At 40.4% G+C, this 253,303-nt stretch overlaps 1 protein-coding gene across 1 annotated transcript; it reads left to right on the forward strand.

Annotated features, from left to right (window-relative positions):
- Window positions 1–40,354: 40,354 nt before the first annotated feature.
- Window positions 40,355–237,710, forward strand: trpc5a (transient receptor potential cation channel, subfamily C, member 5a). The gene is made up of 18 exons (XM_085263211.1): window positions 40,355–40,957; window positions 131,560–131,601; window positions 134,158–134,260; window positions 139,469–139,719; window positions 148,316–148,432; window positions 148,569–148,631; window positions 150,724–150,861; window positions 151,427–151,633; window positions 188,456–188,593; window positions 191,745–191,943; window positions 198,414–198,553; window positions 203,578–203,778; window positions 209,612–209,733; window positions 221,151–221,346; window positions 221,792–222,001; window positions 230,760–230,801; window positions 232,863–232,952; window positions 235,818–237,710. Exons 2-18 carry the CDS (start codon window positions 131,569–131,571, stop codon window positions 236,844–236,846), a joined length of 3,279 nt encoding a protein of 1,092 aa, XP_085119337.1. The 5' UTR covers window positions 40,355–40,957; window positions 131,560–131,568; the 3' UTR covers window positions 236,847–237,710.
- The last annotated feature ends 15,593 nt before the right edge of the window (window positions 237,711–253,303 follow it).

Below are 253,303 nucleotides of genomic sequence, written 5' to 3' on the forward strand. Positions count from 1 at the left end.
AGCGACAGGGTCCTGAGCGGCTGGGTCCCGACCTGCTGAGTCCATGATGGCTGGATCGTTCTGTCAGGTTTCAGTTAACGGACTCAGGCGCAGACCGGGACTCCTTACAGGATTTACAGATTTTATTTACACAACGACACCAGGTGATGCTATTTACAAAGTGCTGGAGGGAGGGGAGGGGGGTCCAGGGTTCCGGGGTATGTGAGGGAAAAGACGGGAATCTGACGTCCTCCAAAGGCTCTCTCTCTTCACTCCCCACACTGGGGAAACACCATCCACTCACTCGTCCACGGGATGACAGGCAGGCAGGGAAAGGTCCGGGATAGATCTGTACACAGAGATTATAGTTAGAGGCGAACAGACGGAACGAACTCACAGATCCTTATTTACAATCTACTGAGCGACTGACGCTGATAACTCAACGATCCAGCGACGAGTGACACAGTGCTGCTGTCTTAAATCGGCCTTGTGATTATCCCGATCGGCAGCAGGTGCGTGGGCCAGGGGCGGGAGCCCATAATGAGCATCGCCCCGGCAGGAGAGAGAGAGAGAGAGAGAAAACATGTTGCCTAATACAGAATCAGCTGGTGAGGCACAGGGACCATGACAAAAACACATTTCTAGCATGAACTGAACTTCCAAAGCAGAGCTACTAGATCACTTAAATTACACAATTGAAAGCATATGTGTGTTGTTTGTGTATTTATACACAGGCACTCATATATATTCAAATAATTAAAAAAAAAAGTTCATTTACCTGTTATTACCACACACCAAATCCGGTCGTTGGTACTTGCTGGCTTGTGTAGCCACTAGGTAACAAAAGCTCAACACTGCGCCTAGCATCCTGGAGCACTTCTGTTGTCTTTTGTACGTGTTTTGAGTTTTTATGTGCTTCTGAGTTTGTACGTGTTTTTACGTGTTTTGGAGTTTGTATGTGCTTTGTCTCTAGGGGCCACTGTAAATATACTTTTATTCATTCACTCCACATAAAATGTAATAAATAAATCATATAATACAAAAAACAACTATTTACATTTCAACTTCTAACTATTTAAATTTTCAGCTTTTTTCCTTTTAAAGAAATGTAAAGTGAAACACAAAACACTGCAAACCACAACACAATTAAATATAAATTATAATATGAAAACAAAAAGAAGATGCATATTCTCTGTCATATGGGCCTGCATGAATAAACTTTCTGAATCCTTTATCATCTGCAACTGAAAATAGTTGTGGATGATTACTAAACCTTTCTAATGTGACATTGTTGTCCCTGGCTCTCTTTCTCTCTCTCTCCCTCCCGCTCTGTTCCTGTGCTACTGAGTGTAACTACCGCCCCTCCCCCCTCTGCCCAGCGTAAAGCACAAGGCTCCCGTGCAGAGTGAAGCGGAAAAAAAGTGCGAGAGAGGGTGAGAGAAAGAAAAAACAAACAAACCACGTGACGGCTCGCAATAACGAGCCGGCTCGCGTCGTTCACGTCAAAGAGCCGGCTCTAAGAGCCATTTCGTTCGCGAACGACCCATCACTATTATTTTCTGCATATTCCAGCATACAAAATAAAATATTTTTTTGTGTTTATACTCACTCTTTCAAATAGATGCAAGTAAAACACAGCAGAAAATAAAATAATAAAAGAAAATAATTAAAATCAAAGATTAAGCAGCACTAAGTCCTGTCGCTTTTAAATCTACGTATTTTCACCTGTTTAGCAGTAGTGGGGCAGGTTACCACGAACGTCGCACACCCCCAAAAAGTAATCCCGTTACTTTACTGATTACTTATTTTCAAAAGTAATTAATTACTTAGCTACTTTTTAAAAACATGATTTACAACCTAAATAGGTGATAAAGCGATAGATCTTTCAACCCAATTCTACTTTTTCTGCATAATCCATCATAGAAAATGTAATCAAATGGAAACGTCTGTTTTTAAAACTTGTTTTATTAGTTTTAATCTTTTAACTTCATGCATCAAGCAAAAATTTAATTATATGCAACATTCTCTGACTGGAAGAAATTTGTTTAACATTTAAACCTATTTTCTGCACATTTCACTACATAAAATAAGATATTTTTTGTGTTTACACTCACTCTTTCAAATAGATGCAAGTAAAACACAGCAGAAAATAAATAAAATCAAAGACTAGCGATCTTGTTGCTCTATTTTCACTTGTAAAGCAGGAGTGGGGAAGGCGGAGGTTTGCCCTTGTGCAGGTGTGCCGCAGCGGTCAGTTGAAGAATCTGCGAGTTTCTCTGTGAATTTCCCATTAGGTGGAAGCACACTCAGTGCTTGCTCGGAAGTTTAGAGTTTTTTTCGCTGTAGAAAGAAGTTTTCTTCTTCAAGTAACACCTTACTGCCCATCTCTGCTTGTAACTCGTTACTGCCTATCAATGCTTGTTAGTTTTGGTAATGGTGACTGTAGGTATCGTCCGTAGTGCTGCAGTCACATCATCTAGGAGATCTTATGAGGGTACTTTACGTAGTCTTTGTAAACAGCTATGGAGCATCCAGGTTTCAAGCTTTGCCATGATCCCGTCTATCAGGTTAGTTCCTCTCACACTTAACAATCCTTCTCCAATCGCACTTGGGGCTTGGTACCCAATCTCGGGTGGGGGTGATGATATCTCCCCCCTGACCTGTCATCCTGGTTCCCCCTTGCCGTCCTGAGTGCTATATATGTTTATTTACAGTCACAAATCATGATAACCTTGAGTCCTCTCACACACACATGAGAAAAGGTATGTTGAAATGCTGCTAGTTGTCTTCATCTCCGTTAATGGAACTTAAGCATCACCTACACAACATATCCTGCCCACAGTTTATACCATGTTTTCCAATCCTCCAACTTCTTTTCATAAATTGTCTTCACTTGCTGTTACATAACTAGTAAACTGATCTCTATATGTACGTAAAATAATCATGATGCCCTCTAAAAAAATTTTTCATAAAAGCTCACTTCGAAAACTTTTACAATATAAACACTACTGAATTATTTCAGAAAATGTTCAGATATTCAAATTCATTCATTCAAAAAATTCATTCACATTGGCATGTACGTCAGATGATGCTGATACTAAAGCATTAACAATATCAACCTTGCCAGTGTTTTTTTCCTCTGGGCTTCTTCCATTTGTGTCTCTCCTTTGTCGTATCCAAGTAGTGAGTCTAATGTACATCAGTGACAAGAAACAAATCTATTATGTAAAATACAAATGAAGTAAAGCAGATTTATCTTAAAAGATATTTACAGAACCTTATACAAAGAGAGAAAAAGTACAAAGTGTGCGCATTATACTCATATAACATTTATTAGTGTCAGTAAAGTGTTTCATTATTTCATTCGAATGCATACTTCACTCCACATGTTGGTCTTTTTATTTGTTTTTATTCTAACAGGACAGAAAGAAGCAGAATGATGTGTAATCAAGTATGAACTAAAGTATTCACGGTGTGCTATGTGGGTGTTTCTGTGGATGTGGACTTTATTTTAAACATACCTGCGGTGATACATCAATGTGGTGATACATCACAATAAGAATCACATTTTATTGATGGTATTTTGTATTTAATTTTTTAAGTTAACATGTTCAAAAACGTTACAAAGCATGTACATTTATGGAAACCATGTTTCTTTGTTGTGTAATCATGAGTATATACTGTAAGAGAAGTAAGATAATGATCTATAACTTGCTTTTACAGGAACCTGGTATCAAAGGTAAATATTAATCAAAAAATAACATTATTCAACAAAACAAAAAAACAGGAACCATTTCAAAGCCTGGCATTAAGGTTAAAGGTAACAAATCTGGATATTATCATTCTAATGAATCTTAATTTTCATTGTCAAAGGAGCTTCAGTTCAGAACTGAAGAAGCTTTCCATATGGGAAGAAGCATCCCAAATGGAAAAGAAATAGTAAAAACTTACATGTTTTACTCATGAAAGTGGCCACTTTCTCATTACTTTCATATATTGTTTTAGTAAGTATCCAAAACATAAAAGTTTCATTTATATAATTTTTCAAGGGATCTTATATCTATTTTCACTCTTTTCATACAAGTTTCACACAAGACAGATACAAGATTTATAAGATTTATATATTTTATAAGATTTTTTCCATATGGGCTGAATCTTAATTAGCATTCTTTATCCTTTACTTCATGAATAACTTTATTAATAAGATTAGTGTTTAGACAAATCTAAAAATATTTTTAAAATGTACATTTGGTAAGACAGCTCTCACAAATACATTAACAATGCCATGTAATTCCAATCCAATGAATATATGCTGGTGGCACCTGTTTAATTTACTGGGTAGAGCAAGTGACTCATGTAAATGCTGTAAGTCTCATACAGAGGGTATTTACTGCCTTCCCCTCAAAAATTATCACTCACTTAAATCAGTGATGAACACAGATCAACTCAAATACTGTAGACATGTGTTCATTGTGTGAAGTGGATCAGAAATATGTACTCTCCAGTCTGGCTACACCTAAGCCCCCTTTCCATTAGTACCTTCTCAGATTACCACACGACTTGGATCAACTGGTTTTCCATTACAATCCAGTACTACCTAACATATACTCATGGCAACTAATCAATAACCATTGATTAATGGTCATAAATGATCATGAAGTTGTGCTTATGGCCAAACAACGAGTTTAATTCATTATACAACTTAACTATTTCTAAATTTAGCGAAACCTGCAATCAGCTGAGAATTCTCTTTCACTTGGATTATTGATGATGAAACATTTCACCCACAGAATTAGAAACTCTTTAGTATATCAGTGCTATCTTGAGCTGGCAAATACCCTCTTAAAACATGTGCTTCGCTTAATAAAATTATGTGTTAAAAATATTATTATTTCTTAGCACTAACCAATTCTGCTACGCTCTTAAAATTAATAAAATCTCATAACATTACAAAGGCAGGATCATTCCAAATGTTTCTATTGCTATGCTAACGTGAAAAAAAAACTAACTTCTAATCTTGAGCACCACTGAATGAGGTGGCCTACTACTAGATGGAAGAGGCCACCTTGGAAATATGCAGACTGACAGATACTCATAAAATCTAACCATTGTCCTGACAACATTCAGGAACAAGTGGCAGGAATGACAATATTGGGGGCTGTAACAGCACAACAATGTATTCCATATCTATATTAATTCAGTCATGATTTGCACAAATGATGGACAAAAGTTGAGATGAAACTCAATATAAAACTTAATATCAACATATTTGTTACACATCTGTTTCTCTACATCAGGATCAAGTTGTTAGCATTTAATGAATAGTGCTGTGAGTGTGAATGTATGCTTATAAAGTCCAGTCTTAAGTGTTTTTATTTTCTGGATTTAAACAAACAATACGCTGGAAATGCATAGTTTGATTTAATCATCAGTTTCAGTTAAAGCTTCAATAAAAAGCACAAATACACAGATGTTAAAAGTCAAAAATCTCCTGTTCAATACGTACAATTTTCTGAGTCACTGACTGTTGTTCTTAAAGCACAGAGACTTGGATTCTCTGTAAAGAAACAGCAAAGGTAACACCAGAGTGCTGGGAACATTAAACCACATATTAGAGACATTTATGATACACGCATTTGCTCCTCCTGACATGTTGGCCACAGCCCATGCTAGACCGCCCACAAACCTCACCACCTGTGCTCCCAGTATGGCCAGAATAGTGTAGAATGCCCTGAGTTTGACTGACCTCTCCCTGTTTGAACTCTGTTCTCCTGGACCTGGACGTTTCAAAACGTAGAGAACAGAGAGGCTGCAGAATGAGTTGATGATAAAACATAACACCACAAGGAAAAACATCAGGTTTAGGACAAAGTCCATATTAAGTACCAGACCTGTCCCCACACAGCAAAGCAGCCAAATGCAGACAATGCAGATATTTCTGATTCTGACCCCTTTTTCATATTTCAGACTAACGTAGGTGATGGGATAAATCACAGCCAGATAGCGCTCCACAGATGTCAGGATATGGAAGAATGTCTCTCCTAACCAGGCAAAAATAATAAGAGGTATCCCCAAAGACATTATGCTTGAATCATATGAATTGATACCATAAATGGTGAAGATACTCCCCAAGTTACAAATCAGCTCCATGACAACCACATGATAGGCGAAGCTGTCAGAGTGACTTATTGCAACTGCTGAGGAGGTGCAGCGCTTTCTCCACCACTGCTGAAGACCATGATAGAGGATGAGGATGCAAAGAGGAAAGAGGAGGATGTGGAAGCAAAGATATGCTGTATAGATGAAAGAACCGGGTCTGGTGGTCAGACAGTTGATGATATTGTTTGATATCACCAGGGAAGGCGGTGGCTGAGGGAAAGAGTTGTTGGAGGATGAGGAGTTGGCTGGCATGTCTGGAAAAGAAAGAGAAGCAACTTTCTTTTGTTTTTTTTCTTTTTTTGTTGAAAAGTGACATCCCCACTGATACAAAAACTGGGGTAAAAGTGTGATTTATGGTGATTTTTTTTTGGGGGGGGGAGTTTTATTTTATTTTTTTGTATTCTCCAAGATGAATTTTTAATAACTTAAGAGTTTCCTTTTTTCCTTTCCTTTTCATTTTTCTCAAGTGAAGGTATGTTCGGTGTTTTATATTTAAATGCATTGTAATGCTTTCTGGCACAAATAGATTTTTGGTAATGACACAGAGCCCTTTCCCAAAATAAGACTCTGTATACAAGATTAATATTGCTACTGACACACAGTACTTAATATAGGGGCCTAACATAACAGACCGAACAAAGTACTGAGATAGAAAGACTATTACGGAAATGAGATTTTAGTAATTAAATAATCGCAAAATTTAGGAAGTATGTCGCCCTAGCAACAAAGAAATCTTTGTATATTAATCTAAAAAAAATCTAAATCAATCAGCTATTTGTTTTTGTTTGTTATAACAAAAAAAGTATTTTTTGTAACAGGCAATGATGCAATTGACATATAAAAAAAAAATCTGTTCCTGAAACTGTTGTCTCCAGACTTGTTGTCCAGCAAAATCATATTTGCATTGCATTCAGGGAAATGTAAATCAGGAGGAGAAATTAATTTACACAAATGTGTAAGAGGATGACATTTTTTTTTTTTTTATCAAGAAACACAAATAATAGGTGAAATATTTATGGTACACAAACTAAAGTGAGACTATGTTGAAGATTTTAGATCTTTTTGGTTGTCTACATAAATAATAATAATATGATTAATATGATTACATGCAGCTTTAAGTTTAAAACCTCCCACCAGTCAAGTAAAGATTTTTTTTTAACTGTATCAGCCAGAATTCACCTGATTAGATCATGCCCATATAACAAAGAAAATGTGCAAACCCCACTGTGTCAAGTGTTTAATGATCAGTGTTTCCACTCTATCTACACATTATGTAGCAAGTTTCATGTTCTGTGATATTAAAAGACAATTTAAAAAATGCAAAAAATACAATGTAAAATAAATAACACACAAACCTTATCTGTGTTTTTGTCTGAACTTTAGTGTCCTGTATCTTGCTTCTGTGCTGTCTGTATTGTGTTGGCCAAATACTGCAGTCCCCCCATCTCTTTCTGTCTCTGCATGTATTATTTGCATATAAAAAAAACAAAAAACAAAACAAAACTGGATGACAGTGTGATAAATGAGGGCAGCAGGGTGGCACTGTGCTATGTTGCTTAGCACTGTTATATCACAGCAAGAAGGTTCAAGTCCATCATCTGACCGTGTCATGGTCCTGGGTCATTTTACCCAGTGTTTTGTGTTTTCTTGTGTATACTGTCCTTTTGTATTATGATTTATGTTTAAGTCCACTGTGTTTGTCTGGAGTTATTCTGTAATACCTAGGTGGTTCTATTTAGATTTGTTTATTAGACTTCCCCTTGTATCTTTGCCCTCTGTGTGACTGTGTTTATACAGTTGTATGACTCCTTGTGCCTTGTTTCCCATCCTTGTGTTTTATTCCATCATGTATGTCTTGTTTTGAGTTTGCATTCTGCCTCTGTGATTCTGCTTTTGGGTCATTTCCTGCCAGCCTGCATAGCAGTACATGTGAGGGGTGGAAAGTGTCCTTCACTATGCTGTTCGCATGTCGGATGATGTGTTTGTCGTAGAGTTGGGAGATGGATGGGAGAGGGCCTCCAATGATCCTCTCTGCTGTCCTCACTATCTGCTGCAGATACGTCTTTTCGGCAAAGTGCTGTTCCCATACCAGATGTAGATGTTGTAACAGAGGACGCTCTCAGTGGTTCTGTGGAAAAATAATGTAAGGATGGGAGGAGGGAGACTGGATTTCTTCAGCTTCAGAAGAAAGTGAAGACGTTGTTGGGTTTTCTTCATGATGGTGGTGGTGTTCAGGGTCCAGGGGAGGTGATCTGATATGTGCACACCCAGGAACATCTATTTGCCATCTCAACATCAGATCCATTGAGGTGTAGTGGGGTGTGGGCCATTGAGCTCTTCCTGAAGTTAACAACCATGAAACTGACCTCACAGTCCATTGTTATTCAGTTGTGATAGTTTTGGTCATTAAGCAAATGTGTCGTTTATAAAGTAGGGGAAACCTGCAGGTAACTGAGACTAAAGAAGTCCTTTGGATGAGTGATGAAATGTTTTGTCCCACTAAAACTGCTATATATTTCCCTGGAACATTTAAAAGCTGTCCATAGTATTTCACCATGCTCTAGAGCAGGTATTTTACTTCACTTTCAAAGTTTAAAGCTAAGGCATGCTGTGGTTTGTGGCCCCTTCTGAGATGTTTGTCATATTTGTAGGCTGTGGACCATGATGGCTAGATTTTGTTCTGTATTTACTGTGTCTTTAAGTCTCTGCAGGTCCTTCCTGATTGGAGAGCTGGTGGCTTCTGATTTGTTTCCTGATCAACTGGCTGATTTGAAAAACCCTCTCCAGCAGTTGTCCTAGGGCAGCAGACCTGTGTTTGGCCTCCAAAACCCTTGATGACTTTTGTGTTTGTGCTCCCTGAGGAATGCTGAGTTTTGTAAATAGATTGTAGATACTTTTCATGTGTAAATAGTTACTGAAGCGAAAGAGGTGACCTACCTTATTTTCTGTACTGTTTTCTCATGTGTGTCAGTCCAGTCATTGAGTGTTCAGGAGTCTGGCGGCTTGGGGGAAACTTCATTTCAAAAACCTTTTTCAAATTCCACTTTAATAAAGTGATTTTCAAAATGCTTTTTAAAATGCTTTTTAAAGAATGAAGTTGCTAATCTAATTGCTAATCCAAATGTTAATCCCTGAGCGAACAGAAAAGGGAAATGGATTTTGAAATGAGGAGTGGAATCACCATTTTGAAAATCCCTTCATTAAAGTGGAATTCGAAAAAAGGTTTTTAAAATGAAGTTTATTAAATTGGAATTCAAAAATGAATTTACAAATGCAGAATTTATTCTACAATTCATTATTTAAGCACAGAATTCTTTATTTCGATGTGCGTGGCTCTTGTGGTCCTCCATACCCTGTTGGACGTGACCCACCACGTCACAGTGCCAAAAGAGCAGATTTGACCTGTAGAACAGATGTGGCTGGGGTCCACTTCCTCCCCATTGCTAGGATGGGAGCAGTGCCTCTCACTATGGGGTCCTGGGAGTCCATTAGGGACATCTCAAGCCTCACTTTTGCACTTTTAAACTCCTCTACCAGGCCAGGGATAGGCAATGACAGTATCCCATCGCTACAGATTCCAACATTGCTGAGGCATTTGGGAAGTCCAAGCCACTTCTTAACATAGCCTTTCTATAGCCTCTCTAGTCGATTGGCATGATTGAGTAAGACCTCATACACTGTCAATGGCCACAGTGGTCTGGGTACCATCCCAAACTGGAGGCACCAGAGCTTCAGTGCAGTGTTGTTAATCCGCTTGAGATCATAAATTCTGCCTTAGTTGTTCTAGTTGCCACGTATCATTGAGGTCTGCATTATACCACCATCCCAGGCTGCTTATGGGCTTCAGTAATACTGTTGGAATTGGTTCTCTGCTCAGCTGTCCAAAAAACGATTTTGCTTTTTTGGGAGCATTTCATTGGGAGCATTGGGAGCATTTCAAGTTGCTATACATCAATACGACCATTACAGCCCAAATTTTAATAATATGTATGCATTAAGTGCATAGTAATTACATAAATTGCAAGAAAAGCACAATAAACTACAGAAAAAATGAAAATCGTTTTTGTTTTTTTAACATATATTTCTAGTTAGAGAATTTTAAGAGGCTTATCCCTCAAAACTGTAAATACAAAAAAAGTTGCACAAAATAGTTTCCCACCACGGGAAATTTATTTTGAGTGTCTTCATAGTTTTATTTTTTAAATACACCAATTTTTATATACTGCAGGAAAAACGAAAATAAATATTATAATGCAAATTTGCAAAAAAAGCAGCATGTGCATCAAAATAAACTATTTCCAGCAGTGCAATATGAGTCCTAAGCATCCCAGAAAAGACACAGAAAGTCATAAAGTCAAAGATAACTTTGAACACCAGTATAGGCCCTGAGGCCCTGATGGTAAAAAACTACATTTCAGCGAAAATGACATCACTTCCGGTTTCGGGCAGGTAATGGCGGAGGTTCACGCTGATGTCTGCAAAGCGTGTTTCTGGAATATTATGTTTTTGTTGCTGCAAGTGCTTTTTATGCAGTTTTTGCAAAGCTATATGTGGAAACGCAAAAAATAAAATAAAATGTAAAACTAATAACACACAAACCTTATCTGTGCTTTTGTCAGACCTTTCTTGTCCTGTATCTTGCCTCTGTGGTGTCTGTGATGTATTGGCCGAATATTGCAGTCCCCCTCTATCTCTTTCTGTCTCTGCTTGTATTATTTGCACATATATATAAAAAACACTAGATGACAGACACATCCAATGTGATAATTGAGGGCAGCAGGGTGGCACTGTGCTATGGTGCTTAGCACTAGAGCTGGGCGATATGAGATTTTTTCATATCACGATATGTTTTTTTCATTTCAGGCGATAACGATATCTATCACGATATAAGCCAAATAACTATATTTGTAAGATTTAAATGTGCCGTTGCTCACAAGTAAAATGTGAAATAATCAGCAGCTTGTTTTTATTTAAATATTTATTTCCCATAATAAGTTCAACAGGGTAGATGTACTTAAGGAACATGAGACTTTTTCAGATAAATAAAGGCAAATATTGCAAACTACACAAAAGGCAGCCGCTAAAGCGTTTAAGTTTCAAAATAGAACAAACGAAACAGACTACTAAATTGTCAATTCCACTTAGAAACAAAATATTAATTCTAAAAATAAATCTTAGTTTGTTTTACAGAAGAACAGACAAAATTGACTAACTTTTGTCAATATCAAATAAACTGAGAACTAAAAGGAAATTCTCAATCTCTCCTTGTTGTATAGCTGAGCTTTTCAAACAGTTTTAACAGTTACTTTAGTCTGACAAAAGCCGAATGACGAATTAGCGCTTCCAGTCAGAGACTGAGGCTACGTCCACACGTACACGGGTATTTTTGAAAACGGAGATTTTCCGTTTTCGTTTTAAAAAATAATCCCGTCCACACATAAAGGCAGAAATGAAGGAAAACGCTGCTATGAACATGCCAAAGCAGCAGGTGGCGCTAGATTCCTAACCGTGCAGAAATGTTGGCCAATCAGAAGTCTAGAAGCCTCAGTGGGAAAAAGTAAACAAAGCTGGGGCATAGAAGCAGAACCGAGTCGTATGTGTGGACGGACAGTAACTGTGTATATGTAAGCATTTAAACACTGCAGAGAGTAGAATTAACAGTATTGTAGAAATTCATTTCACCGAAACAATAACGTGGCGCACAGTGTGACGCATGCACCAGTTTATTGTATTTCCAGACTTGCTTTCGGCACAATTTACAGTGCAAGCTACTCTGTTTTTTTGTCAGACTTGAAATAGCCGAAATACCTTCACACTACGGAACTTCTATGGCTCTTCCGTTCGACAATCTCTCCGGCATTGGAACCATCATCTGTTTTCTCTTTGGTCACGCTCGGTTGATTTTTCTAGTCGGCACACTCATTTCCTCCATTACCCGCTGGCTGCTTCCCAAACAAACACACGTGCGGCTTGGCACTTGTGCTGTACGTAACAAGTCACGCGACGTGACGCTGCGGCTGTGATTGGTTCGGCTCTGCGCTACTGAATTTGGATTGGCTGACCTTTTTTTTTTATTTTTTAAGAGGACAAGAGCGGCGAAGTCTATCGCGATAGTTTAATTTCTCTATCGAGTAAAAGTTATATCGCGATACATATCGTTATCGTTCTATCGCCCAGCTCTACTTAGCACCGTTGTATCACAGCAAGAAGGTTCAAATCCATCATCTGACTCGGGCTTTCCTGTGTGGAGTGCATGTTCTCCCCATGTCTGCCTGGGTTCCCTCCAGGCACCTGGCTTTCTCCCACAGTCCAAAGACATGCAGTTAGTGGGTTAGTGATTCTAATTGCCCATAGGCATGGTTGTCTAGCTCTCTTTGTTAGCCCCAGGGCTCTAGACTAACTTTTTGCCATGGGCAAAGAATTGTGAGCATCAGAATTGTGAGCATCACAGCAGATGCCTTTGTGTGAAAGTAACTGAGAATAAAACACAGAAAAACATGAAGGAGATTTTCCTGGTCTGGCTATAACCTTAAAAATATTCTACAATGTTCTGCATATAAAGTTTAAATTTCTTCAGTATTGAACAACAGAAATTAGGCTTTCTTGTCTGAGGTCATTTAAGTGAAAAAAGAAAAAGATAGCGCCGTAAACAACGGTAGACTGGTGGGTAATAAGCGAATGAATAATACAGAAAACAGAGATTGGAGAAGGGAAACTGTTCTTGAAGTACAGAGAGAGAGAGCTAGCTGTGCATGAAGTGTGATTTTAATAGTCGTGGAAGGAAAACAGCAAAATTCATGACGACATTGATCAAATGTGAAGCGCAGTTTGCTGCTTCTTTTGCTGCTGGCTCGGCGAATTTTGGTTGGAGAGACAAAACCTGCAGCTCAGAATCAGCGCAAAAAGACGTAAACACAGCGCGGACCCGACGCAGAATCGCCGCGCTCCGACAGCGTGTCCGTCTGCGGGCCGTCGGGTGAGAAAGCCGAGAAAGACAAAGCTGATTCTGATGCGTCGGTCTGGATACGTGGAATCTTTCCACACAAAGATTCCACGTCTTTGTGTGGAATCCGTGTACCTGCTCTCATTTGCTGTTTGGTTGTTGTTGAAATGGTTTTGTGAGCTTTAATCTGAGAATCTGGCATTTCTGGCAAAACACAGTTATATTTAAAAGTCGATTCAGGATTTAATGAATCGATATCGCTTTATTCAAGCTACTCACTTCCCACTTCCACCTGCACTTTCAACTGGACCACGGCCAATCAGAGAGGTCCCGCCCCTTACTATCTCTGATTGGTTTAGTCCACGATAGGGGCATAATGTGTGTCTGTTGTTGACCACAGGGAAGGTTGCAGATTTTTTTTTTTTTTTTGTTACCCGAACAGTTGGTCGCACAGGTGCAACCAAATACTTTTTTTTAGTCGCACCACTGAAAAATCTGGTCGCATTTGCGACCAAATTGGCCGGACTCTAGAGCCCTGAGCCCTGTGACAGATTGGCAGCCTGTCCAGGGTGTACCTGTGCTTAGGCCTCCTCCTTAGTTCAGAGATGGTCATTCACTTTTCACGTAAATCCTCATCAACAAAAGATGGCCAATGAGATGGCTCCCAGGGTGACAGCAGCCATGAAACAGTTCACTCCAGCAACCATACCTCCTCCTTTGGTGGGAGTCACTGGTGTCCAGTCTGATCCAGCACCCATGCCAGTCCCCAGGGTGAGCCCAGCACGGACACAGCACACCTCCGTACCTACTACTCGCGCTGGAGCAGCTAGTGTCTGGCAGGTGCCTGCACCCATCCCCGTCTCTGGTGGAGGCTCAGGTGAGCCCATCCAGCAGGTTCCCTCGTGTACTGGAGGCTCGGGAGAACTAGGTCAGCCACCTGCTAATCCACCACTACAACCATCATTACAGCAACCACTACAACCTCTACTTTTCTTTTCTCCTCTCCTCCTCACCCTTATCTTCCCTGCTTAGCCTCTATGTCCTTGTCTTGTCTTGTGTGCATTTACTTTCCCTGGAACAGTCTCTCACTGTCGTTCTCTAAAACCTAGAAGAGAATTATGGATTTGATCAACTGGTCTCTGACTGCTATTGACACCCTTTTCTCAACGAGAAGTCGGGGCTCGGGAGAGCCTGAGTGCCCTGGAGGGACTTTCCCTGCCGGTTACACGATGGACGGGTGGCAGAACTGGAGGACCGTGTGCCTGGCGGGACTGTCGATCGAGGACGCTGAAGATATCTAGCTATTCGGAACCATGATAACAGGGTTCATGCTGATCAGCGTTGGCTTAGCCCTGGTTTATCAGAGAAATAAGAGAGCGGAACCGGCTGTTCAAACCCCCACAAGGCTGCCCGCTGGATTCGAAGCGACGGGACGAGGCGCGACCTCTCACAACGAACGTAATATGGTCAACACCTTGGAGACGCTTACAGCTGCTGTGAAGGCTCAAAACAACACCATTGAGCGTATGAGGGGAAACATCAGAGAAAGGCCTGCTCAAAATGACACCCTTGAGCGACAGTTGGAAAACATCGCGGAACAGATCACTGCAGTTGTGAGGTCTCAGAATCAAAAGACTGACAACACCATGGAACAGAAGTTTGATACCATCATGGGGAGGCTCGCGGCTCTCCAACGGGAGATCGAGGGACCAGTGTCAGAGTGCTAAATCCGAGCTGCTCACAAAGGAGAAATCAACAATATTCAACATTTGGACACCACGGCGCCAGCTGCTAGGCCCAAGGCTGGAGCCCACCAAAACAACTCCCTGATAACGACTGTGTGATGACTATTCTTCCCGTCCCATGAAGGCCACCTGGGTTGGCTGGCAGACTGTTTACTTAGCCTGATAGAGCGAAGGACACTGTCTCCGCTGAACTCTGGACACGCATACACACACACTTACACTGATAAGCACGCACTCATCCCCCTCCCTTCCAAACGCCTTTGATGCTTGTTTCCTGTGGGGGAAGACAGCGGGTCTGCGCACCGCGCTGAAATGATAGCATGGTGTAGGACAACTGCTGTGTTCCTTCGGATTACCCCCCACCCCCCTTTCCATCCCCTGTGGCTTGTCATGTGCTCTAATGTTGTGCTGTGGACATTAATGTGCTCTCTGTGCAGAGGAGTTTTTTTGTTTCCTGTTCTCATGCTGTCCTCCCATAGGTTGCCCAGCGTGTGAAGAGGTCTCTTTTTTTCCTCTTTTACTTTTCCCATTGTTGTGTAATTTTTTCAGTGTTATTCTCTGCAACGCTGCCGATCTCCGACTGTATTCCCATGTGATGTCTTTGTTGTGTGTGTAAGTCGGGGGGGGGTCCTATTCCTCTGTGGGGCAACCTGCATATGGCCAATAAAGCATTCATTCATTCATTCATTCATCAGCGCCAGCTCAACCATCTATGGCTACCGTGCTACCATCTGCAGGCACCATGCTGCCGTCTGGTCCAGCTGTATCCCAGCCAGAAGTGAGTGGCTTGTCTGGTCCTGCCTTGTACAGTCTTTCTCAGCCTGCACGTGAACGTCCAGCACCTCACCGTCGCTGGCCACTTTCCAGGCCATCAGCTGGGCATCTTTACCAGTACAGACGGCCTCCTGAACTGTGTTGCCGCCATCTTACATGCGGCTGGCCTCCGAACTTGCTGGGTTGCCCCTCTGAATGACACTAATATGAACTGTTGTGCCATCAACCTCCAGGCCAGCCGCCTGAACTGTGTGTGATGTGGAGCTTCAGTGCCTTTTTGTGAACATTCTGTTTTGGACTATTTCATGTGCTCCAGTGCTTTTTGTGGACTTTTCTGGACCTGTTTTGAACTGGTACTTTTAGCTTGGTTTTAGTTAGTTAGAGTTTTTTTATTCTCATTTCATTCTAAGTGATATTTGCTCCTTGAGTTTTGTACTCATTGGCTAATACGACCCCTTTCTATTTTTGTTTGGGGGGTTCTTGGCTGCGAGGGAAAGTCTCATTTTCAACCTGATGGAAAAACATCAAAGTGTGCAACTTTTTTGACATCACACTGTGCACCACATTATTGTTTACAAGAGATGGATTTCTACAATGTCGGATACAGTCAAAATACTGTCACTGTTAACCTTGCTACCTGCATTTTTTACACGCTTGCATATAAACATGCAGTTACTGTCCCTCCATTTCCAAAGAGGCGTCAGAGTGAACTTTAGACGTGGCTTCTACATTCGACACAGACACTCTCACAACCCAAATCCAGACACCACCTGTTGCTTTGAAAATGTTCTTGACAGCGTTTGACTTGGATGACGATATTTTTTTGAAAACTGCACATGTAGACGGGATTTTATTTATTTTTTTAAATGAAAACAGAAAATCTCAGTGTGGCGAGAATAAGGCACGGCGGGACCACGGAGTATCATTCAGAGCCATCTTTATTGACATCTCACCACAACACAAACCCCCAACCCCTGATTCCTCGTGTTTTTAACTTGGTGGGCGAGATTAAGGATGCCGTGCAGGTGCGTCCGCCCTCCCTGCACGGCACCGCAGGCCACGCCCACCACATACCCCCATCGCCCGACTGAGGCCGGGGACCCATCCGGCCGAACCTACTCCCCCCACCGCAAGCGGGAGAGGGGATCAGCCCGGACCGTCGGCACCCCGGGCCCTGGCCTAGCGAGAGGGAGATGTCTGTTCTGGTGGCCGCCCACTCATCCAGCGGCGCTGGTGATGAGGTGGGTCCGGGGGTCACCTATGTATCCAATGGCAGCCCCGGAGCTGGACCGGAGGCTACCCATGTGGCAAGCAGCAGCGCAGCCGGCGTGACATTGGGCCGGGGCTCATGGGCGGCTGGGCAGGAGTCCAGCACGCCGGACCACACCACACGCCAGCCTCTGGTGGAGGCGAGGCCGCTCTGCTATGGGGCCGACCTCGGGATTCGGTGGCGCGGACTCCCCTAGCACGGGCACCTCCTACTTATCCCGCGGCTCCTCGGGCGCCACTTCCGCCGCTGCCTCTCCCGGCTGGAGCGGCTCCTCGGGCGCCGCCTCGAGCAACCCCACCCGCGGCTCCTCTCCCACCAGCCGGCGCAGACCCTCGCCCACTTCGTCCTCCCCCTCCGATTGGAGCGGCTCCTCCACCGCTCCCAGCAGGAGCTGCCCTTCACCCGGCTGTTCCTCCTCCTAAGGCAGGCTCAGACCCCCGCGTGACTCGTCCACCACCTCCGGCTGCCGAGGTGCCCCACACCGCTCCTCCACCGCTTTCCCACCGTCAGTATACCCCGGTGGGGGTGGCGGCATCGAGGTCGCCCAGGCCTGGAGCAGCGCTGCCAGCTCCGCCATCCTCCCCAGGTGGCGTTCGCTCTCCTTCCGCAGCTCTTCCTGTTAGCGACGCACCTCCGCCACCTGCTCCCGCTGGGTGGCCATTATGTCGGCCACCCAGCTGGGCCAGCTCCTCCCTACCCTGGCTCCGATAAGGACCCGCCGTGGCGCCTCCTGGGTTTCGGCACCAATGTGGCGAGAATAAGACACGGCGGGACCACGGAGTATCATTCAGAGCCATCTTTATTGACATCTCACCACAACACAAACCCCCAACCCCTGAGTCCTCGTGATTTTAACTTGGTGGGCGTGATTAAGGATGCCGTGCAGGTGCATCCGCCCTCCCTGCATGGCACCGCAGGCCACGCCCACCACACTCAGTTTACAAAAATATCCAGTTTTGGATGTAGCCTGAGTGACTGTTCAGACCAGATGTCTGTTCCCTATCCCTCTGGATCCCTGAGAGTCATTCCCCACTTGCATCTCAGCACTCAGTGCTATATATGTTTATTTACAGTGAAGTCACAAACCATGATAACCTTCAGTCCTGCACTTCAGTCCTCTCACACACACATGAGAAAAGGCATGTTGAAATGCTGCTAGTTGTCTTCATCTCCGTTAATGGAACTTAAGCATCACCTACACAACATATCCTGCCCACAGTTTATACCATGTTTTCCAATCCTCCAACTTCTCTTCATCAATTGTCTTCACTTGCTGTTACATAACTAGTAAACTGATCTCTATGTGTAAAATAATTATGATGCCCTTTTAATTTTTTTTTTCATAAGAGCTCACTTTGAAAACTTTTACAATATAAACACTACTGAATTATTTCAGAAAATGTTCAGATATTCAAATTCATTCATTCAAAAAATTCATTGACATTGGCATGTACTTCAAATGATGCTGATACTAAAGCATTAACAATATCAACCTTGCCAGTGTTTTTTTTTCTCTGGGCTTCTTCCATTTGTGTCTCTCCTTTGTCGTATCCAAGTAGTGAGTCTAATGTACATCAGTGACAAGAAACAAATCTATTATGTAAAATACAAATAAAGTAAAGCAGATTTATCTTAATAGATATTTACAGAACCTTATACAAAGAGAGAAAAAGTACAAAGTGTGCGCATTATACTCATATAACATTTATTAGTGTCAGTAAAGTGTTTCATTATTTCATTCGAATGCATACTTCACTCCACATGTTGGTCTTTTTATTTGTTTTTATTCTAACAGGACAGAAAGAAGCAGAGTGATGTGTAATCAAGTATGAACTAAAGTATTCATGGTGTGCTATGTGGGTGTTTCTGTGGATGTGGACTTTATTTTAAACATACCTGCGGTGATACATCAATGTGGTGATACATCACAATAAGAATCACATTTTATTGATGGTATTTTGTATTTAATTTTTTAGGTTAACATGTTCAAAAACGTTACAAAGCATGTACATTTATGGAAACTGTCATGACCCTGTGCCTTCTCGGCTGACTCTGTACGGCTACAAGTGTTTTTGTTGTGCTGCATCTCTCTCTCTCCCCTGCACTGCGCTCTACCGGGGCGGAGTCATGACGGCTCCAGCCCCTGGCTCGGACACCTGCAAGCAATCATCTCACTCACCTCTTAAGGCGGCTGCTGAGAGTGCTTCCTCGCTGGATTATTGTGTAACACTAGTCAGTGTCATCATCTATCTGAGCCGCTTTTCGAGTTTCTGTCGTGCCACTACTCACCTGCCTTTCCTCTCTGTGCCAGGATTCTCGCCAGCCTGAGGACCGCCGTTGGTGAGCTAAAGCCGGAGTCCGAGCTACCTGAGCTTCAGGGGATTTTGTACATAGCCCTCTTCTTCCCGTGCCTGTGCTTCCCGGAGACCCTCTTCCTGTGCCCCCTCACCTGTATATATTCGCACCTGGTGTCTGTGTGTGTGTAAATAAATCACGAACTTAAGTGACGGTCTGCCTCCGAGTCCCTCCTGAGCCTGACAGAAACCGTGTTTCTTTGTTGTGTAATCATGAGTATATACTGTAAGAGAAGTAAAATAATGATCTGTAACTTGCTTTTACAGGAACCTGGTATCAAAGGTAAATATTAATCAAAAAATAACATTATTCAACAAAGCAAAAAAACAGGAACCATTTCAAAACCTGGCATTAAGGTTAAAGGCAAGAAATCTGGATATTATCATTCTAATGAATCTTAATTTTCATTGTCAGTTCAGAACTGAAGAAGCTTCTCAGATGAGAGGTGAAACGTCTTCACGCAATTTAAAGAAGTCCAGACGCTTTTCTTTGCAAGCTCCTTTGACTACGATGACCTGGATGACTGAGAACCTTCACAGACTTAATTTTCATTCTTTATTTTTTATTTTATGAATAACTTTATTAATAAAATAGTGTTCAGATAAATCTATAAACGATTTTAAAATTTCAATTTATTAAGACAGATCTCACAAATACATTAACAATGCCATGTAGTACCATTCAATAAATATATGCTGGTGGCACATGCTTAATTTACTGGGTAGAGCAGGCGACTCATGTAAATGCTGTAAGTCTCATGCAGAGGCCATTTACTGCCTTCCCTGGTCTTTCTCCCAGTTCATGTCTAATCTCGACAATTATCATTCATGGTAACCATTGATAAACACAGATCAACTCAGATACCGTAGACATGTGAAATGGATCAGAAATCTGTACTCTCCTTTCTAGTTACACCTAAGGCCCTTTTCCATTAGTACCTTCTCAGATTACCATGACTCGACTTGGATCAACTGGTTTTTCCATTACAATCCAGTACCACCTAACATGCATGGTTGTCGTCAGAGCAACGCATCTAAGCATCCCACGACATAATAAATATGTGATACAAATGCTACAAAAAAGGCAGATGTCGAGGCAAGAATATGCCTGTTTCTAGGTCTGGAACATTTCGTCAAACACGGGGATCACAGCAGGCGGTTTTAATTTCCGTGAATGAGATGCTCTCATAACTCACTGAGTTACGCTACTGACCAGCCCAGCAGTGGCATGCAGTCTGACGATGTCACATTTTAGTACCTGCTTGGATCACTTGGAACCCTGTGCAAGCAGGTACTTAAAAACTACTTGATAGTTTGACCTAATGGAAAACCCTGAAAACCATTCAGAACTATGCTGAGTCAATCTGACTATTTACTAATGGAAAAGGTGCTCCACAGGCCAGTGGCCACCCTTTCAGTGTTGAGGATGAATGCATCCTTAACAGGGTGGAATGTCCGTTTGATCCTTGGACGTGTAAAAAGCAAATGATCACCACTGAATAAAGGCTTAAGAATACGTCTTTCACCATTTTATATTGCTATGATGGCAATTATTCCCCAACTTTCTGTATTCATGGCAACTAATGAATAACCATTGATTAATGTCCCTAAATGTTAATGAAGCTGTGCTTATGGCCAAACAGCGAGTTTAATTTATTATATAACTCAACTATTTCTAAATTTGGGGAAACCTGCAATCAGCTGAGAATTCTCTTTCACTTGGATTATTGGTGATGAAACATTTCAGGGACACAGAATCAGAAACTCTTTAGTATATCAGTGCTATCTTGAGCTGGCAAACACCAAACGTGCTTGGCTCAATAAAAGGATGTTTTCTAATTGAAAGTATTATTATTTCTTAGCACTAACCAATTCTTCTATGTTCTTAAAATTAAAAGCAATCTCATAACATTACAAAAGTAAGCAGGATCATTCCAAATGTTTCTATTGCTATGCTAACGTGAAAAAACTTCTAATCTTGAGCACCGCTGAATGAGGTGGCCTACTACTAGGTGGAGGACGCCGTCTTGGAGACTGACATATACTCATAAAATCTAACCATTGTTCTGACAAGATTCAGAAACAAGTGGCAGGAATGACAGTATTGAGGGCCCTGACAGCACAACAATGGATCCCATTTCTATATTACATCAGGATCAAGTTGTTAGCATTTAATGAATAGTGCTATGAGTCTGAGTGTATGCTTATAAAGTCCAGTCTTAAGGGTTGTTATTTTCTGGATTTAAACAATCACTATGCTGGAAATGCATAGTTTGATTTAATCATCAGTTTCAGTTAAAGCATCATTAAAAAGCACAAATACACAGATGTTAAAAGTCAAAAATCTCCTGTTCAATTTTCTGAGTCACTGACTGTTGTTCTTAAAGCACAGAGACTTGGATTCTCTGTAAAGAAACAGCAAAGGTAACACCAGAGTGCTGGGAACATTAAACCACATATTGGATACATCTATGATACACGCATTTGCTCCTCCTGACATGTTGGCCACACCCCAAGATAGACCCCCCACAAACCTCACCACCTGTGCTCCCAGTATGGCCAGAATAGTGTAGAATGCCCTGAGTTTGACTGACCTCTCCCTGTTTGAACTCTGTTCTCCTGGACCTGGACGTATTAAAACGTAGAGAACAGAGAGGCTGCAGAAGGAGTTGATGATAAAACATAACACCACAAGGCTAAACATTAGGTTTACGAGCAAGTCTGTTACCTCTACCAGAGCTGTCCCCACACAGCAAAGCAGCCAAATGCAGACAATGCAGATATTTCTGATTCTGACCCCTCTTTCATATTTCAGACTAACGTAGGTGATGGGATAAAGCACAGCCAGATAGCGCTCCACAGATGTCAGGATATGGAAGAATGTCTCTCCTAACCAGGTGAACGTAATAAGAGCCAACCCCCAAAACATTATGCTGGAATCATATGAATTGATACCATAAATGGTGAAGATACATCCAAAGTTACAAATCAGCTCCATTACAACCACATGATAGGTGAAGCTGTCAGAGTGACTTATTACAACTGCTGAGGAGGTGCAGCGCTTTCTCCACCACTGCTGAAGACCATGATAGAGGATGAGGATGCAAAGAGGAAAGAGGAGGATGTGGAAGCAAAGATATGCCATTAAGATGAAAGAACCGGGTCTGGTGGTGAAGCAGTTGATGTATAATAGATGGTTAGACATCATCAGGGAAGGGGGTGGCTGAGAGAGAGAGTTGTTGGAGGATGAGGAGCTGGCTGGCATGTCTGGAAGAGAAAGTGCAACTTGACACACAAGCAGATCAGATGTATAGATTAAAACTTTCTTTTTTTCTTGAAAAGTGACCTCATGTACAAAAACTGGGGTAAAAGTGTGTTTAATGGTATTAATCTTTTTTTGTTTTCTCCAAGGGAAATTTTTAATAAGTTAATAGTTAATAGCTTTTTTTAATTTGTTTTTCTCAAGTGAAGGGAAGTTCAGTTTTTTTTTATATTTGAATGCATTGTAATGTTTTCTGGCACAAATAGATTTTTGGCAATGACACAGAGCCCCTTCCCAAAATAAGACTCTGTATACAAGATTAATATTGCTACTGACACACAGTACTTAATATGTATGGGCCTAACATAATAGACTGAACAAAGAACAGAAATAGAAAGACCATTACAGTAATGAAGTTCTAGTAATTAAGTGGTCAAAAAAAGAAAACCGTGTGGTTAAAAAAAAAAAAAAAGTAGCAACCTTTTATTTTATTTTATTTTATTTTAATCCTAAATATTTTTTTAATTCTAAATCAATGAGCAGTTTATTTTGGTTTGTTAGAAATAACAAAATACTATAAAAAAAATAATAACCAAAAGAAAACGAAAGAAAGAAAATTCCAAACAGCACAAATTCTATTCAAAGCAAAAAATAAAGAACTGCCAGGTAATATTCAGAGTATGTTTTTTTTGAAAGAAGGAAGTTATAATTTAAGGGGTTTTTGTAACTTCAAAACAATGAAGGTACATACTACAAGAAAAGGCTTTTTTGTTTCTGTTCATGGAGTGAAACTATGGAACAAACTGAATATGGAATTAAAGCAATGTCCAAACATAAAACTGTTCAAAAAGAGTTATAAAAATATGATCTTCTCGATCTATAAAGAAAAGGAAAATATTTAAATTAAGTGAATGTCTCTATTTAAAAACAAACAAACAAACAAAAAATTCATGATGTGATATTATAGTATATAGTATATCAGAAATCTGTTCACTATTTTTATTACAAATTATATCAGTAAGGAAGCTGACTAAATATTCACTGATAATTTATGGCAAAGGGGTGGGATTAAATAAGTGTATACTTCTTCCCACTCCCTTTCAACATGTAAATTAATCAGAATGTTTTTTTGTATGTAATTTGTATAGTATTTTTTTCTCTCTCTTATTTCTTTTCTAAATGTACTTGTATATTGTTCACATGTTGAAATAAAAAAATTACCAATACCAATCAAAACCAAAGTAGTTTTCTCATCTCCAGTGTAAGTGACTTGTTGTCCAGCAATTGCATTTACTGTACTTGACGATTTCATATTTTGCATGAGATCAGACTGGGAAACGAGTATTTGCATTGCATTCAGGGAAATGTAAATCAGGATGAGAAATTTATTTACACAAACATGTAAGAGCACGACTTTTGTTTTCAAGGTAATAGAAAATAAATAATAGATAATAGATTAAATATTTATGGTACACACACTGCAGTGAGACTGTGTCAAAGATTTTAAATCTTTTCTGTTGTCTACATGGGTAAATAATATGATTACATGCAGCTTTAAGTTTAAAAACTCCCACCAGTCAAGTAAAGAACAATTTTTTAACTGTATCAGCCAGAATTCACCTGATTAGATCATGCCCATATAACAAAGAAAATATGCAAACCCCACTGTGTCAAGTGTTTAATGATCAGTGTTCCCACTCTATCGACACACCATGTAGCAAGTTTCATGTTCTGTGATATTAAAATACAGTTTTAAAAATGCACAAAATACTATGTAAAATAAACTAATAACACACAAACCTTATCTGTGTTTTTGTCTGAACTTTCTTGTCCTGTATCTTGCCTCTGTGGTGTCTGTATTGTGTTGAACAAATATTGCAGCCCCCTTCTATTTCTGCATGCATTATTTTCATATATTTAAAAAAACTGGATGACAGACACATCCAATATGATAAATGAGGGCAGCAGGGTGGCACTGATATGGTGCTTAGCACTGTTGTATCACAGCAAGAAGGTTCAAATCCATCATCTGACTCGGGCTTTCCTGCGTGGAGTGCATGTTCTCCCCATGTCTGCCTGGGTTCCCTCCAGGCACCTGGCTTTCTCCCACAGTTCAAAGACATGCAGTTAGTGGGTTAGTGATTCTAATTGCGCATAGGTGTAAATCGTTGTCAGTCTCTCTTTGTTAGCCCTGTGACAGATTGGCAGCCTGTCCAGTGTGTACCTGTGCTTAGGCCCACTCATCAATTCAGAGATGGTCACTCACTGTTCATGTAAATGGCCTCCCTAACTCCCCGCTCAAACCAGCGTGGCTCTCTGTCAAGAACATGGACATCCTGATCACTGAAAGCGTGGCCACTGAGAAGAGGGTGCCTCATCATCTCTCACTGTCTCACAGTACAATGCTGTGATTACAGTCATTCCTTAACTCACGGTGTATGGTACTAATGTCAATGATATCATGATATCATGATATCATGATATCATGTCATCACAATGTTTATGTTAACGATCATGAAACTGACCTCACAGCCCATTGTTATTCAGTGGTGCTAGTTTATAAAGATGGAGAGAAACAGGAAGAAACAGAAGAGAGAGAAACAGGAAGGAGAAGCCAGAAAGATGCCAAGGAGACTGGCCCTGTCTGCGGAACTGGTGCCAGATACAGTGGAGGAGTTGTATGCAGTAAGAAGGCCTTTCACAGCAAGACACAACCAGTGGAAGCAAGTGATTTCTGTGATGTTGGTTCTAGAGCATCCATTTCAAGACTGTTGTACCAGTGTGTGAATGGGTGGATGACTGGATGTGTAAAGCGCTTTGGGGTCCTTAGGGACTAGTAAAGCGCTATACAAATACAGGCCATTTACCATTTACCATTTGTGCATATGTATTATATGTGTGTGTATGACTCTTAGCTGGGTTTTTGTTCGTTTTTTTCTCATTGTCATTTCTCAAATCTGGGACTCTCCACCATTTGACCTTAGAACTGAAGAAGCCTCTCGGACGAGAGGTGAAACGTCTCCAAGCAACTTAAAGAAGTCCTTAGACTTTTTTCTCATTCTTTCTCATTTTTATCCTAAATAAATTGTATTTGGTCCTTGAGTTTTGTACTGTTTGGCTACTATGACCCCTTTATTTAAAAAAAAAAGTTTTTCAATGGTCTCCACCTGATGGAAAGGGGACTTCCCTCTCCCTTTTCCCTTATTACACAGTGGTTACCAATGTTGCCCACAGTAAGAAGGTTGTTGGTATCTGTGTGGAGTTTGAACGTTCTCCCTTGCCTCCATTTGTTGTCTCCAGATACTTTTTTCTATCTGAACCCCAATGGGGTATCCTCATAACCATCTGAACTGCTTATCCAATTCAGGGCTAAGAAAATAGATGGATTGCTGTCAGCACACTATTAAAAAATGCAAGATCACACTTTGGGATTTATGAAATTAATGTCTAATGATCTTCTACCTATATATAGAGCAGGAAGGTCAAAACTAATTTTAAATCAAGGATAAAAAGATGCTTAACTACACATTTAATCCCAAAGATATCTTGATATAAGATAAAGAAGTTAGACTGCATTCCAAACTGTCCCATTGTTCAAATCAAAGTTTTAGTTAATTGATTTTATTTAATTTTTTTTACCAAAATGTCTATGGTAGTGAAAAACAGGAACTTTTCTGTTATTCTATTGTTAATCTATTTCTTAAACACTTCTGGCACAATCAGGTTGTAAAGCCTCCGATTTCAGTTTAATAACACTGCAATATTTCCCCTGAACATTTAAAAGCTGTCCAGAGTATTTCACCAAGCTCTAGAGCAGCTACTTAATGTCTGGGTTAAAGTTTAAAACTAAGGAGTGCTGTGCTTTGTGGTGCCTTTTAAGATGCATTAATGCTCATATCTAAACAGCAATGACTTTAGATGTTATTATTATTGTAGAACAATACTGTATTTACAGTAACATTATTAAATGTTACTGTAAATACATCAAGACTGACAAGAAGACTTTTTTGAGTACCTTTTTATAACAGTTACTGATAGATCTGATGTTGTCGATGTACATAAGACCAAATGATCTTGTGAATAGGGATGGGTACCGGTGTCCGGTGCCATGATGGCACCGGTTCTGACATAAACGGTAGTAACCAGACCGAAAAGCAGCGCACATTTCGGTGCTTTATTTCAGTGCTTTTTTTTCCTGAGCTGTGATACACTTTAGATTCTAGCCAATCATTTTACGTTTCCGAGGATAGTAGGCGGGGCCAGGTACATGCGTTCTGTTAGAGCAGAGCTAAAGATTGAAAATGTTCAAGGCGAAGCGGTCAAAAGTCTGGCTGTACTTCACAGCAAAATATGCAAACTCAGCAGCAACAAGTGCTTTAAGCTGATACTGTGATACTGTCAAAGGAGGTAACACCAAGAATCCGATGAAACACCTGGCGACGCATAGCGTTTTTTTTAAAAGCCCAGAAATGTGCCGTATTTGATAGCTTGCTGCGAGACCTCACACCGAGCACATCTACTGCGGGTGGGTTGCCTGTTATGCAACATCCCCCAAAAACAGGAAGAGGAGAGTCCTGGCCCCTAGTCCTGCCAGTGTAGCAGAAATGATGACGGATGATGGTGGCAGCAGCCGTTCTTCTCTGCGTGAGTAGCTAATTTACGTTGAGTAGGCTAACCACGTTATTACATTAATGCATGTAAGGTGAACTAGCAAACATCATCATAGCTACATGCTGCTGTCTTCTTGTTTGATGGCAGATACTCCCTTCACCCTGGCTAAAAAGGCTAAAATGACCAAAGAAAAAGTGGGAAACAGCTGAACATGAGAGGTTTAGGACAAAGTTTGTGTTTTTTTCCATTGTTTAAGCACTGCTTCCAGCCAAGAGTGATACCATATATGCCCCATAGCTGCAGAAAAGGCTAACGTTGTTATATTTTTACAAAAAACAGCTGAACATGAGAGGTTTTTGGACCAATTTTGTGTTCTCCATTCTTTAAGCACCGGTTTGAGCACCGTTTAAGCACCGGCACCGTTTCAAAAGTACCGATTTGGCACCGGTATCGGATAAAACCTAAACGATACCCATCCCTACTTGTGAACATTAAAATTACATACATAACACCATCTACACATTATACTGATGTGTTACTCAACTGAACACATACAATGATACAATGGTTTCTCAGATTGTAGTCTTTTGTTGCCATCTGCTGTCCGCTGTATGACTCAGCACCAGCCATCACGGACAGTCAGGAGGTTCCCACATGTAGCAGATCAACTACAGCTTACGTCTTTATAGGCTTTAACAGAGATTGAGAGTAAATGTTTATGGGATTCATTTTTATTGGATTATTTTTATTGCATCCATACATAAATATAATATAGCAAGAAATGTCAAACTACTCTTGGCATTCTTCTGTCAGATGGTTGTCTGCAGTAATTGTGCCAATAGATGCAATAGTGGAGCATTAATTTCCCGTTTTTAAAACTACTGTGATGTGTCATTCCTTTTACTTTTTTTGGCAAGGCACCCGATTTATTTATTGTGCCACCTTTCACAGATGTCACTAGTGTAAGATGTTCCTGTCATTACAGGTCTTTGTGTATGCCAGAGTTTTATTGTCTGTCTTTGTGTACTTTGCTTAATGATCTTTTGCACTACCCTCACTACTATGCCCTGTGTTTAGTCTGCCCCATGTTTTTAATTATCATCAGTCTTCTCATTGTATACCTGCAATTGATCACCTTTGTTGGCGCTATATAAAAAAGAATTGGATTGAACTGAACAGATTAGCACTGTTGCCTCACAGCACCCTGTGATCATGATAAAAATAAGGGGAAGAGAATGGTTGGATGAACTGAATTGTTCTCTTACCCATACTGAAAGATAGGAGTCCATACCCGGCTAGTGCGCATCTTAAATAGAAGCTGTCGAGCTTTGACAGTATGTTGATGTCAGCTCATATTAGCTCTCAAATAACAGGTTAATATACAAAAACTTGTAATCATGGCTCGTTAACAAAATCTGTGAGCATTATTTATCTATAACGAAATATATTCCACATAAAGATGTTATTTGATGCTGTAGTACAACACTGACATAGAGTGTTGGTTGTTTTTTTTAAACCCCAAAAAAGTCTTCCATCTGAGTCTCTTGCTGAACAGCAATGTGCTGTAGCCCAACACCAGGGATGATCTTTCTCTCCCTGCCTGGATGTTACTATAAGTGTGTTTATATAATTCTTCAAAAATCTCTTTAATGTCACTTCCCACATTAATCACTACAGCTGCCAGCCTAAAATTGCTCTTCAGCTCCCAGCGGCTACAGCAGCCACTTGGGTTACTCAGCAAATGTGATTATTTCTGCCAAAAAAAATGTAGTGGAACTGAAACTGCCTCTTTTTTTCCACGTTGGTTAGTTATCCTGGACTCTTCCTCACTTTGTTCTCTCTTAAGCAAGCATGCATTTACATCTTGCCACCATATCTGTCCGCTCTCATTTTGCAAATGTAAAATTGAGCTGCCATTCATCAGATGAAAAAAAATCCTCTTCCGCTCCTCCCTCTCCTGTTATCAAGCATAATGGGCACAGGAAGTCGGGGGTTGATGGGATTGGCGCTGCTGTGTTCTCACGATGGGACGTTAATCTGTTTCCCAGCTCAGGTGAAAGGAGGACGGCTGATAACCTTGTGTGGAAGCCAGAATATAATACAACATAACAGAATTTGGTTTGTCTGCCTTTATCTTTTTTTCACCCTCTCACCGCCTGATATCGATGCTCAGCAGTTTCCCTTGCTCCTGATAAGTGATGCCTATCTTGGTATTTGCCCAACACTTAACTCGGTTAAATTGAAATATTATTAGAAGCAACACTCCCCTCAATACCTGAATCACAGCCAAACATCATCTTGGAAAACCTTGCTCATCTTTCACCACTAACGGGTCAGCATGCTTCAGAGGTAAGTGTCTGAGGGAACAGCCTGAAAACTATGAAAATTACCATAACTGACACTTGGTAACATATTTTACTGTTTGCAAATGTTGATCACATTTTTGCTAATCTCACATCCTGGCTTTTGGTCGCTTGATGTTTATGATAACCCTCTATTTGACAAACTTTTCAAATGTATTTTATTTTTATGGGTGATAACGTCTGGTAGTGGGGCCTAGTAATTCACATATGTGACCACTATCTGCAGATTACACATCTTCACCAAATCTTCATCTCAGCTTTAGTTTTATGGCTTTAGCCCTCATAGTTTCTTAGACTCTAAAATGAACATATGTAGAAGAGAGTTATTAGCTAACTCTGCAGAGGAAGCATGCTCATAACCCAGAGGTCAATGGACCAAAACCAATGAGTGGTTCTGATTGTCAAATTGATCACTAATGGAAAGGAAGTGGCAATAAAGTGAAGAAGAGTGAGGAAAGTAAACTCCCTAAATGCAGAAAAGATCAAGGAAGAGGATTTTACAACACACTCCAAAATACACTTCCTTCCTACATCAGTGAAGATTCCATCTGGTCTCAATTGATATCATCAACAACTTCTAGAGAAGTGCAGTTGTAAGGATCATCATTTCATTTACAGTGTGACAAGGAAGCATGGCCTGCACAGTTTATCTCAGGAGCATCCTTCCAACCTCAGCAGGATATTTACACCACCAGGAACATCAGGAGGACCCACAACATCATTAAGGACAGTACACTCCCCTGACAAGAGAGGAAGTAACATGTGAAAGCTGATACTATCTGCCCCTCAGTTTCAAAGTAAAGAGATCTCTAGTGATCATTTGAAGAAGTGCGCACAGAAAGCGAGCTTGCAGTACTTTAATGGTCTGTTTACGCTGCTGTTCTCTTAGCAAACAGCGCTGTATGACACAAATGACGTCACATCTGCTGGCACTTTGGCGTTGTTTCAGCCACTTGGGCACCTCTCACATTTTGTAACCTTGCAATCAGATCAAGGACACAAGAATACAATCATGCTGATTATTACTGCCATTTGAATGACGTGTCAGTACAGAAGTTCACAGATAAATGATAAATGAATAAATGATAAATTATATAGAGGGAAATAATGAAACAGTTGGAGAAATTTGGGGAAAAACTTTCTTGATTTGGGTTTTAACTTCTTCTCCTCATTTATCAGTGCTTGTCTGAGTGATGACACATATCATTCAGGAGAATGCTGCAACCAGCACAACCAGTAACTGGCCCATTGGATCGAGCTGAACTGTGCTCTTCTTAATGTGTTTAAATTGTGTCCAACCAAAATCAAGTATTTTTTTAATGTTTACCACACCAAACATGAAAACAAAAATGAACAATGAAACAAAGTATCAAACAGCAGCCTTTGGTTGTCATTTTATGCTTTTATAGGTTGGATCAGAAAACCACAATAATGACCTAAAAAATAGATAAAATGACTCTATGGAGATTTGAGTAACTGCACAATACATTAAAATGAGAATTATCGTAACAGTGACTGTTCCTGGAAAACCACACATCTTTACCTTATCTTTAAAATGCTTTTCTTACACATCCATGGAAAGAATTAGGCACACCCAGGAGATATATGCATAGGCTTAAATCTTCATTTGAACTTTTCTTCTTTTTTTTTGTTTCTTTTCCATACATCGGCGTACCTCTGAGCTCACACAGTCTACAAGTATTTTCTTTATGATGCTGAAATGTAGTTGTGAGACAAAGTGCATAGATAGACATAAGCCTGTGTGTGTCTCTCTGAAATATCATAGCAAGGTGACTTTGTTGTAATCCACTAATTAGATTTTTTTTTTTCTTTTTCATTGAGAACAACTCCGCCGGGAGACAGAGACCGAACAAAGGATGGAAGAGCGGGAGGATAAACGACAGAACAGGAAGTGCAGTTTTGAAAAAGGGGAAGAAGTGACACAGAAAAGATGGAAGAGAAGAGCGAGAGACAGAGAAAGAAAAGTGTTTCTAATCCTCCAGCCGGCTGAATTTTCCCTGCAAAGTCGTCTATTCACATGAGACCAGCTTTATGGTGTTATGTAAAGACCTCATGGAGTTAAGAGCCATTTCTTCTAACCTCTGCCCTCTACCGAAGATATCAAGCTTGCAACTATTTGAACACACCCCAGAGGCCACTCAGTAAGGAGATTATGTGTATACACTGATACAGAGAGCATCAGACAGGCTTGAACTGGAACGACAGCTAAAATGTGCAACTTATTCTACAATAAGCAGAATAAATCTGGTAACTGTGGGTAATGTAACATCAGCACTAGTTAAAGAACCTATTAAACTTCATGTAAATTTAAACTTTCATACATAGAGCGTAATTGGAGCATATTAAATGATATTTTCTTTTCTTTTTTTTACTTCTGTGATTTTCTTTTTAAGCACATTTCACTTTAAGGGTTTAGATTGAGGCCATATTAGGGTATACATTTTTCAAAAAAGTGTGTATATGAAATATGATGGAAAAAACACAAACTTGAACAAACATTTATTTATGCGCATTTTCACTGACTGACACTGGCACTTTTTGAAGTGATGCTAAACTGTACGAAAATAAATAAATAAATAAAATCCCCTTCTCAATATCTCCGACTTCTGGTTTCTGATTAAATAAACTTGGAATCTGACTTTGCCAGTGCAGAAATGTTCTGTGCTTCTGTTGTTGAACTTCAGCTAAAGTTTGGTGACAGTTTCAGAGTTTTTCTGAAAAATTACTTCAACGTTTCATCAAAAAGGAGCTGCAGTGATTTGTAATCAATTGCAGATTATACATAAAACAATTGAAACGGGCTCAGAAAATCAGGGCAGATGCAGAAATGGAAAGATCATTTATATTTTAGAGAAACTGACAGAAGCATGAAGTGGGTAGCGTGTCCTCTCTGAGTCGTGTTACAGTATAAAAGCGCACCCAGATTAAGATTGCTCTTGTTGCTTTTAGACTGATCTGTGATGATGATGATGGCATAATCGCTGCAGTGGAGATTTAATCAGGTCCATGTTCCCGTCTGTCCATGCCAAAATCATTTTCATTGTCGGTGAAATGATGTGTGCGCTTAACGTAGCTCTCTGTGTCATTCATTTATTATTACTATCATGATTATTATTATTATTCCTTAGCACTACATTTAATTTCCTATCCATCTGTCTCTTCACCTTTAAAGCTTTTGGCTTTGTTTCTCCAGTACTAAATCTTCACTCTTTTAATTGGGTGTTTTCATGACAAGAGCAATAAAAGCTACCCTTTTGACACACACACACAAATGAATAAACAAAACACTTGTGCACGTACATGCCACGTGCACTTGCAGGCCTAATTAGCTGCTTGTTAGAGCAAAGCAAAACAGTGAGGTAAATCTCCCAGTTTAACCAGAATGTCACGGTTGACGCCCCCCACCCACCCTCACCCTCCCACCAATGGAGAAAAATAAGAAAGAAATGGCAGGAGGAGGAGATGTTATTGAGGAGAGAGGAAATGAAATATGAAACAAAGAGCGAAACGAGGACAAGGAAGAGACAAGGAGATGTAGGAAAGACAGAAGAGGAGAAGCCATAAATTAATGGGATTAAGAAAGGCGTGAAGGAGGATGTCCTTCTAGATTTATCTTCCTGCATGACATTTTTTGAAGTGAGATAAATTATTTTATTTAATCAAATTTCAGAAGTTTCACTAAACAGATCCCTTTAAATTCATTTCCCTCTGTGATGACACATTTGTTTTCTGGGTGTCGAGTAAAATCTAAATGTATCTAAGGTGAATAGTGAAATTAATGCAAAAAAGGAGAAAACAAAAACAAGGTTCTGTTTAACTGGTACTTTTGTTTCTGTAGTGCAATAAAGAGATTCACCAGCAGGTGAAGCAAAAGGTAACTCAACTAGAAAGAGAGCAAAGGTTTCAGTTTAGGCAATCTTCCTCCTTTCACCCTGTAAAGTAATTTTGACAGGAACTAATTAACTTAATTAATTAAATTAATTATCTTATATTAAGGATGTTTTGGGCTCTGGGTTCCCAGGACCAAGTTCTTGAAAGATTAAAGAACACCTTGAACGTTATATCTACCAAGCATCGAGTGCTTGACTCTTTGCATGTGAATCTTTTAAATTCAGTGAGAACTGAAGGAGATTTAACAGTAATTCAATGCTCCAGATCGGCTGTTAATCATAATTTTAATTACTTTTACGTGTAACTGGACACTTTGCAAAGTAGAAGCTTCAAAGAAAGATAAAACTGATTTTATGATGAAAAAAGATTGATATACTTTTTTAATGATCCCCATCAAATGTGCAGGCTCAACTTGGGCAAAAGAAAGAGTTTCTTCTCTTTATCTAGTCTTTGAATTGTATTGGGTCAGAAAAAGTGATGGTTAAAGGGAAAACAGAGGGACTAATATTGCAGTTATTGTGCAGTGTGCTTGCAAATATATATTGTACAGCATCCACCCTCATGGCTCTGCTTTACAAATGAGATAAGGAAAGAATCTTCTCCAAGTAAAGTTTGGGGGGAAAAAAGCAAAGATAGTTGAGTGTAACAATGTGATTTGACACTAAAAGGTTGTTTTCTCCTTTATCTGCTGAAGGCAGAAGTTTCTCTGAGCTGACGTTACATTCAGTTTGACACCTACCTGCGTGTATGAACAAGGGGAAGTTGGGACATCAAAACAATGTGGGGAACCAATTATCCAAGATGCACTAATAGCAATAGCAAAATACTTCATTCTTGCCTCGAGATCAACTCAACTGCCTCAACACTGACAGCCCTTTGAAGTGTCTGTTATTTATTTATTTATCGAGTATAATAAACTGAGATTATATAAGAGCCAAAACAGCAGCATTTCTTTGTGTGCTTTTTTTATGGATACAATGATTCACATTCCACAAAATGAAGTTGTTTTTTATGGCTTTGTGTGATTTCATTTACTGTGCTGTTAGTAAATGGATTGGAATTGTTTTTATGCTTTTATTGTGAAAATTCCTCTCTTTTTTTTGTTATTTTAGTTAATTCACTTTAAATTTAATGAGCTGCCCCAAGTCAGTGCAGCCCTTTAAGAGAGATGAGCCAGAGAACGAATGGAAGTGAAGAGAGATGGATCACAGTGAAAGCTGGAACACTGGAGCCACGGTTGGGAGGCAGTTAGAGGAGAGCTGTTTACTCTTAGAGTGAGAGTCAGACAGAAGGAACGGGGGGAGCTAAGAGCGGAAGCTGCAGGCAGGCAGCGGTGGCCCAGTCTGATGACAGTGAGCTGGCAGTGTTGTCCTTGACAAACCGGGGGGGGGGGGGGGGGGGTGAGTAGGGAAGGAACTACAATAGTTGGCAAAGTTCAGAAGTTGGAGCCACCGAGACTGGAGAGGAGGCCAGTATGTCAGCAACCCACGGTAATTGTTGAACCACCCCGCACAGTTTGCCCAAGAGATCACATGACATACAGAGAGACAGGAAATGACTGAGTGTATTCTCCAGCTGCCCCATTTTAGGGATATTCTAGGGATTTTATATAGTGTTCAATAGAAACCTATAAAGCCACAATTCAGTAATGATGTGCAAAACTCTTTATTTGGTGTCTGAACACAGCAGCATTTTTCCCGAGTACAAAAACAAAATGAGAAGCAACAAATTGCCCCTTTGAGCAATAGGGCTCATTTGAAAGGGCAAAATTTAGTATCGTGGTCTAGACAACCCAAAATCTGATGTCCAGGTCCTAGGAGGTTAATTCTCCATGGTGCAGTCCATTTCAACATGACAGCATCACACAGTTGTAGATTTGTCAGCTGCAAATCCATGATGTGAATGTCCTGATCCACCACATATTGAATTAGACTTTAGAGTCCATTCAAGACATCCGTTTGATCTGAACTTAGTAGTGTGTCATCATGCTACAAGCAGCCATCAGAAGATGGCAAACTGTGGTTTGTAAGGGATGGACACAATAATGTACACAGTACCCAGAGAGCTGTGGTATTTAAAAGGTGATAAGGGTGACCAAAGTATCCATCTGTTCGTCCATTTTCATCAGATGATCTTAGCTTAGGCTACTGTAAGGGGTGTCCTCAGGCCAGCTGAGAGATATAATCTCTCTAGCATGTCCTGGGTCTGCCCTGTGGCCTTCTTCTGGTGGGACATACCTGAAACATGTTAACCAGGAGGTGCCAAGCGTCCCTGTCAGATGCCCAAACAACCTCAACTGGTTCCTTTCAGTGCAGAGAGTAGTGGCTCTACTTTAAGACCCTCCCAGATGGCCAAACTCATCACCCTATCTCTGAGGGGAAGGCCAGCCACCGTCTGGAGAAAGATTGCGTTCTTCAGTCACCACCTAAAGCTTGTGACCACATGGTCACAGAAGCAAAGTGTGCCAACAAAATATCCCCCAGATAATTTTATCACGCAGCCTGGATTGTCTTGAACCACTAGTAAAGGGGGGATGGATCAGAGTTTTCACGTTTATGTCAAATTCTGACTCTCGCATCCAAATTTTGCAGCAAAAATCACCCTTATCAGATCAGGCAAGGTTTTCCAGATGTTCTGTGGTGTGCCACATAGCCTCAGCTACTCAATTTGATCACAAATTGTTACCCAGATTTTACGTTGTGTAACACACTTCAGGAGCAATGACGTGCGTTCCTTGAACAACCCCAGGAAATATGTTTGGATATCATGATGATAACATGATATCATAGTGTCCAGGAAAACATGTGATTGTAATGGGCTCTAACCACTCTGAGTGGAAAGATGTGGTGACTGAATCACTATCAGATGAATCAGCTGTTAATTTCTGTGTATACTGTAAGTTTGTTCACCAATGATTATCCATTACAGTGAGGTTAACCGGGTCTCTTGGGAACAAATTGTTTTTGTGATAAGATTGTTTGCCCCATATGGCCTCTGAACAGCAAGCTGGTCTTTTCATGTTTGAGAAAAAGTAAGAGTCTAATACAGCCGAGATGGATTAGTGAAAAATTATAAACACACATATTTCTTACTCCATTTATTATAAAGATGCAGGTTGCCTTCTGCCCTTCTGCTTTTATGGTAGCATACCTAAAAGAGAGAGTGTGTGTGTGTGTGTGTGTGTGTGTGTGTGTGTGTGTGTGTGTGCTGGTTAAGCTCAGAGTAATCTATCGGAGCCAGATTCTACTAACACACATGCTTGTTCGTCGCAACGCTTTGGTTTAAACAAGCCGCTATTCTGGAAAATGTCACACACTTGTAGAGATGAACAACCGTCTCTCGCCTCCCTCCGCTCTTATATCTTTCCACTGTTTTATCCATCTCTCACTTTTAACCCCCCCCCCCCCCCAACCCCCAACCTGGCTCTGTTATACATCCAGCTTTTCTGCTACTAGTCTAGGCCCCCTTCCAGTCCTTTCCCTTCAATTTGTTCTTTCGTCATCTTTTAATGTATTTTCAATTCCTTCATCTAACACGCTTGCACGCTGTGACGCCCCCCCCCCCACCCAAACACACACACACACACACACACACACACACACACACACACACAGACTCAATTCCACTGATCTCCTTTTTGTCCCCTTTCTCTGACTTATTTCTAACTCTTCTTCTTCTTTTCATCTTATCCTCCTACAATTGTTCCCTCCCTGTCTCTCTTTCCTTCCCTCTCTATCTTTCCATTCATCTCTTCATGATGATCCAGTAATTGAATCAGGCGTCCCATGGATACCGACTCCCACACACTGGGCAGAACAAACACACACACACTGTCCAGGAAAAGCAGGGGCAATAGCAGAGGCACCAGGTGTCTGCGTTATGATGGATTATACTTGCTACCATGCACACACACACACACACACACACACACACACACAAATGTATTCATTCTTTCCTTTTGGAACATTTAGCATCAGATGAGATGAGCACAGGGAGTGAATTTGGTACGACATCAGTGTATTTGGAGTAGCTGAACTGTTACATTTTGGTCTTCAAAGGCAATGACGTCAATTCTAAAGAAGCAGTTTTCTTTTTAGAGTTCGAGTCCACATTTTGTGTGTGCACAGGACTAATGTTTCCCCAGAATAAAAAGACACTGAAATCATGTTGCATTTCTAACTTTATGGTTCTCGTCTCTCTGTCCCCCCTCATGGTAGAGACAAAAGAGAATGTGGAGGCTAAGACCTGCTAGTAAGGTCAGCTTTACTCTGGGTAAACCCCAAGGCCAAACAAGGTGCTTCTGCAAGACCACTACAGAATGTAGTCTCCCATCAGTCTGGTCTGTGCTGCTGTATTTAAAGATTTTAAAAGAGAAAAGAGAGAGAACGTCTTCTTGCATCTTTTTAATGTATATTTCATACAATATCCAAACTTTTTTGGTTAATTGGGGTTGTTTTTAATCAATATATTAAGTCTTGATGGGACACCAAGTCTTGATGAAAACAATAAGAACTCATGGCCAGGTGGCAAACAATATCACCTCGCAGCAAGTGTATACCAAGTCTGCATGTTCTTCCTGTTCTTGTTTTGGTTTCCTGTCTGAGATTTGACCTTTACAGTCTTCCAAACATCCCAAGGTAACTGCACAATGCTTGCTCAATGCTCCTAATAATTAAAATTAAATATTATTAAATACAATGGATCCATTTAAGGGAATCAATAAAGGCTAGCTTCAATTTTACATCAAGGTGGGAGAACATATGATTGTCTCAGTCTTGTGTAACTGCAATCTGTATGTACACCTGTCTGAGGCCTGTCTAGCTCCAGTGGTTCAGCCTGAAGTCTTTAACTAGTGCTTTACATGTTTTTTTAAAAGATATTCCTGGATTTTCTTTACAGTTTCAATGGTTTGTAATTAGAAAATAGATATTCTCTTTAAGTATTAACAACTTCTTGCACTACAAGCCGCTTTATGGCATTAGTGTACCTCTGACAGGACAGCAGTCACCATGAAAATTACAACCAGCTGCAGTATAACACTTTACACACACCTGTGACCTCTTGTTGTGAATCTTTACCATCCATCAGCTGGTGCCATAGGGTAAGAGGTGGGGTACATCCTGGACAAGTCGCCAGTCTGTCACAGTAAATCTTTACCTGTTGATCATTAGGCATCAGAAAATCAATAAGGCACCAGTTTTGTTTCAAATAAAATAAAATGAAAATAGTTATCTCCTCAAACTTATCAGTCTCTATTTTCTGTAGTTCATAAAGGGGACTGCTGCTGTGCCCTTAATTAACTACAAGAGGTCACCATTTAATTTCAGTGCACGTCTAACTGGACCTTTGCTTCAAAGCCTCCTTAGCATTCAAGCTGCACCCTCAAATTTCCAGCTGGCCTCTGCACTTGAGACCCGCCCCCTGGCAATGACTGACAGCTCTAATTAGCAAGAAGAGCATGGACGAAAGTCTCTAAACACTGTCCAGCATCAGATAGAAAACTTCAGCTAGTCCTAAGGATGTAATACTAATGGAAGAGAAATTTAAAAAAACAACCTTCAAAAGGGTCAGTAATGATCAGATTCCAGGCACCTATTAGTTGCCTACTAATGTTTAAACTATAGGGGGAGGAAGAGCAAAAGTAATGCAGCTGATTGAACTGTGCAACTGCTAAACAAATCCACAACATTAAATCCATCCTGTTGACGGAGATGGTGCAGGGTAGCAGATTACATGTCATGGATTAAGACTGTAATACTCATATTTCAATTTCACCTCTGTGTAACATTTTAGACCATCACAGATTTTTATCAGTCCGGCAAAGACTACAGCCCACTGGGGGGCTTTGGAAAATGCTAACGAGGCCATAAATTTTGGACTTTAAAAATGTGTTTTAATACTAGTCCTTCATACTACACAGACAAAAAAAACCCCCAAATAACTGAAGTCTACTCATTTGTTTTTTGTCACCATTGACTCTCCAAATGTGTGTTGTTTTATAGAGATTCCACACAATCACGTCATCGAGCTACCAGAACTTTTTCTGTAGTTTTACACATTTATTGCTTATAATTTAACCCCAAACAGCCACGCTGAGAGATTTCTTTCATTTACTTCAGCAATGTTTCTTTATCATGTGAAAAAACTGAGACATACTGTTGAAAATGCACTTTTCCCAGAAGCAGAAAGAGGGATTTCATTGGTTCGGCACACCTAAGATCAAAGTGAGCTGTATGTGGCCCACAATGTAAAATGAATTTCACATACGCAGTCTACAGGCTGTTCTAGGGGTGAAAAGTGGTTTAAGAATCAATTTAAACAGAAGGTTTCATTGAAAATAAGACAAAAAAAACTAAACAGTTGGATTATTTTGGTGTAGTGAACAAGTTATGAAAAAAATAGATGAAATCGGGTGTTTTTGCTTTCATTGCTTTTCTGAATAGTTATTTGTATGAAACATGCTTTATGTGTGCTATTTTCTGAAATGTTCTTTTTGGTTTTTGACAGATTTACTTAAATGTCATGCTTTCCCCTTGTGTTGTGCTTTTATGAAGTTATCATGCTTAAAAATTATTGCAACCATCTATTGATCTATCTGTCCATCCTTTAGTTTGCATTTATTTGTCAGAAACGTCACAAATAAATGCAGGGTAAAGATAATTCAGTATTCCTTGCAACAAAAGAAGCATAAAGATCCTTAACTGTGTAATGAAATGCTGAAGCACCACTGTTTTAACAACTCCATAATATAACGATTAAAGTGCTGGATGCCTTATCAAATATTTGTTGAGCTGAGTAGAAAACATCAACGTGCAAAGTCTTTATTAAACACGCCTGTCGCAAAAAAGAAAAATACGACCATATAAATCAAAAAGAAACAGAGAGGAGCGTTCCTATTCCAAATGCAGTGGAGTGGAAATGGAGTGGATCTATACCATTTCGTTTGATGGGGGTCAACAGCGAGAGAGATCGAGAGGACGTGAAGTGGTATCTCGTCCGTGTCAAACGCTGCGGTTACCGACGCCTCTCTGTGGAAACAAGACACTCTGCAAGCAACCGCGTGGGCTGCACTAAGACTCTATCTCGGATTTAAAAAAAATCATCACCTGTAGCTACAGGATTTAGATTTCAGACACACAGAGAGAGAGAGAGAGAGAGAGAGAGAGAGCATCTCTGCTATCTCCCGCTGAAGGAGCCGCCGGCGTCAGGATGGAGGCGCAGCATCAGCAGCACGAGCACAAGCGTCGCGAGCCGCTCCGTCTTCGTCCGGATGGCGCGAGGAGAACGAGCTGAAGAAGAAGAAGAAGAAAGTGGTGGAAGAAGAAGAAGCAGAGAAGAAGAAGAGGAGGAGGAGAAGTACAAGAAGACGGTTGGAAGGTGGAGGAGGAAATCCCGCGAGAAAAGAAAAGACAGAAAGACGGACAGACAAGCGCAGAGAGTGAGAAAGCTCCGCACGTGAAGTGCGCGAGACCTCCAGGGAGAAGGGAGTTAACGTTCATTTTGGAGGAGCGCAGCGGCCGTTTTTTATTATTATTTATTATTTTTTCCCCACACCAACGGAGAAACAAGGTCTCCGGACAAAAAGGTAAGAGCCACCAAACATTGACTTCTTCTAAATCCGGCTTAAACCGGCAAACAGCGCGAATTAACACCTGTATGCGTCCGTAATTGATTAATTGACTGAAGCTGTGGCCGGTTTTAAAAAATAAACAAGATAACTGAAAGGCTGCCTGGAAACTGCGCCAGCGCTCGGCTGTACCTGTTATCATGTTTCCCCAAAATTAAACGTCGGCCATGGTGTTGGAGCGTCAGTTTTAACATAAGCAAGAGCAGCAATGAAGGGCCAATAAAGCTGGTACTTTTACAGCTTTTATATACGGCTTGTCCTCAACTAAGAGCTTCCTCCACACGCCTGGTCTTAACAACAACAACAAGTAAAAAAAAAAGACTGGAGTGTGTCAGATGTGCTTTAAACCCAAAGAAAGACTGAATTTGTGCCACAGTTCTCGTCCATCCCTCCCACATGTTCTGACTGTATTACACCTTCACACTTGAGCTGGAGCTGCTTTCATACGTGCTGATAAGCCAACCTGGGTGCGCTGCTTACCTGAATTCGTGCTGTTGCGTGTTTATGAATTCTGGGCACTTGGCCTGATTTAATTTAAGAATTTGAATGTTCTTGCTGTTCTTGTCCTGTTCTTGCTCAGGCTGTTGCGGGTTGTATGTGTGTTGTTTCAGGGAGAGAGAGAGAGGTAGGGTTTGGCTGGGAGATGCTTTGGGTGACTGGTGGGTGGTTTATGTATCCTGACTCTATTGACTAATGCTGGGAAGAGAGGGGGTGTAGAGAGAGTGCGCGCGCGCGCGTGTGTGTGTGAGAGAGAAGGAGAGAGAGGAGGGCTGCAGAGTTTGTGTTGGTCTCCGAAGGCTCGGTTCTTGCGCGTTCGTGCGTTTTGCCTGTGCGAGAAGGATGTTGTGCAGTGTTTTTTGGGGGCGGGGGTTTAGGGGGCGGGCGTGCACGTGTGGCTAGACTGTGCTTTTCTCTGTTCATGCAGACACGTGCGCGCGTGTATATGAGAGCACATAAGAGAAGAAATAAAAAAACAAATTAAAAAAGTGAGAAGAGACGGATGGAGCTGCAGAACGTGCGCATGTGTTGTTTTTATGAGTGCGCACGCCACCGCGGACCCAACGGCTTTTCCTGCATATTAAGCTGCGTCCCCCCCAACACACACTTTTATTTAAGCGTTTCCCTTTTCCTTCTGACGGGAAGCTTTGTTTGAAATGTCAGACTAAACATTAAGTTTACACACACACAGCAGTGGCTCCACAACACGAACATCCAGCAGCAAAGGAACAATTATTGCGCCCAGTTGTAGCTTGAGATTTTAATTAATTGCGAAACATCTGCTTGTCAGCAATTGTGAAACGTTCATTTCAGCCCGAGCTCCACGCCTCTGTGAGGGAAAGCCGACATGTTTGTGTGAGTCGGGACAAAAGGACAACAAAATAATTTAGATCCTCCTAATTATCACGAGTAATTACAGCAGCAGTAGCAGCAGCTGAATATTTGTTGCCGGAGCAGATTCGAGGAGACCCTTTTTTCCTTTTTAACAATTAAAGTGATTAGTCATTTGACACAAATCAGTTTTGATTATTAATCCGTTGTCTTAGTCATTTGTTGGTCTGTTTTGTGTCTCTGTTAATTACCTCTGACAAAGAGCTTTGTGGTTGGTTCAATTTATGCGTTCAGTTTTTGTTTGTTTGACTGTATAGTTATGGACAACCTTACTCTGAAGTAGTTTTCCAACACTTTCAGTGTCACAGTTATATTTTTAATGTACATAAATGCTCATACTGTCTTGGATTAGGGTCTTGATGCTCGAGTTAAATCAACACTTTTGTATTGTTTTTTTGTTTGTTTGTTTTTCAGTAGAAACACAAAAACCTGCTTCTGTATGTGATCCATTGATCAACTTTTTTGTGGTAAATTTTCATCTGGAGCATGATGGGAAAAGTCTTAGTGTTAATCTAACTATAGTTTCTGAAATTGTGCCTCTGCAAGATCGCCAGTCTTTGCAACATCTTACAGTCTATGGTGACTAAAAACTTTCTGCAGAAGTGATTAACCCCTGGAGTTGATCTAGATCCCGATTTTATTTTATTTTTTTTGAAAATTCTCTACCATTTGGGGTAATATGTTTCACAAACATATGAAACTGAAATATAGAATATTAGTAGACTTCTTGTTGGTATTCACATCAAAATATCAGAAGCAGATCTGTGTGCAGGTATTAACACGTTCTTACTCCCAAAGCATATGCTAGGTGACAAATCATCGATATATTACACTTCCAGGCACCCAAGACGTCCCTAGATTACAAGATCAAAAAAAACAAAACAAAACAAAGGAAATATGAGAACCATTTGGAATGAATCTACATATGTACTTTCATTTTAATTAAATCGTTTTGGAAAACACTATCTAAAATGATTAAAGTGCTGGTTAAGGTTTGGGATAAGGTTCTGGTTAGCGTTAGGACTGGAATACATGGCTGGAATGAGTACTACCTCGGGAGCGTTATTGTACTGGATTTTATCTATAACCCGGCACGTAGCATAAGAATGCGGAAGGTCACCTTTCGCATTCCTCAGGAACGCCGCGGGACTTGACAAATCGTCAGTATATTGTGCCTCGGGAATGAGAATCGACTGCAGGTATCCTTCAGGAGCGAGGTGCTTGGTGGATGTATCCAATCACTGTATATTTTTTCATGTAAGTTAAATGTCAAATTAAACAAACTACTGTTTAGCTAGATTCAAACAATGAGATCTTCTGATATATCGGCCAATAGTTATGTAGTGTCAATGTGAGAATGAGTGATGGATTACCCCTTTAAGCTCTCTACGGCTTTGCTTGGATCAGACACTGATTGTGTTTGTGGTGTTTCCAACAGAGACGTTGCAAAGTTCCCTGTCTCTTTATTACCTTTTACATTTTCATTCATCATTTTAAATATGAATATATAAGATAATATAGCAAATACTGTAGCTAATACTGGGTGATCTATCACCCTGGCAAATCTAATAATTAACAGTGAGTAAGTATTTAGGGGGGGGGGGGAATCTATCAAATGAAATCAACATAACACATTAAATGTCTAAGGAAGATTCAGCTAAAGCACTGACTAATATCACAACATCCAGTTTGGCTCTGATCAAAGCAGATGGGTAGTCAGTCTCATCCACCTTTATATATAGAGATTGAAAATGTGACGTCATTCAGGGGTAAAACCGCGAAGGATTCTGGGAACGAGTGGCAAGTGGTACTAGCGTACGCAGGCATTCACATGAAAACAGTCACATGGAGATAAAAAGAAACACAAAAAATAGCAAGAAGCTGTTGTATTATTAACTGCAATAGCCGGTCGCATGTCAGCCACGGGAAGCCGACGGGTAAAGAGATCGGTTGTTATCGGATTACGTCGTGGAAGAGAAATTGTTTAAGCCATGTTTCCGAAGTAACAAAGACGCGACTGGATTGCAGCCATTCGAAGACCAAATATAAAGTCCCAGAACACTCCAGCTCACAGGTTAGTCTGCTCCAAGCATTTCCACAAAGGTACATCTTCTGTTGTAGTTATTACTTAATTTATCATAACATAATTGTTGATGTAGGTTACAAATAAGTCTTATATTGATTTGAATTGAAATCGTTGTGCTATGCTGCTTTGTTCACTGTGGCTTTGTGGGCTAATGTTTGTTGTGTTTTGTAGGAAAACCAGCCTACAAAATGCTGGAATGCGATCCAGACTGGGCACCCTCTATCAACCTGTATCAGCCTGTGTCAGACCGAGTTTAAAGCTGCTACCACAGCAAGATTTGATCGGTTAAGAGAGAGAGAGCTCAAAACAGCCACGAAAAGTCCCGCATATATGTGCCCAAGGGTTGTATTGAAGCAATCAAGTGATGAATACATGTTTTCCAATATGTTGTTTTGCAATGTTTGGGGTTTTTTTGCATTGTTGATTTGTTTTTCACCGAAGCAGCTAATAAAGCATAATGGATTTTTACAATTTTGCCTCTTTCCTGTAAGATTCTATAATAGAATGAAACAATGTCAGTTATAAATAAAGACAATAAATTGAATGAATTACGAAAAACTCATTTTATTTCTATTAGATCTGAAAATGTTGTGTAATACTACAACCTGAAACGATTGTGTTTGCCTGTACAGGAAATAAAGGGGGGAAACAAAAGAACAGCTGGGAAATGGAATAGTCCAAATCACCAAAGTAAACTGGACCTGGGCTTGTTGCAGGGATCTGAAGTTACTAAACATTTTGTGAGTGTATGCACTCACACTTATTACCATATAATAATAAATATGTGCGTGATGAAAGTTGGGCAGCACACTAACGTCCTTACTCCACTCTGTATGCTCGTATGGGTCTGACCCTTTCACTCCTTTGATTTTTTTTTTCCCCGTCCTTTTTTTTGCCTTTTCGTCCAGTCAGTCTTTGTACGGACCTGCCGTGTTCTCCGTCATTTTGTACAGAACTGTTTTTGGGGCCAAATAAAATGCAAGTAGGGATTAAAACCGCAGAATTAATGATTACCGGTGCTGGAAATACTAGCGCTCGATGCAGTGTTTTGATTTTGTTGCCACGGGTACCCACAAAGCAATGCGCAAAAGTCACGTGGTCTGTCAATCTGTATTCTGACACAGAACGTCTCCCAAGACACAAAATGTCAGGGTTTTTCATGTTTTTCTGCTGTTTGTTCCGATGGTGTTGATTATGCAACACACTTCAGTGAGCCCCCCTCCCCATCTTTTTTTGTGCTTCGTCCAAATGTTACCTCAGCAGCTGCAGAGAGGGATGCATTTAAGGTGTGCAGATAGAGCTCTAAAGACTTATACTGGAGTCAGATTTGTGTGCTTTCTTTCTCTTAAATTGCACTATAAACGATGGAAAGTTGACGTGTGACTTTTAACCAGCATCTAGCATTTCTTAAGCACAAGCATCAACGAGGGTGCTGGGATACAGAGGCGAGAGATGAAAAAACGAGATAAAAGTGGAGAACTCAAAGCATGGGAGTAAAAGTGCTTTGAGAGGGCTTTAACATGCATAAGAGAACCAGTGGAGTTGGTGTTTGCATTGTTGAACATTATCATCAGGTGGCTGCAGCTTCTCTGTTAATCTAAAATCTGAACATGTGAAAAAGGAGCAGCTGAAGGTTTATGATCATCCACCAGGTTTGTTAACATGATGCGTGCTCCGCCGTTATTGACTGAATTGCGTTGTTTTTTTGTTTTTTTTGTTTTTGTTTTTTAGTTTGAAGAGGCTTGGCTATATTTAGATTTGTGAATGCATGCAGATTCACCCCACTTTGCCTTATTTTGTGGAGAAGAAAGGTTTTACAGTGAATTAGGTTGTATTCATGGCTGTATCCAGATAGCAATGAGCATTCCTTTATTAGCCCTTTTATGGGTCACATTTGGTCTTAACTGTTTGATTGGCCTTGTCTGTAGGCCCACAAAACATGGGCTTAGTTGGGAGTAGCGTGGCTGCTTTAAACATGTTTATGTTCCAGCTGAGCTGTAATTGACAAAAGTCACACAGATTTGGCTTGTGTGTGTCTGCAACTCGTGAGGAAGACAGGAGGGGGGGTAACAAGTCACTGGATAACATCATGTGCGAATTCAGTGTGTTGTATTTGCTTCTCACCTTGTGTAAGCTGTTGTCAGCACTTTACACCTATTTTCTCCTTTCCTACTTTCGCTGCTCACATATCATGTGTTTTACAGGGAAATTCCCAGGACAGGTTTTTGTCCTTAAAATGTTTTTTTTTTTTACTCTGTTACTGTTGTTGTGCCTGAAACATGCAGTTTCAGGCACAACAACTGCAGTTAACCAGCAGTAACCACATTAACCTCAGGAGACAGAAGGCTGTGCTTCACGTCCTAATTAGACCTTTGTGTTTTGGGTTCTTTCTTCCTCCTTCTTTTTTTTTTTTTTTTTGGTTTGTTTGTTTGTTTTCCAATTCCAGATGTGTTTGATTTTCAGGTGCTTGTTAGGTTCAGACACCTGTAGTGAAACTAGGGAGCAGGTGGAAGAGATCCTGGAGAGGTGGAGGTAAGCGCCGGAGAGAAGAGGGATGGAAGTTCAAATACCTGGGATTGACCATTCAAAGCAGACAGTGCCCAAGAGAGGTGACAAAGAGAGTGCAGACAGGTTGGAGTGGGAGGAGATGAGTGTTGGGGTAGTTTGTGCCAGAAGGATGAAGAAGAAGGTTTAGAAGCTGGTGGTATAACCTGCTGTGACTTATTGTTTGGAGTCGGTGGCTCTGACAAAAAGGAGGCTGAGCTGAAGATGTTCTCATTGGCTTGACCAGAAGGGAGAAGATTGGAAATGAGTGCATCACAGGGACAGGTGTGGTTTAGCAGTTTGGAGATGAGGTTAGAGAGGCAAGGCTGAGATGGTTTGGAAATGTCAAACTGAGGGATAGTGGATATACTGGATGGAGAATGTTGAAGATGGAGCTGCCAAGTAAGTGGAAAACGGGAAGACCACAGAGAAGATTAATGGATGTGGTGAAAGAGGACGTGCATAAGGCTGGTGTGACAGAGGAGGATGGTAGGGTAGAGTGAGATGGAGGTGATCATGAAAATGATCGACTACAACTTCTGAAGGGAGCAGCTGAAAGAAGAAAAGGTTGGTCCCGGTTTGGACTAAAGTATGCATCATCTCGACAGTCACTGCATTTTGAAAAATGATGAGCTGGGAGTAGGAGTATCATGCACAGTGCAGAATCGTTTTTGCTAAGTCCTACTCTGTGGGACTTCTTTGTAAAGGAGGAAAAAGTGGCTAAAAGAATTAAAAACATTTTTTTAACAAAAGGGGAACTTGATCACATACAGGTTTCAATGTGATGTTACCCTAAGCTTCTCACTAGTATATCACTGCCCCTGACTTTTAAAGGGATAATGTAGGACGACTAACAGAAAATATATTGAAAAAGTATTAAATAGTGGATAAAATCAGTTTTACAGAATTTGCTATTGCAGAAAGAGGTTTGGGCATTTATTAAGAAAAGATTCATCCTCTGTGAATGAGGATTTGCTCCTTTCTGCCTGCTGACATTACTGCAGATTTGGCTTTTCACTGTGAGTTCGTAGAGACTGTTGGCCTAAAGCTTGAGAATGAATATTTTTATTTTCTTTCATTTCGTTTCCATTTTGTAGGCTTGTGATGTCATTAAACGAGCAATAATTAAATGTGCAGCTGGTATTGCGATGGTGTTTGGAGCTCTTTGAGTTTTCACATGTGTGATATGAAGCTGGGTTTCAGCTGACAGGAAGCGTTTTGGGTTTTTTTGCTCAGCTTTGACCTGTGTGGGTGAGGACTTTTTGTTTTTTTTAAACTACCACAGTCCTCTCTCTCTTTCTTTCCATCACTTTTTTGTTCCTCCTCCACTCTTTTATTTTTGAGAGAGAGAGGTGCTTGGCTTGTGATTGTTTTGTGCAGCAGAGTGAAACACAGGCAGTGCACTCCATCCTTCCTGGACTCTTCACTCCCCCCTTCTCCTTCTCATCACTCACTGATGATCCCTTGTCCATGCTGCTCCCTCCTTGATCTTCCTCCATCACTTCTCCTTCCTTCTCTAACTCCGCCTCTTTCACTTAGCTCATTTGCCTTCATTTTGTTATTCTCTTTCGCTCCACTTGTCGCCCTCCTGTCTTATTTTTCTCCCCCTTCATCTTCCTTTCTTTTCCCTCCGCTCCCCGTTCTCCTCTCATCACTTCACTCAAAGGCAAAGCTGTGACGTCGAGTGTGTTGTCTATCTCACGCAACCTCTTTTCTTTCCTTGCCCCTCTCTCTCTCTCTCTCTCTCTGCTTGGTTTTCTATTTTGGGTCTTCTTTTCGTTTCTCTCCCCTCGCCTTGCTGCTTTTCTCTCTGTCATCTTGCAGTACTAGTACTTCTTCTTCTTCTTCTTTAAAATGATAGCTCAGTCTTTGTTTAGTCCCCTTCCTTTTTTCCTCTTCTTACCTCACCCCTTTCACCATCCTCCCCGTTCTTGTCTTCCTCTATCCCTTCCACTTTATTCTACCAACAAAGTGTGTAACGGTACATTGGTCCACAGTGTAGATTGTTGTTTTTACAGTAATGGCTGGGTGAACATGGTTGTGGAGTATGTACTTCACAGCGACTGAAAATGAAATGAAGTGTGAAAAGTCCAGGGGGAAAAAGAAATCAAGGTACTTCATGTGATTGATGTTCATGTGATCTTGTTTCCTGGTCTCCCACAGCACTGTGACTCCTGCCTCCTAATGCACACTCTTTTGAGGCCTTTCTCTCTGCAAAAACAGAGTCATGTGACGGTAATTACAAAACAGTGGGTCAAAATGTCACAATTTTAGCGCCAGTATTGTGAAACCAATACGTCTTCCTCCTCATGTCCACTCTTCTTCTTTTCTCTGTAATAACAGTCACAATGATCTTTCAGGAGACACTCAGAAGGCAAATGATTGCCATGATACCTCATCACACACACACACACACACACACACACACGCACACTGTGATGCATGTGAGCACACTTGAGATGCCTATACACTCGACTGAGCATGCATTGATACATGACAGGAGCTGCACGTGTTGCAGTGCATACTCACACATACAGCAACACAGCCTCCTAGAAATTTCATCATCATCATGTATTATTAAATTGCCTTCAGAGTTGGGGTGGAAAATGTAATTGCTGAATGAATTGTCTTTAGAGGCACTGCTTTCTTTTAATTGCATTATTTGATATTTATGATCTGCATCGGGGCCGTGCAGTAAATATATTTTCAGTTGCGATTTTGGCTCCCAGCGATTTTAAGACAAAGATAATTAATAGCGCCAACCTCAAACGCGCAGCGCCGAACTTTTATCAACACATCACCTGCCCCACCAGAGGTGAAAGGACACTGGACCACTGCTACACTATGGTCAAGGACGGCTACAAGGCACAATCCCGCCCTCCGTTTGGCAAATCTGATCACGCCGCCATCTCCCTCATGCCAAAATACAAACAAAGGCTGAAACAGGAAGTTCCGGTTCAGAGGAAGGTCGCGCGCTGGACGGATCAATCAGTGGCCGCGTTAAAGGACGCACTCAATGACGCAGACTGGGACATGTTCAGAAACAACTCCGATGATGATGTCAACATGTTTACGGAAGCGGTTGTAGGATTCATCGGGAAACTAGCGGATGATACCGTGGAGACAAAGACTATCACAACGTTTCCCAACCAGAAGCCAATGGTGGATAAAACCATCCGCGACGCTCTGAGATCCCACGCCGCTACCTACAACACGGGACTCACGACGGGGGACATGGACCCGTACAAAGCCGCGTCATATAACGTGCGGAGGGCGGTGAAAGAGGCGAAGCAGCGCTACGGGAGGAAACTAGAGTCACAACTCCAACAGAGTGACTCTAGGAGCCTGTGGCGGGGACTAAGGACAATAACGGACTATAAAGCACCAACAACCGTGACTCTGGCAGACGAGCTGAACACTTTCTATGCTCGCTTCGAGGCTGCAGCTAAGGACTCCAACAATGCTAGTGCTAGCGGCGCTAACGGCTGCAGACAGGAAGATACTGCCAGCACCGGAAACGTGCTCGTCATCTCCGAGCATGAAGTAAGGAGAGCCTTCAAGAGAGTGAACACCAGGAAAGCAGCAGGACCAGACGGCATCCCAGGTCGTATCCTCAGAGACTGCACATACCAGCTAGCTCCTGTGTTCACTGAAATATTCAAAATCTCTTTATCTCAGTCGGTGATCCCCACATGCTTCAAAGAGTCCATCATTGTTCCTGTCCCGAAGAAACCCCACCCTGCTTCTCTCAATGACTATCGCCCTGTAGCCCTCACCTCAGTAGTGATGAAGTGTTTTGAACGCCTGGTCAGAGACTTCATCATTTCTTCACTACCAGACACACTGGACCCACTACAGTTCGCTTACCGTCCAAATCGTTCCACAGACGATGCCATCTCTCATCTCCTCCACACATCACTCACTCACTTGGACACTAGAAGGGGGAATTATGTTAAAATGCTCTTCATAGACTACAGCTCTGCATTTAATACCATAATTCCCTCCACACTCACCACCAAGCTGGAGCATCTGGGACTCAGCTCATCTATGTGTCAGTGAATCTCCAACTTCCTAACTGGCAGACCACAGGCAGTAAGGATGGGCGGACATGTCTCAGCCTCCACCACTCTCAGCACTGGAGCCCCCCAGGGGTGTGTTCTGAGCCCCCTGCTGTACTCTTTGTACACATATGACTGTGTGGCCACTACCAGCTCCACCACCATCATCAAGTTTGCTGACGACACCGTCGTGGTGGGCCTGATCTCTGATAACAACGAGACGGCCTACCTGAAGGAGATTAGGAATCTGGAGAACTGGTGCCAGAGGAACAACCTCCTTCTAAACGTCAGTAAGACAAAGGAGCTGATAGTGGACTTCAGCACTAAGCAGGAGAGGAACTACCAGACCCCTGTCATCAACGAGTGCCCAGTGGAGAGAGTGGACAGCTTCAAATACCTCAGAGTTCACATCACGCAGGACCTGTCATGGTCCTGTCACATCAACACCGTGGTGAAAAAGGCCCGACAGCGTCTCTACCACCTCAGACGCTTGAGAGACTTCCAACTGCCCTCCAAGGTGCTCAGGAACTTTTACTCGTGCACCATAGAGAGCATCCTGGCGGGAAACATCTTAACCTGGTTCGGGAACAGCACACAACAACAACACAGAGAGACTGAGGAGGAGCTTCTTCCTGCAGGCGATACGGTCTGTCATTCACACCACCACACAGTACTGACCCACACATATGGTTCTTACACACACACACTGGACTTTCTGGACTTTGTTTTCACTTCATCACTTAAATCACTTTAAGCATATTTGCACTGCACAAGACATAATGTGGATTGCACAACAGTGGTCACTATATTCTTCATTTCCAGTTAATACTTGTACAGCTGCTGTTATTGTGTATATATTTATTTATTTATTTATATTTCTTCATACATTCTTATATAGTTCTATACTGTGTATTGTGTATTTTGTTGTACAGTTATTTTATTTTCAACTTTAAATTATATATTTTATCTTATTCTTTCTCAGTTAAATTTACCCTTCATTCTAATTTGTGTTGTACAGTTATTTCATTTTTAACCTTAATTTATATTTTATTCCTTCTTAGTTAAATTTACCCTTTTTAATTTTTCATATTTATTTCCTATCTTATTCATAGCCTTTTTTTTTTTTTTTTTTAGGTCACGAGCAGTTGTCTAAGCATTTCACTGCATATCGTACTGTGTATGACTGTGTACGTGACAAATAAAATTTGAATTTGATTTGAATTTGATTATCTCAGTTGTTCTCCTGACTGAAGCTTGGTCTGTTTACTGCATCCTGCCATTCGATTGCATTTGTCCCGAACCTTCGGGAACCCTCACATTAACTTTTATCGAGTGGGAAAAAAAGTTGCTGTTCATCCTCCAGCTTCACTGTTTACATTATGCTAACATAGCTGTGTCGCTAGCGATCACATAGCACATCATTATATACCAGCTAGCCAAACTTCAGTAACCCTATAAAAGTCACTGCTGTTTACTTTCTTGTCTTCATTTATGTCAGAAATGATACCATAGCTGTACGTCTTAATTTGTTTCATAAATCCCTCAGTCAGAACATGGTATATGATATTTAGATGGAAACTAGCAAGCTAACTTCCTGCTAACTTCTAACTCCATTAAATTTCATAAATTCGGTTTTCATGGATGCCTGGACGTTAAACTTAATTGTTACACCTTTTAGATCAGCAACACTGATCACTTTATTAAAGATGAAAGGATCTGGACAGTTTTTAACTCTCAGTGATGCTGCAGTGGTCGTGTGACTTGGGGATCTGCAGAAGAATTTGGACCCAGGCACGGCTAATTATGTCAGGCTTAAAGACTGGATAACCGTGTTTACAGGCTGTTCCAGCATTTATCTGTCTCATACACTCAACCAAACAACAAATACTTTTTGTTTAATTTTGTAAGTCAAAAATCTAAATCTCTCTTCCAGCAAACATTAAAAAAATATTTTATGTAAAGTTAAGTCTTTTGTGCGATTTGTTGCATCTCAAATAAATAAATAAATGAATAATCCAAAACGTAGCTTCATTAATACTGAAACAAACAAGTAAAGGTCAAATATTCCCTCATAACAAAACTTAGAAATTGTAAACATGCAAATCAGTCTGTGCATGATTACATACTTGAGTATATCCCTATGGTCGGTTATTGGACTAACGATTGTCAGTTGGAAAGATTTTATTGCCCAACCTTAGTGTAAATAAGTCATTGAACCTTTTGTTTTGTTTTGTTTTGTTTGCCTTAAGAGCAAGCATATATAAAAGGGACTGATGATGTTGCAGACCATTGGGCCTTAATGTAACACAGGTACTCTACGTCTCTACCTTAATCTAATCATTCTTTCAGATCTTAATTCGTATGGAAAAAAATTTACAACTGCAGTCATTGAAACACGCTGGCTGTTTTCAGTTTTTCAGTCACTTCTTAAATAAAATGGCCTTTTTGTGATCAAACACTTGCCTGGTGCAGGCGTAATGGTAAGTGTTGCAAATAAATATATTTTTGCATCTTAAACAACTGGAGGTGAGTGTGCGAGGCTGGTTAGGTTTATGCACCCAAAAAAAAGCTCTCATGTTGTTATCAACCAGTGAAAAAGCTCACGTTTTAAACAGAGATTTTTACATGTATTTTATGCAACTGCTAGACAGTTATTACATAATGTGGGTAGCTTTCTGTTTATCACAGATTACAATGGATGATAATGATGGTGGATGTCATTGCACCTACAGGTTATATCTCTTATATAACATGTTATCAGCGATAACCACTGATCACAGCTATTCATTCAGTGTGATAGCACCAGAAGTGGCTGATCCAGTCACATTATACACACACACAGACACACACACACACACATTTAATGCAGTTGTTTTGATGGGGCAGGAAGTGGTGGTGCTGTTAATCAGCAGAGTGATCACTTATCACTCTGTACACAAACGCATGGAAACACACACTTACATTTACACAACTGTAGCTTCACACTAATCAGTGTCATATATGCTTTATTAGCTGAGAACACAAACGTCACACATACAGCTGGTAGTAGAGTCATATTGTCAGTGAGTGGAACATCATCACCAGTCCTTCAAAACAGCAGCCTCAAAACAATCCCTCGGGACCTTGAGCTAATGAGCCAAAGGACTGATGGACACACACACACACACACACACACACACACACACACACACACAGGCCGTCAAACACAGTCACCCAATCATTACAGGCTTTCTGACGGAAATTTTTATTGGACGATTTATCAACTGAATGGCTTAATTCTCGTCTAAGTATCTTGATTTTAAACTGAACTTTGTTATCAGGTTTGAGAGATCAGGCGGATTAAAGCTGACACTACACAAAGCAGTGGTGCTTACTACATGACTTTGTACTTCACTTGGAGGAGACGTGCATTTGTATTTGAGCCCGGTTACAACAAATTAGAGATATGGGGACATCCTTGCATTCACCCTCAGTTGAATTTATGTGGACCCTCACATATTTGTGGATGTGTAAATTACAACATTGTAGTAACCTACATCAGATAAAACACTTAAGGCAGAGGCAGAATGTATGATACTTGGGTGATTGAAGGCTAAGAGAAACCGTAGTTTCTACAGACAAATTATTGTGTCATCCTGTAAAATTAAATAATATAAATGTAATGGTAGAGATGAGCAGGACCGATATCATTTACTGCTTAACTCCCACATTAATGCTACCATTTTGTTATTAACCAAAGTGGCTAGCTGTCACCTTAATGGTAACTTGGTATAAAGGTAACAGAGTTATAAATATGTTTTTAAAGTTAAAGATGGATAATGTTGCCATTGGATAAAGGTATGTTTGGGTGCAGATGAATCTGCTTTTTTTTTTTTCTTTTTCTTTTTTTTTCTTTTACAGATTTTATTCCAGTTCTGCTTTCCGATGCACCCATTCTAATTATCCTAGTGCCAGTTATTGGGAGTGCATTAGCTTGTGACCCCCTGAGGCTGGATTTGTGACTAAAGGGTAATTGCTAATAGTTAAGCAGCTAACGTTAACATGTGCTCTGTCAGGTTAACATTTATGACAATTGTTTAGTACTTGAATATTCTTGGGGGTTAGGCTGACCTCTCAAAATTCCTCCTGAAGCATTGTTTAGTGTTGTCAATGTGAAACACTTCAGCTGTTAGTGAAGGAGGAGCTGTGTGCCCGACTGCCTGCGGTTATTTGTCAACTGGAATAGACAAAGACGGCACTATTGGTATTGAAACTCATGCAAATGAGTGCCCAATCCGAGATCCAGTTTCTCTTTATACTTTATTCCACTATATTATTCTAGTTGCTTCCGTACGTTTTTTGGCGCTTAACTTAACGTTTAAATTTTACAATATTCTGCTATTTCTGCTCTTTCCGGTGCTTATAACTTCAATACTTTTTGACATATTAAAATTATTATTATCTGTTTGTCCCATTAAAATAAATGGACCACATTATCAGTGTGGTCACTGATTTTGCTTGCCAGGGTGAGCTGTGTTTTAGTTCAGTGAGATGAGCAGCTGTTCTCAGAGCAGGAGGCCCAGCTTCGAATCCCACTTATGGCAACATTTTTTTCAGTTAACAGTTAAACTTTTTTAACTATTTTTCAACAGAAATTTCAGATTCTTCTCTACTTTTCAGCAGAATTTTCAGTTTTTTCACCCCTTTTCAGCAAAAATTTCTGCTTCTTCCTCTGTTTCCAGCATAATTTTCATTTTCTTCACCTTCTTTCAGCACATAGTTTTCCTTATTCAGCTGTTTTCAGCAGATTCCACTACACAGCATTCACAGAGCATTTTTGCAGGAAATGCAACTTTTTCTAGTTTATTTTCATTTTTTGACAACCCTAGTTTAAAATGTGTCATTTTTAACTACAATACCACAAAATTGTTTGTCTGTGTCCTGGAAAGTAAGGACTTAGTTCTAACAAAATACAATAAAGAGAAACAAATTATCTTTGTTTTTTCCAAATATCTTTATGCGTTAGACTGTTTATAGGAATACACTGGACATTTCCATAGAGTTTGGAAAACATGGTCACCTCTTTTTTTTTTTCTTCTTTTTTTTTTTTGCATTATACACACTATTATCAGATTAGCTGTTCAAACACAGCTAATGTACAGTATAATTATCGCCTACACCTGCCTCAGGGTGCCACTTAACTACTACAGATTCTTTAGTAGTTTGCGAGGGGGAGTTATCTTTTTTTAATACATGAGAGTCCTTCTGACTGTGAATTAACTGTACATCATTTATCCATAACCCTAAAGGTCTGGACAGTGAACCTCTCCATAACTGGTTAAGAGACCAGTTGGTAACCACTGGTCACTTCAGATTCCCTGATCAATTCACAAGTGTTTGCCGGCGATTGCAGAGTCTCAACTATGCAGGTATTGCGATCGTGGCTCAAGAGTTGGGAGTTCGCCTTGTAATTGGAAGGTTGCCGGTTCGAGCCCCAGCTTGGACAGTCTCGGTCGTTGTGTCCTTGGGCAAGACACTTCACCCGTTGCCTACTGGTGGTGGTCAGAGGGCCCGGTGGCGCCAGTGTCCGGCAGCCTCGCCTCTGTCAGTGCGCCCCAGGGTGGCTGTGGCTACAATGTAGCTTGCCATCACCAGTATGTGAATGGGTGGATGACTGAATGTGTAAAGCGCTTTGGGGTCCTTAGGGACTAGTAAAGCGATATAGAATTATAGAAACAAGACATTTATACATTCTCAAATTACTTACTTTTGTCTTAATTTTATTATCCACTTTTTCTATATAAAAATCTATTTTGAAAGACTCCTTTCCTTCACATTAAACACAGCGTCTGCTTACATCAGTAATAGTTCATATACCGACTTTAATTGTTGTGTTACAGGTTTTCAATGCTAACATAAAAGTAATTAAAATCTAACCTGGAAAACTGAACTGAAAGTGTGATTTTTGTTTAGGTTCTATTCATAATTTTCCCGAGCAAAAATCCTCAACTTGTTCACTGTAGCTGCTCCAGTGTTCATGTGGTTTCATACTTTTAGGTAGGGACTACATAAAATTCACAGTAATTCACTATAGTGAAAAATAATTAGTTTGATCAGCTCAAAAAATGGGAAAATTCCAGAAATACTTAAAATAGTAAAATAATTAGTATTATAGGAGGAGAAATAATATCTATATAAAATATATAAGATATAAAATAGGCAAACCTTCACTAAATGTCAAGTCAGATCACTTTTGTTTTCCAGCTTTTAAAAAACAAAGTGACACAGACTATTTTGTACATATGTAAAACACCGGCATTTTGCCATATAGTGTAGTAACCAAACCATTCTGGATTTTGGTGTACAGTGGTCCCTCGTTTATCGCGGGAGCTACGTTCCAAAAATAACCCGCAAGAAAAATAAGTCGCTATTATAGAATGATGATATGATGATATTATAGAATGAACCGCGGTTGCCTTTGACGGTGCAAAACGTTTTGTCGACATTGTTGTTTGTCGGGGAGAAAACTTGCAAACATACAGTACAGCACTTCAGAGTCACACTGCTAGCCATCAAAGATTTATGTAAATTTTAAAAGCTGAATGTATTCTGTACAATGGTCTACAGCCAATCAGGACGGAGAACACCATGCGCTAAAACAGCAAGGCCGCGAAAGGTGAACCGCGTTATAGCGAGGGACCACTTTATGCTGTTCCAAGGATCTATATCCAGTTAGCAAGGCAAGAAATAAGAAGTCACCATAAAAGCAAAGGTTTACAGAAAACTAAAACCTGATGTTAAATATAATTTCACTGGATGTGATATTGTTTTTCTGAGCTAGACGTTGTACCTCTTATATTGCAGACAGATTTCTCCATTATTGCAATACGCCTGTCATGATTCTTCTGGCTTCTTTCTGTTTTCTTTTGTTCTGTTCCTGAAATGAAATGTTAATTTGACATGCACAAAGTGCTCCCTCAACTCCTGCAGTTCTTTGTCTCAAACGGCTGTCAATAAAGACGAAAATCAAACTATAGCGTCCAGCAGCCAACTGCGTTCATTATTCAGGAAAGCACTACAGCATGACAATGATCCAAGTACTTCCTGTGCAGATAATTAATGGGTAATATTTCAGCATAATCTAACGCAATAAGTTGAATTTTGGCTAATACTGATTAGGAACAATTATGTTTTTATGGATGGTTTTGTAGAAGTTCTTTATGGTTTTGTGGATACCAGAGACAATTTCATTTCTGTAAATGGAGTTAATGGACTGCATTGATTAGTCAGTGCTTCCGTCTATTTATTGGTGATGTAACCATCAGAGAGAAAAAAAGGCTTTTCAGTGTCTCAACCTGGGGCAGGAGGAGCTTGGCAAACCTCTCATTCTAGTTTAAGCGGCCAGACGTTGTTTGTGTTACCGCATACTAGTTTTACTCTTCTGTAAATATTTAGAGATTAAACAAAGCTAAAGCAAGATGGATTATTGGATGTGGAGCACAAACAGACGAATCCAATGAATCTTATTCATTAGGTAAGTACACACTCATTCCCAGACGAGGAAGAAAAAAGGTTGTAAAGTAAATTGCTTAGTGTTAAGACACTGATCTAGATTTAACACTTAACAACACTTAAAAATGGGAACAAATAATTCAGGCTTTAAAACACAGCTGTCAGTGTCATAGTCATATGTATTAAACTGAACATGCAAGAATTGTTTCTGGCATGTAGTTACCATTTCTTCTGCTAATGCTAAAATAAATGGCAATGCTGTCGTTGATCAGTGACCTACAACATTCATAAGTCTTGGTAAATTTCTTTTTTTAACCAGAAAAATATAGCATGGCATCTTCTGTTAAAGGAGGATCTCACCCTTCCCCTGTAGTTTTCGTACTTATACAAGGTCAAAAACAATAATTGCATCTCATGTGGATAAAATGGTATTGATGCATTCATTGTATTCTCAGATTGCAATGAACCATAATCCTCTACTGATTTGACTCTGTTCTGTGACTTGCCATAAATGAGGGTGAAATGAAAGAAGAAACTCCATGGACGTATCATTTCTGACAATTGCGGGTGACATATTGTGAGTAATTTTGGAAATACGCCGGGTGGGGCTGCATTGTTTGTGCTCCAACTGCAGTTCCATCAGTTGTGGAAGCATCCCAGAAGTAGCTCCACACTTTCTGTTGCTCAAAATAGTGAGGTCTATTTTTGATGGGGCAGAGCAGATCGGGAAGTGACATCGAGTAACAAAAGAGGGGGGAAGATGAAATAAGTCTGTGTGCTTGTTAAACACTTCCAGAAGGATTTTTAGAGAATTTTTAATATTTTTTTCAGGGGGTGGGGTGGCTTGTTTGAGACACGGTGTCACAGACACTCTGTAAGTCGGACCCTCAGTCATAACACACATTGTCCTCACCTCTCACCACAATGACGCACACACATGCGCGCAAACAAACAGAAACGCACCCCTGTAGTGACGTCATGAATGTCAAATTGTCTGGAGAACGCTGTCTAGACATCTTGATGTGCAGCCTTTGACCTCCACAGCTTAGTCATGTAGGCTTCAGAGGAAGGTGTTTCTGTGTGAGTGAGACTGAGGAGAGAGTCAAAGTCAAAAAGACAGATTTATGAGTAACAGGCTTCAGATACACAGGGCTTTACAGACACTGTAATATTACTGTTCATTTGCCAAATCGAGGCAAATCACAGTGTGAAATATTCAAGTAGATGTTGGCTATTAATTAAAATTGCCAGAATTTTATTTTTCCATCACCACAGCCCACCCCCTGTGACATACGCTATCATTATTTGGGGGAAAAAGAGGAAGCAGAATCTAAAAATGACAAATACAAGTCATTAAAATTCAATCAAACAGAAAATGGCTGCAAAGAAAGAGAGGAAAACAGACAAAGCTGTTTGTGACATTCTGAGTAAATTTAAGTTCTTCTCCCCACTTTGGTTATATAACCAAGTTCAAAAGAGGTCTGTGGTATTAAAAGCATTGATCCAGACTAGACTTAATGTAATGGAAGAAGTGTAAGCTGGAAGAGTCTAGCTGTTCAGAGAGACTCTGAGGTCAATGAGAGAGTTATTGTGTGCAGTGTTGCCAACTCCTCAGTAAGGAAAATCGCTATTGGTTGTCCTAAAAGTCGCTAGAAGTCGCTAAATGACGTCATTGCCTAATTTGCATAATTGATCATGCGAATCTAATTGTAACCTATGTTGTTGGAGAGAGAAATAACATCGTGGAAGAGACATAAAGTGAGTAAAAAAGGTCCTAAATGCATTTAGAGTTTATTTAGAACTACAAATTACATTTCTTTTAGCAATTATTGTTTTTTTTTTAATGTCACAATTCCAACCCTGCTCCTTTACCCGGGCTTGGACTGGCAAAAGTGACCCGGAATAGGCACTGGTGGAGTTACTTTGTGTGTTTATAAGTAGTTTTAAACCTTGTGATCCACAAAACAGCACAAGAGTAAAAGAAGAACTGACTGCGTTACAGCACCTGCTGCTTGTTGAGAGTAAAAGCCATACGCACTTTCACGTCTTTTTTTAGCGACTTTTTTTCTAAAAAAAAGTCGCTAAGGGGTCTGAAAACTCGCTAAATATAGCGACAAAGTCGCTAAGTTGGCAACACTGATTGTGTGTCCCCTTCAGCAGGTCACTGCATCTCTCCTGTGACAGTCTGCAGATCTCCACGATTTAACATTAAATTATTCACAAAGGGAAAACTAAGCATGAGGTGTTTTTCTTTAAAATGATGAGAAACTGAAGCCAGGGGAGTAATGGCGCATGCTATAGGTAAAATTTTAGATTTTAGTCTCCTCAGCATGCAGGCTTCAAACTGCTAAAATAAGTGGGAAAATAATAAAGGGAATATACCATTAAATGCATCAAAAACAAAATAATTCTGGATTGCTTGATATTTTCCAGGTACATAAAAGTTTAATGGAGATTTCAGGGGACTAAATCTCAAGATTAAAGATTTTTTGACTTATTTGCAACAATGTTGTATGTTACTATTTTTTTTTTTTTTAATGTTCTTTATACATTTTAATCGCCATAGTAATTGGTACTCCAGGAATTGGAATGTGTGGCACTCATAGGGATCATCTAGTGAAGAAGTTGCATACAGGATGAAACGGCCATGAAACGAGCATCATGATACCTATTATCTGCAACTGAGGTTTTGGAGTGGGATTGGGGGGTTCAAGCCAGCCCACGCAAATAAGGGTTACTGTGTTTAACTTTGTTTGTAGCCTCTGTGCTTAAGGGCACATGGGGAAACGGTGAGGGGAGTTTAGTCAAGGTATTTCTAGTCTGTTTTTTTATTTTTTTTTCTTGACATGTGTATATTTGTAAATATTTATTCTTTGCATCATGTTTGGCATTAGTTAGATTTTAAGCTTTTCATTTTGTCCCATTATCCCTGGAGTTAAGCAATTTCAGTTACTCAGTAAAAAAAAAAGAAGCCACGTGTTTTCAGAGGTATTTGTTGGTGTCTTCATGAAGTCCTGTTCTAACAATAAAAACCACAGTTTGGTGGATGAATTTCATTTCAGCCTCATACTTCTTTATTCAGACTTGATTACAAAATGACAAAGGATTATATAACTTATATAAATAATGCAGGAAAGGTTTGGGCGTCGTTTGTCTTCCATGTATAAATGTTGTGTTAACAATCCAAAATGCAAAACTATCATATCAAACAAAGACAAGACTACGTATTAGTTGAGCCTCAAGTTTAATATTTCCTTTTTAAGCCTAAATGTTTGTTTCTGTGTTAAGTTTCTCACAGAATACCTTCAGCCAAATTCACACAGCTTTTATTTGACAAGTAAAATTACATTGATCACTTCAGTTTTGGAATAAATGCAAGAGAAGCAGAAATCCCAAGTACTGGACCATACAAGGAAAAGGGGTAAAAAGAACTAGACCTGAGCTCTTTCTTTGATAAAGTTGCACAGTAAACCACACAAACATAAACATACACAGCCTGCTTCCATATCTAAAGGCATTGATTTCACAGTCATGCAGTTCAAAGGGCAGGTTACACTGTCGAAACCTTAACACCAGCTGACATGCAGACTTCTTTGTAACCTCGTCCTCTGCTGACCTTTGCCCCTGCCAATAGTCATTCTCCTCATGTCTTCTTAGCATGGTGGCTTTCTGCTGTAAGTATGTGAGCACCTGTGTCTGTTCTCTGCATCAGTTTGTATGTTTAGTGCAGCCTGTGTGTTTGTTCACAGGACTGTAAACATTCATGCATCTGTGTGTATGTTGAGCTAGTTATACACCAAGCAGCCACACAGTAAAACCACATCGAATATATTAGTTTAAACGGTTCTGACCTTTTAGCATATTGACAAGTGACCTCTGGAGTCTGGACCCTTTGGCTTATATGGTTTGTGGGTAGAGCCTCGATGCACCAGGTGTATTTGAGTGCGTCTCTCAGATGCTTCCCCCGACTTTTTGAAGGCCTTGGTATTTCTTCTTGTATTTCACTAGGCCAATGTTGCTGAGAAGTGTTGTTGCTATTGGATACTGTGTGTGAGATAAAGCAGCCTGTTCGAGGTTGCCTAATTGATCTTGTCCCCAAAAGACTGAAACAGCACTTATCCTAACCAAAAAACATACAAGTCTTAGCATAATGCTAAAACCGCAACGGTGGATCTGAGACTGGTGGCTCACAGCTTTGATTCATAAAGGTTAAGTGATGCAGACCTTATTCTGAAAGGTCCTTAAATTTTTACCATGCAGCACTTTTGTGCCATCCTCAAATATTTATGTAGTTTTATGGCATGTTATTGATTTTTGGTTTTGTAATGAGAATTGTATCCTCTCAGGGTCTCTGCAAGGAGCTGTAGGTAACCAGAAGATAGGTGGTGTCATTTTCTGTCCCCACATGAACAGATAAGACCTTTTTTCTCAACTGAGGAGGAAAAAAGGTGAGCTTTTTGTATTTTCAGCCCCAGAAACGGCGTGCACTCAGTGAAGTAATATAATAGTCACCATATTGCCCCATATGATCCTCTAAATTGCAGAGTGACCTCATATGAATCCAGCTTGACATGTTTAAATACACAACTCCAATCCATTAGCTGACAAAGAAAAACCAGCAGCAGCACAATGAGAGTCTCATTGTTGAAATGAAGCAATTTATTTTGGCCTTTAATGTGCGGGAAAAGCAGTCATCCATAATTTGACGAATAATGAGCAGAGAGCCATTACCAAAACACAGCAATTACGTCTAGATAATGGGTTGAATTTTGTGTTTTCCGTGTGTCGGAGAGCAGCTCTGGCTTTTTTTTTTTTTCTTTCTCTACATGTGTGCACGTGTAGGTCAGTATCTGTTGGACTTTCTGCTTTGGGACGATCAGGGTTCCCGCCACAAGAGTCCTCAGGCCTCATGGTAGTGGGAGGAGGGGAGGGAAAATGGTGCCTGAACACACACAGCACGCTTGTAATTATACAAGATTCTTTTCAGGGAAGACAACGATGTGTATTGGACGTGACAGCAATGCATTTAGGTCTTGATGTACTCGTCAGCCATGTTTTTAGGTACACTGGGGACACAGCACAGATCTTTTAAAGTAACAGTATCAGTAGAACGACAGGAGAGAGAGCCACCAGGGATATCGTTTCCAACTTTCAGCATGAGGAGCAGGATCGTACCAACTCATGGTTAACGTTGTTTACATACGTCAATAAATTATTTAGTCTCCTGTAACTGCTGAACATAAATGGATGCATATCAGCAGAACAATTGAAAGTAAAAACATCTATCTATTGCGTAACTGTGTGGCGATTGCTCGACGGTTACCTTTGAACTTACGTCCACACCCTCCTGGCTGTCAACTCGTTAGATCAGTCTGATTTGGCGTGCTGGAGATCTTCAGGCTATTTTCCCTTTTTTCTGCAGTCTAGCGGTCAGTGTGGGAAAAGCCTCTCGGGCAAAATTTCTTTCTCAATCAGTAATAATCAGACCCTTCAGCCAGGGAAGCAAATCTTCCAGCCAGATGTACGTCTGGGAACAAGCTGGGCCATGAACTACCGACCTTACTTTGTTGCCCTAAGGCCTTTCAGTCAGCCGATCTAGTAGACCGCTGGCCTTGGTTTGGTTTTGTGATTTTTCTTTATTTTACTTCGTGATTGACGCACCTAAAGCAGAGTCTTTTGTGTTCAATGAATGTGGAGTGCATGGAGGATTAACAAAGCATGGAGTGGATTTCTTTTTTGTTTTTACAAATAAACAGCATTAACTGGAACTGCACTGAGCTAGCCACAGTTGACTGTTATGTCCATTTAGACTTGCTTCATGAATATATATATTTTTTTACTTTTAATTTTTTAATTCAAAATTCAAACCACTTGAATGTAGTTTTTTTTTTTTTTTTTTGTCATATTGCATGGTGATTAATAATCCACAACTGAAAAGCTTTTAGCCATCATGTTTCTACGTGATGTGTAAAACCTTTTTATTTGATATGAGTTACTGATTTGATTCTAAATTAGATCAAACCCATGTTAGTTGTGGAAAAAGGACTAATGGTAGAAAAAGTAATTTGGAATACTTAAAGTTTGAAAAGGTTCCTAAAGTTCCTAAATCAGGGATAACAGAAACCTCTGCCTGTGTGTGAAGGGCTGGTTTGATCTTAAGTCAAATAGCATAAAAACTGTGATCCTCTCATTTTAATGTACAGAGAATTATAGTAAAGAGAGAAATTTAAGATGATGGAAAGGATGAAGGGAGACCTTCATTAAAGATAGTTGAGATTATGTTGACACTTATATTTGGAACATTGTACTGAGGAAGCATCAAAATACTTCAACTAAAATGCTTGCAGTGAAAACAGCCAGAGCCAGCATCTGTTACATTTGTTCTGTCATGACTGTTCATCCAACTTAATTGTCAGTAATCATGTTTCCTACATGTATGCTTTGATTGGACGCAGCACCCAGATGTAAATGCATTTAGTCATTTAAGGATATTTTTTATGCTAAATTACGTCATCCACAGTTGCTTTACTAGCTTTAACTCGCTCTTAGTTTAAAAGTCTGGTGGACTGGTAATTGTAAAGTGCCTTTCTACTCGAGTTGGGCAGTCACAGTGGTTCCTCCTGCTTTTATTATGGATACTTTGACACACAGAATGGAGGAGCTGGGGATCAAGCCTCTGACCTTCCAATTGCTGGATGCTATCCAGATGTTTTCACCCATCACCCTGTGTTAGACTGCAGGCTCTAACAATAATGATTTTTCTTGATCAGATATCTTTCCAATCTGCTGCAGCCAGAACCTGCAGCATGTTGAGAACTGCTTCATGTGCTGCTCCGCAGAGCTCACATGAAGCAGATGCAGTCCAGGATGGTGGAGTTGGATGATAGACTGACTGGAGAGCAGCAAATTTAGTGTTTGGCAAATAAAATAACTTCTGTTTGGTCACGCATGTGTGTACTTGCATGCGTGTGTTTATAGCTTCCCTGCCACCAACAAGATCTAAGTGTGTTAGATTTAATCTGTTACATTTCTTTAAAACTCAATGAATTCCACTCAGTGAGGTATGTGGATTTTAACACGTAGTACAGAGAGCACTGACATTAGGTCTAGAATAATCACAGACCCTGAAATACTTGACACTGTAACAGGCCAGAAACCCTTTGCTCTTCATGCCTTTTTTGTTGCTGTTTCTGTTAGTGAAATATTCACCTTTTGTATGTGAGTGGCCAAGCCAAATGGATAGAGATGTGTTTGATCTGATCAAACTTTAAACAAAGCGAGTCACTTTGCCTACGGCGTTAAGAGGGGGAGAGAGAGCACTGCTCTGAGCAGGGCCATATCAAAATGTAGGCAGTTTGAAAATTAAAAAGAAAGGATACAGCTAGAGGGGATTTAGGCCGTGAGAGGCAGTGAGAACAGGTCAGAAATATAAATCAGGCCAAATGTGATGTGCGAGAGCAGCACTACCCTCTTTGACCCAGGCCCCTTTAAGTGAAGTGTTTAACCTCCAGCTACAGCATCCAGAATACCTCATTCATCCTGTTGGTGGATAATATTTTTATAGAAGCAGAAGGATACTGTTCTCATTGCTGTCAAACTGCCTTTGAGTGAACCTCTTGAATGCTCCTAGATACTATTGTTCAAAGTCTTAAAGGGAGAGCTCTCTGCTGAAATAAATGGATAAATGGTTGCTACCGATGTCTCACTGATGAGGCTCAAATGTTTGATGTGTGGTAGTGTCACCTGCTTAACGTCACTTTTACATGGAAAAATTGAGCCTTTTAACACTGTACTTTCTTTAAATGTAGTATTTTATTTATAAAATAACCTTAACGACTGTTTTGATTATAAAATTGACAATTATCGTTTATAATCATGAATCAAGTAGTCGAGTCTAAATACATTAATTTACATGATACTGTGTTGCTACAATAGGAGCAGAGAACTTGAACGATTAGTTTTCCATTGATTTCTTCAGGACTACATATAAAGATAACAATGAAAGCATTTTATCTGTAATATACTTGAACCTAAGAAAAACAGAGGGATTCATAAAGTCGGCTAAAGGAAGAGAATCAAAATGAGTCCAATGGTATTTCTGTTTCATTTTTTCTTTTTAACCACGAGCTAATATGAGTTTTTATCCCCCTCTAAACTTCTTGCTGTATTTTTCAATGTTTCTCTTCACACTTTAACCGTGTGTTTAATGTAATACATATTTGTTAGCAATATATACAGTACAAATATGTTTAACTGAAAGGTAGTACATCACAATTAACTATAGGATGGATCATGGTTGGTTACATTTGTTTTCTCTCAGTTAAGAAAACCTTTGTTTCCTTGAAGACTGTTTTATGATTTTCTGACTGCTCCGACTATCTATGCTTAGAGTATTTCCACAGGAGATGCAGTTGGCACACTACCTGTTTAGAGAAACAAACAAAGGTACCAGTACCCATGCTAAACAATGCACTGCTGTTGAAGGGGTCGGTAGCAAAAATGTCTTTTATCCAGCTATAAAGGACACCGTCCATCTATTTTCTTCTGTTCATGTTCAAGTTCATGCACACATCTCAATTTATTTTTGGTTGGTATGGTGCTGTTTATTGAATTGTGGCAGAAATGCAAAAGGACAGTGGGTTTGAGGGAATGTAAATTTGAAAGTTTCAAAGCAAATGCACATACCGGCAAGAGTTCATGGAAAAAGCTGCTAAAGTAATGCCCTTCTCATCCCATATCTTCTGAATGACGATTCAGAAATTGAAATGACTGATGACACTCATTATGGTATGGCAGTAGTATCTAATTGCAATATTCCAGATGTAGTAGCTTTGTCAAAAGGCTTTGCTGCAAATCAGTAACCCAGAGTGAGTGGAAAACTGTGTCAAATTAACCTTGGTCTTCAGCTCTGTGGAGGGATTTATCGCAGAAACGATCTAAATCTCTGTGCTTGTGGACCAACGTCTTCCGCTGAGGCTTATGATGAAAATCAGTCAACAGAGTCGGGTTCTCAACGGGGCCGGAGATTTAAAGAAAGCAGTGCTACCACACAACAGCCCTCGAGGAGTATGCACTTATCTTAAATCTTTATTTGTCCAATTCAGAGCTTCTCCCGTGAGCTCGGCCTCTGCTCTGCTTCATATTCAGAACCAGGGAGCGACTTGACAGGTGTTCCCTCAATATTCTCCTCTGGTGTCCTCGTCTTACTTGGGATTCAAACTGACAAACAGGCTTTTACAACCTACAATGAATGTTCCTTTAACACCAAATTCCCCATGCCCTGATACACTGATATCCAGTGCTTTTACAGGAAATTGTTCCCAGAACAGTGACAGATTGGTGCCACATCGACCAATCTGTCACCGGCAGCACTGATGTGCAGCTCTGCCATTTCACTGATGACTGTACTGAATTTTTAATGGCGGTAACTGCAGGCCTCTGGACATGATTTGGTAATGTCATCCAGTTATTTGTCACTGTGCCATTAAAGTATATAAAATTGTTATTTGATTACTTGTACTCTTTATTATATTGGTTCATCAGTTCTCTTCCGTTGTTAATTATCCAACAGTGTCTCCTGGAAATTGGATTTTTATACAGCAAATTTGTTTTCTTGGTGCAGCATAAACCCTGACTAGACTACATTCAGACTGTTACAAATGAATGAAGAGAGATATTTGTGAGCTGTTAGAAAATATACAATTTTCCACCAAAAACCAAGGTCTACAGTCACATGCAAGATTATAGGTTTGGGCTACAAGTAACATGTAAATAAACTTCATCTCAAAGATTTTTTTCCTGCTATCTCTAAGGTCCAAAGACTCTTCCTTTTTAAACCAGACCACAATCTTTAAGGTCATAAAGAAAGCAGGAGTGGGGGAAGTCCAGGCCTCAAGGGTCGGGGTCCTGCAGGTTTTAGGTCTCACCAATGTTCCCTCTAATTTTTCACGTGTCTGAGCGAACACACAAACTCCCTGAGCGGTCCCGTGGACCACTGTGAGCAACAGCAGACGTGTGCACTGTGGTCACGCCGGCATCTTATCCATCCAAGTTACATGGTTTATTAGAAGAATCAAATTACAGTGTTTACATTTATGTTAGACTACTTTTAATTAAGTGCTTTAGCCCACTTACAATGAAAATTAATAAATAAATCTTGTTCATGACCTGTGTAGTATGTTAACACTATTGGAAGTAAAAATAACTTTCGAAAACACAACTTTCTTTCTTTATTTTTTTTTTTATAAAGCTCTGACTTGTATAATGCGTATGTGTCTGTGGTGTGGGAGAGAGTCCTATAATTTTGACTGCAAAATACAGTTTATAATGACCAATGTTGGGAAATTAATTATATAGTTCTTCAAAAAAGTTACTGAGTTTTGGAAACATCAAAGTGTTTTTCAGCTTTTTTTTTTTTTAACGCAGCCAAGGCGTTTTTAAATAAACATTTCAAACTATTTACAGAACAATCAGCTGTTCTGCATCAAATCTGATGCCACACAAATTATTTGTGCCACTCCAAAAAATTATTTCCGTCCAATATGAGATAAAGGAAAACAACATCCTGATACCTGCAGGCCTGACAACAGGAGATGTATCACTCCTGTAACACTCAGCCGTCGCCTCATTGTTCTGACACACACAACAAAACTACTGACTACACTACACACTAACTACACAAGATTTGCACTAAACGTCTCAAATCTCTCACATCTCAAAACACCGCCGTCACTCCTAAAACTTCCCCCCGTTTCTTAACAACAAGATGCCACGTTGCCATATCATTTTTTGATTGGTCGACATGGTACTTTTTTGGACCAATAGGAAAGGTGGGGGGTGGGGTTTGTTTTTGCTCACAGGCTTTCGATCCTTTTTCATTATAAAACACAGTTTTTACCGTTTCTTCCCGCAGTAAATATAAACAACGATAGTATTCAGGAAGAAAACCAAACATTGCATATTTTTATCATAACTCTGGTTTTACGTGGCCAATCAACGCAATTTAAAAACTGGTATAAAGTCCACACTTTTTCCGTCAATTGTTCCGTCTGTCCTGCTCACATCTCCAATGGTTGTACACGTTGTCATTAATGTGGCTTCACTCCACATCAGCCACGCCGCTTTGCTAAAACACCGGTGTCGGCACATAAGGACGCTGTCATAGCCTGTCAACGACGTTGATTGGCTGCGTATATACGCATCGGCTGAGCTATGGGATAAGGTGGCATCGTTCTAATCCCATACGGGAGCAGGGACGTGCAGAGAGGTTTAAAGGGGCGGGTGCTCAAAGTCAAAAAGGGGCACATTGAACCAGGCTGAATAACAACAACACACATTCATCAAGAATCTAATATGGGAAGGGCAGGGCTGTGTTGATCTGAGACTGTAGACATTAAAAAGTCCACAGGAGAGATGGTAGCTGATTAAACAAGTGTCATGAGATAATAACAAAATGCAAAGATTGGTGACAGCGCTTGGAACCATAAGGACACAAAAAACTGTGAGAAATAAACTCGGCTCTGCCTGTGAACTGTGCCTGTGCCTCACTCACTGACTAACACTGCAAAACACGATTGCTGAAGTATTAATTTTAATTTCAATTCAGGTTAGTATTTTTTTTTGTGCGCGCAGAGACCGTGCCAACGGTGCGCAATTGCGCACGTGCGCAGCTTAGAGGGAACATTGGGTCTCACCCTGGGTCAACACACATTAGTTCATTAGCACGCCTCTGGAGAATTGCAAGACATGCTGAGGAAGTAATTTAGCCATTTAAATCAGCCGTGTTGGATCAAGGACACATAAAACCTGCAGAACACCGCCTCTCGAGGCTTGGAGTTCCCCATCCCTGATCTAACATGCACACCCCTTAAAAATGTAGATCATGCTGTAGTTGCTGCAAATACTTGCAATTAGATTTCCCTCAAAATTTATTTTGCTTTTATAAATTATGTAAATCTAATAATGCCATTATCAAATCAATGTCTAGAAATTACACTGATTAGATTACATCGTCACCATGATGATGCACTTTTGTTTTCTACTCTACAGACATTTGTTTTGTTTATAGACAATTTACAGCTTCAGGGGTTCTCAGGGGAAACTGGTCACCTGAGGGTTTTACAACTATTACAGGAGGTGGATCAGCTAATTACTGTATTGCATGAATGATCATGAATGAACCACCTAACTCATCAAATAGTGTTTTGGGTTTTTTGTTTGTTTTTTTAATTTACTAAAATGTTAAAACCTGAAGAAAAATTAAGAAAGTTTATTTTCATTTGTTAGTCTTCCCATCATTTTCTGCACTTTGTTAGTCATGCTTGTCTGTAAAATATGAAACTTAACAGTTTTTTATAACATCTCCAGACTCGCTGCCTTCCAGTTGCTTGTTTTTGTCTTAAGAACAGCTGCAACAGTAATATCATGATTTTAAAAAGGTGTCAAATCCTTGTGTTTGATTTGTAGAAATGTGAGGATATTTGATATTTTTACATCTAAATGAATGAAGTAATGAATGAATTTTAAAACCAAAACAAAAAGCCTATTTTGGGGGGATCCTTAATATTTTATTGTAAGAGGAAATAATATATATTTTCATATAGAAATTTTTGTCAAAGTCTTAATTGCCTGATCTTCCCCAACACCCGAGAACTTCCTGTTGGGTCCAGAAAACTTTTACGTTTCAGTTTTTCTTTTTAATTAGTTGAATTTATGCAAATTAGGCATGTTTTAATTTGAGTGTAAACTCAACGCACACAGATTCAGTCTATGATGAAGTATGAAGAAGAAGCTGCATTATTTCCACATCATGATGATCAAATCATCTATCAATTCGTTTTCAAGATTGAAATCGATCGGTTGAAAGAATCTGCTTTTTTTTTTTGCTTTTTTTTTTTGTCCCCCTCATGCAGTTAAAAGTATTGTGTATATACTCGGCTGAAAAACAGCAAGTCATCCCGTTTAAAGGAGGATGGAGCTGTTGTGTTTCAGCATTACAGCTTGATAAATGGCTGCAGCTATCAATCAATTATTATAATTGTGATAATTTGTTTTCTGTAGATTGACTAATGATTTCAGCTCACAGGTGCACCTGTGGCTCAGGAAGCGGAGTGGGTCGTCTGCTGATCACAAGGCTGGTGGTTCAATTTCTGGCTCCTCCGCATGCTGAAGTGTCCTTAAGCTAGAAGGTGTAAAACAAATTTCCTCATGCATACATATCCTGTGTGTATATTGCAGTCAATATGCTATTGACTGCAATATACACATTTCCAAGAAATGACTTGCATAGCCTAGATCTAAAGAAGACAGAGGAGAGAAAAATAATGGTTTTTGTTTGTTTGTTATGTTATTTTTTTTAATTTTTTTTTTTTACTTGGTTTGTGTTACACTGTTTCTCTCATAGTTTCCCATTTCTGAAAACCCCAAACCACCCATTCAACCACCTTCCAAAAGTGCAGTCAGCCTAGGGGAGAAGTGCGTCTTAAAGATCACCTTAAGGAGAATAAATGTGTATATGTTACTGGGGAAGACGCACAGCTATGAAGCTACAGAGAAACATGTAAGAGTGTGCACTAGCTTGTGGGTGTAGGGTTACTGAAACATTGGGAGTCTACAGCTGCAGCAGCGAAAGCCGTCTTTAGTGCAGAGGGTCTCCATGCCACTCTGTCTCACCACTTTTATCCGCTTGGCTGTCACATTGTCTCTTCTACTTCTCGCCCATCTTCTCACCTCTGCTGTGTGTGTGCGCGTGTGTGTGTGTGTGTGTGTCAACATGGCCTGTCTCATCATCTCTCTGGCTGTATATATCTGTCATCCCCCTCCTTTCCTGCTCCTGCTGCCTTCTCTGCTCGCTCACTCACTCACTCTTATCCCGGCCATCCGCAGGCTGCAGATAGGATTAAAAATTAACACCCTCTGTGTGTGTACATATGTGTGTTTGAGACCGAGAATGAAAATGGGAGAGCAGCTAAGGGATGGGTTGTTGAAATCACTGTCATACACCACATTTATGGTTTGCAGTATTTGCCACCTCATTTTGGTGGCACTGCATGTTCATCTTTTCCTTTTTGCTGTTTATTTCACCTCCCATTATGAACACGCCTCCTCATGGGTTCACGAACTCACATCCAGCAATTTTGGCATCTCTGGAGATTTTGTGACTTTCCACTGTGGAAATGTCCCTTCTAATAAATGTGTAAACACTGATAGGTCACTCATGTTTAAAGAGCAGAATTTCAATTCTTAATATTTCTGTCTTCTTCTCAGTGACCTATTTAAATATATTTTTACACATTTTCTTTGCACTCTGAAGCTGACATGAGACATTTAATGCATTATTGAGCAGCAGAAATGGATAATTTATCAGCTCTCTTGATAACTGATTTGTTTTCTAGCCATTTGAAACTAACTAGTCAATTCGTTCCTTATTTTTCTATTGGGACGATTTGTGATGTTACATAACAGTAAACCATTAAACCAGAGCAAATAGCATCTGTCTGTGTAATCTGACATCTCATCAATTCTTTTGATTGCATTGTCAGATGAAGGCATTGTTGATGACACGTTTATGCCATTTGGACCTAGTGTTCCGTCACTTTGCTAGCATACAGCTCCAAACAGCTCCGTTGCCTTGATCAGACGCCTTTTCACAATAAAATAGTCTTGGTTCAAATCCAATGCTTTTCTAAGTAGTAGTTTCTCTTTCTAAAGGGATGTTTGGTTTCAAGGTGCCTCTTTAGCTTGCTTGACACCATGTTAGCATTAGCCAGCTTCTCCTGACATACAGCTCGCTCGGGCTGAGGGCTGTTGACATCCCTGGTCCAGCTGAAGCTGTAAAAGCCATTGGCTTTTGCAATAATGTCAAGAGTCAGTTTTTCTCTTTACTTTAACCGGTGTATCTTTGCACTTGGGGGTGGTTGTGATTTGTTTTGCATGTAAAAGTGATCCGTTTTCTCCCTTACAACTATCCTCCTTGCTTTCAATTAAGGCGATTGATGCGTCAAGCTCTCTTAATTCTTTACTTTTTTAGAAATTTTAGAAATCTTTTTTTTTTCTGGAAACTAGGAAAACAAGGCAAGCCTGAGAAATAGCTTGAAAGCTCAACTATAAGCAGTAATAAGATTATCTGTAAAGTGATCAGGGGAAATAGATGTAATTATACTGGTTAGAGGATTCAACTGATTGGATGCGGTATTGTCAGAAACCAGGTGGAAACCATTTCCCTGTATCGGCTTTCGCAGGATATGTGAGGCACTTTTAAAATGACGTTTTTGCTGCAGTGGTTGTAAACAGAATTCATTAGTGAAGTTCCTGAAAACTATCTGAAGAAACATCTGCTAAAACTCGTTTAGTGCAGTACTGTCAGTAGTACTGTAGCTATATCATAATGAGGAGTAATCATTTATTGGAGTTGAGCCAGTAATAAAAAAAAAAAAGAAAAGAAAGAAAAGTGCCTTAAGTCTGCATTCTTTATAATAGCCAGCAGGGAGTTTAAGAGACATTTGCTTGTATAGAACTCTATTTTAAAGTGTCAAATTCTGCATCATGATTATTTTTCTTTAACTCTGATCTTGTTAAAATCAAAAAATGTGAAAAATATTTGTGACTGTCAAGTTTCTTGTCTGGGGTTGTCACCGCATGTATTAATTCCAGTTTTGAGACATGCAACAACAAGCCTCAGCTCAATGCACCAAAAAAGTAACTAGCTTAAGCAATGGTTGACATGAAGGAGAAAACATCCATATTTCATATGTACCTTCTCGATAGACTTATATTTAGGACCTTGCCTTTTACTCCTTTGCATTTAATTGTTGTTGACACTTTGTTTAGTTTCTTGATTTGTTGTTCCTGTTAGTTGTAGAGCATTATAAATTCACTTGACTTACATGTTCATTTGACTCACATGTGTGTGCATATATACGTGGCACGATTTTCTGTATTTTTTGGTAATGCAAAAACTTTATGAAATCAAGAAACAAAAGACAGGAAAAATGAAATGGCAAAAAGTCCTAAAAGGGTAATATATTTTTTTGATATAATTTGTGATCATAATAGGACACCTAAATAATATATTTGTTCAATAATTAATAAATGTTATTATTAAACAGATTTTAGAGGTTTGACTATTTCTGTCAAGTTCATCATATAACATGCACAGCGGCTGCAGAATTTTTTGAAGCTATAACTTTGTGTGTGTTATCAGTTGAATACAGAGCTACATAAAACTAGCCTGTGTTCTAAAATTGTATACATTCATAACGGAATGAAACGATGTGTTACATATTTAATCACATCCACCAATGAAAGAAAGAAATCCTGTCCGCACAGCTACACACTGGCTGTTTAGCCATGGTTGCCATGAACCGGAGGTGACTTTAGTTGTGTAGCTGTCAGTCAACTTTATTCTTTCTCTGCTCCACCTACATCCTATATCTTTATGGTCTCTGACAGGCAACAACCTCACTTTCACCTTGCTGCTTTCACCAGCCATCCCCTTAGATGTCTCACTCAGACAAAAGAATTTGTGATTGAAGTGCTTAGCATCAGGCCCTGTTGGCTAGATCGAGTGTGAAAGAGGACCAGATTCTTGCTGTCTGAGGGTTTTTCCACAGCTTCAGAGGGAACATCAGCACAGCAGGGATCCTGGCAGGCAAACAGGGCGATAACACAGCCGCTGTACCAGAGAGCCTCCACTTTACATTTGAGTCATTTAGCTAACAGACTAATTTCCACAGACATACAGTGAGCGAGACCTGATTAAGGACATTCACCAGCAATTTTGGTTTTTATTAAAATGAACTTCATGGCCTGAAGACCACCTTTCATAACCAGCTTTTTATTATAAGGAATGAGTACTTACAGGACATGGATCAGTAGATTAAATTTGACAAAACGTTGGACCATAGAAGCTGTTTTACATGCAAGGTTTCTGCTGTTGGAGGTTTGCGTTACGGTGATCATTACATGCTCCGTTTTTAGGACTTTACCACACAGCCTTTCCTGGTGTGTGATGCAGTGATATGCTGTTAACTCACCGGTACATTTCTCCTCCTGCATCTTTACTCGCATCCTGCTGACTAGTCCGCTTTTTTCACCGCACAACACCGGCGCTCCATCTGTTGTAAGTCCAACAAGTTTGTCCCAGGGCAGTTTCATGTCGGTTACACTTTGACATACGTTTTAAAAAATGTCTTTGCCTGTCGTTGTCCCGTGCATCGATTTAATGTTCATTATTTCCTCTCCACGGATGAAGATGGCCAGCTGTGCAATGTCCATCATGTCTATACTTTCATCCACAGCAAGAGAGTATGCAATAAAGTTTTTGCTTCTTTCACACAACTGTGTTCTTAAATCAGTGGCCATCTCACAAACCCGATCAGCAATCGTATTTCTGCTCAGGCTCACAAAATCTGCGTTTTGTCTGGACACAAGACGTCGCACAGCTTCATCATGCAGCTCTTCAGAGTGGTACCGGGCTGATTTGGCTCCTCTGCTACAATAAAACTTGCTTTCACAACAGCTTCACTTTGTGATTTTGTTCTGGTGAAAACAGTCTGCTGACATGTCAGATTCTTCTTCATTCTTCTACTTTCTTTAGTTTCTTCTCTGCATTTAGGTTTTTTAGCTTATCCTGACGTTTTGTCTCGTAGTGCCGTCTTAAATTAAATTCCTTAATTACAGCCACATTAGCTCCACTAATAAGACACACGGGTTTACCAGTAATGTCTGTAAACATATATTCAGTCACCCACCGGCGCTGAAAGGCTCTGCTTTCAGAATCAACTTTTCTCTCCACCATTGTGAGCGGCTAGCTTCGTAATAACAGAAGTTTGACTTGATTGACGCGGGAATGTTCCCAGTTAGCCCAGCGTTCAGCAAGGAGGCTGCAGTGCTGCATTATGGGATCTGTAGTTTGTATATTATTAGCGCCTCATATCGCCGGGTCATGCATAACAATAATAGTACATCTATATAAAATGATCTCGCGGGCCGGATATAAATGTACGCCGGGCCAGATGTGGCCTTGACTTTGACACATGTGGCATACACTCTACCGATCATCTTGTGGTGAAATCTTATTTTGTCTTTCTAAAGAACATTGCCACTTTCAGCCACTCATGTAGACTTAAAACATTTTAAATCTTAATTCAGTAATTGCCAAACTTCTAGTTGTTGGCCCTAGATTGTGCTGAAATGACTCCTCTTTATTGATTGTTTTGTATTTTATTTGAGTTTGTTTTTTTGTGTTTTTTCTGAGTACAGTTAGATTTTTCAAGATCAGAGCACTTCAGCAAAAACATGTGGTGCAATAAGATGATGAAATGTGAAGTGCTCGCAGCCTTTTGGAATCATTTAGAAAAAGATCAAATCCACCAGTTTCAGCTCTTTAAAACTGCCCAGATAAGACAATATGTCATTCTGTAGGCTTTGTCTTCAGCTATTTTCTTCCTACTTGAGGACCCTTTAACCGATGAGCTTTTGACAGGACTGTTGCATAACTGGAAGCTCACAGTTTGCGCTACTTAGCAACTGATGCAAATACATCGACAGCCAGAAAAACTGAAAACAAAACGTAATATATTCTTTATTCAGGTTTTTTAATCCTTCATTTTGTGTGTTTTTATTACTTTGGTTAATTAAGTAGTTTTCAGTCATAAACAAAATTGGCATAAAGAATTTCTGTACTTTTGTTTAATTTTGTCATCCATTGGTCATTTTCCCTGTGCTAATAAGGACCTAATACTGATTTATGTTGTGTGTGCATCCTTTTTATAGATGGCTCAAGGTTAATGTTTTTGTTTTGTTTTTTTATAATATCCATATCATCGTACATTCTTTCAAGGTTTCAGCACAAAAACTAGAAATAGTTTACCAGCTCAAAGGGATATTTACAGCTTAACCTGAGAATTGGTGTCAAATTCCTGATGCGTGTGCTTTTGAGATACACTGATGTGTCTCATTGTGTTGAGCTGATGCTCTTATCCAGTGTGATTCACAGTGAATAAGCAGACGGAGGCACAGGTTGTTATTCAAGGACGCTTGGCAGTTACTTGACAGTCTGGTTTTTGAAAAGAAAAGAGATTCTTCAGCTACAGAAATGTCTCATTTAACCACTTCACCAGGAGAGAAGATGGTGGGAGCTTTTGTTTCAAGTTATTTATTTATTTATTTTTATTAAGATGTCGTACTGCCTTAAATCAAGGAAGAAACCCCCAAAATGATGAAATAGGCTGCCAGAGAAAGTTAACTTTAGTTTGAGTGTATATGTATAGAAGCTGTAATAACACCTTGTTTTTACCTTTGTTACCAGCAAGATTACACATGTCATATCTGACTCCCAAGTGAACTGCAGTAAATTTTAAAGTATGACTGTGGAAAGGTGGCAGTGAAAAACGGTAAAGTTTTTGACTGCAATGTTTTTCATATCTAAGATATGGCTTCATTGGTGGATTCTCACTGCAAAGCTTTTTGAATGAAGTTAACATGTGTGCAAGTAATCTCTCTGAGCAAAAACCTTTATGATGTCAGTGTGAGGTCATCTAAATAGGGTCATTTGAGCCACACTGCTCTGCTGTGAGCACAGGTACCCTAACCACCTGCTGTTCAAACCACGAAGCAACCTCAGGATCTGAAAAATGAAGCCAGTGTGGAAGTAACAAAAACAGTGAAGCAGTTCCTCTAAGTGCCATTGGGGGTGTCTCAAAATCGAGTCAGTTCCCATAGACCAGTGTTTCCCAACCTTTTGGAGCACATATTTCACATTAGAAAAACCACACAGCACACCACCAAACAAAATGTCACAAAAAGCATATTGATGTTTCCCAACGCACTAGGTATAGCGGAAATGGCTCTGTTTGTTCCCTGTATACATTTTCTGCTTTCTTCTGACCACTACTCATGCTAAGCCCTTCATCTGGGTTGGGATTTTCTGTGCAGTTTTCTGTGCAGCTTTAAATATTTTGAAGCATTTTAATATATTATCTAAATAAAAATATGGCTTGTTATGCGGTACAGTTTATTCAAGATGTTTTAGCTTTTTTGTTTGTTGTTTACATTCTTGTTTTTTATGAATCTGTTGCTTGGCAATAATTATTTCATATATGTGCCTGAGGGTCAGAGCCATAAAACATATGGGTACAGTTTGATAACCAAGCATGCTAGTACTATCTGAGGGCTTAGTCCTCTACTCTTTCAACCATATGAGCTTCATATGATTCAAGGTAATGAAAAAATAAAAACATGGTGGCAGACAAATAGTCACAAGTCACACAAGGCAGAAATGAATGGGTGATATGGCTATGTATGTGCATTTTTGTTGTCTGGGGTTCAAACCTTCTGTTTAGGAGGGGAAGCCAACCAAAGTAAAGCTGGCTTGGAGGATGGGTAGCTAAATGTGGAAATGAGCTTAATAAATCCTTTAAATGCTCTGTCTCATCGTAAAATAAACGAGTGCTCTATGGAAAAACAATAGCTTGCAGAAATGTTGGGCATGAATTTTGTTATAATTTGTATTTGGCACTGCTCTACTCTCGGCCCCTTTCAAAGCACTTTGTGTTTATTTCTTTTTTAGGATCTAATGCAGTTTGGTTTTATTGGTTTCAAGGGCCATGGGACTTTGAACTTAAGTTGATTAGTTTTGCTTGTTCTCATTCTGAATTGTAGTGAGGCTAAAACTTGTGTGCACTTGAAACAGTTTTCATCACTTAATGGACGACATCAAGGGGGAAACGGTGTGCTAATGTGGAAACCAAACACACCCGGTGTCTTTGAAGCTGCAAACAGTTTTGATCACACACTCAGTTTAAATTTTATGACATCTCAGTGTTTAAGGGCTGCTTATTGCAGTCTATCATTGCAAGCTACAGAGTGCTTTGACATTTGATTTAACAGTCAGAAAAATCAATAGCACATTAAAAACCTCTTCAACTCCTTGACAATTGAATGTTTTCAACCCCATGATCAAAACTCCTTGTCTCCCAATACCACAGCAAGCCAAAATAATTTGAATTTACTATGAGACAATACAAATTGTCGTTATGTGAAGAGATATTCTAAAACAAGACAGACTTCTCCTTTGGGGCTGTGCAATTTAACCATGTGGGAAAGACGTGTTAATCATACAGTACCTGTGACACATGAAGCTACAGTGACTTAGCCTAGCATGAAGGCAGGAAACAAATGGAAATGGATAACCAGACCCTGCCTAAAGGAAACACACACCAATGCAAATGTGTCAAGTACAGCCTGACGAATATTATTGGCTGATTGTAACCGATCGCAAAGATCAGTATTTCCTGTATTTTCCAGTTAAAACATTTTCCTTTCAAAATAAAATGCAGAAAAAGTTGGTTGGCATGACTGAGCTGATTGTTAATACACTCAGCGCATGTTGCAGAGTAGCATCACCCCTAAGCAGATACTTAGCTGTGATAAGAAGTCAAGCTGTCTTGGTAAGTAGCTTTTAATGCATATCACAGAAACTTTAATAAACATTGACCTCAATATTTTTATAATTCTGTATGTATACAAAATATCAGTCTATATTGCTATTGTAGCACTCCTTCAGGAGAAACTGGTGCCAAAAAAAAATATTTAATCTGATTAAATCAGAGTTAATGAGTGACCTTTTTGAGAAGATGATAGAATATTTTGCTGCCTTTTGAACAGATCCAGGAAATCTTTTTCTTTTCTTTCCTTTTTTAAAAATCATCTTTTTCATGTAATCCCGTCAGAAAATGGGTTATTTTCAAAAGTAAGAAATTTTTTCTCATGTAGATGATTAACAAGAATACCCAAGTTTGAAACAATAGTTTCAATTGTATAGCCAGGCTGTGTAAATAAGGGAGTCATGTACACTGTCACTGCAAAATCTAGCCTGACAATAAATGCTGTCAGTGACAAACTGTCCTTAGACCAGTGTCTTAACTCCTTCAGTGATTGTCATCAATAATATGAAGTCTTGTTCCATCATTTGTCAAGAATAAAAAAGCTGTAATATGAAACCTTTCGATGATAAAATGTTTGCATCAATGCTGTGATTAAAAAGCCACGGATGAGATACTCTGCTTAATGAGCCCTCTGAGTGTTGAGCATGCTTTCAATCACAAGGTTTTCAATTTCCAAGGACGCCATTTGTTAGGATACAAAAAGGCGACCTTTAATTAAAATCCAAATTAAGTAACTGCATCATCTTTCAAAAAAACCAAAACAAAATCCAGACAACATACTTTGTTGTAGAGATGCTCTCAGAATGTGATCAGTTACAGTCTAGCAGTTAACGCTCAGTGTTATTATGACATCAAACGTATCTTTTCTTTAGCTGTCTGAATTGATAGATTGAACAAACATTCACTCAGCTTAGCACGGTAATTAAAAGAATAATAAAGTTTTTCCTCTTTAAGTTCAGCCAGCTTTAAAGAAGTGGACATTATGTTTGGACGTTGGAACTGCATATAAAATGCAAGGTATAAATTTCACTTGGGAATCCATAATTGTAGCATAGCAAAAATAATTAGCCATAGCAATAGTGTTGCTACCTTGATTAACAAGGTGCATCTAAAATTGACATTTACGGTCAGTCTAATTGGGCTGCTAATTCTGGAATAAACTGTGCCTGTTGGTTATATACCATAACAACAACAAAAAACATTGTCTATTTTTACTTAAAATTACAACAAAAGTTATAACATGAACACATCGTGCTATGATGAGGAACACTCCAAGTATGAAGTAATGAAATGTTTGCAAATGGGCTTCTCATGGACTTCTTACAGTGTGCACTTTGAATGTTAGTCTGTTTAGAAAAGTTCTAATTCTGTAATTGAATTATTTATTTCAATAAGAAAGCTTTGTTTTTGCAATGCAACTCAATCCGGTATTTAAAACAAAACCATTAAATGCACCCACTATTTAGTGGTTTGCCTCTTGAAATCATCTTTTTGCACCATTTTCATATTTCAGAACAAAACAAAAACATTTTCTAAGCTTCATTTCCTCCTGCTACAGAGCTGGTCAGGCAGAGATTCTCACCACCTGCAGTGAAATGTAATAATATTGCAGCTCCTATCTGGAGTCTGCTGCTCATTTCCCTCTGTGATGGCACTGTATTGATATTTCACCTCTTACATCACTACTCTTCTTAGCCCGTAAACATGTCCCCGTGTTGGTTTATTGCTGGTCAGCTGGTGCCGTTAGTGGAAACAGCTCCAAACTGATGTAGAGGTTCAGCTAAATGCTGAGAAACAATCGATACATTGATCTGGGTTCAAGACCACACACATACGGGGAAAAAAAGCAGAAGGAGACAGTCTTCCTAATGCAGCAAACCAGAACAACTCCCTTCTAGATTTCGCTGATTCTGGTTCTGATCTTTTTTTTTTTCTGCCATTGTCACGTCTTCATGTGTCCTCTGTCCCTGATCTGCTTTGCACCGTTACCCTGGATGTTCTTGTGAGCTTTAAGCTTCAACAAATCCAACCAAGACAAATCTGATCTGATCTTCACCAACATCTAATGTATAATTCAAACCAGGAGTGTGTAAAAGTTTGGGTTTCGTGTCTGTGTAGAAGCAATGGGTCTTACTGTGAACATTATTATAAATACATCTCTTTCAGTATACTAAAAGTTGAATTGTGAATTGACAGGGAGTTTTTAGCTCCCCTCCACCTCCTTTTAAAGCAACTTTTTCTGATTCTCTGCTACCTGTAGTTAGAAGATCTAAACTGTTGGTTTGAGTATTCTTCAGGAATAGTTCTTCAGACTTCTTGAAGGACATACAAAGCTCTTCTTTGTATGTTGGCTTCCTTTTGTTCTGTTCTCTGTCAACATGATCCTACACTGCTTCAGTATTGTTCATATCTGGGCTGTGGGGAGGCCAAACCATGACTGATAGTCTCCAAAAAGTTGATCCTGTTCATCTGGACGTAGTGTTTTGTGGGAGAAAAACGTTTGTGACGAAACGTTTCTCCCACAAAACGCCACGTCCAGATGAACAGAATCAACTTTTTGGAGACTTACTTTCCTGGATGATTGAGAATGCATCAAGACCATGACTGATAGTGTTGCACTGTGTGCTTTTCAATCTAGATTTGCTTTTACTGAACTTACAGTGTGTTTGGTGTCATTGTCATGCTGCTATGAAGCTGTTGCCTTTCCAGATGGGCCTGATTAGCATGTTGGATCGCAATCTCATCATGTTTCTCTGATCTCCAACAATACTGGCAGCACCAAACCATGAGTTTCATTCATTTGGCTGTAGCCACTCTCTCTTGTACCTCTTCTCTGAACACTTCCATTCATATTGACGAAAGGCCTGGATGCATCTCTTGAGTCTTGTCAGGTCTTTCCTGGATTTAATTAAATTAATTAATTAATTTATTTTTAAGAACTTTGTTTTCCAATGCTTTTGTAGGTGGTCTCGAGGCCTGCCAAGTTTTTGGGTAAGAGCACTTTGGGAAGCATCTCATTGGTGCAAGTACTGTTTATGCCTGTCAAACTGTGTTCTGAACACTTGCTCATCTCCGGAGTTCGGTGCCTTGAATGATTCATAGGGCAGGCTTATGTGGCTAAATAAACTAATTTATCTGAAAATGGCCAGATTCAAGGATTGGACTGAAAATGAGTGGAAAAGCAGCCAGTGTTCAATTAAGAACTTTGAAAAGTTCAGAAAGCATGGATAACTATTGGTCAAGACCAGTGTTGGGACTAACGCGTTATTAAGTAACGCGTTACAGTAACTACGTTATTATTGTGGTAACGAGCACGGTAACTAGTTATTATGCCAAAATCAGGAACGCGTTAGTCGTTACTGGGATTTAGATAGGGTCGTTACTCATTACTTCGTGTGGTGGCTATCGCGGAGATTCCACAGATTCAGTAACATTAGCAAGTGGTGGAGGCCAGCAGGTGGATGAAGGAAAAGGGACGCAGAAGGAAAAGAGACCCGAGGCGGCCGCCGGTCCAAGTGTGAACTGAACTTCAGGTAAGAAGTTATGACCTGCAGTCTCTCTGGGTCAGATATGAACCAAGTTTAGGTGGAGTTTATTTTCGTTATGCTGACTTTTTCCGTACTGCGTGCTAGCTAGCATGATGGAGTTTCTATACAGCTGGGTGGGTGCTATGAAGTTAATGATGTTGCACTTTATTTTGTTCATAAGTTATTAGAGTTTCCAACCGTCCCGTCTGGTATTCAGAGAAAATATTGCGCGTTTCTTATTGAGGTGAAAAGGAACAGTTTGTCCCGTAATTCAGCTACAATGAAAAAGACACAAAGCTGGAGTTATTCTGTGTCTTTGCTGCACAGCTGCCTCTTCTTCTCTCATCCTCCCCCCTCCCTCTCCCGTTTCCACTTCAATCATGAAACTGATCAATGATCAGCTGATTGGCTCTCTTGTTTGTTTATCGCTCACTTTGCGCCGAAAGAGGAAACCAGCCGATGTCGCGCTAAACAACAGCAGCATGTTTAAGCTTGATCAGCTGTTGTTAGAATTTATTTAATATTAATTTCTAGTATCAGCTGATGTTTGCTGGAGCCACAGCTGTAAACCTGCTGGTCATGATATGGTTTGGTTAACTGGTGAGAGGGAAACATGAAGATGAAACCAGGAGATGTCCTTACTGGATCATCAGAGCTGAACAGGTGATGGAGAAACAGGTTTACCTTTTAGGTGACATGAATGAGTTGAAGGGAAGTTATGAACTGTTTCTGAGAGACAAATAACACCAGGATCCTTTTCTAAGTAGCTGACAGCTGGTAACTGTGCAGGGGCGGGTCTAGCAAAGTGTTGCCAGGGGGGCATGTAGGGCATTAACAGGGAAAGGGGGGCACAAAGAAATACTTTTCTTTCTTATTCCTATTTAAAATGTCTAGCTTTTAAAAAATAATTATCTGAATCTTACAACAAACAATTGATAGATTGATGCATATATACCATCAGAACAGTGTACATCACTGTCACAACAGTGTTTATTTTCATTCAAAGGCTTTATGATTTTTCCTATAATGGTGGGCGGTCTCTAGTCAAAATGCCCGGGACGATTTTTTTGTCCCAGTCCAGCCCTGTATGCAGCTCATCTGCAGTCTGGTGTTACCTACATCTTCCTATTCAGAAGGCAGAATTTCAGAGTTCTGAGTACAATCGAAAGCACCACGACTGCAGTTTTTGTGTTGATGTAAAAGGCGCACGTGACGCTGTGACGTAGGCTAGAATCATGGCAGCAGTCAATGACGGTCCAGGCGTGGGATTTCTCTCGTGGAAATATGCACATTATCTTTTCCTTTCTATTGGTAGGTGGCACAGTGCACTTGTGGCAAGTAAGCAAGCTAGAAGACTGGCAAAGTTATGGAAGCAACACATTAACAAGAGAATTCTGAGTAAAACCAAAGTTACTTTCCCTAGTAACTAGTTACTTTGAAAGTAACGAGTAACTTGAAGTAACTGAGTTACTTTTGAGAGAAGTAACTAGTAATGTAACTAAGTTACTATTTTAAAGTAACTTTTAAAGTAACTTACCCAACACTGGTCAAGACTACTTTAGAACTACTACTTTAAGAATTGCAAGGAGGAAAACATGATGAAATGAGGCTTGACTGGAGAATGGTTAAGATTAGTGAGGCCCAACTAAACCTAGATGCTTTGGCTCCAACAATCATTGGCGGATCTGACCTTAAGATTCTGTCCAATCTAAATTAGCTCAGCTTCTAATGACACTAATTAATAATCTCTCCTCAAAGCTACCCAAACGTGAGCTAGTTCTCCAAAGCTACTCGAAGAGAACTGATTCTGTCACTGCTCTAACTCGGCATTAAGCAATATCTGTTCCATGTTATGGTGAGCTTTCCTTTTTCTTAACCTCAGCTGATATCACAGTCGTAAAATTAAATTTCAGCTCCCATGTCTCTTTGTAAACGACAGCACATGGCCTTTTGGCTAGAGGCTGTGTGCGAGTCAAAAGGGGGAGATAAAGTATCTGTCTGCGCTGGATCATATTTACTACAGGGCAATGTTCAGGTGGAGAAAGGGATCAAGCATTCAGTTATTTTTATATATTATTCTTTTCAAGTAGACAATGTTCAGTGGGTTTTTTTTCTGTTATCAGCTGATTGAAAGAAAAGTAGCCACAAGTTAGAAGATGTGGACATTACTATGAAACATAGAAGACATACGTAGGTATATACAAGTGTTTACTCAACTCATTTTTAGTATTTTCAGTTGTATTTATAAAGCAATGATATTCAATGGTCTTTCGTATTTTGGCACATTTAAGAAAGTGCAGTGTCTATTTTGAAGATGTTTGAATGAGCTGTACCCATAATTTTGGCCAGTTTGCTATGCTGTATAGCAAACTACTGCACATCAGGCATTTAGTTAACATCATTAAATCATATTACACACGTGTATTTTCAGTAGACGCTGTCAGTAGCAGGTGTTTGACATTTACATGTGTAAACTGTAGCTTTAGATGAATAAGTAGGGTTACACTCTCACCCTCTATGCAAACTACTCCCACAGCTTTCAGGTTTCCTTAACCCCTGGGAAACGATGCAGTGGAAATTAGGAACAACCAAACATCATTAAAATAATGAAAGAACCAAATTTGTTTCCCAGGCCAGTATTAAAACAATAATAAAGAGAAAGTTTACTGATAACCTAAAATGTTCATATAATAAAAACACGAAGACTGTGTACAGAGGATTTGAGTCTCTCAGTCTCACAGAAGGAGTTGACTGTACCACTGACTGTAAACTTTTTGCTACAACTATTTGCATCTGTGAAGATTTAAATGTCGCATGGTTGATCCTTTAAGCGGCTGTATATCCAACAGTGAGGGCGAGACCCTAAACACAACATGTGAAATGTAAATTCTGCAGCTTTGCAGGAGAAACAAAAATAAAGGTGTTAAGAGCAGACACTAGATCAATAATCCTTGCACAGGTTCCTTCACTTCTCCCCCTGCAGCGTAGCAAAATAGGAGTGCAAGTACATGTACGACTGTGCAATATTTAGTTTTTTAGATGTGCCTTTTCTTTTCTTTTCTTTTTTTGTTGCAAAATGTTGAAACATTTCTTTCTGCAGTCTTGAGTGTGCTTACTAATCCCACCGAACCCACCCTGGGAGGAATCTGTGCTCTCTGTAGGGGGTCTGTCTGATTGATGGATGGCCCTCTGAAGACACTTAGAGCAACACATTAGCTTTGATAAGGAGATCACATGACCTGAGAAAAGGGGAGATGGTGCAAGAGTGCCCTTCACAAGAGAGCCAGAATTTGTCATTCCTACTGTGCGTTTTAATATTCATGCTTTTGTGTATTTATATCTGAATGCAGACACGCTCAAGTACTGCAGAGTAGCCATGCACCACTGCAGCTGTGTGTGAGAGAGAGAGAGAGAGAGAGAGAGAGAGAGAGAGAGAGAGAGAGAGAGAGAGATCAAAGAGAAACACACAGAGGAAGTGACATTTGTCAGTGCTGGACCTGCACAGCAGTGTGTGTGTGTGTGTGTGTGTTTGTGTTTCTGTGCACATATTTGGCATGCAGCTCAATGGATAAACAAAAGTGTGTATGCATACATAGTGTATGAGTGAGAGCGTGCAGATCTTTTTCCCTGATGCCCCGCTGGCTGCAAATCATGAGGTTAAGCTATGTGTTTTCATGAAATGGTGTGTTGGTATTTGTATACTTAAGGGTCTCTATTTAACGGTTCCACTTCTGATAGAGGGCAGATTTAAAGCCCGATCCACAGAGTGAATAAATCCTGTTATATTTAAGCATTTTAATCGTCAAGTATGTGTTTAGTGTTCATTTCTGTGTGTACATTTTGTCTCTTGGTATATTTCAGTGTGCAGCGAGTACAAATGTGGGCTCGTGTGTCTGTCCTGGCATATATGTCAGTGTGTGTGTGTGTGTGAGAGAGATGTGTCACATCCAGACAGATTGTTCCCAGACGGCGCTGTGCTGTATGACATGCCACGCTTGTTGTTAGGACAGCCATGCTGGTAACCATGACAGCCGTGGTCGTTAGGGAGCCTCTGCAACAACTGATGACCGTCGGGACAGGAAACGCTGCTACATTTCACGTCTTCCTCTTGCTGAATCTAGAATTCTTATTACTTCACATTATTTCCTCTGGTCTTGTCGTCGGTTTAGAACAGGTCAGCTGTTCACATTTTACACCAGCGCTGAGGTCCGGTTTAAAGCACCATAGTGGTTTCATCTGTATGACTCCACTGGCACCAAACGGGTCAGAGGGAGCTGGCAGCGACTCCTGTTTCTTGGAACATTATTTGTTTCTTTTCTTGTACAATCTGTTGCCGCCATGGTGGTAGTCAACTTTTATTCCTAAAACCATGCATGATGGTGAAATTACAAAGAAAGCAACTGCAGCTCAGCATGGATCATGTGCCAACGTGTGCAGCAGTATATATGTTCAAGGTTCAAGGTTCAAGGTACTTTATTTGTCACATGCATAGTTATACAAGTATAACACACAGTGAAATGTAGTCTGACACGCTCCTCGACATGTGCAAAAATTGGGGGGGAGGGGTGTAGAGGAAGAACATTATATATATATATATATACATACATATAGTATATACACTGGGTATGTATGTATGTAGCAGACTTTTAACAAGAAGCACTCGGACAGAGGTTTCAAACCTCAACATTTTCCAAAATGTTTTTCATGCACCAGCTATAGACAACTGGTACAGGGCGCTTACTAGATCTCCTATTTTTCATTAGTATGTTTATCAAAGAAGCTAGGTTGTTCTCATTCCCTTGGCCTAAAAGACTGATGCCCTGTGTCTCATAAATACAAAAAATGTGTCCTTTGATGTTAAACCCTATGTAGGTTGTCCTCAGTACCAGCTAACTGCCTGCTAATGCTTGTAAAGGACTGATTGGTGTGTGTGTGTGTGTGTGTGTGTGTGTGTATGTGTGTGTGTATATATATATATATATATATATATATATATATAATATTCTGTAACTCTGAAACTTCTGTCGGTGCTGTGCTTTTTGGAAATCGAATTTCCCAGAGGAACCCACCCGAGGGATTAATAAAGTTCTATCTAATCTAATCTAATCTAACATTGAGATCTGAATGTAGCTGAGTCCTTGGGACACAACACCAGCAATATTTTGATACTTTGTCATTTGGTGTTAGTGCCTTGATTCACTGGCTTTAGAAATAAAATACACAGAGAAAGCAGCCCTCTCAGCATGGTGCATGGTCTACATTTAGAGTTTGGATGGAGGCAATCACAGTTTTTTAAGCCAGGAGACCACAGTTTGTCCTGTTTTGTTACCTTTGTGTTTTGCACCTTCGTTTTCATTCACAGATTTCTTTTCTTTCCACTCACTTGTTACTCACACTCCCTGGTATAGAAAAGATCTTATTTACAGGTTCTGAGTTTACGCGTTTTCAATACAGTCAGAATAAATAAGCTTAGGAACAGCCGAGGTAATGACTTTGTATAAATCTCTACTCATGATGCAATGATGAATGTACCCATTTCACAGCTGATGGTGTCCACATAATGAGAACAATCTCTGCCATCGGCGGGCTCATGATCTTGGGTTTCTCTGAAACCTTTGGAGGCTGCAGTGACTGCACAGTGCTATACTGTGAGCTTTTTCTCTTATTTATGCATTGATGGGGGTACTCTAAATATTAAAAGCACCTCTGCAGTTAGCTGAGCTTTGCCTCACTGCACTCAAGTTGGCAAAACTCATTTCCACAGTCCCTTAAATCAGGGAGCTGTCTGATTTTCTTCATCCTTTTTTTTTCTTTTTCTGAACATCTATGTTTGATTTTTTTTTTTTAGTTAATTTCCCTCACAAATGTAGATCCTTTGCTCTAAAGTTTCTGAGATTCTGTTTCTATTTACCTGGAATAGTTGTAATTTTCTCTTTTATATTGGAATATATAGAGCTGTGCAACAGCCTGGTGGCTGTACCCCACCTTTTGCTTCAGGCAGCTGGGACAGGCCCCAAAGCCCCACAACTGGACCAGCTGAAGAAAATGGATGGATGAAATGCATAGAACCGCTCCAACAGCTTTATCGACACATATTTATGTGGGTTAAAGAAGGGGTAGGAAGCATGCTATCAAACTTCAGAGTTACTTAATCAGTCTGACAAGGACCTACAGTCCTGGACCATCTCAGGCCTCTGTTTTCAGCACAGCCTATAAAACATTTGCATACAAAGGAAGATGCAGTGGATGTCGGGCCACCATTTGAAAGGCTATGGTTTGGATCTCAGGGACTTTGTACCTCATACAGAAGTAAGGGGAAACATAAACTGCTGACTTGAACGTTCCCTGTGAGGATATAAAGTGGATGGCTACTTCAAGTGTTTTCATCATAAATATATCAATGTTTTATATTGTAACTCTGCATCTCCATGGAGCAAAAGAAGGGGAAAAAAAATTCTACATGAGGAAATTATGGTCCCACAAGGTTTCTATACAGTTTAAAATCTCGCCCAGTTTTTGTGCATCTTTTCCTTTTCACAGCTTTGTTTTTTAATGAAACTATCAGCATGAGAATATCTATGGATTAGCACTGTTAGAAAGCACTGTATGAAAGCATAAAGGATTACTAGTGAGAACTGCACTGATTTCTGGTTTGGAGACTGGATTGGAATGTTAAGATTTTCATTGGGAGTGACTAGGATGGATTGGATTAGATGTGAGTATATCAGAGAGACACAGTTGAGAAGGTTTGGACATGTGCAGAGGAGGGATAGTGGATATATTGGACAAAGGATACTGAAGATGGAGGACAAGCAGAAGGTTTGTGTGATAGTGGAGGCTGTTGGAGAACAGGTGACAGGGGGCAGATTATCTGCTTTGACAACTCGCACCTTAACTGGGTGGGTGTAGTTCAGGAGCAGGTCATCTACTAATCAGAAGGTTGGTGGTTAGATCCCAGTCTGCTCACTAGAGTGTCATTGGGTAAGATACTAAAGATACAGTATAAGACACCTATAACACACCTCATCGGCATATTAAAGTGTGTGAATGTTGGACGAAAGCTCCTATGGGACAAAGTGCTTGTATGATTGGGTAAATGACATGTTGTATAAAGCACTCCGAGTAGAAAAATGCTATGTAAGAATGAGCTCAAATGGAGCAGCTGAAAGAAATGATGTGTGGATTCGCTCAAGTAAAAATTGCTTTGAGTGATCAGTTAGAATAGAAAAGTAACAGTCTATTTCACTCTCTTCCAACTCTACTCACTCATAGTATAACATGATCGTTATTCATCTTATGTGGGGTCTTTGTGCAGACCAGTGCTTCACTCGCTGTCTGAAACGAGCTGCTTTAACTGCATTCTGTTTAAGGGCACACTCTCTTCGTCCTCACAGTCAGCTCATATGACCATCTATGGCATCTCAGCTCTTACTGACATCATTCAGACACAAGAGTAGGAAAACAGGCCAGTCTGAGTGTTTGTCCCACGGGGATCATTTGCACAGACGTTGACCTCTGTTGTGTGTCTTTGACTGTGTTCAGTATGATCTTACACCATTGTAAAGTATGTATATGCATAATACAACAGCTTTAATCAAGACTGCTCTCGCCCCTTTTTCTCCTCAATTTCACTTATTTTCTTTTGCCTTTGCCTCTGTGTTTGTCCCTCACTTCACTCTGCTGCTTCAAAGCTTTGATTGCACTCGCACACAAGCCGTGGCTGCTCTCCCATTGTGTCTGTCTGAGTAAATGTCCATTACTAAGAAGAAAATTTATTCAGCGAGTGAACAGTTAGATGACTTACTGACTCAGTGTCTCTTCTTCTGGTAGCAGTCAGACAGTTATCTGGCAGTTTCTTCCTCACCGATGAATATTTAGACCCCTCCCCTTCATGTCACTGAAGCAAAGACATGTTGATATATTCACAGTTTTATCCTGGAATAGCTCTTATTAAGTACTGTTTTCACATTGAAGGAGGAAGTGATTCTCCTCCATCTGTCTACTTTTCTGTCTGGGTCTTTTATTTTCCTTCTGGATTTTCATCTCTCTTCCACTTTTTCCTCTGTCTGATTGTTTTTCTTTGCAGCAGAAAAGCTCATTGGCAAACCACCCCCCCATTTAGGAGCCATGCATCATTTATCGTTTATTTATTTTTTGGTATAATTTGCAGCATAGAAGCTTCAAAAGTCTTAATTTAACTCACTTTTTGAGGAAATAAACCTCGTCTTTCAACTGTTTTTTTTTTTTCCCTGTCCTGGTATTTCCAGCTGCCAATCATTATTCTCCCACTTTGATATTCTTCATTTCCCGATCAGCTTTTTTTCTGCCTTGACATTGCAATTTTATTTTGACATTATGACAACTTCTAGCTGACACGATCTCACAGACTGTACAAGAGCAGCTGACTCAGTGCTTCTGTCTTGTGTCCCTCTTTTTCCTTGATAACTCTTTCTGCCCCGCTCTCACTCACTTTTTTTTTGGTTTGTTTTTAATGATCAGAATTTTATGTTTTTCTCATTTCTCTGCCAGCCCAGTCTGTAATGGCTAATAGCTATTTAATGGGAGGAAAGACCACATCACTTTAATATTTTATAGGACAGACAGAGAGAGAGGGGGAAGAAAAGAGGAGGAGATGGGATTTAATTTCAAACTTGCTCAATTCATTAAAAGTTACTTAAGCTGATATGGATCATAGTGCGGAGAGAGGAAAAAACACAACTACCGACACAGTCTAGAAAATCCATCATGTATCCTGTCTGCTGTAACAGGAACAGACTGTTCACACTGGCATGACACATTCAAGCTGACGATGTATGGAGATAAATATTCATATGAGCTCAATGATTTCAGCTCTCTACCTGCCATCAGCTGCCTCTACACTACAGAAAATGTCCTCAGTACTAGCTGCTACACCTGCCAGCATTAACCTGCTGTTTTACAGCTGTAATCTCCAACAACAGCTTCTCTGAAGGTATAGTCAGTCAAGGTTTTGAGGTTAGTTAATATCTAAAAGAAAAGAATGTGCTCATAAATATTACATTGCTCATAAAAATGTCTTCCAACAAATTGATGTGTTCTCATAAACTTGGAATTAATTCTTTAAAATTACATAGGCACAGTTTCATGGGAGCCGCCATGTTGCCTTCTTGAATACAGTGACTGAGATGAACATCGCCTCTCTGCCTAATCATATTTTATGCATGAGGCTCGAGACCGAGCCCCATACGCAGTATGCCAAAGGTGGAGGAGAGGAAAACTTGTAGGCGTTTGTGTGCCGTGGAGGTGATTTTTAATTTGTGTCTGTACCTTCAGACTGAAAGATATGAAGGATCATACCTGTGTTTAAACAACTGAGAACGGGTCCTGTTCACCAGATAAACAAAAACCGCAAAAGATAAAATGCCATCCTCTCCCCCCTCACCTCAAGCGTCATCTCCTGAACCAAAGTCAGACTTGTTTATACATATTTCTGTGTCTTAGAGCTACAATGCTAGATCCACTTCAAAGAAAGTTCCGGTAACACAGGCTAACAGCAGCTAATAGCAGCAAAAACACAGCAGGTCTTACTGACGGAAAAATTCAGGATATCCTGAACAACTCACCTCAGTATTGCTGTCATTGGACAGAAGTGAGGATCACCGACTCTTCGACCCGTATCAGACTCCTTTTACAAAGTTTTACAGCCTCCAGAGTAAATGGATGTAGACACCTGGCACATTAACAGCCGACATCAACAGTCAATTACAAGCCTAGGCTCACTACAGATGAACAGCGAACAGAGTTTTGAGGTAACTTGAGGGTAAAAACAAAAAACTATAGCAAAATATTTATGCCACAGAATTGACACAAATCCATTTTATAAAAATTTTTTTATTCTCATTCCTATTAAAAAGTACTTGTATTATACAAATACTTTCAAATATAATCCATATAAGAATGTTTTGATACACAAACAGTAAAAGAAAAATGATAGCTGGCATATTATGGGGAAAAGCAGAGCAACCGGCTGCAGCCTATTATGGTGTTGAGTGTTTTTGTTTTTATTTAAACCTCTTGTTTGACTAACATGTTTGTCCTACAGTGCCCACCGTACCTAGGAGTTTGCAATTCAAGCTACGTCCACACGTACACGGGTATTTTTGAAAACAGAGATTTTCCGTTTTCATTTTAAAAAATAATCCCGTCCACATGTAAAGGCAGAAATGAAGGAAAACGTTGCTAGGAACATGCCAAAGCAACAGGTGGCGATATATTCCTAACCATGTAGAAATGTTGGCCAATCAGAAGTCTAGAAGCCTCGGTGGGAAATAGTAAACAAAAATGGGGCATAGAAGCAAAACAGAGTCCTATATATATATATGTGGAGGGACAGTAACTGTGTGTGTATATGTAAGCATTTAAACACTGCAGAGAGTACAATTAACAGTATTGTAGAAATTCATTAAACCTAAACAATAACGTGGTGCACAGTGTGATGTCAAAAAAGGCGCACACCTTTGACGCTGCATTTTCTCCGTTTTCCTCATCCACACGTAAATGCAAAAACTGAGTTTTGGAAAATATCCACCCTGGCAGGCGTTTTTAGAAATCTCTGTTTTCAGTGACCGAAAACGCCGTTTACGTGTGGACCAAAGGTGCCTAGAAAAATCTGCGTTTTCAAAAATACCCGGACACTTGTGGACGTAGCCTCAATTAAGACGGCTAAGAGTTGACATATCATACCTTTAATTGGCAAATGGGTGAAATTGGTGGCAAAGTAGTTGCTACAACAAAGACGACCTTGTGGTTTTTTTGGTCACTACGAAATTGCTGCAGTTCACTTTAGTTTTCATAAAAAACACTCGCACAAGCAGTCGTAGGGGAAATTGTGAAAAGTGCAACAGAAAAGGTGCTTCCTACTTTTGAAACGAACATGTTTTTAAAGGCAGCAGTTTGTTGTAAAGTTCGGTAGTCTTCATTTCCAGTTTGCATTACACTATTGAGCTTCCAAGTTGCTTGGCAAGTTGGTGGAGAGTGTTTGCAGAGAAATCCATGTCTTCCATGCAAACTATAGGCGACGACGGCAGTCTGCAATCAAATGCACTCTGTATTAAAATAATTAAGTACAATTAAAATGTTTACTTTACCGCTGTGTGTCCTCAATCCCAAGCTGTTTACATGTCATAGTAAATCAGGGAAGTGTGACAAAGGTGATGAAAGTCTTGTATTCATCTTCCTCATTGACTGTCTCCTCTGGCACGTGTTTCAGCTCCCTGATGATGGATGTCCTTCCTCTGTTGGGGGATTTGTAGTTACTGTGTTGCTCTTATTTCTTTAAGAGTTTGAGCAAACTCTTCACAGAATGCCAATTTGGCTCTGATGATGCTATTTTGGGATGAGGAGCATAATTAAAATGGAGCGAGGGAAGTAAACTGCCTGAAAGTAATCATGTTAAATTGTTTTCTACGGTACCGTTTTTAGACTGGGCTTGTTGTATTCTCACTGCAGTGTTGATAAAGAGTATTTTTATTCTGTCTGGGTTTTTAGACCAATTAGAACAGAAATATTGAGCGCTGTGTAAACGTAGCCGTCGTCTCTCCTGACGTTGTTCTGCTGTTTTCAAAAATCTCTTATTCCCTTATCCTCTTATCCTCCTCCTCCCTTACTGCTCCCTCTCTGAGCACAATTTCTCAGCCCTTCTCTTCTCATTAATCTTGCTTTAACTCTTAAGTGCAAAGTGCTTTAGTGCCCTTCACTTTGACCTGCTGTTCTCTAACTTTCTATCAACACACACCCTCGCACACAGGTTAGGTAACTCTGGACACGGTGTTAGTGTAACCCTCAGGAGTGTAGCTCAATGATCTATAATTAGAAAAAGTGCAGATGTCACAGCAAAGCCTGCTATTGTCATCTCTGTTTCGAAGGTGTGTGTGTGTGTGTGTGTGTGTGTGTGTGTGTGTGTGTGTGTGTGTGTGTGTGTTTGTGTGTGTGTCTCCAGGAAGTACTTAGCAGCGTCAGATCAAAGGAAGCCATCTAACGTCTGCCTGTCGTCTTCCTGGCTAATTAACCCAACACACATGCACAGACGCATGCGTGCACAGACACACACACACACACACACATACACAGACTAACATGGAGATTACATACAGAGGAAGCTAATTAGCTTGTGGCCTGTTTTATTTATTAATTTTTTTTAATACGGACTGGCATGCTCGCTTACGTGTGTGACTTTTTTAGAAGTGATCATAACTTGAAGCATGTGAACAAGGTGACGGACGTGTCCATATTAAAGCACTTTAACCTCCTAGGACCTGCCGTCCGCATATGTGGACATCACATTTTGGGTTATTTAGACCAAAATACTCAATTCTGCTCTACATGGGCCTGATATCCACTTACGAGGACATTATACTGCTACTGTTCTATCAAAATTTGAAACGAATATCCTCATATGTGGCTCTTATTTTTCTTAAAAACAAAAATAAGGTAAAAAAAAAATCTGGAATGTTTTTACATTCATCGGGCCCCAATATGCCCAAATATAAAGAGAAATTTAAAAATGCCTGTCGTGGAAGGATTCGGGTCTTAGGAAGTTAAAGGAACATGTTAATTGTTAAAGGTTAGCAGGATCCACTGGAAGTGTTCTAAGGCTGTTCTTAGAGCCCAAAGTGTTCTCGGTGTATAGATGAAGAAGCCAGAGTGACCTTTGCCATTTGTCAGTGATGAAGCAAAAATGTTAATGATTAAAACCAAGATCTCAGGCAACTTTTCACCATTATGTCCATTATGTAAGGAACACTGAGTGAACAAAGGAGAGATCTCAGACGTGACCAAAAACACTGTCCATCCATTCGCTTCTGCTTATCCTTTCTGGAGTCCAAGATGTCTTAGGGCGAGAGTAGTGGTGCAACGGATCAAAAATCTCACGGTTCGGATCGGATCACGGTTTTAAGTCATGGATCGGATAAATTTTCGGATCAGCAAAAAAGAAAAAAAGAAAAAATTTTAACATTCACTTATTAACTTTTTAAGTATATTTTGCTATTAAAAACATTCAACTCCAGACTCATTCCACGCAATTATATAAAAACAAATTAAGGTTCAATATAGGGCAGTAGTAGTACAGAGCTTTGTATCTACCACTCCGCTGTGATATAATGAGCAGTCACATAGCTTTCCGTTGCCCTGGAGGTCCACCCATTTGTAGTTGGGCAAGAGAAGATGCCTGGGACAGTTCAGCCATAACTTTAAACTTTTCCTGCTCATACATGCCTGGGTACGATCTTGTCACTGAAGTGGACGTGCAACGGGATGTCATAGCGTGGTTCAAGCACGTTCATCATAGTTTAAACCCCTTGTTTTGCACAAGGGAATACAGCCTCCCGTCTGCAGCTAAACACCCCAGTAGCTTATGTAATAGCTTTACCCCGGTCGGATTGGCCTGCAAAGGGCTGCTTAAATGCCGTAAACTCCTCTGCTCCTCCACTTGCACCGCTAGCGCTGGTCATAACTATCGCTTGACAGACTGACCACGCGCACCATACACATACTTTTTTTCCTTCTTTTTCAAATCTTCGGATTACGTGCGTGCCGAACCGTGGAGTGGGATCGGTTCGAGTTACGGATCAACCGTGATCCGTTGCACCTCTAGGCGAGAGGCAGGGTACATCCTGGACAGGTCACCAGTCACCAAAAATGCTGTTTCAAAATCAAATCCCCTGTTTGTTTGTTTGGTAGTCCAGTAAATAATATACTAGAGGACAGCACAACACATGATCACTCAAGCAACAAGTGGTGATCGCTTAAATATTTAGCGTTTTCACTCCTTGGAGGTGAAAGGCTGATGGGGTATTGTCATCAGGTGGGCAGCATGGACACCTGAGTGTGTGAATGTGAGAACTCGAGAATGAGGATATGTAGGATTTTCAAATTAAAACCATAGATGCATCTACTAAAAATCTCAGACGAGTCTGAATCCCAGCAACTTTGACGATCAGAGGTCAACTTTCATTAAAAAAAAAAAAAAAACTCTAGTATTTTCACATTTATACCATAGATACATCTGCTAGCTGTGGGTCATGGTATTTCTATAAAATGGCATAATATATAATGGAAAATAATAATGGAAGAGATACAACAGTTTGATTCATCTAAAAGTTTCTGTGGAACTGCTTTAGATGGACATCCTTTAATTTCTGCTATATTTTCAAAATGGCAGCAAGATGGTTTTGCAGTTGTCTTTATGGAGCTGCTGAAAGTCCGGGGCAATGTTAAAAGCATTGCTCCTGGAATCACTAGCAATGGACTCCAGTCACCAACAGCTGCCATATTTGTCCAATCACCCAACTCTTGTATGTTGTTTTGGATCACTGCTTCAGCTGAAAGTACAGCATTGGGCAAATATTCAGGCTTTGTTTAGCACAAAGTGAACTTGTGCCTCCAGTCTAGCTCACTAATTTCATTATCTGTATTAGCGGATGTATGTGTCTTAGTGCGGTGCCACCAACTGCACCTGTAAGTCCTTATTAGGTACAAAAACACAGGCATCAAGGAGATGAAAATATAGCAGTGCCAAAATCAGGCTCTGAGCCAACCTGCCCTATAGGTAACAAAGTATATGTGTGTACACAGAAAATGTTTAGTTGGCAACTAGACGGGATTTTAAAAGTTTCTGTGACTGAGTGCCAATTTCTAGAGCCAGTATAAGATTGAGAGCAAATGCAAGTACAAATGCAGACATCAAACACCTTTACTGTTTGTTTTCCTGCTCAGGGCTCCACTTTACAGCAGGAACGGTCATTTGTGTGTGGGCAATATCTGTGTGTCTGTCTGTCACTTGGCTGCAAACATTAAAATCATATTTTCCAACAGGCCACCGTACTTCAATGAACTCTGTCGAACATTTAGTGGAGAAATGCTGGTGTTGCTCTGCTCTATTATGTCATACTATGAGTAGAATGTGCAGTTAAAAGTGGGAAATTCTTTCTTTGTTGCCTTTCTGGGACAAACAAGTTCTTACCAAGCATTGCTGTTACACCACACTTAAGATCCCTGCTTTTAGTGCCTTTAGAAGGGTCTGTCTGACAAAGCTGGACTGCTACAGTGTACCACGTGGCTCTTATAGTTATTGGTACGGCATCAAGTTTAATAGATTTAAACTATGATGATACCTGCTGAACCTTTGTTGGAATCCCAACCATAAGCACCTCTGTCAGTATGATCAAGGCATCATTTTGTTCTGGATTCCTACTGGCTGGTTAGATTTGTAGGTTAGTAGATTTGGGTTACCTTTGGTTACTGTGGTTACTACAATCAACTTTGAACCACCCTCACTGTGTGATGCGGAAGCACAGTTTCAATGTTGTGATCAAAGCTGACACTATAATTCACACTGGTCATCTTTCCTCTGGGATGGCCCAAGATTGCACAGTGTATGCCCATCAGTCACTGAGCTGTCCGTGGTGCTGAACTGAAGTCCTTTAGCTGAAACTTCATACTTTTCTACTTTGCACTAAAGATATTGCAGAAAGTAAGTGTTTACTAAAATAATGTGAATAGTTTTCACTTGTCAATGCTTTATACTTTATAAAGTGAATCTGGTTAACAGATCTAGTTCTTTTTCATCCTTTTCTGGAATCTTGCAGAACTGCCACAGCTCTGATGTCTCGTCCCATTATTCCCAACTGACCCTAGGATTGGGCTGGTTGCCTTTATTGCTGAGTAAATTTGGAACCATCAGCGTTCTCCCTGATAGTATTACATGCTGAATAAAGATCTAGACTTCTTAAATTGCCCGTGGAATTTCCTTTTAAGCTGCTTTAAAAATGACAGATGGTGTCGGTTTTTTGGAAAGGGACAGGAGTCTGCCGGAAGTCTTTAATATTAATCTCAGATGAGATAGTGAGGATGGCACTCAGACACACGAACAAACCTGCTGCTTTAACCTCTAACCTGATGTTGTGAGAAATAAGAGCTGCTTTCTGACTGGTCGACTCCAAGTATTGTTTCCATGGCGATCCTTTTCCCTTCTGCTGTCATGACTAAGCACCACAAGAGACGTGTGTGCATGTGTGTGTTTGAGAGAGAGAGAGAGCAAGCTTGTGAATGCCAGGAAAAACAGAATTTGTATATGCACTGTGGCATCATTTTTGTTTTTGTTTTTGCATCGTACTCACGCACACAAACACACACTTGAATGTGGTGAGATTCTTAATGTGTTATTTCGCTCTTAAACAGTTCTAACACAAACTTAAACAAATATAAAAAGAGCACACTGTGGCTGCACATGGACATGATAATACCTCAGTTTATCACTGTTTTAGAAAATTCTGTGTGTGTGTGTGTGTGTGTGTGTGTTTGGATACCTCACTCCTTTAATATGGGGTCCAACGATGCATATCAGGACAATGATTTTACTGATTAACAGTGAAAGTCTAACACATATACACAGATTTGAAAATACTTGCACAGTACTCCATCACCATAATATTTGCATGCAGAGCCCCCCCCCCCCCCAACACACACACACACACACACACATATACATACACACACATGCAGATTAGCCCAATTAAGAAGACTGATGTAGCGCAACAAATTCAATTATAGCTCATTGTGTAATTACGTATGACTAAATTAAAGGCAGAAAGGAGGCAGAGAAGGTAACAAGCAAGTTTTTTTTCTTTAAATCTAGAAAATTTGTACACATGCCGTATTTTGCTTTTTTTTTTTTTTTTTTTTTTTTTTTTTTGTATACTGTATTGTCCCCCTTTTACCTAGCTTGGTATTACAGTTGGATCAGGAGTTTGTACAACTGCAGAATATAAAAAGCAGAAACCAGAAGAGATTTAAGTTTGGCCACTATCTCCTTCGAGCTTGCCTCCTTGTGAAATGCTGCACTGCTTTCAGAGCTCCTGCTATTTTTGGATTTCTTCTTTGACATCTTATTCTGGTCACTTGCAGGAGGGCATTGGCGATCTGAGATTGGAAGGCAGTCTTGCATAGTGAAAAATACAACTTCAGTGTCAAACCGAGCCATCAGTTTTCAGTAGAAGTGCACAGTGTCCAAGTGTCAATCAGGGGCTTGGGGCAGGAGCATGGTCATCACTTGACTGTCAGCATGAGGGCGTGCTGTAGCTATACGGCCTACACTGTAGTCGAAATTTGAAGATGGGTATGTGCTGACCCATAATGCAATAAGGAGTCCTGAGTACTGGTGGGTTGAAACACCAACATGTTGACATCTAGACTGATCCAGTCAAAAGTTTTTACTAAAACATGTATTCAACTTCAATCTCATATCTGTCTAAAAGCCATCTTTTTATGTTTGTTATGGAATTGAAAGGAGTACCCCAGGAGACTTTTTGGTGCTGAAGATTCCTGAGAAGTGAAAATAACTGCTGTGAAGTGTCAGTCATAAGTTTGTTTGAATTTAAAGATCACAAAAAACTTGTTTGAACTATGTATGATCATTTAATATGTTTAATACTTAATGGGTTTTTTCATTATCTCTTTCTCTTCCTTTTGTGCGTCTGCTTCCCCCTCCACTGCTCTCTTCTGCCTCATTTCCACCTCATTCACTCACTCTTCAGCTGAAGCCTCATCTGCTGAGCTGAAGTCAGGACTCTAACATGAGAATACATGCATAAACATGGTTATTTATTCATGATATAAATATGCTATATGTGCTGCGTTTCACTACTGTCTGTCGGCAGTTCTGATACATGAATTGAGAGGCACAGTACAATTGTGTAAACATACCTGGTCAATAAAGCTGATATTGTCACAGTTCGTTTTTGTCACCTGATTAGACATGGGAACATCCCGTCTCCAGATGGCTGGTTGTAAGCTAATGGTGTGCCAGCTAATGTTAGTGTGTGTCGTAAAAATCTCACTTTCCTTCTGATAAACACTTTGATATGATATGAGAATGTAATTAGTTCATTCACTGCAGGCCAGAGTGTGAAAACATCAGAGCCATTTTAAAGAAGCAGCTAACAACACCTAAAAGGGGCTAACAGCAGCTAACACTGGCAAAAAAGCAACGCTTGTGACAGAAAAATTCAGGATATCCTGGACAAATGAACTGTTTCTTATATAGCACTCAAAGCGCTTTATGTAACATGCCTCATTCACCAATTCGCACCCATTCGTACAAGTACTTTTATCTACATCCAAGATCTTTCTCACTAGCAGTGACACTCAGATGAACACACTGGAGACCAACATGGAGTTCAGGATCTTGCCCAAGGACACTTTGGCATGCAGACTGGAGCAGCCAGGGAACACAAACAAAAAGCATCAACGTTTCAATTCAATTTCAATGATTCCCTCTGCCTCCTGAGCTACAGCCATGTCCCAATTCACCTCAGTATCTCCATCATTGATCAGAACTTTAGATGAATGCTAACCGGAGTGTTTGAGATGACTTGTTTATTTGTTTTGTTTAGTTTTTTTCCCCAAGAACAACTTTGACCTTACAGTATAAAACTGAAGGTCAAGGTAAAATGCTTAGTCAGTCTAGGAACTTGTGCCCTGACGGCACCCTTTTCAGTTGACACATATCCTCGTTTTTGTTCCTGAAGTCTTATCAGGTGTTGATTTTATTCAAAAATAGTAGAAAATTGATGATCATCCAACATGGTCATAGGGTGTGGGGGTTTAATTCTGCTCTTGGTTAAGTTTTATCAGGAAGGTAGCGATGACTGATAAGTTATTTGTGTGCCAAAGCTCCTCAAAGTTTAACTTGTTACTGAAAGAGTTGCTCTGACTTGCATCAGGCTCGCAAGTGAATCCAATTAATGGCAGAAATTGCACCAAAACACACGGATTTCACTGCACAGTTTCACAGCTTTAAAGTAAAGCAGTCGTAACACAGATGATGCGGTACAGCAGGTTGAAAATCTGCTTTGTTGCTTAGATTGTAACGTCTAAAAAAAATGGGGAAAAAAGAAGTTCTTTAGAGAAACTGTCCCATACACTACCTGCTAGGTCAAATGGTGCTGCAGGTGTCTCGTGATGAACTGACTTGACGTCGCTCCACTTTTTGACTTAAGTTAAACTGATCTGTTCATGTAAAATGCAGCTTGTAAGAACATCCAGGGATGAAGAAGTTGATCTAAAAGTCAATTAGAGGCTGGACACTCTTGGCAGCATTTTTTTTCTCACTAAAGTTTCTGCTGCTTCCTGTCAGCTTAAAATGCACAAGTGCCACTAAAAGCTATGCCCCCTCCCTCCCCCAATTTTAGCAGCACTCTAGTTTTCATACAGTATTACTCATCCTTTATATGATCACACTCAAACACACCACAACACACCCACCCAACATTAGTTGACCCATTCCCTCAGTGGGTATAGTCCATGGTGGCTCAGACCCCCTTTAGCTTTTGGTGGGGGCTGGGTGTTCCTTGAGCGCTGGGAGCTCTGAGACCCTGATCTCAGCTCTCACCGGGGTCTCCTTGGCCCATCACCTCTGGTCCACTGGGACTCCCACATCCTGGTCGTGGGCGCCCCATATAGGTGCTCCCTGCTACTCCTCCTGTGACGGGTGCACAGATATAACCGAGATGTGTGGCCTTAAGTCTTCTGTACTCTTGGGGGGCTGCGAATGGCCCGGTTCTCCCAGATCCATCTCTGTCTGCCTCTGGCAGTATATTTCATGACAACGACACACATTACACACTCCCTTGCATGTGTACGTACACACACACACACACACACACACACACACACACACACACACACACTTTTTTTTTTTTTTTGCTCTCATGCCAACTCAAATAAAACCAACTGCCAAGTTATTTATTTATTTATTATTTTGCTCTTTCTGCCATATCAACCAAATAAGCCACATCAGGAACGAGGGGTAAAGTGCTGAATGAATGCATGAGTGGAGTTTTAATTGAATCTCGCTCAAAGTTTCTGCAAATGCAACCTAATTTAATTGAGAGCAGAGAGATTTCATGATCAGCACAGCTGTTGCTCTAATCTGTGTTTTGTCAGAGGAAAGCTTTTTGTTGTTCATGGCTGTTTGTTGTTTAGGTGTTTTATAAAAACACACTGACAACGTCGCAAGCTGTGTCTCATTTAGGTGCCATGACCTCTGGGCAAGAGTCGGCCGCAAGCATCAAAGCAGGAAAACAGAAAAAGGAAAAAGGAGGTTGGAGAACAGAGATGGAGGGAGAGGAGGACAATGTTAATTAAATCAAACTCAGCTGAAAGGGAAAGTAGAAAAGACAGATGAAAAATGAGGAGAAATATCGAACGTGACAGAAATGGGAGGAGAAAGAGGAATAAAATGACGGATTAATGAACGGGAGAAGAGGAAAAGAAAGGGGGGCACAGCAAGGCGGGTAGGGAGGTGGGATCAAAGATGGAGGGAAGAGGTGACAGTCAAAATGACAAAGAGGTGAGGAATGCTAGCAGATGGCACGATGGATGAAGGTGGGAGAGGTGAAGGATGACAGGAAATGATGGATGGAGAAAAGAGAGACAAGTGAATTAAAAAGGGCAAAAATCGAGGTAGGATTGGTAATGGAGGATTATTGGATGGAGGAAGGATGAATGAACGTGGAGGAGCAATGAAGAGCCTCAGAAAGAGGTGCGAGATTAGGAAACCGGCACAAGGGAGGAAGGGAAGAGAATTGTCGAAAAAGGAGAAGTGGGATTAGAAGAGAAAAGGCTGAAGGAGGGTGAAATTAGTCACGGTGAAATAAAACTGAGGGACGGATGAAGAAGGAAAGAAGGGAAATAGAGGGATTAGAGGTGAAGGGATACAGAAGCAGCGGCTCCCCCAGGATTTTAGGTCGCACTGGGGTTGGGATATATTCAGTTCAGCTTGTGGTCTCATCTTCCCAAATGCAGAATGCCTTTTGGGTCTATATTTAGAGTGTTATACAACAAAGGATTGCATCATCTGCCAACAGAGTTTTGTTTGCCAGAATTTTCTCTGTTGTCTTTCTTTTTTTTTTTCTTCTTCAGTGGCTCCTTCTGCCTTGCGCCAGACTGAGGTTGAGGTTGAGGTTTGTTTGTAATTAACATCTCTATGTTAAACCGAGGTCAAATAAGAAGCAGAAAAGCTGTTTACAAGTTCTCTGAAGCTTTTTGAGGAGTTTTCTCATTGTGTTGTTTTTGTTCTGCCGTCAATTTGATTTGTTATTTTGTGCCGTAAGTAGCCTACCGGGGATTTTATCCAACCTGCCCAAGCTGCTTCAGGTTCTAAAGTCAAACTGAGTTAGTTTTATTTAAATAGCCTGAAATCAAATTTGCCACATGGTGCTCAACACTTTGCACAGCCACAGTTTGAAGTAAAACTGCCTTTAAAAAAAAAGCCATCTAGGTGTGGATGGAGAAAACAGGTGGAGGAGACCCACAGAGCAGGGATTCATCTTCCACACAGTTTTACGTAACCTACAAATTTACACAGAAATCATGTTTAGCTTTGTCTTACAAATCCCCAGTTCACCAAATTTTTGTACTGGGCTGCACGAATGAAACTGCATTTGGGACAAAAGCTCATATTCAGCTTGGGTTTAACTGTGGCATTAATACAGCAAACTCAGTGCCAGCTCACGTCAGCCAGTGTTTCAGCTGGTCCACTACTATCACATGTACTGAAATCTAATTTTAGGTATCTGAGATATTAATAGAGAGATCTTTGGGAGAATTGTGTGATGCAGCATAGCCTGCAATAGAAGAAATTCCAGGTGAAATTTAGGACAATTTACTCTTTTTGTCCTTTTTGGAGTGCCGTTGATGCGCTAAACATAAAAATATCCAATGATTTCCTTTGTAACATGTATCATTTTTCACTAATACTTCTGTCTGATGTGACTGTTGAAATTAAACCCCCACATTCCACTTGAGAGTAAAATTTCTGGAAGTGTTTTTGGTGCCCATTGCTGCAGCATATCTGCAAGCACCTTTGCAACCCACCTCTGGACAAGCTCCTCACATCATTCTGTGTTTGTCAGATTGTCATCCATTGATCAATTCTCTTCCACTTTACCACTGCAGGATTGTGGTTAGGGTTTGAGCCAATCCCAGCTACCATAGGGCGAACAGCAGAGTAGAACCTGGACAGGCCACTGATCTGTTGCAGGGCTAACACAGAGAGAGACACACATTTACACTCACATTCACACCTATGGGCAATTTAGAATACCTAACCTCACCAGCTGCATGTCTTTGGACTGTCTTAAAGTCGTATCAGTGGCCATTCGTGATTGGGGATTTTGCGACTGCTGTTGCATAAATGGACTGGTCCTTATAGAGCCTTTCTACTTGAGCACTCAAAGCACTTTGCTTTGCAAGTTTCATTCACCCAATCAGATTCTTATATAGTGCTTTTCTGCTCTTCTGAGCACTCAAAGTGCTTTACACAACTTGTGCATTCACCTATTCACGCCCATTCGCACAACCACATTTTAGTAGTGCTTTCTAACTAACATGTACACACACATTCATACTCCAATGGATGCATTGGAGAGCAATTTGGGGTTAGTATCTTTTGATCAAGGATATTTGGCATGCACACTAGGGGAAGCCAGGAATTGAACCACCTTCCAATCAGTAGATGACCTGCTTTAACGCCTGAGCTACAGCCACCCCTGTAGCTCAGGGGTGAGGAGGTCCGAGGAGGACAGAGCTACACAGTCAAATAGAAATGACTGCAGCCGGAAATATTCTCCTTTTGACTGTAGTGGTTCTCACTAAAATGCAATAAAGTCTGTTAAGTGAGTAAGATTTGAATCAAAGATGCTTGTGCGTGGGTGCGATTGCACAGCAAGTCAGTTTGAGTGAGATTCTCTTTGCACAAGAGTAAACGTGAAAATGAAATGTCGTCTCTGATATACCAAATAAAGTTTTAAATCTCCTAACACGATGATCATTGCGATTCAAAACTTTGGGTCTCTTCTGGCTCTAACATGCTTGGCTGAGCGTATGAATTTGATCTTCGCATTGGGCATGTGCTCTCAGTGGACTGTTAACAATCTGTTTTGCAGCTTGCCAGTTGAATCCAGTCCCTGTTGATGGCAAACCCTTTTTCTGGCAGGGCCCGACACCTTAAACCCTTCCAACAGCAGGAGGAAAACCCTGCAGGTCTTGGTTTAAATCCTCCTAAACCTCGCTCACAGCAGATGAAGGCTCCTCTAGGTTGAATTTTGGGGTCGTTGGTGGATGGGCGGGGGGATCCCCTTTTACCCTGTATTTCACCCCTCTTGCCCTTTTTCATCAAAGAGGCAGCACTGTAGTCCTTAAACAAAACACAACAGAGCTTGATGTGGGTTTTTTTTTTTTTTTTTTGGTTATCTCTTCTAAACATGACGTGAGGGCACTCATTGAAATTCACATCTTTTCTTCCTCCTGTGTTAGTCCTTCTTCCTTCTCCACGCAATACCCCTTTCTGTCCTCTAGTTTACCCCATTTTGTCATGTTTTCCTTTTTTATCTTCTGTTGCCGTGGATTTCTTCTTCTGATTCTCCTCCCTGCTCGTCCTCTATCCATCAGCTCCCATATTTTTCCTCTGGCTCGCTTTATACTATTTTAGTTCACTTCGCATGGCCACACTAAATATTTAGGAATGTGTGTGCGAGCAGAAAAACATGAATGCGTTTTTTCAAAATAGAATAAATGGCTCTTCCAACCATCTTTTTGGTGCTTCCTCTCCTTTAGTCTGCCATCCGATAATGTATGATCCTCCTTTTTAAACTGCTCTCATTAAAAAAGGAAATGCATTTCACCTCATGGCTTAATTTGTCATCAATGAGCGACTTTAGTTAAAAGTAGTGCATATAAATATTAGTGTGTTGAGGTGCTGCTACAAGTAAAGAAGATGAAACCAAAAGAAGCTTAATATATCAACAGAGCAGCTTTTGTACTGAGATGAGCAGGTAGTGTGCGGCTGTGGAGAATAGTCTGAATGCAGAAATCTATTCTCAATGAATGATTCTTTTCCTTCATCCAACACTCATTGCAGTGCATTAACTCCTCATTAACAGCATTTTGGGGACTATGGATACATGGGGCTCAGCTCTGAGCATCCGTCCACACCAATTTCACATTCAGTCTAATAAGAAAAGTAATTCTACCACTACTGGCAGTGGTATCAGTGCCGGTCACAGTTATCAGAACCATGTACTTTGAACTTTTAATATCAGTAATATTAGTGATTATTTGTAATATTTAGAGTTTGTGGCTATTACTAATTTCCAACACTTGTGGATACTTGGGCTTTTACACCAAAAAGGATAGCATTCATCTGCTGAAGAGATTTTTTTTATCCCTGCCATTTCTTCTTTTGTCCTCTTCAAAATTAAGGAGGAAACACTGCACATCATGTTGAAATATGCCAAGTTTTCAGCTAAAAGCAGAAGTGCTATATTATATCTGTCAAACTGTAGTAATATTGGCATGTCTCATCTTTCATGGGTTCAGCTAAAGAAACGTGACAGGCTGCTAGCAACAGCAAGTATTAAAAGATACTCTTTGTTTATTTGTGTTACTTTTAAGTTGACTGCTGTGTACCAAAAACAGTTTCATCCCTTGAGTCAGATGCCTTTTTTATGCTTGAATGATTCATAGTTGGGTATTCAATGGTTCAATTTGTTCTCTGTAAATATAACCTGGTATAACTTTACTGGCAATGAGTGAAAAAGCAGCCAATGTCCAGAGAAAGGTCTCCATGGAGGCTGGAGAACTATTCTTCAAGAGCATTTTATAAAAGCAGTGGCTGAACAGTTTTGCACAGTACAATAAATCATGTGTAAAATTCATCTGGTGTAAACAGTCAACCCAGACTCTTCTGTCAGAATGATTTCAGTTTGTACTGACTGAGTAATAAGTGCTGACTGTACTGCCCACATTTGTGTACAATATTGATGCATCCGTTTCTGTTTTACTTAGTAAAGAGTGTAATAATTTTCACAGGGTGTAAACAGGAACTCGAATCAGAAGTTTTCTTGTTTTTGTTCCATTTTGTTTATTGCTCTGGCCCTCTGTGACAAGACCTCTTGCTGTGCCAACACTGACACGATTAAGGAGGGTTGTATTTCTTGCTGCAGGGCATCTGTTTTTGTGAAAACCCCCTAATTCACAAAGCTGCTAATTTCAGTGTTTTTGCACTCTGATCTCCCAGCAGGCTCTAAAATTTCAGGTAATGTTTATCTGATTGCAGTTTGGCACGCGGTCGTGAACATTAGCATTTTCTTCCTTTTAGGCTGATTATGTTGTGTTTGTGCTGTCCTGCGGACACAGAGATTAGAGGGGTTTTCTCTCTTTAAACCTCTTTGGTGTGCCCATATTTGGGAGATTTTCATGGATTATCTGCATGGTGTCCTAAACTGTAGAGTAAATCAACCAAATGCATCTCAAAATTTAGAAAAAAAGTCATGTTATTTTCCTAAAAAGAGTCAAATAAATGTCTATTGAAACTCATCACATGACACAAGCAGTGCAAACACTTTTAAAGGAAAGGGCCCTGATGGAGGGAAAGGGGGAGAAAGAAGATATGGTATCCCAAGGAGCAGAAACAGCGAAGATGGTGGTTAATGATGTGAGGAAAACTCAAGAGCAAGCGGCTGACATGGAGAAGGAGAAAGCAAAAGATAAGTGGTAGCAGAGATACCGAAAAGAATGTGAGTTTTGGGGTAAAATATATGGGGGTACAGTGGATAATGATACAGAGAGGTGAATAGGGGAAAAAGAGAGAATGGTTTTCTAAAAAGAAATTTTCAGTAGCAAAAACATCAGCGTCTAAGATGAGATCATATTAGACTGTAGTAAGCGAGAGGACAAGACCGAGACAGGAAGTGGGAGTAAAAGACAGACAGAGGGAGTTTGATTAAGTACAGAAAAGATGGACTAAGACACCCGGAGGAAAAGCTACCCGAGGGCACAGTGAGTGATGAAGTGGAGGTAGTGAGAGTGAGATAAATGTCTAAAGTCATGCTGGAACATTTAAAGGGATTATAAAATGTGCAGAGAAGAGGAGGTAGTGGAAGAGAGACACAAAGAAGAGGAAGAACAAATATCTGTTTAATTAGCAGGATACATTATTGCAAGAAAAATTTCTAGACGTCTTTTAAATTGACTAAATCCACTATAATTATATATTGACATTTTCCAGATCTATGAAACATCTAATAGTATTTTGTAAAGTTACACATAAAAACCCATGTTACAGTTGATATAATCAATAGCTTGCAGTACATTGTTAGAATTGTAGTATTTTGAGTTGATTTTTATATATCGTTTTATTAACTGTGAATTACATCTTCACTTTTTTTTTTAAACACAGTACATTATATAACCAGTAGGGGTGCAACGATACACAAAATTCACAGTTCGGTTCGATACTTTGGTGTCACAATTCGATAGTTTTTCGATACAAAAAAAAATGTTCATGCCATTTTAATTTGTCATTTATTAAAATTATAAATATATATTTTAACTCAAAAGTACAGTTTTTAAATTTAATGTTGCTGAAACAACAAAGTAATAAAAAATATATATATATCTGATCGAGAAATCACTCATCTTTGGAAAAGAGAGTTTATTACAGAGAAATGGCTCTTTCCAAAATAAAAGCTATACTATACGCTTCTTCTGGGCTATATTCTCAGCAGCATATTAAACATATCAGGTCACCATAAGGAGAATCATGTGCTAACGGCTGTCTATATGACTCGGGTAAAGTATGTAGCATGCGTGCTTGTTGTTTTTGTCTGCTTCCACTTGTCTTTGCACTAGGATGATGTCGGAGTAAATGTGCAGTCATATTTGTTGTGTTCCCACTAGTGCTGTCAGCGTTAATCTCGTTGAAATGACGTTAACGCCACAACACGGCAAGTTAACGAGCTACCTCGGATCGCCCCGTGCATGGGGCTGGACGGGAAACACGTTAACGAGCTAACTGCGATAACACACTAGTTCCCACCCATGTAAATGAGCATTGCGTGGCACATATCTAAATTGTGTGTTCTAGCAAAAGTTCTAGAAAAGTTCATTAGTGAACAACTGAAAGACTTTTTGGACAAAAATTCAGTTCTTTCCCAACATCAGTCAGGATTCAGAAAACAACACAGCACAATAACTGCTGCTATTAAAGTGGTTAATGACATTGTTGATTCAATGGACTGCAAAAAATACTGTGCTGCTCTTTTTCTTGACTTGTCAAAGGCTTTTGATACAGTTGACCATGCTATTTTATTAAATAGACTAAACAATATTGGTCTATCTGTAAATGCTGTAAGTTGGTTTTCAAATTACTTGTCAGCAAGAAAACAGTGTGTCCGTGCTGCTGGGTCTTCTTCCTCTTTTCTCCCAGTATCCAAAGGAGTTCTGCAGGGTTCCATATTAGGACCATTGCTATTTTCTCTTTACATAAACAACCTTTGTGATAATTTGTCAAATGCAGCATTTCATCTTTATGCAGATGATACAATTATTTATTGTTCATCCCCTTCAGTAGCACAAACCCTGCAATTTCTGCAGTCTGCCTTTGATGTCGTTCAGTCCCATTTAACTCAACTTAAGTTGGTGTTAAATCCAGAGAAATCCAAGTTCATGTTATTCTAAAATGGCAAAGAGTTGTTAGCTACGTCTCCTAAGATTAAAACAATTCAAGGATCTGAAATTGAAATGGTCACATCTTACAAGTATCTAGGGATCATTATAGATCAGAATTTGTCATTTAAGACTCACATTCAAAGGCTTGTGTCGAAGTTAAAACTAAAACTAGGTTACTTTTTTAGAAACCAATCCTGTTTCTCCCTCCAAGTGAGAAAACATTTGATTCGTGCAACCTTTTTACCTTTATTAGATTATGGTGACCTGCTTTTTATGAATGCACCTGCCCACTACCTAAAGAGGTTGTATACTGTGTACCATCTTATTACTGGCTATGGAAGTCGTGTACATCATTGTTCTTTGTATGCTGCTGCTAAATGTCCATCTTTGCATATTCGTACACTCTCCCATTGGTTGATTTTTATCTATAAATCTCTCCTTGGGCTGGTTCCATCTTATTTATTTGTTTATATGTGTAAAAACCACAACCAATACAACCTTCGTTCGAACAAAATCATACAATTGATTGTCCCAAAAATCAGAACAGAATTGGGGAAAAGGGCTTTTAAATACGCTGCCCCTGCTTCCTGGAATAATCTGCAGAAGGAACTGAAATTATCAGAATTGGTTACCTTGGGAGAGTTTAAGTCTGTCTTAAAGGAACGAGAGAACAGCTCTTTTACTCAGTGTGATTGTTTTTAATGTACTCTTAATTTGATCTGTTATTGTATATTTTACACATGTTTGTATGGGATATTGTATTTGTTTTAAATGTTATATACCTATGTGGTATGTGACTTTTGTTGCTATGATGCCAGGTCTCTCTTGTAAATGAGATTTTTAATCTCAATGAGATTTTTACCTAGATAAATAAAGGATTAATAAAACATCCAACATACTGTTTTACTTTTGTCCATGACCCGCTTACCTTCAGGGTCATACGTCACATGAAAACCAAAATAGTTCCAAACGCCAGATCTGAATGAGGGTGGGGAGGTTCAATTTGCCATGTTGCAAGGAGAGCTTAACTTCTGTCTCGCTAGCTTGCCCTGCGCTCAGTGAATCTGCGTTCGACTACTCCGCCTAGGCTGCACTGTCGAGCGCAGAGCCACTGAGCGCTCAACACAGACAGCATCGTCAGAAGGAAAGTTGATAAAATAAATAAAAAATGTTGTATTGTTCGATACATATGTGTACCGAACAGAAAGCACTGTATCGAACGGTTCAATATCGATACGAGTATCGTTGCACCCCTAATAACCAGTATAACCATAATATAACCATAACCAGACTGTGACAGTTCTCTTCTGTAATTTTAAGGCTGGTTATTTGTATTACATCAGTGGCTGTATTTGTATGTAATTTAATTATTTAGACGCATTCAAATACCTCATATGTAACATAACTCACAAAATGGGTTTGTTTTTTATTTTGTTTTGTTTTATTTATTTTTTGGCATCATCATCACTCAGCTCATAGAATATTGCAGCTATTTGCTGAACTTTGATTTATTTATTTATTTATTTTTTACATCATTGATTTTTATAGTAGTTACATTGGATATTTATATTTATACCATGTAGCACACATTTTTATTGATGGCCCATTTTGCAATAACAGGCCCATCTTTCCTTCAAGATCACCTTCTCCTGCACCTCCAGATATATTTCCACCACTGCAGCTGCTCAGACTCCCTGGATATCTGCCAAGATCCAGAGCACATTGCAACCTTTAGCTGAGGACTGCTGAAAGTTTCTGGTGAAATAAATATTTCATTTAACCAAAGCTAAGAACAAATCATAAATATCAAAAATCAAATAATGTGGTTTTTGTAGCCAAACATCAACTAAGGCTGTAATCAGAATCAGAATCAAAGATACTTTATTTATCCCCAAGGGGCATTTAAGATAAAAACAGAGCAGCATGACGTTGAAGATGAGGACAGGGCAGTAAGAGTGAGATAATAAATGCACAGAATATACAGTATATAAACAGTTTTAAAATTAAAGTGACTGAATAGGTGAATAAATAACTAAGTGAGTCAAAGTGAGTAAAGTGTCGGCAGTATAAAAAGATTATAGAGTAGTTTATGTTTGTGGAAATGTTCTTATCTGCTGGAGTTAAAAAGCAGGGTGGCTTTGGGGACAAAGGTGGCTCTCCTCCTCTCAGTCCTGCAGGAAATGCAGCGGAGGCGTCGCCCAGAGGGGAGCTATTGAAATGCAGGGTGAAGAATGTGAGAGGGGTCATTGATGATTTTGGCTGCCTGTCTAAGGACCTGTTGGCTGAAAACCTGTGCCAGAGAAGGTCATGATGCTTTTCAGGAAGGCATAGTAAAAAGTCATCATGATGGGTGTGCTGACTCCAAAGGAGTTGAGTTTCCTAAGGAGGTATAGTCGTTGGTGGCACATCCTGAGAATCTCCTCTGTGTTGGCAGAGAATTTCAGGAGGTTGTCAAAGATGGTTCCCAGGTATTAGTACTCAACTACCTCCACTGGCTTCCTGTGGATGGTGGTGGTGACTGAAGCAGCCACATCCCTCTGCCTGCTGGAGAAGGTCATCACCATCTCTTTGGTTTTGCTCACGTTCAATCCAAGTTTGGAGCTGTCACGCCACTCTACAAACTCCTGCAGAGTAGGCCTGTGGTGTTGTGAGGGGCCTGACAGCAGTGACAGGAGAACTGTGTCATCAGCATATTTAACCAGGTGACAGTTGGGATGTGTGAATCTGCAGTAGAGGATGAAGAGCAAGGGGGAGAGCACACAGCCCTGGGGGGAGCCAGTGGAAGTGGAACGGAGACCAGAAAGAGAGTTGTTGACCCGAACTTTCTGAGTCCTGTTGGTCAAAAAGTCCAATATCTACAGGATTAGCTGATCATCCAGGTGAAATCGGTAGGAAAGTTTAGTGGCCAGGATATGAGGCAGCAGAGTGTTGAACGCTGATGAGAAATCAGCAAACAGAAGTCTGGTGGAGTACCACAGAAAACTGTTACAAGAGTGATAGAAATATACAACCTGAACATCAGATAAGAAAAAATTTTTATGCCCAGTTATGGAAAAGAATAAAAAAAAAAAATCTGCTGTTTAATTTTGAGAACTTGTCGTTTCCTGTACATAAGAAATACAAGGACATATTACCATTAGAAATGGTTGCAGACAGCAGGAGCTATACCGTGGCGAGATAATCTAACAATCTTAAACAGGATATATCAGTTAAATGATGAGTAACGAATTGCAGAGAGAAAATTAAAAGGGAAGTAAAAGAGGAAGTCTTCACATGAGTTGAAAAATGAGTGAAAGGGGAGAGTAGAGAGTGAAGAGAAGACAGAGATGGGAGTGACAGTGTGGGGGAGGCGTGTGAAGGAGGGAGAGTGCTGAGGCTGGAGAGAAGCATTAGGAAAACATAGAGCGGTCATACTTAGCTGGAGAGATGGGGAGGGCGAGTGGAGAGGAGGAAGAAAAAATGGTAAAGGATGAGTGATGAGAGAGAACCAACAGAGAACCACCCACATACAATAAAAAGCAGTGAGCGCTTGGCTCTCAAGTTCTCCTCACTGCACTTTCTCATTAGACTGCAGCCTTTATTGCTGAGTGGCTGAAGACAACAGGACACTCGCTGCTTATTCTGCTGTTTTCTGCTGTTGTCTGCCCTTTAAATTTTAATATAATCTCTGCTGCTGATACATGTGCTTAATTAAAAAATTAGGCATTCAATGGGAATTGTAGATTTTCTCCTTTAAGGTACATATTAATATATACATATAAAATTCAGTGTTGGTACTGATTATGTGATGATTACCAAACAGCTTCTCCTGGTCCTGAAAAACAAAGCCAATGCAGAAATGTGCAAAACTGCACTTCCTCTAAAGACCACTAGAGGCTGGCTCCGAAAGCAGGTCGGTCACCATAGAGTCTGTGTTAAAATGGCCAGTTTTAAAGAGGCTATAAACATGTTTACAGCCTGCAAACAAAATGTGTTCTGCATTATTGGTGTGGGAGCAAAAGGTAAAGGGGCTGATTAGGAGAGTAGCTGTCAGTTCATCACTGCCTCAGTCAATTCAAGGCATTCAGTAGGACATCTTAACATATTTGTGTTTTTGTTTTTTTTTTGTCCCTTTGGTAACACAATTTAATGCAGTTATCAAAAGATATTAATTAATGCTACTATTTTTTTTTTATTTATTTAGTATGCTTTCAGTAAGCTGTATTTGTGCATTGCACCCATGCAGTCTTTGAATGCATCACTGAGCACTCCACCCTTTCATCCAAACATGGTTACTTGTACAGTCCCGATCAAAAGTTTGACTGCTTGAAAAAACTGAAACAGGTCAAGGTTAAGTTTTTCTCATCAGAAAATAAAACTTTCTTCCACCTTTCAATGTCCCATGTTTGGTGCTCAGAACGGTCAGTTCTGTGGCATTCAAGGGGACGTTTTTTGTTTTTGAAGCCCTTCAGTCTCAGATGCCGTCTGATGGTTATGGGGCTGCAGTCGGCACCAGTAACAGCATTAATTTGGGTTGACGATTGTCCAGTGTCAGCCAATTGGGTCCTCTGGCTTGGTGCTGGAGACATTTTCTGGGGTCTTCCCCTTGACTTTTTTGTTCCATAACCCTCAGTATCATTTAAGAAATTCCAAATGAGTGTTTTACTGTGTCCCACCGCAGCATCGATGACGCAGTGCGAGAGACCCTGTTTATGCAGTTCAACAACCCAACCACGTCCAAAAGGGGAAACTTTGTTTACCTTTGCCATCAGAATGTCATGACAGTGTGACTACCTGACAGAAAATGACAATGAATCAACGTTTTTGCACAGATGTGGCCTTTTAAAGGCATGTGGTGCTAAACTTTAGATCAGCTGTAGAAGCCTTTTTCAATTTAAGCTTTGTTTTCAGTAAGTTCTCACTCCCATTTCTTCTTGACATGGCATGTTGAAGCTCTACTGGGAAACTTGTTAAGATCCAAGCATGCAAAAAACCTCTGATCGGGACTGTATGTGCTGAACATTAAGTTTGAGAAGACTTTATCATAGTGGGATTATTTTTCCTTTTCAATTATCACTTAAACTCAAAATCACAAAAACATCAGTAAAGGGAGGAGAGCGATGCAAAAAAGTGTCAGTTACGAGTGTCAGAGATTAAAGCCTTTATTTTCATTTGTTCAGGTGCAGGTGTCTCTGGGTAACACTATTCTAACAGTGATCTTTTAAAGTAAGCTGAGGCTAATAAAGATGAGTTTTCTGCTGCTGACTGATGTGCAGTGAGGGCCTGATGTCTTGGTTTTGGGTTGGACTTTGGAAAGAACAGAGCCTGAGAATGTGAGGGGAGCTTGGCAGGAAGTCAGAGCATCGGGCAGGTCATTAATACACTCAGGGCCGAGTCCATCAAAAGTCTTTAGTAGCTGCTACAAGTATCATAAAACGTCTTTGGTGATTTACTGCCAACCAGTGCAGCGACTTTAAAACAGGAACCATTTGTTTTCTCTACCTGCAGGCTCTGGCTGCTCTGGGCCTGATTTACACCAGTCCAAATGTTTAATTTAGCTTTTCTAATTGACTCGCTTTAATAAATATACAGTTTGACAGCTTTGCAGCAATTTAATGGACTCAAGTCGTTGAGCCGCTATTTTAAAACCTTTTCGCTCATTTATATTGCATATGGACTTGAAGGTTAGATGTTTGAAATTCATTTATTGCAAAGACATATTTGCATAACCCATATACCTTAATATGTGAGAGGGGTGAACTGGCTGATACAACCCCTGTTATTTTAACTTCACAGAAAAGTAGAAGATCTGTGTAAAAGGCAGGATTGTAGATCTGTTTAGCTGAACACGTCTGGGCAGGTTCAGTCTTCTGTTTTGATTTCCAGCAGTGTAGCTCACAGTGTACGTAAACTAAGGCTGTGTGACTTTGGAAACAGATGATCGAAAATCTAAAAAATTCCCTTCATACTGTTAATGGAAAATTGTATTTAGTAGTCAGTATAATCTTTTAGTGATATAAGTTTGCATATGGTAGAATACTGCATGTAGTCATTTGTATTAGGAAATATTCAACCATGTATACTTAGAGGCATATAATTAATTGTGTGTGATCTGTAACAGGCTGCAAAGGCTTGGTGTGTATTCCACACTAGAATGCACACCCACATCCTGGGAGCACGAGAGAGGTCATACCTTCTCTTATTGTTTTACGGCAGGATTAACGTAGCTATGTCTGTTTTAGTTTAAGTGCTTCTTTACATATAGATGAACTGCTGGACTTCCTCACCATGTTATTTAGGGTGAGGGGGAGACTGCCCTCTTTGTGACCAAGGATGTACCTTTTGTGCCTTCATGTTATATGACCCTTTGATCAGCAGGACACACACACACACACACACACACACACTGAAGTATAAATAAAGACCGGGGCAGTTTCTTAGTGCGAGTCTCTCAGTCTGGAGACTGCCCTTGCTAGCAAGAAGTTCTGTGTGTTTCTCTTCTCTGAGTCTTTACTGAAGAAGTGTTTTAGAACATTTTCCCTAACACATACAATTAAAATAACAAACTAAACTAAACAGGAGCAGTGAGAGAGTGCAACTCCCTCTGAAGGGCAAAGGCTGTAATAAAATGTTGATGTTCTGATGTTTTTAATTAAAACATCAGTCTGCTTTTGTAGCAACATGCTGGCCTTTGACCCCTGATCTTGAAACATTATGTACTAAAACAGTGTATTTTATTATCTTGCCCATATAGTTGGAGAAGAAATCTGAAATCTTTTGCTTCTACAAGCTGTAAAAACTTGAAAATGTACATTTTATTCATTTATTCGTTATTTGATTTTGTGAAACATCATGGCATCATTATGAAGTTGCTGGACTTTATACTGAAAAAATAAACAGTTTTGTAACGCTCTCTTCATTACTTTCATATTACTCAGTTGGGTTTCTTGAAATCTGTTTTAAAGATGACCTTTGACCTTGCTTCCTATCAATAAAGGTAAAATGCTTAGCCAACCTAGATACTTGCGTCCCTCAAGGCCTCGTATATTGTTAAGTCTAAAAATTGCTGGTAATATAAAAGTTTTACAGATTTTTCACATTTGGTGTGACCCAGTTTTCACCTAAATTAAATCAGCTGTTGGTTTCTACCATCACACAAAATCTCAGAATGATATCTTGAAAACTGTGGATGCTTCAAGCGAACAGACAAACAGATGGAGTGCGTACTACCTCCCTTGAGACTACAAACCATACGAATAGTAAGCACTTAGCTGTGCTTTCAGTGATTTGGTGCGAAACCAGTGATTTCCTCGAACTTTAAACATGACTAAACTGAGAGCAAAATAAATCAGTGGTGGGGAAATGGGTTTGGGTTGATGTGCTGGGGGTCTAGTGCTTGGACCAGGCAAAATACTGGGGGTCTTTTTACCCATGATGCCTTTCTCACAAGAGGAACCGTTGCTCCAAGCTAGCTGCAGCCTCCACCACGGGAGGTCTGTGAACAGCAGAATGGTACGCCTCCTGAGACCTGCACAAAAGCGACAGTGGAGGGATTTTGCATGAGTGCAGACAGGAACCTTGTTAAAAGTTCATCCTACACTCCTTTGGATAGACCTTGCTGACCAAAGCCTCACATCATCTTGCCTGGAGCTGAAATAATTAGTGAGTGAAGTTTGGGCTTTTAAGCGAGAGCAAAAGCACAGCGCTGTGTGCAAAGATTTATAAAGCAACATAAACTATGATTACAGTTGTTTTAAGACAAACTGCTGCTGTACCCTCTACAAAATGCCCTGTAGATCAGGCGCCTTATCGTGTGTGATACATCATATATCCTCTTTATTGTACGAGGCTGTAACCATGGATAACCTTGCATGTGTCCATTTCATAGGGACATTTCATTTTGTGCACATCTGACTAACTCTTCCAAGTTTGTTTGTTTTTTAAACTTCTGACCAGATGCAACTTCCTGCACCTTCAGCATCCTTTTTCTTATCACCACACTGTGTTTATGTGCTAACTCATTAGTATTAGTGAAACAAAGTCCAACTAAGAACTTTTGTAGAGAGTATAGCAGCTGTGCCATTTTCCCTTTAAACAAGAACTCTAATCTCCATATTTCAACTTTATTCTCAAAATTATCAATATTTTTTTTCTTAATGTGGCCTTAATACTCCTTCATTGTTCCCCATACAGTCTGAGTGTTCTGTGTACAGTCGAATTTCTTTTGGTTCCCCCTGTTGTGTTTGTTTGACTTCTCAAAAAGCTGCAAAGCTTCAGCTTATTGGGGAATCAAACAAACACGACAGGACGCCTGCATCAGAGGACATTTTACACCATGCCGGCCTCTTCTCAGCCTTTGTGGTTGCAGCTCGGGGCTTGAGGTCATGCTGCTGTTTGGAGGCTCCGTTTACAGTGAGAGGCAGCCTGCAGTGCCACTATTGTTCATGTGACGTGCTGCTGGCAGTGAGCAGCATCTCTGCAGATTGGGGCTGTGCTGCATCAGGCGCTTGCCAGGACCAACTCCCATCAGCACTTCAGAGCAGCAGTAACTGGTGACATATTGTTATCAGCAGACCCGAGCTCTCCGCCCCTGTCTGTAGTCCACTTAGTGTGCACGATGAGGATCTAATGGTAAACAAAGCAGGCTGTTTTAACACACACCCAGTATGACTGTTGCAACTTCCTGCATCAATTCATTTGTTGTTTATTCGTCTTAATAAAGGAAATTGTACAAGAGCTTGGGATGATGGTGTGGTATCACTGTAAACAAGCACAACGATTTAAGAAATGCAAGAGAAGAAGAGAGTGGGCCAAGCGTGCAGAGCTGTGGAGGATTGTTTCTGCTGTAGCCAAGAGAAGAGCGAGATGGGAACAGCAACCCAAAAGCAATGAGACGGAAACAGAGGAAAGATTAGAAGTGTAAGGAGAAGTGAGTGTGAGATGGAAACAAGAGCCAAAGAAAGAAGGAAAAAATAAATGAAGGAACAAGAATATTTGAAGATGCAGGAAGTGAAAAATGAGGATGTTCAGGCTGGAGAGACGTCTGAGGGAGGCAGATAAGAAAGAGAGGAAATAAAGAGTGGTTACAAATAGCTGCATGCACAAAACGCAGGTGGGAAAGCTGGCAGGAGAGAAGAGATGAGGGTAGATCGGAAGAGGGAACACAGTTCAGGGCAGAGAGGAAAGCGGCACGGGCGGGGAGTTAATGATAGATGGATGTGTGCCGTGGGTGGTGAAAAACTTTTGTAAAAAATAAAATACAAGAGGAGAGAAAGAGGGAGCAAAGGAGCAAGATAGGAGGTGAGTTAGAGGGTTTATCTGCAGTGCTGTACCACAAGTCAGTAGAGCGTTGTAAAGCCGTCAGCATAAATTCCTCCTCGCTATGCAGATCTTAAACGCATCTGCATTCCAGCAACTGCCCGCCCGCCACTGCAGAGTTAAACCCAGCCACATAATTCAGCCATCAACAATGACCTGCAGGCACGAGTAGATCCCATCACTTCCACTTCTGTGAATGCACAATATTCTTGTTTAGCCACTCGGCTAAGCATGAGTAAGACGTGATTTGTGTAACTCCTGTTTTCATAAAAGTTAAATAACTGAATCTCTAGTGAATTTTATTTTAAATTTTTATTTTTTTCAGAACTTCCCCTAAAGGTTAGGGGAGCCAGAAAGTCAGACGCAACTGCAGAAATGAGCTAAATCAGCAAACTGCTGTTTCTCTGCAGCAGAGTCAGCATGTCTGTGTGTTTGTTTCTGCCTGTGTTCTTACTGGGGGGGAGACAAGTTAATTAGCAAAGGGGCAGCAAGAGCTCTGCAGCAGTAAACATAAGGCTTCGCTCAGTAGTCCGAGGCAGGGAATGGCGAAATTGCTGTGGGTATTTTTGTTGGGTTTTTTGGTGAGATTTAAAAGCTTCTGGCTTCTCTCTGTCACACAGTGACCTGCCAGAGGAAAACATCTATACTGGGATGCATGAAAAGCATAATTTGTTGCACCGCTTGGCTGTCAAAACAACCGTGAAGGAGGATATAACAGATTATTCCCCAAAACAGCCCACAAGAAAAATGAGGCGTACGGATAAAAAAATGTTCCCAGTCGTGTACAGTGTGATATATGTGGCACGAGAAAATGAATGCCTGTGAAACGTGGAGCTAAAATATACACGTTTTTCCCATCGGTTGGTGAGAGAGTGTAACTTAATTAGATCAATCTTCTTTTAGGTTCATTTTGTGTTATAATCTTATTTAATTGGTGACGGTCCCTCAGTAGATGGAGTGAGCCTGCACCGATCCATCCTTTAATATGTGAGCGGGTTATCGATAACGTGTGTGTGTGTGTGTGTGTGTGTGTGTGTGTGTATGTGTGTGTGTGTGTGTGCGCGCGCCCATAAAGGGTTTCTACATTAAATTAAACCGGTCCCCTAAAATAGCCGTGCCTACATTAAATCTGTGATGTCGCCATCTGGGAGTCCTGCCTGAACTTACAGCAAAGAGAAATTAATTGACAAGACATAATTCCTGATTAATTTTTTTATTAATTAATTTTTGTATATATTTATTTATCAATTGATTCAGTCACAGCCTGATGGCAACCAAAACTAGTTTCCCGTTAATGTATTAAATCTTTAATGGAACGATCTCTAATGCAGCGATATGAACAGTATTTCTTTTGTTCTGAGTCCAACTGACCTGCTAGTAAACGTGGAATCAACATCGTTGTTTTTCCATCCCTGGTTCTGTTTTTGTTGTTTTGGTTTGGGACCACTTTTGAGCAAGACGGCGATGTCATTGTTTCAGTCGTAGGATAAGTGTTAAACCACAAACAACCTGGATTTATTCCATTTAACAGCAAACTTCCCAGTGGGGAGGATCCTGCAGTGTTTGTCCTGTTGTAGCTCCATTACAACCAACTCACTGACTGTCGGTCTTTAATAAACCTTTGAGTGACTAAATAAAGTTCTGCATTATTGCCCACACATTGGATGTTCAGTCCAGAGCCATTGTGATTAATTATTTTTATTTTATTTTTAGTCTCCATTCACTTTAGTTTCATTTACTTGTTACCTCTCAGACACCTCTATTTTTTTCTAAGTGTAATACTTTTTGTAATATTGTTTGTACGTTTCCTTATTTTATGAATATTTCCCACACTTACTTTTTAGTCTTTAGTTAAGATTTAGTAACCTTGCTGCAAACCAAAGAAAAGCACGGCAGCAGACATGTCTTGTTTTTTGAGTTTTTTAGAGACAGTAATGATGAAAGCTACATTATTGATGAGGTATTTACATAAAAGGGAGACAAACTATGATGTTTTTCCTTCTCCTGGTTCTCCATAATCTGCACTGAGCTAAAGTTTAGCTCTGCATTCACCCATCAGTACCACTACAGACTTTAACACCCTCAGCACATTCACAGACATCAACACTACAGACTTCTAGGCTGGTTAACAAATGCCGCTGCCTTTTTTAAAAATGTTTTGCCTACTTGCTTTAGTCCGAGAGTCTGTTGCTAACTTGCATGAGAAACCGGAATTGTGCCTGGGTAAAGACAATAATGTTTCCATCCCTTACTCTTTAGCTTTGTTAGGAGCTCAGCTGCCTCTTATCTCTTTCTATTATCCCCACTTCCACACTTGTGTTCCTGGACTTTTCAATTCAATTTGATTTATACAGCGCCAAATCACAACAACTGTCGCCTCAAGGGGCTTTATGTTGTAAGGTAGACCCTACAATAATACATACAGAGAAAAACCCAACAATCAAATGACCCACTATGAGCAAGCACTTTGGTGACAGTGGGAAGGAAAAACTCCCTTTTAACAGGAAGAAACCTCCGGCAGAACCAGGCTCAGGGAGGGGCGGAGCCATCTGCTGCGACCGATTGAGGTGGGAGAAGGAAGACGGGATAAAGACATGAAAAGACAGGATGAAAGACATGAGCTACTTTACTACAATAGCTTTTCAGTTTTGAATAAAAGGCCTTGGGGCAGCACTTTTCAGCTCTCTTTCCCTTGAGGAGCAACTTGCTGATGTGTGTTAGGTGTCCCAAACAAAATCAATAGTTTAAAAAAAGCTGCTTGCTGGACACCACACTCTGTTCATCTTCTCACCCACCCTTCATACTGAAACTGTCCTGGCAGTGCCCACTCACAGTAAATGAAACTGCACTTAATGCAAGTCAAGTCACTTTCACTCTGTTACATTACAGTCCAGCTTTGTCTGCTGCAGTCCAGCTCAGCTCAGACTGGTTCACCGCTCTACATCCTGAATCCTGATCCAGTCCAGTCCTCTACTGGTGTGAAGGTCACCCTGGCCGTGAATGAATTCATTGCATAATAAATCGGCTGCATCAAAACGGCAAACTAGAGCTCATTACACAAAGGGCAGACACATACATGACGCCGAGGTCACGGCGTTTTCCTCTTCCCTCCTTCCTGTGTGGCTAATAAAGCCTAATCAGTCTCATTAACGTAGAAATAAATGATCTGAGGTGCAACGACCAAAGTGCTTTCAGGATTTGGGGATGACGGTCGACCTTGCACTCAGTGTAAAAACCCTCGGTAGCGCTTGTGCTTCAAAGCACCATGGAAACGGCCTCTGCCAGTCAGCAACTGTCATTTTCAGTTGACTTGACAATGGTGGTAACTGGAGGTATTAATTTGTCTGTCAACTGTTGATAAAGGGGCCACTGACAGCGGCGACGTCTTCTTCTTCTTCTTTTTCCCCATGACAAACTTAATACTGTGAAAGTGCGACAGTGTCAGCAGAGAAAGCCGGTTGCGTCACTCTCAGGTGAAGAAATCTCTGATTTGTAACCACGGCTATCCGCGCGCGCAGATAACCTGACACCTGGTCGTTCACAGTGGACTCTGTGGTCACATTTAGAATTCAGGACTTGTAGCTTTGTGCCAGTGATTTGTCGCTCTTCTCCAAAGAAGCAAACTGCTTGAACTTGACAGGATGAGCTGTGTGTGTGTGTGTGTGTGTGTGTGTGTGTGTGTGTGTGTGTGTGTGTGTGTGTGTGTGTGTGTGTGTGTGTGTGGACTTTGAGTATTTTAAATCTTTGGTGTCCTGATGAGGGCAGTGAGTCAGCACTGAAGACTTCTTTTAAGCTCCATTAAAGGTCTTCAAGGATGAGACGGAAACAAGAACCTCTGCTATCGCTGTGTGATGCATCCATCACTGACACAGTGTTCCTGTGTTTCAGTTGTTCTTTAGGCTGCTTTTTATCCATTTCAGATAAATTTTAATAAATGACTATATTCACACAAGCATACCTTTTGGTCTTGTTTTTATTAAGCAGCTGTCTGAGTTTGACCCAGAGAGCTTATAAACTTTATTCATTTGTTTTTGTAAAGTCATCCTTTTTTTAACATGTTATATTTGTTGGAATTTATTATCAGCCAAACCAATATTGTTAGCCAATATTACCTTATTATTATTATTATTTTTTTTACATATCGGTGACCAATAAATGAGAATTTAAGTAAAAACGGGATGGGAGAAACACCCTTCAAGCATGTTATGTGTCTACTGTCCACCAGAGGGCACTGTGCATTTTTACCTTCATTACATGGTAGATTTGATTTGACAGGAAGTGGGGAGAGAGGGACCACATGTAGCAAGTAAAAAAGAGCATGCCTCAAACCCAGGTTGATGTATTTCAGCCATGTGGCTCAACTGGTGAGCTACACTGGGATGCCTATCGTAAATCACCAAATATCAGTATTGGTCTTAAAGTCCTGAATTTATTGGGCTTTATTTTGTATTGTTCAGCTTTCAACCACTTCTTCTATGTTGGAACTGTTTCTGTCAGTACTTTTACCTAGAAGGTACTCTACTACTGATTCAAATGTGAAAAAAGTGTTGTAGTGTGTTTATCGAGGTGCATGTGTGAGATGGTGGTTTAAGTTCAGTTTACTGTAGTTCAATCAGTTCTGTAATTTCTATCTCTAGTTTGTTTCTAGATCATGTTGCATGTTTGTCCTGAACGGAAACTTCATTCTGCACAGACTGATTTTTTTTTTTTTTCACAGCCAAACCGAATGTTAAATTATGATTAAATTGCTGTCCTGCAGCAACTACATCACTGTTTATGGAAGAATTGAAAGAGTTTCTCTTTCAAATCTGTGATGTTCTTGCTGGATATGTAAATAATGTAAATTTATGTGTATGTAGATCACAGCAGGTGGCAACAGATTGGTGATTATTGCTGATTTATCACAGTTAATCACTGAATTATCACAAACACATTGCCAACTTGACCCCATTCAGTCTCAGACTGATGGCAGACTGAGTTGTTGTTGCCGTTTTCTCCAGCAATCAAGTTCTGACTCTTTATTGTCTTCTGAGATGTGCCATTTAATGTTTACACACCGAAGATAATGAACTGTGAAATTAGCTACACCTGAACAAAGTACAAGAACTATATCATTATTTGTGACCAGCAGGCACTTCTTCTTTTTTCTCCTCAGTCACTGTTGTAAAACCAGGTCTGCTCATACCCCTCACCAAATAAAGCCCAGTGCTTTTTTTTTTCCATTCTTCGTGTTCAAATGGCAGAGCCTCTAAAAATATCTCTCTGTGCTCCATCAGCATCTTCTTCCCTCTCTGCTGCGTCGCCAAACCAATTACAGCCTTGTTGAAATGCAGATTTATATCGGTGCAGCAATAATAGGTTCATTTTACAGTGTCAGACTGAGTCCTAACCCACATCTGTGACATTAGCATATCTGTCATCATCTGCAAGATTATGTCCATAAGTCTGTGTGCTGGTCACAGACTGGAGCATCACTGGAGTCTACATTTAAAGCCTTTAGAACTTGAAGAACTCCGTTGCTTACTAGTGTTCTTCTTATCTTAATGTGACAATTAAGCTCATCATCAGCATTTTTTATTTTTAGTTGTTTTTAAAGACTCAACAATTATGTCTAAGCCAGTTACAATATAAAATGTATAAAATATTATAAGTTAAAAGCCCTTCAGCAATTCAGAAAAACCAAACTATGCAAATTCCTAAATGACCAAGCACTTGGTGAGAGTGGGAAGAAAAAAAATTGAAGTCGCATATATTTTGTATAGAAGTCTTGTGGAAGTTGCTATGGAAGGGAAATTGTGAAAAGTGTGACAAAAACCAGAAAGTATAACCATTTGCCTTAAAAGTAAGAGTCGCACCCTTTGAAAAATGGTGGTTTCATGATGTGCCACAACTTTTACTTTGAAGGCAAAGATTTCCCGTTTCTGGTTTAGATTTTTCCAATTTTTAGGACTTCTTAATGGTTGGTTGGCAAGTGATTGGAGACAAGTTGGTATCTTCCATGCAAACTGTGGGTAAGCAGGGGATTGTGGTAACAACCAAAGTAATCACAAATGTTTTTTTGCTGCAGTTCTTTGTGAACCGGTTTTCACTTGGCAGCAACCTGACTGCAGTCGCCAACCACTTAGGACTAGTTGTGCCTTAGTGACCAAATGTTTCAAGGGGTTGCTAACTGGTCTCTAGGCCATCAGTAACTTAATAAGCTTCGAATTATCCTAAGCAGACACCTAACATTAGTCTTACATGATGCAGGCCATTTTAAATGTTGATTGTCTGTTAGGTTAATTGTCGATTCTATATTAGGTGTAGGCATGGATGTGACCATTTGTTTACTTGTCCTGGTTGGACTAACTGTTGGGATAAGTTCCAGCCCCACACAAACATGTCTAACTGAACATCCACAGATTAAAGTGTTGAACTAATGTGATCTGGGTTTGCCACAGCTGATCTGATCCACCACTTACAATAGCAGCTTTTCTAAAGAGCAACCGTCAGTTAAAAACGAGGGCGAGCAAAGGGTGATTAAAGGTTCCTTATTAAGTTTGTTGGCATCAGAGCTTTAAGAACCAGCTCTCAAAAGCCTTCCCTGTTTACTGCAGTCAGCTCTGCATAACTCTGCAGTCTGTGCTTTATTTTTACCTCCTCGGGTGTTTATACCGTTGAGAGCTGGAAATGAGCACCTGTGCTGACTGCAGTTTGCCCCTGGCCTCTGTGTTTAACTTGTGTGACTAATGATATTCAGATGTAACACAGTGCTGATTTCCACCGTTTTCATTCTGTTGTCGCTCCTGACTTACAGAACTGCTCTTTTTTGACTAAAGAGTTGTGTTTTTTTCTTTCACACAGAAGCACCACAGCAGTAATTAGCGAGTAAGATCTTAACTACTTTGCTTACATCAGTATTCAAACCAGCAGCTTCATTAATTTGCTCTTTCTTACTCAAAGACACGTGAAGATTGTTATCTGCATTTTCCCCCCTCTCATTCTGATGGCTTCCTACCGCTGGATTATTAATAGAATAGAATAGAATAGAATAGAATTCAACTTTATTGTCATTGCACATGCACAGGTACAGGGCAACGAATAAGCAATAATATAGATATGTGAGTATATTACAGAAATGGGTCTATTATGGTATGTTATAATGTACACGGTATGAAGTATGTTGTGAATATTCTATAACTATAAGTATGTACAGGCTGTAGTGAGTACAAGCTATGTACAGGCTATGTACAGGATATAAATATGAAAAACTATACAGAATATGAAATAAATAACTTTACAGAAATCTGAGATATACAGCTATACAGAAATGGGAACTATGCAAGTTGTAAACAGTTGTAGGGTTAAAAATTATCGAATGTACAGAATGATTATTTACACAGAGCTATACAGTAGTGCAGTTAAGATAAGTGAGATATAATTTCTACAGAGGCTATATAAAGTGCTAGTGGTTGTGAGTGGTGGTTCAGTCCATGTTATTATTGTGTGTTTGAGGGTACAGTTGTCCATTGTGGGTGTGTGTGTGTGTTCAGTCCATGAGTTTAACGTGGGTCAGATGTCAGGAGGCAGAGTTCAGGAGTCTGACAGCTGTGGGGAAGAAGCTGTTCGGGTACCTGGTGGTCTTAATCCGGAGGCTCCTGTAGTGCCTCCCAGAGGGCAGGAGGGTGAAGAGTCCATGTGATGGGTGACTGGGGTCTTTGATGATTTTCCCAGCCCTTTTCAGACACCGCTTCCTGTAGATGTCTTTCATGGCAGGAAGTGGTGCTCCGGCGATGCGCTGGGCAGTTTTCACGACCCTCTGCAACGCCTTCCGGTCCGAGGCAGAGCAGTTCCCGTACCAGATTGTTATACAGTTGGTCAGGATGCTCTCGATGGTGCAACGATAGAAGTTCACCAGGATGTCTGAGGACAGGTGGTTCTTCCTCAGAGTCCTCAAGAAGAAGAGGCGCTGGTGAGCCTTCTTGACCAGCTTGGAGCAGTTGGTCGTCCAGGTGAGATCCTCGGAGATGTGGACTCCCAGGAACTTGAAGCTGCTCACACGCTCCACAGCCGTCCCCTTAATGTGGATGGGTGGATGTGGGTCAGCATTCCTCCTGTAGTCCACGATGAGCTCCTTGGTCTTCTCGGTGTTAAGCAGCAGGTTGTTTCTGTCGCATCACTCAGCCAGACGATCCACCTCCTCCCTGTAGGCGGCCTCATCGTTGTCACTGATGAGGCCAATCACCGTGGTGTCATCTGCAAACTTAATGATGGTGTTGGAACCATCAGCAGGTCTGCAGTCGTGGGTGAAGAGGGAGTAGAGGAAAGGGCTCATCACACAGCCTTGTGGTACACCGGTGTTCATTGTGATGGTAGATGAGCAGCGGTTATCCAGCCGGACATGTTGGGGGCGGTTGGTCAGGAAGTCCAGTAACCATTTGCAGATGAGGGAACTGATGCCCAGGTCTGTCAGTTTCCTGATGAGATTTTAGGGGTAGATTGTATTGAATGCTGAACTGAAGTCTATAAACAGCATTCTGGCGTAGGTGTTGTTGTTGTCCAGGTGTGAGAGGACAGAGTGCATTGCGATGGAGACTGCATCCTCTGTGCTCCTGTTCTGGCGGTATGCGAATTGGTGGGGGTCCAGGGTGGGGGGGAGACAGGATTTGAAGTGTGCTAGGACCAGCTGCTCTAAGCACTTAGTCATGATGGGGGTGAGTGCTACTGGGTGGTAGTCATTGAGGCAAGATGGGTTGGAGTTTTTGGGTATCGGGACGATGGAGGTGGATTTGAAGCAGGCCGGTACCACAGTGTGGGCCAAGGACAGATTGAATATGTCTGTGAGCACTCCTGCAAGCTCCCCAGAACACACTCTGAGAACACGCCCGGGGATGCCATCAGGACCTGCAGCCTTGTGGACATTGATCCTGCTCAGCACCGCTCCTACATCGGTGGGGGAGAGAGTCAGAGGTTGGTGGTCTGGCGTCACGTCTGCTTTGGTTGTGGTTGTGGGGTTCCCTCGCTCAAAACGAGCATAAAAGTTTTTGAGCTCGTTGAGGAAGGAGACATCAGAGGATGCGGGGGAGGGTTTGGTGGTCCTGTAGTCTGTAATGGTCTGGAGTCCTTGCCACATGCGTCGGGGGTTGGAGTTGGAGAAGTGTTCTTCTACCTTCTTTTTGTAATGGTGTTTGGCTTTTTTGATGCCCTTCTTTAGATTAGCCCTGGCTGTACTGTAGGCGTGTGCATCTCCTGACCTAAAGGCGGATGTCACACAGTGTAGGAAAACATCCTCAATGCTTACTGTTAAAGTAAACAACTGTGGGGTAATTACTGTGCAGTGTCTATGTGATTTGTAACATACACAATCACACGCACAGATGTGCAAATATGAAGAGCTTCTAAACATTCTCTAGGAGTCAGTGGTTCATGGGGATTACATGTATTAATGAGTCTGGAGACACTAATACTGGAGGCTTATCCTGCATGCTGTGTATTGTGCTGAATGTATGTGGATTCGCTACTCTGCACTGCTCCAGCTGTCCACTCGTTCATCAGTCGCTCATTGTGTCAGCTTCTCTTTAAGTATCAGGTAGAATTAGCTGAAGCCATAAGTAGATTTGAAGATATTAGGTCTTCATTGCTGCTTTTAAAGTCTTCCACAGTGACTGTAAATCCAGTAGAATTACTTAATGGTTTCTGTAAAGACATCGGTGTTGGTTACCTGTTATGTTTTTCCTTATTTTCTGTCATACATGTGTTGTTACTACAATGAATCTTCATATTGTATTTGTATATGGAAGGAGTCCCTATGAGCGAAAAGCTCTCAGGCTCTTTTTTTCTACTCTTTGCTCCACATGATGTCACTGAGAGTGAACCTGCTCAATGCTACAATTATAGCATTTTGTGGTTGGAGACCAAAGAAAGAGCACAGTTATTGCTGTAACTGTGTGCAGTGAATTTGTGATCTCATTTCCTTTTGAAGTGGCTCCTTCTAAGACCGGAACCAGGTCTGCAACCAGTCACACTTTTGCCTTCTTAAAAGTAGCTTTAGCGCAACAAGATAGTGGTAAAGAGAGACTAGTCCGCATGCTGTTATGTTACGATTCGAATGGGGTCAACCTGGCAATTATATTAAGTCTGTGAGAATAAAGCAGTCAACGGTTATAAATAGACAAAATTCGCTGTCTGTCCATCTAAATACACAGAAGTGCAAATTCAGTGTAGTGCTGCAAACCTCATAGATTTAAAACAGAAATTCAAAAAATTCCCATACAAATAATAATAAACTTACATCGGTTTTGGCATGCTTGCTTTTTATGTAAAAATGTCTGCACTTGAGTGGGTCGAGTCCCTTATTGCAAAGAGTCGTGTCAGAGGTGAGTTGCACTCATTGGTGCAGACTTACTTATTGATTGCAGCATTTTGACATTCTTTATTTAGAAATTAGACGGTAACGGTTTGCAAACTTTTTCCAGCCTGAAATGGCGGGGGCATTTAAAAAATGCAGTTTTTTTCTCGGTTATCTTTGTCTTATGCTAAATTTGTTTGATGATCTGAAACGTGTATTGAGTAAATGAGCATGGAGTAAATCCTTTTTCAGTTTTTTGTTGGTGGAGTGGCAGAATTATCTTTAGCGTTTCTTGTGTGGATTGTACCTGAGATTTAGAAACAGCTGTTCACGAGATTACTTCCCTGCAGAAAATATAAAGCCTGAATATTTTTACATAAAACCTGAAGTTATGAGGTGATGGTTCTCCTTTAATGATAACACCATTGAGTGAAAATGGCACAGAAATAAAATGATCGTCATAAAAAGCATATGTGCTGTGTCAGTGTGAACAACATGACTCATGGAGCATTGTGTGCTACGATTGCAGCAGTAGTAAAAGCTCTTCCTCGATAATGCTTAAGCTCTCTCCGTGGCCAGAAGCAAAAGTCCTCAAGTGGAAAATGTCCATGAACTGACAAGTCTGGTTTTAAGCAGACTTCAGGTGTCCGCAATCCTGAGCTCGGGGTTGTACGTTATTCGATTAACCTCTGTGAGTTTTCTTTCGCAACCGCTCTTGTGGCTTCAGCTGTTGACCGTAATGATAACTGGACCAAACCTGTGCAGCCGTCCACACGCCTGTCTTTCACCTCACACTGTTTTTGCTCCACTCGTGGTAGTAACACAGCTCTCTCTTCCTTTTTCCAGACTGGCCAGATGAATCCCATGACGCAGTTGTACTACAAAAAGGTGAGTCAAACAGTCTCGTTCTTGATCCTGAAACCAACTTACAAGATGTGCTGATTTGTAAAATTAACCTCATTCTCGTAATTGGAACTTGTTCATCTCCACAAAGTTAGAAGTTCTGAATTGCACAAAGCAGACACGTTGGTGTTTCAGCCTCTCCATCACTCTGCTGGGTTTACAGTGGTGTGTGGAGAAGATACCTGAGTGAAAAGGCTTCACTTGGAGAGTTTCAGTGTGCTTGCATCTTGTTGATTGATGATGGTAGATGAACTGTATCTTAAAGACAGAAATAATTTTTAGCACATTGCCCTAAGAAAAACACATTAAAATACACTGAAGTATTAAAAAAAAAAACTATCCAATGGTAGTAGTTTCATTTTCCAGTCATCATGAGAACTGCTTCTGATCCCTTTAAGTGGCCAAGAGAGACAGAAGATTTCCTAATATTGCTTTCATTTCATTTCATTAATTGCCTTTTCTTCATTCTTATACTTATTTAAAATTTATTTTTTGAGTTTTATTTTAAACTGGTTAGTATCACTACTAACCTTTATTTCTTCTTGTAACTCATTCCAGAATTTAACTCCCGCTATTGAAAGAGACATCCTTTTCAATGTTGTTCTTACTCTTTGCAATTTTAATTTCCACTTCCCTCTACAATTATACCTCCCTTCTCTTTCTAAGAACCATTTACTTATTTGGATTTGTAACATCCCTTTCCTTGCCTTATATATTATTTGCACTGTTTTAAACTTCACCGTCTTAATAAAAAGTGTGTTTGTGTGAGCCCTATACCCCTCCTGATTTATTAGTCTAATAGCCCTTTTCTGCATTATGATTATAGTCTGAATATTACTTTTATATGTATTTCCCCAAACCTCTACACAATAACTCACGTATGGTAATAGTAAAGCACAATATAACACATACAATGTTTTCCTATCCAGAAATTGTTTTGCTTTCCCCACGACAGCAATGCCCCGAGCTAACTTTCCCCTCACATAAGTGATGTGTGATTTCCAACAGGCCTGATTAATGATTACACCAAGAAATTTTATGGTATTAACCCTTTCTAGATATACATTATCAACACAAATTTCAATGTTAATGTTTTTCGTATAGTTTCCGAATAACATAAACAAAAAAATCAATTAATTAACAATAAAGTTAAAATTGTTGTCATTTTAAATCTGCTCATCGTAAGAATGAATTTCGTATTAGTTTGATGCCTTTACTGATTTCTGTGAACTATTCTGAATAATAATAATAATAATAATAATAATAATAATAATAATAATAGTACAGCAAACATCTTTAATGACATTAAAAAAAACACAAATTTTTACACACATTTGAAATTTTTATAAATGCTGTTTTTGTCAACAGAGGGTGGAAAGTATACATTTGACTACAGCTGGTAGTTGCTCGTTACACATATAAAATGTATGTTTGAGAGTGGTCATTGGATTGAGTAAACATCAGAACACTGGGAATGTCCAAAAAACTAAGAGCTTAAAACGACTGCTGATTCCAAGATCATCAGTTCAAACAGTTGCATGAAACAAGCAATTTGGATGTTTCACCACTTTGCTTAGACCCAAACTGTCACTCTCAGTTGAGAGCAAATTGGCTAGGATGCTAAGAATCAACCCAGGAAATACCAGAGCTTAAGCCTGGCATGAACTGGAAACTGCTGGAACACCAGGGTTACTGTCCACAGTGAAGCCAGCTTTAAATCCTTTGCTCAAGGCTCGACTGAAATTTGCAGCTGCCCACATAGTCAAGCCAAATGCCATCTGCAGGAAAGGTTTATGGTCAGCTGATTGAGCTATTTGGCAACAAAGACAAGAGGTTTGTTTGGAGAAGTAATAATTAGGCTTTCAGACCTAAGACCACTACATCAGCTGGCGAGCATGGTGATTGTAGCGTCATGCTCTGGGGCTGTTTTTTGCCACTGGTAGTAAAGTGGATAAAATGATGGAGGAGGAGTGCTATCTCCTAATTCTTCAAGTTCACCTCACACACCTGAAGTGGGTTTAGAGTGGATAAAGCAGGCTAATATTAAGGTTCGATTTCAACCCTGTTAAAAACGAATTAACTATGCTTCAAACTCCACCAAGGCTTACATTTGACCACCGAGAGCTGTCAAATATCCAGCCAAAATTATGCAAGTTGTGCCAGATATAAATGGTATATAATGGTATGTATATATTTGAGCCTGTATGTATACTGTTGACTCTAAATTCAAAATAAGTTATAAGTTGTACACCCAGGTCTTGTTTTTGTGTAAAGTCATTAAAGCTGTACAGTTAGACCACTCTGGGAAAAAGAACAGTTTTAAATAAATTATTAAAAAACTAAATGTATGGCCATGATGGCTGTATTTTGGCAAAACAACTGTGTACCCACCACTACACGGGTGCAACTTTGGTGAAAATTTATTTTGCACGTGCATTAGTTCAATAACATAGCTGGCTCATATGTTTTTTTGTTTTTTGTTCATGTCGCTACTTACATGCAGTTTGCCTCATGTTGGCGTCCTCTGTTTTTGTGGTTTAGGCGACATATTCGCCGTACCGCGACCGCATCCCACTTCAGATTGTCCGTGCTGAGGTGGAGCTGTCTGCTGAGGAGCGGGCCTACCTCACAGCTGTAGAGAAAGGTAAATGCACACACAGCCTTGCACAGCCATCTTCTTTTTTTTAGCCGCATAGTTGCCTCCATAAATGCATTCTACTGATCCACTCACCCGTTAAATGATGCTGAGTTTACAGGGAGTGCAGAATTATTAGGCAAATGAGTATTTTGTCCACATCATCCTCTTCATGCATGTTGTCTTACTCCAAGCTGTATAGGCTCAAAAGCCTACTACCAATTAAGCATATTAGGTGATGTGCATCTCTGTAATGAGAAGGGGTGTGGTCTAATGACATCAACACCCTATATCAGGTGTGCATAATTATTAGGCAACTTCCTTTCCTTTGGCAAAATGGGTCAAAAGAAGGACTTGACAGGCTCAGAAAGGTCAAAAATAGTGAGATATCTTGCAGAGGGATGCAGCAGTCTCAAAATTGCAAAGCTTCTGAAGCGTGATCATCGAACAATCAAGCGTTTCATTCAAAATAGTCAACAGGGTCGCAAGAAGCGTGTGGAAAAACCAAGGCGCAAAATAACTGCCCATGAACTGAGAAAAGTCAAGCGTGCAGCTGCCAAGATGCCACTTGCCACCAGTTTGGCCATATTTCAGAGCTGCAACATCACTGGAGTGCCCAAAAGCACAAGGTGTGCAATACTCAGAGACATGGCCAAGGTAAGAAAGGCTGAAAGACGACCACCACTGAACAAGACACACAAGCTGAAACGTCAAGACTGGGCCAAGAAATATCTCAAGACTGGTTTTTCTAAGATTTTATGGACTGATGAAATGAAAGTGAGTCTTGATGGGCCAGATGGATGGGCCCGTGGCTGGATTGGTAAAGGGCAGAGAGCTCCAGTCCGACTCAGACGCCAGCAAGGTGGAGGTGGAGTACTGGTTTGGGCTGGTATCATCAAAGATGAGCTTGTGGGGCCTTTTTGGGTTGAGGATGGAGACAAGCTCAACTCCCAGTCCTACTGCCAGTTTCTGGAAGACACCTTCTTCAAGCAGTGGTACAGGAAGAAGTCTGCATCCTTCAAGAAAAACATGATTTTCATGCAGGACAATGCTCCATCACACGCGTCCAAGTACTCCACAGCGTGGCTGGCAAGAAAGGGTATAAAAGAAGAAAAACTAATGACATGGCCACCTTGTTCACCTGATCTGAACCCCATTGAGAACCTGTGGTCCATCATCAAATAAGATAAGATAAGATAAGATAAGATAAGATAGAACTTTATTAATCCCTCGGGTGGGTTCCTCTGGGAAATTCGATTTCCAAAAAAGCACAGCACCGACAGAAGTTACAGAGTTATACACACACACATATATATAAATACAGAGACAATATAAATAAAATATACGAAGGGGATAAATAGAATAAATAGGAATAAAAATAAAAATACAAGTGAATTGCACATTTCAAGTATTGAGTCTATTGCACCGTTGACTATTTACAAAAGTATTGCACAAGGTATTGTACAGTGAGGTGAAGAGGCACTACAGCTTAGTTGTTCCCTCCTTTGTCCTCCTGTTTCCCCTCCCTCTCCCCTCCAGAGAGGAGTTAAACAGTCTGATGGCGTGTGGGACAAAGGAGTTTTTAAGTCTGTTAGTTCTTGTCTTTGGGAGAAGCAACCTGTCACTGAACAGACTCTTCTGGTTGTTAATGGCCGTGTGCAGAGGATGCCTGGCATTGTCCATAATGTCCATCAGTTTCTTTAATGTCCTTTTCTCTGCCACTGTCACCAGAGTGTCCAGCTTCATGCCGACCACAGAGCTAGCCCTCCTGATCAGTTTCTCCAGCCTGGATGAGTCCTTCTTTGCTGTGCTGCTCCCCCAGCACACCACAGCATAGAAAAGTACTCCAGCAACCACCGACTGGTAAAACATCCTCAGGAGCTTCCTGCAGATGTTAAAAGACCTCAGCCTCCTGAGGAAGTACAGTCGGCTTTGGGCTTTTTTATACAGGTGCTCTGTGTTGCATGACCAGTCCAGTTTATTGTCCACCCACAGCCCAAGGTACTTGTACTTGTTGACCACCTCCACCTCCTCCCCCTCTATCTGAACCGGCAGTGGACCTGCTCTAGACCTCCCGAAGTCCACAACCAGTTCCTTAGTCTTTGAGGTGTTGAGTTGCAGGTGGTTTGTGTGACTCCATGCGACAAAGTTCCTCACCAGACTTCTGTACTCCTCTTCCTGATCATCCCAGATACACCCCATGATGGCTGTGTCGTCTGCAAACTTCTGAATGTGGCATAATTCAGAGTTATAGCAGAAGTCAGAGGTGTACAGGGTGAAGAGAAGAGGGGACAGCACAGTTCCCTGTGGTGCTCCTGTGCTGCTGACCACTGTGTCAGACGTGATGTCCTTCAGCCTGACGTACTGTGGTCTGTCGGTGAGGTAGTCGGAGATCCAAGCCACCAGGCAGGGGTCCACCTCCATCCTGTTCAGTTTTTCCTGAAGTATACAGGGCCGGATGGTATTAAAGGCACTGGAAAAGTCAAGAAACAGGATCCTGACCGTGCCTTTTCCCCCATCCAGGTGTGAGTGGGCTCTGTGTAGGAGGTACAGGATGGCATCCTCCACTCCGACACCCGCCTTGTATGCAAACTGTAGTGGGTCCTGGGCATGTTGTACCTGTGGTCGGAGGAGGTTGAGGAAGAGCCGCTCTAGAGTCTTCATAAGATGTGACGTCAGTGCCACCGGTCGGAAGTCATTCAGCTCATTGGGCCGGTTCTTTTTGGGGACCGGGACGATGCAGGATGTCTTCCATAGGGCGGGCACTCTCCCCAGTCGCAGACTGAGGTTGAAGACTCGTTGTAGCGGCTCCCCAAGTTCAGCAGCACACGCCTTTAGCATCCTAGGACACACCTTGTCTGGGCCTGCTGCCTTTCTGGGGCGAAGCTTCCTCAGTTGTCTCCTGACCTGATCCACTGTGACACTGGGAGATGTTTGGGAAGAGGGGAGGGGGGGAGATGTCTTGCTGCTGAGAGAGGGATTGGAGGAGGGGGGTGTCATGGTGTCAGGAAGGGGGGGAAGCGAGGGAGGTAGGAGAGTGGGGATTGGACTCTGTAGTGAAGGTGAGGGTGGGGGGGTTGTGGGCTGGTCAAACCTGTTGAAGAAGTTGTTGAGTTCGTTTGCCTTCTCCACAGTCCCCCCCACTGTGCTTTTCTTGGTGTTGTGGCCTGTGATGGTTTTCACACCATTCCAGACCTCCCTCATGTTGTTCCTCTCCAACTTCTGCTCCACCTTCCTCCTGTAGGTGTCCTTTGCTTCCCTCAGGCAGCGTTTCACCTCCCGCTGTGCTGCCTTCATCTCCTCCTTCACTTTGCTCCTGAAAGCCTTCTTCTTCATGTTGAGGACAGCTTTGACTTCCTGTGTTACCCACGGTTTGTTATTAGGATAACACCGTACCGTCTTAGCAGGGGCGACCGTGTCCACACAATGTGAGATTTACAAGGAGGGAAAACAGTACACCTCTCTGAACAGTGTCTGGGAGGCTGTGGTTGCTGCTGCACGCAATGTTGATGGTGAACAGATCAAAACACTGACAGAATCCATGGATGGCAGGCTTTTGAGTGTCCTTGCAAAGAAAGGTGGCTATATTGGTCGCTGATTTGTTTTTGTTTTGTTTTTGAATGTCAGAAATGTATATTTGTGAATGTGGAGATGTTATATTGGTTTCACTGGTAAAAATAAATAATTGAAATGGGTATATATTTGTTTTTTGTCAAGTTGCCTAATAATTATGCACAGTAATAGTCACCTGCACACACAGATATCCCCCTAAAATAGCTAAAACTAAAAACAAACTAAAAACTACTTCCACAAACATTCAGCTTTGATATTAATGAGTTTTTTGGGTTCATTGAGAACATGGTTGTTGTTCAATAATAACATTATTCCTCAAAAATACAACTTGCCTAATAATTCTGCACTCCCTGTATACTTTCTGATAGCTGAGCAGCTGCTTAGTCAGTGTGTCAGTACACAGGTGTCTCTGCAACGTGTGCTGCAGCAAACGTCCTTGAACAAGATGCTGCAACCTGAAATTCATTGACTAATCGGACACAGCTTCATAGCGTGAAGTCTACTGCAAAAGCAACCCAAGAGTTTCTCAAAGCAAAGAAACGAGTTCAGTCACCTGATCACAACCTTACAGAGCATTTTACTCTAAAGTCAAATCTAAAGGCAGAGAGACCCACAGAAAAGTACCAACTGAAAGCAGCTGGAGTAGAGGCCTAGCAGAGCACCTTAAGGAAGTAAACACAGCACTGGGTGATGCTCATGCAGAGCAAAAAGTGTCATTTTCCAAACACTTGCCGACCTGACTATGCTTTCTAAATATGTCACTTTCCTGCAACCAGTTGTAAGAAACACAGGAAAGGTTTTCACAAGAGTCCTGCATGCAGCTTATACAGCAACGTAGCATTAAGTTTAAATCAAGTTCATCAACATATTTCAAACACAAAAATGAAGACAACCTTAAATAAGTTTACATCGTGGGCCAAATGAAACTCCATTTTCTAGCGTAAAGATATTTAGCTAAATATTTAATCCCTGAGATGTCTTAATGTAACAAAAAGTACAGGATGCATAATAAATGTGTAATATTACAGTAGTTCATGTAGCTCCATCATCCAGACTATTCTGTATTTATAATGATTTTTGTTTTTGTTTTGTTCTTCAACTCCTGAAAACACAGTTAAAAGTTGAAAATCTTTACACTCCTTCACATTTTCCAAAGTGTCTTTGCAAGGCCAATTCTGGCTCCCAGGCCTTATTTTTGACACCCCTGCTTTTAAAAAGATCATTATACATTAGATACTAGTCATACACACATGTACAGTGCTTTTCAACAAACAACAATAGTAAGTTGCACAGTAACTAGCCCTTTCTCAGGATACCTTACCCTGCTTTTTTTTAAAAATTATTTTGTTATACATATTTTATTCATATCCGCATTTTAAATGTAGTTTGATGGCATTTATTTCATCACAAACCTGCGTGGGCCCTTCTTCGAGGAGTTTGTGTGTATAAATATATATATTTAAGTATAAATGAATAAGCATATATATCATACACATATCTGTATTGGCATTAGCTCCCTGACAGATTTGTATTTTACAGACTTTCACATCAGTAGACACATAAAGAATAATTTGGGTGAGAAAGTGAAATTTTTGATGAAGCATGGTTAGCCACCTGCACACTTCAACTATCCTCTTCCTGTAGGTGACTATGCGGGAGTGAAACATGCCCTTCGCGAAGCAGAGGTGTACTACAACATGGATGTGAACTGTCTGGACCCGCTGGGCCGCAGTGCTCTCCTCATCGCCATCGAGAACGAGAACCTGGAGATCATGGAGCTCCTGCTCGACCACGGCATCCACACGGGTGACGCCCTGCTGTACGCCATCAGGAAGGAGGTGGTGGGTGCCGTGGAACTGCTGCTGTCACACAAAAGGCCCAGCGGAGAGAAACAGGTGTGTGCGGATGTTTCTTTTTAACTACGCCTAAAGTTTATGTCTTTTGGTTTGTGGTGAACCGACTTCACATTTTCAGTGGCCCCATCTGGACTCTGGAAATGTTTCTGGCGACACCACTGGTTCAGACCAAACAGAGAGGGAGAGCGAGCCCTCTGTGGGTATATGTTAGCGTGTTGCATCCAGACACATCCATGCATGCACGTGTTTGCATTTACTCATCCGTGAATGTGCGCCTGTGTGAGTATTTTTCCATTTTTGTGTGTGTGTGTGTGTGTGTGTGTGTGTGTGTTTGAGAGAGAGATAATGAGCAGCACATCCATTCATTGTAATGCTCCATGCCACATTCTGCTGAGAGGAGGGAAATTAAACAGCCCGTTTCATAGACAAACTGTGAAATAGGATTTGGAGACAGACAGCATGTTTGTCTGCCTGCTGCATTTCTGTTTGTGTGTCAGAGAGAGAAAGAGGAGCAGAGGAAGGAAAACACACCACAGTTTAGTTTAAAGAGTAGGTGTTAGGGGGTTAAGATGGAGAGATTCAGAGATGGGTAGTTAAAAAACTGATTCACAGCGATTCAAACTGACAGGGGAGTAAATGTGAAGACGGAACGAACGGGAAGTAAATTGCAAAATGTAAAAAATAAATAAGTGAAACAAAGACGTCTTCTTGAAAAATATTCCTGGACTGTTGAGGCTGTGAGGTTCGATGTCACCATAGCAACCAACCCTTGGCCAAAGCAGAGGATTGTGGGAAGGTTTTGGTTGCCTCTCAGTTGGATGTGGATGAGAACAAATCTGTTCTTCCAGTGTTTCTGTTTATCTTCTCATACTTTTTGTCTCTCTTCAGTTACCTTACACATCACACATGCGTAATACACAGTGATGTCAGCACAGCGCAGATTTCTGTAATAATGATAATAAAGCAGTGGGCAGCAACGCATACATGTTAATCTGTTTTACTGTCTTGTATAAAATATTGGCCTATGTGTGAGATTTAGAAAGCAAGAGACATGCAGCACCGTGTTGTTGTTTCAGAATTGCACAGACTGTATATGAAAGATGCACATAACCACCATGATGTTGGTTTGTTGAAGCATTGAGTATTTTGGTCATTGTCATATTAGCTTTGTCAAGGACATCATAAGCGAGATGGATGTGACCACGATTCCGAGGGTCACCGGATGCTCATAATGTAGTTGTTAATCACACCGCATGGAGTTAGACCTGCCCAAGAAAATGTTACTTTATCCTTTTTGACTAAAACAAACATCATACTTTAACCAGAAAGACTTGAAACTAACATTTGTTACCATAAAATCCTCAGAAAAGTTAGTACTGAGGTCGTGGAGTATGGGAATTTTGCAATTACATGTCCCCCTGCTGACCGTTAGAAAGAATTCAACTTGAACTTACTCCCATATTAATGTTGTTATTTTTTTCGTCTATCTTTTATATACAGTTTATTTCAATTGTCCAATACGTTCAATAAGATCTCAGTCTTGTAGCATGCTAAAACAATATGTGTGTGTAGGCTACGGCATCAGGATTGAATTTGGAGGGTGTAGCTGCTGGTGCTGGCTAGCTTGGTTAGCGAGGGGTGTAATTCAGGGTGAAATTACATGAATACCAAGTTTGCTAAGTGAATAACAGGCTTAAAATTGTGCTTGTGGGAGTTTCTGTAGGAAAAAATGAACCCCAACTAGAGTTATAGAAAAAAATTCAACCCCTGCACAATTATCATCGGCGGTGGCTTTAAAAACCCAAACGCTTTTCTACTACAATATTAACATTTTTTTCTGCTGCTGCACAGTTACCAAAGTCTAAAGATGGATACAGGAAGAGACGAGTAGCAGTGTGGCAAACAGAGAGATTGGTAATGAGTAAAGAAAATCAACACCTATTTATGCAAGATAATTCATAATTTTATTGGGTGGGTTATTTTGGTTTGATCTGATTATTTGGGGGGTCATAACCCGGCACAGTATTGAGTTTTGCACACACAAACATATGCACACTCGCACATCAGTGCTCGATACTTATATTAAGAGCTGGATGTGTGCTTTGTGAGTTTACGTATGTTTGCTCCTGCAAAGTTAAACTGTTGATCTTTCTGCCATCCCTCTCCATCTGACTCAGTCTGACTCCCCCTCTTTCTTTGATTACCTCTCTATATCTCTGCGTCCATCCTCCCTCACTCCCCTGTTCACATCCACTCCTCACTCTTCATTACCAGCATACTCGAAATAGAAGGACTGAGGCAACAGCCCAAAGAACAAAAGGGAGGGAAGGAGGAAGAAGAGAATGATTTTTATTTTTTAAGCATGGACAAAAGGATTAGATCTGGAGCTCTTTGCCCTGAAGAGCGCAAACAGAGATGGAGTGGAGTCAAACAAAGAAGAAAAACAGCAAATGCAGCATGTAGGAAATCAGATGGGCATTGAGGAAAAATATAGGAAACAAGACACATTAGAAGGGAGACAAAGTGAGAAATAGTTGCGAAGAGAGATGCAGATGAAGGAAGGTTTTGTGTGTCCTTTGATGTGTGAACCAAATAATTAGAATTGCATGTGTGTAACTGGAGTCAGTGTTAATTTGGGTTTTGATCTGAGCGTATTCATCTGGATTGGATGCACGTGTGTCTGCACTGATGGATGCGAGGAGACAATACAGTGGATTTTTTATTGTCATGCATTGTCTGGTTTTGTTTTTAAAGTGAAATCTAATTTAAAGTAAATCCATAACACAAAACATCTTTTTATGATTTAGCCAGAAAAACAGGATTTCTTGCACAAACTTTCTGCAATTTCACTCCTAATTTCTTGTTATAACTTCACAGGACTCTAGCTGAGATCCATTTTCAGTAAACCAGCAGCTCCTTTGTGGACTTTTTTCTTCTTCACATTACAGTGTAACATTACAGTGTAACAAAGCAAGTGTGACCCACTGTGATAAACTACAGAAACCATTTGAAAATTTCCAGTTTGATGGTTGGCTCTGTGTGCCCCCATCCCAAAGTACCCCCACACTGTTCCCAGCATTTCCTGCAGTGACTTTCACGAGAGCTCGCAGCCATCAGCGTATGAATGGGTAATTTGAGAGCCAAATCATAATGTGCTTCAGATAATAGCCACGAATAAATGGAGTCCAGAATAAAAAGGGGTCCAAATTCTGACACAGTTTGGAGTCAAAAACAACCTTTTATATAAATTTTGCTTTCAATCGTTCTCCTTTCAAGGGGTCAGCAGCAGTCGTGCCCTAGATATGTTGGATTTTTTGACTGACACTGTTGTGGCTGAAAAATGTTTTGGATTGTGAATGTGCATCTGAGTGTGGTTATCATGGCAACACATGGTCCTGGAGATGCTTATAGGACCTGGAGCTACTACTAAAGGTGCTGTACTGCTTTGGGAGGTGTTAATATGTTTGTGGACAGATTTTAAGGAAGTTTGGGGTTTTTTTGTTTTTTTTATTTTTACTTCAGTTTCTATAAGCGCCAGACATTTTGAGTTGTTGAATTTAATGTGAAGGTTTGGGTATAAAGTTTTATGTGGTGTGACCTCAGATTACTGAATAAAGTCACCAGGTATCAGGAGCAAAAGGATAGAGCAGGCTGATATAGGTCTTGTCTTGATACTAATATTTGATATTCAGTGCTGATGAAGTCCTGGGAGTGAGAAACACAAAACTGTTTTGTTAGCTTTATCTTTCCCCCTGGGATCAATAAAATGTTCTAAATATCAGACTGCTTGGTTATCAGCCTGCCATTAAATACATTGGCTTTGTTTTACTAAAAGCCCTTTTGTTTATTGCCATTTTTAATGTATTAGTACCTCCTAATGACATAGCTGGTTTTCTTTCCACTGTGTAAGTCTGTGTGGGTGCGTGTTTGTGTGTAATCATGGCAAAATGTGGTCTGAGAGACACCTGCTCTAACAGGTGCCACTCTGTCGTGGCTGAAATTGTTTTCACCTTGTGTGTGTGTGTGTGTGTGTGTGTGTGTGGTGTTATCATGGCAACATATGGTCCTGGAGACACTTGTTACTACCACTACCAGGTAGTTTTGAGTACTTTGGCTTGTGTTTATGTGTCTGTCTGTGGATTTTGTCAAGACTATAGTCACAGTCCAGCATGACACAGTCAAGAGACTTTAGGGTTGCAGACAACACTTAAGTAAAGACAGACTGTGGAGACAAATGCCGTCCCAGGATTACTGGTGTTGTCGCAGTGGGATCACATGCTACATGGTGTCTTGATTATTGTCTTGTGTTGGTTCTGTAGTTTGTGTTGTTGGTCTTTGAGGCTTTTGATATTTGAGTTTCTCACTTCTGCTTTGATCTTTATCACTTCTGTGGAGTTTTGGTACATGTGTACTGATGGTGTGGGTTCCCATTTTAATTTGAATTTGTTTTTAATTCCCTCAGTGTCCTGCCCGATTCTTTGGCCATGCCTCAGCCACTTTGTGTTTTCTTGTTTTCTTTCCTTCGGTTGTTTCCAGTTTTACTTTGTTTCCTGCCTCAGGTTTGCTTCCTGTCTGTATTCTCCAAGTCTAGATTGTTTTCACCTGTTTCCCTTCAGTTATCAGTTACTTGTTTATAAATAGTCCTACCCACCCTGAAGCTTTTATCAGATCTTCTCCTGTTCATCTCTCCTGTGTCTGTTGTGAGTTTATTTGCCCTTAATTATTTTCAAAGTTACCTTTACTCTTTGGGTTATTTTCCTGGAGTTGCCTTCTCAGGGACTTTCAGTGCTTTGAATTAAACTTGTCTTTTGGTCCATCCAAAATTGATTATGAGACACACACAATGGTAACTTTTCATTTCTTTCCAGTAATTTAAGTATCCCTTAAAGTATTTTTTAATGACTCAAAAGTCTTGTATCAGAATACCAGTATTTTAAAACTTTATGCACTCGCAGTTCTGTGCAGAAACTGGCTCAATACTCAAGACTCCACAAATGAGTGAATGAACCTGATAACCAACTTATAACTGAAACCATACGTTTTCTCAAAAGTTTAAAGTGCTTTTCTTGGCTAAATCTAAACGTTCAACGCACACTTTATTACGTACACCCAGTACTGGGTTGGACCTCATTTTAGACTTCAGAACTGCCTTAATTCTTTGTGATATCAACAAAGTGCTGGAAACATTCTTCACAGATTTTGGTCCATATTGACATGATAGCATCACACAGTTGCTGCAGATTTTCTTTGGCTTCCTAAACCCTACAGACGGTTGTGTGGGAAAATCCCAGCACTTTCTGAAATACTCAGATCAGCCTGTCTCAGACAACCGGCCATATTCAGACTCACTTAAATCACCTTTCTTTTTCATTCTGATTCTCAGTACGTCATTTTGACCGATACCCAGTGCACTGAAGTGCTGCCAGGTGATTAATATAGTGGCAGTCAAGTTTAGATGGGACTCAAGCTATGAAACCCAGCCTTTGCACCGTTGTAGCAGATAAAGATAAACATTTCCTCTGAACATAATCCAGCCAGCAATAAATCGGGGGAAAAATGTAGATCGAGTTTAACTAAACCTTTCTCTCATATTTCATCATGTCGCTTTAACTCTCAGCGATCTGACCCATCTTCAGAAACATGTAAGAGCAACAAGCCCATAACAATCACACCTCCTGCTATCTCACCGTGTTGCTCCATTTTGGGGGAACCAACAGTGTACATCTGGAGCCTAAATATGCCATCGGTGTAGTTTCACCTAATTGAAAAAGTTTAAATCCCGAGTAATATAAGGCTGGAGTTTCCTAAGTGGTGCTCGTTCGCAGCTGCAGATGGTGCAGCCAATTTCAATGCGTGAAAAATCAATTGTACTCAAGTTATGTTCATTCTGTTATTTGCCGTTTCTGTATTTGCATGTGTCCTTGCTTATATTTACTTGTTTGTGTATTCTCGGTCTGTCTCTTTAATTTTTATTTGGGGCCCAGCCCGTGGCAGCTGTTCTCACACTCCTTATAACGGCAGGAAAAAAAGAGGGATTAGAAAAAGAGAGAGCGATCGGATGAAGAAAATAGGGTTGTGGCAGGTGAGAGGAGGAAGAGACAACGATAGAGAGAGATGAGGGGAGTAACCTGATGGAAAGGAGGGGGTTAGATGAAGGGAAAACAAGGAAATGAGAGAGATGCAAGAAGCTGGAGGGGGGGGGGGAGAAAATAGAATGTGGAAAGGGGAGGCGAGGAGAAGATGAGGCAGCAGAAAAGATGGAGACAGAAAGATTGGAAGGGTGAGGAGAAGCACTCTCCGTCATTCTCCCTCTGAGACATGAAAGAGTCCACACGTGTACCCTCCTTCCTCAGCCCCCCCTCCTCTCTCTTCTTCAGATGTCTGGGAGTACATGTGTGTGTGCTTTTCTTTGACATACCAGCACCCTGTCAGCCTCATTCTTAACTTTTACTTTAGGGTCCTGGTTTCAGCATAAGACAGCCTTCAACTTTATATAATATACCATCAATTGATCACGAATGTCTCCTTCACTGTTAGTAGTGGATTAAGATACCCTTTTAAATAAATTTTAGCTTTTATTTTTAATGAGATCTCTACACTCATTTTCAACATTGATCGCTCTTATGTTCCATGTTCTGTTGGTCGTTTCAGCAAAGCTCAAGGTTGTTGACATTTGGCTAGTTGAGTGTCTGGAGCAATATTTGTTTTCTAAACCATTAATCCTATTCTGTGCCATTTACAATTGGAAATTACCGAAAGACTAAAGAGTCCACACAACAGTACGCATTATTCAGCTTGTTTGCAGTGCTTCCCCTGCTAGACTGGTGTAGCACTGCATGCCATCTATGTGCAGAGAGCTCTGTTGTTGATGGAGACGGTGTACAAAGAATGTGGTCTTGATCTTTGAAGGGTTTTCTTTTTTTCACACCTCTCCTGTTCCTGGAATATTGCACTTGGCAGATGCCTATGTCATCCACTTCCAGAGACACACAGTTGGGATTTTGGAGGTCTGGACTAGAGCACGACTGCAGTGGGTAAACACCCCTCAACTGGCTCAAGTGTGCACATACTTGGGACCTTAAACTACACTTTACTCCCTTTATAAACCACCACCAGCCTATGGAAACTGCACTTGTGGTTAAATACCTGGGACTGAAGGAAAATGAAGAAGCCTTCTGTGTGAGTTTGAGTTGCCTTTAACTCAGGTCAACTATGACCTGGATGACAAGGACCCAATAATATAGCAGTACACAGACACTCTGATGTACTTACCCTCTTTTTCACTCAGCAGCAGGGCCTGTACCTTGTCTTTCTACATTGGCCAGATGTGGTTTGTGTTGTACTGTAAATGGAGTTTTACACACATCTTTGTGTTGTGGTAGTTTCTCAAAAAAGTTTTAATTTCTAGCATGCTTCAACAAAACTTTGAAGAGATTTTAAAGAATTGTTATTTTTGAAGAGAGTCTATTAAAATATGCTCAAGAAAATCTACCATCCACGTTTCTATTGATACATATTTTTTAAGTTTATTGTTATAGCAGTTATCTTTCTACAGAGGTTAGTGCAGAACAATTAATAAAACACGCAGTAATAAATATAACATCAAATTACTTGGGGAAATGCAATTGATGGCAAATACTGCACATTTGTGTTGCGTCTTAAAAATGATTTGTGACCACTCAACTCCATATTGACGTTTAAAGCTGCAGATTACAAATTTGATGGCAGTGCACTCCCAGCTGTTTTGGGTGTTTTGAAGATCCCAGCATTTTGTTTGAAGACGATGTGATCTCCGCCTCAAAAATAATCTTCCAAGCTCTGCTACATATGGCTGGCACTCTTGTTGTTGTCTTTGTGAGGTTGCCAGGCAGAGATTCCAGAAAGTTCCTGCTCTGGGCCAAGAAACAGTCTGGCACACAGCCCCCTGATATAACTGACTGTAAAGCTACAAGTGGTCGTGTTTACATTTTGTACAGATTATATGAAGCAGATGTAACGTGTCCGTTATGGGCTGGACTAACCTAGTGATCGATAGCATCATAGACTGAAGACGTGGCACTAGTCTAGAAAACTGTATCCTCTTAGTTAAGGCGTCTTGTTAACATGCGTCTGCATTTCTTTTTCTTTATTTATATGCAGCCGTTACATTCTTGTTTTTCTCTCTCCATCTCTCCTTTGTCTTCCTGTAATGACAGACCTCCTGGTATTCACGTGGCAAACAAACAATCTTCCACTCCCCTCTTCTCTCCCAGGTACAGCTGGTGTTCAGAGCTGCATCCATGAGGGATAAAATGAGTTTTGGAGAGGATGTGGCTTTAAATAATATACCTCTGCAGAGTTGTCAAGCAGGAAATTTCTTTTTATCAAATATATTACACTAATTTAATTTGTTTTAATCTGATTCAAGAGTGTTTGATTGGATTCATCATTTGCTTAATTTGTCTTTCACTTCCAGTTTTCCCCCTATGTAACAGTGTCACATGTGGAGCTGAATCAAAGCTTTTTAATTGGACAATAAAAGTGTTTCTTAGTCATTTTTTCCTGTTTAACTGGCGGTTGGCAGTAGGCTTTTTACCCAAATATTAAAAGGTAGATAACAGCCAGTTTAAGAGGTTTTTACTTTGTTCTCCTACAGGTTCCTTCTCTGATGATGGACAGCCAGTTTTCAGAGTTCACCCCAGATATAACTCCCATCATGCTTGCTGCTCATACAAACAACTATGAGATTATCAAGCTGCTTGTCCAGCGGAAGGTAATGGTTGTTTTACGCACAAGTTATCAACATAATGAGTAGTAAGCTCTTTTTTTGTCTGTCTTGATGGTCAATGAATAAAGCGAGATCTTTATTTTATCAGTGATTTGTTGTTTGATGTTTTTGCTCTGTGTAGGTCACCATACCCAGACCACATCAGATACGATGCGACTGTGTTGAGTGTGTATCCAGCTCAGAGGTAAGGGATTTTCGTTCTTTAGTGCTGCATCTTTTGCATTGCTTGCATTGTGTTTGGTTTGCTAAACATTTATATTTGAATATATTGAAATTGCTTTTACAAACTTTAACTTCCAGCATGAACCCTAGATTAGACATCAGAAATTTCCAACATCATTTCAACTTTTTGAACTCGCCCACATTTAATTTTCTTACTTTATACTTTGCAACACTATGAAAGATGAATGAGCATGCTTTAGTGTTGAAGACTTAAACATTTTTATGAAGGTCATGGTACAAAACTGCTTTATAGTAAATTCTTGAAATCTTGTTTAATCATTTCAGGCCTGAGAGCAGCAAATAGGTTTAGTAAATTTCCCTCAGATCCAATGTAAAAATAGACTTGTCTTCTATTTATGCTTTCCATACAAGGCACCACCAACTCTATTACACAGGAATACTGTAAATCTCAGCTTTGTTAATATAAATTGAAAAGGTGCAGTCTGCAACTTTAAACCGAATTTACCCCAGCTCCACCATAATGATGATGATGATGATAATTAGGGATGGGTATCGTTTAGGTTTTATCCGATACCGGTGCCAAATCGGTACTTTTGAAACGGTGCCGGTGCTCAAACGGTGCTCAAACCGGTGCTTAAAGAATGGAGAACACAAAATTGGTCCAAAAACCTCTCATGTTCAGCTGTTTTTTGTAAAAATATAACAATGTTAGCCTTTTCTGCAGCTATGGGGCATATATGGTATCACTCTTGGCTGGAAGCAGTGCTTAAACAATGGAAAAAAACACAAACTTTGTCCTAAACCTCTCATGTTCAGCTGTTTCCCACTTTTTCTTTGGTCATTTTAGCCTTTTTAGCCAGGGTGAAGGGAGTATCTGCCATCAAACAAGAAGACAGCAGCATGTAGCTATGATGATGTTTGCTAGTTCACCTTACATGCATTAATGTAATAACGTGGTTAGCCTACTCAACGTAAATTAGCTACTCACGCAGAGAAGAACGGCTGCTGCCACCATCATCCGTCATCATTTCTGCTACACTGGCAGGACTAGGGGCCAGGACTCTCCTCTTCGTGTTTTTTGGGGATGTTGCATAACAGGCAACCCACCCGCAGTAGATGTGCTCGGTGTGAGGTCTCGCAGCAAGCTATCAAATACGGCGCATTTCTGGGCTTTTAAAAAAAACGCTATGCATCGCCAGGTGTTTCATCGGATTCTTGGTGTTACCTCCTTTGACAGTATCACAGTATCAGCTTAAAGCACTTGTTGCTGCTGAGTTTGCATATTTTGCTATGAAGTACAGCCAGACTTTTGACCGCTTCGCCTTGAACATTTTTAATCTGTAGCTCTGCTCTAACAGAACGTACGTACCTGGCCCCGCCTACTATCCTCGGAAACGTAAAATGATTGGCTAGAATCTAAAGTGTATCACAGCTCAGGAAAAAAAAGCACCGAAATAAAGCACCGAAATGTGCGCTGCTTTTCGGTCTGGTTACTACCGTTTATGTCAGAACCGGTGCCATCATGGCACCGGACACCGGTACCCATCCCTAATGATAATGATAAAAATAATGTCCGTTAAGCTGCTTTGCTGCTCTTATTTTTTTTAGTCTTGCCCAGGGAATGAAATGAAAAGAACTTTGTTCAAACAGACAATAAGTCATTAAAGCATTAGGCAATATTTCTCTATTAATCTATATTTACAATGAACACTAAACGTTAACAGACTGTTCATAGTCTAGACACACCACACCATAGTCACTCATACAAACTGGTTAAACGAGTGTTATCACACTGCTGGTGCAAAATCTGAAGACAAAACTGAAAAACTAAAGTTCACCATCTTGTTCTGTCTGTGATAGATGCTACCCTATGACATAGTTGGCCTGCAGTTAAAACACTTGAACCATGCATGTTGAACATCCACTCTGGGAACAGTTATGTTACATGTGTAACATAACTGTTAGATGGCCAGTGTGTTAGTTTTTGTTATACCGATTGAAACTGTTTCTCAATGTTAACGGTGCCTTCTGCAAGTCTCGTAGTTAATGTAAATCTTAAAGGAGGGGTAAAAACCTTTCCTGATTCTTTGTAGGTCGACAGCCTTCGACACTCACGGTCTAGACTCAACATCTACAAGGCTTTGGCCTCGCCATCTCTCATTGCGTTGTCCAGTGAAGATCCCATCCTCACTGCCTTCAGACTGGGCTGGGAACTCAAAGAACTCAGCAAGGTATGGATGTTGATGTCATGTTTGTTGACCAAAAGAAGAAACTTAACAAAACTCCTTCTCTTCATACATAGCCCATTACTTTTCTAAACAGCCAAGGTACAGATGTACTGGAGGAAAGCAACCTCCTAAAACTTGATGGGATGTTAAATTAACTGTGGAAGGAGTAGCATTCAGCATCATCTTCCTCTTACTCATTTGCCTCAAGTATTTCTTTCACTTATGCTGTCAAGAGTGACTAGTCTCCCCCTGCCTCACATTTTTTCTAGTATTTATCGTCTCAAAAGTAACAGCAAAAAGACTCTCACCATACCTTACTATAATCCCTGCAGTCTTTTCTCGGGTAACAAGAACAGACACACTTCTTCTCCAATACTGAGTCTCTATGATGCAGACTTCAGAATGGTTTATGTCAAATAATACTTTCATTTTTGGGGTCCACAAGGAGATTGTGATGCTGTTAAGCTATTCCAACACCAGATGGAAATCTAAAACTGAGGAAATCAAAGAGCCATCACATGTTTCCCATTAATCCTACAGCTTTAATCTTACTCCACCCTTATTTCAGGTGGAGAATGAGTTTCGTCAGGAGTATGAGGAACTGTCTCAGCAGTGCAAGCGTTTCGCCAAGGACCTCCTGGATCAGGCCAGGAGTTCTAGAGAACTTGAGACCATCCTGAACCACAGAGACAACGACCAGAGTGAGGAACTAGACCCTAGACAGTGCCATGATCTGGCCAAGCTCAAACTCGCCATCAAGTACCACCAAAAAGAGGTAGGGACTCGGCTTGGATAGGAACTCCTATTAAAGAATCTTTCAGACCACTCCTCATCAAATCACTCTGTTTCTTATGAATAAAACAGTCTGTGTGAATGTCCAAGATGCTTTATATATGACCATCACAGTCAAGGTAGCATGTCTTTTTCATATTTGCTATACTTTTACCCAATGTGAGCAGAGTGACCATCAGCTGGCTGAATAAGCACTTTGGTCCTAAAGTTAAACATAACATTACAACCCAACGGTAAAGTCAAAGATTTGCTTTGTGAATAATGAAGTAAAGGTGTCCGGAGCCACAAATTAAGTTCAACTCCCTTATAAAGTTTACCCTGTCTGGCCACACATTCATGTTGATATATGTGAGCTCCTGCCTTGGAAGCTGTTGGCTATTTCGGCTGTTACAGGGAGACAAAAAAGAGTGATTACAAACAGTGCAGGCTTTGCTCTGCTTTCTACAGGGAGTGCAGAATTATTAGGCAAGTTGTATTTTTGAGGAATAATTTTATTATTGAACAACAACCATGTTCTCAATGAACCCAAAAAACTCATTAACATCAAAGCTGAATGTTTTTGGAAGTAGTTTTTAGTTTGTTTTTAGTTTTAGCTATTTTAGGGGGATATCTGTGTGTGCAGGTGACTATTACTGTGCATAATTATTAGGCAACTTAACAAAAAACAAATATATACCCATTTCAATTATTTATTTTTACCAGTGAAACCAATATAACATCTCCACATTCACAAATATACATTTCTGACATTCAAAAACAAAACAAAAACAAATCAGCGACCAATATAGCCACCTTTCTTTGCAAGGACACTCAAAAGCCTGCCATCCATGGATTCTGTCAGTGTTTTGATCTGTTCACCATCAACATTGCGTGCAGCAGCAACCACAGCCTCCCAGACACTGTTCAGAGAGGTGTACTGTTTTCCCTCCTTGTAAATCTCACATTTGATGATGGACCACAGGTTCTCAATGGGGTTCAGATCAGGTGAACAAGGTGGCCATGTCATTAGTTTTTCTTCTTTTATACCCTTTCTTGCCAGCCACGCTGTGGAGTACTTGGACACGTGTGATGGAGCATTGTCCTGCATGAAAATCATGTTTTCTTGAAGGATGCAGACTTCTTCCTGTACCACTGCTTGAAGAAGGTGTCTTCCAGAAACTGGCAGTAGGACTGGGAGTTGAGCTTGACTCCATCCTCAACCCGAAAAGGCCCCACAAGCTCATCTTTGATGATACCAGCCCAAACCAGTACTCCACCTCCACCTTGCTGGCGTCTGAGTCGGACTGGAGCTCTCTGCCCTTTACCAATCCAGCCACGGGCCCATCCATCTGGCCCATCAAGACTCACTTTCATTTCATCAGTCCATAAAAACCAGTCTTGAGATATTTCTTGGCCCAGTCTTGACGTTTCAGCTTGTGTGTCTTGTTCAGTGGTGGTCGTCTTTCAGCCTTTCTTACCTTGGCCATGTCTCTGAGTATTGCACACCTTGTGCTTTTGGGCACTCCAGTGATGTTGCAGCTCTGAAATATGGCCAAACTGGTGGCAAGTGGCATCTTGGCAGCTGCACGCTTGACTTTTCTCAGTTCATGGGCAGTTATTTTGCGCCTTGGTTTTTCCACACGCTTCTTGCGACCCTGTTGACTATTTTGAATGAAACGCTTGATTGTTCGAAGATCACGCTTCAGAAGCTTTGCAATTTTGAGACTGCTGCATCCCTCTGCAAGATATCTCACTATTTTTGACTTTTCTGAGCCCGTCAAGTCCTTCTTTTGACCCATTTTGCCAAAGGAAAGGACGTTGCCTAATAATTATGCACACCTGATATAGGGTGTTGATGTCATTAGACCACACCCCTTCTCATTACAGAGATGCACATCACGTAATATGCTTAATTGGTAGTAGGCTTTCGAGCTTATACAGCTTGAAGTAAGACAACATGCATGAAGAGGATGATGTGGACAAAATACTCATTTGCCTAATAATTCTGCACTCCCTGTATTTCACTTTGTGTGTGTATATAAGTGGAGTAAGACAAGTGACAATAAGAAAGCAGAGCAGAGGAGAGAGGGATTAAGATAACTTTAATCTTAGATGTCAGAAGGCCTGGCAAAAAAAATCTGTCTCCATTAAAAGCAAAGAGAGAAGCTGACAGTGTCATAGTCATTTTACAAACCTGGAGCGGTTCAGTGGTTGTTCATGGGTTCTTTTGTTGTTGTTGGCTGGGAGCTGTGTCCAATCAGCTTGTTTTGGTCTAAGATGCTGGTGGTCTAGTGTCATATTCAGTTATTCTCAATGATTGTAGCACCTTTAACATGCAGCGGGGTTTGACCACATACACTATGCTTTATAAACCCACACACCAGCACAAAACATTCTACATTTATATTGGTCTTTGCCAGATGAAAACTCTCCAATCTTAGTCACATTCATAATTGAAGGTTTCTAGGTTAAACTATTAGTGTATTTCTATGCATATGATGCCCATTCTAATGTATTTAATGAGATCAGTAGGTTTTATATAAATATATTAAATTAAAATTTTGTTTGTCACATACTCAGTATAACATGTAGTGAAATGTTTGTGTCCAAGCTGCGGACAGGCTGCAGATGTAGCTGCGCCATTCCAGGGCTTAGTTTTAGCATGGGGCAGGGGGTCTAGTCAGGACCATTACTGGATACTGAGTGGGAATCAAACTTGCGACTCCTGCTCTGTTTTTAAAAAAACAAACAAAATAGAACACCTCCTGTAATGTTGTTGAGGAATTGGTGGACCTAATAGTTCACTATATAGGGGTTTGTCAAAGGAGATGAGGATGCTAGCCGATGTACACTGTAGAAGCAAAAATCTAGGGAGGAACAGAGGGTGAAGGCTGGTGAGCGGTTGAGGTGCAGGGTTAAATAAAAGAGGGAGGATGAAAGGGACAGGGAGGGAAAGTGAGATAATGAGCTGGAACAAGAGTGAGCAGATACAAAGCCAGCAAACGAATGAGAGATTTAATGGGACAGAAAGTGAGGGGAAAAAATGGAGAGCTAGAGGGATCAAATGAGTGCATGAGCGAGAAAGAGATGGAGATTTGATGGGATAGAGTTAGAGAACAAAACAGAGTTTTGGAAAACCCCAAGGCAGTCTGTGTCTCTTCCCGTCCATCCACATGTCTGTTTCCTACACTTTCTAACTTTCTGGAACAGAGGGATACTGTCAGACAGATGAAAGCAGAAGTGAAAGGCCAGAGCAAGGGGAGGAGAGGAGGGGTGTCAAGGAAGATACGTAGATGGACTGGGGGAGACGTAAGAGCAGGAAAATGAAATGCTTTATCTCTCTTGAGTGCAAGAGGTGACAAAGGTAAAGATCTGAAGAGAGGCTATAGACACGCTGAGTGCCAGACAGAGGGATGGCATTTCTCCCTCCCTGGGGAAGGAAGATCAAACAGGTTAAGGTGAGAAGCTTTAAGGAGTATGCACCAAATCAGAATTTTCTGCTTTAATCTTTAGCACAAGCCCTACTAATTAAACATTAAACGCTTTTGTGTTGTTTAATGTAGAGAAAATTTAAAAGCACAGAAAAAAATCATACCCTAAAGTAATCTTCAAAATGTTCAAAACTGTCTTACAGTTAAAGGTTATAGACATTCCTGCAAGCAGAGCTGAACATCTGAACATCTAGTGAAGTTTGCAATATCCACAATAAAGTGACAGTTTTCATGCTAAACATGGTAACCATTATACTGTTTAATAGTTTTATGTGATATCATGTCGGAATCATTTGTACATGCTAACTTGTAAGTGAAACTTTTAATATGCATATATGACATGCTAATAGGCTAACATGCCTAACAATGGTGTATGCTACCCTGCAGCTGACATGCTAATAAAGCATGCTGAATGATACATTAAACATTAGCTGAATGAGATTTTTTTTAAACTTTGTGATTGCTTACTAATGTTCTTGTACTTGTTATATGCATATTTAAAATTTGAATGCTACCTTTGTATCAGTCATTATGCTGACTATGCTAATGATAACCCACTACAAACAAACTTGCTGAAACAGGCAAACTTGTGATTCAAATCTGTAAAGAAAGGTGTTGAGGAAGTGTTTGAGCACTATATGTTTATTTATGCTGCTTTTGGTACTTGGTACCACTCAAAACCACACCAAAAAAGACAAAAAGACTGGGGTTCAATCCCCAGACAGAAAACAAAGTTGGTGTGCCCACTTTTGGATGACAGATGTGTGTAGGCTTTTCAAGTGTTGTAGTAGTAGTTTGAGGTATAAATAGACATGGAGAGCAGGAAAAGTGAATGACTTTTTCACCTTTGAAGGTGTGTTGGTGCTGCAAAAGATTAACGGGAATGGGGGATATTAAAAAAGAGAAGATGAGTGGGGGGCTTGAAGTGCTTTTCCAGGGCAAAGGATTTAAGAGGATGGAGGCAGGAGCTATTTTGCCTTGGCAGGCGTGGTGACATGGAGATTTAGGAGGGCACTTTATGTCTCTGGTATGGTGGGAAGAAGTGAAGTAAAGAGAGAACGTGAAGGGGAGTTGGAGTTATGGAGGGTGTCTTTCCTGAGTAGTTATAGTGGAAAAACACTGATGTGAATGGGACATAGGGAAGAGATGAAAACTGCTTAGTTGTCCTTGTGTATTAGTGACAGAGGAGATAATATAATGCAAGCCTGCTAAGAAATTATCATATAAATTGATGGAGCCATAAAAAAAAAGCTTTAGAGAATCCATTGTGCAGCTAAAACAACTTCTATGCTATGCGAGTCTATGCTTCGACTCTGCATAGAGCTCTGTGACTACTTTCTTTTTGGTATGACTCTATCAGCCAATACTGAATGTGTCTTGAATTTGTTTTTAACATCTTTTCAAACGCAGACAATAAGTGCTGTGATCATGGTGGTAATTTCTAAGGGCTTTTCTGTTTGTCTGACAGGGGACATAAATGTATTTGATGGCTTTTGGGAGGAACTGTCTGAGTCTGTTTGTTGCAAACAAACATAGTTGGATCAATGGGACTGCATACTTATCAAACAAATCAGACAAGCATGAATCATTTGCATCTAGCTTTATAACATTATTACACTCGCTTAGTACAAGTAAAGCCTGGTGTAGGCTTTTAATATTTCTTGTAGCCATAGTGGAGCTATATGGTAATTGTACTAGTTTAAATACTGAACGACAGCAATTTCAAGAGTTTAAATAATAAAACCTAAAAGCTCACTCGGGAAACCAATTGAAATTAAACTGAAAAAACCCCATTTAATTCAAAATGGAAACGTGGAGAAAAAAAAGCATCATAACTATTTTAATTTTTATACTTTGTCGATGAATCAAGGAAAACCCAAAATGACTGTTTTTGTTTAATGAGGCAGTGGAAGCCTCATTAAGAAGAAATAGAAATGTCGCTACTTAATACAGCTTTTGATACACAGTGGGGATTTAGCTAAGTAAATACATTATGGGAGCTAGCTTTATGGGCAGTTTGCACAATTGAAACATGTTCACTGTTCATCAGTTTCCAACTTGTGACAATAATACACTAATTTAAAAAAAAAAAAATCTGTCATGCTTCCATGCAGTGCAACTCACATTAAATCAGAGGAAACTGACTAACGGTCTGCCTTCCTGCTGTTTGCTGGTGCTGGAGTGGGCTGACACCTACTACACCTTGCTGGGAGGTATAATTGGCTGCAGCGCTGGCAGAGTAGTCCTTTGAGCGAGACTCTTACAGAAAGCAGAAAGTCGTATTTTTCAAAACATCCCATGGCATTCTGGAGACTGCGCGAGTGACACTCGGCTCTTAAAATAAGACATCTTCAGATGTAGACTGAGGGGAGAGAGGGAGGAATGGAAGAGTGCGAGTGAGAAGATGTAAGAAGTAAAGCAACTGAGAGGGAAGGAGGAAGAGAGAGAATTGTCAGTGCTTAATAAGACATTCTGAAATGGATGAGAAGCAAAAGGAGATGAACAGGACGAGAAGGGTTTGCTGAGAAAAAGATGAAGTGGAGCTGCTGCAGAAAATATGCATGTCTTCAAAAAGCTGCGACTGAGGCAGACAGTTCATGGCTGGGTCAAAAGAGATGCCAGCTGAGATATGCATGTCCTTTAAGTGGGTAATAATACATCCTTCAGGCCTCTGAAGGATGCAGCCCCTGATTTGAGACACGGCCAAAGATTGAGCTATCTGCCTTCAATAAGAGGAGGTATATTTGGAGAAGTAAAGGTTAACCTTTCCATCGTAAACCACTGCACTAATTGTTAAGCATTGCGGTGGTAGCATCAGGCTCAAGGTGCAAGCAAACATTTAACCAATACTTCTGACCATGCACGGATTGGAGAAAATCCAAAAATGGTTCAAAGAAATTGAAAGTCCAAAATTACTGCATGATGAATGGATGTAAGGGTTAAACACAACTCTTTTGATTTTGATCTTACTACAGTAAATTACATTATCTTGTCTTATTTATGTCTTTTGGTAAACACAAACATAGCATAGTTATCACGTAATATAATACTGACTGAATTATTCAAATCAAGCAGTACCTGTTTAAAATAAGCAACAACTATATTGCAACGAACTACTGTTTCCTTAACATCACACGTTTCATGTTAAAATCTCTGTATCTGACAGCTGGTGGTGTGACAGCTGTGCCAAAATCGGGGTCACTCTGTTTCTCTGGTGGTGGAGAACAACAACCACCTGTTATCTACTCTTGGCGTGTTAAGTGGTGTACAGGAAGAAAATCCAGGAACACTGCCCCAGGTTGATCCTCTCTCCCTGGAGTCTGCACTAAGTTGAATGCTCAGCTGAAGACCCAGCTCGTGCGCTTTCAGTTAGAGAATGAAGAACAGGATAGAAAGACTTTCATCTCTGGAGGGAGTTTGAATTGGAAATGTTTGGAGTCAGACACTACAACGGTTTGTTTCCATTCCTGCAGCTGCTGTTGTTGTATTGGTATTGGTGGAAAAGTAGGTTGCTTCCAAGTTTCTCTACAGTAAGGCTGAAACTTTGATGGATTTGAGTCCATTTATTGCGTTGACATTTGGTTTTAACATACATTATGGTTGATCAGATCACAAGTGGACAGTCTTAAATATAGGGAATTACATCATTAGTGCTCAACTACTCTGTACATATATACCCTTGAAACACACTGGTGTACTGGGATGTTAAAGCTTTTAGCACAAGTCACAGTAGCAGCAACAAGCTGAACACGAGCGGTCATCTGAAGCCCTTGGGGGCACACCAGAGTAACTGGTGTGAATGGCAATGTTTTAGCAGTCTGTGTCCATTAAAAGCAAGCGTTAGCAGGTTCTGGCTTCACTAGGAATCCTGGCATGTCTAATATTTGATTTGGAGCAAAGTAGAGCTGGAAAGTGACCGAGCTGTCTTAGGGTGGGAGACAGGGTACAGCCTGGACAGTTTGCGTCCATCACCGAGCATAGGATTTGGCTTTTAGACCTTTATTAATTAGGACAGTGTATTGAGTCTGTTATAGGGCAGATTTAGGACTGATAAGAACTTAAATTTTCACGTGATCTGCTAGCTACAGATCAGCTATAAGAAATTTAAACCACATACAAAATGTTTCCCTTTTACTGTTTATATTATACTAAAGTTCTTGGAGTTCCTCTTGTAGTGTAGTCATAGGCACTCTGTTTTTTTTCTTTCTTCAACTTACCGAAATCCAAGCACGTGTGTTTTTGTGTTTGTGTATGTTGACACAACAAGAATGTGGCAGTATGAAAAACTCTGAAAGTCTGCAGACTACAGATGCCCTGACAAATGGGAATCCCGTCAGTATTGTCACACATAAGTGTTCGTACCAATAAAAGTGAGTGATCTGAAAGAAAGAAGAAGAAGAAGAAAGAAAGTGGAAGATGGACGGAGGAGCAGGAGGACGGCATGCAAGTGAGAAGAGACAGTTGTTAGCAAAGATCAGGCTTTTCTCGAATTTGGTATAAAGTGAGAGACAGAAGAAGGCGGGAGGAAAATTGGAAGCGAAGGAAAGAGAAAAATGGAGTGAGGAAGTTAACAGAATTTAGGAGAAAGAGAAAACGATATTAACAAAAATGTGTTTTTGAATTTTTGTCTGAGAGATGTTAAGAAAGTGGGGAAATATCTAGGTCTGGAAACCAGGGCAGAATGTCGTGATTGGTTAATAAAATGAGGACTTAAGGCAAGTCTAAATGAAATGGGAAGAAAGAGTACGGTTTCTATATTAGTAAATACATAGTTAGTGTCAGTGTTGATTGTTTCCATAATACTTCATAAGTATGCTCACCAGCCATTTCATTAGTTACTTTGCTAGTGGCAGGTTTGACCTACTTTTTGCCTTCAGAACTGCCTTAATTCTTCATGGCAGAAATTCAACAAGGTCCTGGAAACACTCCTCAGAGATTTTGGTCCATATTCACCCCAAAGCATCACACAGTTGTTGCAGATTTGTTGGCTGATATGACTCTGCTGTCCCACCACATCCCAAAGGTGCTCTAATGGATGACGATCTGGTGACTGTGGAGACCATTTAAGTACAGTGAACTTGTCCCTCTGCAACCCTAAATTGGATAAGTGGAAGAGGATGGATGTTTTCAATCATTTCACCTAACCTGTAAGCAGTAAAAATAATTGGGGAGACCATAGAATCCTGGATGATGCCACTTGAAAAACTGGATGGATGTGATTTAAATCATAGTCAGTGTTATTAACTGTGCTAACAGCTGTTTTTTCATAATTGGACATTTTTTCATGGCACTGATGGATTCCTTCAGACAACGTGATGGAAGTCTTCAAAAGTTAAGCTAAGTAATGATGTTTTTACATGCGGGCCTTTGCAGACGAGTACTCAACAGGTTACCTCTACGCTGTCTCCATCCCTTCTTTCTGAGTGTGTGGCAGCCATGACAAACATGCATTACAGCAGACTGAGTCACAAGCAACACCTGTTTACACTGCTTCATTTATCTAATTCACTCCCTTGTTTCATCTCCCACTACTCCCGCTCTCTTCATTCGTCTTCCACCTTCTACTCTCCCTCGTTCACCATCTTTTTCTGATATAAAATCTCTGGCAGCGCCTCATTTATCCATTGGTGACTTTCACTTTTGTCATGCTGTTCTTCATCTGGCTCCTGCTGTAAGCGGCCGAGTTATTTAAAAATGGTGCTTCTTGTTATCAGCACCTCTGAATGTAAGTGTGTCAATGCTGGTGCGCTCAGAAGTACGAAACCCAGAGCAGATACTGCTTTCTCCATTAGAACAGCTATGAAGGAAGTCCTTCAGGGGAAAACCACCTAATGTCTGAATTTGGGTCATTTCCAGCTTTATAACTCAAAAGTTTTTTAGTGCTTTTTTTTCTTAAGAATCTTGGAAAGTTTATCAATTTAAATTTGCCCCTAGCTTTGAGCACGTTATGAAAGACGGCAGGGACATGTGGTTAGAAAGGCTGCAGACAGGAACAGTGGCCCCTGGACACCATGACAACAACAGATGTTGACAAACAAACAGATGCCACATTAGCCTCTCCAGGCGCCCTTTGTGCATGTGTGCACTTGCCTATGGGTGCACTGGCGAGCGAGAGCACGCAGGTGTTTATTTGAGTGCACGCGAGCGCACGGGTGTGGGTTTGGTTTTTTCCTCTCTCTTCTTTCGTGCACACATGCATCTGTGGCACTCTCAGGAGACGGGTGATGAACGCCGTCAGTACACTTACATAAGCTTGCCACATACTGCAACCTCGTTCCCGCCTTCTCGCTCTCCTCCCCTCTCTCTGACAGCAAGAGTAAGGGAGGTGACATCCTCTTTCTTTCTGTCTTACCTGATCTTACAATCTTCATCTTCCTTTACTTTAATCTCTTGCATCTTTCCTTTCATCACTTTTATTCTTGCCACATCGGTTTGCTCCAGACCTCCCTCAGTCGCTCGCTCTCTCATTGTGTTTTCTTTTCATCTCTTTCTCTTAGTCTGTTTCTCTCTGTGGCTAACCTCCTCTTAGCTCCAAGCCTTCTTCCTGTATTCACCATCTATGGTTTGTGTGTGTGTTGCTTATGCATGTGTCGGTGTGTACGTTCTGCATGACAGAGGTCACGGTGTCGCACACTAAGTGCTGCCACACTGTTCCACCAACACCAGGCTTTTAGAGCAAATTATATAATGCTGTGACTCTGTGTGCGTGTTTGTGATACAAAACGTAGCCCTGCACATGCTTTTATTGTCCCTGAATCATACTGTGTTTGCAAAGACTCACATACATCTGCAAGCTCATACTCATGTTTGTATTCATTAAGTAATCATATTGTTTATACAGCAGTTTTTAAAACAGTATTTATGAAATTGTTTGATAGATAAAGTAGGAGAACATATGGGACGCCCAGTAAGGCAAGAAAGGAGATAAAATGAAGGTAAAGTTGAGAAATCAGTGCAATAATGAGAAAAAAGACAGAAAATTGCAAAATGACTGTAGAAATAATAAAGTGGGCATGACATCGATCACAGATTAGGTCTGTAGGAATGTGTTTTAAGAAAGCTTATTAAGAATGAAGCTGCATTTGATGTTGGAAAAATTCATTTTAATTGGAAAAATAAATGTGAATCACATGTACATCTGTAGTAAGGCTTTGAAATTAAGCCACAATGTCGTGGTTCACAATGGAGGTGGAACCAAATGTGTGACATCAGAGAGATAAAAATAAAAAAACACTTTGATGTGGACATAATCTGTTATTTACTGGCAAATTTAAACCTTTACAGTGGTGGATACTCTTACTAAAGCTGCTTAACATATGTACAGATAATTGCTGTGAGCCAAAAGTTCAGGTTGTAGATGACTCTCAACACTCCACTTTGGACAGTCTTTTTTTTTTCTACTCTTGGATCTCTATGATGTCACTAAAAATAGATATCACAACCCTGCGGTTCAATACTTCTTATTTGCAAGGAGCAATATCACCTTAAAGGCCTTAAAGCAGGGATGTCAGAGTCCTTTTACAGTGTTGGCCACATATAGCCAGCTCTGATCTTAAGTGGGTTGGACCAAGTCTGTTCAATTTAATTTACGAAGCTCCAAATTACAACTGTCGCCTCAAGGTGTGAAAAGTGAAATCCACCTTTCTGTCAGTGTAAAGAAGTTTGACTTTACATTTAATCCCTGAGAAATGGTAATATAAGAAAGGGAAGTGCATGTTTCGGTTTTTCCACACAATGAAGAAATGCTGCTGTGGTAAATGTTGGAAATCTGTCAGCACGACTCTTTGGACTTATGTTTTAAGAAAGAAAAGAAAAGGTCCTGGCAGCTCAGTGCACAAACTGTCTTATAATAATGAAACAGAAGATTTTATTCATGCACAACCATTTTAGTTTCTTACTGATAAAAAAGAGTGTAAAAACTGAACTTTTCTGTCATTTTGTTGTTTTTCTATTACTCAGTTATTTTGGTGTGGTATGAATCTAGCAAAGCTAGAAAATAGTTAAAAGTCCAAAGTTTATGGTCTTCCTCCCATTTCAAATTGGTTGTGAATCATGCAAATCTACTTTAGTATAGTTATGAGATATTTGGAGGTAGTAAATTAGGGCCACCTTAATGCAGGCTAGAAGTATTTCAGAGGTCACTCAGTGTGTAATCCAAAAACAGCGAAAAAGTCATTCACATTTGTCAAAACATGACAAAGTGTTTAAATAAGGAAGCTTCAGTACAAGGATTTCAAAGACAGTGTGGTTGTGTTTTGCACGTAGTGACTGCACAGTGGTCATCTCTTATTCAGCAGCAGCATGAAGATGGCAGCTACCATAGACATGTGCAAATAGCACAGCTAACAGTCTGCTCTTCTCAGGCAGCTAAACTAAAGTCTTTCTAAAAGCAGGTCTGTCCAATCACCAGCCATCATGGTGATGTGTTTAGGCAGTTACTTTGATGCCTCTGTTTAAATGAAAGGGAAGAGTCATTACATGCCCATGTATGTTGTGTACATTAACTGCGGGCATTCATCGGCTCTCCCGATTGGGTAATGTGCTTGCCGGTTCGGTTAGAAGGGTCGCATCTCCAATCGCATAAACGCGTCTGCACCACAAAGACAATGGAAGCACAAACACGGCCTAATCACAAACAGCTCGTGTAGAACATCGCAGAGGCGGCGTCGAATCCACCGCTCCACTGTGCATAAAGCACAACCTCTCATTGACCTGTTGAGTCTAAACCGAGCTTCACGATGCACGCTCTGAAATAACAATCAGTTGCAGTGTTGTTTGGTGGGAGGGGCTTTTAACACCTGACAGCAGTCTAGCGACCACGACAGCCTGTCTGTGTAACGGGGTTGAGGTGTACGGCAAGTGTGTGCACGTTTGTCCCAGAGCGTGAGAGCACGAGCACACCCTCGTCAGCATTCTCCAGCGAGATCAATGCAACTTACATCTCCAATATACTCCCCATGTTTCTCTGGGATCAATACATGCTGGCTGACACACACACACACACACACACACACACACTCATTCTTTGCGTCTCTCTCCGTTTTGCCTTTTTTAACCTTGCATCTCTAAATTCAACTTGCCCTCCATTCCTTGCACTCCCCAATCTCTTCATCACTCCTCCTCCTCCTTCTGTTTGTGCCCTCTTCTTTCCCTCCATTTTCTGTGCCTTGCACATATCTCCTCTTCTTCTTTTTTGCTTTATGTTCTTTTTTTTGCTATTTTGTCTTCTCTTGACTTTATCACCTCTGTCGTTCCATCTGTTCTGTCTCCACTCTCTCTCATTTTCTCCCCCCTCTTCCTTCACATTTTCCCTTTCCTTTTGACTTCTCTCTTGTTTCCTTCTCCCTTTTCCCTTTGTTTTCCCCTTTCTCTTTCTTCTCATCTTTGTTTCTGCACCCTTTTCTTCCATTTTCCACTTCTCCAACCTCTCTCATCACCTCTCTTTTTAGTGGTTTACTCCTCATTTCTTTTCCTTATGCTCTCTTCTCTTCTGTTTGTTTTCCGCTTTCATTTTCACCCCTTCTTCTTTGCCTCCTTTTATCTCCTTTCCGGTTTATTGTTCTTGTCTCTCCTGCTTTTCCTGCTTCTCCTCCTTTCTTTACTTTTTCTCCTTTTTCTTTTTTGTCTTGTTTCTGTCGTACCCTTGAATTTTTCTCCACTTTCTCCTCTTTTCTTGTTGTCTATCATTTTTCTCTCATTTCCTTTCATTCTCTTTATCATCTTTGCTTCTCTGTTGCCTATCTCTCAGCTCCTGTACTCATCGCCGCTTTCCACACCTCTCTATTCCTTGTCCTCTGCGCATCATGCCTTTTCCTCCTCCTTTGTCTTCTGTCCTGTCTTCTCCCTGTAGACGTGGTCGTGGTTATTGATCGAACTTCCAACCTTTCTTCTGATAAAGCGAACAGAAGGAGACAAGGAGATGGGGGTGGGTGGGGGAGACAGGAGTGCATTAAGTTTTGAAGTGTGAGGAGTTGCGTAACAGCAATGTAACGCTGGGTTTCAACTCACTGGTTCCAACTTAATGGGTAAATTGTGCACATACGCACGCACAGACACACACACAGGCTTGCCACAGGCTACCTCATGCTGAGGGCATTTAAATGTCAAATAAATTCTCAGATTGGCTGTTTGACACCTGGGACTTAATGAACTGTGTCCAGCTGGCTGGCAGAGAGGTGTAGGAAAGTGGCGGATACCCTTCACAACACCTTTGCAAAGCATGGCGGGTAGCTGCTGATAAATGAGGGAAAAAAAGTGTGAACGGCTGGAAGAAGAGAGGCAAAACAGAGGAGGGTCGAGTAAAGAGGGTGTGAGGAGATGGAATGAATGTAGAGGTGCAAAGAGAGGGAAAAAAAGTAGGATTAAAAGTTTAACAAACTAGAAAGGCAGATGGGCATAGGCGCAGATTACAGGTGGGATTCTGGGGGTGTGCGCCCCGCCCCCCTCCCTCCGATATTTAGGAAATGCAGATCAAGAGGCTGTGTGGGAGGCAGAATACATAAGGAGTTTAAATTCATCTATTACTGTTACTGGTGTTCTCAAATCTGTGAAAATCTGCTCAATCGGACATCAAGCGGACTTTGTACTGGGGACACAGGAACTTAATAACGGGTAATATTTGCCTAGAATGCATCAGAAATGTGCTTTGTCACATGCACCTCCATCGAGTAATGTCTACAAATGTTCCAGTCTGCAGTGCATGTGTGGTACCAGCTATAGTGGTGATAGTCCCAGTCGCTGGGATTTAAAGAGAGAAAACAGTTTACTTGCAGAAGAAGCTTTGAGTACTACATGTCCAATAATAAAATAAGGAAAATACAAAATCGACCACAACAACAAATTCGTTTTATTAACAGATGATAGTGTTGGTTGTTGCCAAGCTCCTTGTACGATTGTTTCGTTATTGAGGGAGCCAGCAGTGAAAGAACAAACAGCAATAGGTGTGCGGTTTGGACAATAGGTTTTTATTTTATCCCCCAGCTCAAAATAAAGAAATCAGAAAATCACAAAACAATCATAAGAATAGGCTTGTAAAAGGTGAAGACTCAAAAAGAAGACGGATAAAAAAAAAAAGATCAAGTCAGTGAGAACTAACCATTTATACTTGTTAGAAAAGCACAGATGTTCTGGCCCATTTGTTAGGCCAGAACAAATGTATTGATCCCATTTGTTAGGCCTAACTCCAAAGATAGGGCCAATGCAATGTATTTAAAATAATATATCACCCATATTTGAGTGTCTCGTTTCGAATACAGTGTAGTGTGATAACTTGGTTGAAAAAAATTAAGTAAGCTAAAGAAACTAGTGTGATTAGCCAGAAAAAAGTCACTATTACCTGCCAGCTACTTTTAACTCCGCGGGTTAACTAATCTTAGCTTAAAAATTGACTGATACCATAATATACAAGGATATAACTACCATGACATCACCCACTGATTTCTGAATTCCCACTTTGAAGTCTCCAGATTAGTGTTTTGAATGTGACATCGAGAGGTGGCTCTGACTGTGAAGCTAATTGGCCAATGACTTGTCAATCAGGTGTCTTTAGGAAGGAGGATTATTGAGAACATTCAAAGGCTGGTGCTTAGAATGACCAAAAAGTGCAATAAATAGTTTACAATGTTTTATCAGGTACGACCCAAATGAGTGTTTATGACCATAAACTCAGCAGGAAAGTGTTTATTCTACCTTTTGCCATCTTCACATAGACTCCTGGTCCAAAAAGAGTCTATATCAGCAATAGCTAAGGGTTAATAGCTGGAATCCACTTCTATGCTGGCTTTACTCTTCAGGCCTCCTCTTTCAGATCTTTGTACAGTTTGTGCCTGAATGCCTAGAAGCTGCTTGGCTAACCTGACCTTACTCACACTATAATGGTGGCTACGATCTCCCTTGATGGTGGGTGAGAGCCACTGATTCACAACACATTTTCACGATACAACTCCGTGAGAAATACGCAGCGTTATTCACGTAAAAGAGACTCCCTGTTTACATTACAGTGAGTTCATAAACTGTCACTAACCAGGTTTTGCTGGACATATATTTAATGTAATGGGGAGATTAGATATTTCAATTGTGTGTTGTGTAATGACTGGGTAAATATTAGTTTGTTTATACTTAAGTTAATGATTTCAGCTGTCATTGTTTTTAATCCAGTAGAGTCTCATCCAGGTTTGTGCAGACTTTCCTTTTGTCTGTTTTTATAACAAAAAAAATATGGTGAAAGTCAGTGAAAATCTGAGCACGTCTCTGTATTTACGCCACACTGTATTATTCATGCTGAGATTATACGTACTAAACCTTTAAAAGCATCCACTTCAAACACCTTTAATAATTAAGGCTGCTATTTAAAGGGGAAGTCTGTGTACATGGATCGCTGGCAGTAGGGACAAGACCAACAGACACATGTTTACACACAACCACGTATAGAAACGCACATAAAGAAACGTGCTTGTATTGATTGGACCTCCCTGGTTAAACCACTGCCCTCCTTTTAAGTCTACACACAAACACATACATACTGCAGGCTCTGATGGTGTAGTACCTTGCACTTCCTGTCAGATACTAACCTGATTTTTATCCCATTGTTGTTTGATCCTAATCTGAGAAGGTCCCAGTCTTGGCTCACGCTCAGTATTGTCTTTGTAACATTATTGTTAATATATAGCAACTATTAATTGTTGATTTATTGATGAATATTAAGACCATATCCCTGAGAATAAATAGCTGTTTAGCAACATTGAAGAAGCCTTTTTTTCTCTATTGAAATGCAAATTGTTTACTTACCACAATAAAAAAATACTGTAAAAATTGCTTCAAGTAATACTGGATGTCCTCTAATATCACGCTGGAAACACCAAACCCAGATATTTTAACGGTAGCGTCGTCCCCATAAGGAGGGAGAGACCTTACATTGCTTAGGTCAGGAGTGAGGGTCACCCTGAGGCGAAGTTTGACCACAAACCCATCTTGGTTAAACCTCCCTCCCCTTTGCCACACACGACCAGCACGTGAGTGATCTGAGTTAGAGTTACTGGCATTATTGATGAATTATGAATTAATGGTGGTTTTATGGGGATACATTTTCAACCGTGTTCAACTTCGACTGGATAAACTAAACTTTGTTTTTGTGAACTTTTATGTCATTTGTTTAGAGGTAGTGAACATTGCTGCTGAGCGTTTGTGCTAATTTAATAGGTAGAAAAATTGAATCAGCTGTGATTAAGAATGAATAATGAGAATAATCTAAGAATTATGATAAATCAAAACCTGTCGCAGTAGTTTAAATTGAGACAAGGTGCTGCTGCTGCTGCTGGTGTCGAATAATTATACCTGTAATTGATTGGTCTTTGGTTCGTTCATCAGAACTTCACTTATTTGTTCATTTATATAGCTTTGATAATTGCTTGTGCAGTTAGCAGTTACAAGAGCAGAGGAATGGCAGAAAGGCATAACCTGGAGAGGAAAGATCAATTACAGGAAGAACAGAAACAAAAGAGAAGAAAAGAAAAGATTGATGGAGATGATGGGAAGATGGGATGGAGCCAGAGGAAGAAGTGAAGTGGCTGCTGTGAATGATGCACCTTACATCAGTTTTTCTTCACCGTGGTTCTTGGCATCTTTCTGTGTGTGCGTGTGTGCTTTAATCCATCCAACACTGCTGACACAGTGAGGGAGAGAGGGAAAGCTCGGAGGCTTTCCATAACAGCCCAAATTATTCACTTTCTTCTTTTGCTGCTGCAGAGAAATGAGAGCGAGAGAACGGGAGGAGAGCGGGATGGTGATGGAGCTATCATTAGTGTAGAGAAGTACAAAACAAGATGCAGCCGACGAAAACATCTGCAATGCTGCAGTAACTTTAAGCATTGTGTTCGAGCATAAATAACTGGGCAGTAAAGACGCAGTGTGGCTAAATGCAGATGGAAAGTTTTTTAGAAAATATAGTCGTTATCATCAGACTGACGGTTCGTTGTTGAGAACTGTTTTTGTGGAGGGGTAATAATTTTTGTGGGAGTCATTAGTAAATAGTTTGAAGCTTCAGTTGACGGCACACACAGTTCTCAACAGTGATTCAAACTAAGGAAGTCAAGTTGACATTTCATTCAAAAAAAGAATACTTACTCAATGAATTAATATTTGAATAACTGAAAGTTCAACTGTGTCGAGACCCCTGAGATCTGTTGTTTCAGTTTTAATTTCTTTCAGCTTTTTGAGATTATTTGCACCTGATAAAATGTATTAGTATTACAGCACTAAAGTACTGTGCAAAAGTCATGAGTTACCCCTGATTTTAATACATTTTCTTTGGTAAATGGGGAAATAGGTGCAGCAAATTATTGAATTGTGTAAACATGCATCACTTTGTTGGTACAATAATAAAATTTCATGCCTGTCAAACAGTGTTATCTTTACCATTAACCGTACATTCAACAAAAGAAAAAGTAACAAATTGTCTGTTTGTGTGCCGGGCTGCTGGTAACAAAGTGCCTAAAGATACAATTTAAAATAGTTTCATTGCTAATGACAGTTATGTGCAGCACAAAAACACTGAGATATTTTTCATCTGCTGTAGACAGTGTGTCTTTTTTCCTCTAGTTTATCCACACTGTGCTCAAATATGCCACATTTCTGGCTTTTGGGGAATTGTGCTGATGGTGATCCTGTCAGATTTTGTTGTTTTTGTCTTTTTGAATGGGTTCAGCTAAACCAGTTTGAACAAATGGTGTGTTTTTGTGACAGGCTGCTAGTAATAAAGTATCACACCATTTAAAATCTGTTGTCTGTTATGTTTAGACACAACACTGCTTCATGCCTGGAGTTTAGGTCTCTTTTTTATGCTTGAATGATTCATAGGTCAGTGTTCAAAACAATTACTGAACACAGGGCAGAACACCACCCTGATGCCTCACAGAACAGAAGAGACATAACAGAGATCACACGGAGTATGGAATGGCATGAAATGGAGATGGGTTGCAGAGTGGCTTGCAGAAGCAGCAGCAACTGTATGCAGCAATATCACAGCCAAAAAGAATTTCACAAGAACAGAAGTCTTCAAATTTCTTTTGAATTGACTTTACTCATCAGTCACTAATATTTCGTACGACTTTCCTCTTTAGAGGTTGCCACATTGTGTCGCCTGCCTCCATCTCACCCTGCCTCTAGCATCCTTCTCTGTCACATCAAATCTCTTCATGTCCTCCTTCACATAATGAGACAATCTGTGGCAAAACAAAATTCCACCTACTGTCCATGTTTTAGTTGAAAGTGATATCGAAATCCTTTCAAATGCATATGTATTGTGTGTTGAAGCCTCTGGACTAGACATTGTTAGATCTGGCATCCCTGGATCTCAAAATAAAGAAAAAACAAAAACAAAACAAAGACGTAGCCAAGGATCTTTTGATCTGTCATTCCAACCATGCATTAAAACCCTAGAAAATAAAACAAATATCTTGATGAAAAACACAAGTCACTTCTGTGTGTCATTCAAGCACAAATTCTACTTTATGGTTTGACGTCACACTACTGGGAACGCAAGCATTTTCCATAACGAGATAGAGATGGTAAACTACTCAGGACTTGTCATCTGGACTTCTTTAAGTTCCTTGAAGATGAACAAATGGTGGCGAGTCCCAGATTTTAAGCCCTCTGGAAGTTTCTCCAAGGGATGATGGACCCCCTATTGATCCTCTACCTCACACGAGTCAAGGTTTGAAAACTGGTGTGGGTCACAATCAGCCAGGGTTTCGGGTGAGCTCATTGTGAAACCTAGCCCCACCCTATCATGTGATTTCCTGAGGTCAGATGGCCCAGGATGTGAGTGGGCGTTAAGGCGTCTGGGAAGGGGTCTCAAAACTGGATTATAGATAGCAGAGAGTTGGTGTCGTAAACCACCGCCTCTGTTCAAAGATGGTCACTCACAGTGGACATAGATGGCTTCTTTCACTCCTCTTTCAAACCATCTGTCCTCTCTGTCCAAAATGTGAACATTGGCATCCTCGAAAGAGTGTCCTTAAGTTAAAAACTTAACTTCTCAACAACATAGTGTATGTGGTATAGTACAAGGAGGAATGCTCAGATCTCTACATTGGAGATCCCTTTCTGTTTAATGAGTAGATGTTGAATGAAAGAAACATCACATCTAAAATTAGTTTTACACTTAAATAATAAAAAATAGTTCTATTACAAGTATGGGATTTAAAAATTTAAAAGCTTTTTTTAACTTTTATTCAAGATGCTTAGATCTCTAACACTCTCTTGAACGTTAGATATAGAGCAAAATAGATATAGACAGATAATGTACCATTTTTTTTTTGTTTTTATTTTTTAACTTATAAAGTGTCAAATGTGAGAAGCAGTTGCTAAATCTAAACTGAAAATGAAGAAGCTGATATACATTCACATTTCTCTGCGTACTTGTTTCAGACATTCTGGAAGTGCTTTTACTTCCCAACTGCTGAGCTGACAGAAATACAGCTAAACGACTTTGTGATATTCAGTGTTTACACGGTTTGTTTTGATGGGTTGCAACAGGAAGTGGAGAGCCTGTAGGAGAGAGAGCAGAGGGTGATGATGAAGGAGGGTTGCTGTGATAGACAGAGCGGTGGTTATGAGCTGACACGGAAGGTGGAGGGAAGACGTGAACAGCGAGAGACGAAACAAAACCTGAGTGAGGTGGAACAGAGGGAACCGGCACAGAAATAGAGTCAGCAGAAGAGCGAGTGAGTCACATTACAGCAGGGCGGTCAAAACATATATTGATCTTCTCTTTCTTGTTTTTCTTTTGGGGCTTGAAGTTTGGAAGAAAAGAAATGAAGAAAGAAAATGTTTTTGTTTTAAAGTAAGAAAAAGGTGAGTTGGGGAAAACAGGAGGAAAAGGAGAGCGCAGAGGGGAAAAAAGACAAATGGGGTAAAGATTGTGTGACATTTTGATAAATGATAGCAATCGAGGCAGGATGATGAGGGAGACCAAAAGTAATTACGAAAGTGAGAATGGAAGGAGTTATTCTGAGGAGCAGCAGGCAAGGATTGAGGGAGGGAAGTGACAGAAGTATGTAAGATAGGAAGTTGTAACTTTCACCTGTCAGCACTTTTTTGGGGGGGAGGGTTATTTCTCTTCTTCATCTTACTTTGTTTTTGTCATGGACTGTGTCCGGCAGGCAGGAAAGTAGGACTCAATATGCAGACTACAGGAGGCAAAAGTAACTCAAAACTCAGCTTTTATTGCTGGACGGCAAAAGAACAGAAAACTTGCTAAACTGGAAATGTAAACGAAGCACAAACAGGCAGAACACACAGCATAGTATGATGGACGACATGACAACGAGCAGGGGAAGACACAGGACCAAGCGGAAACAGCTGACACTGATTACACAGACGAGACAGGGGAGAGCAAACATAACATTACGACAGGTAATGAGCAGCCAACTATGACATTGTGGACAAGACAACAGAGGGAACACAGCGATGTGGGACCAGAGGGGGCTTAAAATACAAACAGAAACCAAAACACAGGATACCAAAATAATCAGAACCTAACCATATAACAAAAAATAGGAAACTCAAAATAGCCATGTTGCAGAAATTGGATATTGGAAATCGGAAGTTGGATACTGGATCTCAGGAATGACGTTATTCCCCAGTTGAGTACATTCTGGTAGTATGTAGCGTGGCTGTAGCTCAGCATGTAGAGTAGGCCCTCTACTAATCAGAGGTTTGGTGGTTCAATCCCTGGCTGCTCTGGTGTGTGTGCCAGAGTAAGATGCACAACCACAAGTAGGTCTCCGATGGTCCATCACAGTGTGAATGTTAGATATGAAGACTTATGGTAAAAACTGCTGCATCACGTTCACGGATAGTCTATCGCCTGTCTATTGAGACACAAATCCACAACAGCGGCCATACAGATTAAGCCTTTACTGGTTCTGGTGGTTCTTGGTACTGGTATATACAAATGTTCCACTGAACATTCAAACCTTAATGGCTGGTAAATACCTTTTATTAGAAATGATGGAAGCACTGAAGGAGAGCGTGGCAGGGTTTGTGCTTTGCTACACTTTTCCCAGTTTCCTTTTTCTATTAAATTCCATTAAATTTTATGCAAACTGAAAGAAAATCACGCTGCCATTTTTGGCATTCTCCCTCCTACTGTTTTCTTCTTCTTTTTGCTCTCCAGTGTCGACCTGTTGATTAAAGGAAGGTTTTATGAAAGAGCCTTCAATCATGACCATTTAACCCCATTTAACCCACAGTAAAGCTTATAAAGTGTGTGTGTGTGCGTGTGTGTGTGTGTGTGTTCATGCGTATTTTTGTTTGTGTGCATTTGAATCATTTAAATCCTTTTTTCTCTCTTTGAGCCTGTGATACCTGTTCTCTTTTTAAATTATACATTAACTGCAGTCTCAATAATAAATGGAGTGTGTGTGTGTGTGTGTGTGTGTGTGTGTGTGTGTGTGTGTGTGTGTGTGTGTGTGTGTGTGTGTGTGTGTGTGTGTGTTCAGTTGTGTTACTATATTTGTTTTCATCTGTGCGTGAGGTTCAATAATCCGCTGCAGGAGCCGAATAATGTGCTGACCTTCATTCATCTTTATTCACCACATCCAAATTAATTATTGCTTTAATTAATCTATCAATACGTCCTCAATTACAAACGTACACACACAAGCACACCACATCTGCAGTCTTTTGTAACTGCGGCATCCTGCCTTGTACTAAATCATTTGTGTTTATGACCAGACTATTGTCACACACACACATAAAGCCTTTTCATACAACTCTCGACAGAACACAGCAGGACACCTCAGCAGGGCTTTGTGGGCAAAAATGCAGTGTAGCATCAGCAGCAAAGATAACTAACACATGATTTTGATGACCTTTTTTTCTCAATTTGTGTTTCTTTTTTTTTTTAAGGTTTGGATTGAATCTTTTACTCTAAATGATAAAACATAACATTGTGTTCAACTTTGGTGCAATTTGGGGAATTAAGCCACCTGCCACATTCTTCAAAACCATCTTAAGCCTGTTTGGGAATTAGAGCCATCTGGAAACGAACCAAAGACAACCTCTTCCCTGAATGCCAATATATTTTTGACCACAAAGTGGAAGCTTTCTATTGTTCGCTTTTGGCCTTGATTGATGGTGTCGAGTCAGGCTGCCTCAACTCAGCTCAGCCGTAGTTTCACCTTTTATAGGCCAGATATCAAATTACTAGTCAAGTTTTAACCAAATCTGGCCCTGATCTACAAGATGTGATCAGAAAGTTTAGAAGATAGGTTCACAAAAATCTAAAGCATCATCTTTTTTGTTTTTTACATTTGGCCGATCTAATTTTCCCAATCAGCTTCTTATGAGTTTCTAAACTTTTAACTGCAGCTACTTTTTCTTGTTTTCAATCTCTCAGTAGACCTATTATTTCTCTTTCCACTTGTGCCTACGCAACAAGCCCTGGGTTTCTTTCAGTGCCATATAATGATAATCCTTTAACTTGGATTTAATTTTAGGAAGTTAGCAAAGTTGCAGAGAGGCACATCTGGTGAGTGGTCCAGGTGGTGAGCGAAGATTGTGTTGACTCTGAACGCTGGCACACACCACAACTCGGATCATTTCCTGTGACTGTTCCCCCTCACACGCCTCGGGATGACACCTGATGAAAGTTAGAAGAACAAAAACAGGACAGACTTCTTCCCTTGACCTCTTCTCACCTGACGCTCTGCCGTTGGGTTTGAAAACTTTTTAGCCAGGACTGCTCCAGACTGCTCGGGTCCCATTTCTCATTACCATCGATTCAAACAAACAAAAGAAATTGTTTTTTTTACAAATTTCTGGTCTAAACTTTTTGATCATCTCATCCGACCTGGTTTTGGCCCACAAAGCATTTGGCACTCGTTAACTGAGCCATAAAAGCAGCCCAGGTTAGATTAAATGTACAAGAATGAAATTTGTCCATCATAATGTGAATTATCCTTAAAACAACCCGTTTTACCCACATGTTAGTTTTTATAGTCTTAACAAGTCACCTGTTGAGGGTAGAGTTGGTTGAAAATCCGTCTAATCTAACAGATGTGAACATATTTGGCATACCTGAATACAAGAAGCATCCTGTGAGGCCAAAACACTTATAGTACAAGAACTTTTATTTGAAACTTTGAAACTTCGGACTTGATTTTGACATTTTACAGAGCATTTTGGTTTCATTTTTAACAGTGGTTTTAAATTTGATCAACTGATTAGCTGTGTCCTCAAACAGGTCTTTATCAACTCGGACAGTTGGCTAACGTCAAACTACAGTAACCATATGAATTTTGTATATGTACAACATGCGACTGCTCGGCGTCTTGCCAGGACAAAAGTGAGAGCACGTTACTCCAGTTTTATCCCCTCTTCGCTGGCTTCCTGCCCCTTTTTAGAACGAATTTTAAGATTGTATGGCTTGTTTTTAAGGCTTTGAATGGGCTTGCCCCTCCTTATTTATCTGAGCTTTTAATTATCCACACCCCAGCTACAAGACCCCACAAAGGTCGTATAATCAGATGACTCAATGTTCCCGGGCTAAAGAAATGGAGGGGATGGGACCTTTTTGGCTATAGGCTCGGTCCTATGGAAAAGCCTACTTCGGAACATCAGATGTGTTCAGTCATTTAGAGACTTTCAAGTCCTTCTCAAAACTCAAACCGTTTTCTCTTGCTTTTAGTTTGTGTTGAGACATCTCGGAGCATCCCTGTTTTATTGTATTTTATATTATCTTATTCTAGTGTTTTCTCTTATCTTTATTGTCATTGGTTTATTGCTACCCGAAGCTGTACAGCACCCTGGTTAACTATTGTTGTTCTAGATCAAATCAAATCAAATCAAAATTTATTTATATAGCACATTTTTAAGACCGAAGTACACCAAAGTGCTTTCCATTAAAATCGCAGTACAAATAAAATCACAATAAAATATAAATTACAAATATATAAAATATAAGATAATTACATAATCTAAATACAGAGCCAGATGTAAATTACCCTAATTCGCCTTAAATGCCAGATCAAACAAATACGTTTTTAAACGTGATTTAAAAGACTGAATGGAATCTGACGCGCGAATATGAAGAGGGAGAGTATTCCATAGCCTGGGTGCAGCAACGGCAAAGGCACGGTCTCCTCTGGTCTTCAGCCGAGACCTAGGTTGCACCAAGAGCAGTTGGCCCGATGATCTTAGTGCTCTCTGAGGGCTGTACAGACAGAGGAGATCAGCTAAGTAGTCAGGTGCCATATTGTTCAAAATTTTATAAGTAAACAATAGAATTTTAAAATCAATTCGATATTTGATAGGAAGCCAGTGTAAATTTTTCAGAACAGGGGTGATAGAGTCAAACTTTCTAGTGCCAGTCAAGAGACGTGCTGCGGCATTCTGGACCAGCTGCAGACGCTGCAGAAGAGAAGATTGTAGACCCAAGTAGAGAGAATTACAATAGTCCAGTCTTGACATAATGAAAGCATGAATGAGTTTCTCCATATCTTTGTGTGGTATGTAGGGTTTAGCCTTAGAGATTAGGCGTAGTTGATGAAAGCTAGTTTTTACCACAGTAGAGACCTGTTTGTCAAGTTTGAAGGAACTATCCATGAAAACTCCAAGATTCCTGGCAGTATCAGTAAGGTAGTTAGCAACAGGCCCAAATGTGTCAGTCAATTGTCCCAGAGGCATATTTTGGTCAAAAACAATAATTTCTGTCTTCTTTCCATTTAAAGTAAGAAAGTTACGTGATAACCAGTCCTTGACATCACTCAGACAATCAAACAGAGGATGTGGTGAGGATAAAGCATCCCCAGTCAGGTGAAGGTAGATTTGAATATCATCAGCGTAACAGTGAAAAGAGACATTGTGTTTTTCAAAAATGGAGCTCAAGGGCAACATATACAGAGAAAACAACACAGGACCCAGTACCGAGCCCTGGGGCACACCACAGCGGAAACGGGCAGAAGAAGAGGAATATTTTCCCATCGAGACGGAGAACGACCTCTCAGAAAAATATGATTTAAACCAAGATAAAACATTTCCTTTGAGGCCTACTACATGTTCCAATCTTGCCAAAAGGATATCATGATCAACCGTATCAAAGGCTGAGGTCAAATCCAATAGTACTAAGACCGCAGAGCGCCCAGAGTCAGCAATTAAGAGAAGGTCATTAAAGACTCTTAGTAGGGCAGTTTCGGTGCTGTGACGCGGTCTAAATCCAGACTGAAATTTATCACTTATACCGTTGCTCTCTAAATAGGTCTGTAGTTGCCGAAGCACTATTTTCTCTAAGACTTTTGACATAAAAGGAAGTTTAGAAATCAGCCTGTAATTAGCTAGAATGTTACGATCAAGGGACCTTTTCTTGATGACAGGTTGCACGACTGCATGTTTAAAGACAGTCGGAACATAGCCAGATGACAGTGAGAAGTTCATTAGAAATAAAATACAAGACCCGATTGTATTCAATGCATCCTTAATGATACGAGAGGGAATAATGTCGTGCAAAGAATTTGAGCTTCTCAGATTAATTAATTAATTAATTATTTCCTTTAAAGTCAAAAATGACACAGGTTCGAACTGTTGGAAAACCGTTGAACATTCAGAAGCTGGGGCTTGATTTACTACCAAAGAATGTGTGGCCCTTAACAATGAGATTTTATCTATAAAATAATTTAGAAATTATGTGCTATATAAAAAAAGTTGAAGCTGAGAGGTGAATGAATCTGAGCTTGTTTAACATTTGACTGAAGTGCAATCTGACCCTAAACTTGTCCCATACTGTTTGCCTACAACCTGTTGGATATTAAAGTTAATTATAGATAGATTTATTATAGATAAATCTAAAGAATATAAGAAATAAAACAAAACATTTTAACTGTAGTAGTTATTAATTAATACATTTCTTGAAGTTTTTGAGAAAGCAGCTTACAGTGCCGAGTTTCTGTGATCCAAAAATGACTGCACGATGCTCCATTGCTGAACTGAAGAGAATAATTTGAAAGCAGTGTAAGAAAGGAGGGCAGTTTGAGTGGGTGGAGAGAAAGGAGAGCCAGAGAGATCGATGTAAAGGAAGAAAGTGTGACAGAGAGAGATTTCTTTTTCTAAAAGACAAAATAAAAAAAGAAATCAGAGAGGATTAACAGAAGAAAGGCCTAGCACGTCAGATCAAATATGAATACATGAATCAGCTTCACGGAGCACACAGACGCACACAAGGGCTTTAGGGTATTTGCATATGGATCACAAGCATGTGGACAGGCAAAATGAATTAGTGTTAGCATGGCTTTGAGTTAGTGTATTGCTTTGTTTAGATTACATCAGGCTGTAGAGAAATTGAATTAACTGCTGCTGTGTAGCGGCGGTTAGCATATTTCTTAGTGGTTTAGCGGTTGAGGCAAAATGCCCAGAAATTGTATTAGCTGGAAAGTAGTTTGTGTAGCAGATTGCCATTTAGTGTCAGAAGCAGGAGGAAGTGCGGTGACCCAAGCGCGCGTGTGTGTGTGGGGGGGGGAGAATGAACTGGTTAGCTCAGCATCTTTTGCACTGGCTGAAAATCGTTATCGCACTTTGATATTGACGACACGGCAGGACTCTTTGGACCACTGACTACATTTGCCTGTAGTCGCAGTGCTTGGAGAACAAAGTCTGATATAAAGATTTGATAGCTTGTGTACGGCAGCCTGGCTACATGCAGGTGGGCAATGATGTCATTTATTAGAGGATGTTTACTATCATTTGAAGTACCAGCAGTGTTTGTGGGGAGAAGCAGTCAGATAGAAGATGGTTTCACAGAGATATTTGTTATATTTTGCTGGGAAAATGGGAAATAGTTTAAGCAGTTTATTGAAATGTGCAAATATACAAGAAAATACAGTATAGAGGACAAAACAGAGTTTGTGGATTTTTAACAAGCTTTAAAATCAGCGTTTAATATGAAAACCTTTATTCTTAGCCTGAACTTCAGTCTTCAGGAATACTTCTCCAGGCTTCTTGAAGGACATTCAAAGCTCTTCATTGGATGCTGTGTTTTTGTTCTGTTCTCTGTCGAGATAATCTCACTGTGTTTCAGTAATGCTTTTTCTGCATAAGTAGCATGTTTGACAAATGAAGCTCTTATCAGTCAGATAGATGGTATTGCAGAGTGGATCAAAATGATACTACAGTGTAGGAGAATAGTTTTTGTTTAGCGACTATTAACGTTATGGATTTATTTATTTATGGGTGTTGTTTAACAGCTACAAAATCTGCATTATGTCTTCAATACATCTGCAGTTTGAGTGTATTATCTGTATTTCCTAATAATGATTAAATGATCTTAAACACTATAAAATTGGGCATAATCAGCCCATATTTACATTATTTTATCAACTATGGGTTAGAAATGCGGAAAAAAACAATTGTGGAAAGATGAGAAGAAACATCTTGCTTCATTAATGACTGTGTGATTCTTCCCTGCATTGGTCATAAATACGACGTTGCATTATTCAGTATGAAACAGTCTGAGCTGCAGTGAGCAGAGGATTCTCAGTGGAAATTACTTTCCTAGGTATGTTACTGAAAGGAAGATGAGTGCTGAATCATTTATAAATGTTCTTCAAATTGTGTTTATTACCAAACATCTCCACAAGCATCAGCAACCTGCACTAAAAAACACAAGCAGCCAGTCATACATTGTGTTTCCTTAATGCGGGCTGAATTTTTTAGGAGGCCTATTTTGCTTTGTCTGGTTATATAACTTAGCTGTGATTCAAGTAGCCAGGAGTTCTTATTTCCCAGCATCAGCATAAGTGGGACCCCAGAAGTAACAGAACTAAAGAAACAACAAAAAATAATGACATCAGAAGTAAACATTGCCATGTTTTCAGTTTTTCTTCTGTCCCTTTAATAGTTATCTCTCACTGTGAGTCCTCCGTTTGTTTGTGTTCCCTATCTACATATATATAATTTTTCCACAGATTACTTTGTTATGTGGTTACCAGTGGGTCTTTTCCCACTGTCATTATTTAGTTTAGCTGTGTTTTTTTTTACTTTTTGTGGCTGGTTTATATTTAGTCTCTGTGCCCTCAGTTTAGTCACACTGACCTACAGACTGCTCAGCAGACCACTCAAACTAAATGTGCAACCCTGGTCCCTTGGCAACTGGTTGCTGGAAGTTGCTAAGAGAAATTAGTTGCAAAGATGTTTTTTCAGTGCAGTGCTGCACTGAAAAAACATCTTAAGATTTCTTTGGTTTATATTAGTAAAGAGAAAAAGGGATTGGCTGCCTGCAGTTCACATGGAAGACAAAGACTTGTCTGGAAACACACTTTTTAGTTTTACTACCACTTGGCAAGTAGTTGGTGAGTGTTTGCAGACAAGTTGTTATATTCCATACTTCTTAGTGACTAATTTCACTTAGCAACTCCCAGCAATTTCCGGGAATCGCTCATCAACACGTTATGAAAACATATTCTTCCTTAGCAGCAAGAGGTTACCATGGCTTTGCCGACTAGTCTGTAGACCTGTGTGACTAAACTGACAACTGAAATTGTATTAGCTGGATGGTAGCGTGTGTAAAAGCAGTAACCCAAACATGTTGAGGGTGTGATAACAATGAACTGGTTAGCTCAACTTCTTTTGCATTGGCTGAGACTTTTTTTCTTACATTTGGATTTTAAAGGATCCCAGAGGAGTCTTTGGAGCGTGACCAGTTCACTGCATTTCACTAACACAGTGCTTGTGGAATTACGTTTAATGTAAAGCTTTGGTAGCCAGTTTGTGCCTAATCACACACCAACCAATTTGGAATTACACAATTTTCCCTAGTAACTGATGGGCCTATAGTGGGTCTCTAATCGGTCTCTAGGTCTATGTGACTGAGGCTGAAGTCACAAGTTGTCCATGTCAGGAAAAAGTTTGAGAACCACTTCTTCGTGTTCCTTTCCTCAGGTCACATAAGAGGTGCTGATCTCTTGCACGCTGGTCCTGTTTGCATCAGCACAGGTGTGCCAACAAATTAACCAATCAATGAACACAGACCCACTCAGGGAAAGAACAAAATAGATGAACAAAGTAGAAGAACATGCTGCCAGCCATCAAGGGAGCTTTAAAGGAAAGTGAGGACAAGTAATGTACATGACTAAAAGATTCAGAGCATTTCTAGATAGTGCTTCGGCACATTTGCCAGATCTTTCGTCTGTGGGCTAAAGTAGGACACAGAAGTCAAGTTTGAATTCTTGTATAACGGTTGCTGTGCCCATCACGTAACCCGCAGAGGCTTCCTGAACAAGCGGAAATGCAAATAATGTAAAAGCCTATTCATCTCGCAGCACTCCAGGCTGCTGCTCCTTTCAGCAGGTTAACATGAGTCATCACAACTCGACCGAGCCTCTCTCTGCGAGGAGTTTAATAAAAAGGAGTTTGGGTCCTTTTTGGAGAGCCTGGTTTCACACTCTGCTAATTTCCTTGTCTGTGCCAGCTCCCTGGAGTATCTGCTGGATGACTCGGTGCATTTATTAGTGATGAAAATACTTTTTTCTTTTTTTTTCTTTTCATAGTCTGTGTCCTTATCATCACAGCTAACAGGAATGAAGACTTTTAATAAGGAATGCTTATCTAACATGAGTCTTAACTGGCCACTGCGCTTCCCTGTAATTCACTATTAATGCTCGTCTCTGTGATTCATTCCTGCATTTTTCTCCATTCACTTTGCTAATGTCGTTTGAGACTCAGTGGGCTGCCAGCAGTGCAGATTTCATGGTATATTTTTCTTGCTGTTGTTATTGTGTGCGGTTGTGGGTGCATGTGTTGCTGCGTGGGCGTGAGTTGTTTTTTGTTTTTAATCTCTGTTCAGGTCTTTAAATGTTTTATGAAAGAATAGAGACAGTGAAATCCTGATAAACAAGCTGTCCCGATATAAACCTGGCATAAAATACATACAGTGACAAAAAGGCCTGATCTTTACTTCTTTTTTGGGGGGAAATTTGAATCTTTGTTGTTACATTGTGTTGATGCTTTGAGAGATTAGAAGATATTGTGTGGTCATTATACAAGAAATGATCTAAGAAAACAGTCGTTCAGTTTACAGCTTAAAGTGCCTTTGAAGCATTTTGTTTTGCAGCAGTAACTTTGAGGTTTAAAATGATATTTTATGATACTAATAAGTAAAATAAGCCTTCAGTGTAACTTTTTTTTAAATACACTCTTATAGTTTAGTTAAGCAGCTCAGTGATTCAGTACTGAGAGTGTTGTCTCTTAGCACGAGACGCCTTCTGTTTGGAGTTTGCACGTTGTTCCTGTGCTTAAGTAAAGTTTCCTGGAAGCTTTGGTTTCTGCCCCCCTGAAATAAAATAAAAACTGCTTAGTTAATGCTGCAGATCTGGGCCCACAGGAAGCACATACAATATATATTTTTAATATCTTATTTTGTGTCCTGAGCCATTGTCTTGTCAGAACCTTCTGTTCTTCACATTAGACACAAACACTAAACTGATCAGATTTAGGATGTAATAAAAATTATCCAGGAGGGATAAGGAGAGAGCCATGGTCCATGGCTACCACCTCCAGAAATCATCCCATTTGTGATTTGTGTGTGTTTTAGTGTTGCTTCTTCAGTGCACTTGTTTCCACTTGCACAAAAGCAGCTGAACTGGATTCACAATGATTTATGGTTTCTAAGTAGACAGACTAATATACCTGATGTTTTACTGACTTTGTGTTATACTGAGATCAACGGTCTCCTGAGTTCTCTTAAATGTTTTGAGCGATGTAACTTGATCTTATGATGATCTTCCAGAAAGATCTGGCCTGTAGTGAGCATCGTAAGTCAGGAAGACAGGTTGTTTTTTCACATTTAGATTTGACATTTTTACAGACACCCAGCTGCGCACTCATATTGGTAGTGGCTTGGCACGGCATACATTTAGACTTATTTTTTTTAATCGAGAAATGCTGCCCCCTGTTGCCCATTAGATTTTATTATATCCAAGTCCAAAATTTCCCACCTCTTAATTTTTCCCCCACATTTCACCATGGAAACATCTGTATATTTCTCAAAACACTGAAGATGTGGCGTTTTAAAATTAGAAATTTTACATTGGCTAGATTTGCTTTGTTTTTTTTGTTGGGTTTTTTTCCCTGGATTGGTCGCTAAATTATTTCTACAGGAAACCCCCCCATGTTTACATCCCTTAAAGTCATTTTCAGACAACTCTCTCTTGCCCCGACCAGTAAAAGTACTGTGTGTTATGTAAAGCTGCTATTGGATTAGCATGAAAGAGTGTGGTTTCTTTGCTGCAGGCACACTGAGATTAAGTTTAAGACTTTATCCTCTGCAGTTTTCACACCACTGACCCAGCCTGCTGGGAGAAGGAGGCAAAGCGCTGCCGGAGAGAGACCGTGGTAATCAATTTAAGTTGGACTGGAAATTTGTCATGGTGGCGCAGTGACACTTTTCCAGTGCTAGCATGAAAGACGGAGAGTGTGAGACAAAAGGAATTTCAGTACAAGACAGCAAAACCTGATAAGTGTGTGGTTGCTGTTTGCCATTAAACATGAGCTCATTTTAAATGTATACTATAGGTTTTGGCAGTCGGGTGAATATATCAGCTGTTTGTGTTGTCCATTGCTCGTATTTTGTAATATGTGATAGTTTATTTTGCAAATTGGATTCTGGATCAGTTAAATTTAGAAAATTATTAACTTGTACAGTGGAATAAAAAAACGGGTCCCAGAGCTGGCAGTTACATTTGGGCCATATTAACAGTCTGGTTTTGGGGGCAATACTAAATTACTAAAAAAACTGATGGTGCCTGCTTCCTTTTTTGTCAGTATTTCAAGAAAATGTATCAAGCTGGAGGCCTGATATTAATACAGAGCAGGTGTCTCAGCTGCTGCGTCTGACAAGTTACTAAGCTAACAATATATTCCAGAGCACACGACAGCTAAGCTTTATAGTGGTACCACCACATGTTATAAGTTATATAACATGACCATTTAATTCTTACTTTATTAACACCCTTCTGCTAGTGCAATTTGGCCAAATTACAATCAATTTTAGGTAACCATGTATTTTAACCATTTTATTCTTCATTCAAAAAGAAAAGAGATCGTTAGGAAGTAAAAAAGATTCCTATCATGACGACATGTTAAAGATATATTGAAAATGATGAATGATGCTGCTGCATGTTTTTTAAATCAACCTAGCCACCTTTTTTTTTTCTAAAGATAAAAAAGAATAATATATCAAAAGAGAATATCTGTGGGAATATTGCTAAATAGAATAGAATAAACTGATCATCAGGGCATAAATTGCCACTATTCTCATTTGTTCCACTTCAGTAGGAGTTTGACTGTCTGGAATTTGCCACTCATCCATGTCTCAATGTTGATGCAAGTAAAATGTAGATCTCTTAACCTAATGTAGGTTCAGACCGGAAAATGATGTCATTTGTGTCCCCAGTTCAGCTGACCCGAGTCATCGCCCACCACAGTCATTTACCATTCACTGCCTGGATCCAGACAATGTATTTCTATCATCTTCATGCTACTGGCTGACTGATCGCTGATGATGAAATTATACCACCCACCACCCCAGCTTTTCCAGAGTGTTGTGTAATTTATTCTGATTCATTGTGAGTTTATAAGTTATTTCAGTGATGTCTCACGTTGTTCTATATATCCCAAAAACAGAGTTATGCCTGAGATCTGTTTGCTTCTTAGGTTTCTCCTTCCTGATCTGCTCTGACTTTCTGATTGGTCTAGAGGCCATCTCAAATGGTGCTGTTACGTCAGCAAGTGTTTTTGTGTCAACAGTAAACCATGACAAGCATATTTATCAACAGCAAAACAGGAAAGAAGAGAAAGGAGCAGACTGCTGTAGTTTAGTGAAGCCAAAAGATCAACTAGCTCATTAGCATACTGCTGCCATGGAAACAGGACACCATGCTGGAACTGAGGGGAGGATAGGGTAAGGAAGAAGGGGTGAGGAGAAGAAATGCGACTGAGCAGAAAAGAAAGACAAGCGAGCAAATACAAAGTGAGAAGGACGGGAGTGGAGACCAAACTCAGAGGAGGTGGAGAATCAGTTGAGAAGAGATGCAATGTATAGAAGGGGAGAAGTAAAAAGGATTGGGGGTCATATAATGAAAAAGAAAATACACAAGATGACAACGAAAAGAAGCTCAGTGATGTAGAACAGAGAAGAAAAAGAAAACACTGAGAATGGGATGTAGCAAAGACAACTGATTTAACAAAGAGGTGAAAGAAATTGAGGGGTGGAAGAAAACAAAACATGCTAAGTTGGTGGAAAAAGGAAAAATCAGAAAATCTTCCTATTCTTATTTGTGTTGTACATCACATTTAAAGCTTTATCTAAATAGGTCCAAATCACAGCAACAGTCAATAAGCTGAAATCCATACAGTTAGTCAGAACTTTGCATACTGTTATGCTCCATAGCATTAATATGTAGTATTTATCTTGGTGATTTAAACAATAATTCAACAATGTAAAAAACATGTAGCAATTGCTGCTGCTTGTCGACATACACTAACCCTGCAAACAATGTGAACCTTTTTGTTTCCATTAAAATGGTGACATGAGTCCTGACAAAGGAATCATGTGTAATCTTTACACTTAGAAATGCTCCACAGCAAGCATCATACGGGTAAATCTGGGGAGGCTTTATCTTCCTCTGTGAGCTTTTATGACAAACCAAAGGTTACTTTCAGCCCTGACAGGTTTGTAGCTCCTCTGTTTTTTCCATTTACATCTCATTACAGTTCAACCGCTAATACTGTTGGCATTACGCCAAAGGCTGTTTGTCCCCATCAGACCTTCAGGTGCCCTCTGAGTCACCAAGAACCATTCCTCTTTCCTTCCTGTCTGACTTTTCCTCTTATTTTCTTTCTCCCATTGTGTCCCCCTTTTTCTTTTCTTCTCTCTTCCTCTGCTTCCTTGTTCTTGCCAGGCCCATCTTTCATTTTCTTCCTTTCTTCATTCAGTACCTTTCAATTTATTTACTTCCTCCCTTCTCATTTCTGCTTTTCGGTGATTAGTTTTAATCTTGGTAAAAATCCCAGGACTGTAAATTACTCTCATACTCTGAAAAGGCTTCAGAGACTGAAGGTTATCAATCACCTCGAGTCATGTCTGTGTGTCTTTGTATCTGTATAAGAGAATGTTAACAATGTTTTTCTCCTTTAAACAAACATCCTTTTAGATAAATGAGCTAAATAAACATCCAGCTCAATTTGGCACATCCACCTTCACACAAGGACGGGAAACTGTTATGAACCAAACATTTAGCTAATAGATTGAAGAGGAAAACTGGAAAACAAGAACAGGAAAAAAAAAACAAAAACAGGATGACACCTGAAACTGTCAGTCAAAAATTATCTTCTGCAACTTTTGACGGCTGAACATTTGGTGATAACTGCAGATTTCTTCACTTCCTTGTGTTTTTTTCTGTAAGTGTGGGCTTGGAGATAATTGATCCTGGCGCATTGTATATGCACTGTCTATAACTTAACATAAGCTCTTTTTATGAGACTGTCTGAATTTTTACCAGCTTTGCTTCAAACATTTCAGCATCCTGTAGTATAGAGTGTGGAAAGAGCTGTCCCTGGTGCTGATCTTGTGATGCACTGTAGTTAGGCAGAAAAGAACAGTCCTTGCTGGGATTCCTGCTGCTAAAAAGCCATTAGGACTAGTTTCTTTGTGTGTGTGTGTGTGTGTGTGTGTGTGTGTGTGTGTGTGTGTGTGTGTGTGTGTGTGTGTGTGTGTGTTTATTCCTTAAAAAGTAGCTGGGGCTTTTACTTTTGAATGTAACAGGACTTTTTTGAAGAAGGCTTCTACAAGGCTCTGTGTCATGTTCAAGAAACCGGTTTGAGATTATTTGAGCTTTGTGACATGGTGTGCTATCCTGCTGGAAGAAACCATCAGTGGATGCATACACTGTGGTAGCAAAGGGATGGACATGGGCAGCAACAACTGGGGTAGGGTGTGGTAGTTACAAAAAAATCCAGTTGTGCCAAGAAAACATCCCCAACGCCACGACACCACATGCAGCACCCTGGTGGTATAATGGTGTTCAGACAAAGCAGGATTGATCCACGCTATCATGTTGTTTATACAAAATTGTGATCCTACTACCTGAATGTCGCAGCAGAAATCGAGACTCATCAGACCAGAGAACGTTTTCCAAACTCTTATTGTCCATTTTTGTTGAGCCTGGATGAACTGTACCCTCCTTTTCCTATTTTAGCTGTGATGCCCGGTGTGGTCTTCTCCTGCTGCAGTACATTTGCCTCAAGGTTTGACATGTTGTGCATTCAGAATAACTTTTCTTCTTCGTTCTGATTCTCAGTTTAAACTTCTTGGCTATGTCTATATGCCTAAGTTTGAGCTTCTGCCACGTCTGTATGAATGTATGTTGTGTAGCTGAATGACTCAGTTGTTCTGATTTTTTTTTCTGCTCTCTGGCTGTCAAAGACGTGAGTCTGGTCTGTTTGAGTGTCCTTAACTGTCCGGTATTAAGTCTTAAAAGGTTTCAGTTATTAATTAATTCCTGTGCCTGGCTTAATCCACTGATGCACCAGTGGATACAACAAGATAAGGATTCTAAAAACCCTGGAAAATTATCTGCAAAGGTTATCTCCTACGTGTTTACCAGCAACCTCGTTTGAAGACCTATTTTTCTTTTTACTGTACTTTGTTCTTTGCTTCTAAATCCCTGGGGAAAAAACTGTATGTTTGCATTGCTGTGCAGCAGTGTCGAGTTTAATCACATTAGCTTCAGGTGGATACCTTGTTCTTTTGTGATTGGTTAGGGGAAATCAAATCCCAATCCCAGTAGAAATCAGTCAGAGGAGTCAATGTCACAGTCGAGATGGAAATGGACCTTAACAAGATGACAGTTCACTCTGATATCCGACTACTACTAATAAAGGACACGCTAAGAGCCACTCGTGTTTTACTCTATCGGGAATGTGTGACTGTGAATAACAAAATGATTTAATTACATATAGATGGTATGATAGAAGAGGGAGAAAAGATGAAAGGGCCGCAGCCTCCTGGAGTTAAGAAAAAATGAATGAAGTGAAGAAGGAGGAGATAATTTGGTAATGGCATCAGCATCAAAATAAACACCACTGAGCAGGCAGAGGCAAATGTTTCCATGAACTTATTAAGCAGTCAGGGTGATCACATTTTTTTAAAGTGAACCCCCCCCCACCCCCACCCCCACAAAAAAAAAAAAAAGCCTCTGTATGATTAATGAACTACGTTTAAAAGGGCTTTTCAGGGCTTTTTCACAAATACTAAACTGCATTTCCTCTCCCTGTTGTTCTCTTTCCAGTTTGTGGCACAGCCAAACTGCCAGCAGCTGCTGGCCACACTGTGGTATGATGGCTTCCCGGGTTGGAGGAGACGACACTGGGCGGTTAAACTGGTCACCTGCTTTATCATCGGACTCTTGTTCCCGGTCTTCTCATTGGTAAGGAAAAAAGAATAATGGGAGGGTGCAGGAGGATGGAGTATATAGATTTGAAGAAAGTGGGTAAAGGATGGGCAGGGATAGCTCAGTAGGTAGAGTGGTGGCCCCGTGATCGGAAGGTCGGGGGTTCGATTCCCCTGAACAGCTACCCTGAGGTACCCCTGAGCAAGGTACCGTCCTTCCACACTGCTTCACTGAGTGAATGGGTTAAAATGCAGAGAGGAATTTCCCCACGGGGATCAATAAAGTACACCTTCTTTCTTTCTAAAAAGATGACAATAGATGGGGGATCGAGATTTCGAGAAGCAAGACAGGAAGAGAAGAAGAAAATCTAGATTGGAAAGGAATTTAGAAAAATGGAAATATTGAGATTCAGGAAAGTTCAAAGGAGGAAGAGGGAATTAGAGAAAATAAATGAAGAAGGTGAGAGATAAATGGCAGGAGAAGTGGAAAGACAGACGAGAAGAGGAACTGACAAAATGATCATTTCCCTAGAAAGGAGAAAGACAAGAAATCAGTGACATGGGGAAAAGAAGAAATATAGGGTAATAAAGTCAAAGAGCTGCAACCAAACTGCTGCTTTTTCAAACTGTTTTCAGGTAGTAATTAGACCAAAGTTACGGTTTACTGACTGAAGGACGATGGAAAATAAGAAATAAGGTTTTGAAGAGGACCTGGAAGTTAACAGATGTCACAGACATACGGACTGTGTTATATATTTAATCTGGTCATTTTATGTTTTAAAGGATTTCGTTTCAGAAAAATGTCTATTTATGCTGTTGGTACTGCAGTAATATGAGCCAACTAAATACACACAGATGAACTTCAGCCAACTTATGAGCCAATGTGTTAACTTGCTGAGTCATTAATGCTGGGATGCAGATAAAGATCTGCTTTTGTTCATCTTTAAAACCTTTGAGTTTAGAGAAATTGAGAAACATTTCTCTAAACATGGGGTGGCTGTAGCTCAGGTGGCAGAGCAGGTCAGCCACTAATCAGAAGGTCGGTGGTTCGATCCCACGCTGCATCCTGGCTGCATGCCAAATATCCTTGGGCAAGATACTAACCCCATGTCTGCCTGCTGGTGGTGGTCAGAGGGCCCGGTGGCGCCTGTGTCCGGCAGCCTCACCTCTGTCAGTGCGCCCCAGGGCAGCTGTGGCTACAACGTAGCTTGCCATTACCTGTGTGTGAATGGGTGAATGACTGAATGTAGTGTAAAGCGCTTTGGAGTCCTTAGGGACTGAGTAAAGCGCTATACAAATGCAGGCCATTTTAAAATAAATAAACAAAATTCTGTACAAAACTGCACATTCATTTCCATTCCTGGGTCATGGATCTTGGCGAGCCTTTAATTGATGAGCACCTGATGACTCTGTAGGGTCCAGGTGGGCTAATCTCCAACATGCTGCATGGGTCTATCTGACCGAAGCAGGGGTTTGTCAACCATGCAGCAATCGAAGGTGGAAGAAGTACAAGATCAGCAGCAGATATGAGATTTCTCCAGGTTTTGATGCCTCCTGGAGGGGGGAAGAGTTTATTTTTATTTGGGAGAACTCAGAGTTGGGCTGCTACTCCTCCACGTTAAGGGAGCCAGTTGAGGTGGTTCAGGCATCTGATTAGGAAGCCTCCTGGGGAAGATGTTCTGGGAGGCCCCTAGATAGAACCAGGATACGCTGGAGAGATTATATCTCTTTGGTCGTCCGGGTTACTGCTCTGAACTCCAGGAATACTTTAAATGATTTATTGACACATTCAAGAAGCAGCAGGAAACTCAATAGATATGCAAACAAGGAGGAGATCTGAGGCAAAGGGACAAAACCACAAGTCAGTCAAGAGGGAAAAACAAACTTGATATCTTCAGGAGAATTAATTGCTTTAGATATTTGTACTTTGACGAGCCAAAGACAGTTTTCTAAAGAAAATTGGTGCTTGCCTTCACTGCCATGTGCTGCTGCTTTTCACAGCCTGGCAGGAATGATGGGCGGTTCTAAAATGAAGAGTCACATGACAGTTAAAGGGCACAGTTTTCCAAAATACAAGTCAACTTACATACTGGCTCTTGTTTCCTGATTCCCCACATAAAGCCAAAGAAAAGTAAAACATTTGTTTGCAGCACATTTCAGGGATACATTTTCAACATAACTCTGTTAAACCCAATAATTGGTCTGGAAGTTCGGAGCCATCTTACAGGCTTTCTTAAAAATTTTCCTCCTTCTTAGATGAATGCTGTTAGCTCATTTTTAATGTTAGTTTACTTTTCTGTCTTTCTATAAAGCTTAAGAAGGAAGAATAATTAGAAAAGGGGAAAATATTTGCACCTCTTTCCTCTCGTTTATTACTGTGACCTTTGTGGTGTCTTCAAAGACTCCGACATGTAATTTGGTCTTAATTGAGGTTATTTACACTGCATGTTTTTGCTGATGTGAGTGAGATAATTAACATAAAGTGCTTACATATCAATAATCAGAGTGGTGCCGCAGTGGGGTTAGTTATTAATGTTTTAATTGTGTATTTAAGCACACGTCTCTCTCCCTCTCGCTCTCTTTCGGCCTTATTGTTTCTGAGTCTGTCGACGTGCGACTCAGTTCGAGTTAAAAAGCTTCACTGGCGTGACTCAGTGTGCCGAGGTTGCCAGCAGCAAGTAGACGAGCAGAGCAAGTAAACAAGCATCATAACGGCAATAACGCCAGCGATAACAATAACAGCGCTGACAGATGAAACACGAGGTGACGGTGGCTGAGCATGGACATTTATCAACTTACATACATCTTCTTCTTTTTCTTCCCTGTTGAGCTGAAATTGAGGGGAAAAGAACAATATTTGAGAGGACAAAATCAGTTTAAGGCATCAACAAGCATCTGAGGTGATGTTTTTTGTACTCATTAATCGTTACATAATGTCAAATTTCTTGTTTGTGTTGCTATGCTTTGAGAGTCACGTCTCTGCAGACATTCAGTCCTGTGTTTTTATGCCTTCAAGCCACTTCCATCGGCTGATTTTATTTTAATTAATTTTTTTGGTCATTAAAGTTCATTTAATAACAAAGCAGGCTCCCTCTTATCTTGCCTCTCCTTCTTCTTTTGTGCTCTTACTGAAATCCTTTCTTTTTCCATTCTCCCCCCGTCCATCTCCCTCTCTCCATCCTCCTCAGATCTACCTGTTGGCTCCAAAGAGTGCTCTGGGAAGTTTCATTAAGAAGCCTTTCATCAAGTTCATCTGTCACACGGCATCCTACCTGACCTTTCTCTTCTTACTGCTGCTGGCCTCGCAGCACATCGCCCGCACCAACCTGCACATGCAGGGACCCCCACCCACCATTGTGGAGTGGATGATTCTGCCGTGGGTGCTGGGTAAGTTTTCAGAGTATTCCTCGGAGGATTGTGCTTAAAAACTCTGTACCTGCTGAAATGATCTGCTCTGTTTGTGGCTGGCCTTTCTGCAGCTCTGACCTCAGATCTGTTGGAAGTTTCTCTGTAATTCAGTCACATAGCATCCCTTACACTGGCTGGTATCCAACAGGGGTTTGCATCTTTACAAAGATTTTCATGATCCGACAGATGTCTTCTGTCTGCCTACAAAACCAAGTTCTGCCGAAGGCAAGAACAAAGTTTAAATCCAGCTTTTAGAGCCTTTGTTGTTCTTCTCTACTGGACTTAAAGACTTTACAGACGGGGACAGTAACTCTTTTTTTTTTTGTTTATTCTGCTTTTTTTGTGTGTTGTGAGAAATGTGTGCCATCAGCCACTTCAAATCACACTTTGAAGACATGTTTTCATGTAATAAAATAGTTCTGTGACACAGTCAATGAGTTTCAGCATGGTAAAGGGTTTTTTTTCAAAAAGCAACTTTGCATTTATCCTGGTAAATGGTGATGTTTTCACCTCAGCTTAGCTTTATTTCAGGGGTGGGCAACTCCAGGCCTCGAGGGCCGGTGTCCTGCAGGTTTTAGATATCCCCCTGGGTCAACACACCTGAATCTGGAGAACTTCAGGACGTGTTGAGGAGGTCATTTAGTCATTTGATTCAGCTGTGTTGGATCAAGGACACGTCTAAAACCTGCAGGACACCATCCATCAAGGCCTGGAGTTGGCCAGCCCTGCGTTATTTACAGAAAGACTTTTTTTTAGCTTCCTGTTTGTTACTTGGCTGTTCCTTGGGCAATGCGTCCCTATCAACCTGATGGAGCTTAAAAGGTTCTGCAAAGAATTATGGAAGAAACAGAAAATAGGTGTTAACCTCGTAGCATCATTATACTAAAAAAAAGCTATGAATACATGTGTACATGTTTTTTGTTTTTATTTTTAATACAGTTCCAAGAATTTTCATAAAATCTGTAAAATCTAGAGGTAGAAAGTTGAATGTATTCCATTTATGAATTAGACTGTGAAGAAAGACTTGCGCCACCCCAGGGAAATGAGAGACCTGATAAATGTCCTCAAGTGTCTGACAGTTTTGAAATTTGAAATCAGTTTGACAGCGTGGTGTTGTGACGCAGGCTCACCACACCGGTGGAGCCCCCTCCACCACTGCTGCAGGCTCTGCTCTCAGCAAAACTAGCAGCATCTCAGGCAAAAGCGTCACGGTAAATTAGTCATTTTCACACATGAATTCAGTTCCACTTGGACTTTCTCACAATGATAGGTGTGTTGACACTGTTAGAAGTCCTCAGCTGGGTTTAGCCAGGGGTGTTGACTGGGCAAGGCATGCAGGGGGGAGGACACAGGGCAAATGCCTCCTTGTTATGAATTCCTCAGAGATTATGCTCTCATGTCGACACACGTTTTACCAGGAAACTGGCAAGGAAACCTAGTGAGGTCTAAGCCCGTTTTCACACTTACAGTTCGAAGGTCCAAATCAATTGTTGAGTTTTCAAACTTTTAGGTTCTTCCTTAGATTTGGGTTCTTTCCACACTGAGAAAAATCCAAGTGGACTCCAAGTGAAACAAAATGCGTCACTTCAAACCACGTGAGAATGTCCAGTCTACTTACTGGGACCATCAAAAGGAAAAACATGAAGAAATTGCTGTGTTCTGGACTATTGGAGAATTTACATTCATTTCACAGCTATTTGCTAGTCATGTACATACTTTTGCACATCTATAGTATCTTGCCGCACCCCAGAATACTAAGCATACATGGCTATGAGAAATTTTTGTTTATCTGGAACTTATAACGTACTGCTAGTAGCTGGTTCGGATCAAGGTCAGATCGCATTCATATAGAGTTGGATGTCTCTATACCCTCTGGTCTTGGTATTGTCTTGGTCCTGGTTTAGGCGGTCTTGACTACAAGTCTACATTCACACCATAGATTAAACCACCCTGGAGTTCATTTGAAGCTGTACTAAGCCGTCCTTCAAAGAGTCTCATTTCACTGACCTTTACCCTAAAATTAACCCTGTGTTTATTTGTTTGTTTTTGTTTTGATTTTTTTTTTTTTACAAAATTGCTCTCCCAAGTCTTGACAGTCACAAAACAAAGATTATAATGATTCTAACAAACATGCATAAAACACTAAACATTTTTTGACCTTGTCTGAAATGCATGATTGGGTTGGAACTGCCAGCTATGATGCTGAGATTAAGGACCATTCAGTGTCCGGTCCAACTGCATCGGATTCAACAACTCTGTTAGGCGATGTCCAAAAACGCTCATGCCTGCACTGCTATTGTCTGTAATGTGGAAAGCGGGCTCTGATGAAGCTGAACTGGAAGTTATATAAAAAAAGATTCCAGGCTCTGCTGCTTCAGTTTGAATCGGGTTTTTTTTCAGCTGTCATGAGTTTGACGGTGTTACAGAAATGGGCTGGGTAACCTTTTAAAACATCAGTATAGAGGGAACAACAAGGCTGGAGGAAGATTTATGGGAATCTGTTTCAAAAGTTGCCAACTACAGACTGACAGTTAGGGGACTTTGGGACTTGGCTCAGGAAATGGTGCATGGAGAGGGTCAGTGGAGTAACATTTGACTGTTCAAAACAACCGACGTCAACAGGAAACTACTAGTTTTGTGAGTGTTTTTCAGCTGTTATTGAAAGTATATTTTCTCTAAATTTAAACAGCGCTTACAAACATTTTGCACAGACAAACGAAATATGTCACACTTTTTTCCTTCATATGTCTTTAATAAGTGACTCATATCAACTATTCTAAGCTGAGCTCTAACGACGAACTTCACATTTAAAGTCTTGAATGAGTCACTGCCCGGCAAGAAGCCGGACTTTCTCCTCCAGACAGTAAAAAAACAACCAGATTTAAATTAATAAAGTCAAACTTATCTGCTTCATTTTTTCTGTTTGATTGCTAATCATCAAGAGGCCCCGGAGTGTGTCTGTAAAAGTGCGTGGATGTGGGGGTGCGTGGTCGGCTGCTTTCAAGCCTGTGGAGGAGTTGGTTTTGTGTGTGTGTGTGTGTGTGTGTGTGTGTGTGTGAGAGAGAGAGAGAGAGTGGGTAGGTGGGTGGGTGTGAAATGAGTGATTACATCTCCATCTTCTCTCTCAGAGCTGACACCAATCATTTCCAAATGCAGTCCATAATCACTTGGAAAAATACAAAACCATCTGCTCTCTTCCATCGTCTCTTCCGCTTGTTTTCTTCTCATTTTTAAAGTCTCGGCTACAAAACATGTTTGACAAAAAGAAACATGATTTACCATTAACTGGTTGTCATGTTGATGGTAAAAACTGGAACATTTCCTTCTGTTGCTTCCTTTTGTAGTTATTTCAGATGAGAGCTGCACTAAATACCAAAGAATCACTGTGGCATAGTTGCAAAAGAGCTTAACCCTTCAAAACCGGTCAGAGCGGGCACGCTCCGTTTTGCGCAACTACTTTTAAATCCTTGTAGAACTGCAACCATGTAAGCTAGCGCAATAATTTTTTTTGCATATGAAATCAGAGGAGTCGTACTTACATCTTATGCCATCAGCTTGTCCTCGGTCACAGTTCCCTTCCACATATAGCTTTGCAAAAACTGCATAAAAAGCACTTGCAGCAACAAAAACATAATATTCCAGAAACAGCTTTGCCGATCCGATCAGCTGTTCATAACACTTCCAACGTCAGCGCGAACTATCGCACGTCTGCCATTACCTGTCTGAAACCGGAAGTGACGTCATTTTCGCGGAAATGTAGTTTTTTGAGCCTATACTGTTGTTTTTAAAAGTTATGTTTGACTTTATGACTTTCTGTGTCGTTTCTGGGATGCTTAGGACTCATATTGCACTGCTGGAAATAGTTTATTTTGATGCATATGCTGCTTTTTTGCAAATTTGCATTATAATATTTATTTTCGTTTTTCCTGCAGTGTATAAAAATTGGTGTATTTAAAAAATAAAACTATGAAGACACTCAAATTAAATTTCCTGTGGTGGGAAACTATTTTGTGCAACTTTTTTGTATTTACAGTTTTGAGGGATAAGCCTCTTAAATTTCTCTAACTACAAATATATGTTAAAAAAAAAAGATTTTAAATTTTTTTGTAGTTTATTGCACTTTCTTGCAATTTATGTAATTACTATGCACTTAATGCAGACATATTATTAAAATTTGGGCTATAACAGTTGTATTGATGTATAGCAACTTGAAATGCTCCCAAAAATGGCTCCACAGCATGTAAAAATATAATGCTCTGGCGGACTTGGTTCTATGGTAGGTCTTAAAGGGTTAAATGTTTTCTCCCCAGAATTCAAAATAAAGTTCAGCATGTCTGTCATTCTTGCAGTCTGTGGCAATACTCGTCTATGTATCTGTCTAATGTTAAAAAACATGTGCATGCATTTATTTAAGTTCAGATTAGGTACAACACAATACTACTTCCATGTTTTTCTGTAGCACAGTGGTTTTTAATTTTCATTATTTTAGGTGATTTCTAATATATTTGTTTTTCTGGAACATTATGACTCCATTAAAATGTTAATTTTTAAATTAAAAAACAAATAAAGCTAAAGTAACATAATTTTTAAAGTAAAATTAAATAACAAGATTTGGAAGACTTGGGACTGAAAGATGAGCAACAGGTAGCTCAAAAATTATTTTCAAAATCTCCTTCGTCTGGAATAAACTTTAGATTAAATGAAATATAAGCAGCAATAACATTTTCTTGCTGTCAAAAACCAAAGTATGGTAAGGTACGCTCTACCAGAATGTTATTTATGGGAGAGACAAAAGCTATATTAAAGGTGGACTGTATACATTTATATAACAGTTCTTGTGTTATTGGATATCTCTGAATCGATCACTGCATTCGTTTAAAACTGTTTGCATGGAATTGCAAAAATCTGTAGAAGTATTTCAGAAATTAAAATGTGTTGGAGTTGATTTATATTTAAATTTTACTTTTAAGAGGGAACGCTTGAAAAGTCTCCAAAATATGACTGATCAGCTGTCAGTATTCACAGCAGGTCCATTTGTTCATTTTGCTCTAACTTATTTCACCTATGTAATGCTGTAAGAACAGAACAGAATAGAATAGAAGAGAGTAGCCCTTTATTGTCATTGTACGTGTACAGCAAAATTGGCGGGGGGGATTAAATGATTCTGTCTCCTGTCCCCAAATATGTTACAGGGCTGCATTTATGAGGTTATTTAAAACACTTTTTATTACCTTCAGAATAATTAAACTTCTTCCATTAGAAATGATTAAAAAATGAATTGAATGTCAGTTCTTAATTTGGGGCTTAATAGAGTAATTTTGTAGATGTTTCCTGTTTATAATGTAAATGTAAAATAATGTAAACATTTGAATCGCATAAAAATATAACCCTTCTGCTTTTTATGCTCATTACTTTATTTTGTATAGTAATGACATTTGGAGTGTCCAGATGTGACTAAATGATAATTAAGATACAACAATACTGTAAAGTCAGCTTGTTTTATTTGTTTATTTTACAGAATACTCACAAACCCTGATTGCAGTTCATAGCAACACAATATTGGTAATCAGGATACTCGCTCTGCTCCAGTAAATGTAAATCTTATCATGGGATCTGTGGTCATTCTACACTACACTTGACATATAACATAATACTTGAACATCATCCTCACTTTGCTTTACGACAAAACCAAGAGCCAAGAATCCATTGTGTTGGATCTGTTTCACACCACTAAATGACTATGACCACTCTGGAAATATTGTTTGTTGTTTCTGAGAATAATAACTATGTTTGGATTTGTTGCTAGGACAGAGTTTGTGTTCACAGATAAGAAGAACGCAGTGAGCAATGAAAGAGGAAGAGAGTCGTAGATGTTGTAAAAACCCCTAAAACTCCCAGAAGATTGACTGAGGAAATAACCGTTGCTTAGTTTTCATTCTCCATTTGCAGTTCTGCAGCATCTCTCTAAATGGCCGCAGTGATAATGAACCACACGCCAGCTCTGTCTTTTAAACATTACTAGGCGGTAGTAACGGCCAGTCTAATTCGGAACTAATTGGGAAGAACCAACTGGAAGCTCCTCTGGCGTCACATTTCCTGGAACACACCAAACCACTGACCCACCGTGCCGCAGAGGCAAACTGATACGTGAAAACTTGGGATCCAGGTTAACCAAGAGCCAGATATTCCAGGGAGAGAGTATTAAATAGAAAATGACTTGTGCATTATTTACTTTATCTAAAGCCAGTCATACAGAACAAATATGATGGCTCTCTGCTTACTGCTCCAAGGCCGCTGACAAAGGGGAATATTCAGCAGAACTTTTGTCATACTGCAGAAATGAGGCAAACAAAAACCACTGATGGATGACATTAAATGATCATATAGACACAACTGTGTGTGTGCATGTAAATAACCAGCTCTGTGTACACTGTGCATGTGTGTTTTAGGCTTCATCTGGGCAGAGATTAAGGAGATGTGGGACGGGGGATTCACAGAGTACATCCATGACTGGTGGAATCTGATGGACTTCGCCATGAACTCCCTCTATCTGGCCACCATATCTCTGAAGATAGTGGCCTATGTGAAGGTAAAGTTGAATGTGTGTATTAGAAAGAGAGGAGGATGAGAGGAAGGAGGATGATGGGCACAGTGAAAGATATAAAGTGTCAGTCAGTTTATGAGGTAATCAGTGCTTAATGTTCTTGCTGGGAGATGAAACTAAAATGATACTGAGTAACATGCTGATTGTGTAATGATGCATTCATGGAACAGCAGGAAACAGGCAAAGCTCAAATGTCTGTTAAACGCTTTTGTTTGCATTGTGTGGAAGAAGAAAGATGACTGTTAAACAATCCGAATGTGGAGATTTTACTGCTAGCAGTGTCGCAGCACTACAGTGCTCAGACATAGCATTAAATACACTCATAGAAGGCGAGAGTAAGTAATGTGGTGATGGGAAATCCTTGCATTGAAATGCTAGCCATGATCTCCACCAGCAGAAAAGACGCCAAGGCTTTAACGTAACCTCCTAACTCCCCACAGTCCACAGTGCGTAAAGAAAAAGGTCCTTTTTAGCTAGGTGACAGCTAGATGGTGTATATCATTCATAATTTAAGTATTGTGGATAAAATGTAGAAGTTGCGGTTATGTTATGCCTATAATGCTTTTATATAACGGTGTAGGTCTGATAATGGAAAGAAGTTTCAGGAGCTTAAAATCTACCTGTTTGTAAAGCTTGGTTGCTCAACTCTTGATGTTGTAGGAAGAATTTGGAGACAAAGAAACGGATAAGATTTATTCTATTAAAACCCCTTTGCATAAAAGCATTTCTTTTTTTATGGCTTTGGTCATGCAATAACCATTTCCCGCTGCAGTGTCCCATACATTCACTCAAATAGTAGAAATGACAGTTTGCAGATGCACAATAGGACATGTTAACATTAACTGACCATAAGAGAGACCATGGCGAGAGCACAGCCCGACACATATATGGGGCACCATAGGGGAGCGATTTCAAGAGTGGGTTACATGTTTGCACCTCGTGAACATGTACATGGGTCCTGCTGATGATTCCACCAACGGCTGGCTGAGGCAACTTATCAAGGAAAAGCATGAATGTGCCAACAGAGGCATTTAAAAGACAAATCGGCTGTGCAAATGTGTCATGAGAAAATAATAAAATATAAAAATGAAAATAAAAAACTTCTCTGGAAAAATGTATTGGCAAAACTGCTGTTTAAAAATGTTTCGATTTTACTGCTGAGAGCACATGAGATTTAGATAGATATGGATGTATATACAGTAAAACCAATATATAGACACGGATGTCAAATTGAGACAAAACGTAGCATCCAGCCAGCCACTGGTTTTTTTTTTTCCTTTTATTCGTCACCATAAAAAGAATTTGAACCACGCCCTTTGTGAAGTGCAACTCCTTTGACCTAAAAACACGAGCCTGCCTTTGTCGCTGTTCATCTTCGAGGGTCGCACATATTACATATTTCACAGTTTCACTTTAATGGCCTCAGTGATTTTCTTTCACAGCTCAGCTTTTAGCTTTAATGATACCTTGTTTAGCTGCGCACTCTGCATGCATATACAATTTATCTTTTATTAAGAGCAAATAGTGTAATCACACACACACACACACACACACACGCCAGACGGCTGGGCCATCTGCAGCAGCTGTGAGTCACTGATGGCGGCGGGTGGCCCTCCTACACAGGTCCTACACACACACACACACACACACACACACACACACACACACACACACACACACACACACACACACACAGTTGTGCACATTGCATCTGCATGTAACCTTGCATTCATGCAAGAATAAACATCCACACGGTCATACACAATGAATGCCCACACAAAGGGAGAGGCAGCTGCAGGCACATTATATTTTAGTTTTCTGTCTTTTTTTTTTTTCATTTTTCCTTTAAATATTCATCAACATTTAAAATCCTCCTGAGTCACAAGATTTGACACACACACACACACACACACACACACACACACACACACACACACACACACACACACACACACACAGATGCACAGACACACAGAGCAAGCACATCTGAGAGATGGTGTAAGAGAGTCCATAAATTAATGAGAGTGCAACTGTGTGCATGCTTCTGTTTCTGGTTGGCCCGTGTTTTTCATGTATGTGTGTGTGTGTTTGAGAGGACGGTGAATGCTAATCGAGGCAGAGTTAACGAGACACAAGTCCTGTGGAACTCTAATGGCTGAATTTATAATGAGGTGGAAGCCAAGCATGAGACAACCGGGAGAGAGGGAGAGATGTGCAGAAGGTTTGTGCAAATGGGATGGAAGCAGTCACAGAAATGAGTGAAGCAAGAAACGGTAACACTAACAGAGAATGGAGGAGTGGGGGAGAAAGAGGGTAATGAATGGTTATTTATCACGGTTTTAGGGAATAAAGGCTTGAAGAGAGAGCTTAGGATAGAGAAGGATTAACAGTGAAAGTAGAAGAGAAATGGCAGGAGACGGGGAAGATGTGCAAGCACGTGGCACGAAGAAGGATTGAGCGGAAAGCTGGGGGCAGAGGAAAATGTGGACTTAGGAACAGCAAAAAGAGAAACACAGGACCTCGACTGTGAACTGTGTTGAGATTTAAAGGCTCAGCTGAGAGCTTGAGGGAGCTCCTGGGGATTAAAGCGTGTTTATCTTTCAAGGAATGCTCCTACATTTTGGATACCTGCACTGCTGTGTGATATCAGAGTCACTCTAGTCTTTTTTGTCTGTATAACATGCGTGTGGTCTTCACAAAATGATTCATGGGACTGTCTTCTGAAAGACGGGGTGTTTATCAGAAATTTGGATTCTGTTTGTGGCAGTAGTGTGTTCTTGTGAAAGGAGTTGCACCTAAAATCTGAAGAAATCGATAACAACTTCGTCATGAAAAGGTGCCCCTCTGTAAATACAGCAAGTCCGCTTTGTAACAAATAGACAGTGGAGGCCTGTCCTGTGAGTCTCTCCAATTCCAGCTTCTTGAAGAGTGGTTAGCAACTGCACTCCTTGTTCTGCTTTGGAGGACTTGGCAAGACCATGAAATTGAAGCCCAAAGTGCAGCAAATCACTGGAACCAGCACATCATCAACCCAGGCCAGCAAACCACCAGTAGAGAAACATGAGACAGGGAGAAGCTGCAGGCTAGCTGGTTGGCAGTGACTGACATTTCAAAATAAGAGTGAGGAGATTCAATTCAATACAGTTTTATTTATATAGTGCCAAATCACAACAACAGCCACTTCAAGGCACTTTATATTATAAGGTAAACCCAGATAGAATGACTTTGTATACAAAGTGTACAAAGCAATACACCAGTGAGGTTAGCAACTCTTCCGATGTGCAGCCTTAGTGAGAAAGTGGAGTTGGGGTATGAAATGACTGAACGTGAAGCTCACTGGAGAGACAGCTGAATAATATCGAAGAGCACCGCATCACAGGACACTGACCTCTCGTCCAGCTTTAGTTAGACTTGTTAGAGCCAAAGAAAAGGATCGTAGTCCACAACAGTCCCAACCTTTATTCTTTCAGGAAGAGGCTGAAGGATATCAACGACAGCACCTGAGCACCTGAGTCGTGTGTCGGATGTGTGAGCAGTTTTTTGTGGACATAGATGTAAACCACAGAAGGCCGGCATCAAACTTAACATGAGTGTTTAATGCTGATTAGTCCAAAAATCTAGGATAACACAGGAAATGGAACAAGGGAATACACCTGTTACCCAAATAAAACAGGAAGTGTGACACGATAGAATGACATACAATTACTGTTCATCCCCAGTAGCTAAAACAAACAATAACTGAACATATACAGTGGCACATACAAATAAAGCTCAGACTTGACTGACAAGGGTAGAAAAAGAAATGTTAGAAAATAATCACTTTTTTTACATTTCTAAATCCAAAGGATTAAATATATACAGGACCAACTGGAAATGAGTAATATTTTTTTTAAAAGCTGAAAACTCCATTCACCATATAAACAACAAACAAAAATTAAACATAAAATATTCTCACAGCCAAAAACAATCATCAGCTCCCAAAAATAAAAAATAAAAATCACAGGAATATAAAGCGATAAATAGTTAGCAGGAAATTAACTTTCAAAATAAGAGCAAGTGGATTTTCCACTAGTGAAGCAGCTGTGAATGTGAATGTTTTCTTGGTAGATTAAACAAGAAAATCATGTCAGGTGTGTGTGTGGGGAAACACTGAAGGCTTTGTGCTTCATGATCACCCTCCTGATGTTTTTTAATCTGCGTCCACGCTGGCAGTGATCTGCTTGTCGAGCATCGCTTTGAAGCTGACTGCAGGTCAGGCTTGCAGACATTACAGGCTCTGGTTGCCTAGGCAACCATGTAATGTAGGCTACTTACGACCACATCTTATGCCAATCGATGGTATCCTGTGCTGTCATTGGTTGTCGCTTCAGTTGCTTCCCTGGAAGTTGTGAAAAGTTTCCTATTAGGTCACCGTGTGTATAAAAAGTCCTGCGTCTTCCTTGTGTTGTTTTTACTCTTTTTAATTTCTCACTTTAAAAGATGAACTTTGTTTTACTGGATCTTTGCAAACTAGAAAATCATTTGTCTTTTGTTCAGTTTACCTGCCTCTTCTGTCCTGCGTTTGTGCTCCAGTTTTGCAGAAAAAATAATAATAATAACAATTTTACACAAGGTTGACTCAGTCTGGAGATATTTAGCATAATATAGCACAGAGACTGGACACCATTAAAGGTCTTATTCCTCTGCCAAAAGGAGAGTGGAGGCGGAGGTACATTTTCTGTGATGTTTGTGAGATTAGACACACACACACAAAAGTACAAAGTCATTTTAGATAAAACTTAGTTGAGATGTGGGGTAGAGGCAAATGAAAAGCCTCTTAAGCATTCAGCTCAGTGAGGTTAAACCCTCTATGATGGATAGAAAAAACTTACATCATTGTTCCCATCTAATGTTCTTCCAGCTACTATGGAAAAAATGTTTTATTTATATATATATATATTATTAATCTTTTCCTCTGCTGTTCCTCTCACCTCCTGCCTCACTCTCCTTCCTATCTTTTATTCTTTCAGTATAACTCCTCTCGGCCTAGGGAGGAGTGGGAGATGTGGCACCCGACGCTGATAGCCGAGGCTCTGTTTGCCATTGCCAACATCTTCAGCTCTCTCAGACTCATCTCCCTCTTCACCGCCAACTCCCACCTCGGGCCACTGCAGATCTCCTTAGGAAGGATGCTTCTGGACATCCTCAAATTTCTCTTCATTTACTGTCTGGTAAGACATAATTGATGGGTTTGTAGCTTAAACCTATTCGCTGGAACGTTCAAGACAGGTCTACTACACAGCAAGAGCAAGACACGAGTAGGCAAAGTTCTTCATGTTTCTCGTGCACAGGAGGGAACTGGACAAGCGCCGTTCCTTCGCCTGACCCCAGTCGCTCTCGTCCGCTCCCCCATAACACTGCTCTGTTATTGAGGTTGCATGAATATAAATAGGTTTATTAACATATGACGTCTACATACACACAAAGAGTACCTTGCATGTGCGTTGTGTAAGTGTGTGTGTGTGTGGGGGGGGGGGGGTCAGAATGTGACCCTATAAACGACTTCCCTAAACCTGCTGGTCTGGAAGTCCAGCAGTTCATCTAAACAAAAGGCACTTATACTAAAACAGATATAGATGTGTTTGCTTTACCATATATCAGCAAGAAAAGATAAAACCTTGCTCATGATCCCAAGAGGTGTGTGATCTATGCTAGAACACTCTGTAGAGGAGTGAACGCACCCCCCTATTCATGCTACACAGAGTTGTTACAGACCTCCTAGGATGAGACATTCTTTCAATCTACAAATGATTATATACTTCTAAGCATAAATGACAATGAACAATATAAACCTGACAATAATAACTGTCCTCTGTAGCACATTTATGCAAAATTACTTTTGTTATGCATTAAAAAAAAACCTTAATTAAATGCAAATTTAAATTGGGGGGGGGGGGGGTCTTCATTTTTTTAATTGATCTGAATCCAGAGATGTCAAGCTCAGAGGTGGAGAGTTTCGCAGTCTGGGGGCCACTTTTAGAAAAGCTCTCTCCTTTAGTTTTTAGCCTCAAATGATGTACTCCTACGAGGCCCTGATCACATGACCTCAGGGACCTATTTGGGGCATATAGAGGTGAAAGGTCAACGTCAACCTGCAGAGATTTCAACTAGTTTTTGCTTAGACAAGCAGACATTGAATTACAGTACACCAATTATAAATGCATTTATAATAATCTCCACACAAATGGAACACAATGTGACACTTAAGTGTTAAAAACAAGTATAAAGTTGAACCATGGATCCCCATTGAGGATTTAGCAATTGTCACAAGGGGTCCAAGAGCTTATCTTAATCACAAATACATCAGGGACACACAAAGAAATAAGTTTTTCCTTCATTATGTTGGAGATAGTTGTCAGCCACCTAACTTTTAATAGATCCTATTCAGGATCTACAGCTTAGAGACATCTTGAGGCGTAAAAAAGATACATAACTGAATGTCATCTGCATAGCAGCGGTAACAAATGCATTTAAAGATGCTCAAAATGTGCTGAAGAGGGAGCAGGTGTAATACAAACAATAAGGGCTAAAAAACAGAAGCTTGTGGCACACTGTCGCTAAGAGAAGAAAACAAGGATCTGTATGAGAAACTGCCACAGAAAAGCGTTGTTCAGGCAGCTATGATGCAAACCACTTCAACACAGATCCTGATGCACCCACACAGTGATTTATTACCCTATTATTGTTACCCTATTGTACAAGATGTGATGTCCAACAGTATCAAAAGCAGAGGTAAAGTCCAACATCAGCAAAACAGAACATCCTCCTGCATCACTGTGCATGGACACTGTATAAAGAGCTGTTTCAGAAGAATGAGCGCTGCGAAAGTCAGATTTACATTTATCAAGAATACAGTTTTTATCTAAAACCGCTATAAGCTCCTTATCCACAGCCTTTGCTAAGATCTTAGCAATACATGACAAGTTTGGTGTGTGTCTGCTAAGAAAAGAAGGCTCAAGCTTGGGGTTTTTATCATTTTAAATAAGCAGGGCCTTGACCAGAGAGCAGTGAAGTGTTGATTCTAGTGAGCACTCAGAAACCTATAGTACAACAAAACAGCATTTTATTTATGTCATACATTTGCATGCTGATACATTCCAAGTACCATGGGCTCGAGCATCTTTTCCAAGGACAGTGTGACATGCAGACTGAGAGAGCCAGTGATCTAATAAACTGTACCATCACTCAATCATCTTATATTTTAGTACTGGTTGCAGCTTATATAATTCATAGCAATATAATATTTTTTTCTATTTTCTAGAGGAGAATAATGTAATTATGTTCACTTAGAAAACATCTGACTCACTCTGTAGCAGGACACTCCCTGCTACAAGGACACATCATGTTCTCTTTTCCAGCTCCACACAATGAAGGAAAAAATATTGAATATTAAAGTTACTGCAGCAGCAACAGTACTGAGTTTCTATTACATGCACTGTTTGAATGGTGGATGCTCATATTAAATGCATTCAAAAGTCTTTGTAAGCCAAAGGTCAGGATTCAGGCTGCTGTAAATGTTATGTATTGAAAGGGGATCTCCCTAATATGCACCCTCAGGCCCACATCCCTGACTATGAGCATAGTAGCCCCACCTACCTTCTGTTCAAATGTTCGGTTTATGAGTGGCAGCCAATCAGAAGTAAGTCAACATAAAGGAGGAAAGAAGGTCAAACTGCCAACTCTTTGAGCCACGATCGCCCACCATTCTGTGCAGGATGGAGCCCGTCCTGACCTCTGAGATGGGCTCCAGTCCCCCAGTTACCCTGAACTGCATAAACAGAATATGTATAGATGGATGCTCAGCCTTTGTCTTTTGAATTCTAATTGTATTAGTGAGTTCATTTTGAAGTTAAGAACCCACATTAGCATTCACTTCAATTTTATCTAAAAGGCTGCTGCTTTGAGTGGTATTTAATCTCCTCTACCTTCACTCACTCTACACGTCAACTTTTCCATCTGTTTTCTTCTAATTCACACACATGATTTCTGTCTTGCTTACTGCCTTTCATTCCTCGTGTCTCCAACACATACCTCCACCTCTCCAGCCACTTTTCCATCTGCTCCCTACTTTCACTACAGATCAGAGTGTTGTGTGTAAAAACCAGAGTCCACAGAATCTCTTTCCCGACCTCATCTGTCAGCCTCTCCATCACCACTGCAAACAAGAATGGCTCAGAGTTGATGTCTGATATAATCTTACCCCCACCTTGAACCCATCTGTCAGTTCTACAGCACACCTTCCCACCCTTACTACCATGCAGAGTAGAAGTAAGGACAAAGCTGCAGCTAGCAGGTAGCTGAAAATTCTTGAACCAGGCTCTTTGAATTCATCAGTGAATTTTGAACCCTTCAGCCTTCTTCTCTCGAAGGCAGATTTAATTTCTTTTTCTTTTATGGCACGGTTAGCTTGATTAGCAGAACAGTCTCTGCACCACCACATCACTATGTGTTGCTGACCTCACTACAGGGAGTGCAGAATTATTAGGCAAGTTGTATTTTTGAGGAATAATTTTATTATTGAACAACAACCATGTTCTCAATGAACCCAAAAAACCCATTAATATCAAAGCTGAATGTTTTTGGTAGTTTTTAGTTTGTTTTTAGTTTTAGCTATTTTAGGGGGATATCTGTGTGTGCAGGTGACTATTACTGTGCATAATTATTAGGCAACTTAACAAAAAACAAATATATACCCATTTCAATTATTTATTTTTACCAGTGAAACCAATATAACATCTCCACATTCACAAATATACATTTCTGACATTCAAAAACAAAACAAAAACAAATCAGCGACCAATATAGCCACCTTTCTTTGCAAGGACACTCAAAAGCCTGCCATCCATGGATTCTGTCAGTGTTTTGATCTGTTCACCATCAACATTGCGTGCAGCAGCAACCACAGCCTCCCAGACACTGTTCAGAGAGGTGTACTGTTTTCCCTCCTTGTAAATCTCACATTTGATGATGGACCACAGGTTCTCAATGGGGTTCAGATCAGGTGAACAAGGTGGCCATGTCATTAGTTTTTCTTCTTTTATACCCTTTCTTGCCAGCCACGCTGTGGAGTACTTGGACGCGTGTGATGGAGCATTGTCCTGCATGAAAATCATGTTTTCTTGAAGGATGCAGACTTCTTCCTGTACCACTGCTTGAAGAAGGTGTCTTCCAGAAACTGGCAGTAGGACTGGGAGTTGAGCTTGACTCCATCCTCAACCCGAAAAGGCCCCACAAGCTCATCTTTGATGATACCAGCCCAAACCAGTACTCCACCTCCACCTTGCTGGCGTCTGAGTCGGACTGGAGCTCTCTGCCCTTTACCAATCCAGCCACGGGCCCATCCATCTGGCCCATCAAGACTCACTTTCATTTCATCAGTCCATAAAACCTTAGAAAAACCAGTCTTGAGATATTTCTTGGCCCAGTCTTGACGTTTCAGCTTGTGTGTCTTGTTCAGTGGTGGTCGTCTTTCAGCCTTTCTTACCTTGGCCATGTCTCTGAGTATTGCACACCTTGTGCTTTTGGGCACTCCAGTGATGTTGCAGCTCTGAAATATGGCCAAACTGGTGGCATCTTGGCAGCTGCACGCTTGACTTTTCTCAGTTCATGGGCAGTTATTTTGCGCCTTGGTTTTTCCACACGCTTCTTGCGACCCTGTTGACTATTTTGAATGAAACGCTTGATTGTTTGATGATCACGCTTCAGAAGCTTTGGAATTTTGAGACTGCTGCATCCCTCTGCAAGATATCTCACTATTTTTGACTTTTCTGAGCCCGTCAAGTCCTTCTTTTGACCCATTTTGCCAAAGGAAAGGACGTTGCCTAATAATTATGCACACCTGATATAGGGTGTTGATGTCATTAGACCACACCCCTTCTGATTACAGCGATGCACATCACCTAATATGCTTAATTGGTAGTAGGCTTTCGAGCCTATACAGCTTGGAGTAAGACAACATGCATGAAGAGGATGATGTGGACAAAATACTCATTTGCCTAATAATTCTGCACTCCCTGTACTGTAGCTTCCTGCCAAGATCAATACTCTTCAGTCTCAGGTGGAGGGAAATAACCTTGGTGTGGTGCTTGTATTGCTCCCCCCTCTCCCGTGATATAAATATGATACTCGCGTGTGTGGTCTGAATGTTTAAGTGGTTCTGTGTCTACACAGACACACACACATCCGATGAAACAGACATGCAACATTTCAGTCAATCCGGCTTTCTACACAGGCAGTATGATGTCTTACTTGCTTTTTACATGTGCTAAACATCCAGATTTACCTTGAACATTGTCAAGCCTATTACACGTTCCCAACGATAGGAAGACATCCAACAATCGGGTTGTCAGTAGGAATTGAATTCAGGCCACCCCTCTTTTGTTTCTTGTTAAGCAGCTTTGAAGTTTCCATTTTATCCAGTACTGTCTGCATCTTTGATGATGATGAAAGCAAGCAAATTTCTCAGCATGCTGCATCCTTGATTGGCGGTAGAAGGACATTACAAGCCCATTTCATTACATCTGAAACTCATTAATTCCTCCCCAAAGGAACTCCTAACGTACAACACAATCCACGTGTGAATTGCTTTGCTCCTGACAGTCTTAAAACCAATCCCAGCAACCCCCGGGCACCTACGCCGTAATACTTCATGTTCACACAGTAGCAGCTTTATGTAACACTACTCATGTTAGCTCTCTCCTGTTTGAGATGAAAGCTGCGTTTTAAAATGGCCTGGAGGCACTAAAGGTCAATCCCTGTAATAAAAGTGAAATGTTATATTTGCAGAGCTTCACTTCAAAATGAAAAAGTATTGAGGGTTTTTTCTTTCAGATATTGAGAAATCAGTATTATATTTCATTATATGTTGGTGGTTAATGTGTGGAGTCTCGAGGTGACGGCGCAAAATCATTGGGTGGAGTGTCGTGGTTGCTAAGAGTATGTGTTAGATCAGGTGTTTAAGTGCAGCGCTGATGTGTTTTGTCTTGTGTTTTTCATTATGTGTAGGTCCTGTTAGCATTTGCTAATGGTTTGAACCAGCTGTATTTCTACTATGAAACAAAGGCATCAGAGGAACCCAACAACTGCAAGGGCATCCGCTGTGAGAGGCAGAACAACGCCTTCTCAACGTGAGTACCATTTCCAACTATATCTGCATGTACTTGAGTACGTGTAGAGTCTGTTAGGAAGTGAAAAAGGGTTGAAACTGCACCAGTTTGGTATAAATACTGGTTTTTGGTTTTGCAAAACTGTTTTGTTTTTTGTTTTTTCCTTTTAAGTGCGCTTTAAATTTTCCCGCCTTTCCATAATTTTCTTGTCACATTTTATTGTTTTAGTCATGCTAACAATACCAGGAATTTAAAGTTTGATGTTCTGAATTAAATTTGGTGATCTATTGTCATTTGGTAATTGTCTTTAATGCTAATTAAATCAAATGTTAGTATGCTAGCACTGCAAACTAAGATGGTGAACATGGCATGTCAGAAAGCTGATGGTATTTCCTAGAGTCTGACCAGTATGGGATTTTTAAGACCAGTTTCCAGTGTTTTAACCCTTTGATATACAACAAACATAAAATCTGAGTAGAAAAAGTTATTTTTTTACTGTAAAAACTACAAACATGTTTAACAAATCATCTTCATAACTTGAAATGCAAATAGAAATGGTTTTTAAAAAATTATACACAAGTTTTGCAAACAACAAAGTACACCACAGGCCTAAACTGGTATATAGTTTGAAGTCCGCACTGTCGACCCAAGTTGAAATGGGTCGCTGCATCTTCTTGCTGTGTCGTCTTAAATCGGTCATGTGATTGACCCCGGGGAGTTAAAAATCTGATTCCAGCTGATATTTTCTCTGTCAGAATTGAAAACAAATGCATTGTTTTATAAATAAAATGAAACTTATTTGAAATTTAGATTAAAACATAAGTACTTACTGTATTTTGTAGCGTTCTGTAATTCCATCGATGGTCGTACATTTCTAGACCCGGTTTACTTTTACTTTTTTTTAATTAAAGCAAAGAAACAAACCCATTGCCCTGCCTGTCTGTGTTAAGTTGAATATAAATGATATTTCTTTAGTCATTTTTCTGTAAACAAACCTTTATTTAAACCTGCTCTTCAGTGTTTGATAAAAATGAAACTATCAGGTTACAGTGATGTACACATCCATTTAAGTTGCACTAGATGTATGTGTGACTATTTTATTGCACACATCAAATGTGTAGAAGTACTACATTGATCTCAATTCAAAGTCTTATTCGCGCAGACCTTCGTCTTGTGCATCGTTGCACCAGATAATGATATGGAAATGATTTTTTTGGTGTCGAGTAGAAGCTCAGGCTTGTTCAGTGAACTTGGGGAATATTAATACCGTGTTCTCTTTGCATGTGAGGTCGGTAAATGTGGAGGCAAGTCAAGGTTTCACTCACGGAGAGGCCAAGTTTGAGTTACTGTTCATACAGCAGCTTTTCACAGGCTCAGCAGAGATCCAGAGTCTCAGTGCTGAGTGAGACAGAGTGAAAGCCAAGATGAGTCAGTGGTCTGAATATTGATCAAGGCAGTGGTTTGTTTTAGATAATAGCTGTATTGATTCGCGATCAATTCCATTACAGTAAAGTCCTCGGTACAATGATAGGGCCGTGAGGACCATGCTAAAACAACAGCTCCCACTCTAAACTTTGTCTGCTTTTATTAAAGGTAAAAAGAGAGGTATGTTTGATATCCATGTATTCAACCACAGATTATCATGCAAGTAAAGTTTGACCCAGGACGCTGCTAATGATTTTATTTCTGCTGAAAAGTCAAACTGTGACCTTAGCTAAGTTTGTTTTTAGGGTGTCTATCTTGTTGGGCAAAGAGAGTGGGTCTTTTAAAGAAATACTGCAGTGGCCTGAAGTGAAACTGACTGGAGTTCCTGACCCTCTGAATTAACAATTACAATTACATTTTAACCAAGACTTTCAAGTCAAATAAATCTGAACATGTCATTTCCAGTCTAAGGAGCTTGGAGAGAAAAAAAACATCTGCATTTCTTTTAGTTTCCTTGAAGATGTTTCACCTCTCATCTGAGAAGCTTCTTCGGTTCTAAGTGCAATTAATGGAGATTTTGAGCCCTATGGGAGTGTCCCCCCATGGATCCTCTACCTAATCATATGAGCCAAGGTGTGAAAATGGGTGTGGGTCACAAGCAGCCAACGTTTCTGGTGAACCCATTGTAAGACCAAGCCCCACACTATCATGTGATTTCCTGAGGTCAAATGTCCCAGGATGTGAGTGGGTATCTGAAAACTGGATAATAGACGGCAGACAGTAGTTGTTGTAAACCACCGCCTCTGTTCAAAGATGTTCGTTCACAGGGGACATAGATGGCTTCTTACTTACCAGTGTTTATTTGAAGATGTGCTCAACTCAGCCTTGGTTGTAATATTAACTCCTCACAGCTAAGAACTGTAGAAGACCACAGCAGGTGGCCATTTCTAGTATAATCTTCAGGGATTTTTAGATTTCTTCTGGTTGTATCTGGTTTAAATTGTCAGCAGAGCAAATTATTAACCGAAACCTTTAACACAGGACACTCACAGACAGCAGAGCAGGCTCACATGTTTGAAAGTCAGGAGTCACTTTTTATTTTCTCTCCTGTAGCACACAACTTCTCTCTGACACTTTCTTACTACTGGATGTGCTTTGTGTGGCCTCTTTCATCATTCACCCAAGTAAGGGAGGAGGCAGCTTTGATAAAGCAGTGAGGAGGTTGCTGTCTTGGGGTTATTATTATAAAAGGTGTTTGTTTTGTTTTTTAACCTGAACTACAATCGTTTCTTAAATCATATCAGATGCATAAAGTCTCACTTGATTTATGAGCTCAGTGATTACTTTCCTGCTGAGTTGATGGTCTCAGTCACAAGTTTTAGACTTTATCATGATACAACATGATGTTTAACATGTACTTTATGATTTTCATTAGTCCAAAACGAGGATAAAGCAGGGTATACTTTAGGGCAGGCCTAGCTTATCCTTGACAAATCGCTATTATAACAGCGTGTAGTGTCTCTCAATCAGATTAAAGCCACCCGTCCTCATCTCGCACATGTAGTTTTAATAACATAAGATGTCAGCCCAAATGGCAAATTTGTGGCTTCAAAGGAGGGATGTAGCAGCCAGTGGCACGATGTTATGGTGGCTGCATCCATCTTTTCTATGCAGTCTATGAATCGCAGGCCGTCAGAATTACTTTCACTGGTCAATCCCTGCTTTGGAATCACTGGAAAATGTTTCCTGCTCATTAGGAGTCCATTTTCTTCTGGGGGAGTAAATCCCATCATAGTCCAGGAACAATAAACACCTAAAAATTGGAGCAAAATAAAGCACAAAACACCTTTCTGTAGGAGTTGCAGTCATAATTAATTACAGTGTTCGGCTCAATCTTTACACCTTTTTCAGACAAGGCTTAAAAATGTATATTATTTTATCTTTGTGCATATAAATGACCATAATTTTATTGATTTGCAAACATTTGAAACCAGTATGCAAAGTTGGGGGGGGGGGCTCGTTTTTTTTAATGCGGCTATTTGATGGTCAAAGTGCAAAAGTCACGAGGGTTTTTTTACCGGTAACTCTTCTTCTCTGTGTCGCTAAAAAGAATAAACGCGCTCAGCAAACCTTGAGTCAAAGTGACAAACATGTCGCGCTGATCAAAGCTTCTCATCTGTACATCAGCGCTGACGTGGTGGATCCAGAGTCTGGGGGGAAAGAAATCAGCCTCACACTGGAGCTAAACTAGCGAGCAGATCACAGCGATGACGGCTGAGAGTGACGCATTATGCAAACAGCGATCGCAGCCCTGCGGGCAACGCAGCCTGCATCAACATTCAAGAGCGTGTGTGTCTGTGTGCATTCCTGCGTGTGTGTTCTGCTCCCTTGCTCTGTAATTCACACACACTTATCAGCATCTCTGAGTTATTTCACACGATCACTTCCTGTTTCTGCTCAGGTGTCCCCCCCACTCCTCCTGTTCTCGCTCATCTGTACTTCACACACACTTATCACCTTTAATGTGTCAGCGTGATTACAATGTGCACTGTGTGTGTGTCTCTCACCGTGTTTGTCTCTGCCTCTCCTTCTCTTTTCTTTGCCTTCACACAAATGTTGTAAATAATCCCTAATTTCCTTTCACAGTCTGCACACCCCCATCTATTTTCTTTCACACACAACTCTGGCGCTCTCTCGGATTTGCACACTTTCGTTGCATCTCTCTCTTTTCCACAGCAGCAGCGGCAGCAGCATGGGAAGCTGCGGGGTTTCTGATTCACCTGATTCAAATGAGGAACTCTGAGTACTTTTAGATTGTTTTCCACTTGGTTCAGTAATTGATTAAAAAATGTTGGATTCTGCAAACTGATGTTGTGGAAAAAACAGGTTATGGAGGATCTAATGACTGTTTTGTGTGAGTGAAAAAATGCTTTTGTGTGCAGGTAAAAAGATATATAAAATATATAATAATGGATTGCATTTATATAGAACTTTTTGGGGCCCTCAAAGCGCTTTACAGTGCCACTATTCATTCACTCTCACATTCATACACTGGTGGAGGCTACAGTTGTAGCCACAGCCACCCTGGGGCAGACTGACAGAAGCGAGGCTGCCATATCATGCCATCGGCCCCTCTGGCCATCACCAGTAGGCGGTAGGTGAAGTGTCTTGCCCAAAGACACAACGGCCGAGACTGTCCGAGGCGGGGCTCGAACTGCCAGCTCTTTGAGCCACGATCGCCCATATCCATATCTGCGTTTCTGGGTCGAGCACAGTCAGACCAAAAGTCGTTGACTTGTGCCGAGATCTACTCAGGACAAACCAAACAAACACAATAGTTTTTCTTCAGACAGATTGCCACATTGAGCATGTGAATTTCCTAAATTTAGAGTCACTTTTATGGTAATGTATTAAAAAAATCAGCGCTGCCACCACCCTTTATCTTCCGAGTGCACAGAATGAGAAACTGGATTTGCGGCAGAACAGTCCTTAGGCAGAGCAGGCTGAGGGTTTATTAGAGCACTGTTCAATACCACATGCAGTGACTGTCAAAGTCAGGACATCTATGTGGTGAAGGTGAGGCTCTCACTGTTTCAGACCTCAGACGCACCGCTGTCTGTGTGTGGGAAGAGAGAACGAGGGAGTGGCGAATGGTTTCGCTGACTGTAATTAGTGGACCTAAGGTGGCGTCTGCACAGGAAGTGGTTTCTTTGTAGGCCTTTGGTCACTAGCCCATATTCCAGCTTCGGTTGCCTAGGTAACAGTCTGTCAGCGGTGTCTTTTGATCTCACTTCAGTCACTTTTCTTTAATTTGAGAAGAGTTAAAGTTACAATGTGTAAAATCAATGCGTGTCCACGTCTGTTTACTCTGGAGGAGGCTGTAAAACTTTGTGAAAGGAATCTGTTACAAGTCGATGAATCAGTGATGACAATGACACTGAGTTGATTTGTTTAGGATGTCCTGAACTTTTCTGCCATTAAACACTGCTACTGTTAGGCACTTTTAGCTCCTGTTACCTCCTGTTAGCTGTTGTTAGGTAGCATTAGTGAAAATGGAATGGATCTAGCATTATTAGAATCGGATATTTAATGAATAAACTCTGTAATCAAACTGTTTATCAGAGTGAAAGCGGGATTTTTAGAAGACACGCTTAAAACTAGCGGGCATAAAGTTGGCTTATAACCAGCTGCAGTTGTTTAGCCGGCTCATTGTCAACTGTGCAGAGATGGAAGGATCAGGTCTAATCTGCTGACCAAACTTGATTGTGCAAACATCAGATCAGTGAACAGGAGTGCATGTCTAACAGCGCTACATGTAACAAAGAACGCATAACCTGTGCCACAGCATCAGGCAGCTCATAATCCCAGCAGGCTGCTTGATTTCTCACACCCTAAAAATGGTTCATGTTTACTAGAAAGAGCGGCGCTATAGGCTGCGCTGATTAATTGCACACTGTCTGGCTGCTGAATCTAAACACACTTTGTTTTCTCTCACAGATTCGCTTCATACAGCGTTTCTGTGTCACAATGCACAACACATTCGCACGCAGTCGCTTTCTCGGCTCGCCTCCCACACAGCTGCAGAACTATAACAGTCAAATGACTGCGTGGCTGCGAGACTCAGCTGTAGCAGTTTACTGCTCGGCTTAGTGGACAGAAAGATGAGAGAGGATGGAGAGCAGGGAGGAGAAAGGCAGATGATATTGGGATACAAAATTAGACGCGTATGAGAGGACGCACAGACGCACGTGCCCAGTAAATAGTGGTTATCAGTTGGTATCACTCTCATACATCTGACATGCAGACACCCTCCTGTAGCTAAAAGGTGTGTTATCATTTATTGTCATCACTGATAAACATAAAGTCAGCCAGATTATCGAGGATTATCTTGAATAATAAAATCTCCCACTGAAAATGGAGCTTTCCAACACGTGATCCAAACTGAACACCTAACTCTCCGAAAACGTTAGAGCACTTATGCAAATATGTGATGTCTTGGTAAATCGAGCAGATATTTGAAGTTTACACAGCACCATCCTCGCATGAAAATATCTTAAAAGTTTATTTTGTGACCCAGAAAGAGTAATATTTCAAACTCTGCCACTCTGTGTTCCTCCGCCACTGCCTCGTTTGAGTTTTGGACGAAATGCATTCTGGGATACTGCATTTCCTCATTTCGAGCTGATTGGAGACTAGAACAGCCAGTCAGATTTTTTGCATCCAAGTCTGTGATTGGCTGGTTTTGTGGCACAAATATAACGGTGTACACATAGAGTTGAGCGCGCACGGGCAGAAATGTTGAGAGCGTGAGCAACACATTGCGAGCGAGTGCAAATGCAAAAACTGAGCGAGAGGGGCTGCTATTGTGTGTGTGTGTGTGTGTGTGTGTGTGTGTGTGTGTGTGTGTGTGTGTGTGTGTGTGTGGATAATAGCAAATACTGAAATACATTTTTTGCACGCAGCAATGAATTTTATTCACTCAAATTTAGTTTTTCTTCGTTCAAAATCAACTTCTCCTCAAAATGCAACACTTGCACCTGCAATTTTTTTTTCCGTGCGCTCAGAACAGTGGCACAAAAATAACGCCATAAACATTCTCTTGTATACATTAAGAATCAAACCAGCAATTCAGGCCATAAATTAAGTGGAAACGTGTTTCCTGAGGTCATAAATCAAGCGAGTCCTCGGTTGTTTGCTTGTACAATTGTGTAGATCGAGGACGAATGAATAGGTCAGGAGGGAGGTGCGTTGGAGATCCTAAAACTGATTAAATTGTGAGGCCATAAAAGTACCATCAGACTTTGATCCACCGTGCAGTCTGGAAAGAATCTGATTGGTGGACAGTTTCACTTTTTTAGCATGACAATGACACCAAACACTGGTAGTTCAGTAAAAGCACACCTGGATAGAAAGGCACACAGTGGAACACTTTCAGTCATGGGTCGGCCTCCCCAGAGCCCGGACCTCAGCAGTGTGGGGATCATCTCGACAGCTTTCAATGTCCTTCACGAAACCTAGAGAACTATTCCTGAAGACTACTTAAAGAAATGATAAGAAAGCTGCCTAAGAGAGCGTGTGTTGAAGAACAAAGGTGGGCTCACCAAATATTGACTATTGAGCTCATTAGAATTGTATAAACTCTGTCTTTGCCTCATATACTGTAATTCTGTGTTTACATATGTTTGAATAAACTTCAACTATTTCCCATTTTGATTGCAAACAATAGAGAAATAAGGAGTGGCACAAGATTTATGCACAGTACTCTATGCAGTGGATTCTTTTCAATGTCAGTGTGACTACTTTTGATCTGTCACGGAGGAAACACTCACCTTTCTTTTGCCCTTTCAGCAGAAAGACATAAGATTGTTTTTGCGCAATAGAATCAAAATAAACTACATTTATATAACATGTTTGTTCCATAAAATGTGTTTTAGAAAAAGATTAAAAGATTCAATAAAAAAAACAAACTCAAAATGGAAATCATTAAAACAAAACATTATAGATGAAAGCTAAAAAATACCAAAGACAATAAGAGAATAAAGCATTCATGAAATCCTTTGAATAACAGAAAAGATTTAAAGGGCACTGGTGATGTTAGCACTGATCCCAGTTAGCTGACTGTCCCACAGATTTGGAGCTGTAATGGCAAAGGCCTCGTCACTGTTTACTCACCTAGCTGCCGGAGCAGGCCGCCTGCTGGTGGTACCTATGGGAGTGATAACAACTGATAACGGGCATTCAGTGGGCTGATAGTGCTGAAGTTATGGGTGAGAGAAGGAGCAGGTGGAAAGAGGAAGAAATATGGAGTGGAGAGGAGAGATTTGGAGCGAGAATGGAAAGAAGAGAAAGGACTGAAGGTGAGGAGAGCAGGAGGACAGAGAGAGAAAGCAAGGAGTTGAAACAAAAAGTGGAAAGAAGAAGAAATGATGAGAGAGTAGAAAACAGTGAAAAAGAAATGAGACAAATAAGGACACAAGGGTCAAAGAACAGAAGCATAAAGGAGGCAAGATGGGGAGAAAGGGGGATAAGAAAAATAGAGAATAAACAAGGACTGATGGTAGTGAGGATAGCAGTGGAAATGGTGAGAGTGAGGAAGAGTAATAGGAAAGGAAAAATTAGGGAAGGAAGTGAGAAAAGCAGGGAATGGAAAGGGTAAACAAAGGAGATGGAAAAGTTAAAGTAAAGAGGGAAGAAAACAAGAACTGAACATGAGAATAAAGGAGGAATGGAGAAAAACAGAAGGATATCGGAGAGAAGGAAACAAAAATAGATGAGCGAGAACAAGGAGCAAAGAATAGATAAGGTGAGGTGAAAGATGAGGACACAGTCAATGAGACGGGAGAGGATGCAAACGAGGAGAGGAGAAGAAACAAGCAAAGAAAAGAAAGAGAGAAGATCAAATAAAAGGTACAAGCGTGCAAGACGAAGGGGACGAGGACAAGTGGGTGAAGCCGAAGCAAAGATATGAAAAACCAAGCTTGGATAACAGGAAACAGCAGAAAGGTGGAGAAGGGGAGGACTAATGAATTACTGGATACTAGAGATTGCATCAAATGTTGCTTGGCGAGAATTTCGAGGGAGAAGACGAGGAGGTTTGTTCCTCCTCACTTCGGTTGAAAGTTCACCGCCTCTCGTTTCTCCCTCCTCCCGCTCATTGTTCATTCCCCTCCTAAACACGTTCCTCCCCCCCTCGTTTCATAACTGTGGTGCAATATCACGCTTGGTTGCTTCATTCATCGTGGATTCAATCCCACCCCCCAACCTCCCTCACCCCGCCTCTCTTCATTTACACAATCTCCGAAGTTTCTCGCCCTCTCTGTCTCTCTCTGCGCCGAGCGAGCGCGCACACAAACATTGAAACCATCGCTCACATGCAGCCTGTACGCCGATTGATACAGCGATCACTCACACATGCCGGTGACAACACACAGTCCTGCTGCGATGAGAATAAATGCTGGAGTCTTAAATATTTTATGCAGCACAAATATAACACCCCGCAGACAAAACCTCTCTCTCTCTCGCTCTTTTTCGCTCTTTCATTCTCATGATGTAGTGTCGGCCGCTACCAATTTCATCAAAAATTCAATAACCTCCCCTGTAACTGGGACTGTCACACAAACAGAGGGGAAAAAAAGACTGAGAGACCGAGACAGACCGAGCAGCGAAGGGAAATAAAATAAGGAGGTAAACAGAGGAATGAAGTGACACAGGGAGATGATAAGAGTCGGTGGAAGGAGGGGAGAAAAGAGAGAGGGTGGGGAAAAAATCAATGCAGATGGAAACTGAGAGGAAACCTGGGGTGGTAATAAGTGAAGATTACAGAAGTGAAACTTCTGGAGTTGTTTTTAGGTCCGAACCCAAATTTTGTAGCCAAAGCCGAGTGAAGCAGGTTTGGTTCGCTGTTTATCTGCAGTGACATGCACACATCACACCTACATCCAGGCGCTGCTTCTGGGTTCAAGATTAACAGTTGTGGGTCATATTTGAGGAGAAAGCAGAGAAGCGAGGTGAGGTACAGAGGCTTTTTTGGTTTTTTGAACCATATTTTTTGCAGGTCTCTTTCTGCCTTTACAACGAGTGTTCAGCAGAAGCACAGGTGGTCCGCTTTAATCATGGACAAACTGAGCATTTATTGAACGCACACGCCATTGCAGGCAGACCCTCGGGGGCTTTTTACTACAGTGACATTTGTGCTTAAAAGGTCACAAGACAAATGCAAGAGCTCAGTTTGCAGGCGTGAGCTGCACGGATGCAACCTGAGGTGAATGAACTTTGTAAAATGAGAATAATTTTTGAAAGCCAAGCCTTAACCACATCACCGGCACGTCATAACACAGCTTTGTGAAGGTGTAGATGGGTGAGGTGTAGCTGGACAAACCTCCCAGGGAGCCCGAGGCAGGGAACAGCTGTGCACCTGATAACCTCGATTTTACACAGCAATTTCATCATTTTAGAAATTCGCTCTGGTCTGGCCTGTGGATGCTAAAACATTTTAGGTAGTAGCTTTAGGGTAAACAGAACAAGCTTCAGGCTGTCACAAGCCTAGATTAATGGGAAGGTTGCATCAGGAAGGGGTACAAAGTCAGTCAATTATCCAAGAAAAGGATTGACCTGTAAATGTTCGTTGAACCAGTTCTCTAGGACTGAAGTGTTATCTTTCTCTGTTCATGTTTTTATTCAGAGCCAAGATGGAAATGTGGTTGTGCATTTTGTAATTAAGCAAACAGATTTCGAACAAATGTCTAATTACCCAAAAATGAAATGTGTGAAGACATCATTTTCAGGGTCATTGGAGTGACGGCGGGTCAGTAATCTACCCTTAGGAAGGACACATCGCCGTATTGTCTCAGTGCAGGAAAAAACTGCTTCACTGTGTATTTGATGCTCATCTTTCTCCTGCTGCAGCATGTAATGTGTTGCCATCTGGATGCAGGTTCTGTGCCAACAAATGCCGACTCGGTTTAACTCAGCACTGATATTACTAACTCTGATCTGTGGCCATTTTCTGATAACAATTGCAGATTTGTGCATTTAAATGTTAAACTCATATGCAGGTAAAGTTTTAGTCTCCACTCACTGCAGCTTTAGCGATGTGAGAGCAGTTTTGCTTAGCCCAGTCATAATGAACTTACATCTGTCAGCTTATAACATTTGCTTCTACCCAAAAAGACATTTCCTGTGGGTGGTTTAAATCTCATATCAATCATGCTGACAACATTAGCTGAGTGTTCAGTTTGGATTTGAATTTCTATTAAATTGCAAATCAGTCTAAATTTGTTTTGCTTGTCAGCTGCATTTGAAAACACACATAACTGGGAGACGAGTGGTTTAAACTGAGTGAGTGTCTAAATAATGCGCAAATTAAAGCTTGGAGTTAGAGACAGGTTTATATAGATAAAAGCTATTTATGCGTTGTCTGTCTGGTTTGTTGCATTATCCTTTTTGTTTAAAAGCAGTTTGTTGTTGTGATCTTTTGAAGAACCTTATGAAGTTTCCTCTCTCTCTGTCCTCAGGTTATTTGAGACTCTCCAGTCTCTCTTCTGGTCCATATTTGGGCTGTTAAATCTGTACGTCACCAACGTGAAGGCTCGCCACGAGTTTACGGAGTTTGTCGGGGCAACCATGTTCGGGACGTACAACGTTATCTCACTGGTGGTTCTGCTCAACATGCTGATCGCCATGATGAACAACTCCTACCAACTCATTGCTGTGAGTGAAAGCACGAGTGTGCTGAAAGGATTAATGAGTGAGGGGAAGCTTGTTTGGTGTCATTTGTCCAGTGAACACTCTTGATCTCAGTTCCTATACCGTGAGAAGTTTGTTTGTTTAGGGTTAGTGTGCTTTCTGTTTTAATCAGGATGCGACCGTCACTGCATGTTAAATTACAAAACACTATAAAAATGGCCACAAGTTTTCTCCATAATCTGAAAGATCAATGATAATTATGAAATTCATCAAATTACTTTTATAAGAAGTTAAGATTTCATGCTATGGTGTGAACTGCTCCCTGCAAAGAGAATTTGATATGTTAAATATTGAAGTCAAATATTTAAGTTCAGTGGACGTTATCAACCATTAATGAAGAGGAATTCAGAGATTTCAGATGTCTGTCCTTGTCACTTGAGCTTGTAAATTCCTCCTTCTCCTGCTGCAGGACCATGCTGACATTGAGTGGAAGTTTGCACGCACCAAGCTGTGGATGAGTTACTTTGACGAGGGCGGCACGCTGCCGCCTCCGTTCAACATCATTCCAAGCCCCAAGTCCTTCTGGTACCTGCTCATGTGGCTCCACAACAAGCTGTGCAGGACAGGGCAGCCGCCCGGGGAGGAGACGCACAAATGTGAAAACCTGCGGGAGTTCACGGTAAGTGGAGGCAGAATAAGGTAGAGGCTCACAGTATCTGGATTCTGTTTGCGACATTCTTGTTGAGCTTAACCATAATGGTTCCCTCTTAAATTATTATTTTGTCACTGAAAGCATCAACAGTCTGTTCAGATGTTTGCACAGCATCTTTCTAATTTGCTTTTTCTGAGTTTAACTCTTGGGCAGGGTTTCACAACCTTGTGGTGGTGCAAGGTTTCAATTGTAAATTGAAAAGGACACTATAAAAGACAGATAAAACAAGAGCCCAAAAAACCTACACAATCTGCTCTCTAGACACAATTTCAAAACCAAAGATTTGATGTATTTATAGAAATATAGAGATAGAAATATTACACATTGTTTAATTAAATTCAACCTGGAAGTTGTTTCATAATCTTGCTGACGATGTCGAGGACAAGCGGTAGTTATAGATTATAACTCTGACACTGGGTGAGAGACACCCACCCTGGACAAGTCCCTCTCTGCGTTATGTTCAGTATTTGTTGAGGATATGAACGGGAAGATGGAAATTATAACTATTTCCCTGTTTTCTTGCAAAAGTGAAGTACAAAATATTTGATGGGAAGGATGGACTGTTTGTACTGAAGCACATGTATTGTTTTATTTCCTTTATTCTTTGTGTCATCCTTGTTGCCTTCTGCACTCCAGTCCCAGACAGGAATGTGGTTTAGTCTGTTTGTATTTGGAAAGATGGAGATGAATTTTGAAAATGACTGATGGTGACAGAACAAGATGCAGCTGCCAGGATCAAAACTCTGCAGTTATGAGACACTCAGAACAGCAGCTGCAGACGAAACCTTTAAAGTTCACAACGTTGAGAAAAAACTGGAGTCGCTGCTAATGTGTGAACTAATATGCTATGTGTGCGCAAAGCCTACAAACTGTCCTGGGCTGAAGACTGAAGAATTTACAGGCCATAAATGGAAACTTAGCTGGAGGTTTGAACTCTTCCCTCATAAAGACTACATTCGATGATCTTCTCTATACCCTTAATGACAAGTTTTGACACCTCAGTGTATGTCAGTAAAGTCGTGGTTTGATGACCATTGGAATCATTCCTGGGTTTTTCTACAGGTAGCTGTAGAGGCAGAGACTACTCTCACTGGAAATCTGTCTGAAATATGACAGAAACCACTGAGTTCAGAAAAGAGAAACAACGGTTTCAGGGGCAAAGACCTGAAGAATGACTGTGGTAAACTTCAACAGACTGCTATGGAGTGAATCTTGGGCTTTTCTGTGTGGAGTTTGCACATTCTACCTGTCCGTGTGTGTATTCCCTTCTTTCTGACATCCAAAGACGTGTCTGATAGGTTGACCGATGACTCTAAATTGGCCATATGTGTGAATGTGAGAGTGGATGGCTGAATGACTGGTGGACCTCATCTCTTGCCCTGTGATGGGTGGAAAACACCTCCATGACTCTGAAATGAAAAGATGGATCTTCTTTAGCTTGTAAATCAGAATGAAAAGCTTAAAAGCCAAACTGTACTACAAAGGTCTTTGATGCAACTAAAATCTTCAGAAAGGCTCCTTAGGGGACTTTTATGCTGCTGTCACACTAAGGAAGACAGATTATTGCAACCTTGTCCAATAAACTTGTGATTGTTCCCTTTGAAATTACTTGTGTGCAGGAGCAAAACAGCAATGATTTCAACTCTCTGTCTGTTAGAGTTGAAATGGGAACTTGCAGATCTGTCGCCAGCTGCATGCATAGGCCATCTTACATCTGCCTCTTATGTCCGAGACAGAAATTTGTCCACAAATAGTGACGTAGTCGCTGCAGGACAGTTATTTACCTGCAAAATGACACCGGTGCTTGATTTATATAGGAATATAACCAGATTGAAAACAGCTGAATCATCGTCACTATTGCAAAAAGGCACACTGTGTGTACGTTTTGCTAACCTGCACAGACTGACTCCCATTGATTGCTATGTGTTGACAATCTGTCTGCGCCAGACTGACTTGCCAGTCTGTCTGAGAGTAAATGCAGTCAGCCCGAGTCGGACAGCACCGTGTCTTCATGTGTAATCGCCTTATAATTGAAAATGCTTGATCAATCAACTACTTAGTCAACTAATCGGCCTCTAAAAGCAAATTCAGTGCAATCACTGCGTGGCTGGGTATCGTCACTGATTTCTAGAATCGATTCGATTCCGATTCACAATGTCCTGAATCGATTTGATCCACGATTCGATTCGATTCGAATCTGGGAAATTTTGCCTCAGACAGTCAGAAATAATATAATTCAGATCAGTACATTTACATATTTTTGTATCTATAAAAAGGAAGCTGACACTTTCCAGACTTTATCAAAGGTGTAAGCATCACAGCAGAGGCCTTTGTGTCAAAGTAGCTGAAGATAAAACAGAAAAACATGAAGGTGATTTTCCTGGCCTGGGATTTTATATAAGTATTCTGCAGTACATCAGAAACGAAAGAAAACCATTAATCAGCATATGAACATTACCTCTGAAGTTACAGCGGTTTTATTAGAGACACGGCTAACAGGCATTTTGTATTTTAAAAAGTTTACATTTGTTCAGAAGCCTGTTGAACGGCAGAAATTAGGTTTTCTTTTCGGAAGTAAGTAAAAAAAACATCGGCCGACAGCGCTGTAAACAACAGTAGACTTGTGCGTAACAAGCAAGCGAATAATGCAGAAAACAGATTTTTAGACTGAAACTGTTCTTGAAGTACAGAGAGAGAGAGAGAGAGCTGTGCATGAAGTGTGATTTTATTGTGGTGGAAGCAAAACAGTAAAAGTCAGAGTGAATTCATGACGATGTTTTTGTGAAGCGTAGTTTGGATCTTCTTTTGCTGCTGGTTCGGTCAATATTGTTTGGAGAGAGATCAAACTAACAGCTTTAGAATCGGCGCAAAAAGGACGTAAACACAAAGCGCCGACCCGCCGAAACATCAGAATCGGCGAGCTGTCGGCTTTCAGCCCCGACCGTGTGCGTGCCGTCAGGTGCACTCACATCTCACTGATTCTGATCCGCGGGTCGGCGCTTTGTGTTTACATCTTTGTGAAGAAGCCGTGTTCCTGCTCTCATTTACAGTTTTAAATGTTTGGTGGTTGTTGAAATTTTGTGAGGTTTCACCTGAGATTCTGGAATTTTGGGCAAAATACATTTATATTAAAAAATCAATTCAGGATTTTAATGAATCGATGTCACGTTATCCAAGCCAGAATCGATTTTAATCGATGAATCGATTATTAAAACCCACCCCTAGTGACAACCAATCTTTCCTAGTAGCGATCAGGTCACTAACCTATTTTTAGGTTCTCTAGTGGGGTGTCAAACATAGGAATTTTCCACTATAAATACAGGACAGTCTGGGCAGTAAGCTACCAGGAATTTTTATTTTGCACATTTGCCATTTAGAAATCAGGGACTTATTCTTGAGATTGCACTTGTTTTTCTTATATTATGATATGTCAGGGATTAATTAGCTTCACTGGTCCGGCCCACGGTGTAAAATTAGTTTGACATCCCAGCTCGAGTGTGACTGAATCACAGAAGAAACAAAACTAATTTAAATAATAATAATAATGATAATAACAGTCCATTTCCATTAGCTGAGAAAAGCTGAACAGCTGCTTGTGAGGAGTTTATGCCTCATGTATTTAAAAAGCTCTCATTAAAATAATGTATTTGGGTTTGGTTTGGGGTTTTTTTAGCCAAAATTGATTTGACAGTAGTCCCAATATAAAAGCCACAATATTTACAGCAGTATTTCTCTTTTAAACTTTGACATACTGTATTTGTCTTCTGCTGACTCTGAATTTTGGGGGTTTATTACACAGACAACTGTGATCAGCCTACATACACTAGAGTAACAGAGATTTGTGAAACCTGACAGAAATCCAGGCTTTTTCTTCTTATGACTGAACATTTCGGGTTGATGGTTTGGTTTGCTGTGAAGTACCGACTGAAATAGAAGCAGCATAAAGCAGCAGAGTTAGTACAAAAAGTGAGTGGGGAGGCGGAGGAAGGACTTGTCAGCTGATGTTCTTTTTGTGATTAATAAAATCATGGAGATCCAAATGATCTGCAGTGAATGTGGCTTTTTTGACCTCTGAGCAGTCGCCCACCTGATCAAAGCAGAAGGACTCGGTCTGCTCGCAGTGAGGGTGGATTAAAGAGGCAAAGAAAGAGCCGAACACAGAAAAAGCCTAACAAATACAATCGCACCGCACGTGGACGAACATCAGCTGCGTTTCTATAATCACAGAAGGAACATCGGCAGATAAACACATTTAACAGCCCAGTCAGCTGGAGAGAGCCGGCGAGCACGCGGCGCAGAGCGATAATTCACACACACACACACACACACACTGCAGCTGGCATGCTCACCTCAACTGAAGTCAGCTGAGTTATATAAGCCAACCAGCCCACATAGGTTCACAGAGACACACACAGCACTGCAGAGATCTGATTGAGGGAGAGAGCCTGTGTGCGTGTGTGTGTGTGTGTGTGTGTGTGTGTGTGTGTGTGTGTGTGTGTGTGTGTGTGTGTGTGTGTGTGTGTGTATTAAGAGTAAACACAAAAACAGCGTGAGATATGAAGAATAATGATTGCTCTGAAGAAAGGGACGGGGTTGAGTGAAGTTTTTTATGTGTCGGGTTTTTTGCATTAGCAGCAAGCAGTGAGAGAAAGAGAGGGAGACAGTTTCGAAGGGGGTCGAGTTAGACAAGTGTAGAACATGACGAAGATGAAGTGGAGATGGAGAGGTGAAACGGCCGTGATTGGGCCGAGATGAAAACAAAATGAAAAAATGCGAGATACGAAACAGGAGAGAGATGATGGATGTTTGTGTGACAGATGCAGAAATGAAGGAATGCTGATAAGGACGACGAGCCTTTAGTCGTCTCGACGCCAATGAAACATCGAGTTACGGCTGACGTGCATCTGCGGCTGACAAATATCCGGCCAAATATTCGTCTGTTTTCTGATATTGTTGAGATTTTAAAAGGAGCAAATTGGTTTGAATGAGCTCTCTGTTTCTCGTGTGTCTAGGATTGTGATAAAGTTGATGTGTGAGGTTAAAAAAATGATACTTTGCCCCATAAAGCCTTTACATTACCATGTAAAATGAACTTGTGGATCTCACCACAGCTCCTCCATGTTCAAAATCCTCCCAACCTATGACCAGTTGAGTTATGTTTCTGAACACAGTTTTTCAGCTTTTGTCGTGTCCCTGAACACCACGCTCTCGTATGTCAGATACTGATTTGTGTGCATTTACGTGAAATCAGTGTTTTCCACTTTTAAAAAGGAGAAAAAGTCTACATTTGGATGTGAAACACTTTACTTTTTTTTTTTATTTAAAATGATTTGAGCATTAAAACTACATGTTTTGGAAAGTCGTAGTTTGGGTTAAACTGTTTGGTGCTGCATCACATTGAGATCTGGTGACTGTGGAGGCCATTTGAGTTCAGTGAACTCATTGTCATGTTCAAGAAACCAGATTTGTGGATTCGGTTTGAGCTTTGGGACACGGTGCATTATCCTGCTGGTAACTGCCATCAGAGGCCTGGTACACTGTGGTCATAAATGGATGGAAATGATCAGCAACAATACAACTCATGCAAACTGTGGCATTTAACCCTCTAAAGCCTAACCTGTTGCTGGTGTCAGAGAGGTTTTTGCAACATTTTTTTAAACATCCGAAACTCCCAGAACTCCTGAACCATTTGCACAATTAAAGTAATTCCAATGCTTCCTGAAAGCAGCAACTCTGCACTTTTCAATGATATTAGGGTGAATACAGTAATCCCAGTCATGGCGTCACAGCAGCCCCAAGAAGACAAAGGTTTGTTGACAGATGAGCAGACTTTGGGTTCTTTGTACCATTATTTTTACTGTGTCCTGTGTTATTTGCCGAGATTTGGAAGGAGGCACCTTGCATGGGTTTACCGTGACTCTCATATCACTGAAAAGCACAGACTTGCTGCTTTCAGGAACTGCTGAAATTTTTCAATTGGTTCAGGAGTTACAGTAGTTTGTGCTAACAGCGGTTTTAATGGGTTAAACAAAGCTCTAACGGACCTAAAGCGTGCCAAGAAAATATTCCCAATGCTATCACAGTATCAGCCGCCTGAACCATGATGGATCCACTGCTTTCATGTTGTTTAAACCAACTTCTGACGCTACAATCTCAGCGTTTCAGCAGAAATCAAGACTCACCAGACAGGAAGCTATTATCCAGTCTTCTGTCCAGTTTCACTGAGGTGGTAGAAATAACAGTAATAGACTAAGTTTCCTGTTTCTAGCTGACAGGAGTGGCGTCCGGTCTTCTGCTGCTATAGCTCATCTGGTTCAAGGTCTGACATGCTATGCATTCAGAGATGCTTTTCTGCATACCTTGGTTGTAGCGAGTGGTTGGTTGAGTTTATGCTCCTATCAGCTCAAAGCAGTCTGGCCGTTCTGCTCTGTTTTCCCAGAGAACTGCTGCTCACTGGATAGTTTTTCATTAAACTCTAAAGATGGTTGTGTGGGAAAATCCAAGCAGAGAATTAATTAATTAATCTCCTTTCCTCCTCAATGTGATGCCCATGCTGTTTTGCATTGAGCAGTTGTACCCAAAAAAGGGCCACTGAGTGCACGTGCTGCAGATAACAAATATATTTCCATTTGAAATGCATTCTTTTCAAACTCATCTGAATCACAAACACAGATTGTTTTTTATGACTAGTTCATGTTTTGCTGTGGGACCGAGCAGGCAAACGTGGAAAGCCAGAGGCAGGAAGAACAGCAGCGCAGACATATGTGACAGTAGATGTTACATGAAGTCACACAGCAGGAAAGTGAGGAGCTGTCGTGGTGGAGGTGGGAGGTGTTTTGCCAACTGCAGATTTATTGTTTTTTATTAATATTATTTAATTTGTTGTGATCAGATAACTGTCTAGATCCTGCATTTAAAATCCTTAGCTACAAGAACATCAGCACACAATACACATAAAGTAAAATGACTCATAATAAAAAGGAAAAATTCGATCATATATTTTATTGTGTTTTCTGAGCTTTTTTTTTTAAACCTGTTGTCACTTTAGTGCAGTGGTTACTTGTATGGGTTTGATGTGAAAACAGATGTTTTCTCTACTTTTTTCTGAACTCCTTTAACGGTTTCACCTCGATTTATCTATTATTCTATATGTGATATCGTATTGCGAAATCTGCACGTATTCATGTCTGTTTGTCTTCTTGAGTTCAGCAAAGTCTGCAGCAGAGTGACAAGTCCTGTGTCTTAGGTTTGGTTTGCTGTAGCCCGCTAAAAATAACCTTCATGCTCCCAGCATGCTCGCCTCGATTTAATTTATCATTGGATAAGGTGAGAAAAGCCTTTTATAGAGGAGAGATTCACATTTCTGCTCGTTTCTGCCACTGTAATGATTGTGATTCTGGATGACAGCACTGAAATGTGAATGAAGGGCATAACTTGGCCCTTTAAACTGTTACATATATAATAGTTTTGAGTGGAAAAAAATGATTAAATGAAATTCATTATTCGGCACCTCTCTAGTATGAAGGATTGTAAAAGCTTAATTTTCTTATGAAATTCCCAAAATCAATTTGTTACCTGGCTGCTTTTGGTTCAGTTTGGCACTAGAAGACAGATAAACTCTCTATAAAAATGTCAGATTTATCATCCTGATGATGATCTCTATAAACCGATATGAATATGCATATTTGTGGTTTCTGTTTGTAGTCTCGTTTCTGTGGCACAATCGCGTTTGAACAGGCTCGACTAGCTCAAAGGTAAACAGTCTATGTGGAGAGCAAAAAGAGGGGACACATTAGCAAATTTCCGGGCTCAGTTCACCAGCTGTCATCCTTTGATTCAGCAAAGTTTTTTTTCTTTCAGTTTACCTGTATTTGAAACAGTGACAGGCAGAAACGTTTGCCCACCCGCTCCAAATTGGGTTTTGTTGTCAGAAGCTAAGTCGAAATATTGTAGCCAGAGTTTCCCCAAACTGCTTTGACAACCCAAAAAATTGGATGTGAAACTTCTAAGAAGGGTAATCTGGTTAAAGGGTACACTCTAAACAAAACCTTGCAGGTGTTTTTTTTTTATGAAAAATAAGAAAATGAGAGGGAGAAAAGAGGAAAGTTGGTGAATAAAAAGGTGCAGAGGATTAGTGAGGAGGAAGTGAGGGCAGCTTTGAAGATGTTGAAGAGTGGTTGGTAAAAGGACTGGGTCTTATATAGTGCCTCTCTACTCTACCTGGGCACTCAAAGCATTTTGTACAACTTTTTATGCTTCATGACAATCCTGTGGAGGTATGGAGTCAATTAGAGAGGGCAGTGACCAGACTGTTTAACACAATCTACCAAATTACAGAGAAGATTCATGGGTGTAGTGAAGGAGGACATGCAAAGGGTTAAGTGACAGAGGATGCTAGGGAATAGGGTAAGATAAAGGCAGGTGATCTGCTGCAGTAACCCTTAAAAGGGTACAGCAGCAAGAAGAAGAAGAGCCAAACCTTAATAAAAATGGTCCCATAGAGGAGTTGACCCCAAATATACCAGATGAAAGTGTCATTGTTGCCTCCTTGCCTCCTTATGTAGGCTTTGTTGGTCTTTGGTGGCGAGAGGGCGTTCCCTGCGCTCATAAGTGAGGGTACAGTTTAGTTGTAAGGGAGTGCACATTTTTGGAGATACAGGAGTAAAATAACTTTTTGCTAAATGTGGAAAACCATGTATTAACACAACGTTTCTTCTCTTTGCAGGAGCGTCATGCCGACAGTCTGAGGCAGAATCAGCACTACCAGGTGTGTAGTTCCTGCACAGTCTTCATCTTTACTGACATACAGTAGGAGTGTCCTTACTACTTTTCCCCACACTGCTTTGCCAGCAAACTCAGTGCCTTCAGGTTTATAGTCACTCAGTTATATGTAAAGTCCCCACTTTGTATTACTACTCGGTCTCGCTTCCATTTGTTTGACTCTTGTCCAAAGATGGCCACATGTGGCTTCAGAAAGCCAGTACTTCCATCTGGCTGCCATAATGCAAATGTTGAGGCTTCAACATTGAAAACCAGTGAATCTGTGATTCTAAAGTGTATGATTCAAGGGTGCTGTAGGGTTCAGTAAAGGCTCGCTGATAAGGCCAATGTAATCCAGATGCTCTGAAACATCTTCACTGTTTCTCTTGAACGTCAGGTAACTATTATCACCTGAGAATTTTTTAACCCCCTTGGCCTTAAAAATCACTAGAGAAAAGCTTGTGTGCTTTTCATCTCGTGAATAGCAAAAGGTCTGATTACTGTGAATCCAAGTGAATTTGTGTTTTGAGAGTTTTGCTCTACTTTGAGTTACAAAGACAGTGAGCACCTTTTTCAGTAAACGAAACCGTGTATTGTTTTTGGCAGCTGTAACCCTCCGTTTGATGTCCAGCTTTAAGGGGATTTTTTTCAGTATTAGTAGAGCAAATCAACCAAAACTGAGCTCTTTTATTTTGACACCTCAGCACTGGCAGGGACTACAAACGCAGGAACGCCAGTACTTTGTATTTGGCAGTGCTGATTGTTACTTTGATATCCGTCCATGTTTTTTAAGGTTTGCTGCAGGAATCTGTCCTGCATTTTAACAAGAGTGTGTGGTGTGTCTTGGCAGAGGCGGAGAGTGACAGCATGCCAGACCGTCCTGTTTGGCAGGCACAGGTGTTGACTGTGGGAGGATGCAGTGTGTTAGTGTGTGCGCGCACTGTTGCAGTGTGTCAGGGTTTGAATTGCCACCCACTGAGCACCAAATGCTTGTGAAATTTGTCTTTGGTCTGTAAATCAATGAGGGTGACCCGCCTCATTGGCTGATTACTTAATGAGACAATAACATTTAAATTCCTACACAGGGTTGAATTGTGCTGCATTGCAATGTTCACACAGCTCAGACAGACACAGAGCACAACAATATAATATCTGAATGAATAAAGATTCAGTGGGTTTTCAGTACATTAGAAATCAGTAAAAGTCAGTGTATCATGGAGATGGATTTAGCCAGTATAGTAAGTACTTAGTAAGTTTGTGAAGTTTCTCTTTGTAGGGATTATTTTTTCAGTAGGAGCACATCCTTGATTTGGAGGCGATTTGTTTGGAGGGATTTACAGAGAAGATACATACAAGCTTAAACGTCCAAGAACTACAAGACACTCTCGCGCCTTTTTAAAAACCCCAATTTAGCATTTTAACTTAATTCTTCATGGCACAGATTCAACAAGCTGCTGGAAACTGTTGAGACAACGCCGGTCTCTGCAATTCTTTTGGTCCTGATAGAGATCACGCTGAGATGTTTCCATGTTTTACACAATCCTTTTATTACCCATTATTCTTACAGATGCATCTGGAGATCAGCACACTGCACTCCTATGCAGTCCTATGCTAAAGGCTGATCTAAAGAACTCCACACAACAGTTACAGTTATAACCTCTGGTCTCCTCCCCCCCACAATAGAAATACACTAGTACAGTGGCCAAGGGTGCTGACACCCTGACCCCCAAATCCTTTTAAGGTAGTGTGCGTTTGCCCTTTGTTTGCCCCTCACTCTCAGTAACTCTTGCTTCCTCCCCTAGGGGTGGGGGTTGATTGTCCTCCTGCCTTGCACCCCAGTTCTTTGTTGATTTTTGACAATCTCTACATGCCCTAAATTCATGTGATTGGTTGATTTGATATTAACAACAATGACCTGTGAACTGGCTGTAACCAACGAAAGAGCAGTTGAGAGTACAGAGAGGGTGGAGTGTGAAGCTATCAGCAGGTGTTAGCATAGACTGGACAGGTCCATCACAAAAACACAACCACATGCTAGCAATGAAATTATGGCACCTGTCTCCAACAGGAAGTGATCCGGAACCTGGTGAAGAGGTACGTGGCAGCAATGATACGCAGTGCCAAGACAGACGAGGGACTGACAGAGGAAAACTTTAAGGTGGGTGATCAGAATAAAGACAGAACACCTCTCACATGCTGTAAGTAATGAGTGTAAAATCCATCTTTCTTCAGGTTTGCAGCAAATCTGTAATTAAAAGCTTCACAGGCCAGTCTGCAGAAACAGAGCACAGCAACTGTTTATGTATGTTAGTGCTGTGATAATAGTGCAGGTTTCATTGATACCAGATGCAGAGCTGCTCTTCGTCTCTACTGAGATTTATCAAAAGATTTTTAATAACCACCTCCTGCCCCAAATCTACAGCTCTCATCAATACCAGCCATTAAGTCAATAACCCTTGAAGAGAGCTTCTTTGCCTTTCCAAAATATTCTGGGCCATAAATTATTCTGAGCTGCTTTTACCTCCCGAGTCTGTTTCTCATGAAGCCCTTGGAGCCCAGCCTGGGCTTTGAAGTGGAAAGTTCCTCTGGGTTTTTCAATGCAAAAACAACATCAGGTGCACATCATACTCAATCAATGTTCACACCCCGAGTGTGCTCATGTACTTCTGTGTGTACTAATGTAGAATACGGGAGTTGTAATTGTGCAGAAAGTGCGCGTTTGTGTGCTTAAAAACACATAGCTAAGATCAGGTGCATGCTGAAGTCAGTTTTTACTCTCCCCAGTGAAGCATTTGGATCCCATATGGTGAGACAGACAAAAAGGATTTTTTTTTTAGCAGAGTTATTTGGGTCTTGTTGCTCTCTGTTTTGCAGGAGAAAAATGCAGCAAGCAGCGAGTTACAGTAAACAGAGTGCATGTTTATGCAGGCATTTATGGTAATTATCTGTATTAAAGCTACAGGCTAAATTCATGATGCACGTGATCTGAATGGGAATAAACATCAGCCCTCCTCCCTGGTGGATGCTTCAGAGCTAAGCAACACAGTGAAAATCTTCCAATAGTTGTTTTACTTTCTTCTTGGGGGGAAAAGGGAGAGGCAATTCCTTCCCTTCAATGCTTATCCATTTCTAGAAACCAACTGATTTAAGGAATATAATTCGTTTAATCTGTGATGAAATGATTAAAAGGCTAATCTTTGGAGATGTAGAATCCCATTTTCCAAAAATGTCCTAAAGGTCTCAATTTAAAAAGAACAAAGCAACATTACATAATATACACACTAAATAAACAGCTACAAATAATTGCTTGGCCCCGCCCATCCACAGCCTCTAGCTATTATGTAAGAAAACTGGGTACGAAGACCCACATCATACGGATGATGAAGAGAAATTCAAAGCAATTCGAATGCAGATTGTTTGTAAAACAAATAAGCAAAAGATTTGGAGTATAAACAAATGGAAACTGTTAACAGTTGTTTTAAAGTAAAGATGGCCTGAAGCAAAAAAATACAAACAAACAACATGATGGAACTCTCAGTCAGAAGAAACTGATCTAATTTGTCTCTGTTCCATGAAAATACACAGAAATATAGATATCGCATAATGTCTGGGTCGCTATACAGATTTAGATTGTACTGTAAACCAATTTTTAGAAGAAATGACAGTTCAAATAAACACGAGGGTATGTCCTAGGGTTCTCAAGGTCCTTTGGAAATTGGAAGTGTGGAGAATAAATCATGATTTCATGGTCTCAAGTTACTGAGTACCTTGTAGGAAGTGGAAGAACCAGGGTTTTAAGGGTTTGACCCATTAAAGACCGTGAAGAATAACGTTTCCACTTCTTTCTTCTTTCTTTCTTTACTCAGAGAAAGTTAGCTGCTCCATTGATCTAGCATTATATTTTGCTGACAATGCCACACAATGGCAATTACAGACATTAAAGACAAAAACCACAAGAAAGTGCTCTAGTATCATTCCCCAAAATCAAATACAACTCAGTGCTAAGTGACACTTTGGACCATACCACCTGGAATTGTTCTTTACAATTGTATTGCAAGATATAACACACCTCATAGGATATTTGCAAAGGTGATATCGGGTACAGGGTGTGAGACATCAGTGAGTTTATCTCACCCCTTTCTTGCCACTCGTGTCTCCCAAAGTTGGGTCGCACTATGTTGTTGCTGACTTGCAATCTTACTGCCCAAGATGATGTATTCATAACAGTCAAAAAAGTTGAGTTTGGAACGCTGGTCACTTCATCATCAGTTTTACCAACAAATTTTCCATCAGCAGGAGGAAGCTATATCATTAGTACAGTACAGTACCAATGCTAGCAGGCTATCTAGCTATTAGCATTGCCATAAATACTTGTTACACTGTCATCTTCAGTACAGAAGTACTTGGTGTCAGATGTGTGGCTATACAGTTTAAGAAACTTTGAGTAAACCCTGAAGCTTCTGATATTTTAATACTGTTGGGTTAACAGACTTACTAATTTTGTCCATGTTAAACCTTTATTTTCTCTTCTTTTATGTTAAGCAGTTGAGACTAAACCTACAAGTTTCATTGATGCCAACTAAACTGAGAATAAATGTTTGCTTCTCGTCATTTCCCCTCCACCGACCCCAGTCTCTTTACACTCACTTTCAGGATTTATCCACTCTGTTTTCCTCTCTTTTTGCATGTCTCTTGACCTTGATCTTCCTCTCTTCATCACCCTCCTCTTCACCCTCTGCTTCTACAAACTAATGGTTCACCTCCCCTCTCTCAGCCAGTCATCAGCCTCATCTCTCCCACTTACCCTCCTCACCCTCACCCTCGCCTTCCCTTTCTGTGGTTTTTACTTCTTGGTTTTCCTTTGGATATTAGATATTTTTTGATATAGGGATTTAGAATTAACAGTACATCCCTCCGAATGAAAAGTAGAAGTGCTACTTTTTTTAAACCTCAATTTTAGCTTCTCATAGCAAGAAATGTTATATCCTTAGGATTTACATTATGAATTCATGTCTATCTTTAGGAGCTGAAGCAAGACATCTCCAGTTTCCGCTACGAGGTCCTAGATCTCCTTGGGAACCGGCGTCCTCCTCGGCGTAACTACTCCTCCTCCAGTGAGACAACGAAAGATGATGGTGCCATGGCATCTGAGGACGACAGCGAGTCAGGTGAAGGCACCGGAGGAGGCTTGGGAGTCCAGAGATCAAAGAGCGTGACCTTCATGACTCCAGCAGAAGACGACACAAAGCCGACACCAACGCTCGGCGTGTCTGCACTGGTGCGTTCTATTTCTGGAATGACCCAGGTAGAAAGGGGGGTAGGTGGGGAGGAGCTGGAGGAAGGTATTGAATGGGGGACAGAGGAGGAGGAAGAGGAGGGAAAACCAAAGAGCAATGGGCTGAAGACGACCGTCATCTCTCCATCCTCCACCTCTGTTGTCCCGTCGTCATCTTCATCATTCTCTTCAGCACTCTCATCATCACTCGCTCGTACAAGGAGCCGTCTGCAGCGCCTATCAGGTCCAAGTGCAAAGACGGACTCTTTCAAACGCCTCTCCTACCTGTTCTCCCGCTCCAAACGCAAAGCCCCACCCATGCCTGTCCCTGTTCAGTCCCCAGTCTCCTACACCATCTCTGACGGGTTGCTCCGCCCCTTGGGGAGCCACAGCCACTCCGACTTCGGACTCAGCAACGTGACCAGAAGCGAGACTCACCTGAACGAGATGGGCCATTCTGTTGACATCAGTAACCCGTCGTTCTCTCCTCGGAGAACGAATGGGCGAGACTCGCTTTTGACACTGCCCCTCCCGCCCCCCTGCCCCTGCCAATCCCTGCACTGTGCTTCCAACATGTCTGAGTCCAGCTCGCGCCTCCTGGACTCCAGTGAGGACGTTTTCCAGGGTGGAGGCATGGGAGGATCGGGTGATGGCAGCGTGGATGGAGGAGGGGGAGGAGGAGGGGTGATGATGATGGGCGGTTGGGTGGGACCTTGCGATGATGTCATCGAGGACAGCTGCGAGGTCATAGAGGACTCCGTCACTACACAGCTATAGAAGAAAGGGACTACCAAACTGTTTTTGTTTGTTTGCAAAATGGCTGAATATATACAGAGATGGAGAGAGACAGAGAGAGAGGGCGGAGAATTTGGTGGAATCCGTTCTAGAACTTACCTGGATGGATTTGGGATTCTGGAATTCTAGAATGCAGCACACCCGAGAATGGAGCAGGTTCTAAGGATTGACTTGATCGTCATGGTAACACCACAGAGGGCATCCTAAAGTGGCAGATGTTCATAGAGACAGTTTGTCTGGTATATTTCAGGGTTTAAACAGACACTTTCACTATTATGTGGACTTTATTGTTGGAAGGTTCTGGAGATAAATTGCTAGAACTCAGTTAAAAGTCCATAAATATCTATTTGGAAAACTTATTCCAGACAATCAAAGTATCTCAAGTTTGACGTTGTCTGGGATTTTTCAGGGTTCAGACACACACCTTTCGCTATCGCATGAACCTCATTGCTTAAAAGTTTTGGAGTTAAGTCGCTAATTAATTGAGCTGACTTACCTTGCTTGCGAGAACTCAATAAAACCTGTTTGGAGAACATTCCAGTAATTTGAAGTATCACCAGTTTGACATTGTCTTTTTAAGATGGAAACACGCAAGTTCACCATTGAGTGAATTTCCAAGAGAGCCTAGCTACCTAGCTAAACACAGATAAATGTCATTTATCATCAAGTTTTCTTCAGTGTCACAGAAATCCATGTCCGTTCATCCATGGATACATAAGAAACATTCATTGCTAGAATCCAATTCCGCAGATGTTTAACTGCCAAAATAAAAACTATGTAAGATGATAGCATTTTCTCACTGTCGCTATTACAGTTTCCAAATTATATCACAATGTCATATTTAAAATTGGCTATATATATATATATATATATATATATATATATATATATATATATTCATGAATTATTCATGAATAATTGTGAATAAAACACAAGAGAAGGAAATATGAATTTCATATCGGGGTAAAAGTATCTAATTAAAAATATGAGGATGTAAATGAGGACAAAGTAAATTACAGGAAAAGTTTGAGGCAGGTTTTGCATTGAAAATTTTGTGGTGCTTTGACATGCTGGGGTCCGCATTAAAGGGGTTGGGGAGGATGATGGTTACAATCATCCCAAATAAGTACTTTGCCAAATGGAGCTAAGTATACCTGAGCTACTAAAATACTGAACTTAACTTAACTGAACTTAAGTGTAAGCTCTTGGACAAATTACATTGATTTCTTGTTTTGTGATGAAGGTCTGTTAGGAGTTATTTTTCCCTCTCGATGGCAGTCCCCGTCTTTTTGTCTGATCTTCACAACCTTCAAAAAGCCAAACTGTCTTTATATACATCTGCCATTTTCCACACATGCCACCATGAGACCAAAGGAGTTCATTTTATTTTTTTCCGAAAGATTAAAACACACATCATTATTATGGGATTACAAGGATTCAAAGTGACTTTTCAAAAAGGAAATATCCCTGTTTGGAAAGTTTCACATAATGGTTTCTTTCCCTTTAACCAAACTTCGAATCTGTATCGGAATAAAAATGGAATTAAATCATCTTAAAACCAGTGGAATTTGAATTGAACTATGCTTTTACATTCAGCTGAATGGAAGGAGATGGCACACGGAATAACGTCCCCTTTAACCATGGAACAATGGATTTAAATTTGACCGAATCACTGGGATGAACAGAAGCAGCATGGAACCTTTGCTCTGCTGTCAATAGCCTGCACCCTCTCTCTCTGCATCAACAAGGGCCAAGGAACTTTATTTTATCCTAATAACAATTATACTAGTAATAATAATAACGGTAATAATAATAAGAGACTTCTATTAATAATAATGAGGACTATTCTGGTTTCTATACACTGTCTTTGCTTCTATTTGAGTTGCCTACGATATCCTGGCTTCTCGTTCAGCTCTTCCTTAATAAGTACACTTTAACCTGGTGAATAATAAGATATTTATTGTGTGGAAGAGGGAGGAGGGATGGATAAATGGGGGTGGGAGAGAGAGCTTAAGAAACGCGGGACGTTTTAAGGAAGGAAGAACAAGGTCAGGGGAAATAAAGGCAGGAGGAATGATTGGACGAATGGAGGGAGAGGAAATGAGGCAAATAAGTGAAGGCACATAGATATGCTTGAATGAGGAACAGATGGACTAAAATGGGGATGAGTTTCCCTTTCTATCTATCTGGGAAATCTATTTAAAAGGGAAATTTCACCAGAATTTCATCATGATTTTTTTTTCTCTTGAAGTCGCTTGGTGAGGCGACTTCAAAGGGTTGGCATGAGCAGAGGCTGTTGAATTTTACTCTGGTTAATATACGACTGTCAGCGGTGAAGTAGAGAAATTATGCATGTTTGATCAAAAAAGAAAAAAAGAAAAAACACCGTTACCTGCAACACACACATGCAAGCACACACACATTCACGCACTTAAAAATCAGCTTGTGTGATGAATAGCTGCCAGCTAAAAGTATTGGTCTTGTTTTTGTTGGTCTCTCAGCAGGATGACATCACCTCCTCTTATTTCTTATTTGACTGTTTTATTCATTTTGTCCGTCCTTGTCCTCTTTTTTTCATAAAAAAGCCCTCTGGTTAGGCAGCTGTCCTGGCAGTAGAAAGCCTCAGAGCAGCAATAAATCAGCATTCCAAAATGTCACGACGTCAACCGCTGTGCATCCTGTAATCATAATGTCACGGCCAGAGCTCGGACAGCAGGTGCACAGTTAAGTGCTTAGCAGTGCCAGCCCATCAATTTAGTATTTAAAAATCAATGTCTTCTTACTTTACATTCCAGTAACAGAGGATGACATGACAACTGCTTTAATACTGTTTGATTTTAGTAATTGTGAGAAATTAAGACACAGTTGGTCATTTAGATCTTAAAAGTACAAGGATGTTTTATTTTTCATTTGAATTAGCAAACATTTCACAATTTGGGATTTGGATATGTTTTCACATTAACTCTTTAGCCCGTCAAGGTCTGCTAGGAGTAACCTCTGAAGCTCCTACTGTGATTGGCCTGTTCAGTACCATCGATTCCTCCCGTGCATTTCCGGCTACTTTTTCACGGCAGTTTTTGAATTTGTCAGTGAGAGAATAGCAGTCATCCTCTTAGTATAAGGAACAATGAACATAGCATCAATATAAGGATTCACAAATGACAGCAGATTCCTGGAGGTAGATTGTTGAAACAATCAGAGTAGACGTGAGGGAATGTACAAAGGAGTGGGACAAAAATGATTTCCCTTCGAACGAATAAAAAAAAGTGCAACAAAGACAGGAGGGAAAAAATGTTCCTTTTTTTCTATCTGCTGGCACTGAAACATCTGGACACGGCCACGCTGTAATCAACACATAATGCAGCAGCACACAAGCACGTCAGCCATGGTTACATCGTAGGCTCTACATGCCTACGAAGTCTAAATCCTCCTCTGCTTTGCATTGCCTTTGTTTGTCTTTTAGACTGCTGCAGCACCTTCTATTATGCTAAATCCATTATTTGATGGATATTTTTGTTTAGTTTTGTCAGTTTTGTTTTTTAATCACTCTCACTCTTTCCCTTTTTCGGTTGTTTTTGAAGGAGACTAATTTTTTTGTTTGGTAGAGTAAACTCAGGCACAACATGAAGTCAGGCTCAACCACAACCCCAGCAGACCAGCTCGTCTTAATGTCAGGCCACATCAGCTGGTGGTTCAGCTGATACCTTGCTATGCATGCCATTGGCAGATCTTATGTAGTGTGTGCTATTTAAGCTGCTTTAGCCTGGCTACAGTTGCTGCACATCTGCAAGCTGCTTTGCAACCCTGTCCACTCATAACCCCTCCTTAAATTGATGTGTCTGATGTAATCAATGTCATATTGTTTGTTACTGATACCTGCTCTGTTCTGTGCTGGTCTGAGAACAGAGCAAATACAAATACAAATGACTGCAGATGGAAATACCAATCTTCAGACTGCAGTGTTGCAAAAGGGACCCATGGTGTTTCACCGTCATGTTTTACTGCCCAATAGATGAAAATGTCAGCTTGTAATGATAAATTAAAAAAGAGGATTTGTCTGTTGCCACTTTAAAGCATGGCAGAAATTTAGTTTTAGTAATTGCACTCAGTGCGCTTTACATAACATTCCTCATTCACCCATTCATACAAGCGCTTTTTTATGGTTTTTCTATGCAAGTGCTTTCTATCTAACATTCACACACACTGGGCTGAATGCAGACTAGTGATATACATGGAAATGATGCATCCATGTTTTTAATCACACTAACGTAATATTCATATTGAGTATCGCCACCAACATCAGTGTTTCCGCTGCTTCACCAGAAAGCAGCACAAGTTAGCAGCCCCACTATGAGTTGTAGTAGTTCCTATGTTTGCCAACTATGCTGTTTTTACACTATTTTACAGTATATATGTGATATATACATATATCACAGAGCCTCTTTAAAAAAATAGAAGTGTTTTGGAAGCTGATTCAGTAGCAGGGCAGGTGAATGAGTTTCCACCCATCAGCTCCAGCCTCACCTCACCAACAGTTAGGCTTTAAATCTGCACATTAAAGAAAGTGCATGAAGCCCATGAAAGAGACATAGTTCTTAGTGGATTCGTATTGTAGGATACAGCCCAGATCGCCGTTATTTTTCTCAATGAAAAGCTTGCAAACACAGCAAGTGAAGATGAATGTCAGTGAAGTTGCCACGCAGGGCTGTAATTTATGGCAGAACTCTCCTCTCTGATAAACTCAAAGCAAGCAACAGAGAGGCAGCACAGAGACCGTGAACCCAGGGGGAGCGACAGCATTTTTTTATTTTTTATAAGGCTGACAACAGCAGTGATACTTACTGTAATCATGTAATCATAATCAGAAGCTTTTCAAGGAGTCCTTCCTCATGACACCTTAAACATGAAGAAGAGCAACATTTTTTCTGCTCACTTCCAAAAGTGGTTTGTAAAACTGATTCCAGCACTGCAGACAAACAGCGATATAGCGATCTTTAAGTCTTTCATCTTTGCTACAAGCTGACAGCGGCCTTCTCTACTTTACCACACAATTTAATTTTAAACTTTAGTTACTAATCATAATTATTTGTGCCGATGTAGACTGCTTTGAGCTTTGTCTCAGGCCAGTTAAAAATATACAAGGGACCAGCAAAGCCCAAAGCAAACACCAGGGTGGTGAGACTGAGCAAAATATACACCAGTAAACATCTTGATTTAACTGTGTGGTCACTTGAGAGGCTGGACTAAACTACTTTAAAAGACCCTCAGCGATCTGAACTGAAAGGGGGAGTATCGTAGAAACACCACTGATAAAATAAGTACAGCTTCTAATTTAGAATTTGTTGTTTACCTGAGATGTCTAGCATATTTAAATGTTAAATATGCTAAATGTTGTGTCATTTTTTGTTAAAGTACACACTTCAAAGGCCGGTGACAAAGAGCAAACTAGTACCTGGCCTTCAGTCAGAGCAAAGACAGTTAGGTGACATAGCCTCAAAATTATTTCATTTGTGATAACAATGTTTCCGACAATATAGAAAAAAAATACTGACTATTATGTTTTGTTTGCAGGCATCTATAAAAGTTAATGAAGGGCATTTTCTTTTCCAGTGAGCTGATGTCATTGATGACAAACTTCACAGTACAGTGAAATATCAGTAAAAAAGTGTTATTTCCTTGGAAATTTGAAGTAAAAGTACAAAATAACTATTTAATATTTTAGTGTAACAAAAATTAAAATAACTTAAAACTGCCAATTGTCTCGTTGTTGAAATGATACAATATGACATGTGAAAACGAATTCTGTTATTATAGCAGATGATATGGGAGGCAGGAAAAGATGGACATAGCTAACCTGACATCACACACCAGTGTCTGAAGTCCTGTTTTGAATAAGAATACTTTATTAATCCCAGACGACATTATATAATTTGGAACCAGGTGTCACAAGCAATATAGAAATCCCACTGAAACTGGCTGCTTATTGGCTGATTGACATGTCTTATACTACCATGCATAATCCCTCCCTTTGAAACTTAGGTTCCCCAGAACTTACAAAATGCACGTAATGTTTTATCTAGTATGACCTGAAGTCAGTGAGCACATCATGATTCATCAGGAAAGGTTTGCAGAAGTCAAGAACAAGGACTGTTTACCCCATTGGCTTCTATAGGGTTGAAGATTTTTTTTGTAGTATCGCCCCCTGCTGGTGATCAAAAAGAATGCCGATCTAAGACTGCGAAGATAGTTGCTTCACATTTCAGACAATTTTTTGCTTCTTTTAGCTCTTTGTTTTGAAATGATTTCCATCTTTAACCTTGTCTGTATCATATCATCTGTATCAACCAACAACATTTGCGCTATAAAGATAACCTTCATTGCTTACATATTCTATGAGGGCTGTCAAGTGTATGTGTTTGTGTTGATATCCAGTATTTTCATTTCAGACCACTGCACACTTGGGGCGTGTTACACTTTTCTTCAATTTATTGGTGTTAATTGTGCAAATGACAAATTTAAAATCTTTGAGTCTGCCCTCATGCTCACAAAGTCTTAAAGCTACACCAGTTAATAGGAATGACTGTGCAATTTGAATTGTGTAGTTATTGGTAGAAAAACTTGCTATTTGTCTGCCGGGTGTGCAAATGACTGCACACACACACTCCCCGTGAAAATGCTAAAAAGTGATAATACATCAGTGGTGTGTTTTCAGGTTGTTGCACTACCCTCAAGTGGCCCAGAGAAAATCAATTAATCCAGCTCTAATGCATCAGGATATTAGAAAACTGTGGATTAATATTTGAATAATCTTTTGATCTTGTGTGAGGCTTCAGGCATTTAATAAATCGATGTTTTGATCGGCTGGCTCGCAGACTGGACTTATGCTGAGCAGGAAGGAGTTTAAGAAATGTAATGGCTTCTAAAAACACTCCTTAAAGTGATAATCAGCATCAATGATTGCATCAGTGGAGTAAGCAAAGCTCTGGATGATCTGCAGTGAAAATGAGAACCTGGAGGAAAAGGAGGGCACAAGTAGAGGTGCATTTTATTAAACAAATCTTAACATTCAAACTAAACACAACAGAAAGGACAAATCTAAACTAAGGTACAACCCAGGGTCGGCGCCGTGAGAGAGATTCAGCTGAGGAGTTGAGGGGTGATGTAGACAATCTGATAAAGACTGAAAGGAGAACATAAACAAAGGCCGCTACACTCCACGTGGAGTCGTACTTATTGCTGCTGAAGGGTCTCCTTATTAAAAGTTAGGGTAAATATTGCAGCTGCAATTCTAAAGATGGTCACAGCAATTTATAATCAGCAACTGCAGCAACTTATACACCTCTCTGATGGGTGGATGCAGTCATGTCCATAACCTGCCTATGCTGTTTCAGATTCATTCAGGTGTTCCTGCAGATCCAGCTTCCCTTCAGTTCAGTTTAATGTGATTTAGATATCACAAATCGACAACAACAGTGAACTCAAACCACTCTTTCCTGTAAAGAACCTACAGTATTGGATAGAAAACCCCAGAAATCGGACGACCCCCTAAGTGGACCACTTGTCAATGTTCTGAAGGGGCCAAGTCACTTTTAACAGGAATAGACCTCCAACTGAACTAGACTCAGGGAGGGGCAGCCATCTGCCGTTACCGGTTTTGGGCCAAAGGCATAGAGGAGATTCAAAAGGGGAGACCATTATTTTTTTATTTATATATATATATACACACACAGTTTGATTTTGTTTATATCTGCAACAAACTTGCATCGAATTGGGTGGAGTTTCAACCACACAAAATAGGTGCTGCACCTTCAGGGAGTCCAATTATTATACTCTGTGTTGGAGTGCTTTATAGGCTGCTTCCACTAATGAGTTAAAAGGAGAAATGGGGTGGCTGTAACGCAGGAGGTAGAGCAGATCATCTACTCTAATCTGAAAGTTGGTGGTTCAGTCCTTGGCTGCAAATATGCCAAATATCCTTGGGCAAGATGCTAACGCCTAGTTGTTCTCATCGAATCATGAATTTGTGTGAACGTTAGAAAGCACTTACATAGAAAAAGCTGGCCATCCAGTGCTTGTATGAATGAGTGAATGAGACAAGATGTATAAAGTGCTTCGAGTGCTCAGGTAGAGTAGAAAAGAACCAGTTCATTTACCAAAAGTGTAGGGGCAGAGCTGGAACTGGGCTTAAATGCACAAAGAGAAGCAAGGACAAGGTGAAACTGTTCAGGGGCGACTCTTGACTTTAACTTGACACTGTGGTGAATTTTAGAATTTAGATAAACTAACAAATGCTCAGAACTGGAAATATCACAGCTGATTTTCATTTCAACCATACAGCCTCCACTTTAGCTCCTTGCCCATCGCCATCTTGATATATATACATATATATATATTTTAAAAAAATTCCCCTTCGGGCAGTCTTTATCCTTCAAGCTCAGGTCCTCTACCAGAGGCCTGAGAGCTTGAGGGTCATGGACAGTATCCTTGCTGTTCCTAGGACTGCGCTGTTCTGGAAAGATGCCACGGCGTCACTGCACCTAGTGCTCCGATTACCACTGGGACCACTATTACCTTCAGCCGCCACATCTTCCTGAGCTGTTCTCTGAGCCCTTGGTACTTCACCAGCTTCTCATGTTGCTTCTTCCTGAGGTTGCTGTCATTCGTTATTGCCACGTTCCCCACTACTCTGTCTGGTTGGCTAGCCATCACCAGTTTCTCTGTTCTTATCTGGTTCTCAGAGGATCTTAGCTTGATCATTCTCAACCATCCTAGGGGGCGTCTCCCATTTTGACCTTGGGATGTCCAGCCCATACTCGCCACAGATGTTTCTGTATACAAGATGGCCACTTGGTTACGGTGTTCCATGTATGCCCTACCTGCTAGCATCTTGCAACCCTCTGTTATGTGGAGGGTGCAACATATAAAGGGAAACTGTGATGATGAATACACAGAAGGGTAATCAGGGCAGAGTGGAGACACCTTAAAAGCAAAACTAAATACAAGGCACTAGAAACATAAACGTACTGTAGCTTAAGTAAAACAGGCAGTGTCCTCCTGTGGAAAGTCACAGGAGGACAAAAGGAAACACAGAGCAGAATATAATTTAATCCTGGCCATTGCTATCCTTATATATTTATATACTTTTTGGAACACATTTAGACAAGTGCATGGATTGCTAGATCACCAGTTAACACATTTGCATAAGCACTAAACACGGTTTGTTCATAAAACTGACCTGCCCTCCATCTGTCACTATGCTTCACCAATATCATCCCCAGCCTATTTATTTGTGAATGCAACTCTGAAAAGATTTTACATTTAAAACAAAAAATTTAATTAAATTAAAGGTGAGGAAAAATACAATTGAAAAGGTCAGTACCCAGAAAAGTGGAAAGATTAAAAAAAAACAAACCCAAAAAAACAGGATCCTCTGTTACCATGGCAACCAGCCTGCATGACACCACCCCATAGTCAGAACTGTTCAGGTCTCATAATCAGTCAGGCTTCCGTGTGCACTGAAACTCTGACTATTACTTACCACAATAAAACAAAATTGCAACATTGCTGTCATTGTTGCACCAATCGAAGGCTTTTATTTTGAAATGTAATGTCTGAGTGAAGATAATCGCAGAGGAGCATTGATAATTTGATAAAGTCACTGCAGTCATGTGTGTGCTGCCCTTAAAAGATTTCAGATCACACCACACCAGACTCAACAGGCCGCACATGCCATTTGGCAGAGCATTAATAATCAATCACTGTGGTAGATCAATATCAGTAATGCCTGTCTGTTCTCCAGAGTGTGTGTGTGTGGCCATGGTGTAATTGATACAGCCAGAATCCATAATTAGATTCTGTTTTGCTCCTGATTAATAGGTATTGACTTGGTTAGAGTTGTACCCAATCAATAGGTGTGTGTTTATATCTCAAACTGTGTAATTCTGAGGACCGAGTTTTGGGATATTTGTTGAAGTTGAGGGAATTTTGACAGCTCTGATGAGGGTTAATGTTGATTTTAGGGTTTAGAGTAAAACCTGGTTGGTTTTTGAATTTGAAGTGGCATTTAGTTATCATAATCACACGAAGAGTGTCCTCACAAAGCTAGAGATACAGACATGTGCCGGTCCAGGAGATAGAGAGACTGAGATATAGAGAAACAAGCAGAGCGTTATTGAAGAGGATATATGTTCTAAATGGGCATGCAGTGATACACTGTGGGGTATAAAAATAGAAATCAAGCAGTGGTAAGGACGGGAGGAGACGTGTGATTCATCTTATGCATTATTCACTCACACGACCACTGACCAGCTGCAGGTTTGACTGTGAATTGCTTGAGGCAGCCGCAGCCTCCAGTCCACTTTAATAACCCTGGTCGAATGTGAATCAGCCTTGTCTCAAGCGGCAACCTCCGAGGCTAATAAAATTACACAAAGTGCTAAAAAATGCAGTTCCTCCGACAGCCACTTGAGGCTGAATCCAAAGATAGACTTCTATGTTAAAAACACTACAGCATTAAAAAGCTGGTTTACAGCCCAGAATGAAAAAAATGGGTTTGTAATGATTCTTAACAAGAGTATAGAGGGTTACTTATTTTGTAACTCACCAATCTGGGCACAGGAGTTAGGCAAGATTTAGTAGGCCACTCCCTGCCTGCAAAATCTCACTCGCACTAATTGAAATCAGTAGACTGGATCTCTCTGTGCCTGTGCAGTTGGTGCCTTGAAACAGAAGCATCTCACATAATATAGATTGCTCCAAGAAGTTTGCACTACAGGTTTAGGAAGTGAAATTTTAGGGTTTTATTAGTATTTATTAGCCTGTAACTTAGAGATTCACCGCCCCTCTCCTGACTCAAAAACCCTCAGCATGGTGTAAAATGTGAAGTCCAGTGAGTAATGTCACAGTGGCTCCATTCATATTTTAATGCAGTTTGTCCCTTGTTTTCTATTACAGGCCTTCATAGCGTGTTTGTGTAAAGGAAGAGACATTTTTTAATCACATTTACACGGGGCACATGCTTGTCCATTATTACCATTCAAAAATGTGCTTCAAAATAAAGGTATTATACATAAACAGCAGTAAAGAGCCTTTTTAAGAAAAGTTGCTATTGGTCAAATTTATGGTCACTATATAGCAAGTTTCTGAGTTATATGTGGCAAAATTACACATTTTAGACTTGTTGGGCATTTAGATTTTCATATTAAAATTAGTTCTAATGTCAAGATTTCTAAGAAAAAACATGACTGAAAAACAGTTGAGTTAACAAATAAAACTTGACCTCTTATTGAGGCCAGATTCAGAAAGTTACAAAAGGGCACAAGGCCAAGAAACAAGAATACACAATGCTGACATAAGATCTAACAAAAGACAAAGGGAGACTGGAACTAAATATACACAGAAGGGTAATCAGGGTAGAGTGGAGACTATTGGAAAATAAAACTAACCAAAAGGCACTAGAAACTTAGCTTAAAGTAAAACAGAGTGACTAACTTTAAGCAAGGGAAAAACACAGGAGGACAAAAGAAAACACAGAGGAGAACATGATTAACTACTAAATTATAAGTAGAACTGAATACTCAAAATACTAGAAATACCTCTGAGCTGAAGAGTAAAAAAAAAAACCCTCTGAAAACAGAAGACAGTTAATATCATTCATAACCAAAAACCAAGGTAAAGCCAAAATTCATAGACCATGGACATTTAACCTCATTCATATATTCAGGCTCACATAAATGTATGCATGCAGAATCACAGGAAAGGGCAAGATTTCAGTTTTCCACAAATCTCAAGTGTGTTGACTGATCACATTTGAGATTTGACAAGTGCCACACTTGGAAGATAGTCAGTGCTCTGCGCTTCATACTGGAATGATGTACATTCCCCCAGTAAGGTGGTTTCATTTAGATTGTGATTTAGGGTTGCAAGGACTGGATTTCAGCTGCTGGGTTTCAGTGTTTTTTCATTCACTATTATAGGAAGCAGGTACAGGAGTGGCTCAAAGGTTTCGAGAAAAGGTGTATTTGAATTATGTCTCAGAAGGAGGGGTTTTTTTTTTCTTCATGGCATCGTGTTATCAACAGTCAACTATCGTCATAGAAAAGACAGGCCGACTAGATCATGTCTCAGTCCTTACTGTTTCTTTTTAATTAGATTGAAAAAAGAAGACAAAAAGCATAGTTAACAGGAAGTTTCTGCTAAACTGCTCAACAGCCATGAGTTTGGCTGCTTATGAACATATCAGCCTTTTGTGGGTAACTCTCATGCATTTTCTCAACCAATCATATGTCATTCATTAGTATCCTTCAGTCTCATTAGAGTTACTCCAACTGCCTCAAAGTTAAAATTAGTTAAAGTAAAGTGCTCACCTTGTTCTTGTCACCAGATAGCAGGTACTTAGTTTTTGTTTTTTTGTCCCCTGTCATTGCCAGAAGTCTCTGGTCACCCCACTGCTGCTGTTCCCTTCCTGTCTGTATGCACATAAAAGGCAGTGACTGAAGGTAATGAGTTGTTTTACACTAATATCAGGACTTCCATACATCAGTCCACTTATCTAACTAAGAGTGATGGTGGTATTGGGGTCTATTGTACTAGGGGCAGGTCATCAGCTAGTCACTGGACTATCTGCCTAAATAGAAATGAGCATTAACACTAAAACTGTCTCCAGTTTCCTGCATCAATCAATAATCAATTTCCTGCACATGTCACAGAGGTTGCTGCTGCTACTCATCACACAAGCACTTTCTCACATGCACACACAGTGACAAACAGGTACACACAGTACACATACATATATGAGTATATCATTCAGGTTCCCCTCTCACCTTCTAAAGGGATTTTGAGCTTTAAGAATAAGAAACCTGTCCTTGTTTTGTTTTTTTATTTTATTTTCTTTGTTTTTATGGATTTCCACGTGGATGAATGTATGACTGTGTTATTTTTCTAGAACCGGACGGCTAGCGCACGTTGTTGACTCTTTAATAAAGGCATCCTTAGAAAACTGGGCTGTGGCCGGGCTGTTTCTTTGACTTGACCTGTGTCTGAGACTTTTTCCTTTTCAGTTATCCCACAGGAAAGGACATAAGGGTCAAACTTGAATTTGAAAACCACCTGAAATTGTGAGACATTTGATTCTCAATCATTAAATCCGCATTGGAGCTCTGATTAACTGCAAGTATCTATTTTGCAGCCAAAATAGAAGCCTTAAAGATATGTAATTCCACCACTGGGAACAAAGATATTATACAAAGTTTATAGATCGATTCATGCTTTCTCACTCATTCTGTCACTCCTTCCTGTTACCATTCAAAATCTGCTAAAATAGAAATTAGAGGTACCTATTCTTTTTTCTTCCAAATTATCTTCACAGAATTGCAAAAACAAGTGTAAACATCATCTTTGATGGCGAAAGAACAGAAATATGAAGAGTAGTTCTGAGAGATTCTGCAGAGGCTGATGAGGGCTTAATTGAATTGATGTAACCAGAGAAGAGACTGAGAAGATCAAAGAACCGAAGCTACGGCAGCGATTGGGACCCAAACACCTGCCGCGAGTCTGTAAAGCCAGCTGTGAGTTTAAATGTGCACTCACAAAAGGCACTTTTAACAGGAACACTTGTTTTGTCTGTTCTGGCGCTGTGGCTCTGGTTATTTTTAGAGGCGCTTGGAGACAAGGAGGACTCACTCTGAGATTTAATTGACATCCTGTCGGGTGTTTCTAGGTGCCTGACTGCATGACTTTTCTCCTGACAGAACGGGTGCAGCGAGTCGTAAGAAACCCGCTCACCATAAAAGACTCGGGGTGTGGTTTCTAATGCCAAATATAACCTGGCTGAGCCATGTAAATTAGATCAAGAGGAGCTGACTTCCTTATGTAAGAGGTGGGAGTTGTTAATGGAGCGCACAGTGCTGTCAAAGTGCTTTTCATTTACTTTTGCATATTCAGTGGTATTGCACTAAAAGCCACGTGTGGGGCTTTTAAAAAAAATTTATTTATTCATTTATAATTCTTCATGCTATGTTGTGTTATGATTTCCACCAACTACAATTAATTTGTCAGAATGTATAATATTTCAGCTGAACTGCCTTACAAAAACGGCATTTCAGCCACTTTTCAAGTTTGAAAGTGAAGAATTTAAACAATATTTCTAATCTAGTGTCTAATTCTAAAGTAATGGCCCAGTCCCACTAGACCAGGCGTATCAAACATAAGGCCAGGGGGCCAGAATCAGCCCAGCAAAAACTCATATTTACCCCACTGGGTGGTTTTTTTTTTAAAATTGAAGGTGGGCTTAACTTTTACATGTACAACAATATTTTCTTGAGTTTTTGCTGCTGACAAAGACCTCCCCCATGGCCACTGACTACATCAAAGTAATTAAGTGATAAATAAACATTTATATGAAAGTTCCTTTTTTTCACAATCCATTGTAGAAATATCTGTGTTTTTACGATGGATCCACAAAAATGGGCATTTTCAGGAACTTTGTGTTATATAATGACTAGACAGTCTGGCCAACCAGCTACCAGTACCAGTGTATTTTCTGTCATTTTACACATTTATTTCTTACAGTTTAAGCTGAAGGAGCCATGCTGAGAGATTTTATTTACTCCAGCAGGATTTCTTTATCATGTAGAAAAACTGAGATGTTCTGATGAAATTGCATGTCTTTATCTTAGAGATCAAAGTGGGCTGTATGTGGCCCACGATGTGAAATTAGTTTGACATCTCTGCACTAGAGTAAAAATAAAATGACAATCTCCTGGCAACTAGGAAAAAAATCAATGGTCATCCAGTACATTGAAGTTTTCTGTATTCAGCCACTAGTTGTAGGTGTCTGAACAAAACCAGTTCACCTGCAGGTGACCAGTTTCAATTAAGTCAGTTGCACAGGTTGCCTGGTTGTTGGCAGATTGCTGACAATTGCACTTAATCTGAGTCTGTCTCCGCTGATGAGTGCAGTGCAGTTTTATTTATTTAGCACTAAATTACAACAACATTTAATGTGCTTTATACTGTAAGCTAAAGACCCCAATAGCCAAATGACCCCCTATGAGCAAGCACTTGGCAACAGTGACAAGGAAAAACTGTTTTAACAGGAAGAAACATGTTGAACCGCTTTGCAATAGGGAACACTACTAGTCAACTGGTTTTATTCTGATTATATTCCTATGTAACAGCAAGGCTACTAAGCACTATTGTCAATTTACAGTTTAATTGCTGTCCTGCAGCAACTATGTCACCAGTTTTGGGGCAATTTCTGAATCTCTGTTTCAAATCTGTGAGCTGAACTCTTAAAGTAAATATTTAGTGTACGTGTATTTGATTTTCAGCAGACAGCAGATGATCACTGTGTTAAAACAAACAGTGATAATGATAGCAGACTTGCTTTTTTATCGCCATCTCAATGCAAAGTTGCTTTTTGAACAGCAACAGATTGCAAGCTGTTGATAGTTTGCTGCACAAAATGACAAATATTTTTGCTTGTGCTGCCGGCTCCAACCACTGTTTTCGCTGATGTGACTGCAGTATGAAAACTCTCCTAATGATTTTATGACCTCAGTGGCTACTTTCAATGAGTATTTGATATAAATGGTTGTAAACTATTATGTTTACAACCAATTATGTTCTACTTGTATATTACTGAGAGCACAACAAGGAGAGACTGAACTACTGTTAATGTCATTCATTCACAGCTCATGTCGATACAGACAAGATGAAGGATTCCCAGGAAACACTTTTTAATTTCAAATTTTTCTGTACGAGTCATCACGGCAGACTGACGCTTGTTAACATGGATACACACAGTTAAAATGTAACCGCCACCTCATTTGAAACCAGTTTTTTTTGGCTCCCCTCTTATTCACACAGCGTCACAGTAGTGGATGGATCCAATATATTTGATTTAGCACAGATTTTTACACCCTACGGCCTTCCTTATGCAGCCCTCCCAGAGGTTTGTCTCCTCCCAATCTTGAATCAGGAAGCTTTTGTGTGTTTGGCAAAAGTATTAACCACTACACTAAACTGACTATTACTATAAACAAGTATAAAAAAACACAATCTAAAGCTGATTTTACACCGACACGGAGATGCATCATGGCTGGTCTTTAAACTCACAGGGTCCATGTGATGGCAATAAAACTCCTTTAAGTCTGTGAAGGTTCTCAGTCATCCAGGTCATCGTAGTCTAAGGAGCTTGCAAAGAAAAGCGTCTGGACTTCTTTAAGTTGCTTGAAGACATTTCACCTCTCATCCGAGAAGCTTCTTCAGTTCTAAGGTCAAATGGTGGAGAGTCCCAGATTTAAACCTAGTGGGAGTATCCCCCCACAGAGGGACAAAAGGACCCCCTGATGATCCTCTAATCGCCCGAGCCAAGGTGTGAAAATGGGTGTGGGTCCCAATCAGCCAGAGTTTCGGGTGAGCCCAGGATGTGAGTGGGC

The sequence above is a fragment of the Mchenga conophoros genome, linkage group LG3 (assembly GCF_057382185.1).
Source record: "Mchenga conophoros isolate Kocher_MC1m ecotype Shallow Benthic linkage group LG3, M_conophoros_male_GT1.1, whole genome shotgun sequence".
NCBI classification, from domain to species: domain Eukaryota; kingdom Metazoa; phylum Chordata; class Actinopteri; order Cichliformes; family Cichlidae; genus Mchenga; species Mchenga conophoros.

Bases quoted from the DNA above. Each gene is read 5' to 3' on its own strand.
- trpc5a (XM_085263211.1), top strand. From the start codon at position 131,569: ATGAATCCCATGACGCAGTTGTACTACAAAAAG. The intron at 191,944-198,413 runs GTAAGTTTTCAG...TGTGTGTTTTAG, and splicing joins GATTCTGCCGTGGGTGCTGG to GCTTCATCTGGGCAGAGATT. The intron at 221,347-221,791 runs GTGAGTGAAAGC...CTCCTGCTGCAG, and splicing joins ACTCCTACCAACTCATTGCT to GACCATGCTGACATTGAGTG.